At 44.6% G+C, this 288358-nt stretch overlaps 1 protein-coding gene, 1 long non-coding RNA gene and 1 other non-coding gene across 6 annotated transcripts; 1 reads left to right on the top strand and 2 right to left on the bottom strand.

Moving 5' to 3' along the window:
- Nucleotides 1–63166: 63166 nt before the first annotated feature.
- jcada (junctional cadherin 5 associated a) lies at nucleotides 63167–277137 on the bottom strand. Of its 4 annotated transcripts, none has more exons than XM_080211793.1 (5): nucleotides 277073–277137; nucleotides 155729–155844; nucleotides 134458–134833; nucleotides 103151–107187; nucleotides 63167–66424 (listed from the first exon to the last, which is right to left on the bottom strand). In XM_080211793.1, exons 3-5 carry the CDS (start codon nucleotides 134769–134771, stop codon nucleotides 66390–66392), a joined length of 4386 nt encoding a protein of 1461 aa, XP_080067919.1. In that variant the 5' UTR covers nucleotides 134772–134833; nucleotides 155729–155844; nucleotides 277073–277137; the 3' UTR covers nucleotides 63167–66389. The 4 variants fall into 4 exon arrangements, with proteins under 4 accessions (XP_080067919.1, XP_080067911.1, XP_080067926.1 ...); XM_080211785.1 differs by lacking the exon at nucleotides 277073–277137 and adding an exon at nucleotides 254122–254263; XM_080211800.1 differs by lacking the exon at nucleotides 277073–277137 and adding an exon at nucleotides 182601–182666.
- Nucleotides 65282–65472, bottom strand: LOC145361940 (U2 spliceosomal RNA). Its single transcript, XR_013889894.1, has one exon. It is a non-coding gene; the product is annotated as a U2 spliceosomal RNA (small nuclear RNA).
- Nucleotides 277138–277146: 9 nt separating the features above from the next.
- LOC145358137 (uncharacterized) lies at nucleotides 277147–283652 on the top strand. The gene is made up of 2 exons (XR_013889449.1): nucleotides 277147–277256; nucleotides 283437–283652. It is a non-coding gene; the product is annotated as an uncharacterized LOC145358137 (long non-coding RNA).
- Nucleotides 283653–288358: the final 4706 nt, after the last annotated feature.

The raw sequence follows: 288358 nt of genomic DNA, 5'->3' as shown, positions 1-288358 counted from the left end.
CTGTATTTGTAGATCACACTGAGGTTGTAGCGATGGAGCTTGAGTTTCATTGTCCAAAGGTGAAAGAGGCTTTTGCATGGCGCAGAGCTGGACATCTCCCTCTCTACGTCACCATATATTGTTTGCCAGCGCACGGGTCAGTGGAGGGGCTTTTAGAGAATAAATTGTTGGAAATACTCAGCAGGTCTGACAGCATCTGTGGAGAGTGAAGCAGAGTTAATACTTGGAGTCCAATATGACTCTTCTTCAGTGAACTATGGTCAGAGAATCAAAGCAGTATTGTTCTGGAATGGATAATGTCGAGATTGTGGCATTTGTCTGGGTGGGCACAATAAGTAGTCTCACAACACCAGGTTAAAGTCCAACAGGCTTACTGGAATCACAAACTTTTGGAGCACTGCTCCATCCTAAGGTAATCCTTCATCATCACCTGATGAAGGGGCAGCGCTCTGAAAGCTCGTGATTCCAAATACACCTATTGGACTTTGACCTGGCGTTGTGAGACTTCTTACTGTTCTGGAATAGATGCCAGGGAAGCGCCATCACCGCGATCAATAGATCCCATGGAATTGGTGGCAAAATAATGGGCCCACAACAATCTGATTGTGAAATGTAATCAAATGGCAATGTCCAAGAGACTGGAATCAAAGAACTAGAGGGGATTTGAGCTGGAGAAGTTTGCAGAAATAGGTATTGGAGATATTTGAGGAGCAAAATGAGCATTATGCTAATACTGCAGCATGAAGTACAATGCCCAGCACTGCCAGGATTCATCCAATGAACTCTGGAAGGAGTACTGTTCAGGAGAAATTTTGATGAGACTAAAGCCGAAATGATAAAATTAGAATGATAGAATCGCTACAGTGCAGAAGGAGGCCAGTCAGCCCATCATGTGTCAACAACAATTCCACCGGGGCCCTATCTCCATAACCAAACACATTTACCCTGCTAATCCCCCTGACACTAAGGGATATTTTAGCATGGCCAATCCACCTAACCCACACATCTTTGGACTGTGGGAGGAAATCGGAGCACCCGGAAGAAACTCACAGGGAGAAAATCCAAGCTCCACACAGGCAGTGACCCAAGGCCAGAATTGTGAGGCAACCGTGCTAACCACTGTGCCACCATGCTACCCCACCAGAATTACCACCAGAAAATACGAAAGAAAATTTGTTTATTAGAGGAAGTTATGTGGAAAACGATGTATTTCCTGCAACTGCACAGCACTCAGACACTATCCCCTCATTGCTGTTCCTGTCTTTTGACTGATATCGAATAGAAGGAATATGATTAGTGAGTCAATTATACACATGCATCATGGCACAGTGGTTAGAACTGCTGCATCACGCCGCCAGGGACCTGGGTTTGATTCCCAGCTTGGCTCACTGTCTGTGCGGAGTTTGCACATTCTCTGTGTCTGCATGGGTTTCCTCCGGGTGCTCCGGTTTCCTCCCACAGTCTGAAAGATATGCTGGTTGGGTGCATTGGCCATGCCAAATTCTCCCTTGGCGAACCCGAACAGGTGCTAGAGTGTGACGACCAGAGGATTTTCACAGTAACTTCATTGCAGTGCTAATGTAAGCCTACTTGTGACAGTAATAAATAAACTTTAAAGCTTTATATGATACCTGTCCAACACTTAGTTTGTTGGCATAATTGAAGCTCCTGGGATTAAAGGGGCTGTGGCAGTATCGATACAAATCAGCAAGTAGTGGTGAATGGTAGCTGTTTTGATGGAAGGGCTGTATGCAGTGTTTTTCTCCACAGTTCGAAATCAGGGCACTGATGGTTTTGATAGATATCAATGACCTGGATTTGAGTACATAGCTCATCCTGGAGGCCAGAATTTTACAGACCCCCCGCTCTGTGGGTAATTACGGTCCCGCTGAAGTAAAGGGCAATTTAAGTGGCCCAGCACATTTTCCAGTAGGCAGGATCACACACATGCACTGTGATGGGGCCATAACATCCTGGCTGGAAATGTAGCGAGCAGTGAGGCGGATAGGAACAGACCTCAGAAGAATGTAAACAGGCTTGTGAAATGGGCAGACGTGGCAAACTAAACTGAATGTGGGATAGTGCGAAGTGATTAATTTTTGTAGGAAGAGTAAGGAGAAGCAATGCAAACAAAATGGCACAATTTTGAAAAGTGCGTGGGAACAGATCTGGAGGAGGGAACCGAGTGCAGGGTGTCGAAATTTGCTGATGACACCAAGATTGGGGGAACGGCAAATTGTGCGGAGGGTGTGGAGAGTCTGCAGAAGGATCTAGATAGGCTGGGCGAATGGGCCAGGAAATGGCAAATGGAATTTAATGTTGGCAAGTGTGAGGTGGTCCACTTTGGTAGGAAGAATGGTAGGAAGGACTATTACTTACGTGGCGAAAAACTGCAGCAGGCGACGGTGCAGAGGGACCTCGGGGTCCTTGTGCATGAGTCGCAAAAACCCAGCTTGCAGGTGCAGCAGGTGGTCAGGAAGGCGAATGGGATGCTGGCCTTCATAGCGAGGGGGATTGAATATAAAAGTAGGGAGGTCTTGCTGCAGCTGTATAGGGCATTGGTGAGGCCGCAGCTGGAGTACTGTGTGCAGTTTTGGGCGCCGCACCTGCGCAAGGATATTTTGGCCCTGGAGGGAGTGCAGAGGAGGTTTACTAGGCTGATACCGGAGTTGAGGGGATTGAGCTATGAGGAGAGGCTGAATAAACTAGGCTTGTACTCGTTAGAGTTTAGAAGAATGAGGGGAGATCTCATTGAGACGTATAAGATGATGAATGGGATGGATAGGATAGAGGTGGAGAGACTCTTCCCGCTCAAAAAAGACAGTAGGACTAGGGGGCACAGCCTCAAGATAAAGGGGAGGCGGTTTAGAACGGAGTTGAGGAGGAACTTCTTCACTCAAAGGGTGGTGAATCTCTGGAATTCTCTGCCCGTTGAAGTGGTGGAGGCTGCCTCGCTAAATATTTTTAAGAAGCGGGTTGATGGGTTTTTGATAAGAGAGGGGATTAAGGGTTATGGGGAGAGGGCGGGAAAGTGGAACTGAGCCACAACAGATCAGCCATGATCTTATTGAATGGCGGGGCAGGCTCGAAGGGCTAGATGGCCTACTCCTGCTCCTATTTCTTATGTTCTTATGTTCTAACAGAGGGACCCTGGGGGTACGCACCTCTTTGATAGTGGCAGGGCAAGTTGAGAAGGCTTATTGCGGATGGAATTTTCCTGTCCTGCCCGCCACAGGAATCATAGCAGTTTGGACTCGGACTGTGCAAAGATCTGTTGATTTTGGGCAGGATTTTCCATCTGTGGGGCGAGCATGGCTGGAAAATTCTGCCCCCTCTCCAGGTTCCGTGAGTTAGAAACAGAGTACAAAAGCAAAGTGGGTTGTTCTAAATCTGCAGAATAAACTTGTTAGGCCCCACTTGGGATATGGTGTTCAATTATGGGTGCCACACTTTAAGAAGGATCTCAAGATCATTTGGACAATGAGGAACAGATTTACTAGAATGGTATCATGGCATTGGTCATGTGGAGAGATCAAAGGAGCCTTGTTCCCCTTAGAACAGAGAAGGTTTTAAGGAGAGATTTGATAAAAGTGTTCAAAATCATAAATGATTGCTTCAGTAACATCACTGGTAAAAATGTTAGCAACAAGAAGAGACGGATTTAAGTTAACAGCACAAGAGCCAGAGGCAGGATGAGAATTTTTTTAATCCAGCATTTTGTTATGGCCTAGAATGCATTGCTCTGAAGGGGTGTGGGAGGCAGATTCAATAATGACTCTCCAAAGGGAATTAATTGGATGACTCAAAGCAGTGTTCACTTTGATCATAGCACCATCTAGTCACTGGTGAGATAACCAAGGTTGCAGCGTTGACAATCTGCGGAAGTTATCATGAGATCTAAATCGAGCTGAATAAAAGCTGTTCTAGCGCAGACTACTTGGACATCTGTCAAATGCACCCATGAGATAAATTGAAGGATAGTTTGCACTGTGATCAGGCTGGAGGCTACTTTGATTCAGCATTTAGCCACATAACCCATACAAATCAGAGATAAGAACTGGGAGTAACGTACTGGCATCAAGTATAATGGCAAGAACATAAACAGTAACAGACGATGATAAATATAAAACCGCTTGTGTTTAAGTTGCTTCTCTTCTGCATTGCTAAGCAATGCTTTTTTATAGAAATATTTTGACTGCTAGATGTGATCTGAGGAAAAGATCGCAAGCTCTGATGTTTTTGTGATTCTGGATGTTTGCTTGAAACATGGATCCAGCATACAGGAAAGTCAACATTTCATCCAATACTTGCTATCCAATGATCGGGTGGCACAGTGGCACAGTAGTAATCATTGCTGCCTTACAGCACCGGGGACCCAGGTCTTGAGTCATTGTTTGTGTGGAGTTTGCATGTTCTTCCCATGTCTGCATAGGTTTCTGCTGGGTGCTTGGGTTTCCTCCCACTGTCTGAAAGACGTGCTGGTTAAGTTGATTGGCCGTGCCAAATTGACCCTAGTGTCAGGGGTTTGTCGGGGTGAATATGTGGGGTCACAGGGTTAGGGCCTGGGTGGGGTTGTGGTCAGTGCAGGCTCAATGGGCCGAATGGCCTCCTTCTGCACTGCAGGGATTCTAGGGTTCTGGCTAGCTTATGTCAGGGTGAGGACAGGATGAGATTCAAAAACTCTACCCCGCTTTGGTCAAATTGCCAACTGGCTGTTAATGGGGTGAATATTCCCATTCCCATCTGTCACATTTCCCTTCAAGCTACACAACATCCTGACTTGGAATGATATCACCATTCCTTTACTGTCTTTGGGTCAAAATCCTGGAATTCCCCTTTCTAACAGAACTGTGGGTACACCTACACAATATGGACTGCAAAGATTCAAGAAGGCATCTCACCACCACTTTCCCAATGGCAATTAGAGATAGCAATGAAGCCCACATCCCACGAATGAATTTCATAGTCAGTTGGATGTAAAAATTACATGACACTATTTGAAAATGAGTTGGAATTTCTCTCAGTGTTCTGGCTACTTTTCCTCCCTCAACCAACAGTATTGCAACAGGTTTCCCTAGTCACACAATCATTTGGACATTTCTGCATGTAAATTGACTGCAAAATTATCTAAATGGCTGTACAGTCTGAACTCGAAAAATAATTCATTAATGACTGAGGCTACACAACTTGCAGATTGCTGAAAAAAGACATTTTGTTGAAGATTTTTGTCTTGCACTCATCAGGACAATTGTAACAAAAACCTATGTCAGGGAAACAATGGCCTGGATTCTCCCAAAGAAATTCTAACTGCTGGATTTATGCAAAAACTGGAGTAACTCCCGCTGGCTTTATTAGCGAGATTTTCAAAATGAATCCCGGACACGCTGAGCACTGCGGAGTGCCCTAGCAAGATTCACATTGAAACTCAGGGAGCAGGGCCTATTTCTGCTGGAAAGGCCAGCAGCCCAGCAGGTCACTGCGCGTGCACCGTTTGGTCAGAGTGGAGATTAGTGCATGTGTAGTAGCTCCGAATGCCGGACTCCTGATTGCTGGCCAGTGCAGCAACACTCCGTCACTGACCTTGTGACATCCCATGCCCCGATCGCTACCGTCCCAAACCTCTCCAATTCTCCTTCCTGCCCCCACCACCAGCCCAATCTCCCCAGCACCCCCCCCACCCTACCTTAAGCAGTCCTGATCCTCTTGTTCCTTCCCCAACTCAGTCCCAATGATCTGCTCCTTCCCTCCCTCTGCCATTGATCCCATGCAGAGTGGCAGCAGGTCCCCCCCACCCCCCAACCAATCTCTCCCCACATGGGCCATACCCCCATAGATTCTGTCCCCTCTGGCCCCATCCTCTTGGCACTGCTTGATGCCTGGTGGGCAGTGTCCCTTTGCCTCTTGGGCAGTGCCGGGGCCAGGCTGGTAATGCCCAGGAGGCATGCCTCCCTTTACCCTGACCTCCTGTGGTGCCTCCATGGCCTCCCTTCACTCCAGCGGGGTCAGACTGCTAGCTCCCCATTAGTGGGGAGCTGTTGTAAACCCTGCTAGAGTGAACCACTCCTGGTGGGAGGGAAGAGGCCAGCAGGCCCGGAGATTGATAACGCTTGAAATCCGGGGCCCAGAGATGTGCAGAGGTCATAGTGCCCAGTGAGGAGACTGCTAAACAGCCTCCGCTGATATATCCCACTGGGTAAATCACCTCCAACACCTTTATACTGTATGAGTGCAGGGTGCAGATTGGTTGGCAAGTAGGTTTTGATAAGTTGAGGCATTGCCATGGAAAATGCACCAGTTGATGGTGACTGACAGTTATCTGCCAAGCATTGTTTGAAAATTAAACCAGGTAGCTTGCATCCATTTCAGCTAATTAAAATAAGTGATCGCCATTTGTTCATTCATTCCACATTTCTCCACACCTTCCTCTTTTTTCCTCCTTCTTTACCTTAGTTTACCTCCAGTCTCCCATGTATCCTGTATTGATCCTTTCCTGTTCTGCCCTATTTTCCAGCCCAGGTTCTCTCGCCATCTCCCTCCATTGTCACCTTCTCTCCATTCAATCCCCTTTCCATTTCTATCAGCAACCGCACATCAAACTGTCATTATTTTGATGACATCTATGATAAATTAGTGCTTAATCCTGGAACTTTGATCATTTAACTTGATCTGAGCGCATATAACAGCCTGGGGTCTGCGGGCCTGAAATACGACTCCATTTCATAACAGTGCTTTGTATGAGGACAGACCCCATAATGCAAATCACTCCTGAGGGACTCTCGCATTTCACTCAGTGCTCACAATGTCATTTACATTCTCTTCTACTTCTACTTTGAAACTCAGGGATTTAAATTTCATGGAAGTTTTTTTTTACATAATGTATCGGATCTCAGCAAAGTCATTTATTTCTTGTAAAGCGACTGAGGTTGCAATTTGCAATATGATTTTAGGTTAACATTTTTTAACAATAAATACTTTACAGTAAGCATTCACTGTGTAATGCACATTCTCTGCAATGTTCATTGATATGTAGCACACTCTTCCCCATTTCTGCAAAAGCTTTTTAGGCAGTTCTGCAGAATACCTAACTAACAGGTAAAGTAAATCAAAATAAAAATCATTCTATTGAACGCATACACTGTCCTCATTGTTGCTCCTAGATTTTGGGTGTGTTTCCTTAATAGTATGTGCTATAAGAAGTTGTATCTTAAATGCAAAATGTCTTCTTTAGTTGATTTGATACTCTGTTGGAATGTAGAGGTGGAATGCTTCAGGGCCTTCCCTATATGGCATTACGGTTAAAAAGATCAATTTTCATAGTCCTCTGCTCTGTAACTTTAACTCCAAAGAAGGGGCCATTTTGATGGAAAGTTACTTCTTGCAACACTGAAAATTCACTTTTAGATCTGACTCTTACGTACTGGGAAAAGCTCACAGCGTAGATCTTCATTTCTCTTTCATTGGTCAGTCTCTTGTTGTAATGTCGTATCCAGTTTTGGGCAGTCTAAAGTTTAAAGTTTATTTATTAGTCACAAGTAAGGCTTACATTAACACTGCAATGAAGTTACTGTGAAATTCCCCTAGTCGCCACAGTAAGGCACCTGTTCAGGTCAATGCACCTAGCCAGCACATCTTTCAAAATGTGGGAGGAAACTGCAGCACCTAGAGGAAACCCACGTGGACATGGGGAGAACATACATACTCCACACAGACAATGACCCAAGCCGGGAATTGAACCCAGGTCCCTGGCATTGTGAAGCAGCAGTGTTAACCACTGTGCTACCGTGCCACCCAGGACATTTGGGGAACTACTTGGGGAAGGATACAAAGATCAAAATCGGTGAACTAATATTCATTTTGTTTATTCTTATATTGTTATTAACCACAGTTGTAAAACCCTTATTTTTTACCCCTCTCCTTTTACAGCCAAGTTTTGAATATAGAATAAACTAACCCTCTAAGTTAATTATGTTGCATTTTTGCCATGGATTATTAATTAGTTGCATCACACAAATCCAAAGGTTTGGAATAATTGGGAACACATGCCACTGCATACTTTAAAAATAATTCAAAACATCTTTTCCTTCTGAATAGGTGGTGAGAGGAATTAGGTACATTTTGCCAACCTCTCTCTCCTGCCTATAACATTAGTTAGACCAGAGCTAGAATACTGTGTACAGTTCTGGTTACTGTATTGTAGGAATGACGTGATTACAGTGGAGAGGGTACAGATGAGGATTTACAAGGATCTTATCAGAAATGAAGTATTTTAGTTATGCAGAAAGATTGAACAGGCTGAATCTGTCACAGGTAAAATGGTAGAAGCTATTATTAAATACGTTATAACAAGATAGATTCAATGCAATCAGGCAGAGATAACATGGTTTTTTGAGGGAAATCATAGTTAACCAGTTTATTGGAGTTCTTCGAAGGAGTACCAGGTGCTGTGGATAAAGGGGAACCAGTAGATGTACAGTCTTTCGATTTTCAAAACACTTTCAATAAGGTGCCTCAGCAATTGTTAGAACACAGAACATAGAACAGTACAGCAGAGTACAGGCCCTTCGGCCCTCGATGTTGTGCTGAGCTATGTCCAAACCCAAGATCAAGCTATCCCACTCCCTATCATTCTGATGTGCTCCATGTGCCTATCCAATAACCGTTTGAAAATTCCTAAAGTGTCCAACTCCACTATCACAGCAGGTAGTGCATTCCACACCAACCACTCTCTGAGTGAAGAATCTACCTCAGACATCCCTCCTATATCTCCTACCACGAACATTATAGTTATGCCCCCTAGTAACAGCTACATCCACCTGAGGAAATAGTCGCTGCACGTCCACTCTATCAATCCCCCTCATCATCTCATAAACTTCTATTATGTCACCTCTCATCCTCCTCCACTCTAAAGAGAAAAGCCCCAGCTCCCTCAATCTTTCCTCATAAGACCTACCCTCCAAACCATGCAGCATCCTGGTAAATCTCCTCTGCACTCTCTCCAATGCTTCCACATCCTTCTTATAGTGAGGTGACCAGAACAGCACACAATATTCCAAATGTGGTCTCACCAAGGTCCTGTATAGTTGCAGCATAACCTTACGACTCTTAAACTCAAACCCCCTGTTAATAAATGCTAACACACTATAAGCCTTCTTCACGGCTCTATCCATTTGAGTGGCAACCTTCAGAGATCTGTGGATATGAACCTCAAGATCTCTCTGTTCTTCCATATTCCTTAGAACCCTGTAATCCACATTCAAGTTTGTTCCACCAAAATGAATCACCTCGCACTTATCAGGGTTAAACTCCATCTGCCACTTCTCAGCCCAGCTCTGCATCCTACCAATGTCCCTTTGCAGCCTACCAGAGCCCTCCACCTCATCCACTACTCCACCAATTTTGGTTCATCAGCAAATTTACTAACCCACCCTTCAGCCCCCTCTTCAAAGTCATTGATAAAAGTCACAAATAGCAGAGGACCCAGCACTGATCCCTGTGGTACACCGCTGGTAACTGGCCTCCAGTCTGTAAATTTTCCTTCCACCACCACACTCTGTCTTCTATGATGCAGCCAGTTACTTAACCAATCGGCCAAATTTCCTTCTATCCCACACCTCCTTACTTTCTTCATGAGCCTACCATGGGGAACCTTATCAAATGCCTTACTAAAATCCATGTATTATTATGAAAAATAAAAGCTCATGATATGGGAGCTAGGGTGGCACAGTGGCATGAGGGTGGCATGATGGCACAGTGGTTAGCACTGCTACCTCACAGCATCAGGAACCTGGGTTCAATTCCCGGCTTGGGTCTGTGTGGAGTCTGCACATTCTCCCCGTTTCCTCCGGGTGCTCCCGCCTCCTCTCGCAGTACAAAGATGTGAGGATTAGGTTTATTGGACATGCTAAATTGTCAGTGGGATTAGCAGGGCAAATAGGTGGCGTTATGGGCATAGGGCCTGGATGAGATTGCTGTGAGTGCAAACTCAATAGGCTGTATGGCCTCTTTCTGCACTGTAGGATTGTTTGAGTCTGTGAGTTTAGACTACTAACAGGCAACATGGTTTAACATACAAGATCCTGAGGGGTCTTGACAGATTGGACATGGAAAAGACATTTCCTCCTTGTCGGAGAATCTAGAACTAGGGGTCACTGTTTTAAAATAAGAGGTTGTCCATTTAAGAGAAAGCTGAGGAAGTTGTTTGCCCTTTGGAACTGTCGAACTCAAAAGATGGTTGAGGCACAGTCTTTGAATCTCTTTAAGGCAGAAATAGACAGTTCTTGAAAAGCAAGGGAGTGAAAGCTTATGGGGTTAGGCAGGGGCATGAATATGAGGTTCAAACTCGATCAGCCATGACCTTATTGAATGGAGGAGCAGGCTAGTGGCCTACTCCTGTTCTTAATTTGCGTGTTCATATTTTTGTATGAAATCTTTTCTTTCAAAAGGAGAAAGATGAGGGGTGATTTAATTGAGGCATGTAAAATTATGGGGACTGGGAAAGAGTGAATAGGAAGGACCTATTTCCATTAGCAGAAAGTCGATAAGCAAGGGACCTAGATTTAACATAATTGGAAGAAGGTTTACAGGGAGGTAAGGAGAGATCCTTTTCACTCAGAGGAGTTGGGGAGTCTGGAACACACTGCCTAAAATGATGATACAGGCAGACATTCTCATTGTAATTAATAAATCATTTGGACATGTACTTGAAGTATTTAATCTTCAGGGCTATGAACCAAAAGCTGGAAAGTAAGATTAAACTGGATAGCTGGATAAAATCATAATGGGCCAAATAATCTCCTCTTGTGTGTAAATCTTCAATGTTTCTACGTAATAGGTATCAGCAAACAGAGGTCTGCAGGGATAGATACAAAAATCACTAAAACTAGTGATGCAACTAAGTAAGGCCACAGAAATGCAAACAAACCACACAAGTGAGAGATTGAATTCGAAAACAGAGAGTTTATGATAAATTTTGTATAGAACCTCAATTAGGCCAGGCTCAGATATGATGAACAGTTATGTTCTCCTTATTCTATAAGAAATTCCTGAGGAACTGGGGAAGTGTGAAAAGCTGTACTAGAACATTACCAGAATTATGAGGTGTTGCCATAGTGCTATGAAGGCACTGTCACTCATAAGGGAATGTGTGGACACGTTGTGGATTCATTTATTGAGACTAGATATGTGGGAACATTTATATAACGGTGGAAATCTTGAAGACTTCAGCAACAGAGTTGCGTGTACGTGTTCTGATCAAAAGCAAAAGTGAAACTAAAACTAGATCACATGGGTTATGGAGTTACGAAGCCAAACTAAACTCCAACAATTTGCTATTTTGGCATTAATGAGAGGATAGGATCTTTTATTCCAGGCGCAGTTCTATTGACAAACCAGGGAGCTTCTATCAAAACAAATTCTATTTAACAACATTGTTTAATTATGAATTATAACAAGTGAATTAGCTTAACTTTTAACAACACTTAAACATGGCAAGACATAGTCCTTAACAGCTAACTATTACTATGAGTTCCAATCAAGCAATAATTCTCTGATAAACTAAAACCCCTCTTTAAAATTAGTTAGGAAAACACAAACATGCTTACCTTAAAGTAGGTTACCTGGTTTGGCAGTTCAGGGAATGATAAATGCAAAACTTTCCTTTGTCTATTTGTGCACCATCTCTTCCTTTGTCCTAATGGACATTACAGCGTTCAGCTTCTTGGGTCTTCCTCTCTGAAACACAGGACAGAATTTTACAGCCGCATTATGTCCAGTTTGCAGTGGGAAAATGTTGTAAAATCAGGCGTAAAGGGCCTAGTGTAGATGGCACTGGTTTTTGTGCCTGTCACGATTTTATGCCACCTGAATTTCTGGCACATTCAGCCTCCCACCAGAAATGGATGAGGGGCTGATTAATTTATTTAACTTTATGTATACATTCATTTCAATGTGTTTAGCGAGTTGGGTGCTCAGTTGTCGGGGCTCGTGTACCCTTATGACCTCGCCAGGAGAGGTTCTCTCTCGCAAGAAAAACTCCAGCTCCGCATGAACAGGGAACAATAGTGTTGGCCTCACTGGTGGAACCGGAGGACATTGATGCTCCCCAGGAGGCTGAGCGCAAGGTGGGGGTGACCCTTTGGGGAGTGCCAGACTGGGAGTGCCACCCTGGCACCTGCGCAATGCCAGCTGGGCACCTGGGTAATGCCGATTGGGCAGTGCCAGGATGGGGCCTAGGAGGCAGGTCTGGGGTTAGACTAATAGGGCAGGCCAATGGGGAGAAGGCAGGCCAATGCCACTCTGCATGCAATTTGGGGGGATGGAAGGCGCTGCGATCAGTCTGGATAGTGAGGGTGACAGAGAGGGATGGTGGGGGACAGCGGGAGACAGCAGCGGATAGCGGGGGCTATATCTCGAGCTGCAGGTCCCCACAACTGCAGGGGGGAGCTGGTTGAACCTGTCTGCAACAGCAGAGGCCTGACAGCTCTCTCTTTGTCTGTCAGACCCCTGCTACTCTTAATGCACATGTGCAGCATCAGAGCTCTGCACATGTGTAATACCTCCCTCTACAGACTGCCTGGTGAGTTAATCTCTGCCCACAGCTTCTCGGCCAGAAACTGACTAGCCCACCTTTTTAGAGACAAGTGCATAAGATGGAGTATGAAAACCCACCCAAAAAACGAACCAGGAACTCTCCCATTTTCAGACTAGCTGGACACTTAGAAAACGTCTCGTAAAATTCCACCCACTCTTCCTGAACCATTACAACTTCCACTTTCCTCTAATCTCACCCACCCCCACCAATGCTGCCACCTCCCTGCGCCCACACACCCCTACACCCCACAGATTCCACCCTCAGCCCCCAACAAAAAAGCCTACAGAGGTCTCAGGTCAATCCACCAGCAGAAATTATACCCTCCAGCTTGACAATTTGACTTCTCCCATTACAGTACTCATAATGGACGCAATCTTTCCTTCCCTGATTTAACATTCAGTTTACATGTGGGTATTGGTGAAACGTAGATACAGGATAGATGAATTAAGCTCTGTTTGTAACAGACTATATCTGACCAGACAGCCCTTAGTGCTGATTGTGCAGACATGGAAGAGGGGAGTGTTCAGCACCTGAACCCAGACAAACTTAAAGTTGACAGAAAGGAGTTTCAGACTTGGAAGCAAATGGTTTAATGGTCCAGTGTTTCCAGATGAGAGCGGTGCTCCCAGGAATGTGCCTTGGGAAAATCACAAGTTTCCGTGCATTCCAATGGATGGAAATTCCCGGCTGTGTGTTGGTGATTTTTTTTGAGATGTTCCCTGTTGGGAGTGTCTGTTGGCAGAGATACCCCCTAATACGCAGCTTTATTACTTCCATTTAATTCTACAGACCTAAGGGTGTGGGGGTGAAGAGAACATGGCATGAAGCATCGCGGATTGAATTAATATTCCACTTACCATACTCCCCGTGACTAACTTGGAACTTTATTACTTGTGAGGCCTCAGGCTAATCCACTAACATAAATCACATCCCTCAGCTTTACATTGTGACTTGTCTGATTATAGCACTTGTAATGGACAACTTGCGAGATTTCTATTCATTTATTTAATTACCATGAAGTGACATAATGACAGGAGACTAATTACCAACTCTCTCGCTCTCCACAAACTTGTGCTCACATACGCGTCTGCACATAATCATATTTATGTAGCGCTCTGGGCAGCATCTGAAGACCTCTGCGGTGGGTTGAAGAATGTGATTCTATTTGTCTTGGCTCTAAGTCTTGAGGAATGCAGCAGTGAGTCACATAGCTAAGACAAGGCTTTGGTTTCCTGACATTTTACAAGCAAAACGGTAAAATACATGGAAATAATAGCTTAGCTTTAACATTTAACATCTTTACCAATTCAGCCCTATACGGGCCGTGTAGTTCAGCATATTTCTTGTTCCTTGCCTTTGCTTAAGTCAAAAGTCACACAGCTCAAATGTTTGTGACTCATTGCTCCATATCTTCCAGTCTGATCTGAAAGAATCCATTTCCTCAAAAGATCCCAGAAAAACTGTTGACAAACATTTTTCTGCTTGGAGACGTCATGGAGATTGCGCCGCATTCAGCGAGGCAGTATTGTGTGTCTCAATCGATATTCAAATGGAAAAGAGGTTTGCTTTAAACTCCGAACAGGGTGTTCTTTGTATCATTCATCTGTCTGCTAGGAGGTGCTCAAGATGCAGCTCATTTCCTTCTGAAGAGATTGCAAAGGTTGACGTGACCTATTGCAAAGTACTCCCTGACTTTGTAACTTTTACACATCAATACAACTCCCGTTGGAATTTGAGATCCTACTGCAGAAATGATCTCAGTTCAATGGTGTCGGCCTGTGCTGTAAGTGGATCATCGTGTCCCTTCTGATCTGGACTTGTCTCACGTTGATCAAGGACAATTTATGATATTAAAACCAAGGGATCTACCAATGTGATCCCTCCTGGTACATGAATTGGAAACTGCAAACTTGCACATGCCCCACTGTGCACTTGCCCAATATATTTCATAAAATCACTACAGTACAGAAGGAGGCCATTTGCCCCATCGAGTCTGCACCGACCACAATCCCACCCAGGGCCTATTCCCGTAACCCCCATTTGTTTAATCTGCTAATCTCCCTGACACTCAGTTAAATTTAGCATGGCCAACCCACTTAACCCGCGCATCTTTGGAGTGTTGGAGGAAACCGGAGTGCCCAGAAGAAACCCACACAGACACTGGGAGAATGTGCCATTGACAAGGTGTTGGAATTGAACTTGGGTTCCTGGAGTTGTGAAGCAGCAGTGCTAACCACTGTGCCATTGTGCCACCCCAATACTGTCACAATGAGGTTGTTGATTAATCAGGAAGTTGGTTAAATAAATAATAGCAATTAAACAAATTAATTGCTATTATTTGCCAAACGATTACAACAAATTGTAGTCATTTCAGGCTTTTTAAAAGTCTGCTCCTGCATCACTTCCTGTAGCAGGACAAAGCAAAAGGAACATGTTAAACTTCCCAATATTGATACAGTTTTTACTATCCTTTGTATTTCCTTTTGGATCAGCCTCGATCTGGAAAAATCAGCATGCTGCATGTTAATTCTGTTTTTTATTCATTTGTGGGACATGGGTGTTGTTGGCTGGCCAGCATTTATTGCCATCCCTATTGCCCGAGGGCAGTTGAGAGTCAACAACATTGCTGTGGCTCTGGAGTTACGTGTAGACTAGACCAAGTAAGGACAGCAGATTTCCTTCCCTAAAGGACATCAGTGAACTAGATGGGTTTTTTCAACAATCAACAATGGTTTCATGGTCATCAGTAGAGTCTTAATTCCAGATACTTTTTATTGAATTCAAATTCCACTATCTGCCTTTGTGGGATTCGAACCAAGCTCAGGCTAAGACTTGCCTTCTTGTAGATCCTGTGTGATCTGAATAACCCTGATTATATGTTTTTTGTCTCTCTCTCATTTTTGTTAACTCTGTGCTCAGAAAATTCAGAGCATCTGATTATCCTGACAACCATCCCTGCTAAATTCTAGTGAATTGAATCATTTCAACCAGAATAGATGTGGACAACTCTTGAAATCTTTCAACTAGTTTACACTTCTTGAAATAGACTTTTTCAACCAACTCAACTGAGGTTTAATTTATATCCAGCTCAATTGTCCTGTGAAACTATCCCATCAAGAGACAAGTCTAATGTTACAAGTAATATTTTCAACATATGTTATTACATTGAGTCTTCCCCCAAAATCCTAAAATGTGACAACCCACTTGAGAAAGCCAGGATATAACACTTCAGTTTATCGCTACAGGGCAGATGTGGTTCTATTTCATCCTGTGGACAATCTTGCTCAATGGTGGACATTGGTTGCTTAAAGTGCCGAGGTGACAAATCACCCAGAATGTGCCATATTTGGGTGCAGAGCAATTTCCCTATTGATGGGAAAAAAGATAACATTTTCTGCTGCTTTCTCTTCATTTTGCCAATTTTATTCATTTCATCGCCACTGGAAGCCATGTGGTCACCCAGAGATATGCTCTTTATAAATTTCCAGTACAACACCTGAGTGAATTTTCTTTATGTGTGAGTCCAGGTAAGAAATCCGAGTGACCACATGTAACAGATCACTTGGCGGGGAGGGTCCAAGTTGCTGTGGCAACATGAATCTTTACATGCATATTGTAGTCTGGAGCTATAGATAGTGATGGTACAGGCTCCAACTTTTTTTCCATTACATGGCTGACAAGGAACCTCTTACCACCAGTCATTTGTGCATTAGAAGCATTTGCAGGGTGAAACTCAACCTGTTTGTGTTTTGAATGAACATTCCATGGCCATCAAGAGCTGGGGTGGGACATGACATGGGGCTTCTGGTTCAGAGACACGGATGCTACCCACTGCACTATGAGAATTCCATAAGAAACATCAACAGGCAGTTCCAATGTGGGACATGTCTTAGCAAAGTCCAAGCCTGTCTTCCGTTCATGAAACGCTTTCCAGCACTAGATTGTGACTTGCCAGAGTCTGCCTTTACTGACTAGCCACACAAATCTTTCCTGACTTCCGCCTCCTCAACCCAAAGGCAGCTGAAGACAAGACAGATCAAGAACCAGGAAGCTGAAGCCACCTGGTCTGGTGATGGCTTTGCTGCATTCTGCTTTCATTAGTGAAGCCATGAAGGATTCTGTGCTATACCTTTACTTTGGCATTATTAAAATACACACAAGAGAGTGAGTGAAATGGAGGAAGTACAAGTTTGTCTCAAAGGGTTCCTTCCTTCACAGTGGCATGGTGGCTACAGTGGTTCGCACTGCTGTCTCACAGCGCCGGGGATCCAGGTTCAATTCTGGCCTTGGGTTACTGTCTGTGTGGCGTATGCACGTTCTTCCCGTTCTTGTGCGGGTTTCCTCCAGGACCTCCGGTTTCCTCTCACAGTCCAAAGATGTGCAGGTCAAGTGGATTGGCCACGCTAAATTGCCCCTATGTCTCAGAGGATTAGCAGGGTAAATACATGGGGTTATGGGGACAAGGCCTGGGTGGGATTGCTGTTGGTGCAGGCTTGATGAGCCGAATGGCCTCCTTCTGCACTGCAAGGATTCTACGAATTCTCCATCTTCACGTGTTTGGCATGCCTGCCAGCACATCAGCAGGATTTAAACCACTGACCTCATAAATGCCAGCGACGCAGCTCTGCAGTGGAACTGTTTAACTTCACTCTGTGCCAAGACAGAACATCCTGGAAGAAAAGTGACGGCAGCCAGCCAGCTGAGGCAGGCACACCAGACCGACAGGAATCCGCGAGACTCGATCTGTGGCCTTCCAGTCAAATCGCATCAGCCCCTGAGCGTGTTATTTATAACATTTTGTTTCAGTTGAAGCAGAATTGGACTTGCACCCAGTCGATCTCGACTGTCGCAGGCCCAACCTGAGACTCCTGCTGAATAAGTGACACAGGACATTGCTAGCCCGGCGATCAAATACATGAATACAGATTTCATGAAAGTAAATGAAATTAATGATAATTTAATCATCATTTTCGCCGTTCATGTGCCCATGTGCTGTGATTCCCTTGAGCAAGTGCTTGCTGCCTGGAGGGGCCATAAAGAAATCAAGGACAAGTCTAGAATAATACTAACCTGACGCTGACCCTTTTATTGCAGCTGTCGGACCAAATCAAAACAAAGGATTCTGTTGTCAAAACAAACTAAATTGGTACAAGAACTGAAACGTGAACCTGGGATCATCTAGTAATGGTGACTTTACAGAAAGGAATAGCAAGCTTAACAGGCCCGTTTGAAGGGAATGCTTCCAGCAGATTAGTTATTTAATTTAATAAATGCTTGTATCTACCGTCAGGGAAATACTGACGTATGTTTCCGGCTTTTCTTTTTGTTCCAGTGTGTTTTCTTGACTTTAACAACGATATTTTTCTTTTGGTTGCATGTTTTCCACATAGAACAATATCTATTCCCCCTCCCCAGGGGAGTTGAGTTAACGCAGGAAATCTGGCCAAGCCCTGAGTTACCTGTCATCGTGTCCGTCCATATCCCATTTCTCAAATAGATTAAGAGCCATTTAACTAATTTCAATAGCAGCTGCGATGCGCAGTCCCGCTGAAAGCCTGACACAGCAGGGCCCACTGAAAAGATAAAGGAAGCAAAATTCTGAGAGACACTGAAACAAGAACAGAAAGTGCTGGGAACACCCAGCGAGTAAGGCAGCTTCTTGCGAGAGAAGAAGTCAGATTGATATTTTGAGATTTTTTTTAGCCACTCCTGGTCTTCTTTCAGGCTGCAGAAAGAGCCTGTGTTATTGGCAGAGCTCTCTCTCTGAATCAGTGGTGGAGAGCGAGGCTGAACTTTTTGCCTTCAACATATTGCCATCAGGTTTTGGCACCATCATGCACTGAACACTTACATCCTTGACTCCCTCAACTGCCTTTGGAAACCCACCAACCAGACAGTCACTGATAAAGTTAATGGAGAAAGGACTGATACAGTTTGACAGTCCATACACGGTAAACTAAAGTAAGCATGCAGTTGGATCATGGCATGATTAAATGGTTTCAAGAAGGAAATAGATACATTTCTGATAAAAAAATGAATTGAAGGGATATGGGGAACAGATGCGGAGGTGGATTTGACTCTAAGGAGAGACCAGCCATGATCTGATTGAATGGCAGAACAAGCCTAGCAGGCTGGATTTGGCGACTTCTGCTCCTAATTAAAAGTATATTAATTAGTCACAAGTAGGCTTACATTCACACTGCAATGAAGTTACTATGAAAATCCCCTAGTTGCCACACACTGACGTCTGTTCAGGTACACTAAGAGAGAATTTAGCATGACCAATTGACCTAACCCACACATCTTTAGACTGTGGGAGGGAACCGGAGCACATGGAAGAAACCTATGCAGACATGTGCAGATTCCACACAGACTGCCACCCAAGCCGGAAATTGAACCAGGGCCCCTGGCACTGTGAGGCAGCAGTACTATCTATTGTGCCGCTCCATAATTCCTATGTTGCCATGTTCCTATGAGACATATATGGTGCAACAGTTTAAGTCATTTTGCTAATGGACTACAAGCATAAAATACTGCAGATGCTGGAAATCTGAAATAAAAACAAAAAATGCTGGAAAAACTCAATAGGTCTGGTAGCATCTGTGAAGAGAGAAACTGATTTAACGTTTCATGTCACGTGATCTCTCATCAGGACCTGCGATGGTCTACATGGTCTGTGGCACATTTATGGGATAACTTAAACTTGACACCTTAGTAAAGATGTGTATTTGTACAATAACGGGAGTGCTCTCTGAGGAAGTTGAGGGGGATTTTAATGTGGGTGTGCTATAAATATGTCTGTCATTATTTGTTTGTTTGAAATACTGTGAATGATTTGGCACTGTGGGACAAAAATGACTTGTGCGGCCCTGTGACTATAAAGTGGTGCCTCTCATTTGCATAAATAATTGCCGATGCACTTGTATGACTTTTTTTTCAGGCATAGGATCATAGAACCCTACAGTGCAGAAACAGGCCCTTCGGCCCATTGAGTCTGCACCGACCACAATCCCACCCAGGCCCTGTCCCTATATCCCTACACATTTACCTGCTAATCCCTCTAACCTACACATCCCAGGACACTAAGGGGCAATTTTAGCATGGCCAATCAACCTAACCCACACATCTTTGGCATAACTGAGACAAATGTATTGCTTGTTTCTTCCAGACCAAACTTTCCAGAAATGGCCGTGTTTTAGAGGATTCTGGGAGAAGTCTATTCAAGTGGAGCTGATTGAGAGGAAGATCTTCTGGAAGCGGCATTGTTGAAAGCATTAAAAGGTGAGATGGACAGATTTCTGGTCGCTCAGCTTTATGGGGAGTGACGAAGAAAGTGGAGTTGAAGCCATGATTGGGAGCTTCTGGTCCTGCTGAAGGCATCACCCTGCAGCGGGATTTCTGATGGCAGGACAGGCGAGCCATACAAAATGATGGAGACATCAGCAGGACTGGAAGATCCCATCGGCAGCCAATGGCGAGTCACCTTCACCACTGGAAACAATGCTGCAGGGGAAACAGAAAATCTCATCCAAAGGTTTACTACTTGGGCAATCATGAAGACAAACCTTTTGCCCAAAGGGATGCACCCCATTACCTAAACCCATGGAATTTAGGTGGAATTTGGCCAAAGGCTCAAGAACTTCTAAGTGTTCACAGCTACTTAGTTTCAACTTGTTTTGATCCTGGAACAGACCACAAACCTTTGGTGCGATTCAGTTAGGAACCATTAATTTTGTCTTTAACGTAGACTAAGTTTGAGGTATTTAACTAAGAGAATAAAGTCACAAGATCCTGTGGTTTTTGAACAAACAAATTTTACTGTGCACAGTAAGAAATGTAAAATAATTTACAATATAATATAATTTACAATATCTATCTTATGCTCTAACATTAAGGATTAGAATGAGTACATGTGAATTAACAGGCAATCTGTGGTCTAATGCTACGCATTAAATGACAAATGCAACCAAGACACATCCTATGGATTTCTCAGCAACCCACCCAGACATGAGTAAACACTGTGGGTGGAATTTTTCTGTCCCACCTGCCACAGAAATTGTAGTGGGTGGGACAGGACCATGAAAAGGTCTATTGACCTTGGGCAGGAGTTTCCAGTCTTAGTGCGAGCATGGCTGGAAAATCCTGCCCTGTATGTCAATCAATTTCATTGAAACTCTGTCTCTCTCACAAGGGATTCCGACCTTCACTTTTGAAGATCCAAACTCGGAATTGCCTCCAAACATTGCTCCAACTCAGACTGTCTCCCAACGATTGTTCCACCTCATTGACATTTCAGTCTTGCCTCCTGAGACTCCATTCGTCCTGGATTTCCAGGTCTCACTCCAGAACCAACTCACAGGCACAACTCCAACTCTTTAACCACTCTGGAAAGAACAGCATTGCACCAAGGGTTGCCTTCACTCCAACTGTTCACAGCTTGGAATCACCAACCTTCTACCACTTTTTCATTCCCCAGGGCTTCTCCAGAGCCTCACTACTCTAGGATTGCCAAACACAGCACTTCTACTGTGTGGCGACTATTTCTTTCATCCTCTCCTGGTGGTTCCTACTCATGATCTCCTCCTTCCAGTAACTTTGTCCCTAGTTCTCTCTCCCTCTTTTGCCATGTCCTCTCTTCCTGTCCCCTGTCCCAGGACTTCTCCCTGGTATGGCATTCCACTCTGGGTCCTATGATCCGGTTTTCACACCACTTCTTCCCATGCAGGACACTGGGCATTTGTCCCCAGATTGAAGATCTGTAAACTGTAGTTTGTTCTTGATCTGCAAACGTGTGGCAATTCTAAAGGCATGCTGGGACTTATAGGTCCCAGCCTTTGCTCAGGAATCAGGTGAGTTGGGATTTCCTGACAAACTGGAATATTTGGGTGAATCTATCAACCTAGTGGTATTATCGCTAGATTATTAAATCACAAACTCAGCTAATATTCTGGTGACCCTGGTTTGAATCCCACCATGGCAGATGGTGGAATTTGGATTTTAAAAAAATCTGCAAACAAGAATCTACTGATGACCATGAAACTATTGACGATTGTTGGAAAAAACTCATCTGGTTCACTAAACCTACATTCTGTAACACTATATTCTGCACTCTCTTCTTTCCTTCTCTATGAATGGTATGATTTGTCTGTATAGTGCGCAAGAAACAATACCTTTCACTGTATACTAATACATGTGAAAATAATAAACCAAATCAAATCAAAATCAAATTATATTGTTTAGGGAAGGAAATCTGCCATCCTTACCTGGCCTGGCCTATATGTAACTCCAGAGCCACAGCAATGTGGTTGACTCTCAACTGCCCTCCAATGACAATTAGGAATGGGTACAGCAGTGACACCTGTATCCCATTAATGAATAAAGGAAAATCACAAAATAGATAGGAGAGTAAGGTATGAAGGTGACCTAAGGTTCAAAATTTTCATTCCTGGGTTGGAAATGCAGAGTTGGGAGAACTTCTAACTCCTAAAAGCAGGCCCAGAAGTTCTGATTTTCATTCTGAGGTAGCTGGATGTAATGTGAATTGGGCCCGCTGACTCTGGAAACAGTTTGGTAGTAGGCTGAGAGAAGAGCCAGCCTTGGTAATCAGGATCTTTTCCCCAGCTGCAAACAAATTAGTGTATCGCCGGAGTGTGCAGAAACTGTCCATTTACATGCCATGAAATATAAACCTCATCACTCCATCATCTTTCAATGGGTCATTCCTGGGTGATATTCCGAGTGTACTGCTAGTGCTGTTCCTGAAGGTGGAGATTAACACAGTTCACAGTGTGATCATCACTAATAGTGTGAGGTTTGCAAGTTGCTTTGTGATCTGTATGAAGTCACTTGGTTGTGCAAATGATTGGTTCTACATTTAATGCTGAACCTTTTAGAGTTGGAATTCGAACACCATTTACAAAGTCAGTGGCAACAGAAAGCTTCCACTCAGGAACAATATCTTATTCTGCCCCCCATCCAGCACCTTTTACCCTGACACCCTCCATGACAGCTCATTCATTATCTACTATGAGCAGGCCTCATTACCCACGCCGGAGGAAGTAGAACTATGTTCTAAGGCTTGCATAAATGGAGAAGCTCTTCATCTTTGCAAAAATGATATTGGAGGTCGGTATCCAGGATCCAGAATCCAGAAGTCCTGTCCCTGAACACGGCCCCAGCCATTTTTGTGGATGAAGGGCAGGACAAGGTAAAATGCTCACCTCTGTGCTCTAGCACTTTGTCCCAAAATGAGCATTTCTATTCATAATCCCAATTTAAAGACTTGATAAGCATTTGGGAGCTGTCAATTAAACTGTGAACGGACACACACCCTGCTGTGATAATGAGAGATTGTGAAAATGGTCACACAACATAACCTTGTAATGATAACATTCAGGCGTATGTAAACAAACAGCGTAAAATAGCCAGTGCTGATTTTTCTTCCAAAACTGCAGGATTTGTATTGCAGAGTTCTGTGGTCTTTCAAATGTTTAAAAGGCAGGCAATCTAAATGCCTTAATAGTTTTACTGCTCCCTTTGACAGCTCCCTTGATGATTCCAATGAACTTGACAGTTCTGCTGAGTTTATTCAGCTTCAATGCACATTCCCATACCCAGTTAGCAGCCACTTAAGTGCCTCATCGCACCCTTGCCACTATTTTACCCATGGTGGCAGTGCCCTACAACTGGCGTCTTTTCCTGGGTGAGCTGGATGTCGTACAAGTGGGGGAATCACTTTTGGGAGCCCTTTCTGTCCAGTGGAGGCACAAGGTCACATCTAATATCTGCCTTTAACTTTTCTCCATTACATTAAAGAGGATAAAGTCAAGACATTGAAGTTCTGTATATTTTTCCATATGACACTGTACAGTGTTTATGTTCCAATGTCTGCTTTTAACTCAACACAAAGATAGAAGAAGCATAAGTCTTGAATGAGCACAATTTTATGCAATACAGAATTTTTTTAGCCTTATTAAGAATAAAGAGTGAGATATAATGGCCTTACTGGTCCCAAAACCGTAAAATCCCCCCCCGAGTTCAATAGAACTATTCATTGTCCACCCCTCACCCGTGACGATTCCCGTGGTGGGTGGGACAGTACAGTTCCAGCCATAGAGTTTCTACACCAGAAATCTGGATATTATTGTTTCAGGCTATTCTGTAATAAGGACCAATCTTGTTCTGGAACGGCATATTTAGGGTTAACTGCATTTATATTCAGAATTGAAGACATGAAAGCTAATGTTTCCTAGGGTGAAGAGTTTAGTAAGTTCTCCACTGGACAGATGCTCGCACAGCTTGTCTTTCATGTGTTGTAACTTGATGCAGGGACACATGTGTTGGTTCATTGCTGCTACACTGTGCTCAATATCAGTATACTATTTGCAAGAACAAATTAACCACCACAGGCTGAATGGTCTTTATTATTTATGTCAGTTCAATAGTAACACATTGGAAAGTTGCACACTGTTTGATGCAGGGTTGCTAACCCTCCAAGTGCGTTCTCAAGTGTTCAGTGATTAAGGATTGATTCCACCATTGCAACCAACACAGCAGTAAATTCGCAGCAGGCCAATTAAAAGCATTTCAATGTCATCTTTCTTTATTGAAACACTTTCGTTTATTGTTTTTCAGTTTAAAGAAATATTTAACAAGTGAAAAAGGGCTGTCTGATCACAGTCAAGGACTATCCAATCGGCAGTGGTTCAAGAAAGCAGCTATCATCTTCCTACACTTCCCGCTGCCTCGGCAAAGCAGCCAGCGTAATTTAAGATCCCATGCACCCAGACATCCTGTCTTCCACCTTCTTCCATTGGAAAAAAGATACAAAAGTCTGAGGTCCAGTATCAACCAACTCAAGAACAACTTCTTCACTGTTGTTGTCAGACTTTTGAATGGACTTACCTTGCATTAAGTTGATCTTTCTCTACACCCTAGCTATGAGTGTCACACTACATTCTGCACCCTCTCCTTTCCTTCCCTATGAACGGTATGTCTTGTCTGTATAGGAGACAAGAAACAATGTTTTTTAATACATGTGACAATAATAAATCAAGTCAAATCCCCAGGGCAAGTTGGAATGGGTTACAAATGCTGGCTTAGTCACTGATGCCCACTTCCCGTAAATGAATGGAAACAAATCTGTTGGCGCTTTCCAGGTGATGTGAGCAGACGGCTGTGAGGGTGATGTGCCAGCTGACAAATAGGAGAAGGTGGGGGTGTGGTGGCTGGAGATGGGAACTCAAACAATCAATCCTTCCAGAGTAGGAATAACAGCAAAATGGACTATCATTTAAATGGTAAAAAATTGCAGCATGCTGCAGAGGGACCTGGGCGTCCTTGTTCAGGAATCTCAAGGAGTTGGTTTGCAGGTGCAGCAGGTAATTCAGAAGGCAAATGGAATTTTGTCCTTCATTGCTAGAGGGATGGAGTTTAAAAACTGCGAGGTTACGTTGCAGTTGTATAAGGTGCTGGTGAGGCCACACCTGGAGTACTGTGTACAGTTTTGGTCTCCTTACTTGAGAAAGGATATACTGGCACTGGAGGGGGTGAGAGGAGATTCACGAGGTTGATTCCGGAATTGAGAGGGTTGGCTTATGAGGAGAGATTGAGTAGACTGGGGCTATACTCATTGGAATTCAGAAGAATGAGGGGAGATCTTATAGAGACATATAAGATTATGAAGGGAATAGATAAGAAAGAAGCAGGGAAGTTATTTGCACTGGTGGGTGAAACTAGAACTGGGGGACATAGCCTCAAAATAAGGGGGATCAGATTTAGGATTGAGTTGAGGAGGAACTTCTTTACACAAAGGCTTGTGAAGCTGTGGAATTTGCCCGGTGAAGAGTTGAGGCTACCACATTGAATGTTTCTAAAGCAAGGATGGATAAATTTTTGAACGGTAAAGGAATTAAGGGTTGTGGTGAGCGGATGAATAAGTAGAGCTGAGTCCACGAAAAGATCAGTCATGATCTTATTGAATGGCGGAGCAGGCTCAAGGGGCCAGATTGCCTACTTTTGCTCCTAGTTCTCATGTTCTTAAGTATGTCTGAACAATGTTGCTGATCCTGAGTTTGAGCGCATGAATTCTTTCTGAAGTGCATGTTTTGTTGGACTGTAGTGTTGCACCATAGCCTCAATCTTCTGTCGATTACCCAGTGCACAAAACTCCACCTCCAGGAAAGGGGATAAATGGGTGGGAGTGATGGGTCAAACCGAATTAGGGAAAGCCAAATTACGAAAAAAATGAATGCTAAATTTTAATGCAATAATAAAAATAAAATCAAAGTAAAAATCACATTGGAATATTAAAACTAAAGGATTGTATAGGTTCTACAACATTCAATATGACCAGTCAATCCGAAATACAATTAGGCCATGCAATGCAAGCCAGCCAAATGAATTAGTGTCAATTTAGTGTTGTCAATCAACCTAATGTGCACGTCTTTGGGTTGTGGGTGGAAACTGGAGTACCCAGAGGAAACCCACGCAGACACGAGGGAAATGTGCAAACTCCCATAGATCGCGACCTGAGCTGGAAATCGGACCCAGGTCCCTGGAGCTGTGCAGCTACAGTGCTAATCACTGAGTTAATGTGCTGCCCTTAACCTGGTCCAATACAGTACCCCCACGCGGACAAGGAGCATGAAGTGGCAACAGAAACGCACACCCGCGCCATGCTGAGGATCGGTGCAGATGTCGAAGACATCGCATCAACTGGGAGGCTAGGCAGAAGCCACATGGGCGGAGGAGTGCTGGCGGCATGCCGACCCACAGTCGGACACAGGACCAAACGAGGAGCTAGAACACATGGGGCAGACACGACAACACAAGTGCTATCAGATGCATCGCCGAACCGCCACACGAAAGGACCCATACCCAGTACAGGCAGGCCGGACGCACCACCGAAAGCACCCCAACCCCAAGGGCGGACTGCAGAAACACCCCCATAGTGTTACGTACGGCACAACGGTGAAGCCTTTCCAACAGCACAGGCATTGCGAGCATGACGTCCTGAAATCACCAATGCACAACTGAATGCATGGGCGCCCCTTGGTGGTGGCATCTCCATGCCGACCAAACCAAGGGGGACCAAGATACCTAGGATGTGGGAATTGCAACAGGCAGGGCGGATAATTCGATGGACAAGCGAAAGGCAGGAATTCCTGGCCAGAAAATTCCACATTAGTTAACACTGCTGCCTCACAGTGCCAGGGACCTTTGGGTTTGATTCCCGGCTTGGGTCACTGTCTGTGCAGAGATTGCACATTCTCCCCGTGTCTGCATGGGTTTCCTCTGGGTGCTCCCGTTTCCTTCCACAGTCTGACAGACATGCGGGTTAGCTGCATTGGCCATGCTAAATTCTCCCTCAGTGTACCCAAACAGGTGACTTGGGGATTTTCACAGTAACTTCATTGCCATGTTAATGTAAGCCTACTTACGACACTCATAGAGTCATAGAGGTTTACAGAATGGAAACAGGCCCTTTGGCCCAACTTGTCCATGCTGCCCTTTTTTCTAAACCCCAAAGTCAGTCCCAATTGCCCGCATTTGGTCCATATCCCTCGATATCCATCATACCCATGTAACTATCTAAATGCTTTTTAAAAGACAAAATTTTACTCACCTCTACTACTACTATGGCAGCTTGTTCCAGACACTTATCACGCTCTGTATGAAAAAAATTGCCCCTCTGGAGACTTTTGTACCTCTCCCCTCTCACCTTAAACCTACGCCCTCTAGTTTTAGACTCCCCTACCTTTGGGAAATGGATGGGAGTCAATGGATGGGAGGCTGGTTTGTGATGGATTAGGCTATATTCACAGCCTTTTGTAGTTTCTTGCAGTTTTGGGCAGAGCAGAAGCCATATCAAACTGTGATACAACCAGAAAGAATGCTTTCTGCGGTGCATCTATAAAAGTTGGTGAGAGTCAGAGCTGACATGCCAAATTTCTTTAATAAATAAAGTTTTAAATGATTCCATATAACTTTGGAAGATTAAAGTCATAATTTGCTTCTCTCCTCATGAGGCAAGGACAAGGCTGAGACACCCATGTTGTTGAAGGAAGTGGCCAGCAATGGGAGCTTTATGGTGGGTTTATTTGATATAATTTGAAATATTACATATATATATTGAAACAGTGGCTCTGCATGTTGGGCAGGATTTTCCTCCCTCTCTGCAGTTTGTTTTGTGGCAGTGGGAGGTGGTGTGCTGCTCACTGTTGGCAGGTTCTTATTGTCCCACTGTTGTCAGCTGGGTTTCCCGTTCAATGCATCCCTGGCTGAGGGAAATCCGTGGCAGGGTGCACTATCCGTGCGACCGTATGATCCCGGCTGTGTAAACACCAGCAACATTTCAGCAGTTGAAACGCGCTGTACTAATTAATGCTATGGTTCACAATGTGGAAAATTTGGCAACACAAGATAGGTACTTGTCGAGGTAGGTTGCTGCTTGAGGATTTGACTTGCTACCATTAATGAGAATTCAAGATTAAATTGCTGAGACATTAGCAATTCAGTGTTACTCCTGACAGTCAGCAACCCCATCAGACCAGATCTCCTGGCTCTCTGACAAAAATGATCAGGGGGCGTGGGAGGGCAGGAACTGATAGAGCCAGCAATACTTGCTTCACAGAGATCAGGGGTCAATCTTTAAAGATCAGAAGTGACCTAAACGTTTAAACATTACAAAGCAAATTTATCAATGAAACCATATCATACTGTCTACAAACTTAAACTAACCTCCCTTGTGCCTTCCCTTAGTGTCTGTCTTCCATGTATGGTTTGCCTGTCCAAAGACTCCTATGCAGCATTTTACTCTGGTGGCTGGTGGAAGCACTGCAGATGTTTAAGGGAGAAGGTTCCTGATGGCCTTGGGGAATGGCCTTCAGCAGCCCTCGGCCTAGGATTCGCAGCTTCAGAAGTACAATTTCCCCATGGCCGGCTAACAGGCAAACAGCAAGGGAACTGGAACGGCAGCGATGGCAAGAGGAACACTCTGGGTGGCACGGTGACGCAGTGGTTAGCACTGCTGCCTCATAGCTCCAGGGACCCGGGTTCGAATCCTGGCTTGGGTCACTATCTGTGTGGAGTTTGCTTGTTCTCCTCATGTCTGTGTAGGCTTCCTCTGGGTGCTCTGGTTTCCTCCCATAGTCCAAAAATGTGCGGGTTAGGTTGATTGGACAAGCTAAATTAACCCTTAGTGTCCTGGAATGTGTTAGATGGATTAGCATGGTAACTAAGTGAGGATAGGGCCTGGGTGGGATTGATGTTGGTGCAGACTTGATGGGCCGAATGGCCTCCTTCTGCATCGGGATTATATGATTTTATACTATCATCCCTGGGAAAGGACATTGGTTTATGCTCAATGGGAGCTATCATCAGTCCTCAAGACAGTATTTCAGCCTCCTAGTAAACATGGAGGACAGATTGCTGCACTGAAAGGGTAGCTCACAAGTCCCTTTACATACTGTCATCCACACACATGACGGTAGCAGTCGGAGCTTACATGACTTCTATGGCCACCGCTGCTGGTGAGAACGGAGAATTTGGCATTCTCCCAGCAGTGGGACTGGAGGATCCCAGCCACAGAGGAGGCCAGAGAATCCCAGCCTATAATTTTCACTGCTGCACTCAAAACATTTGGTGGAAATGAGGTATTGACCACCTGTCTCTGGGTCAAAATCCTTAAACTCCCTCCCCAACAGCACCATGGATGTACCTGCACCTCATTGACTGCAGCGGTTCATGAAGGTGATTCACCAGCTCCATCTCAAGGGTAATTAGGGATGGACAGTAAATGCTAGCCTAGTCAACAAATCCCACATCCTGTGAATGAATTTTGAAAAAAGCTGCTGTTATTTATTTAAGTAGCTGTACGATTGCTTTAAGGGCAGATCACATGATTTGATGGTGATGTCACTGGGGTGTTTCGGAAGTTCCTGCTTTTAGTTTCAGTTTGTACTTTGTGTAGGAAACACTCTTTCAATAAACTTGTGTGTTACTTTAATCCTACACGTGCAAGTCACATCTTTTCTTTTTGCGGACATTGGAGCTGAATCCTGGTAGGGTACATGTGTCTGAATGGAGTGGAGCATGCTGGAAAGGTTGGACTCCAAGCTCTGGAAAAATTCCTGTGCTGGTGTATATGAGAGGATTTGTCCTCATTGTTCATTGCATCCTCATATGTATAGACTGAACAAGATACACAAAAGTATTGCCCCTTTTGTGCCTATCTTATCTATGACCAGGTTCTGCACAACATAAATTGGCCACATTTTTGAGTGAATTGTTACAGCCAGTCCTGGGCAGGTTTTTCACACACACAGTGAAGGACTCTGTCATATTTGCAAAGACCATACAGAACAGTCATATGAATAGCAATGCCATGTCCAGTGATCTGTCTGAACATATGTAGATAAGAATGAAACCAGGTAAGAGCATATATAGAAACACAGAATCCCTACAGTGCAGAAGGAGGCCATTCGGACTGTCGAGTCGGCACCAACCACAAGACCATCCAGTCTCTATTCCTGCAACCCCACAGATTTACCCCACTAATCCCCCTGACACAAAGGGGCAATTTAGCATGGCCAATTTACATCTTAGGATTGTGGGAGCAAACCGGAGACCCACCAACTGGACAACAGTGGAGGGTTGTTAGAGGATGCTGGTGTGACTAGCTGTGGAACACACTGTAATATCGCTAAGTATCTGTTTTCCTTTCTCTGTGGTTTAGTCTTTGCATCTGTATTTTAGATAATAACTTTATCCCTTTACTTAAGTAACTTCCAGTGCTGGCTTTGTAAGAAACTATCGAGAAGGATGTGGAGGGATGTGTCACCATCACAAACAAATGTTAGTTATGACTTTGATTGTTTCGGTGTTGTGTCAGAGGAGAAATTTTGTTGCAGGGATTTGAACATGGGGTTTCAGGAAAGATGGGCACCACTTGGGACTTGATAACATGTTCAAGGATATTGGAGGGAAAAGGGAGGTTGGAGATGGAGCAGTAATGTGCAAGGGCAGAGGGATCAAGGGCTGACATTTAGAGGGACTAACTGCATCAAAGGAGAGGGCAGTAAAAAGTCTGACAACACCAGGTTTAAGTCCAACCGATTTATTTGATAGTAAACTCACTAGCTTTCAAGGTTACCCCCTTCGTTACCCCAGTCCAACGATGGCATATCCACATCAAAGGAGAGGGAGCTAGGAAGGGATGGTGGGTGGTAGGAAACTTGTATGTGGGTCATATCCTGGTCTATGGCTCAGTAAGGGAGACCTTAGGGGCGATTCTCCCAAAAGTGCTGAAGTGGTGGGAAAACTGTTGTAGATCAGACTGTTTTCTCAGTTTAACGTCATACTTGAATCCCTACACTCTGCTTTGCAGAGGTCACAGTTGGGAATCTTTTTAAAAACCCAAGGGGACAGGGCATATTTGCGGCAGAGTCCGACAGTTCTGGAACTCTGTGCATGCTGAGTGGCCCCGATCAGTCAGTCTCCCCGTTTGCCGGCCAACATGAGACCTCTCTGGTGCTGCCCCTCCAGCCCTCACATGGCCTGATCACGGCCCCCCACAACAATTCCCGGGCCAGCCCTGATCCCCCCCCCACCCCAGAGTGCCCCAATGTCCAGCCCACAGCCCCCAGCAGTGGCAATCCCCCCAACTCCCTCACCCTGTCAGAACACCACCCCCACCCCCGCTTACCTCCCTGGGGGTCAGACTGCTCCCCCCCACCCCGGCAGGCCCCTCTCCGGCAGACCACCACTCCTCCAGCCCACTCCGATCGCGACTCTCCCTCCATCCCAGACCAATCCCAATGCGGAGTGGCAGCGGGATTCCCCCACTACCGCCCACCGATCGCCCACAGTAAGGCCCGCCCTCTTGGCACTGCCTGATGAGCAGTGCCAAGGTGCCCCCTGGGCATGGGCACTTTGCCTCTTGGGCAATGCCGGGGGCACAGGCTGGCACTGCAAGGGTACCCATGACCAGGAGGGCACCGCCCCCCTCACCGCCCGATCCTGGGGCGGGGGTGGGGGGCGATTGATCCTCTTCATTCTGGCAGGGTCTCCTGACAGTTCCCCGAATGTGGGGAGCTTGTGTCAACCCTGCCAGAACGAAATACTCCTGGTGGGGTAAGAGATTCAATTGGGACAGGCAAGTTCCCGATAATGACATTTAAAATACATTTAAAAAATATTCAAATGACTTACCTGTCTTTCCAGCATGGTCCGACCGGTGACTGTTCTTTGGCTCTGGGAGATGTATGTGTTCCTGGCACATGTGCAAATCCCGGAACAGAAAAGCTGCAGGTTGGGATGGGAGAATTGCCCCCTCTTCCCTCTGAACAATTAGATTGATTTATAACACACAGAATGTAACAGCCATGACCGAAAATAAATCTGCAACACATTCTGCATTGCCATGGAATGTAATTATTACAAGGGCATTCTTTGAATCTAATGGGCATAAAACCTAGCTGGAGATGGAATTTACGGCTGTAACCTTTCATTATTTGTAAGTTCCTGGAAATAGGATCTGTCTGAATTAACCTCAGAGTTAAATTATATTGACATTAGAGGAATGCTCCTAGCTTGGGGTTCAACAGTGATAGGGGCAGAAATGATTATTTTAGCTTATTAGTCTAGAATTTTCCTGGTAAGTCTAAACATTCCTGGAGTGAGAACTTCTCACTGAGGTATTGGGCCTGATTCTCCCGTTTTGGGATTAAGAGTCCATGCTGGTGGGAAAATGGGAGTGTTTTCTGCTGGTGCTGGCAGCGTCTGTCGACTGGGATTCACCTGAAAGATGCAAATAAGCTCATTTCGAGCAACCCCGCCCACCAGACCCGCTGTTCTGAGAGGGTGGCCCGATCTCCGCACTCTGAGGCAGCAACCCCCCTCCTCACCAATAATGTGCCCCCCCTCCCCTCCCCAACACTGACCAGGGGAGTACCACCAATCCCTCACTTAAGAGGTGCATCCTCACCCCCACCTACATATAATGGGTAACCCCCAACCCCCCCAACATCATGTAGGCATGAGGGTGTTGCAACCTGAACCCCCCCCACACTCAGCACCCCCTTCCCTCAAGACTCCTCTCTTCAGCTCCCTCTTGCCTCAGCCTCCTCCCCTCTCAGACACCCCACTTAGGCCCCTTTCCTCCTCAGATCCCTCACTCAGACCCCTGCCGTGGTACTCACTACCCTCCTGCATGCCTGTGAAATGTGGACTGTTTATCGAAGGCATGCAAGACAGCTCAATCACTTCCACATGACTTGTCTTTGCAGAATATTACACATCAGATGGCAAGACAAAGTACCAGACACTGAAGTTCTTTCTAGAGCAAGTCTACCATCAGTCCACACACTGCTGATGAGAGCGCAGACCCGGTGGGCAGGTCATGTCATCCGTATGTCAGACAAGCGCATACCCAAGCAGCTCCTTTTTGGGGAACTCTCTGCTGGAAGACGCTTGCATGGAGGGCAGAAAAAACGCTTCAAAGACACACTCAAGGTCTCCCTGAAGTCGCCTGACATTGACATGACCATCTGGGAAACGTTGGCACAAAACTGCCCTACCTGGCGCTGCCTCATCCATAAAGGCTGTCAAGCTCATGAAGCAATGTGTATTGCTGAAGCACAACTTAAACGTGAGCTGCGCAAGTCCAGAGCCACCAGCACAACAACCACAGTGTCCACACAAGTCTGTCCAATATGTGCCAGGACATTCTGTGCCCGAATTGGCCTGATCAGTCATCTTCGGACACACCGCAACCAGCCTCAAAATGACCAATGGTGTCGAGGTCCTCATCGATGACGATGGACGAACAACAACAACAACACCAACAGACCCCTGCCTCCCCGTCCAATTCCTTGCTATCCATTCACAACACCTTCCCCTCCACTTTCAGGCCACATACCTAGGCAATGCCCACGGTGTACTGCCCCTGGCACCCTGGCACTGACACCCTAGCCTGGTGCCTTGGGTTCTAAGCAGATTCAAAGAGGAAGGTAAATCCAGTGACCATTTGCTGCTGCCATGCTGCAGAGGAACGATCCCTGGGAGTTGGGTCGGCTCGGGCTGGGGGCAAGGGGTTGACCTTGCCGCTCTCCCCTGGAATGGGAGTGTCGTGGCTGGACTAGCCCTGGCAGACTTGAAGATTTTATCAGGTTATTTCCTCAAAAGAATTGTGGTTTACAGAAGAGGGACTGAAATCACAGACTATCAATCTGTCAACTTTGTGGTCAGGGTCAATGGGGTGCTGAAGGTGAATTCAAGAGTGAAGTGAAATAAAAATACACACAGGTGGCTGGAGGATGATAGAAAGCCATTGATCCGTCAGTTGAATCTTTTATGAGATACCGCACGTTGAATTTGTCACAGATTAAAGGCTTCAAGTGTAATAGAGAGGATTTCGACAATTTCTGCTTGCTGGGAAGCCTGAGAAACTTCAAATCAAAGCTGTGTGCATACACTGGGGCTAAGTGCATTGCTGGCAGACAGAAACCCAGGTGAAATTGGCATCTCCTCTCTGTCAGAGGATCTTGAAGAAGTCTACTCTCAGTTGCAGCTTCTGACAGAGAGAAGGAGAATCTCTGCTGTTGAATGGAGTCTTGCATTGATTTAAAATCTTACCAGGTGACCTGGGACATGGAGATTGAAGTGACATGAAGAGACTGACCACTTCAGACTACAGCGGACAGGTAGAAATGCAGCTATTGATCACAGGTGATTTCAGGTAGGTGTTCGGGCTAGAAGGAACAGTCCAGCCATGACCCCCATCCCAGTAGAGAGTGGCAAGGTTAACCCCTTTCCCACAGCCCAACCCATCCAAACCCAGAGCCTTTGATGGACACTTCCTCTGCAACCTGACAGCAGCAGTGGGGAAAATGGCAATTGGATCTACTTCCTTGAGCCCCCCTCAGGGCCCAAGACATCAGGCCAGGGTGTCAGTGTCAGGGTGCCAGGGGGCAGTGCACTGCCAAGGTTCTTGGCCAGAAGGGGGGCTTTGTGGGGAGGTCTGAGGGGAAAGGAGGGCTGAGTGTGAGGTCTGAGGTTGAAGTGGGGGGCTGAGCGGGTCAGGTCACCCTCATGCCTGTGGTGTGGGTTGGGGGGATCCCCTCTTTTCTGAGGGGTTTCTGCTGCTCCCCTGGACCCTCAGGGTCCAGCACTCCATGTCCCCTTTCATGGGTAGCACAAATAAAGCCTACCCAGTGCTGTTCCTATGGGTGAATGGCGGTGAGTTGGTGAACTGCCTATCAATCCCACTATTGACATTCACATGAGCAGGTTTGCATAATCATCAGGCTGCCCGCACTGGGAAGAAACTCGATCACGGCTGGCGGGATGGGGTGGATCATAGGGTCATAGGGTCATAGAGTTACAGAGTCATAGAGGTTTACACCATGGAAACAGGCCCTTCGGCTCAATCTGTCCATGAGTTCTTTGGTCCATATCCCTCTATACCTATTTTACCCGTGTAACTGTTTAAATGCTTTTTAAAAGACAAAATTGTGCCCGTCTCTACTATTATCTCTGGCAGCTCGTTCCAGACACTCACCATCCTCTGTGTGAAAAAATTGGCCCTCTGGACCCTTTTGTATCTCTCCTCGCTCCCCTTAAACTTATGCCCTCTAGAAATCATAGAACCCCTACAGTGCAGAAAGAGGCCACTCAAGTCTGTACCAGTCACAATCCCACCCAGGCCCTATCCCCATATCCCCACATATTTCCCCGCTAACTCCTCTAACCTACGCATCTCAGGACACAAAGGGGAAATTTTAGCATGGCCAATCAACCTAACCCACACATCTTTGGACTGTGGGAGGAAACCAGAGCACCCGGAGGAAACCCACACAGACACGAGGAGAATGCGCAAACTCCACACAGACAATGACCCAAGACAGGAATCAAACCCAGGTCCATGGAGCTGTGAAGCAGCAGTGTTAACCATTGTGCTACCATGCCGCTCTAGTTTTAGACTTTCCTACCTTTGGGAAAAGATATTGACAATCTAGCTGATCTACGCCCCTCATTATTTTATAGACCTCAATAAGATCATCCCTCAGCCTCCTACGCTCCAGAGAAAAAAGTCCCTGTCTATCCAACCTCTCCTTATAACTCAATCCATCAAGTCCTGGTAGCATCCTAGTAAATCTTTTCTGCACTCTTTCTAGTTTAATTATGTCCTTTCTATAATAGGGTGGCCAGTACTGTACATCATGTTCCAAGCGTGGCTTTACCAATGTCTTGTAGAACTTCAATAAGACATCCTAACTCCTGTATTCAATGTCTGACCAATGAAACCAAGCATGCTGAATGCCTTCCTCACCACTCTGTCCACTCCATTTTCAAGGAGCTATGAACCTGTACTCCTACATCTCTTTGTTGTATAACTCTCCCCAACGCCCTACCCTACTGTGGACCCAGCACCGATCCCTGAGGCACACTGACCTCCAGTTTGAAAAACAACCCTCTGTAAACACTCTCTGGCTTCTGTCATCAAGACAATTTTGTATCCATTTACCTCCCTCATCCTGGATCCTGTGAGATTTAACATTATGCAACAACCTACCATGCGGTACCTTGTCAAAGGCCTTGCTAAAGTCCATGTAGACAACATCAAATGCACTGCCCTCATCTACCTTCTTGGTTACCCTTTCAAAAAATTATTTCAAATTTGTGAGATATAAATTTCCACTCACAAAGCCATGCTGACTGTCCCTAATCAGTCCTTGCGTCTCTAAATGCCTGTAGATCCTGTCTCTCAAAGTACCTTCCAACAATTTACCCACCACAGATGTGAGACTCACCAGCCTGTAGTTCCCAGGCTTTTCCCTGCAGCCCTTTTTAAACAAAGGCACAACATTTGCCACTCTCCAATCTTCAAGCACCTCACCTGTGACTATCCATGATTCAAATATCTCAGCTAGGGGATCCACAATTTCCTCCCTAGCCTTCCACAATGTCCTGGGGTACACTTTGTCAGATCCCGGGGATTTATCTACCTTGATGCACTTTAAGACTTCCAGCAGCTCTTTCTCTGTAATATGGAAACTTCTCAAGACATCGTTATTTATTTCCTCAAGTTCCCTAACATCCGTGCTTTTCTCAACAGTAAATAATGATGAGAAATATTCATTTAGGATCTTACCCATCTCTTGTGAAGCGGATGAATCCCGATTTTCGGCCAATGCCCCATTCACCGGGGCATTGGGATTCCCGTTGGCCATCCAAAGGTGGGAAACTTTTCCCATTAACGGGAAAAAAAAATTCTTTTGAGCATTATTCTGCAGCAGTTGGGGCAAAAGCTGTTCTGTGAATGGTCGGATGAATTATTCTGTATATTTACATGGATGGCCAGTTTCCTATCCAGTGTAAATTCTAACGGAACCACTGATGAATTTGCTTCTGTGGACATGATCAGTCTCTGAGACAGCCGATGAGTTGACTTGTTTGTAAGCAGTGTTTCCTGTCTAGAGGAATGTTTTTGACCAACCTCCTTACCGACTAAAAATGGGCTTCTGCAGCGACTTCAACCAAAACCCAATCCCTTTGAAAGTGGGAGATTGTTCAGATCTGATTTAAACTGATGTATCTCCCAGTCACACTGAGAGACACTGCAACCACTGTCCCCGTACCCATTGCAGGCTCTGTGCGAATAGATCACCTGTTTATCTGGCCTCCCTCTGAGGAATCCCACAACACCAGGTTAAAGTCCAACAGGTTTATTTGGTAGCAAAAACCACTAGCTTTCAGAGCGCTTGCTGCCCCTTTGTCAGGTGAGGAAGAGGCAGCAAGCACTCCAAAAGCTAGTGGCTTTTGCTACCAAATAAACCTGATGGACTTTAACCTGATATTGTGAGACTTCTTACTGTGTTTATCCCAGTCCAACGCCGGCATCTCCACATCATGACTCCCTCTGAGGATGCAGCAAAACTCTTTGTCAAATCCAGTAAACTACCACCTCCAAAAACAGCTCACAAAACATCCAGATACGTTGCAATAACAATGTCCTTCAACATGATCTGACCTGCAAGTTGGATAGCTGGCCCTCTGAATGGTACAGGGTTCACCTTGCAGATCAACACTTTGTAGATACTAATTCATTCATTGGACCTACACAATCTTCTAAACCTCATTACTGTGATGAAAGATTGTCACCGTGAATCCTTTAACACCTTGTGACTACAATTATTTCAGAATTGTGATTAGTTCTTTTTACTGTGAAAATCCTCTAGTCTCCACGCTCCAGTGCTTGTTCGGGTACACTGAAGGAGAATTTAGCTCAGCCGATGTACCTAACCAGCCAGTACGTTTTTCGGACTGTGTGAGGAAACCAGAGCACCCAGAGGAAACCCATGCAGACATAGAACATAGAACATAGAACATAGAACATTACAGCGCAGAACAGGCCCTTCGGCCCACGATGTTGCGCCGACCAGTTAAAAAAAAACAATGACCCACTAACCTAAACCAATCCCTTTTCGTCCATAAACCTATCCACAGACCTCTTAAATGCCCCCAAACTAGGCGCATTTACAACTGCAGCAGGCAGGGCATTCCAATCCCTCACCACCCTCTGGGTAAAGAACCTACCCCTGACATCTGTCCTATAACTACCCCCCCTTAGTTTAAAGCCATGCCCCCTCGTGCTAGATTTTTCCATCAGAGGAAAAAGGCTATCACTATCCACCCTATCTAAACCTCTAATCATCTTATATGTTTCAATAAGATCCCCTCTTAGCCGCCTTCTTTCCAGCGAAAACAATCCCAAATCCCTCAGCCTCTCCTCATAGGATCTCCCCTCCATACCAGGCAACATCCTGGTAAACCTCCTCTGCACCCTCTCCAAAGCCTCCACATCCTTCCTGTAATGTGGGGACCAGAACTGCACACAATACTCCAAGTGCGGCCGCACCAGAGTTTTGTACAGTTGCAACATAACGCTACGACTCCTAAATTCAATCCCCCTACCAATAAACGCCAAGACACTGTATGCTTTCTTAACAACCTTATCTACTTGATTCCCAACTTTCAGGGATCTATGTACACATACACCTAGATCCCTCTGCTCCTCCACACTATTCAAAGTCTTCCCGTTAGCCCTATACTCAACACATGGGGAGAACATGCAGATTCCACACAGATAGTGACCCAAGCCAGGAATGGAACCCAGGTCCCTAGCACTGTGAGGCAGCAGCGCTAACCACTGTGCCACAGTGCTTAAGTTTTTCTGTTTTGGCTTGGTGATGTTACACTGAGGTACTTACATTTATGTCAAGGTGGTTTTCTCAAAGCTTTCTTCAGTGCATTGTATCTGAAATTGATCGCGATGAAAGGAATTTTAAACATTTGGAACTTCTGTGCCCTAGGAATTGAAGGGAAAATGGTTTTTATGGTTACTGTGAACCAGAAAATTACTTCTGTGATAAACTGGTTATTACTTCCTTAAAAGTTGGGAACAGGAGCAAAGCTTTTAGTATAGGGTCATTAAAGAACGTGGTTAGTTCATAGGTCGGTATTTGCTCCAGGAATAATCTGCAGTAATCAAAAAAGATGCACCAAACCACCTTTACAGCATTGTATGTGAAATCTTCCTTACCTGCTTAACAGCTCATTAAAGACAAATATTCTGCTTCTGCCCTGAATGCATCTTTTATTCATTAATTGGTTTAATGCCATAATTACAATCATCTGGCTGCAGTCTTTTTTGACTCAGAATGCACGGCAGAAATTACATTCTGGCATTTTTAAAAATGCTGGCCACAGATCAAAGCTCGACCTCTGTACTTTGTTGGGAGTGTTGTGTTAGCAGAACCAAGGGTGGGGCAACTTCATTGAGTTACAAATCCTCCTGCAATCTTGCTGTAGCAGGTCAGGTTGGTATGTGCTTGTACATTGTGCCTTATTGCACCATGCTGGGGGAAGCCGTAGTATACTGGCCATCAATGCATTGTGGTTAAAAGATACGACAGCAACTCAGAGTTGGGAAGAAAGCGGAGTTTGAATCAGGCCGACATTTATTTATTAGTGTCACAAGTAGGCTTAAGAAGTTACTGTGAAAATCCCCTAGTTGTCACACACCAGGGCCTGTTCGGGTATACTGAGGGAGAATTTAGCATGGCCAATGCACCTAATCAGCACATCTTTCAGACTGTGGAAGGAAACCGGAGCACCCGGAGGAAAACCACAAAGACATGGGGAGAACATGCAGACTCCGCACAGATGATGACACAAGCCAGGAATGGAACGCAGGTCACTGGCATTCTGAGGCAGCAGTGCTAACCACTGTGCCACCGTGCCCCCGGCTGTTACAGGTGTTCAACCTCAGTTTCACTTGTTCCTGAAGCTGGACACAGGCACACAGTTCTGTAACTCTGATGTCCTCAAAGCTCTGGTATTTCCAATGCCATACAAAGTTCCTACCCAACCTTGGTCTAAAATCACATGCAGCCTCTTTCATGTCCATGGCACTGACTTCATTGTCATTGTCAGTAAGTTTACCAAGCACCACAACAATCTGAGGTCCCTACTTTCTTCAAGAAGGCAACCATCATCCCAGTACCAAAGATAAGCCAAACAGTGTGCCTTAATGACTGTTGTCCGGTTTCTCTGACATCCTCAATGAGCATCCTCAACACCAGTTCCCCACAAAGCTGCGTTCTTAGCCCCCTACTATACTCCTTATACATCTATGACTGTGTGGCCATATTCCTCTCCAATTCGATTTTCAAGTTTGCTGATGACACCACCGTAGTGGGTCAGATCTAAAATAATGGCAAGACAGAGTACAGGAATGAGAATCTGGTGAACTGGTGTGGCGACAACTCCCTTAATGTCAACAAAACAAAAGAGATTGTCATTGACTTCAGGAAGTGTAAAGGAGAACATGCCTGTATCCACGTCAACGGGGATTAAGTAGAAAGGGCCGAGAGTTTCATGTATTTAGGTGTCCAGATCACCAACAACCTGTCCTGGTCCCCTCATACCAATGCTATAGTTAACAAAGCCCACCAATGCCTCGACTTTCTCAGAAGACTAAGGAAATTTGGCATGTCAGCTATGACTCTCACCAACTTTTACAGATGCACCATAGAAAACATTCTTTCTGATTGTATCACACTGTATGGAATGGCTGCTGCTCTGCCCAAGACTGCAAGAAGCTACAAAAGGTCATGAATGTAGCCCAGTCCATCATACAAACCAACTTCCCATCCATTGATTCTGTCTACACTTCCTGCTGTCTCAGCAAAGCAGCCAGCATAATTATGGACCCCACGCACCCCGGGCATTGTCTCTTCCACCTTCTTCCATGGGAAAAAGATACAAAAGTCAGAGGTCACGTACCAACCGACTCAAGAATAGCTACTTCCCTGCTGTTGTCAGACTTTTGAATGGACCTACCTTGCATTAAGTTGATCTTTCTCAACACCCTAGCTATGACTGTAACACTACATCCCGCACTCTCTCTGTTCCTTCTCTATGAACGCTATGCTTTGTCTGTATAGCGCCCAAGAAACAATACTTTTCACCGTATGCTAACACATGTGGCAATAATAAATCAAATCAAATCAAAATCATTCAACAATTTCACAGTACGTCAAGCATGACTGAGTGCTATTTTCCATTTATTTGGTGTTTCTAGAGAGATCATTATAGATAACAATCCACATTTATAGGCAAGCTATTTCAGGTTATGTGTGAAAAGTGGAATATCAGTCACACTACTTCTGCTCCACATTATCCTAGATCCAGCAGGTTTGCTGAATGAATGATTTGCATGGTGAAATCTCTAATTCTCAAATGCAGACAGGCCAGCAAGATTTACAAATTACATTGTTAAATCGGAGTGCAATGTCTCAAGTTGCAACTATTCCTTTGGATAGAGGGAAAAAGTAGCTTTAAAAAGAAAGGGGGATCTTGTAATATGTCCCTAAGGGATAGTAGCTATTACTGTAAGGAGTGTGTCATGTGATCCAGCCTCAGTTTCACTTCCTCCGGGAGCACAATGCAGACACACAGTTCTGTAACTCTGATGTCCTCAAACCTTTTGTCCAAGCTATGTGGTCATATGTGCCAAGAATTAATAAATGAACTCACAGCATGTTTATAATCCATTATTTGCAACTTCTGTCTTTATATCGTTATAACAAGCATGATAGTAGGAAGGCATTATTGAGTAGTTGAAATCATGATCACAAAACAAATGATTTTATTGGCCAAACATTGCTTTTCTTTAATATACCATTAATTTAGAATCATTACCCAGAGCTGGAATTCTCCCTTCCCACACGCCACTGGAATTTTACTGGGTGGAGAATGTGAAACACCATTGACGGTTGAATGGGAATTTTTGGCTTTTAGATCAGCATGACTGGAGAATTCTGTCCTATAAATTGACCATCTGAGTTTGATGTGTCTTCAAAGTGGCAACCCAAAATGATAACATTTAAAAGAAGACAATCCCATTTAGTCAATAAATGGAGAAGTCATTGAGTGATGTCAGAACAGAAATAGACCATTCAGTCCACCAAGTCTATGCTGGCCCTCTGTAAAGAAATCCAATCAGTTCCATCCCGCCGTTCTATCTTTGTCACTCCTCAAGTTCATTTCCCTCAGGTATCTATCCAATTTGCTTTCAAAATCATTTCTTGTCTCTGCTTTCAGCAGGGAGTGGTTTCAATACCACATGCTGTGTAAAAACATTCAGAGGAAGCTGCCTTTTTGGTTACGTTCAGAAAAATAGAAATTCTGATTGAGGTTAACTGACAATCTTCTGGAACGCTTAACCCAACCCAGCCAGGCATCCTCAATGGCTAGGAAGGACAAGTGCAGCAAGGTCATGGGAAAATTCAGCTCATCTTCTCAATGTTATCATTTTGGGTTGCCACTTTGAAGACACAAATAGTCAATTTATAGGGCAGAATTCTCCAGTTGTGCTGGTCTGAAAGCCAGAAATTCCCACCTACCTGTCAATGTTGTTTCACGTTCCCCCCAGCCCACCTACTAAAATTCCAGTGGCGGGCAAGATGGGAGAATTCCAGCAATATAGTCTCTGGTAGCATTGGACTGGTTTAAAGAAACTGTGGGTGGCAGGCTTTGCTGTGGTTGAGGTAGCCTGCTGTTGGCCATTGCAGGACTCTTCTGGGCCCAATACTGTCAATGGGTTTTCTCATTCTTCTCACCCTCTGCCATTGGGAAATCCATGGCGGGGGATCACTGTCAGCAGGATTGGATGGTCTAGCTGGTGGGAATGACTGGAAACTTTCGGCCTTTCTCCATACTAAATGAAAGTAGTAGCTCTAATCAGATCCAGTCAGTGTTTGAATGTGTGTGTTCTGTGTCCACAGGGCCATACGTATGTGTCATGCCTTTGTGTTAAAAATAACTCATTAAACTCAAACATGCTCAAACATGGTATAGAATATCTGTTTAGGAATGGTTGCTTCTGTAGTGGGAAGGGGAAGTCACTCCTCCTGTGACAATGCTTATTGTCACATAACATTTTAAACATTTTGTGTTACAAGCTGATTGGATCCGATTGTTTCTGGAGAGCTGATATTGCTGCTTTGCAACAACAAAGGTATTTTTTTGCCCAAGGAAAGGAAAGTCTGGTGCCCAACTGACAACACTTGACATCAGGAAGATAAAATATGAGTCAGCCTTGGACACTCACACCTGCCTCATCAAACTGCTTCAGCTAACAACCTGCAGTGCTAAAACTTCCCCCCCTGGAGGTATATTTTTGTACATTTGGTGGAGGATATCTGGTCATTGATGTTATACTTGCACGGAGCATTCTAATGTTGTTTTTTTTCATTTATTCATAGGATGGGGGCGTTGATGGCTGGGCCAACATTTATTGCCCAACCCTGAAGGCATTTTTAAGAGTAAACTACATTGCTGTGGTCCGGGGGTCACATGTAGGGCAGACCAGATAAGGGCAGCAGATTTCCTTCTCTAAAGAACATTAGTGAACCAAATGGGTTTTTAGGATGATTGACAATGGTTTCATGGTCATCAGTAGACTTTTAATTCCAGATTTTTATTGAAATCAAATTTCAAACCCTGACCCCCAGAGCAATACATTGGGCATCTGAATTACTAGCTCAATGCCAATACAACTATGCCACCACCTCCCCTAAAGCTGCAGCAGGAATTAGGAAGGCAAATGGATTATAAATTCCCAAGGTAAAAGGAAAAATATTGAAAACAAAAACTGAAAGAGAAACGATTCATTTTAAAAAAAGCCATGTTGATCAACATCTGTAAACAGAAAAGACAGGTTAATTTTGCAGGTCGAAACTGACCATCAAATCAGCTGAAAGACCCACATCTGAAATGTCAACCTATTTCTTTTACAGGGGCTGAAAGAATGTGCTCAGCATAAATTGCCTTCCTTGTCAACTTGCCATTCTGAGTGAACTGGTAGAGTGGTTCCCTCACATTATTATAAGGACTATTTTAACAAGGATATAAATGGGCGATACAGAATTACTTGGCCCATTATTCCCGGCCTGACTTTTCTCTTGATTGAGGTCAGTGGAATGGGGGGATAAGTGAGCTTTATAATGGATGATCAGTTCGGTTTTGTCTATTTTACAGGATTGCCCAAAAGGCTACTCCTAACTTTCCGAAACGGAGCCGAGTGTTTTCCCGCGTGATTTTCACAAAGACCTGTTTTGTATCAGCCTATTTACTGAGCAGAATGTTCAAAACTTCAACATGCTCCATATGCCCCAGCTTCTTTGACTGAAAAGCTCTTGAGTGATATTTATTGTTGGTTTAAGTTTACATCCAGAGCAGTTGACTGAATACCTCAGTAAGGAGCTTGGTTTCAAATGAATATTTATTGAAAACTGTCTTTCCTTCGTTTTGGTAAAGTAAACCAACAGGAATAATAAAACAAATGTTCAGTAAGAAGCTCAGTTGTAAGAGATGCAATGGTACCCTGTGGGTGACCTAATTGACTGATGGTAATTAATATTCAGAACAGTATGTAATGCTAAGGAATGCCCACATGCCCTGGTCAATTCTGTGAACCTTGAGAAACATTTTCGAGGGACCCCCACAGTGCAGAAGGAGGCCATTCGACCCATCGAGCCTGCTCTGACAACACGTCCCTCTAGACCCTAAAGGTTCAGTCGGCAGTCAGGAAGGCAAATGCAATGTTAACATTCATCACTAGAGGGCTAAAATACAAGAGCAGGGATGTACTTCTGAGGCTCTGTAAGGCTCTGGTCAGACCCCATTTGGAGTATTGTGAGCAGTTTTGGGCCCCAAATCCAAGGAAAGATGTGCTGACATTGGAAAGGGTCCAGAGGAGGTTTACACAAATGATCCCTGGAATGAAGAGCTTGTTGTATGAGGAACGGTTGAAGACTCTGTGTCTGCACTCTTCGGAGTTTAGAAAGATGAGGGGAGATCTTATTGAAATTTACAGGATACTGTGAGGCCTGGTTAGAGTGGAGTGGAGAGGATGTTTCCACTAGTAGGAAAAACTAGAACCACTGAGCGACTAATGCGTGGCATGGGGAGTGACAGAGTTAGAGAAGGGAGAGTTTCTTTCTTGAAACGAAGGAGCAATGACTGCCTATCCCTTTCCACTTGCTTTCGAAACAATCACCTCCTGTCTGCTTCTTCGAAAAGGCAAGGTTTATCTGGGGCAGAGGCCGTTAATTTTCGGAACCAGTTCAGTGCTGAAAGGCAAAGGATTAGTTGAGCCCCTGAGTGAGAGGCCCAGCACTCAATCTTGAACCCACCTGCCCACTGTGTGTCACAGGGTCTGTTTACACTGCAGCTACTTGACTGAGATCGGGAGCTGCGGACTGCACTCAAAGTAGGTCGAAGCTTGTTTATCCTCTCGGACTCTCAGGCCCAGGGGAGCACCCCACGCAAAGCACATGCGGGGCCTTTGGATTTGAATTCCTTGATTTGCCATTCTGTTAACCCTTGCAACTGCTGCTGGTACCTCCTGATAACACTTTTAACTCTTGGTTGGCAAACACACAGAGACTTCTTTCTCCTGGATCACATTCCATTTCAAAATTTCCTATTTGTGCTGCAGTACTGTGGTGTCTTTTATCTTTCAGTCTTATTCTCTGTCAGATTCACTGCTACGCTTTCCCTCTGCTGCCATCACTTTTAGTCAACACAAAGTGAAATTGAACTTTTTAAAACATTACTTTTCTTACAAACATACGGCACTTGACTTTTGGGGTGGCACGGTGGCACAGTGGTTGGCACTGCTGCCTTACAGTGCTAGGGGCTCAGGTTCAATTCCTGCCTTAGGTGACTACCTGTGTGGAGTTTGCACATTCTCCCCTTGTCTGCATGGGTTCCTTCCCATACTCCAAAGATGTGCTCAGGGTTGGCCATACTAGATTGCCCCTGAGTGCCAGAGGAATTAGCAAGGTAAATATGTGGGATTACATGGATAGGGCCTGTGTGGGATTGTGATCAGTGCAGAATTGATGGGCCAAATGGCCTCTTTCAGCACAGTAGGGTTTCTATGTCTATGATTTTAATACTTGGTGATGTTATTCAGGCCAGCCTTTGCTATGCTGTTAGTAATACTTTTCCCTAGTTTCAGGTTCTGTTCAACTGCCACCTAGTGGTTCCAATAAGAGACACCTGGGTGGAAGTTGTGATCTTGTGTTCTTTTCCTAGTGTATGATTTCACAAACATCTGTTTGTGTTTTGGTTTCTCGAAGTGTAAATTGCGGATTGGGTTATTTAAGCACTAGTTATGTCGGTGTTGTGAGAGGCTCATGCCACTCTTCTCAACAAGACTGCTAGACTGAAGGGTGATGGAATGGATTGAATGCTGCAATTAAGTTACTGCCTCCGGTTACTGTTTATCGCACCACTGAAGGATCAACAGTGTGGCTCAATTGTAGAGACTGAATTATGACATTATATAAATATTTAGCAGTAGATTTACAATAACATGTTTGTTCTTGGTATTTGTGAGATCTAAGGGGTTGGAGACAGCAGTGTGAAATAGTAAGTTTATTGTGTTGCTTGTAGGGTTTGTTACAAAGAGCTGTCTTGGAAAAGCAGTTGTGGGGGTCATATGTGGGTGTACCAACAAAGCTGCCCTGAGCAATATGGCTGTCTGTCATTGAATGGTGCTCTGATGAATTCCTGACCTTGGCCAAGCTCCCAGGCGAAGGCAAAACCTTGCTGATGGAGAGCAAGGGAATGCATGATTTCAAATCCAGATCATTTCAAAAAGGAAATGGGACACTTATCTGATAACTTGTTTGCCAATTTTCCCCTCTCTTTTCTTGAAGCTATTTGGGCTGGTTTTGACTTGATGTCCACATGTTACAGGGGTTATGGTGAGTCAGCAGCCTGTTGTACAGCTCCCCCCACTCTTGTTTCCATTGAAGTCAATGGAAGTATAAAACACTGGGAGAAAACTGACTACAGGTTCACCATCAGCCGTTTTACTTTGTCACACAAAGTCCTCATCAACCCCACTGAGTCATGCTAGGACAGAGTTAGTGTGTTGGGATAGTGAAGGGTGGCACTGTGGCATAATGGTTAGCACTGCTGCCTCACAGAGCCAGGGATCTAGGTTCAATTCCCAGCTTGGGTCAATGTGCAGAGTCTGAATGTTCTCCTCCTGTCTGTGTGGGTTTCCTCCGGGTGCTCTAGTTTCTTCCCACAGTCTGAAAGATGTGCTGGTTAGGTGCATTGGCTATGCTAAATTCTCCCTCAGTGTGGCAACTAGGGGATTTCCACAGTAACTTCATTGCAGTATTAATGTAAACCTATCATGACAATATTGAATAAACTTTAAAAACTTTAGTTTTTCACCAGTACCAACAACTGCGAGTTCAGTTTCCATTAACAAGTCTTCACAGCGAATGGTGGTAAGATTTTAACTGGGGTGGGAGCACCACTGCTGTGAGTCACCATGTGCCTGAACCACCAGAGGATTATTAAATTAATACTGCTTCAGCAACATTTTGCTCTTTTAATAGATTTACCATTTTACATGTGCTGTATCAGTAGCAGCTGGCTGGTACTAATGTTTATTTTGTTTATGGCATCATTGCCCTAAGTGACCATAACTGGCTGGACCTGACCTTAGTGCAAGGCATTCCTGATGTAGAGTGACAGTAAACGGCTGGATCCCATTGGGTGAACAGAAGGATGGAGAAGGGTGTTTCTATCAAGGACAAAATACACCAGGTATATTTTAATCTTTCAAAGATGGTGAATTGATTCACCTCAGGTGTGCAGCTAGAACACTATCCTCTTCTGAAAGATGTCCCACTATTCATCATTCCGATGTGGATACTTGCCCACTCTTGAGGCAGGAATGGCTGACACTATGTTGGGATTTTTCAGCTGTGGTCGCCCCAAAACTGATAAATCCCGTCTGAGTTCAACGGACCTTTGCATTGTCCGCATCCCTCTCCTCAGCTACGATTCCTGTGGCGGGCAAGATGAGAAAGCTCCCCCCCCGCCCCCCCCCACCGCCCCCATGTATGGGCTTCTTCAGTCTCCCAGTTGCGTGGTTACCGCCAGCAGAAGGCGGTGCATTGTTTCCTAGCAGCGGGATTCTCTGGTTCCGCCGCTGTCACTGGGAATTCCCATTGATGTCACCCCATGCCGGCGGGAAACCCACGAGTGGGGGTGCACTGCCAACGGGACTGGAGAATCCCGCCGAAATGAACGGCCAGAGAATTCCTTTGAGACTGGTGCTGGAAATGGGCAGATTTGGATTTCTAAGACCCGTTGATGTGAAATAATGCTGCAAAAACGAACTGTGTTTTGATTTGTGAGTGTGTGTGTCTGTGCGGTTGCAGCAAAGGCAAAAAAACTTATAATCTTGACTGCATCCCTTTCTATCAATCTGCCACATCTTTGGACATTTTGTTATTATTAGGTAGCCTGCAGAAGGGAAAATAATGTGTATACTTGTTGTGTTTTTTTCATGGTTAAATTCCTTCTGTGCCTTTGGGTAAAGGATCAGCTTTAAACAGGATGTAAGTACTTGAGACCCTGCTGACTGAAACGCACCCAAGACTGCTGCTTTATCACATTCATTTTCTCTCACGTAGATCTCGTGCGAGCACAGAGGCACGTTCATCAAATCTCCAATTCCAAAGTGAATTAAGTAGAACTTTTTTCTGAGCCAGCTGACTGACAAAATGCTGAGTCTCATTTTTCACTTAGGCCAGCATAGACAAATAAGATTTTCCATGTGAACTTACCTCACACTCTGCGTGTAAAATAATACAGGCTAGGCCCATTAGGCCCTCCCCACAGCTGTTCACCATCATATAGTTCAGGGTGTTTACTCTCTCGCCAGAGAATAAAGGCTCCTTTGTATTTTTCCTCTATAAAATCAAAAGGCGCATGACGCCACTATTTTTTCATTAACTATACCCGTTAAACTTTATCACACAACGAGCAACAGTTTTATTATTTTTAATGTACCCAGAATAATCATCACTCTTAGCTTCTGTTTACAACAATGTGAATTTAAACAAATAATTGAATGGGATGTGTTTACAATGTTAATGAAAATTGATAAGTTAACGACGGAGGTGGAATTCTCCCGTGTCCCTGCTGCCGGGATCAGTGATGGATAGGATGGGTGGGAGGATTCAGTGAGAAGCCCAATCTCGGTTTCATGCAGAGTGAGATTACTGGTAGGATCTTCCGATGATGGATCGGGAATCCCGCTGTGAATCCGATTTGCCTCGCACTAATGGGAAGCACGTGAAGGCCGAACCGGAACCGTCCTCCTGATTCTCCACCAAGTCAGCGGGAAAGCCTGCCCGTGCCAACACGGTGTGCAAAAGTCGAATCGTAGAATCATAGAGTTTTACAGCACAGAAGGAGGCCATTCAGCCCATTGTGTCTGCACCAGCTCCGGAAACAGCTACCCAGCTAGTCCCATTCTCCAGCCCAATCTCCGTAGCCCTCTAAGTTCATCACATTCAAATACATATCCAGCTCTCTTTATAAACCCCCGATGGAGTCCGTCTCCACACCTCGCATTCCAAATCCCAACAACTCTCTGAGTAAAGAGGATTCTCCTCATCTCAGTCCTAAATCTCTTGAAATTGTGATCCCTAGTCACTGATTTACCAAGTAGTGGAAACAACGTCCTTCGTTATCCTGTTGAAATTGTTTTTAATTTTGAAAACCTCAATAAGGTCACCTCTTAATGGTAGCATTGTGGTGCAGTAGTTAGCACTGCTGCCTCACAGTGCCAGGGATGGGATCGATTCCTGGCTTGGGTCATTGCCTGTGTGAAGTCTGCACATTCTCTCTGTGTCTGCGTGGGATTCCTCTGGGTGCTCCGGTTTCCTCTCACAGTCAAAGACGTGCGGGTTAGGTGGATTGGCCATGCTGAATTGCCTCTTAGTGTAAGGGGGCTAGAATGGAATTATGAGATAGGACCTGGGTGGGATTGTGGTCGGTGCAAACCCGACGGGCTGAATGGCCTCCTTCTACACAATAGAATTCTATGATTCTATAATCTTCTCTGCTCCGAGGAGAATAAACCCAATTTCTCTCTTCTCCTTGTATATAAAGCTCTTCATTCCTGGTAACATTCTAGTAAATCTCCTTTGCACTCTCTCTGAGGCTTTATCATCCTTCCTTAAATAAGGTGCCCAGAACTGAACACAACTTCAAATGAGCAATGATTTGTAAGGTGGAGCATCACTTCCTTGCTTTTATTACTCTATGCCTCCACTTATAAATCCCAGGGTCCTAAAACCTTTCTTAACTGCTTCAACTTGCCTGACCACTTTCAGAGCTTTATGCACTTGAAGCCCAAGGTCCCTCTGCCCTATACTTCCCTCAAAGTTGTACTATTGAACCTGTACCATTTCCCCATGTTTCTTCTACTAAAATGCATCACCTCACATTTTGCTGCATTTAAATTCATCTGCCAGGTGTCTGCCCATTTAGCCGACTAATACCTGACTTGATTTACATGAAGGAAGTCTCAGGCTGCCTTTGTAGTTTGGTATGGAGACCACCAGCAACCCTGGGTTTTGGAAGGCCGAAGCATTGGGTGGGAGAAGCATCTATCAGGTGCACTTTCCACCTTCAGTGTCTATGTGAAGGTCCATCTTCATTCTGCAATGGTGGATTAGTGATGGCGGGCATCTTCTAAATATGGTAATCGGATATGAAGGCTATCGAATCCACCCTGCCAGAGAAGATGGTGCAATCCCCCTGGATACATAATTCAGACTGCTGGGGGTGGAAGGCATGGCATGGTATCCTGTTGGCTTCCACAGTGGGAAACATTTCCTGTCTCCATCCACGTCCCTGCCCCCATCACAGGACTTAGGCTACGGCTCACCAAGTTCACTCAGCTCTGATGGGAATCGTGAGGGCTCATATCCCACAGCAATAAACAGCATTCTTCACATGGGCCACTGCAATGTCTATTCCATACATTTTTGATTCATAACTTCACTCCAGCCTCATCCATCCCGCTGTTGTCACGGGGATGCATGAAAACCCCTGCAGGGAACTGAACTTTCGACATGGCTAACAGGTGAAAATGAGCACAGGTTTTAATTTTGTTTCATTGGCCACGCAGGCTAATACCAGCTTGAATCTAGCTTTCTTATGTCCTGTTTTCATTAGAACTGTTTTTGTACCTTTCCACTCCACAGCTCCTGGGCATATCGAAATGTATGGGTGTTGCCAATGTAGAACATAGAACATTACAGCACAGTACAGGCCCTTCGGCTCTCGATGTTGCGCCGACCAGTGGAACCAATCTAATGACCCTCTAACCTAAACTACTCCAACATTATCCATATGCCCAGCCAATGACCATTTGAATGTCCTTAAAGTTGGCGAGTCCACAACTGCTGCAGGCAGGGCATTCCACACCCTTACTACCCTCTGAATAAAGAACCTGTCTCTGACATCCGTCCGATAATTATCACCCCTCAATTTAAAGCTATGTCTCCTCGTGTTAGCCATCACTAACCGAGGAAAAGGGCTCTCACTGTCCACCCTATCTAATCCTCTGGTCATTTTGTATGCCTCAATTGGGTTATCTCTTAGCCTTCTTCTCTCTAATGAAAACAACCTCAAGTCCCTCAGCCTTCCCTCATAAGACCTTCCCACCATACCAGGCAACATCCCGGTAAACCTCCTCTGCACCCTTTCCAGTGCTTCCACATCTTTCCTAAAATGCGGTGACCAGAATTGTACGCAATACTCCAAGTGCAGCCGCACCAGAGTTTTGTACAGTTGCAACATGATCTCATGGCTCCGAAATTCAATCCCTCCAGCAATAAAAGGTAACACACTGTATGCCTTCTTAACAACCTCATCAATTTGGGTGCCAATGTGGCATCATCTGTCCCACTGCCTGAAAGCCGGTAATTTTAGCATCAAGGTCTTCCAGTAGTCTCTGAACAATCCTGTACTTCTGCCACAACACCAGACTGTTTTGTGCCATAAAACAGCTCCATCAACTAGCTGTCAATTGGCAATCTTTGCCAGACTCAGGGTTTGATATGCCTGACTTAAGTGCATGTGTGGGGTGTGATTCTCTGCTCCTGGTAGCTGGATGGGGGATCGCCATTGGCCTGTTGAGCGGACATCAAGGCTAAAATGGGAATCACAACAGGCATCAAACCCATTGCGAATCTACTGGCCTGTTCCAAACTGGTTTCTGCCCTGAATGAGCGGGAACCTAATTGATATGCTGAAAATGTAACTTACACGTTGATATTGGGTTCAAGGCTGGATAATCTGGCTCCCAGTATGCTGCCACCTTGCATGAAGCCCAGTGGATGGAATATGGTACAGGTCCTGACAAGTGTGGATCTGGTGCCTTGGACTACAGGAGGCCAAGGAGGTAGATTTTGTGCCCATGTGCCCCTCAGCTGCTGCCAGGCTGCAGAGGGATGGTATCCCTGGGGACCTGGGAGTTGGGTGGGCTCAGGCTCAGGGGATCGGGTTGACTATGAGACTCTCTACTGGGATTGGGGATGCTCTCATGGCTGGACTGCCCCAATTCGTCCTGGGATAAGTAGAGATCACTCTTAGCTTCGCGATCTCAAACAGGTTGCAGTTTGAAATCTTCATTCTTGTCCATGAACTGAGAAACCCTTTAAGTGTCCTGGTCACTTTAATACCCATGTCCTGGGGACACCTGGAAGCATTCAAAATCACAGCAGCACTCCATTCTGCAGGAATGATTGCCCTTTCCTGCTCTCAGAAGCCCCAGCTGTGAGAAGATCCCTTTGAAGTCCTCAGATTGACAGGAGATGTCAGTTTCAGGGGGGAGGATTCCATTTTGTAGCACGAATAAGCTGCAGGTGTACCTGGCCACTTTGAACTGCTCTGATTGACAGCTCCAGAGCAGATCAGACAGTTCGTTGTAGACATATTCCAGTAAGCTTCAAGAACCTCCTCACTCCACCAGACCTGCTCACTCAGCCCTATTCTTTTAACATTGCCTTTTTTCTTTTTGACCTCCACGTCTTCCTGAAAAGCTCAAGCCCCTCAAAAAGCTTTGTGTTCATTCAATTTCATACTCCGGTACTGTTAACTAGCCTTTGAGTGACAAATTACAGACCAGGCAGGAGATTTTTATTTCCCTTCATGGCTGTATAACCAGCCTGTCAATCAGGGTCAAAATGTTTATAAACATTGTGGTTAGGAACAAACCAAGTACTTGAAATGCATTAACTCATAGAATGCTGCTGTGATTTTGAAAGTTTCCAGGTGTCCAGTGGGTATGGATATTAAAGTGACCAGGCCACTTCAAAGGTTTCATAGTACTTGGACAAGAATGAAGATTTTGAACTGAAAGCTGCTTGAGATCACCATACAAGAGTAATCTCCACTTTCCTAGGATAGCCTAGCCACCACTCCCCTCATCCTAGGGAAGAGTCCTGAGGTAACCCATTCACCCCAGCCTGAGCTCACATAACAGCCAGGTCCCTCTGCAGGCCCTTCCTCAGCAGCTTGGCAGTGGCTGAGGGGGTCATGAGCAAAACACTTACCCCCTGACACCTCTCAAAATCCAAGGCACAAGATCAGGGTTTCAGTGCCAGGGGGTAGGGCAAGGTTGGCATTGCCAAGGGGTGGAACCAGAAAGGGGGCTGAGGAGGGTGGGGCCTGAGGGGGCTCCATCTCAAGAGTGTCTCACTTGTGGGTCTGGTCACCCTCATATCTGAGTGGTGTGGGGGAGGGGGTGACCTATTCTTTTAGTGCTGAGGGGTTGGGAGTTCACCCTTGTCAATGGTGGATTGCCAAGTCTGTGGTGGGGAAGGGGGAGTGGGGGTGTGGGGGGGTTGCTGCTGTCTCTGAATGCTGAGACTAAGATTGTGTGAAGCCCATTCTCTGTGAAGCTGGGCTGGCCAGTGTGTTTAGTGTTATGCATATTTTCACATACAAAAGGTGACTGAATCCCACCTGACAGGCGTCGCTAACACCAATGAGAAACATTCGGGTCTCCCCCCCTCCCCCCCACCCCCTGGCAGGAGTATAAGTGGGAGAATCGAGCCCATTCTCTTTGCAGCTTTGGTGACAATGTCAGGGGATTCTCAATGGCACATTTTGAAAATGTCATTCTTCTGAGGATCAGGATAATGCCTGGTCCCTAATCTCATGACACATTTGGTCTTGGGAAACCTCAACCAGGGCAGATTCCGTCTCCCAATTTCTCAGCAGTTTTTCACTAACACTAAATTCATTCACCGCGTCATAGCTAGTTAACAAATTAGCAAATGTTATGGCTTTTAGCTTGAAACCAACTTCATACTTCATTTGTTCTGTTGGCAAACTTCATCATTCTTCACACAGGGATGGGGCATGTCTTAAGCTCATGACATCTTTGCAACACAGCTGCCACCATCTCCTGGATCCCTTGTGCCCAGTTATAAGATGAATAAAACATATATCTGTGGGGTAAACTGCTGAGGTTGAGAATCCAATGTCATAGCTGAAAACACTAAGTTTTTACAAAAAACATGATTTTTAGAGACAGTAAAACAGAATCACTGAAGGTAAAGTCACCATAATCCCAGATGACCATTGAGGGGGAGTGCTGACTGGTGATGATTTAATCTGAGGATCACCGTACCTCAGGTGAGAGGCAAGGTTGAGAATGCAGAGGCTTCATGAATAACCTCAGCTGGTACGGGAATTGAACCTGCACTGTTGGCTTCACTCTGTGTCACACACCAGCCATTGAGCCAACTGAGCTAATTGACCCCCTGCCACCTCATACACCAAGGTTGATTTATGCACTGTGATCCTTGGGATCTCCTTTTAGAGTGTTGTGGCTCAAATGTCTCGGGTGCAACTGAGCTATTTCACTGAAACTTGTAAGTCTGCTGTAGAGTGTTCTTCATCGAGAGGAAGGTGTGAATATTGCAAAATCACCAATCAGATTAGCCTCCTGTAGGAACATTGAAAGGCATACAAACTCCTTCCATAGGTATCTAGCCACTTGTGAACAAAATGCCCTTGCCCCAGCTTGATCTATTCATTTTTTAAAATATTCAGTTGACAAGAAACTGCTGCTAAATGGAGGCAGCTGTGAATATTTCCGATAGTGCTGCTGGATGGTTCTACACTCATAAATTTCTCACTGATCGAGAATAATGCTCAGTTCAAATCTGTCGCATGCTTATATTATAGAAATATGTGTACATGATTTCCATATCCGTCCTATTTGGTTGTAAGCGAAATATATTTACACTATAGGATACTTGATGCTTGTGGGAACTTGAATGAATGGTGTACGAGCTCCACACAATGTTGAGGCTCTGCTGCTCTATGGTGTGTCACTAAGCTTGCATTCCCCAGGACTAACTGAAGGGGACAAATATGTTTCTCTTAGCATACTTGTTGAATGCATTTAGACAGACAAATCGAAAGCACTGTGTAGCTAACTCATGGAATTGTGTAGCAGCATGTACTGTTTCAACACCAATATTTGGCTTAAAGAAAAGTAAAACATTACGGCTGTTGAAAGTTTTGAAGGAGAGTAATATTGAACCCGCAATGATAACTCTTGTTTCTCTGCCAGGCCTGCTGAGTTTTCCCATAATTTTCTGTTTTTATTTCCAGTGTTTGGAAAAGTGTCAGTGGTGGCTCACAAGCCTCGACTCAGAGGTCATGGGTTCAAATCCCACCTCAAAGAATTGAGCACAAAATTCAGGCTGACATTTTAGCACCATACTAATGATTTGATTTGATTTATTGTGTATTGGTATACAGTGAAAAATATTGTTTCTTGCGTGCTATACAGACAAAGCGTACCGTACATAGGGAAGGAAAGGAGAGAGTGCAGAATGTAGTGTTACAGTCATAGCTAGGGTGTAGAAAAAGATCAACTTAATGCGAGGTAGGTCCATTCAAAATTCTGATTGCAGCAGGGAAGAAGTTGTTCTGGTGTCGGTTGGTACGTGATCTCAGACTTTTGTATCTTTTTCCTGATGGAAGAAAGTGCAAGAGAGTATGTCTGAAATGCATGGGGTCCTTGATTATGCTGGCTGCTTTTTTGTGGTACCTGGAAATGTAGATGGAGTCAATGTATGGCAGGCAAGTTTGCGTGATGGACTGGGCTACATTCACAATGTTTTGCAGTTTCTTGTGGTCTTGGTCTTGGAAAGTGTTAAACTAAAAGCGGAGGAATTTAGAGTAGCTAAGAGTAGTGGGCGAGAAGAGGATTGGGAGAGGTTTAAATGTCAACAAAGATTGACAAAGAAGTTGATAAGGAAGGGTAGGAGAAACTATGAAGCTGGGCTAGCGCTTAATATAAAAAAGGATAGCAAGAGTTTTTATAAATATATAAAAAGGAAGAGGCTGGCTAGGGTGAATGTTGGTCCTTTAGAGGATGAGAAAGGGGACCTAGTGGTAGGGGATGGGGATATGGCTAAGGTATTGAATAACTTTTTTGTTTCTGTCTTCACGGAGGAGGACGTGAATAATTTGCCGGGTGTTAGCGATGGAAAGGTGGTAGGACTGGAGGGTCTTAATGACATTACTGTTACTAGAAAGGCGGTGCTCGACAGACTGGAGGGGCTGATTGTGGACAGGTCCCCAGGACCGGATGGAATGCATCTGAGGGTTCTGAAAGAAATGGCGGAGGTGATAGTGGATGCCTTGGTGGTTATTTTCCAAACGTCGCTGGATTCCGGGGAAGTGCCGGATGATTGGAAAACGGCTAATGTTACGCCGTTGTTTAAGAAGGGTGCCAGGCAAAAGGCGGGGAATTATAGGCCGGTTAGTTTAACGTCTGTGGTAGGTAAAATGTTAGAATCTGTCATTACGGAGGAAATTGCGAGGCATCTTGAAGGGAATTGCTTGATAGAGCAGACGCAGCACAGTTTCATTAAAGGGAAGTTGTGTCTGACAAATTTACTGGAGTTCTATGAGGATGTGTCTAGGGCGGTGGATAGAGGAGAGCCGATGGATGTGGTCTTTCTAGATTTTCAGAAGGCGTTTGACAAAGTGCCTCACAAGAGGTTATTGCAGAAGGTCGAGGGACATGGAGTTGGGGGTAGGGTGTTAGCGTGGATAGAGGATTGGTTGTCAAATAGGAGGCAGAGAGTGGGGGTCAACGGGTGCTATTCGGATTGGCGGATGGTGACTAGTGGAGTGCCCCAGGGGTCGGTGCTGGGGCCTCAGCTTTTTACCATTTATATAGATGATCTGGAGGAGGGAACCGAGTGTAGAGTGTCGAAATTTGCTGATGACACCAAGATTGGGGGAATGGCAAATTGTGCGGAGGGTGTGGAGAGTCTGCAGAAGGATCTAGATAGGCTGGGCGAATGGGCCAGGAACTGGCAAATGGAATTTAATGTTGGCAAGTGTGAGGTGGTCCACTTTGGTAGGAAGAATGGTAGGAAGGACTATTACTTACGGGGCGAAAAACTGCAGCAGGCGACGGTGCAGAGGGACCTCGGGGTCCTTATGCATGAGTCGCAAAAACCCAGCTTGCAGGTGCAGCAGGTGGTCAGGAAGGCGAATGGGATGCTGGCCTTCATAGCGAGGGGGATTGAATATAAAAGTAGGGAGGTCTTGCTGCAGCTGTATAGGGCATTGGTGAGCCCGCAACTGGAATACTGTGTGCATTTTTGGGCGCCGCACCTGCGCAAAGATATTTTGGCCTTGGAGGGAGTGCAGAGGAGGTTTACTAGGCTGATACCGGAGTTGAGGGGGTTGAGCTATGAGGAGAGGCTGAATAAACTGGGCTTGTACTCGTTAGAGTTTAGAAGAATGAGAGGAGATCTCATTGAGACGTATAAGATGATGAATGGGATGGATAGGATAGAGGTGGAAAGACTCTTCCCGCTCAAAAAAGACAATAGGACTAGGGGGCACAGCCTCAAGATAAAAGGGGGGCAGTTTAGAACGGAGTTGAGGAGGAACTTCTTCACTCAAAGGGTGGTGAATCTCTGGAATTCTCTGCCCGTTGAAGTGGTGGAGGCTGCCTCGCTGAATATTTTTAAGACGCGGGTTGATGGGTTTTTGATAGGAGAGGGGATTAAGGGTTATGGGGAGAGGGCGGGAAAGTGGAACTGAGCAGCGACAGATCAGCCATGATCTTATTGAATGGCGGGGCAGGCTCGAGGAGCTGGATGGCCTACTCCTGCTCCTATTTCTTATGTTCTTATGTTCTTATGGTCAGAGCAGGAGCCTTACCGACCCGTGATATATGTGGATAGGGTACTTTCTGTGGTGCATCTGTAAAAATTGGTGACATGGTAGTAATGATGAGATTTCAGATAAGGTGTTAAACCAAGGTCCCGTCTGCCCCTTTTTCTGGATGTCAGACTTCCCGGATGGCAGTATTTGACAAAGGTGAGCTCTCCTTGTTGTTCGTCACAATATTGATCCCCCAACCAATAATATTAGGATGCATAACTCGTAGCTGTTTATGAGAGCTTGCTGTGCACAAATTGACTGTTGATTACACTCATAAAGTACACTGGCTGTGAAGAAGTTTGCGAGTCCCCAAGTTTGTGAAAGGTGTTTTATAAATCAGATTATCATAAATCAGATCAGTGCTAATCACATTGCTACTGTGCTGCCACAATGGTAGTGGGTTTGGAAGATGCTCTCTAAGGAATATTGGTGAGTTGCTGCAGTGCACCATGTAAATGGTACACACTGCTGCTGCATGTCAGTTGTGGAGGGAGTGAATGCTTGTGAATATTTATGAGAGGTCAGTCATCTCAGACCAAGATGTCACAGTAGGTGTTTCTTGGGGTACTGTGCTAGATTCATCTCCAGTTGCTTCATCAATTCTATCCATCAGAACAACAGAAGTATGGGTATTCACTTATGATTGCAGTGTTCAGTATCATTTGTAATTCATCAGATTGTGAAACAGTCTGTATCTGCATGCAGCACAGACTGGATAATATTCAGTCTTGAACTGCTAAGTAACATGTAACGTTTACACTGCACAAGTGCCAGACAATGATCCAACTAGAGGGAATCTAACCATTTCCTCTTGACTGTCAACAACAATGCCATAGCAAATGGTATTGCTATGCATCATCCTGAGGGTTATCATTAACCAGAAACCTAACAAGACCAACCAATAATCTCTCCCTCATTGTCAACAAAACGAAGGAAATAGTCATCGACTTCAGGAAACGTAGTGAAGAACATGCCCCTGTCTACCTCAATGGGGATGAAGTAGAAGTGGTCAAGAGCTTCAGGTTTTTAGGTGTCCAGATCACCAACAACCTGTCCTGGTCCCTCCATGCGGATACTATAATTAAGAATGCCTCTACTTTCTCAGGAAGCTAAGGAAATTTGGCATGTTCACTGCAACACTCAGCAACTTCAACAGGTGTATCATAGAAAGTATTCTTTCTGGTTGTATCACAGCTTGGTATGGCTCCAGCTGCCCCCAAGACTGCAAGAAACTACAAAGGATCATGAATGAAGCCCAGTCTATCACGCAAACCAGCCTCCCCTTCACTGACACTGTCTACACTTCCCGCTGCCTTGGAAAAGCAGCCAGCATTATCAAAGACCCCACCACCCCGACATACTCTCTTCTACCTTCTTCCATTGGGAAAAAGATACAAAAGTCTGAGGACACCTACCAACTGACTCAAAAACAGTTTCTTCCCTGCTGCCATCAGATCTTTGGACTGACCTTGCATTAAGCTGATCTTTCTCTATACCCTAGCTATGTCTGTGACACTACATTCTGCACTCTCTTATTTCCTTCCCTAAAAATGGTATGCTTTGGCTGGATAGCGCGCAAGAAATAATACTTTTGACTGTATACTAATACATGTGACAATAATAAACCAAATCTCGATACTGTGGCTACAAGAGCAGTGATTTCTGTGACGAGTAATTTGCCTTGTTTCCTTTTTCTACAGTGACACAGGTTGACATCACTAATCGTTTGTTTCACTCACTCTTTAGTCAGGCAAAGAACCACTGAGTTGCTGGTGAAATCTTTAATACTAGCAAAGAGCCAAAGGGACAGTCAGCTCTTTGCAAACAAACGTCAATTAGTTTAAAGGATTCCTGATGGTCCACATGTATCACAAGTTTTATGTTGATACAATATACAAATTGTGTTAAGCCTGCAATGTGACTGAGCCAGCACACAGCGCTGCTGAATGAAATCTTTTTTTCATTGGAAAGTGCAAACTCCACACATGAGGCCAGAATTAAATCTGGTACCTGGCGCTATGCGACAGCAGTGCTAACCACTGTGCCACCATGCCACCCCCAGGTAATGAACCCGTTGAGCAATTTGGGATGATTAACAATGCTAAAAGTGCTATAGTTGTATATTGATTTAATTGCATCTCCATTCATAATTTATTTATTAGTGTCACAAGTAGGCTTACATTAACGCTGCAATGGATTTACTGTAAAAATCTCCAAGTTGCCACACTCTGTTGTCTGATTGGGTACATGGACGGAGAATTTTGCATTGCCAATGTACATACACAACACGTCTTTCAGACTGTGGGGAGAAACCGCAGCACGCGGAGGAAACACACACAGACACAGAGAGAACATTCAGACTCCACACAGACAGTGACCCAAGCCAGGAATCAAACCGGGTTCCTGGTGCTGTGAGGCAGAAGTACTAACCACTGTGCCACCGTGCCACCCACAATGCCAAGATCTTACAGCCCAAGGCCAAAGCACTGACACTGAGGAAGACTCCTATCTCCTTGCGTTCCTCAGACACGGTGCTCATTTTATCCACTTGAGGATTTGAGCTGACAACCTAACAATTAGTTAACTGAGCTCCTGAACCTCCCCCTTGAATGGTGGAGGTGGAGTAATGGGTTGCAAGTGAGATAAACAGGGAGAAACTGAAGAGTAAAGAAAAATACAAATGGATTAATATTTAAAAGTAGTTTCATGCATATATTTTATTCAGAGATAAGCTGGAATAATATACATCAGTGAACACACAAGACACAATGTGAATTAGTATTTACATTGAGTTGATAAATAGAAGTTAATGGCAAGCCATAAGGAAAAACAAATAGATTCCCTTTTATTTTACTCCACATCGTCATGAGGTCTATACAATTACATATTTGTTTTATATATAACAGCTTTCATTTTTAAAAGAATTATGGAACAGCTTTTAAGATATGTAAGTGTTTTACTGAGTCGCTGAAATGTTGATTCATCCCCATCTTCTGTCCAGACAGTGGAAAAGGATTGCATTTCAATCATTTCAGACCATTCATCAACACTGTTTCCACAAAGGAAGGGACAAAGCATTCATATAGAGGTTTAACCTCGCCAGAAACAAAAAAAAAGTTAGTGGATAACCGCCAGCCTCATCTTTTTGATCCACATCCGTATGTTCTGTCGAGGTGATTTTCTTTTTGTCTGACAACAGCAGCGGATTAGCTATCAGAATACTTTCCTCTCAGACCGAAGCTTCCCATCTATCTGTGTGTGCTTAAAGACAGAGATAGATAGGTTCTTGATCAATAGGGGCATCAGGGGTTATGGGGAAAAGGCAGGGGAATGGGGATGAGAAAAATATCAGCCATGATTGAATGGCAGAGCAGACTCGATGGGCCGAGTGGCCTAATTCTGCTCCAATGTCTTATGGTCTTATCTCCTGCAGTGTATTTGGAATGAACATCAATATTTGTCTTTCTGCAGAAATCAGTTTGAGTGTTGTCATTAGGATTTTAGTAAAATGTGAAAAACTTTATATTTTATCCATTCTAATTATGCCGTAATAAACAAAAACATTTTGCAATACAATGACATATTTTATCACTTTATCATTGGGACGTGTTCGGAAAGCACTTTGAACTATATAACAGGGTGATTTGGGCACATGTCACAATTTTTTTAGATTCATTCATGGGACATGGGTGTCACTGGCTGGCCAGCATGTATTGCCCATTCTTAATTGCCCAAGGGCAGATAAGAGTCAACCACATTGCTGTGGCTCTGGAGTCACAAGTAGGCCAAACCAGGTGAAGACTGCAGACTTCCTTCCCTAAAGGACATTAGTGAACCAGATGAGCTTTTCTGACAATTGACAATCGTTTCATGATCATCAGTAGATTCTTAATTCCAGTGTGGTAGTGTTGGGAGCAATTTGAGATGATGAATCAAGAGTTATCATCAAGAGACATAATACACCAAATTGGCTTGAGTGCGATGCTTCCTAAAGTGGATTTGTATCAATGGGCCAAACTACAGCCAGTGACGATGCCAACCTTTGATCAATTGGAACCTGAACTATTATGTTTCCTTCCAAAGTTTTTGTGTGTAAATAATAATTGCTTTGATCCAATCACAACTTCACTTGTCAGTTCCAATGAAAGTGACTGCACACGGAATTTGAGATAACCAATAGAAACAGAAGGACTATAACCAACTTTTATTTTGGAATTCCTGCTAATGTTTCGTGTAAATCAACTCTTCTTTGTGGTCACTGGCTGGTATTGGTTGTGAATGGCATTTGCTGTCCATTTACATACTATATACATAGAAATGTATCAAGCTATTCAATTTACCCCTATACATGAAGCCAGCTGTAAGCCTACTTAACTTGCTGCTGCTTTTCATTAAGTTTTGAATGTCCCACGTGCTCAGCATGAAAACTGAGCCCAGACTGGACTTGCATTTAAAAAGTTAAAACATAATTTTATATAATATAGCTTACTTATTTTTATGTGTTATTTCTTTAAATGTTAGAAAAATAATGAATATGTTATCTGTCGGAAGCACATATGCTGAGTTAGAGTTAGTAGCATTTTGTATTTGATAATGATACGCTTGAACTTAGAATAGTGTCATTTTTATCCTATGGAAATGTAAAAGCCAGCTTTGCATCCCACCGCTATCAAATAAAATAGTGGGCCAGAAACCAGACTGGCAAACATTCAATCTCAGGTTTTGTTTTATAATTACTTTGTGGTATTCAATCTGAACGTAAATATTGGCCATTTGTGCTTCTCCACTGAAAACAGCAGGATGGAGAAAAAGTATCCTGCATTGGCTAGGCAGTTTACTTTGCACACACTACCTTGGCAACTTTTATGAAATCCAGTCCGACACCTGGTAAGTAAACACAGGGCAAATTAGGCAGAAGGTATTGACACACATGTTGATTCAATTTTCCGTATTCTTTTCATTCATTCTCAGGATGGGGAGGCATTGCTGGTAAGGTCAGCATTTATTGCCCATTCCTCACTGTCACGACAAGGCATTCATTTAACATGTTTGCTACAATAAATCCTTAACAATTCCTAGTCCTTGGAGGCACGGGAAAAGGAAAGAAATCCCACTCATAATAATCTCAATCTCCACATCATTTAACAATCAGTCACTAGCCCATTACTACAGCTTTGCTGTGTTAATCAACGATTCCAAATTGCTAGTTCTCTTGCCATTACTTTCAGCCGAATAATAGTGTATAGATTAAAAATAAATATACATAATATTTTATTTACAGCTATAATCTTAGAGCCTATTTTGTCATCAGTATATAGTCAATCAGAAAGGCACCAACAAACAATTTAAGGGTTACATTCCACTTCTGTTTAAAAATCAATGCAGCGCATTGGGATGTGTTCCTACATCAGGGGCACTATATTATTGCAAGTTGTTATAACAGTTCGCAGTAAAATCAGATCTGAGGAACTCCAAAAAAGAGAGCTGATGGATTTGATGATCGGAGTAATAGTTACTTTCCTCGTCACGTTGTGGCTTGTCACCTACTCGCCAAAACCAAACAAAATGGCAGGTTACACATCTGCAATTTCTGCAGCGTAATGGCGCTAGATGGTATTGATTGTGAATACAATTGCATGGAATCACCCATGCCCAGAAAGCCTTCTGGTGAAAACTGCATCCACAAAATGATTTTTAAATAAACACCTAGGCAGGAATTTTGCCGGCCCTGAAGTCTCAGAATGGAATTCTCCATTGGCCTCAGGCAGGATCGTACAATCCGTGCCGGTAAAATTTCATCCTTAGTGTGCAATAATTATTATTTCTGTAGCAGACACACACTTAATCCAGGTCTGGAATATTTAAATTAAGAAAATCGCATTGCAAACTGTGAATGGACACATCAAATTTTCTTTTGTCAATTAATTTGAGGAACGCATCATACTGCATAGATCTCAATAAAGTTTGCATTGTCTTTCAAGGTAGAAATAAACTCTGGGTTTCTGATGTTAGCCATGTGTAGTTATGACTTGGACTTGCATGTCCGGTCATGGAGAATGGATGGGAAAGCTGTCTCACTGCGACCCTGTATATGGTCATTTGTGTCATATCTGTGACCTGAGGATCAGCAGTTTTGGAATTCCTGCCACAAACAAGCAGGCTCCTCATTCAAATATTCATGGTGGGCAGAGTGTAGATGGTGTCCATCATGCATGACACTTGTCAACATTTAGGTGGCAGGAACACTCTTTCTGAAGGGCACCCATGATAAATGGGCACCCAGTGTTGCCAGAGGTATCAGTGATTTTAAATTGATTTTAAAGGCCTGCGTAAGTAAGTTCCAGCTGAGATATTTCATAAATGTTTTCACCCTGTTTCTACTCATTTGCTTTTGTTTCACTTTTGTCTTGCAGGCACTTAATCTCTCGAGCCTTCACATCATTGCTCATTCTATTCTACTGACATGAACTGACCTTTCTTAATGGGAGCACATCTTTCCCCACAACCTGTGGTATTAGGAGGGCCCATAGATAGCTCTGGGGCTACACTGCTGATACACTGGTGTATATCTCCACTGTCCAAGGAAATCTGAAATCTCATAGTCAATGCTGAACATTGATCCTCATACTTTGACACATTAAATTTTGCTTCTGCACTGGTTTCTTGCTCTCATCTCCATTTTCTTTTTAAACTTTTCACTCCATCCTTTAAGTTACAAATACAATGCTCAGAGTGGAGTGGGCAAACCCAAATCCATTCCTCGCTTGGCTCCAAAATCCAAATGGATCCAATTCAAAATCCTCTCAAGAGAGACAAACAAGATCCAAGCTGACAAGATAAGGCATTGCATCCGATCTTGGGTTTGATCTGACGCTTGATCTTAGCTATCCCTTTTTTTTTGTTTATGTCCAATTCAATCCAATCAAAGCCTAATTCAAAGTCTCAGCAAGTGAGACTTTCCCGATCCAAGCTGACAAGACAGGCAAGCCACTTCCTGTCTTGGGCTTGATCTACACAACCCAAGCTGATTGGAGCAGGCAGTGCACCTCCTCCAAGGCTTGATCTCATTTGCACCTTAGCCAAAAGGCCGAGATGCCGCTTTTAAAAAATTGCTTCAAATGAAGCCTGAAGGTAACCTCATGACTTCAACCAAGTGCAGGACAACAAAACTACACTTGATCTTAGCCAAAAGGCTGAGAAGCGATCTTAGCTATCCCTATTAAGCTTCCTGCACCTGCCCTGATTTGAACCTGAGGTTATGCGAATGAGCTAAACTGGTAAGATTGTCCGCAAACAACCCACTTCCGTTTGAGTCTACCTGCCACTTGCTAACAATAATTCTAATCCAACAATTCCAGTATTGGAAAAGCTAGGCTTAGGGGTTTCATAACTTGAAAACACCCACATTTACCTTGAAACACTTTCATATAATTACTTGTAATTAAGATGCAAATTTGTGAATTTACAAATGCTCCTAACAAAGAGAAATGCGAGAGATATTGTATGTGAATATTATGGTCATTCTTTGATATCAGGTCCAGTTAGCGGGAGTTTTAATGCAAAAGGCTTGATTTATCTTCATTTTGTGCTCATTAAGTGAACAATATTAGCTCCAGTGGATGGAGCATTTATTAAATCCAGGTGTCCAGTGTACTAGCATTAAGCATTCTGGGTCTGGCATTGTGTATTTTGCTGCCTTTGCTCTGTGTCAAACCCAAATCAGAAGAGCACCCCTTTATTGCACCAATGTCACATTTTATCAATTATTCTCTGGACTCAGAGTGAGAATGCAATTAAATACAAAATTCGGGGTGGCTTTGTGCTGTGTGACCATGTGCACCAGGAGCTGGGTTGTACTGACCAGCTATAGAAGGCTATAACAATTTTATTGAACCATGCTATCTGTCCAGACACCAGATGGTTAACAATGGTTTCTGTATCTGACTAATTTCTTCCTGGCAGTGATACAGCATTTTGTCAATGTATTTATTAATATAAACAGTGTGTGCAGAAGGCTGTCCAGAAGTTTGCATTTGATGAAAGACAGTCTTGTGAACAGATCACAGTGTAAAATCCACAATATTTTCCTGAAATTTCTCCGTCCTTGTCATCTCCTTTCTTTTCACACGGTCTCAACTTTGCTGGGATCATATGCATCTGGAAAACAGGAATAATCTGGGATAAAGAAAATTATATCAGCATCTGTTTCACACATCATTTTTATTGCCACAAACTCGCACACACTTCAGCCTATGTAATCCAATGTGACATTATCCAGCGTCACGGAATGGTCAATTTATTAAACCATATGTTGAAAGAAGTGGGGAGCGATGCAATCACACCAAACATCCACGTTTAGCGGAGGCAGTCAGCGTTTGAGACTGATGACCTGTATTTGCCTATTTTTCTGCTTCAAGATCAGTGTGGAGACAGCTATGAGTTTCCCACAGTTAGCCTTCCAGCTCCTCGCACTCCTCATCACCCACTGTAGCTCAGTTTAATTGCATGCACTGAGGTTTCCTCCAGTGGCTCCCACACTAAGCAGAACAGACAGAAATCAGGGTGGAGATTTGGTTCCATTGCGGCCTCATAGTAGATAATTCAAACTCCTGTTCCACAGAGGTGGAACTTATCAGCTTGTGTGACCTGAAGGAAAGGCACAAGTTAAGAGTGGCACAGTGGTACTGTGGTTAGCATTGCTGCCTCACAGCACCACGGACCTGGGTTCAATTCCCAGGTCCCTGTTTGTGTGCAGTTTGCACGGTTCTCCCTGTGTTTGCATGGGTTTCCTCCATGTGGTGCAATTTCCTCCCACAGTTCAAAGATTAGGTGGTTAAGTGAATTGGCCATACTAAATTGCCCCTTAGTGTTAGGTGGACTAACTAGGGTAAATGCATAGGGTTATGGGGATACAGCCTGAGTGGAATTGTGGTCAGTGCAGACTTGATGGGCTGAATGGCCTCCTTCTGCAATGTAGGATTTATGATTCTCAAATAAAAACTCAGGGAAAGTAAGTTTGTAAATTCTGTGAGTCAACTGAAATTCTCTGACTTCGATGGCTGCTGAGATTCTCCAGTCCTGCTGCAGTGAATGAAGTTTTGGCTGAGCGCCAAGTTCTCCGAGCTCGCTGGCAGCAGCGGTGGGGCGAATGAGATCAGAGAATCCCAACCCCTGTATAGGTCCTTGGCAAAAATGTTTGTGTGCACTTGTAGTGGGATTATTTTAGCATGTTAAAATCTTTATTATAATCATTTATAAAACTTGTGCCATGTAAATGCACACATTGGTAAAACATATTTGGTTTGAGGAGGATCATTTTTATTGACCCTTGCTATTATCCCGCATTAATGGTGCATTAAACACACTGACACAACACAGGAATCTTAATGGAGAAGTGTAACTTAGTATCCAAGTTGCACTTATGGTTGTTATTCTGTCATGCTCGGTGCCCGACTTGGGATCAGGGGTTAATGCCAGGCAATCCTTGGGGCTAAAGGGGTCAAGGGATATGGGGGGGAAGGGGGAATCAGGATATTGAATTTGTTGATCAGCCATGATCAAAATGAATGGCGAGTAGTCTCGGAGGGCTAGTCCTGCTTCTATTTTCTCTGTTTCTATGTAACTCAATGCCAGAGAGAAAAGCAAGGGAAGGTAGGAAAGAAAGATTTCCATTTGTATAGCGCCTTTCACAACCTCAGAATGTCGATAAATGTTTTACAATCAAGGAAATTACTGCTGATATGTAGTCATTGTTGTGATGTAGGGCATACTGCAGCCAATTTTGTGCACAGCAAGCTGCCACAAACAGCAATGTGATATTATGTGATTAAGGAGAATTTAGATAAACACAAGAGAGAAATGAATAGAAACTTTTACTCATTAGACCAGATGAAGAGGGGTAGGAGGAAACTCATGTGGAGCATAAACACTGGTGTGGAATTGTTGTGACAACTGGTTTGTTTCTGTGCTGTGCATTCTTCATCGCTCAATGAGATGACCAGATAAATTATTTTTTTAGTTATTTGTTAAGGAATAAACATTGGGCCAGGGCACTGGGAGGAACTTCATTAGCCTTCTTCAAATAGTGTCAGGACATATTTTACTTCCACCTAAGATGATGGGTAGGGTTTCAGTTTAATGTTTTGTATGAAGGATGGCACCTCTAACAGTGGGGCATTCACTCAGCACTGCACTGAAATGCCAGCCTAGACTTTGTACTCAAGCCTTTGGAGTGGGATTTGAACCGTCAACCTTCAGCCTCAGGGGCAAGAGTGCTGTCACCTGAGCCAAAGCTTCAGGGATCCCAAATCTTATGGCATGGGATTTCAGGCAGAAAGATGTTTGGGGAATAGGGTCAGGCAGAAAGTTTGGTTATTCCTGTGCAGACTGAGGACTAAGGCAGAATGAACAATGGAAGCAAATTTCAGAATATCCTCCAAGGGAGGTTGGAACAGCATTTATACCAGGCCATCCCCTGTCCTTGCACTAGATTCCAGAAGATTCTTTCCACACCAAACACATCCTCAACCTGAATATTAAGTCCAAAGAGGGCAAATGTTTCAGCTTACGTACATACTTCAGCCACCCACTCCTTTGGGGGAGAAGCAAATAAACTTTGAAATATTTCCCAACAATTAATGATTAGTAGAAACTGCCATCGAAATATCGCACAGCAGCAAGACTTTGAAATGGTGCTTATGCCTAACCTTTATTTAATATACTTAAAAAAAAGCCAACATTAAACTGCCCACAAATTGTAACAGAAATATTTTAATATCTGAAGAAATAAATCAGACACATAAGGGGGGCACAGTGGCACAGTGGTTAGCACTCAGAGCATCAGGGACCCAGGTTCAATTCCAGCCTCAGGTCACTGCCTGTGTGGAGTTTGTACATTCTCCCCGTGTCTGTGTGGGTTTCCTCCGGGTGCTCTGCTTTCCTCCCATAGTCCAAAGATGTGTAGGTTAGGTGGATTGGCCATGCTAAATTGACCCTAAGTGAAAAAGATGTGTACGTTAGGGGGATTAGTGGGGTAATTGTGCGAGGTTATGTGATAGGGTAGGGGGTGGCCTGGGTAAGATGCTCTGTCGGAAAGTAGGTTCAGACTTGATGGGCCAAATGGCCTCCTTCTGCACTGTAGGAATTCTATGATTGTAGACTCCAAAATACTGGAACCAAATAGTGTTAATGTCTTTTTGACAATTGGGCCCACTTTAGGCTTTTTCTTTCTGTTTTGTTTCTTTTGATGGAAGAGAAGGAATGTTCAGTATGTCTCAATCCCTAAGTTACAAGCTGTATCCCACTGCCACGAGGAGTTATTGAATATCAGCTTTTTTGCTTCAGGCTTGCCTGAATAAAATCACACCCATGTCAAAGGCCAGGCACGAAGAATTTCCCAACCCAAAATCTGATGTCCAATTCTCCTTTATACAGCTGAACTGCTAAATAATCTTACCAAATGGCTGAGATGGCAATAACTACAATGGGAACCATACAGGTTTGGACTGTCCCAGATTCTATCTCCTGTCTGGTGTATACTTTAAAAGTATGTTGTGGTGGTGCTGGACTTGCAGCCAGGTAGCTGTAGAATTGCTGCAGTAAGAACCTAGGCAGGGGAGGAGCAGAAAGTCAGCCAACGTACTTGTCAGTGACTTCTACTGAATCACCAGTCGGTGACTTCTACTGAAATGTGTTGCCTCTGCAGAGGGTTGATGGAATCTCATTCTAACGTGAGTCAGTGTCTTCAGGATGAGGGTGTGAGGTGGGACCAAAACATCAAAGGTGGCACAGTGGCTAGCACTGCTGCCTCACAGCACCAGGGAACCAGATTCAATTTGCAGCAGCAGGTCACATCTGTGTGGAGTTTGCACATTCTCCCCGTGTCTGCGTGGGTTTCCTCCGGGTGCTCCGGTTTCCTCTCACAGTCCAAAGATGTGCGGGTTAGGTGGATTGGCCTTTCTAACGTTGTCCCCTCGTCGAGGAGATAAGCAGGGTAGATACTGGGATAGGGTCTGGGTGGGATTGTTATCAGTGCAGGCGCGATGGTCTCCTTCTGCACTGTGGGGATTCTAAGTACAAAGTGCGGTGAAAATAAGTCACTTATTTTACAAGGTTACTAGCTCTGCGTTTATTTGAATGTGGATCATTAGCACCATTTGCTCTCTCTCACTCTGATTCTCTCCCCTGTCCAGCTTACTGAATGAAAAGATTGCATTAACTCCATAACCAGCTGTCCTCTAGTGGACACAGGTGTAATTACACCCACAAGAGGAAAATACACCTTGGTTACCGAATGGTCCAAATTTGAGGTGTCAGCATTTCGGGCAGGGAGGGGTCAAAAAAAAAATTAAAGGCGGCTGGGAATGACAATAGAGACCTCATCCCAAGCAATGGAGCCCAGGATAAATTGTAATTGGGTGGAGAGTATACCTTTAGTAGTCCCTAGGTTGAATTTTTAGCCCAAGAAAAGGACAGATAAAGCACCTAAAACGTAATGCAATCTGGAACTTCCTACCTAGGCATTATTGTTTTCTATACTGCATTGTCAAATATTCAGCAAGTCAATGTCAATCTGAACAGGTCAATGGATTAGTGGATTAGCATCTTATCCCAAAGGTACAAGATACAAACGTTCTACAGAAACCTGTCAGATCTGCTCAAAAACTGTGTAAGAATTTTAACTGTTACCCAAAATGGATGCCTGAGTGAATCATTCGGGGCAGCTAATTAAAATAAAAGATGTAAACAGTTCAATGGAGCCACACAGGGGATCCGAGGCTTGGCTCTGTGCACAACATCCACATAGTTCCAACAATACTGCAAATGAAAACAATCTGTTTCAATAAAGATTGTTTATATTGCAGGGCTCGTAAAGAAACAGATTCCCCCTGCCAAAATAAATAGTGTCGTTAGGAATTCTCTAAATGACGGGCCATCAAATTATTTGGCATGGAGATGCCTCGGATACAAAGAACAAACAAAGAACAACACAGCACGGGAAACAGGCCCTTCGGCCCAACGAGCCCACGCCGCCGTCCTACTATCTCAGTGACCTATTCATGATTTTAGTCTACGTCTAACGTGCGAGGATCAGGGAGGTCCAATTTAGGGACAATTTTAGTACCCAATCAATCAGCCTAAAAGCACATCTTTGGGGGATGTGGGAGGAAACCGGAGCACCCGGAGGAAACCCACGCAACCACGGGGAGAACGTGCAAACTCCCACAGACACAGGCCCAAATCCATGTGTCCGCACAGCAACAGAGATAGTCTCTGAGCTGTCATGTTGCCCTCGAGATGGTCCAGTTTAAGCACACTAACGACATGAAGCAATAGGCAACTCCCGAAGCAACATCCAAGAGCAGCCCACTACAACCTGCCGCCTGCATGCCCCTTGCTGGACTTAAATGCCTGTGGAGACAAAAAAATTCATTATTAAACAGGCAAAGACTAACATTCCTGAGGCAAAATGTATTCCCAAGCCTACAATGTTCAGTAAGGCCTACTATATCCCCCTATATGTAGCCCGCTCATATGGCTGTCTAAGTGACTCTTAAACAACCCTAGCGTGCCTGCTTCCACCACCTTACTCGGCAGTGCATTCCACACCCCCACTACCCTTTGCGTGAAAAACTGCCCTCTAATATTTGTCTTATACCTAGCCCCCCTCACCCTAAGCCCGTGACCCCTCGTTCTATCCATTTCTAGTAGCGGAAAAAGCTTACCACCATTTACTCTATCTATCCCCTTCATAATCTTATAAACCTCTATTAGATCCCCCCTCAGCCGACGTCTCTCAAGGGAAAACAGCCCAAGTTCATCCAATCTTTCCTCGTAAGACAGCCCTTCCATACCAGGCAACATCCTGGTAAATCTCCTCTGCACTCTCTCCAGGATCTCTACATCCTTCCGGTAGTACGGCGACCAGAACTGGACACAGTACTCCAAGTGAGGCCTAACCAACGTTCTATACAACTGCAACATCAAACTCCTACTCTTATATTCTATACCTCTTCCTATGAAGGCTAACATACCATACGCTTTCCTCATCACATTCTGCACCTGTACCGACACCTTCAGGGACTTATGCACTTGCACCCCCAGGTCTCTCTGCGTATCTATACTCCGGATAGTTCTACCTTTTATCGTATAACTCCCCTCCACATTATTCCGGCCAAAGTGCATCACCTCGCATTTCTCCGGATTAAATTCCATTTGCCATCTATCTGCCCAATCTACCAGCCTGTCTATGTCCTGTTGCATTGCCAGGCACTGCTCCTCAGTACCCGCCAATCCAACCATCTTGGTGTCATCAGCAAATTTGCTGATCACACCACCTACCCCCTCTTCCAAGTCATTAATATATACCACAAATAGATAAAGGCTGGCCTGCTGATACTCCAGACAAATACCAATTAGGTCTTATCGGCAAACACGGGCACACAAAACAAGCTGGTGGGACTGCTCCTGAAGTGGCAGCGACGTTTACTCTGCAATTACCATCAGTGATAGAGAGGCCATTAGCTCTCCCTTATGGCCACTTTTGGGCATTGCAAGGTTGGATTCATTGTGAAACAACTCTTGCACCAAAAGAGGCATGTGATCCCTGCTCTGGGATTTCTCAACTCAATCCTGCAGGTGGCAGGGCAGCTCCAAGTGTTCACATCCCAGACAACTGGCACCTGACTGGCATCCTCGCAGCACCTCTCACCCTGAATTTACACAATAAGATTGTGATTTCATCTTCTCTCCAAGCTGTGGGCGTGTGAATTATCTTACTCGGTGGGCTGTCTGTCTGACCGCTCACAGATTCTTTTAAGAATTCAGTAAATCATTATTTACTGAATGTTGGCGACACTTCGTACATCATTTTTCTTCATATTACTGGATCTGCCATAATGCTATTTTAACCTTGCTGCCTTCCTATTTTGCATATTGTCTTTGTTTAAAGTTAAATGTATTAGTGTCACAAGTAGGCTTGCATTAACACTGCAATGAAGTTACTGTGAAAAGCCCCTACTCACCACACTCTAGCGCCTGTTGCAACTGTACACAACTCTGGTGCGGCCGCACTTGGAGTACTGTGTGCAGTTCTGGTCCCCACATTACAGGAAGGATGTGGAGGCTTTGGAGAGGGTGCAGAGGAGGTTTACCAGGATGTTGCCTGGTATGGAGGGGAGGTCCTATGAGGAGAGACTGAGGGATTTGGGGTTGTTTTCGCTGGAAAGAAGGCGGCTAAGAGGGGATCTTATTGAAACATATAAGATGATTAGAGGTTTAGATAGGGTGGACAGTGATAGCCTGTTTCCTCGGATGGAGAAAGCTAGCACGAGGGGGCATGGCTTTAAATTAAGGGGGGGTAGTTATAGGACGGATGTCAGGGGCAGGTTCTTTACCCAGAGGGTGGTGAGGGACTGGAATGCCCTGCCTGCTGCAGTTGTAAATGCGCCTAGTTTGGGGGCGTTTAAGAGATCCGTGGATAGGTTTATGGACGAAAAGGGATTGGTTTAGATTAGTGGGTCAATGTTTTTTTTTAAAAATAAGACTGGTCGGTGCAACATTGTGGGCCGAAGGGCCTGTTCTGCGCTGTAATGTTCTATGTTCTATGTTTGGGTACACCGAGGGAGAATTTAGCATGGCCAATGCACCTAACCAGCGCATCTTTCAGACTGTGGGAGGAAACCGGAGCAACCCCACGCAGACACGGGAAGAACGTGCAGACTCCACACAGACAGTGACCGAAGCAGGAAATCGAACCCAGGTCCCTGGCGATGTGAGGCAGCAGTGCTAACCACCGTGCCACACCAAAGGCTTTCCCACAAAGGCCAGTGGAAATCTGAACATTCTTACTCAAAGGTCTGTGGATGCAAATTCAATGAAACATTCCCCAAGACAGAGATTGATGGATTTTTCTTATGTGAAGGACATAAGGGTGAATTTTACCAACCTGCCCAAGAATTGGAGCAGGCGAAGGGCAGACCATGGAAATGTCAGTTGACTTTGGGCGGAATTTTCCAGTTCCGTGGTGAACGAGGCTCGAAAATCCCACCCATAAAGTGATATGGAGCGCAGGATGCGGGTACAGATCAGTTATGAATGGTCATTCAGGTCTGAAGGGCTGAAAGGCCTACTCCTGTTCCAATGACTTTATGGATGATATCTTAGGGCCATGCTTGCCCCAAAACCGGAAAATCCCACCTGAGGTCAATGGACTTTTGCATGGTCCACCCCCCTCCCCAGCTGCTACAATTCCCATGGCAGGCGGGACAGGAAAACTCCCCCCTATGTTTCCTTCCTCTTCACCTATTTTAGAAATTGGTTGGACAGCATTGAGCACACCTGGTTGTAAGGATGGTGAGGCCTATTAACAGCTTTGTAGCCGACATGATTTTGCTGGCTGCTGCTTAGACACGTGACCCATTGGACACATTTCGAGGAGGCCAATGCAAAACTGAGGAACACAAGGTTCTTGTTCTGAGAACATGACAGATCTCCAGAAAGGTTCCCAGACAGAGCTGCGGAAAATCTTTCAATGATAAATAGTGGGAGGCAACCTGAAAGTTAATCCACAGTCTCAACCTGTCACAGCTCGAAAGAAATTTAATAAGGAGGCTTTGATGAGGATACAGGAAAGGTTTACCAGGATGCTTGGAGAGTGTTAGCTATGAGGAGAGATTGGATAAACTTGGTTTGTTTTCAGTTGAATGTCAGAGGCTGAGGGGCAATCTGATAGAAGTTTACAAAATTATGAGAGGCATGGATAGAATGGATAGTCAGAGTCTTTTTCCCAGGGTAGAAATTCCAATTACTGGGGTATATAAGTTTAAGGTAAAAGGGGGAAAGTTTAAAGATGTGAGAGGTGAGTTTTTTACACAGAGGGTTGTTTAAGAAGCACCTTGACAGATACATGAACTGGCAGGGAATGGAGCGATATGGACTGCATAAAGGTAGAAGGTCTTTAGTTTAGAAAAGTGTCATGGGAACTATGTAAGGAGTCTGAGAAGGAGGGAGCAAGGACAAAATGTGGGGAAAAGGTTCCAACTGCATCAAAAATCAGGAATAAAGTTAAAAAGGAGAACTCGGGCGATGCTATTAATGAAAGTGTTATAATTCAAAAAGAAGGTACAAAAACTAGCATAAGGGCACTTTATCTGAATGTCTGTAGCATTTGAAACAAGGTAAATGAGTTGACAGCACAAATCATTGCGAACGAGTATGATTTGGTGGTAATTACAGAGACATGGTTGCAGGATGGTCATGACTGGGAGTTAAATATCCAGGGGTATCAGACTGTTTGGAGGGACCGACAGGAAGGTAAGGGAGGTGGTGCAGCTGTGACATTTAAGGATAGCATCAGGGCGGTATTGAGAGATGATATAGGGTCTGTGGAAAAAAAGGTTGAATTCATTTGGGTGGAAATTCAAAATAGTAAGGAGAATAGTATGCATAGTTTATAGGCCACAAGTAATAATATCATGGTGGGGCGAGAAATAAACAAAGAAATAACTGATGCATGTAAAAATGGTACAGCAATTATCACGGGGAATTTTAATCTACATATCAATTGGTCAAACCAGGTTGGTCAAGGCAGCCTTGAGGAGAAGTTCATAGAATGTATCCACAATAGCTTCCTTGAACAGTATGTAACAGAACCTACAAGACAGCAAACCATCCTAGGTCTGGTCCTGTGTAATGATGATGTGGGTATGCCGGCGTTGGACTGGCGTTGAACTCTCCATTCACCTGACGAAGGGGCTAACCCGAAAGCTTGCGAGTATATTATCAAATAAATAGGTTGGACTAAAACCTGGTGTTGTCAGACTTTTTCCTGTGTAATGAGACAGGAATAATTAATGATCTTCCCGTTAGGGTCCTCTCGGAAGGAACGATCATAGTATGGTTGAATTTAAAATACAGATGGAGCGTGAGAAGGTAACATCCAATACCAGTGTCTTGTGCTTAAACAAATGATATTATAAAGGGATGAGGGAAGCGTTGGCTAAAGTAGACTGGGAGCAAAAACTTTATGGTGGGACAATTGAGGAACAGTGGAGGACTTTCAAAGCGATCTTTCACACTGCTCAGCAAATGTATATACCAGTGATAAGGAAGGACTGTACAAAAAGAGATAATCAGCCAGGGATATCTAAGGGAATAAAGAAGGGTATCAAATTGAAAGAAAATGCATACAAAGTGGTAAAGATTAGTGGAAACTAGAGGATTGGGAAATCTTTAAATGCCAACAGAAAGTCATGAAAAAAGCTATAAAGAAAAGTAAGATGAATTATGAGAGTAAACTAGCTCAAAATATAAAAACAGATAGTAAAAGTTTCTACAAATATATAAAACAAAAAAGAGTGGTTAAAGTAAGGTTAAAGAGGGATCTAGGTGTGTGTGTACATAGATCCCTGAAAGTTGGGAATCAAGTAGATAAGGTTGTTAAGAAGGCGTACGGTGTCTTGGCGTTTATTGGTAGGGGGATTGAATTTAGGAGTCGCAGTGTAATGTTGCAACTGTACACTACTCTAGTGCGGCCGCACTTGGAGTATTGTGTGCAGTTCTGGTCCCCGCATTACAAGAAGGATGTGGAGGCGTTGGAGAGGGTGCAGAGGAGGTTTACTAGGATGTTGCCTGGTATGGTGGGGAGGTCCTATGAGGAGAGACTGAGGGATTTAGGGTTGTTTTCGTTGGAAAGAAGGCGGCTAAGAGGGGATCTTATTGAAACATATAAGATGATTAGAGGTTTAGATAGGGTGGATAGTGATAGCCTTTTTCCTCGGATGGAGAAAGCTAGCACGAGGGGGCATGGCTTTAAATTAAGGGGGGGTAGCTACAGGACGGATGTCAGGGGTAGGTTCTTTACCCAGCGGGTGGTGAGGGATTGGAATGCCCTGCCTGCTGCAGTTGTAAATGCGTCTAGTTTGGGGGCGTTTAAGAGATCTCTGGATAGGTTTATGGACGAAAAGGGATTGGTATAGGCTAGTGGGTCATTGTTTTTGTAACTGGTCGGCGCAACATCGTGGGCCGAAGGGCCTGTTCTGCGCTGTAATGTTCTATGTTCTATGTAAACATCGGTCTTATAGAGGATGAGAAGGGAGATGTAATAACTGGAAATGAGAAAATGGCTGAGGCATTGAACAGGTATTTTGCGTTGGTCTTCACAATGGAAGGCTCAAATAACGGACCAAAAATTGATGACAGGAAAGCTACGGCAGGGGAGGACCTAAAAACTATCATTATCATGAAAAGGGTAGTGTTGGGCAAGCTAATGAGGCTAAAGTTAGATAAGTCTCCTGGCCCTGATAGAATACATCCCACGGTACTAAAAGAGATGGCAGGAGAAATAGCAAATGCACTAGTAGTAACTTACCAAAATTCGCTAGACTCTGGGATGGTTCCCACAGATTGGAAAACAACAAATGTGATGCCATTATTTAAAAAAGGTGGTAGACAAAAGACGGATAACTATAGGCTGGTTAGTTTAACTTGTGTAGTAGGGAAAATGCTTGAATCTATCATCAAGGAAGAAATAATGAGACATCTGGATATAAATTGGCCCATTGGTAAGACGCAGCATGGATTCATGAAGGGCAGGTCATGTTTGACTAATTTGGTGGAATTCTTTGAGAACGTTACATGTGCAGTGGACAATGGGGAATCTGTGGATGTGGTGTATCTGGATTTTCACAAGGCATTTGACAAAGTGCCATACTAAAGGCTGCTGCATAAGATAAAGGTGCACAGTGTTATGTAATGTATTAGCATGGATAGAGGATTATATAATTAACAGAAAGCAAATATTAGGGGTAAATGGGTGTTTTTCTGGTTGGCGATCAGTGACTTGTGGTGTGCCTCAGGGATCAGTGTTGGGACTGCAATTGTTTACGATTTACATAGATGATTTGGAGTTGGGGACCAAGTATAATGTGTCAATGTTTGCAGATGACATTAAGATGAGTGGCAGAGCAAAGTGTGCAGAGGACACTGAAAGTCTGCAAAGGGATATAAATAGTCTAAGTGAGTGGGCGAGAGTCCGACAGATGGAGAACAATGTTGGTTCTAGGTTGATTCCGGAGTTAAAAGAGTTGACTTATGAGGAGAGATTGAATAGACTGGGGCTATACTCACTGGAATTCAGAAGAATGAGGGGAGATCTTATGGAAACATATAAGACTATGAAAGGAATAGATAAGATGGAAGCAGGAGTTTTTTCCACTGGTAGGTGAAACTAGAACTAGGGGGCATAGCCTCAAAATAAAGGGAAGCAGATTTAGGATTGAGTTGAGGAGGAACTTCTTCACACAAAGGGTTGTGAATCTGTGGAATTCCCCGCCCAGTGAAGCAGTTGGGGCTACCTCATTGAATGTTTTTAAGGCAAGGATAGATAAATTTTTGAACAGTAAAGGAATTCAAGGTTATGGTGAGAGGGCGGATAAGTGGAGTTGAGTTCACAAAAAGATCAGCCTTGATTTTATTGAATGGTGGAGCAGGCTCGAGAGGCCAGATGATCTACTCCTGCTCCTAGTTCTTATATTCTTATGTTTTTATGTGTCAGTGCAGGCTTGGTGGGCCGAAGGGCCTGTTTCTGTGCTGTACTGTTCTTTGCTTTTTGAAAAGGCGTTTCAATGCAGTGCAAATCCATCAGATGCACCCAACAGTGTCCCAATCCATTTCCACCTTACAACTTATCAGGTTTATTGTGAAAGAATATTGCACTGTTTAATAAGTGATGTGCTGTCACAAGACAAAATTTGTTTTTCTCAGCTAATATTTTAGCAAAAAAAACTTACACTTTCCAAATGAAAAGAATCCTTTGAAAAAGTGGAACTGTGAATCCTCAGGGACGAAGGGAAAAGCACTCAAAGCGTGTTGGAGCACTGTTTGGAGTAGGATTTTGGTTTATTCAATTGCTGAACCACTCAGCTGCTGTGCAAAGCTGTCATCACGCAGTCACAGGAACGGCCTAAGCAGCATTGCAAACCATTTCCCACATTCCAGTCTTTCTGCCCAACTTTTGCCCCAATTAGTTTTAAATTCAGACTGCTTCCTAACTGATTCTGATGTACTATCAGTGATAGTATCACATCTCCAGTTACTGGGTCCCTCATTTCAGTGAATGGGATCCCAAGAAGCAACTTCCAGCAAGTGATGAGGAGAGAAGCCCATTCTTTCCAGTGAAGCACATTCAGCTAGTATTCATCTGCTATGTTTTTATTAGCTTTCTGGTTTAAAACTTAAACTAAAAAACTTAAAAAGAAATATTTATTAATCAAGTGGAGCACATTGGCACAGTGTTAGACTCAGTTATGCAGGTTCAATTGACACTTATTGACCTAATTGAGATGTATAAAATATGAGGGACATAACAGGATGAATGCATATAATGGGTGGCACGGTAGCACAGTGGTTAGCACTGCTGCTTCACAGCTCCAGGGACCTGGGTTCGATTCCTGGCTTGGGTCACTGTCTGTGTGGAGTTTGCACATTCTCCTTGTGTCTGCATGGGTTTCCTCCGGGTGCTCCGGTTTCCTCCCGCAGTCCAAAGATGTGTGGGTTAGGTTGATTGGCTATGCTAAAATTGCCCCTTAATGTACAACGATGCTTAGGTTAGAGAGATTAGCAGGTAAAATATGTCGGGATATGGGGGTAGGGCCTGGGTGTGATTGTGGTCAGTACAGACTTGATGGGCTGAAGGGCCTCTTTCTGCATTGTGGGGTTCTGGGGTTCTATGATTCTATGATAATGGGCAGAATTCTCCAGCTGCACTGGTCTAAAAGCCAGAAATTCCTGCCCGACTGTCAATGGTGTTTCACATTGTCCGTAATCCAACTGCTACAGTTCCAGTGGCGGGTGGGATGGGAGAATTCTGGCCAGTATTTTTCCCAGGGAAGGGGAATTGAAAACCTGAAGGCCAAGGTTTAAGGTGAGAAGGGAAAGATTTAAAAGGAACCCGAGGGGCAACTTCTTCACACAGAGGGTGGTGCGTTAATATGGGATGAGCTGCCAGAGTAAGTGGTTGAGGCAGGTACAATAGCAACATTTAAAAAGCATTTGGATCAGTAATTGGGTGGGGAAGGATTAGAGGGATACGGGCTAATCGCAGGTGATCGGGACTAGCTGGGAGGGCACCAGTTGAACTGGTTGGGCGGAATGGTCTGTTTCCTTGCTCTATTGCTGTATGAGTCTCTCTGACAAAAATTGCCAAATTCGGCAAATAGCACAAAAGATACCAGAAATTAAATGTGAATTACATCCAAATTGCAGACATTGATTTTCTGCAAGCTTTTGCATTGGTCTAAAAACATCTTGGCCCTGAAGGCGCTCCAATCATCAAAATGGCCAAGCTCTCACATCAAGTAATTCAGAACTGGGTGTTTCCACTAAGTGTACTGGCCTGCAGAGATCTCTGAGGAAGCTCGAAAAGTTAAGCCAATTTTAAAGGTATTTTTAAAGGCATAAGGACACTTGGCTCAGTCTGATAGTTTTTCATTTTTTTGTCTAAGTTGCTAAGAAAATACACTGTGCACCAATGTAAAGAGCAAATGGTTTTGTGTAATTTTTTAAAATGCCATTTTCAGTTATTTTAAATTTATTTACTCAGACGCAGTTAGCCAAATGTTCAAAATGCTTATTTTTCTGTATTATACTTATTTTAACCATATTAATAAAACTGCACCAAGCTTTCACTCTGTAATACATCAAGGAATATTTTATTTAAAGCAAAAAGCATTCAGTTTTTAAACAATGCCTGATTGAACCAGTTCATGGCAGACTTTACACTTAATCATATGTGGCACATTGGCATAGTGGTTAGCACTGCTGCTTCACAGCGCCAGGGTTCAATTCCGGCCTTGGATGACTGTCTGTGCAGAGTCTGCACGTTCTCCCCTTGTCTGCATTCCTCTGGATGCTCTGGTTTCCTCCTACAGTCCAAAGATGTGCATTACATGGACTGGCCATGCTAAGTTGCTTCTTAGTGTCAGGGAGACCAGCAGGATAAATATGTGGGGTTACAGGGCCTGGGTGGGATTGTTGTCGATGCAAGTTCGATGAACCAAATAGTCTCCTTCTGTAAGGGTTCAAAAAGATTTGAACGGAAACTCAAGAGAAAAATAAATTCTCGAAATTAGCTCAATTTTGTGCAAATTGCGTCCAAAACAGAAACTTTAGCCCAACGTCTGTGGTATTTTGAACTAGTGAGTCGCTGACAATATTTCAACTCACTAATCCTTGATACCACATAATGGGCCACATCTTCTGAGGAATGGCAGTCCCCCTGCACTCCGTTCGCCTTGCACCAGAGCTCCAGGTTCCATGCTAGAACTGCCAAACAAAGTCTCCTGAGAAATGTGGAGTGTACCTGCCCCTCCAGTCCTTCCTTTGTAGTGTTGGTGCATCGGGGGAAGCCAAGCCTTGCTCCTTTTTGAGCCACTAGCTGCCGTACACTGGTAAGGTCCAACATCCCAAAGCTACTTTAAGAAGCTACGGAGAGAAGGTAGGTGTGTAACGCTAGTGGGTAAGGGAGTAAAGTGGTAGGTGGGTGGGTGAGAGGGTCGGGTAGATCAGGAGGGGCAGAGAGGATAGGAGAATGGCCAGGGATGGGGAGGCTAGTCTGGAGGTTGGTGTGAGTTGGGAAGGATGAGTGTGTTATGTAATCTAGAGTCATAGAGGTTTACAACATGGAAACAGGCCCTTTGGCCCAGCTTGTCCATGTTGCCCTTTATTTTTAAACCCCTAAGCTTGTCCCAGTTGTCCGCATTTGGCCCATATCCCTCTATACCTATCTTACACATGTAACTGTCTAAGTGCTTTTTAAAAGACAAATTGTACCTGAGTCTGCTACTGCTTCTGGTGGCTTGTTTTAGACATTCACACCCTCTGTGTGAAAAAATTGCCCCTCTGGACACTTTTGTATCTCTCCCCTCTCACCTTAAACCAATGCCCTCTAGTTTTAGACTCCTCTATCTTTTGGAAAATATATTGACTATCTACCTGATCTACACCTCTCATCATTTTATAGATCTCTATAAGATCTCCCCTCAGCCTTCTACGCTCCAGAAGAAAAATTCCAGTCTATCCAGCCTCTCCTTATAATTCAAACCATCAAGTCCCAGTAGCATCCTAGTAAATGTCTTGTGCACTCTTTTTGTTTAATAATATCCTTTCTATAATAGGATGATCAGAATTGTACACAGTATTCCAAGTGTGGCCTTACCAATGTCTTGTGCAACTTCAACAAGACGCCCCAACTCCTGTATTCAATGTTCTGATCAATGAAACCAAGCATGCCGAATGCCTTTTTCACCACTCTGTCTACCTGTGACTCCACTTTCAAGGAGCTATGAATCTGTATGCCTAGATCTCTTTATTCTGTAACTCTTCCCAACGCCCTACCATTAACTGAGTAAGTCCTGCTCTCGTTCAATCTACCAAAATGCATCACCTCACATTGATCTAAAATAAACTCCATCTGCCATTCATCAGCCCACGGGCCCAATTGATCAAGATCCCATTGCAATCCGAGATAAACTTCCTCACTGTCCACTATGAAATCAATCTTGGTGTCATCTGCAAACTTCCTGACCATGCCTCCTATATTCTCATCCAAATCACTAATATAAATAACAAATAACAGTGGACCCAGCACTGATCCCTGAGCCACATTACTGGTCACAGGCCTCCAGTTTGAAAAACAACACTCTACAACTACCCTCTGGCTCCTATCATCAAGTTAATTTTGTATCCATTTGGCGACCTCACTCTGGATCCAATGAGATTTAACATTATGCAACAACCTATCATGTGGTACCCTTGTCAAAGGCCTTGCTAAAGTCCATGGAGGTTTGGAAGGGTTGGTCAGCAGTAGAATAATTACCCATGACTTAGAACTGGTTCTGATCCTTCTAACTTTGCCTGGGTAATTATTCTGGTAAGTGAGTTGGAACCTTTCAAAGTTTCTGACTTTAACTCAGAATTTTGGAGGGTTCCAGATGCAGGGCAATTGTCTAGTAGAAGTTGAGGCTTCCCGGGCAATTCCTGCAGACTTCTTGAAATGAAGCTTCCAAAGGTTCCCCCAGCATGCCTTCCAGAGTACCACCATCTGGAAGGACAGGAGATCTGGACCATTGTATCTATGTACTCCAATTGATAAAATCAATTTTATTTCCTTCTTTCTAACCAAAGTTATGCAGAGCAACTAAAAATTATCCTGGAATTGTCTCATGGGATTTAATTCAACTCCTTGAGTGGTTAAACTGCGCCTTGGTTTAATATTTCATGGGGAAGATGGCACATCAGGCTGTGCAGCACTCCCTCTGTACTGCACTGCTGTGTTCTGGTGATTATTGAACACCAGAATTTTTTAATCTGGTGATCTCAGTGGCATGATTTCCCATTGCCCAATGTTAGTTTGAGTTTGGTGTCAAACCAATGGGATCTCCAGATGCCCAGCAACAGTGATGTCCTTAAGCAGGGTAAGCAGCCAATTGAAGAATTATCAGAGACACAAACTTAGTCAAATGTATTGATTATCCTGCGTTTTAATTACATTTTACAGATGGTGAAATAAATGATTGGGCAGCATGGTAGCACAGTGGTTAGCACTGCTGCTTCACAGCTCCAGGGACCCAGGTTCGATTCCTGGCTTGGGTCACTGTCTGTGTGGAGTTTGTACATTCTCCTTGTGTCTGTGTGGGTTTCCTCCGGGTGCACCGGTTTCCCCCACAGTCCAAAGATGATGCGGGTTAGGTTGATTGGCCATGCTGAAAATTGCCCCTTAGTGTCCTGAGATGCATAGGTTAGAGGGATTAGCGGGTAAAGATGTAGGGATATGGGGGTAGGGCTTGGGTGGGTTTGCGGTCAGTGCAGACTCGATGGGCCAAATGGCCTCTTTTTACACTGTAGGGTTTCTATGATTTCTATGATTGGGGCATTCACATGGGATTGTGGAAACATAAACTTCAAATAAAAGTTTTTAAAATATGTGCATTTTATTCTAATCACAATTTTTACACAATATGAAATTAAACTTTCGGCCCTCAAGTGTGCTTAGAAGTCATGATGGATGCCATTAATAGTTCAGTTACATTTTTGTCAACGTGGTATAATCAAATGTTTTTATAGTGAGAAAAGCAGCACAAAATGGCAAGTTCTCTCCCTGATTTTGAACAAACTGCACTTCATGGGAACTTCAAGTTTTTAAGTTTAAGTTTATTTATTAGTGTTGCAAATAGCCTTACATTAACATTGCAATGAAGTTACTGAGAAAATCCTCTAGTCGCCGCACTCCAGTGCCTGTTCAGGTACACGGAGGGAGAATTTAGCATGGCTAATACTGTTGATCAGCACGCTTTTGGACTGTGGGAGGAAACTGGAGCACCCGGAGGAAATCCACGCAGACAATGGGAGAATGAGCAAACAGTATTTTGAATGGACCTACCTCACACTAAGTTGATCTTTCTCTGTACCTTAGCTAAAACTATAACATTACATTCTACGCTCTCTCCTTTCCTTTCCCCAGGAACTGTATTCTTTGTCTATACAGTGTGCAAGAAACAATATTTTTTATTGTGTACTAATACATGTGACAATAAAACAAATCAAAGACAGCGAACCAAGGCAGGAATTGAACCCAGGTCCCTGGTGCTAAGAGGCAGTAGTGCTAACCACTGTTTCAGCGTGACACACCCTGTGGAGAAGCATAGAACCATTCACAGCACCTTTGAAATTGCTGCATTTAAGTGCAAATGCACAGACAGAATCGTCACATCGCAGCAGGAGGCCACTTGGCCCATCATGTCTGCACCAACTCTCCGAATAAGCAATACGACTTACTGCATTGGCTCTGCTTTTCCCTGTACCCCTGCACTGGTCCGCATGAATACCTCGATTGAACCTGCCTCCAGCACACTTCCAGGCAGAGCATTCTAGACCCAAACTACTTGCTGTGCGAAAAATATTTTTCTCACATCGCATTTACTTCTTTTGCAAGTCATTTTAAATCTGTGCCTTCTTGTTCTCCATCCTTTAATGAGCTGTAACAGTTTCTCCCTATCTGCTCTGTTCAGAACCAGTCAACGATAGTGTTGTCATCACTACCACAAATCTAGAGCTTTACTTTCAGATATCTGGAGTAAAACACTCGAATGTATAATCTTCTAACACAGGATTCCAAGAGCAATAAAAACAAAATTCCAATGTAACCAACATTGTATTACTTCACCGCAGCAAACACGACTGGCAGACTTGCCAATCAAGTGCGCATCACAGCTAACATGTATTCAGACAAGTAATCAATACAGTCTCAGACATCTTTGCTTAGGAAAATCATATTAACTCATCATTAAATAATTCATTGACAAAATTCAGTAGTTGAGGCCAAAACCTTGTCTGATTTCAAGGAGAAATTAGATGTTGTTCTAACGATTCTGTCTGCACATTTGCATTTAAATGCAACAGTTCCAAAGGTGCTGTCAATGATTCTAGGTTTCCCCACAGAGTGTGTCACAGTGGAACGGTGGCTAAAGGGATCAAGGGATACAGGGAGAAGGGGGGGATCAGGATATTAAATTCAATGATCAGCCATGATCAAGATGAATGGGGAAAGCAGGCTCGAAGGGCTGAATGGCCTTTTCCTGCTTCTCATTTCTATATTTCTATGTTAACTCTACCAGCAGCCTGTTTGATTTGTCATGCACCACCTCTGTTACATATGATCTGATGGAAAGTCTGTTTTACACTTAGGAATATAAAGTGCATTCTAGCCTTGCACCAAAAACCTTAACCCCAATAGCAGATTATAGGGCATCGGGTCAACTAAGCGTACATTTATTCCAGGTCCATTCACTTGTCTTAGTTAAGAACATAAGAACATAAGAAATAGGAGCAGGAGTAGGCCATCTAGCCCTTCGAGCCTGCCCCGCCATTCAATAAGATCATGGCTGATCTGTTGTGGCTCAGTTCCACTTTCCCGCCCTTTCCCCATAACCCTTAATCCCCTCTCTTATTTTGTTTTTCAGTTATTGTTAAATGAGATTTGTTTATATCATTAACTTGCAGACTTGTCTTTATGGAATATTGACAGATAAGCGTGACTCCAGAATTACTTGTAATAGACTTCCCTGAGAATACAAAGATATTAGCTAAGTTCAGACACTAGAGGGTGCTAAGAGAAACATGTTTTACTTTTTCTTTACTCTTGGTCATAACGTTGTTAATCAAAATGGCAGGTGGTTCATGGTTTAACAGCTGCTGGTTTCATGTCTCACGAATTTAAGGAGTTAATGAAAGGCTTTCATTTTTATCGCGACTTTCAAGAACTCAGAACGTCCCAAAGAGCTTTTCAGCGAATTAAGGGATTTTGAAGTGTAGTCTCTGCTAGGGTTTAGGAAATAATGTAGCCAACTTGCACACAACCAGCTCAACAGCAGAAAGGTAACAGAAAATTTCATTTTGCATTGTGGTAACGTGGCCCCTTTCAGGGACAACTCCTTGCAGGCCAAGTGATCGGGCCGGACCCTGTGAAGCGTGGGAAGCCAGGCCAGTCAGGAGTGAGGGTGCGCATCCTGGGATGGGGAGGACCCTCAGTTGGAGCAGGGATCAGCGAGGAGAGGAGGCCTGTGAATATGTTCTATCAGACCCTTATCTTGTGTATAATATATATATACATAATATATATTAATAAACCATTTCTCACTGGGGCCACAACAAGTCGCCTCCAAATTTACTACACCCATGATGCAGATTGAGGAGAAACATTTGTCAGGACACTGGGGATAGTTGCTCTGCTCCTAAATAGTGTCATGAGATCTTTAGGATCTACCTAAGAAGACTTTGTTTGTGTTCTCATCCAAGAGTGAACACTCCCAGCAGTGCAGCATTCCCTCAGTGAAGTACTGACCTGGATTATGTGCTGAAATCTCTGGAGTGGGGCTGTACCTATGATGCCAAGGCACTGTTATGTTTGAGCTATCGTTGACAGTGTGTCAAATGATCACTTCTCACTTCACAAGAACTAACAAATTGCTACAAAGACTGAAATGGAATTTATTTCGCAAAATGGCAAGCTAACAGGATGCTGCCTGGGATGGAATGTTTAAATTATAAACAGAGGTTGGATAGGCTTGGGTTGTTTTCATTGGAGCAGAGAAGACTGAGGGGTGACCTGATTGAGGTGTTCAAGATTATGAGGGGCATGGACAGGGTGGATAAGGAGCAGCTATTTCCTTCGATTGGAGGGTCAGTCATGAGGAGACACAGGTTCAAGGTGAGGGGTTTAGTCGTTGGAGCAGCAGGGAGAACACTAACCAAGGGGATTTAGCCCCTGAAGCAGCTAGTATAACATTAACTAACAGCCGGGAGAACATTAACCAACTGTTTAAAGCATTTACTTATTGTATTTACTGCTTTAAGAATTGTGAGGGAGTGATTATCAGGCAGTTGTGGCCCATCAGCTTTAAATCAGCGCCAAGTTTAAAAGGAGGCCTGGTGTAGATAGCGGGCAGCGGAGTGAGAGGGAAGCAGAGTGAGCTATTAGGGCTTAATATCAAAAAGGGCTGGAAGGTAAAAAGGCCAGGTGGAAAGACTACTACAGCAAAAAACAAGGAAAAAATTTTTCCCACAACAAATTATATTGAATAATGGAGGGACATGTGATGTGCGGTTCCTGTATGATGTGGGAACTGGTGGACCCCAGGGTCCTTCCCAGAGACCATGTCTGCAGTAAGTGCAGGTTGCTGGAGGAGCTCCAGCTCAAGGTGGATGAGCTGGCCTCTGAGCTACAGACACTGAGGCTCATCAGGGGGAGAGAGGGTGTCATTGTCAATGGGGTGCAAGTGACATCCACCCCCTCTAGACTGTCTAAATCTAAGGGTCAGGAACAAAAGGGGGCTGCTGGGAGGAGGAAGGGGGGTGAGGAGCGGAGGCCTCAGCCTCTTAATCTGCATAACAGGTTTGAGGTTCTTGCTTCCACTCTGGAAGAGGACGAGGCAGGTGAGGTTGGTGAGCAAACTGCACACGGTACAGTGCTGCAGCAGGACATAGGCAAAGAGAAGGGGAAAAGGAACGTAGTAGTGATTGGGGATAGTGGGGTGAAGGGTATTGACACTGTCCTTTGTCACAATGACAAAGTGCACAGAAGGGTGTGTTGTCTGCCTGGTGCTCGGGTACAGGATGTCGCAGCTGGGCTGCAGAGGAATCTGGAGTGGGAGGGTGAGAACCCAGTTGTGGTGGTACATGTGGGTGCCAGCGACGTAGGCAAAGTGCGGACTGAGGATCTGGGGAGGGAGTATGAGAAGCTGGGAATGGAATTAAAAAGTAGAACCGACAAGGTGGTCTTCTCTGGGCTACTGCCTGAACCGAGTGCAGACGGGCGTAGGGTTGACAGGATAAAGGAAGTGAATGGGTGGCTCAGAGATTGGTGTGGGAGGAATGGGTTCGAATTTATGGGGCATTGGCACCAGTATTGGGGTAGGTGGGACTTGTTCGGGCGGGATGGGGTTGGTCTGAATCGTGCTGGGACCAGAGTGCTGGCGAATCGAGTAAAGAGGACTGTAGACAGGGCTTTAAACTAATTAGGGGGGGGGAGGGTGCGAGGGTAGGTGATGTTAGGAGGTCTACAGTTAAGGATAGGGTACAGGTAAGGGAAGAGGCTGAGGATGTCCCAAGTGGTGGCGTTACGGCAAATAGGGTCCAGAAGAAGGCTGGGATGAAAGCGCTTTATCTGAATGCACGAAGCATTCGGAATAAAGTGGATGAGCTGGTGGTGCAGATCGACACAAATGGATACGATCTGGTGGCCATTACAGAGACGTGGCTGCAAGGTGACAGGGACTGGGAGATGAATGTACAGGGCTATCAAGTGTTTAGGAAGGATAGGCAGGAGGAAAGAGGGGGTGGCGTAGCTCTGCTGATTAAGGACAGCATCAAGGTGGTAGCAAGGGATGATATTGGAGCCAAAGAGCAGAAAGTGGAATCGTTGTGGGTGGAGATTAGGAACAGCAAAGGGAGGAAGACGCTGGTGGGTGTCGTCTATAGGCCCCCGAATAATGATCTGGAGGTGGGGCGGGCTGTTAACGCGCAAATAAGTGCGGCGTGCAGGAATGGGACGGCAGTAGTTATGGGGGATTTCAATCTGCATATTGATTGGTCGACCCATGTTGGACGAGGTGGGCTCGAGGAGGAGTTCTTGGAATGCTGCCGGGATAGTTTCCTGGAACAGTGTGTGTTGGAGCCGACGAGGGAGCGAGCTATCTTGGATCTGGTGCTATGTAATGAGGCGGGTAGAATTAGGGACCTTGAGGTGAAGGATCCTCTTGGAGAGAGTGATCATTGTATGGTGGAGTTTCTGTTGCAGATGGAGGAGGAGAAAGTGGGTTCCCGGACACGCGTCCTTTGTTTGAATAGAGGGGAGTATGGTAGGATGAGAGAAGAATTGGCGAATGTGGACTGGGGGAGCGCGTTGGAAGGTAGGTCTGCTGAGGAGCAGTGGAGGATCTTTAAGGAGATCTTTCTTGGTGCTCAGCAGAAATTTATTCCGATGGTTAAAAAGGACAGTAGGAAGAGAGGTAATAAGCCGTGGATAACGAAGGAGGTGAAGGAAAGTGTTAAATTAAAAGCGGAGGAATTTAGAGTAGCTAAGAGCAGTGGGCGAGAAGAGGATTGGGAGAGGTTTAAATGTCAACAAAGATTGACAAAAAAGTTGATAAAGGAGGGTAGAAGAAGCTATGAAGCTGGGCTAGCGCTTAATATAAAAAAGGATAGCAAGAGTTTTTATAAATATATAAAAAGGAAGAGGCTGGCTAGGGTGAACGTTGGTCCCTTAACGGATGAGAAAGGGGACCTAGTGGTAGGGGATGGGGATATGGCTAAGGTCTTGAATAACTTTTTTGTTTCTGTCTTCACGGAGGAGGACGTGAATAATTTGCCGGGTGTTCGCGATGGAAAGGTGGTAGGACTGGAGGGTCTTAATGACATTACTGTTACTAGAGAGGTGGTGCGCAACAGACTGGAGGGGCTGATTGTGGACAAGTCCCCAGGACCGGATGGAATGCATCCGAGGGTTCTGAAAGAAATGGCGGAGGTGATAGTGGATGCCTTGGTGGTTATTTTCCAGACGTCGCTGGATTCCGGGGAAGTGCCGGAGGATTGGAAAACGGCTAATGTTACGCCGTTGTTTAAGAAGGGTGCCAGGCAAAAGGCGGGGAATTACAGGCCGGTTAGTTTAACGTCTGTGGTAGGTAAAATGTTAGAATCCGTCATTAAGGAGGAAATTGCGAGGCATCTTGAAGGGAATTGCTTGATAGGGCAGACGCAACATGGTTTCATTAAAGGGAAGTCGTGTCTGACAAATTTACTGGAGTTCTATGAGGATGTGTCTAGGGCGGTGGATAGAGGAGAGCCGGTGGATGTGGTCTTTCTGGATTTTCAGAAGGCGTTTGATAAGGTACCTCACAAGAGGTTACTGCAGAAGGTCAGAGGACATGGAGTTGGGGGTAGGGTGTTAGCGTGGATAGAGGATTGGTTGTCAAATAGGAGGCAGAGAGTGGGGGTCAATGGGTGCTATTCGGATTGGCGGTTGGTGACTAGTGGGGTGCCCCAGGGGTCGGTGCTGGGGCCTCAGCTATTTACCATTTATATAGATGATCTGGAGGAGGGAACCGAGTGTAGGGTGTCGAAATTTGCTGATGACACCAAGATTGGGGGAAAGGCAAATTGTGCGGAGGGTGTGGAGAGTCTGCAGAAGGATCTAGATAGGCTGGGCGAATGGGCCAGGAAATGGCAAATGGAATTTAATGTTGGCAAGTGTGAGGTGGTCCACTTTGGTAGGAAGAATGGTAGGAAGGACTATTACTTACGTGGCGAAAAACTGCAGCAGGCGACGGTGCAGAGGGACCTCGGGGTCCTTGTGCATGAGTCGCAAAAACCCAGCCTGCAGGTGCAGCAGGTGGTCAGGAAGGCGAATGGGATGCTGGCCTTCATAGCGAGGGGGATTGAATATAAAAGTAGGGAGGTCTTGCTGCAGCTGTATAGGGCATTGGTGAGGCCGCAGCTGGAGTACTGTGTGCAGTTTTGGGCGCCGCACCTGCGCAAGGATATTTTGGCCTTGGAGGGAGTGCAGAGGAGGTTTACTAGGCTGATACCGGAGTTGAGGGGGTTGAGCTATGAGGAGAGGCTGAATAAACTAGGCTTGTACTCGTTAGAGTTTAGAAGAATGAGGGGAGATCTCATTGAGACGTATAAGATGATGAATGGGATGGATAGGATAGAGGTGGAAAGACTCTTCCCGCTCAAAAAAGACAGTAGGACTAGGGGGCACAGCCTCAAGATAAAGGGGGGGCGGTTCAGAACGGAGTTGAGGAGGAACTTCTTCACTCAAAGGGTGGTGAATCTCTGGAATTCTCTGCCCGTTGAAGTGGTGGAGGCTGCCTCGCTAAATATTTTTAAGAAGCGGGTTGATGGGTTTTTGATAAGAGAAGGGATTAAGGGTTATGGGGAGAGGGCGGGAAAGTGGAACTGAGCCACGACAGATCAGCCATGATCTTATTGAATGGCGGGGCAGGCTCGAAGGGCCAGATGGCCTACTCCTGCTCCTATTTCTTATGTTCTTATGTTCTTATGTTCTTATGTTCTTATGACTTTGTCCCTGGAGCAGCAGGCAGAACATTGACCAACGGGTCTTAGTCCCTGGAGCAGCCAGGTTTGGGTGGATTTGAGAATTTTTTTTACGCAGAGGATGATGATGGTCTGGAATGCGCTACCTGGGAGAGTGGCAGAGACAGTTTGCCTCACATCCTTTAAGAAGTATCTGAATGAGCACTTGGCACATCATAACATTCAGGGCTATGGGCCAAGTGCTGGTAAATGGGATTAGGTGGGAATTCAGGTGTTTCTCACATGCCGGTTCAGACCCAATGGGCTGAAGGGCTCCTTCTGCACTCTATGATTTGATGAATTAAATACTGCTGCACTGTGGACAATTCTAATGAGTGACCATTTCTCCACACATTGCTGTACAAACTCATTTCTGGCACTACAATCGTGCTGCAAAATGAAGTGGGCCAAGTGGATCAAGTGTAGTTTGGGGAGATTTTTGGGAACAGTGATCATTGTATCACAAGGTTTAGATTAGCCATGGAACAGGATGAAGAACAATCTACTATCAAGTACTTGCAAGGGGAAGTGATGGCCTAGTGGTATTATTACTTTTAGACTATTATTCCAGAAACACAGCTAATGTTCTGGGGACTTGGGTTCAAATCCCACCACAGCAGATGGTGGAATTTGAATTCAATTAAAAAAAATCTGGAATTAAGAATCTACCGATGATCATGAAGCCATTGTCAGAAAAACCCATCTGGTTCTCTAATGTCCTTTAGGGAAGGAAATCTGCCATCCTTACCTGGTCTGGCTTACATGTGACTTCATAGCCACAGCGATGTGGTCGACTCTTAACTGCCCTCTGAAATAGCCTAGCAGTGAGTTCAAGGGCAACTAGGCATGGGCAACAAATGCTGGCAAGCCTGCAACACTCACGTCTCACGAATGAATGAAATACTAAATTATCGAAGGACAAATTTTCAGAGGCAAATCTTTACCAGAACAATGAGCTGCCTTTAAACATGAGATGGTTCAGGTATAATTGAGTTGCATTCGCACGAGGGGTAATGTTAGGGCAGCCAAAGGCAGAGCTTCCTGAATGCCAAAGGAGGTAGAGAATAAGGTGAAACCATAATAAGCAGAGGTCTATGACAGTTACCAGATTGGTAATACAAGTGAGAATCAGGCTGAATATAGAAAGTACAGAAGGAAATGAATAAGATTATAAAAGAGGCAAAGAGAGAACAAGAGAAGAGACTGGCAGCTAGCATATAAGAGAATGCAAATGCCCTCTTTAGCCATATAAATAGAAAAAGAGTAGTAAGAGGAGGGATGGGATCAATTATGAACTAAAAAGGGGATTTACGCATGGAAGCAAACAACATGGCTCAGGTACTAAATAAGTACTTAAGAATCATAGAATCCCTACAGTTCACAAGAAGGCCATTCAGCCTATCGAGTCTGTACTGACCCAATCCCTGCCCCTTTAGCCTGACGTATTTACTCTCCTAGTCCCCCTGACACTAAGTGGCAATTTAGCATGGCCAATCAACCTGACTTGTACATATTTGGAATGTGGGAGGAAACTGGAGCACCCAGAGGAAACCCACACAGACACGGGGAGAATGTGCAAACTCCACAGAGACACTGACCCAAGCCGGGAATCGAACCCAAATCCCTGGTGCTGTGAGGTGGCAGTGCTAACTACTGTGTTACCATGCTCCCTGTCTATCTTTAGTAAAGAAGCTGATGCCTAGGACATAATGAAAGAGAGGGTTTTGAGTGCTGAAATCATAAAGAGTAGGTATTAGAAAGATTGACTGTACCTAAAGTTGATCAGTCACCAGATGTGGATAGGATATGGATGCTGAAAGGAGTGAAGGATAGAAAATGTGGAGGTGCTGGCAATAATTTTCCAATCCTTCTTAGAAATGAGTAGTGCCAGGCAAATGTAGGATTACAAATGATGCACTCTCATTCAAATAAAGGCTGTCAAAATAAGCCTAGCAGCTAAGGCCAGTCAGCTTAATGTCATTGGTGGGAAAGCTTTTAAAGGGGATAATCTGGGACAAAATTTGCAGTGACTTTGGAAAAAGGTGAATTTATTAAGAAAATACCACACAGATTTGTAAAGAATAAATCATTGACGTTTCCTTGGTGATGGCACAGAGGGTTGATGAGAGCAGTGTGGTTGATATGGTGTGCATGGATTACGAAAAGGCATTTGAAAGAGTACCACATGATAGACTTGCTGGCAAAGCTGTAGCCCATGGAATTCAAAGGGAATGTGGCTGACACACCAGAAAGTAAAGTCATGGCGTATAACTGGACTTTGTTTGGAGGATGCTATGCAGTAGGTTCTCTGGGGTTCAGTGCCGCTGCTGCTCCTGACCCATGTTACCATTGTGAGCTGTGAGGAGGATAACGATAGACAGGCTGATGGACTTATTTGTGGCAGATGATTATTCTTATTCCTTCTTGGGACCTGAGCATAGCACTCGGTGCTTCCCATTGGCCTCTACACTTAAAACTGATATGGGTGAAATACACCTGCGCTCATATTCTTTTTTAAGGTCTTTGCAAACACAGACATTTCAATGAAGGCTGAGTGAGCAGTAACACTGTAGGATACTGCAAACCTCATGCAGACAAGCTGCATTCACTGATAAAACTGCAAAGGCTAAAAGCTATTAAAGCTGCTGAAGTTACTGGTTTCAGAATAGTTTAGTGCAATGGACACCCGAGAAGCAAGTGATGGATTGAAGGTTCTTTCCTTGTTGGATTGAGGATTACTTTGACACGATGACTTGGCAATTGCTTTGAAATTAAAGTCGCTGCATTCAGAGGGTTTTGAAAGGCTGTATTCAAGATAATGGTGGTTGATCTGGTAGGATAGATGTTATATAAAATTGCTAGCATCGAGTAAGGTGCAAATGGCTGGACTGATGCTCTTTTGCTGCACTTGCCCACTTATGCACTTAGAAATGGTCGAGAGCTTCAAATTTTTAGGTGTCCAGATCACCAACAACCTGTCCTGGTCTCCTATGCTGACACTATAGTTAACAAAGCCCACCAATGTCTTTGCTTTCTCAGAAGACTAAGGAAATTTGGCATGACAGCTACGACTCTCACCAACTTTTACATCCATCATAGAAAGCATTCTTTCTGGTTGTATCACAGCTTGATATGGTTCCTGCTCTGCCCAACATCGCAAGAAACTACAAAGGTCATGAATATAACCCAGTCCATCAAGCAAACCAGCCTCTCATCCATTGACTCTGTCTACATTTCTCGCTGCTTCAGCAAAGCAGCCAGCATAATTAAGGACCCCATGGACCCCAGACGTTTTCTCTTCCAACTTCTTCCTTTGGGAAAAAGATATAAAAGTCTGAGGTCACATACCAACAAACACAAGAGCAGCTTCTTCCAGGCTACCATCAGACTTTTGAATGGACCTACTTCACACTGTTGATCTTTCTCTGCATCCTAGCTATAACCGTAACATCACATTCTGCATTCTCTCCTTTCATTCCCTATGAACGGTATGCTTTGTTTGTATAGCCCACAAGAAACAATACTTTTCACTGCATACTACTACACGTAACAATAATAAATCAAATCAAAATCAAAAGATTTTGGCATATTATCAAGTGTTGTGAGAGGTTTTACCACATTTAAAGAAGGTCCTATATCGAGACAGGTTATTGCTGTCGAAACCACTGAGAGGTGGCAGTAAGCTGAAAGTTGATGAGCTGTAAAGAAATTGCCATTTGGTAAAAAAAATCTAGAGGAGGATAAGGAGCAGCAGCAACAGATCAGAGTTAGTTCTAACTAATAACATGGTTTGATTGTCTGGTGGAATTCATGGTGAAAGAGCAATCTGGATTGGAGGTATTTTCATCCATTTTAATGTAGAGGGGGAGGAAGAGGCCTGTCTCAGATTCTGGTTAATAAGAGTTGTTTGTGGGAGTATTGAGTCCATATTCTTTGCATTATGATTATTGATCACCCTTGAGAAGCTGTCAGTCAATAAGAAGCTGTTAGCAGCAACGGTAATGAAATACCAGCACATATCTCATGGGCACTGACCTAGAAACTGCAACGAGTGATCACCGTTGTGTATAACGTACTGGTGAAGCCTCACTGCAAATACTGACCTGGATTTTATGGAGCCTGTAGGAGATGCCTGAAAAATTTTAAGGGAGGCTAGCACGCTGAAGGGGACAGAAACAGAAAATGCTGGAGAAAGTCAACAGGTCTGATAGCACCTGTGCAGAGAGAATAGTGCCAGTGTTTCGAGTCTGGGTGACCTTCTGTCTCTCTGATGAAGGGTTAACCTGACTCAAAACATTGGCTCTGTTTTTTCTCCACAGCCAATCCATCACGCAAACCAGCCTCCCATCCATTGACTCTGTCTACACTTCGTGCTGCCTCGGTAAAGCAGCCAGCATAAATAAAGGCCCCACACACCCCAGATATTCTCTCTTCCACCTTCTTCCTTTGGGAAAAAGGTACAGAAGTCTGAGGACATGTACCAACTGACTCAAGAACAGCTTCTTCCTTACTGCCACCAGGCTTTGAATGGACCTGCCTCATATTAAGTTGATTTTCCTCTACACCCTAGCTATGAGTGTGACACTACATTCTGCACTCCCTCGTTTCCTTCTCTATGAACTGTATGCTTTGTCTGTATAGTGAGAAAGAAAAAATACTTTTCACTGTACGTCAAAACATGTGACAATAATAAATCAAATCAAATCAAATGCTGAAATTTTCCAGCATTTTCTGTCTAGATTTCAAATGTCAACATCTGCAGTATTTTGTCTTTATCCTGGTGGGGAAGGGGGGGTTGGCCCTCCCACCCAGTTGTGCCACTTAATTGGATATTTAAAGACCTCTTTCCACTACCAGTGGCATTTTATCAACAATGGGTGCAGTGTGCACCTCGGGCAGGATTTTCTGGTTTTGAGGCGAGCATGTCTGGAAAATCCCACCCAGGGTGTTGATGAGGCTTTTGAGCTCATGTGAAGAAGCCCTCCAGGCACTCGATTCCTACTTCAGTGTTTGAAAACATTACAACGTTGAGTAAACAAAATAAGGAGGCAAAAAGCAGGCAGGTCCATGGATTCATTGATAAATAACTTGTACAGACTTGAAGAATTGAGACTACAGGATCCTCGGGAGATTAATTAATGTGTGATTATATGGTGGTTCAGATGAAACCTTATGAAATCTTTTTGTAAACGAGGGAAGATTTAACTTCTAAGAAGATAGTACGACAGGCTATGGGAAGCTAAACAGAGCAGTTGTGCATGGGAAAAGTGATGTCCCTTGTGGAAGGCAGGGGAGGGAACTGACGGGTAAAGATTAAAGATGTTCAAAATATCAGATGGAAAGAGGAAAGTGCAACAAAACAAAAGCCCGCAGAATTGGGAAAGTGCATGCCATCTTGTGACACTCTTGGCGTGTCAGGAAAACCCTACACAAGCAGGGAGAATGCCCACAGAGGGAGCAGATTGCCACAACTGTAGAAAGTTAGAACATGTTAAAATAGTTTGTAGGTTCAACACCCCTGTAGCTCATTGGGAGAAGGAGATAACAACAAAGCAAGAAAGTGGAAGAGCCACAGGAAAAACAAATAACCTTCTTAGATAAAGTTAACAAAACAACATAATTACTGGAGGCATTAAATTAAAAATTGATGGTTGACTCCACAGAAAGCAAGTTAGATACAGTGGCAGGTGTTTCAATATTATCTGCTGAAGTTAAATGATTTAAAAAATATTATTACAGCCATCCTCTGTCCAGTGGCAAGGCCAAGGGATAACATTAAAAGTAAAAGGTCAACATTTGACAAACTTCAGGTACAGGATGGGATATTTTTTCCATTCCATGGCATGTTTTGCAGTGGTAGGGGGTAATGTGCATTTGCTGGTGGCATGATCTTCTGGACCCACCATTGTCAACTGGGTTTCTCATTGATTGCACTGTTCACCGCTGAAAAACCCACAGGTATGAACAGTAGAAAGGTTTTGGGCGACAAGGATAAATAAATTGTGGAACTCTTGTATGTGATAAAGGAGAGCAGGAGTCATCAACATGGAGCAGAAAAGCAGCTTTATTTATTCGTGGGACATGAGCGTTGCTGGCTCGTCAGCATTTATTACCCATCCCTAGTTGCCCTTGAACTGAGTGGCTTGCTAGGCCATTTCAGAGGGCAATTGAGAGTCAACCACATTGCTGTGGCTCTGGAGTCATATGTAGGCCAGACCAATAAGGCTGGCAGATTTCCTTCCCTAAAGGGTATTAGCTCAAGCTTATTTATAAGATTGATGAAGATCCTGGCATGCAGTCAAGAGGGATTCAAGAATGAATCTCTAACCTTTGTTTCAGGATTAGGAAAGCTGAAAACAGAATATCACAGAACACTGAAGGCGGTTGCTAACCTGTGTGTTTCTTCACTGTGGGGAAGGTCCCTTACCCACTCTTAGACTAGAGCAGGAACTGAACTTGAAACGAGGGATCATCTCTCCCCAGTCATATTGACAGAGTGAAGGACAGCATGGTAGCACAGTGGTCATCACTGCTGCTTCACAGTGCCAGGTACCCAGGTTTGATTCCTGGCTTGAGTTTGCATGTTTTCACCGTGTCTGCGTGGGTTTCCTTCGGGTGCTCCAGTTTCCTCCCATAGTCTGGTTAGGTGCAGTGACCTAAACAGGTGCTGGATTGTGGCGACTAGAGGAATTTCAAGTAACTTCATTGCAGTGTTAATGTAAGCCTTACTTGTGACCTAATAAATAAATTTTTAAAAAAGGTCTATGATTTATCAAGGGATTAACATTAAAATTGAAACCTTTGGTTAGATTTCATAACCTAGAAGAAATAGCAAAAATGCCACCTAGAATGCAATACTTTAACGTGAGGTTCATATGAGGTGATTCATTTATTGCGTAGGTTGAAGGTGATCAGTTTAGCTCAGTTGGCTGGACAGCTGGTTCATGATGTAGAGCAATGTCAACAGCACAGGTTCAATTCCTGTACCAGCTGGGGTTATTCATAAAATCCTGCCTTCTTAACATTTCCACTCACCTGAGGTATGGTGATCTAAAAGGGGAGAGCAGCCTACGGTCACCTGGGACTATGGCAACTTTACCTTGAGGTTATGGTGAACTGCCAGGAAATGGATGCATTGTCAAGAATACAGGTGGAAGGAGTCAAACTGGAAGATTTAAACTTGACTGGGACTCATCACTAATCACTTAGTAGCCAATGCAAAGAGATGACAAGAAATGATGTAAGCACAACAATAGGTCAATGAGTGCATCAAAATAAAGGAGTTTTGCCAGACTACACTCCAAATTATCCTGCACTGTGCCCATATTTTGATCAAAAGGAAACATCAGAGGAACAAGCTTTTCATGACAAATTAGTCATCCCTAAAACACTTTGATTTAACCTTCTCCAGAAAATCCAGTCAGTTGGGAATAGCAAAGAGCCAAGCAAGAGAGTAGACGTCAATCTGGTGAGCAGACATCAGTCATTCCGTTGAGTCATGAAGTGCCTCAAACATGCAGTGATTAGCTAATGGCAGAGAGAGCCACAGGAACCAGCTACTTTTCTTTCAAGGTCTTGGCAGTGGTTGGGAATGGATTTCATCATTGTCATTGATTACCACTCCAGATGGTTTGGAGTGAGTATATATTGCACGTCGCGGCAGAGGCCGTCATTTCATCATTAAGAAGAACCCTTGCAACATGTGGCATTCCAAATATTGTGGTGTCAGAAAACAGAGCCCAGTTTGCTAATCAACTGTTTAAATTAAGGGGTGGTAGTTATAGGACGGATGTCAGGGGTAGGTTCTTTACCCAGAGGGTGGTGAGGGATTGGAATGCCCTGCCTGATGCAGTTGTAAATGCGCCTAGTTTGGGGGCGTTTAAGAGATCCGTGGATAGGTTTATGGACGAAAAGGGATTGGTTTAGGTTAGTGGGTCATTGTTTTGTAACTGGTCGGCGCAACATCGTGGGTCGAAGGGCCTGTTCTGCGCTGTAATGTTCTATGTTCTATGTTCTAACATTGTGTAGGAACCTAGTTTCAAGTAGCTAAGTAGACGAGGATGGTTTTATGGATAACAGTCTGTGGGTACACTGTTAGGGTAACAGGTAAACCCGAGAGAAACTCCATCTGGACCCTGAACGCAAACCAAAACAGCAAGGACACCGGTGGCAAGGCTGGGAGGACGAGTGCAGTCACCCTAAAAGTGGTCAGCAGGCCCGTGCTCCATGGATCCACTGCCACTGCCCCTGCGATCTCACTAATCTGCTGGGAGGACAGATTGCTGCATTGCACGTGGTAATCCTCAGGCATGGCAGCAGCTGACTGTGCTGCCAGTGTGGCAATTAACATTGGGCATCGCATATTACATCCCAGCTGGGTTCACAAGTGTCCATATGGAGTTGGCCACCATTTCTGTGCTGCAAAGGATGGATTTCAAGCTCAGCAAAAAGGCTTGTGCCAAGTTGGTGCTGGATTCTGGCATTTTACTTGACATTGATGTCAGGCTTCCCGATACACCAAGCATTTTGTTGTCCAGTGAACTCCTGTAGGTTGTCATAAATTGCTCATCTAAATCCCGTGCAGTGGAATTCATGAGGGATCTTGCTCTCTGCAACTATCATTGCTTCCTGCCCCTGCTGCAGGCTACTTCTGCAAAATGTCACTCTTCGCGCCTATTCATCTTCTGAGATATGTACAGTGTCACTATCTAAGCTGGCGGCTGCCTGTGTAAAATCAGTGCATCTTTATCATCACATCTACCTGGGCAGAACGCACCTCTTGGGTATCTGAAGAGGGAAAATCACAAGGGTGAGGTTATGCTACAAGGATGTGCAGAAAGTAAGAGATGAACAAAGAACAAAGAACAAAGATGAATGCTTACACTTGGTGCAGCTTGTAAATAAGAAGATGCTTTGGACTGAAATGGAATGTGAGGGAGAGGACTGGATCCACACACACCTTCAACACCATCACTCACCACAGTCTCAGCAATGGATGCTGCAATACAGACCAACACTGTTTGCTTCATGACAGGAGGAATGTGGTCCATTTGTTCCCCTCTGGTTAACTCTTGCTGTCTCAAGTTATGGCCACCATGTCTTCATAGAATAGAATCCCTACAGTGCAGAAGGAGGCCATTCAGCCCATCATGTATGCACCGACCACAATCCCACTCAGGCCCGATTTGTGGACCCCCACTTATTTACCCTGCTAATCCCCCTGACATGAAGAGGCATTTAGCATGGCCAATCAACCTAACCACACATCTTTGGAGTGCAGGAGGAAACCGGAGCACCCGGAAGAAACCCACGCAAACTTCACACATACAGTGACCCGAGGCCAGGATTGAACCCGGAAACCTGGCACTGTGAGACCACATCTATTGCACTAGTCTCAAAAATCCTCCTTGCTCCTTCCTCAAAAAAACTCAAGTTAGTGAAGTACGACTTTCCTGCAACAAAACCGTGCTGACCATCTCAGATTAATCCGTGCCTAAGTGACAGTTTATCCTGGTTCTCACAATTGATTCTAATAATCTCTCCACCAGTGCCACTGGATTGCTCTTTTGGAAGAATTGAAAGTCCTGTGGAAGAATTGGAAGTGTCTCAGTAAGCTGTGGTGAAATGTTTGGTTGATATGGCTGTCCCAGTTGAATAGTTTGCATTGTGTTCAAGCTGCAAGATGTGGATTTGAGTCTCCCAGCAGTGCCGAGTATGTGAGGGTGAAGTAAAGCATATCAGTGTTGGTTCGGAGTCCTGATTGATAGAGACTTTTGCTAAGTGAGCGATGGCAGTTGGCGATTTGACCATTGCCTCAAAAGAGTAGTAGAGGTGGCAATTATTTTGCCATTTGAAGAAGCAGTCACTGACCTCAAGAATTCCTGTAAGGTTATTGAACTTCTTGCTATCCTGAATCCAGATCATCAGGGCTTGGCTCCTGGTGTCAACAGGGACAGAGAGAAAGGGCAATGTCTGGTGGTAAGGTTGCTTATGAGTTCTCTGCAGAGGATTCAGATAAGCAAGTTGGGGCAACCTATAGGAGTACAGAGGTGGATATGGGCAATAAAATGCTTGATGCATTGGGAAGCCTGTTGTCAATGGCAAGGAACAGATCAAGAGTCCCACACTAACTTGCTACAGGGCTTTAAGCAGAGCTTAAAACCCATCGTTTTCAGCCCAGAAGCGGTGGCTAACAGTTATCGATTTGAGCGTGTGCTGGGTGGACCTCCTGGTTCCTCCTGAATGTTGACCACCTCCCACTGTCAAAACCCCAGGACAGGTTTAAAAAGCTTGTGGCCTGCTCTCTCTCACTGGTATCACTGTTTCCTAGGGTCACATTTATTTCCTGCAAAGGCTCAGCAACAATGAGCTTCCCTGTTAACTGGTTTAAACGAGATATAAATGGCGCTAGCCTCTCATGATAATGGCTTGCTGCTGTTGCATCCAACCAATGACTAAGATAGTTTGCACTAGCTGGATATTGAAATCAAGAGGCAAAAGTTGGGGTGCTGTCTGCGATGCAATAAAGAAACATTGATTGATGGAGTGGCACTGCTGCCTCACAGTCCCAGCGACCCAGGTTCAATTCCAACCTTGGGTGATTGTCTGTGGGGAGTTTGCACGTTCTCCCCGTGTCTGCATGGGTTTCCTCCGGGTGTTCCGGTTTCCTCCCACAGTTCAAAGATGTGTGGTTAGGTGGATTGGCCATGCTAAATTACCCCTTAGTGTCAAGGGAATTAGCAGGGTTAACATGTGGGGTTACAGGGATAGGGACTGGGTGGGATTGTTGTCAGTGCAGACTCGATGGGTCTCCTGTTACGATCCTATTCTATGATTCTATGATCCCCACTATTGGGAACTATTCACTTTAGCCCCCCAAAGGTGCTATGTAAAGAAACAGTGCAGTTATATGACACATACATGATATAAGTAAATATGACAGCAATCATTCCTTTACAGAGAAATATCCTACTGAAACTTTCTATCCTAATTGCCATGTTATTCTTCATTATCAAAAGAACAATTATTCCTGTTTCTTATTTGCCAGTGTTAATTGGTAACCATATTGAAGTTGGGGTGTCAGTAAGAGACAAGGCAATGCCTTTTTGTTCGGAGATATGTTTTTAAAAATTATTAGTAGCAAATTAATCCTTACATTTACTCCTTACAGTGGACAACATCCAGCCTCTGAGATACCAATGGATGTAGTCATGACATTGTGTTTTAAAGACATACCTGCTGTCTCTTTGTCCTCAGCTGTTAGTGAACACACAAAAGATTCTAAATCCTGGTCCAGTGATATGCCACCCTGCCTCATCGTGCAGACATTGTCTCTTCCAGCCAACGTGTAAACTGTTTCCTCGACTCTTTGCTCCGTGCCACCACATTTGTCCCCATCAAGTTCATCACCAGAATCTGCACTTTTGATGCTGAGGCGCCGGATGCGGGAAACTGAATCTACTTCTTTCATTCTGGCCAGGCGGTCCAGGGCTGCCCGGTGTGGGGTCAGGGCGATTTTACCTTGCAGGGCTTCAATCATCTCCGAAGTATTCCGACTTTTCCTCTCACCCCCTGGGGCAGGATCAGCCTTTCTATCCATGCTCAGGATGCAATTTTTGTCGGCCCAATTATAAAACTCCTGGAAAGGTCCATGAAAGAACTGGTTTATGATGGCTCTTTTCCCCATCTCTTCGTAGCCGTCAGCAGCATGTTTTGGTAATTTATTCTCCAACACATTATTTCCATTAGGGATTCCATTGAGTGGGTTGTGTTTCCATTCTGATAGCCTGTTGGAGTTAGAGAGTTTCTCTTTGACATGCCCTGTCTGTTCTTTGGAGACGCTTTCCCTGTCTGCTCGAAAACCATCACAGGTGTAGCCCAGTTCCACTTCCGCAATCGATTTGGTCTCAGTATTCCCAGCATCCCGACGCAGCATCTCCTTCCCTGGAGAAATCAAGGCTTCTCCTGCTACATCTATCCCCAAAATCCTGGCAGCTCGCTCTTCCAATGATTCGTTTTTGGATATTCCTTCTGCGGGTTTCTGTTCAAAGAGGTTGTTCAGGTTGTCAGTTTTTGGTTTTGTGCTTTTCGGACAGATTAGAGAGCTCAGCTCAGGCTCGGAGTAATCCTGATCATTGTCAAACTGGGCAAACATTTTTGCAGTATTGCCCTCACATTCAGTGTCTAGAGTGGGCATGGATATTTTACGTGGAGCGACCACGCTGAATGATGTGCCCGTGTCGTTTGTGCTTTGCACCTTTGTTTGGCTTAGCTGGTACAGAGGGGTCCGAACTCCATTGATGTTTGTGCACTGCCTTTTGATGTTGGACCTTCCCCCACTCTTTCCATTTTTTAATTCAGTGAACTGCGCATGGTTTGTGGGGAATACATTGAGAATGGTGCTGATTTTACTGTCTGTTCTTTTGCTGATGGGTTTATGGAGTAGATTGTTTGAATGGCTGCCCAGTTTGCTACTGTCAGCAGATCTTTTCCAAACATCTTGCACCTCAGGGATAACATTTGTGCAGCCTGAGCAGTTCTTCTCACTGCCGCTGTCCTCTTTTACTTTGGGCTTGGCCAGCTTGGCTCTGGGTTTCTCAAGCACACCCAGCTCAGCTTTCTGGCGGCCTGCCATCTGACTGGCTGCAAAGTCTTGGTCTGGGTTTGCTGACTGAAGTGTGGTAGGTGCACCCCCTCCATCTTCCTCCGGCAACACCTGGATGTTACGATCCTCTTGTTCCTGAATCTCTTTGTTGAAACTTTCTAATTCGCTGATGGCATCCCAAGGCCGACGGTTGACAGGTTTCAAGAGGAACTGACCAAATCCGACTGTCTCCTTGCCATTTTTGCTCTCTTCCGTCTGATCTTCTGCACTTCCATCTGTGCCCCTTTCGGGCTGGCTTTTGGGAGGCCTGTGGAGCTGACTTTGGTGTGGGTTAACGTGATTGACCTGATACTGTTTAGGAGCTGTCCTTGAGAAAGCACTGTTACTGGATGGATACAAGCTTGTCTGGCCATTTATTGAATAGTTACTCAGCTTCTGTTTCTGATCACTGATGGCTGTAACTTCTGCACTTCTTTCACCCCCTTTCATTATTGCACTGGATTCAGGCCCTGGATGACTTTGCATCTGGTTGCTTCTTGCAACCTTTTTCACGGCACCGGTGAATGAGCGAGCGGTACGGGGGCCTTTAGTGAAACTTGTTTGCGTTTCTTGATCTCTGTACTGGTCACCCGGCCAAGAGCCCGAGGCTCTTAATTCTCTGTGTTGGTGAAAATTATAGCCAACTGCACGCCTGTTGCTAACTTCATTCCAGGGCTCAGGTCTCTTCAACCCGCTTTCCGAGATCATATTTCCCGTCAATGCTTGCAACTCCAAGTCCGAGGAAGACATGCTTAAAAAACTTTGCTCCGTTAAGTTCCCGGTGCTGTCGTTCATAACGCTTTCACTGTTCCCATTTCCCATGTCATTAACACCTTCAGCTGACTCTCCTTCGCGTGTTTTGACTGGCATAGAGACCAGACAAAATATCGTCTCAGTCATTCTTCTTTTTGGGTGTTTCTTCTCTTGCACCTCAAAGCTCTGGGAATCTGGCTCCCACGTTTTTACCTGGGTTATAGTTTCAATAGTGCCTTGACTTACACGCGGCTCTGCTTTAGAATTGCCGTTTGAGTATGGAAAGCCAGCTGGGTGGTTGCTGGTTGCAAAACCCCTGGAATTAAACTTGAATGAGGAGTCACACTGGTCGCCAACGTGTGGTTTACAACAACGTTCAAACTTGGTACCATTCTCGCCTTCTGGCTTGGATGCTACATACCATCTGTTGCTAGTCGCAGTATCAGCAATAGGCCTCAGGCCTGCCTGAGTGGAGTAACATGACCCTGATGGAACAGAAAAGGCACTGCAATGGACTGATGGTCCAAATGTCTTGTTTACATCCGTAACATGGTCCTTGGCATTCCATTGTTCATACTTGTTACCTGCTTCACTGTATTGCTTTTTGGACTGCACTATAGTAATGTGCCTAAGTCGAGGATCATCAAACGGTATGTACTTGACAAAAGCCTTTTGGTCATCTGTGTATCCATTATGTGATGAACCATAGGTTTCCCTGGTGTGAGGGACATTTTTACCCACGTCACTATTTACATTCTTTGTCTGCAGATGTTGCTTTGTGCCAATCTCATGGGACATGTGTTTCTGATGAGCATGATTGCTCTCCTGATTTTCTAAACCCCAGCGAGACTGATCGCCAAGAGTGTCGGTTGATTGGTGGGGCTGACATGTGTTGTTGCAAGTAGGCACTTTATCAAAACATTTCTGACCAACTTTCGGTCGAGGTGGCGCTTTGTATGATGGGGGAGGCACATAGACAGGAGGCTCCAAGCTGCTACTAGCAGGAGCTTGAGGGCAACAATTATGGTCAGCACTTGCTTCACTGTCCTTGGCGAGGTAAGCGACTTGCCCATCAGTCTCTCCATGGACATGGAGATTAGGTAGCATTTCTGAACTTTTCCTAATTTGCTGATAAAGTTCATAGGAGGGAGGTTTCAGCGGTCGAGTCAACTTGGCTTTTGGCAACTGAGCACTCTGCCTGACGTTTTCTGTCAGTTTTGAACTTGTTTTAGGGTTACAATAAGAGCCATTATCCTGCAACAAAAGATCATTTTTCAAGCATTGACTTTCCAATCTATTTCTGTCAAACGCAGACATATTCACATAATGTAGACCTGTCTGAAATTCCTTACCATTACTTTCTGGTATAACTCTGGGCAATGACTGAGACTTCCCCTTTTTCATCTGTAGCAATCCATCTCTTTTCAATGCTTCGTCACTAACCACATGAGGCAATCCGCCATGTCTCAATCGGTTTCCATCACCATCAGAGAGCTGTCTTCCTAAAGAAGCTTTCCATTCCTCCGTACCCAAACTCTGACACTTACGATCCGCTGGCGTTCTCCACTTGTCTTCACACGTCTCTTTCACCATCATACTCTGACCTTCTGACATCCAACCTTGCTGTTCATTTACTCTACCGGCTTCAGATTTTAGCTGCGCGTTCCTCGGCTGTGCATCCTGGGAATCTTTGCCGCGTTGTTCAACTTTTGGAATGTTCTGAGTTTTTGTCGCATTATTTCCTTGGTAGCCGGAGTCTCCTCGGTTTGTGTAGTCCAGTAGAACACTGAAGTCCTGTCCTCTTCGTCTCCAATAGGTGACATCTTTACCAGACTTGGGCTTGGATGAACAAGGCAATGGAGGACCACTGCTTAACCTGGAACAAATATAGAAACATAGAATGTGATTAAGACAGAATAATACAGAAACATAGAATGTGATTAAGGCAATGTAATTCCTTTTTAGAACTTTAATGCCAATTTCATTAACACACTCTTGTCATTTTGCTCATGGTTGATATATGCAATACATTTAGGAACAACAGATTTCAATGGAAATAAGCAGCTTTTGTACATTGAATTAACACCAAGGCTACAGGCAACAGTGCTTAATCATTTACAAAAACTAAATGATGCCAAATACTGTACCTTTAAATTATAGGATTTTTTAAAAAGTGCGTTATTTCCATTTTATGTCTGAATAAAAAGGAAGTGTTTTGTGACAGTTCATGCTATGAAGTAAGGTTATTGTGAGAGGAGTAAAAGTTGTAGATATGCAAACGTGGCAGAATACAAAATTTTAACAATCACAGTGAGCATATTTAAGTTCGGACTGGGAATGTTGACAGTGAGCAATAGATTTTTCACTCGGGTCTAATAACCAGGCAGTATGGGTTTCTATGGCTGACAAACTGGGAGCAGGGAGAACCTAATGCCCATTTTACCAAAGAGGGATTGGGGGCCACAATTACTGACAAAATATATGAATAACTTAGACAAGGGAGGTGAAAGTACTGTTGGTTACTTTGCAGATGACACAAAGATAGATGGGAAGGCAAGTGGTGAGGGTGACACCGAGGTTTTCCCAAAATCGGCAGAGTGTCGGATTCAGATTGAAAATCAACATGTATCGTTCCAGATGTACAGCTGAGTTTTCACTCCAGTGCATTGAAAATCTGAAGATATGGTTCACGCCATCATTCTGGGAAAGTGAGGTCTGAGCGATCCGGTAAGACCAGATAGATCCGCGAGGCCTGATAGATCCAGCACTCTCTGATAAATCCAGCGAAGCTTCATAGATCTGGTGAGGTCTGATAGATTGGGTGTGGCCTGATAGATCCGACACGGCCTGACAAATCTGGCAAGGCCTGATATATCTGGCAAGCCCAGGTCTGAGCACCACTTTTAAAGGGACCCATGATGAGCTCCTTGAGGGTAGCCAGAATAGAAAAACTGTTGGGGTCTAGTTGGGCTTCATAACATACTTTGTGGTACCTTAACACAGGAAGGACATTCCTGCTCCTTCCAAACCCACACAACACATGAACACTTCTGAATGTATTGCCACCTTTTCTGAACAGCCTCCCTTTTAGGAGCTCAGGTTCTGACTAGACACATAGGAGCTCTGACAAGCCCTAATGCATTGAGGAATACAAGTCTACAATTGATGTGCAAGCCTCATTTGGATATTGAAATAAGGCCGGTGCTTATTTCAAGCAGCTGCCAGGGAACACCTTAAAAACAATAGCTGGGATTGATTTCACAGAAACTTAAACAGCAGTGTCAGATTAAGAATGAGCTTCAACACCAGGAAAACAGATGCAATATTATTGAATTTAAGCCCCGATATTCTAGTGGTTCAGAGTGATAATAGATTTTAAACAAAATGCTTTTTAAAAAATTTTTATTCCAATTCAATCAATTCAAGTACAATTTGGAGTCTCAACAAGTTGAGACATTCCCAATCCAAGCTGACAAGACAGGGCTTTCACCTCCTGTCTTGGATTTGATCTACATGATCCAAGCTGATTGGAGTAATCATAGCTCCTCCTCCAAGGCTCAATCTCATTTGCATCTTAGCCAAAAGGCTGAGATGCCACTTTTAAAACTTGCTTCAAATGAAGCTGAAATGTAACCTAATGACTTCAACCAAGCACAGCATGTCGATACTACACTTGATCTTAGTTTTTGTTTATATCAGGTTCTGTGAACCTCAGTTGAAGGAGGTAGAGCTACGGTGAGCATAGACATGGACCTAACAATTAACATTGTCTTTTTAACTAATGTTGATGAAATGAACTTTGGCATTTTGGCTAAGATCAAGTGTAGTATTGACATGCTGCACTTGGTTGAAGTCATTAGGTTACATTTCAGCTTTGTTTGAAGCAATTTTTTAAAGTGGCATCTTGGCCATTTGGCTGAGATGCAAATAAGGTCAAGCCCTGGAGGAGGAGCTACACCTACTCCAGTCAGCTTGGATCATGTAGATCAAGCCCAAGACAGGAGGTGAGAGCCCTGTGTTGTCAGCTTGGATCGGGAATGTCCCAACTTGTTGGGACTCTGAATTGGGTTTAATTTGACTTGATTGGATTGGAATAAAGTTTAAAAAAAAAATTAGTCTTTTGGCTAAGATCAAGTGTAGAATTTGGAGCTCCCTGTGTCTTTTGGAATCTTGTATAAGAAAGAATTGTATTCTCAGATAACAAAACATTGACCACTGAAGAAGGCAAATGACAACAGTGATGAAGTGGAAGTAGTTGAGAGTTTTAAGTTTCTAGGTGTCCAGATCACCAACAATCTGTCCTGGTCCCTCCACACTGAGACTATAGTTAAGAAATCCCACCAACACCTCTATTTTCTCAGAAGGTTAATGAAATTTGGTATGTCCACTACTACGCTCACCAATTTTTACAGATGCACCATTGAAAGCATCCTTTCCAGTGTATCACAGCTTGGTATGGCTCTTGCTCTGACCATAGAAATCACAGAAAACCTACAGTGCAGAAAGAGGCCATTTGGCCCATCAATTCTGCACCGACCACAATACCACCCATTCCTTACCCTCATATCTCTACATATTTTACCCACTAATCCCTCTAACCTACACATCTCAGGACACTAAGGGGAAATTTTAACATGGCCAATCAACCTAACCTGTACATCTTTGGACTGTGGGAGGAAACCGGAGCACCTGGAGGAAACCCACACAGACATGGGGAGAATGTGCAAACTCCACACACACAGTGACCCAAGCTGGGAATCGAACACAGGCCCCTGGGGCTGTGAAACTGCAGTTCTAACCACTGTGCTACCGTGCTGCCCTAAGATGGCAAGAAACTACAAAGGGTCATAAACAAAGCCCAGTCCATCACTCAAACCAGCCTCCCATCCAATGATTCTGTCCACATTTCCTGCTATCTCAGTAAAGCAGCCAGCATAATCAAGGACCCCATGCAACTCAGACATATACTTTTCCACCTTCTTCTATCAGGAAAAAGATACAAAAGTCTGAGATCACGTACAAATTGGCTCAAGAACAGCTTTGTCCTGCTGCCATCAGACTTTCGATTGGACCTACCTTATATTAAGTTGATCTTTCTCTTCACCTTAGCTATGACTGTAACACTACATTCTGCATCCTCTCCTTTCCTTCTCCCTATGTACTCTATGAACGGTACACTTGCCTGTATAGCGAGCAAGAAACAGTACGTTTCACTGTATGCTAATACATGAGACAATAAAAAAACGTAACAAACCCAAGACAAGTCCGCCAAATTTCTACATTAATCACCCACAACAATGTCCTTACCACCCCCAGCAATAATGCACAACAGGTGTCTAAGGCAATGAAAATGGTGTTTCCTCACACGGATTGCCCTAATAACTCAGAATTAAGTCAGAAAAAGCTCTGGTCGCCAGGGCATTTTTAAAGACTCTCTAAGGCAGATCCCTAAAAAAAACAGAAAGAATAAATACTTTACACTGTAATTTATTCATCACAAATATTTTAATTAAACACAAGAAACGTTGAAAACCATAGATTCCTTGTGGATTTGCAGTGGCAACCTCAGGTCGAGTGCCAGTGTGGGTGGCATGGTGCCCTCACAGTGTCAGGGTTCAATTCCTGGCTTGGGTCACTGTCTGTGTGGCGTTTGTATGTTCTCCCCGTGTCTGCGTGGGTTTCCTCTGGGTGCTCATGTTTCCTCCCACATTCTGAAAGACGTGCTGGTTAGATACATTGACACCAACAGGTGCCGGAGTGTGGTGACTAGGGGAATTTCACAGTAACTTCATTGCAGTGTTAATGTAAGCCGGCTTGTGACACTAATAAATAAACATACTTTACTTCTAGGTTTTTCAGTAGAATGGGAGGGATATTCCCCCTTGTTCGCTGTTAACCCATGCACTTTGTAATGCTTGATACAATCTGGTTTTGTTTTACACCAGGTTGTTCTAAACGATCCTGTTGAGTAATGAATAATTCGTAACTCTGCTGTCTCTTGTCCTTCTCGAAATAAATGTAGCCAGATTTAAAAAAGACAGATGAACGCAATCAACTTTGGCAGCACTGAACATATGCACCGTACTTTACACACTGCACTTCACTTCTCCCTCTCCCCTCTCCCTGCAGCATCAGTGTAGACATCCTCTTACTCTCTCCAACCAGCCTCACTGATTCCACAGCCCCATTCTCTGGGAGTCAAGTATTCCCCCCTCCACCTCCCCTTCTCTCCCTCCCCCACCTCTCCCCCCGCCCCTTTCACAACTCCCCGCAAAATAAAAATCTCCAAAATCACTTCTTACCTCAAGCAAATCATCTGCCTGGACTGCAACTAGAGCAAGACAGGGAGAGAGTCTGGAGAAAAATAAATAAATGGGAAATAAACGTTGCTCTGCCTGCTTCTGTTTGGAAGAGAACTCAACCCTACTAAAACAAACGGCAACAAGTCTGCTCACCACCCCACAAGTCACGCTCTGTGGAGGGAGGGAGCCAGCTCTGCAACTTTGCACCTGGGAAGCTCTCTCTCTCTCTCTCTCTCTCTGTCTCCTCCTTTCCCAGTGATACCTTCTGGGTGGGATTTTATCATTGTGGCCAGACTGCTATGTGCTTAAGCTACGTTATATAACTTTCCACAGAATTTTGGCTCAGAAATCAGACAGACTTTTTTTTAAAACCAAAAGAAAACTTGAAGAGGGAGATTTATTCACAAGTTAAAATTAATGGCTACAATAACAACATTACAATTCCTGTACTTACACATTAAATGACTCCCTGTTTGGCCATGGTTCTTTTTAGACATCATCTAAATGCTTTTTTTTCTCTCTGTCTCTCCCAGTGACTTTTCAGATGCCAAGGTTTTCATAGGCAAGGTTTTCTCTGATCTTAATCCGAGCTTCCCAAATCTCCATGTTCTAACATTACTTTTGAGGAGTTCCCAGGGTCCAAGCAAATGATCCTGTGCACCGCTGAGGAAACCCACTGAGCCACCTAATGCCAGGGTGGTCTGAACACACACACATACACAGCGAAAATTAAACTGGCCCTGCACAACTCAATAATTTAGACGTGGAAGGTAAACAATGTGTGGATAGAACAGTGGCCACTCTTAGAATATAAGAGACTGGTGGAAACCCTTGTAAGAGAAGCTTTACTCCTCAATTGTTGCGATGTGATACATCTCTAGGGGAGGCAATGATTGAGTGATATTATCACTTGATTATTAATCCAGCTAATGTTCTGGGGACTCGGGTTCGAATCCCGTCATGGCAGGTAGTGACATTTGAATTCAGTACAAATCTACTGATGACCATGAAACCATTGTTGCTTGTCAGAAAAACCTATCTGATTCACTAATGTCCTTTAGGGAAGGAAATCTGCTGTCCTTACCTGGTCTGGCTGACATGTGACTCCAGAGCCCCAGCAATGTGGATGACTCTCAACTACCCTCCAAGGGCAACTAGGGATGGGCAATAAATGCTGGCCAGCCAGCAACACCCATGTCCCGCAAATAAATTCAAAAAAGACATCTGTTTCCACATCTAATCAGTAACAGAATACCTAGTCTCAGTATTTGGCAAACAAAGCTTTCTCTTTGAGTATATCCTTCTAGCACAGACATGCAAGAATAGGGGAAGAGGAAGCTGAAATGGTCCTTTCTCCAGGCCATTGGTTAAATTGGTCGCAAAAGGGAAAAGCGAGAAAGAAGGGATTAAAGTGCCTCCTCCACAAATAAAAATCCTGCTTTGCAAACAGGCCCAGAAGATCCTGGAACAAAGCAATCAAATTGTTACTCAACAATTCCTGGGGGTGGTGGAAGAAAAGGGGAAAGATATATTCCAAAAATTATACACTGTAATCTGTCCAATCCAGAAATCCATTGCTGAGAGTTACTTGTCCGGACATTCTCTGAGTCGATCTGAGCAATGCACAGTATCATTGCAGTATGAAGCAGAGATGTCATAGAGTCATAGAATCCTTATAGTGCGAAGGAAGCCATTCAGCTCATCGAGTCTACGTCGACTTTCCAAAAGAGCACCTTACCTGGACCCTATTCCCATAAGCCCATATATTTACCTTGCTGATCCCCCTAACACTAAGGGGCAATTTCACATGGGCAACCCATCTAACCTGCACATCTTTTGACTGTGGGAGGAAATTGGAGCACCCAGAGGAAACCCATGCAGACTCGAAGAGAACGTGCAAACTCCACACCAACTGTCACCCAAAGGTAGAATTGAATCTGGGTCCTTGGCACTGTGAGGCAGCAATGCTAACTACTGTGCTGCCCACGGAAGATACAATATTCCCATGTGCAAAACAACATTTATTACTGCTTTCTAATGTTATGTCAGTGTTTTTTGCTTCAGATAAATATTTATAACTATATGGCATGATTTTTTGTACACCCTAATGGCATGTTTTGCGGCAGCGGAGGTTACCCATCACTGGCTAGCGGTGGGATCTTCTGATCCCATCATTGTCCGCGGGGTTTCCCATTTGTGACGGAGAACCATTTGTAGTACAGAGTATTCCCCTAAGCCTTTCTCCTATGTAATTATTTTACTGGCATCTGTAGAGGGATCTGAGCATGCGTGGCAAGATTTTTCAGTCTGTAAGAGGGTGACCTGTAAGCGAGACCTGTTTTACTAGTGCTCCTGTTTTCTTGTTATTACTGTTCTACTGAGTTGCTGCTATTGGCAAACTTTGTCATTTATTTATTAATAAAGAAGTTCCTTCTCTTACACAAGGCATTCGACTACCTTATTTGTGGTATCAAGTCACCAGAGTGTTCTATGTACTGCCTGCGGCCAATTTGAAAGATCTTGCTGGGTGAAAGGCTGGAAACTTCCAGCAATGGTGTTTTCCGATTCAGACACTTGTGGTTAGGCATTCTAATGCCATTCTATAATGCAGAAACAACTTGGTTTCAAGAATTTACACACACGCAATTTTTGATTTGATTTGATTTATTATTGTCAATGTACAGTATACAGTGAAGAGTATTGTTTCTTGCACGCTATGCAGACAAAACATACTGTTCATAAAGAAGGAAAGGAGAGAGTGCAGAATGTAGTGTTACAGTCATAGCTAGAGTGTAGAGAAAGATCAACTTAATGTGAGAGAGGTCCATTCAAAAATCTGACGGCGAGCAAAGAAACTGTTCTTGAGTTGGTTGGTACGTGACCTCAGATTTTGTATTTTTTCCTGATGGAAGAAGATGGAAGAGAGAACGTTTGGGGTGCGTGGGCTCCTTAATTATGCTGGCTGCTTTACTGAGGCAGCGGGAAGCGTAGACAGAGTCAATGGATGGGAGACTGGTTTGCATGATGGATTGGGCTACATTCACGACCTTTTGTAGTTCCTTGCGGTCTTGGGCAGAGCAGTTGCACCTTCTGCTGCTATCAGCTAGCTTTCGGGCCCATTCCCCCTACTGGCGGATTTCAAGGTTTGCCTGATTTTTTTGATTGTCAGGTAAAATTTTGTTTTTAAGTTGCCCAAAAAAAAGTCACAAATTTCTCCCATTTTCTCGCTCATTTGGCACTTTGAATTTCTTTGGTAAGATCACCCCTTCTGTCTGAGGGTCACTTCTTTCTACAGCTGCTTGACTGGAGATGTTGGCCTTTTCCTCCTGTCGGTGGAGAACACCTTAGTCCAGCCCCACAACCCTCCAGATAACAGTGAAAAACCTTGTTTCGGAGTGGTGGGTGAGTGGGGGGAAGCAGCTTTTCCAGGTCTCCGTTCCATTCCTGTCATTGCTGCAGCCTCTAAATCCATGTGCTGGTGAGCCATTGTAACCCAGACCATAGATCCTTTCTTTAAAAACCCTCCCTTTGATGGATCTAGCACATTATCCTGTCCATTCTCCCTGATAGGACATGGCTGAGTTAAAGAACCATGGCATAACTGGCTGTAGAGTCTGACAGGTTCTCCATTTGACCAGAGGCTATCAGTTTAAAATTCTGCCCAATACTTAATACTTCATAAGAATATAAGAACCAGAAGCAGGAGTAGGCCTTTTGGCCCTTCGAGCTGTTCCACCCTTCAATAAGATCATGGCTGATCTTTTCATGGACTCAACTCCACTTACGCACCATAACTCTTACTTCCTTTACTGTTCAAAAATCTACCTATCTTTGCCTTAAAAACATTCAATGAGGTAGCCTCAACTGCTTCACTGGGCAGGGATTTCCACAGGTCCACAACCTTTTTGGTGAAGAACTTCCTCCTCAACTCATTCCTAAATCTGTTCACCCTTATTTTGAGGCTATGCCTCCTAGTTCTAGTTTCACCTGCCAATGGAAACAATCTCCTGTCTTATCCTTTGCTTCTATCTTATCTATTCCCTTAATAATTTTATACGTTTCTATAAGATCCCCCCTCATTTTTCTAAATTCCAAAGAGTATAATCCCAGTCTACACAGTCCCTCCTCATAAGCCAACACTCTCAAATCCAGAATCAACCCAGTGAATCTCTTCTGTACCCCCTCCAGTGTCAGTATATCCTTTCTCAAGTAAGGAGACCAGTACATTATGTGTAGCTGGTTTGGTCTACTGGTATTTTTCCTACTGAGTATTATCATAGCTCATATTTCTGCTTGGTAACTGTAACATGATTCATGGGAGTGAACTACATATCATAGACAAATCTGAGTCTCTTTCTAGTTCTGTTGGCCTAGATATATTGGTGTACAAATATCTAAGGCTGTTGATGGATGCCAGTGACCCAGATAGATAGTTTGGTAAATGTGAAGAGGAATAGGTCACTCAACCCCTTGGGAAATTAGATCCTGGAAGATCTGAATCTATACTATATTTGTTGGTTTTGCTTCCATTTCACATAATACTTAATCTTGAAATTTTGAATTGATGTGGTCTCAGTTTCTGACAGTGAGTTTGCCAGTCCAAAACTGTGTGAACGGGTGGGGTGGCAGACTATGGAACCTGAGGTCCTCTCACAGGTCCAAAAGACGTGCTGGTTAGATGCTTTGGCCGTGCTAAATTCTCCCTCAGTGTACCCAAACAAGTGCTGGAGTGTGGTGGCTAGGAGATTTTCACAGTAACTTAATTGCAGTGTTGATGTAAGCCTACTTGTGACATTAATAAATAAATAAACTTTAGCTTTGTCATCCACAAACTTGCAAATACTACATCTGGTCTCCACATCCAAATCTTTTTTTTATTCATTCCTGGGACATGGGAGTCGCTGGCTGACCAGCATTTATTGCCCATCGCTAGTTGCCTGAGGGCAGTTGAGAGTCAACCACATTGCTGTAACTCTGTAGGCCAGAGCCAGGTAAGGATGGCAGGTTCCCTTCCCTAAAGGGCATTAATGAACCAGGTGGATTTTTCCGACAATCGATAATGGTTTCATGGACATCAGTAGATTCTGAATTCCAGCTATTTTTTATTGAATTCAAATTCCCCCAGCTGCCGTGGTGGGATTTGAACTTGGGTCCCCAGCACCGGCTGAGTGCCTGTTACATTAGTTGAGTTTCTGGATTAATAGTCTAGTGATAATATCACTGGGCCATCACCTCCCCTGATATCATTGATATGTAACAGCTGGGGTCCAGGTACTGATCCTTGCAGTATCCTTGCAGTGACCACAGCCTGCCAAAGCTAAAGTTCAAAGTTTATTTAGTTACTAGTATCACAAGTATGCTTACATTAATACTGCAATGAAGTTACTGTGAAAATCCCCTTGTCGCCTCACTCTGGCGCTTGTTTGGGTACACTGAGAGAGGATTCAGCATGCATTTGCCCATTTATTCCTACTATGTTTCCTGCTTGTTAAACAATCAAAGAACAAAGAATAAAGAACAAAGAAAATTACAGACAGGAACAGACCCTTCTGCCCTCCAAGCCTGCACTGACCATGCTGCCTGACTGAATTAAAACCCCCTACCCTTCCGGGGACCATATCCCTCTACTCCCACCCTATTCATGTATTTGTCAAGACGCCCCTTAAAAGTCACTACCATATCCACTTCCACTGCCTCCCCCATCAATGAGTTCCAGGCACCCAATACTTTCTGTGTACAAAATCTGCCTCGTGCATCTCCTTTAACCTTGCCCCTCGCACCTTAAACCTATGTCCCCTAGTAATTGACTCTTCCACCCTGGGAAAAAGCTTCTGACTCTCCACTTTGTCCATGCCCCTCATAATCTTGTAGAATTCTATCAGGTCTCCCCTCAACCTCTGTCGTTCCAGTGAGAACAAACCAAGTTTCTCCAACCTCTCCTCATAGCTAATATTCTCCATACCAGGCAACATTCTGGTAAATCTTTTCTGTACCCTCTCCAAGGCCTCCACATCCTTCTGGTAGTGTGGCGACCAGAATTGAACACTATATTCCAAGTGTGGCCTAACTAAGATTCTATAAACGTCAACATGACTTGCCAATTTTTAAACTCAGTGCCCTGGCCGATGAAGGCAAGCATGCTGTATGCCTTCTTGTTTACCTTCTCCACCTGCATTGCCACTTTCAGTGATCTGTGTACCTGTACACCCAGATCCCTTTGTCTAAGGGTCTTAAGGGTTCTGTCATTTACTGTATATTTCCAACCTATATGAGACCTTCCAAAATGCATCACCTCACATTTGTCCGGATTAAACTCCATGTATTTATGTCATTATATTACCTTCATTTATGTCATTCATTTATGTCAGTATCTTACCCTCTATCCCATGTGCTTTAATTTTGCGATCCAATCTCCTGTGGGGGATTCTGAAAATCCAAGTATACTATGGCCATTTACTCCCCTTTGTCAGTTGTAAGAAGTCTCACAACATCAGGTTAAACTCCAGGTTTATTTGGTAGCACGAGCTTTTGGAGCACTGTCCTTCATCAGGTGAGTGGAGAGTTGGGTTCACAAACAGGGCATATATCGACAGAGACTCAACTGCAAGATAATGGTTGGAATGCAAGTCTTAACAGGTAATCAAGTCTTTACAGATGCAGACAATGTGAGTGGAGAGAGGGTTAAGCACAGGATAAAGAGATGTGAATTGTCTGAAGCCAGGACAATTAGTAAGGTTTTGCAAGCCCAGTCGAGTCGAGGGTAGCGACCTTCCGGAGGAGTTCAATTCCACTCTTTCCCCTTCAGTTGTTGCACTGCGGATCTCTTTGTTGGCTGTTCTTGTTCATTGGCTGCCTCATTGTGATCGCTGTTGGTCTCTTGGGGTTTGTGGAAGAACTCCCGCAGCCTCATTCACCTGATGAATTCCCCTGAGTCCACTGCGAGACTGATGGGGTCCATTTTGGTAGTGGGGCAGAAATTGAGCCCTCGGTTGAGAACTTCAATTTTATCTAGTTGAAGGGTGTAGTCCAAAAGTTGACAATGGACAATGCAGTGGTACTGTTTCCTACTGTGGTACTGGGGGAGGCTGGGTTGCTGTCAAGTTTCTTGATGCCAAGTTTCTCAAGTTTCCTGTTCTTGGTGTGCATGTCGATGGTGTAGTTCCGTTGTCCCATCTGCTTGACAGTGTTACGCAGCTGGTCTGCGTCCTGAGCGCAAGTTGAGAATATGGATTCTGTCTTGGTTTCCAGGATGCGGTGTTTGCTGGAGAGCTGGTGTATGAGGTGGCTGAGGAGTGTGAGAGAGATGCGACGGCAAAGTCCCTCAGCGTAGTCTGTGTTATAGGTTGACGTGAGTGGGTTCGTGATCTGTAGACCTTTCGGGATCCTGTCTGCTTTCTTGCAACTTTGTAGAAACTTGATGTCAATGTCGATGTGCGTGATCTTCTTGGAGATCCTCTCCACTTTGAGCCGGAAGTTTGCGGTGTTGATGGTATCTGTACATCACGACTTTGTCAATTGTATGAGTAACATCTTCGAAACTCTCTCAAAAATGATTTCCCATTCATAAATCCACGTTGACTATGCCCAATCATATCATTATTATCAAACTGCCCATTTTTTTTAGAATAGATTCCAGCATTTCCCACCCTGCTGATGAGAGGCTAACAGGTCTGTAATTCCCAGTTTTTTCTCTCCCTCCCTTCATAAAATTGTGGGGTAACACTTGCTACCTTGCAATTAGCAGGAACTGTTCCAAAATCTATAGACCTTTGGAAGATGACTGTAATTCATCCATTATCTCCATAGCTACCCCTTCCATCAGTCTGGGACATGGAATATCAGGACTTAACCTTCAGACCCATTCATTTCTCTCCCTCCAGGCAAAATGTCTGGAGGTGTCAATCCCCCCACTGGCAATTTGCCCTGTGTGGATTTAACCCTCCCAAAGGGCATTAGTTGGATTTGGGTGTAATTTCCAGCTGCACCTGGACAGGAAATCCTGTCTCAGGGAGCTATCAGCCAATCAAATGTCTGGCAGCTCTGTGGCCCCAGTAGCGCCCCACTGAGAGCAGTGGCCACTGTTGGGATTGCAACAGTCCTCAATGCCCCACAGTGGGAACTGGAGTAAGTAGTGGCGGGTTTCTTCCAGCAATAGGGGAAGAGATGGGGTAAGCAGACTGCAGAGAGGTGAACAGGATGGTGGGGGGGCATGGTGAGCGGAGGATGCAGTGCATGAGGATCTCGGGGGAATGCTCTGATGGGCTCAAGGATTTAGTGAGATAATAACATAGCCACCGCCCACAATCACGCCCCCCCCCTTACTCCTGCCCTTGCTCAGCACCAACCGATGTAGTGAAAGCTAACAGCCTAGACAGTGGGCGTGGGGCCTGCCCTGGGCTGCTTAACTCCCAGTGGCGGTGAGGTGAGGCCCTTAAGTTGGCAATAACAGGCCACTTAAGGGTCTCCATTGGCCCATGGACAGGTGAGCCTCCCAGGTTAAATTGCAGTGGGGTGGGGACAGGTGGAGGACATGGCATCTATAGCAAACCTGTTGCCAGGGCTCTGTAAAATCCAGCCCACTGAGTGTTTGGAGCATTTTCTGTTTTGGATAAGCTGGAAACAGAGAAAGCTGAAGGGGGGAGATAATTGAGCTATAGGAAATGTTGAGGGGCTCGGACAGGGTAGATAGGAAGGTCCTATTTCCATGATTGACAACCAAGCAGCAAAGAGTTAAAGTAATTGGTCAAAGAATTAAAAGAGAGGGTTTTGAAATTGTTTCACCCAGGGTGTGGTGGAGTCTGGAACTCACTGTCTGAAGGGGCAACAGAGACAGAAACCCTCATTACATTTAAAAACGTACTCGGAAATGGGCTTGTAATCCTTTAACTTATAAAGCCAGCTAAGTGGCATTAAACCGGGTAGCTTTTTGTCAACCGCACAGACACAATGGGCTGATTAGCGTCCTTTGTGTTTCAATATTCCAATATTTTCTGCACTTCCAACATCAAGCCTGAATGGCCTAACTGTAATATTAAAGCTTTGCTCCATTTCTCTGGACTCCATCACTCAGCAGAAATAGTTTCTCTCTTCCCTGTCAAATATTCCTATTTGCAGAGGAAACTGAGGAACCCATGTTTCTGCCAATAGAATCGCAGAGCTGGTATGGTGCAGGAGGAGGCCATTTGACCCACTGTGTCTGCACCAACTCTCCAAATGAGCAACATGCCTCCCTTTTCCCTGTGTCCCTGAATATTGTTTCTATTCAAGTGATCATCTAAAACCCTCTTCAGTGCCTCAATTGAATCTGTCTCCACCACAGTTCCAGGCAATGCACTCTACACCCAAATCACTCGTTTTGTTAAAAAGCTTTTCTCACATCACATTTGCTTCTTTTGCAAATCACTTTAAATCTGTGCCTTTTCATTCTTGATCCTTTTACAAGCAGGAACAATTTCTCCCTATTTACTCTCTCCAGCCCCCTTATGATTTTGAATATCTTTATCAATCTCCTCTGAGCCTTCCTCTCTCCAAGGAAAACACAGAAACTGGAAGTAGGAGTATGCTACTCAGCCCTTTGAGCCTGCTCCGCCATTCATTATGATCATGGCTGATCATCAAATTAAATATCCTGAACTCCCCTTTTCCTCATATCTTTTCATCCCTTAACCCCTAGAGCTATATCTAATTTCTTCTTGAAATCACACGTTTTGACCTCAACTACTTTCTGTGGTAGTGAATTCCATACATTCACCACCCTCTTGGTGAAGAAATGTCTCCTCACCACAGTTCTGAAAGGTTTACCCATCTTGTCCTCAAACTATGACCTCTAGTTCTGGACTTGCCCAACATTGGGAACATTTTTTCTGAATCTACCCTGTCTAACCCTACTAGAATTTTATAAGTTTCTATGAGATCCCCTCTCACTCTTCTAAACTCCAGTGAATATAATTTTAACTGACTTAGTCTCTCCGCGTATGACAGACAAGCCATCCCAGGAATCAGCCTGGTAAACTTCGATGCACTCCCTCTATAGCAAGGATATCCTTCCTCAGATAAGGACACCAAAACTGTACACAATACTCTAGGTGTGGATTCACCAACACCCTATATAATTTCAGTCAAGCATCTTTATTCCTGTCCTCAGGTTCTCTTGCTCGGAAGGCCAACATACTATTTGCCTTCTTTACTGCCTGCTATACCTGCTTACTTTCAGCGACTGATGCATGAGGACTCCAAGGTCTCGTTGAATATTCTCCTCTCTCAATTTGCACCCATTCAAGTAACAATCTGTCTTCCTACTATTGCTACCAAAGTGGATAACCTCACTAATGTGGATGGCCACACTATACTGCATCTGCATTGCATATGCCCACATACTCAACTTGTCCAAGTCACACTGAAGCATCTCTGCATTCTCCTCACAGCTCACCCTCCCACCAAATGTGGTATCTTCTGAAAATTTAGAGGTAATACATTTAGCCCCCTCCTCCAAATCATTAATATATAATGTGAACAGTTTAGGTTCTAGCACAGATCACGACAGTACTTCGCTAGTCACTGCCTGCCAATCAGAAAAAGACCCCTTATGCCAACTCTTTGCTTCCTATCTGCTAGCTAGCTTTCTATCCATCTCAAGACATTACCTGCAACCTCATGTGCTTTAACTTTTCACAGTAGTCTGCTATATGAGATCTTGTTGAAAGCCTTCAGAAAGTCAAAATAGACCACATCCACTGGTTCGCCTTGGTCAACACTGCTGGTTACATCCTCAGAAAATTCCAAAATATTTGTCAAGCATGATTTCCCCCTTTGTAAATCCATGCTGACTCTGTCTGATTATACCATTGTCTTCCAAATGCTAAGCTATGAAATCCTTGATAACAGCAACTTCCCCAGTACCGACGTTAGGCTCACTGGTCTATGATTCCCTGTTTTCTCTCTATCTCCCTTTTTGAGTAGTGGGCTTCCATTACCTACCCTCCAATCTGTACGAACCAGTTCAGAGGCCAAAGAATTTTGGAAAATGATCACCAATGGATCTGCTGTTTCCAGGGCCACTTCCTTAAATCCTCCGGGATGTAGATTATCAGGGCCTGGAGGTTTATCCACCATCAATCCAATCAATTTCCCCAAATCATTTCTCTCCTAATGCTGATTTTTCTTCAGCTCCTCACTAAAACTTGCTTCTCTCAGAGCTTCTAGTACATTATTCATGTCTTCCTTTGTGAAGACAGAAGCAATGTTTCGATTTAGTTCCTCAACTATTTCTTTATTGCCTGTTATGAATTCTCCTGTTTCTGACTTTAAGGGGTTGACATTAGTTTTGGTCAGTCTTTTTCTCTTTACATACTTCTAGAAACTTTTACAGCAAGTTCTCCACTAGCTTACTTTCATACTCTATTTTCCCTTTCTTACTCAGTCAGTCCCAACCTCTCCCATCTATCTTCATAAGTGAAGATTTTCATCCCTGGAGTCATTCTTGTAAACCTTTTCTGCACTCTCTTCGATGTCTTCCTATAATGGCACCCAGAATTGAACGTAATATTCTAGCTAAGTTCTAGCTAGTGATTGTATAATTTCACCATAACCTCCTTGCACTTGTATTCTATGCTCCTATTAATTAAGCCCAGAATATTATATGCTTTATTAGCTGCTCTCTACCTATCCTGCCACCTTCAGTGATCTATGCCCGTATGCAACCAGTCCCTCTGCTCCTGAACCCCTTTAAGAATTTAACCCCTTATTTTGTGTTGTCTCTTCATGCACTTCCTACCAAAATACATCACCTCACACTCCTGTACATTGAATTTCATCTGCCACCAACCTATGTCCATTCAAAGTTCTGAATTGTTCTCACAGTTTACACACTTCCAAGTTTTGAATCATCCACAAAGTTTGAAATTGTCCGCTGCACACCAAGGTCGAGATCATTAATATATTTTAAGAAAAGCAAGGGTCCCACTACTGACATTAAACTGACCAGCAGGACACGACTGAGAAATGTACAGCTCATTCCCTACGCTGAAATGAGGATGATCCCTCTTGCCACTGGAATAACAGGGATTAAACACAAAGCAAACATCAATATAACCAGAAGATATTTTCCATTAATATGATACTTTGTCTCCATTGTGTAGATGTCAGATTCTGGTGCATAGAATTATAGCAGCTTCAGCACACTACTTGGCAATACAGCCCCGTGCATCAGTGTCAGTGCTCTGTTCAACCAGACGCTCTTCTTCAATTAATTTTCTTTCCTCTATTTCTTGCATGACTTTATCATTTTCATTTTCAAAATACTTACCCAAATTCTGTTGAAGTTGTATTCTAGTCTCTGCCTCAACAGCCACTTTAAATAAAACATTCCTTTTGTGGAAAAATATCCTTCCAGATTTCCCCTTCCTTCTTTTATGATCTTCAATTCATGCCCCTTGTTACTAATTCATCAATAATTAATTACCTTCCTGGAATCTTCCATAATTTTAAGCTGCTCTCCTTTGTTCCGGTGGAATTAACCGTAATAGCTCAGGCCTATCTTTGTAACAGAACTTTATTGTTCCTGGAATCACCTCCCTACATTTTCCATGTCTCAAAAATGTTCTTTTTTATCACTGGATGCCTAGAAGTGGATACGATAAAACTATCGAGATTACCGGCACAGAACAAGGTCATTCAGCCCATTGTGTCTGTTCTAGCTCTTTGTTAGAGTAATTGAAAATTATTCCCAGCTTTACTTCCTGCACAGTGTCACAGTGGTCAGCACTGCTGCTCCACAGAGCCAGGGACCCGGGTTCGATTCCCGGTTTGGGTCACTGTCTGTGCAGAGTCTGCACGTTCTCCCATGTGTCAATGTGGGTTTCCTCCAGGTGCTCCAGTTTCCTCCCACAGTCTGAAAGACGTGCTGGTTATGTGCATTGACCATGCTAAATTCTCCCTTAGTGTACCCAAACAGGCGCTGGAGTGTGGCGACTGGGGCATTTTCACAGTAACTACTCGTGTCACTAATAAATAAACTTTAAATGTTAAACTTCTAAAATTCAAACCATATTCTTGATTGGGTGGATTCTCAGAGGCTTTTTCCCAGGGCTGAAATGGTCGCTACGAGAGGACACAGGTTTAAGGTGCTGGGAAGCAAGTACAGAGGAGATGTCAGGGGTAAGTTTTTCACTCAGAGGGTGGTGGGTGAGTGGAATCAGCTGCCGTCGGTGGTGGTGGAGGCAAATTCAACAGGGTTTTTTAAGGGGGTTCTGGATGAGTACATGGGACTTAATAGGATTGAGGGTTATAGGTAAGCGATATGATTGTGGGCCGGAGGGCCTGTTTGTGCTGTAGTTTTTCTATGTTCTATGTTCTATCTGCTTCTGTTTCAAGTATTTATTTTTCCTTGAAAGAAACAATGGTCTCTATCACAGTGATTCTCTGTGGCCAAGTGTTTTGTCTTCTACCAACCATCTGCATAAAGAAATCTCTCCAAACCTCTCTCATGACTTTCTTCATTATAAAGTTATCACCACCTTCATTACAAATCAGGGGAATCAGGGGAAATCCCCAATCAGGGGAAATAATCTTCCACTATTTACACCATCAAAAGCACCATCTCTTAGTGCCCTCTCCGCCAGTGTCTCAGTCTCTCAAGTCTTTCCTCATGACTATAGTTTCCCATCTCTGGCATAATTCTGGTAAATCTGTATTGGATCCTCTATAACGTGCATGTGGTGCTATGACCAGTGATCTAACCAGTCTGAATATTACTGTGGTATTATTGATGAACAGGGTGATTGCACAGCCTGCATTGCGTTGGATTCTTTAATCGATAGCTGCAGCAAAAAGCAAGATGGTTTTAAGTCAAATTTAGTAAGTATTTTTCCTGTGGAGCCAGGTGGAGCAAGAGGACTGTCCATACAGGCCTCAGGCCTCCCTACTGGGGCATGCGCTACCTGTGAGCCAGCAAATGTGTTTTTTCTAAGCTCTTTAGGATCATGTTACTTGCATGATATCTACAGAAATGAGTAACACTCTTATATATGAATGGAGTACAGATGTTAGTACTAAACATGCACCATCACATTACAGATGAGTGTCAGACTATCAATGGGTTATGTGATGGAGTAACATTGTCCTCTCACCTCTTTGCCAGCTCTCAAAATGAAATGCATCCAGGCAATGTTAATACTGTTACTATTGGAGATCGGCCTAAAACATGATAAGTCAGTGCAAATTAGTGCTAGAATGATACCCCTGCTCAGAGAGATCTGAGAGATTGAAGGTGATAATTGGCTACGTTTGCCTGTTCTGGACAATATTACAAACTCCACATTTAAATTTCAGTTCATCAATATTCACACTTTCTGGCTTTTCTCTTGTTAGATTGACAACGTTGGAGTCAAGGCAGTCAAACAAAGTTTAAAGTTTATTTATTAGTCATAAGTAAGGCTTACTGCAATGAAGTTACTGTGAAATTCCCCTAGTTGCAACAATGCACACCTGTTCAAATCCATGCACCTAACCAGCTCGTTTTTCAGAATGTGGGAGGAAACTGGAGCACCCGGAGGAAACCCACGCAGACATGGGGAGAATGTGCAAGCTCCACACAGTAAGAAGTCTCACAACGCCAGGTTAGAGTCCAACCAGTTTATTTGATAGTAATCTCACAAGCTTTCGGAAACGGTGTTCCTTCGTCAGGTGTGTGGAAGGTTCTCATCAGAGAAGGGCATATAAAGTCACACATGGTTTACAGAATACTGATTAGAATGCAAGTCTTTACAGTTAACCTGCTATTCAACTCTTAAAGATGCAGACAATGTGAGTGGAGATAGCAGTAGCATAGGTTAAAGAGATGTGTATTGTCTCCAGACAGGACAGTTAGTGAGATTTTACAAACCCAGGCAAGTCATGGGCGTTACAGATAGTGCGACATGAACCCAAGATCCGGGTTGAGACTGTCCTCATATGTGCAGAGCTTGACTATCAGTCTCTGCTCAGCGACTCTGCGCTGCTGTGTGTCATGAAGGCCACCTTGGAGAACGCTTATCTTAAAGTGAGGCAGGGCATGTTTTAACCGGAAGTAGATGAGACACACATGGAGGTGCAGTCAGTGTAGCCAAAAAGAGCCTGACTACCGTCTATCTGGAGTTTTGGATCACGGCTCAGGTCACTGTCTGTAGAGTCTGCATGTTCTCCCCGTGTCTGCATGGGTTTCCTCTGGGTGCTCCAGTTTCCTCCCACAGTCCAAAGATGTGCAGGTTAGGTTGGTTGGCCATGCTAAATTGTCCTTTAACATCAGGGGATTTAGCAGGTAAGTGTGCGGGGTTAGGGCCTGGGTGGGATTGTGGTTGGTGCAGAGTTGATGGGCTGAATGGCCTCCTTCTGCACTGTAGGGATTCTATGACTCACATGAGAGGAGTTTCAACACACTCAGAAGAAGTAACATGGAGACCATATTACCACTGAAAGAGACCAATCATTCTGCAAATAGATGTTTCAGGAGCATCTCTGGTACAAGAGAGAAAATTGATAGTATTCACAGCCAAAGTTATAGCATCAGCTGAGACCAGATATGTTAATATAGAAAAAGATTGTTGTAAGAATGTACATCCAGAATATTGCATTCACTGCTAGACTGCAGGCAGTGCTGAGTAACACTGGCAGCCACATGGAGCACACTAAGAAAGACAAACGATTAAGTTCCAACACTTTGGAGGGGATCTCCCAACCCTGCGGGCTGGGAGAATTGCATGTTGGCCGATTTGCAGGATTTGTGCTTGCGTACCCGATGCGTGTGCATCTCCCAGCGCTGGATGTCCAGCGCAATCGGGACCATGCTGGAAATGGTGAGAGCAGCAGATAAGTCATTTTAATTTATTTTTAATCTTATTTAAATGTTATTAGTAAGCCCAGGACTGAATTCTACAGGTCTGCTAGCATCTCCCACCCCGCCAATATAGTTTCACTCTGGAGACTAAATCCCGGCTTTCAGGAAACTAGTGGCCCTACTCTACAATACGAGGAATACGTCAGCCATAGTAATTGAATGTGGTGTATTGCACTGGAATGTACAGACATCAAGTCTTTTTAAGAACTGTTATTACCAAATCAGAGCAGTGATTGGAAGAATATAATGAAAAGCTGCAAGAGATGCCTCTCTTGCAGAAATATTGTGCATGGATACTGCAAAGTAATCATCCTGAGAGGAGAAATCTATTGCAAACCAAGATCCTTTGGGGATAAAATGTGGAAACGTGCTCTGTAAATCTACACCCAGGAGGACAACTAAACAAAATGGCCACAATGTGGAATGACTGCATAGAGACCAGCCAAAGGACAGTTAACCACACATTCCTTTGATTGTTTATCTTCTTCACAAGCTGTAAAATATCTAAACTGTAAAATCTATCATTTTATTCTACTATGTGTACTAGTGTATGTGGAGCCCAGGGAATATATACGATGTATGAATGTTGGCTGCAATTTACCGATTTTATTAAATCTGAAAGCATACGTTGGGGGAGTCCTGCAGTATTGGCACAACACAAACCCACTAAATTCACAACAAAACCCTGTTACAGACAGGTCTGGATGGTAAATCAGGGATGTCAATTTTTACTCCTCTTCATATGATCAGAACTCCAAATCCCACAATGTGATACTCATTATCTGAGACTACATGAAAGCAATAACGTAGATCATGGCTATTGGTTACAATCCGCTGACTATGCTATTAAAGCAAGTTTTAACAGTATCATTTGCCTAGGACCAAGGGAATCCCCAATTTCTGATGCTACAGAAAGGGAGGCTACATTTTATGCAATTGATGCTCGGCATAGTGAGTTACAAAGAACAAGAGCAAAGAACAGTGCCTCAGGGGAAGAGGCCCTTCAGCCCACCAAGCCTGTGCCGATCACATTTACCTATCTAGGCCAACCACTTATATCCCTCTATTCCCCGGTTGTTCATATATCTACGAAGAAACGTCTTAAATGTGGCTAATGTAACTGCCTCATCCACCTCACTTGGCTATGCATTCCAGGCCCCCACCAACCTCTGTAAAAAACATCTCCCGCACAACTCTAGTGAACCTTTCCCCCCTTATCTTGAACTTATGCCCCCATGTAATTGTCATTTCTGCCCTGGGAAAAAGCTTCTAACTCTTCACCCTCTCATAATTTTATAAACTTCTATCAGGTCGCTCCTCAGCTTCCGTCTTTCCAGGGAGAACAATCCCAGTTTATTTAACCTCTCCTCATAGCTACTACCTTCCATACCAGGCAACATCCTGGTAAATCTTTTCTCTACTCCCTCCAAAGCCTCCAGGTCGTTCTGTTGTGTGATGACCAGAATTGGACACAGTGTTCCAAATGTGGTCAAACCAACATTTTATACAACAGTAACATAATTTGCCAACTTTTATATTCAATGCCCTGTCTGATGAAGGCAAACATGCCATATGCTTTCTTCACCACCTTTTCCATCTGTGCTGCCACTTTTAAGGATCTGTGGACCTCTCTGATCTCTCTGTGTGTCTATGCTCCTGATGGCTCTACCACTTATTTTATAGCTTTCACTTGAATTGGATCTACCAAAATGCATCACCTCACATTTGACTGGATTAAATTCCATTTGCCGTTTGTCTGCCCAATTTTCCAACTTATCTATAGCCTGCTGTATTCTCTGACAATCTTCATCACTATCCACAATTCCATCAATCTTAGTATCATCTGCAAACTTGCTAATCAGACCAGCTATGTTTTCTTCCAAGTCATTTATGTAAATTACAAACAGCAGAGGTCCCAGCACTGATCCCTGTGGAACATCACTAGTTACAGACCTCCACTCAGAAAAACACCCTTCCACCACTACCCTCTGTTTTCTATGGCTAAGCCAGTTCTGAATATATCTAGCTAGTTCATCCTTGATTCTGTGAGATTTAATCTTTTGCACCAGCCTGCCATGAGGGACTTTGTCAAATGCTTTACTAAAGCCCATGTAGACAATTTCCACAACCCTTCCCTTATCAACCATTTTTGTCATCTCCTCAAAAAACTCAATTAAATTAGTGAGACATTACTTCCCTCATACCAAATCATGCTCTCTGTCGCTAACAAGAGTTAGCTGTCAGTTCCAAATATGTTTGGATCCTATTCCTAAGAATCTTCTCCAACAATTTCACTATCACTGATGACAAGCTCACTGACCTATAATTATCCAGGTTATCCTTGCTACCTTTTTTAAATAATGGAACAACATTGGCTATTCTCTAATCCTCTGGGACCTCACCAGAGGCCAACGAAGAAACACAGATTTTTATTAGAGGCCCAGTAATTTCATCGTTTGTCTCCCTCAATAACCTGGGATAGATGCCATCTGGCCCTGGAGATTTGTCTACCATAATGCTTTTTAATTCCCCTAACCCTTCCTCCCTCATAATGATGAATTGTTCTAAAGGGTTTAATCACCCCTCCGAGATACAATCAATCAACATGTCTCTCTCCTTTGTGAATACCGATGCAACGTACATCTATTCAAAGTTATCTATTCTGGCTGTCCTGTGTAGGAAGGGGGAATCACAAGCGGTTTGAGCAAGTCACTTTCATTGTGGAGAGTGAGGACAGAAAATAATACAGAGATGGAGGGCAAATTGGTCCACTCTCATATACATCTGAATGGTTGGGATAAAGAATTGCATTTCCTGCTCACAGTCCTCTCTCAGTCACTGCAAAAATCTGACTTGCAATGGACTCTTGACCAGAACATATTAGGAATGGAAAAAAGATAAAAAAGAAATAGAATTCTTTTGTCCCTTTATTTCCATTTCTGAAAATAATTGACATTGCTAATTTGAACCCAGCTATCAGGGCAGTTTAGAAGTTAATATTATTTAGTATCTTTATGTCCAATTTATGGGCCGGATGTTAGCAGAGCCAGGAAAATTCTGGCGACCCGACTCGATAGTAAAAATCCCGCCCACGTCTCCCAATGGAACGTGGAATTGTCCTCTGGATGGGCTCCCTGCCAGACAGCAGCCAACTTGGGGCTTTCACCCATTTACCAATTCCATCATGACTCTGGCCACATTTATGGGTGAAGGGGCATTAATTAAGCAAGAGGGCTCTAGGGGGAGATCTCTGCGTCAAGGTGGGACCCGCTGGCACAAGATGGAACTCATGGATGGTCAAAATGGGAACAGAAAAACAGGACTAGGCCACTCAGCCCCTTCAGCTTGTTCCACCATTCAATTATATTAATGATATGTTCCTGTTACCTCAATTCCAGTCACTCATCTTTGCTCCATATCCCTCCATACCCTAGCCTAATAAAAAGTTTTCAATCTTGAAAATATAAATTGCCCCATAAGTCCCAACCTTTTGAGAAACAGTGTTTGAGGTTTTTGTTAGAGGATTGCTAACCTTATTGATTTGTCTGTGATATCCCAGAACGGCACTTGAATTTCACCATCACTGGCTGTTCAACGGAACTTTGCACTTCATATTTCTTGCTGCACCAGCAATCTGTCCACACTTTTCAACATTACTGGTTGTCAGGTAAAATTCCTTAACATCCAGCCCACCTCTTAGCCTGTTGCTCCTTTGCGACTGGGGAATCTGGCTATGGGAGCACTGCCTGCTGGCAAAACTACCCACGGTTAAAACACAGACAGGGTCTGACTGACACCAACCGACTCTGACCTCTGAGTGTCAATAAGGACTTTGTCTGACCTGCACAGATCTCACCGACTGGCCAGAGCGAGCCTGTTAAAAAATGGCACACTGAGAGGAAGGAACATGTGACCAGGTCCACGCTGCTGATTTTAACTCTCTGCACACCCTGTTCTCATTGTGAGCAGGACAATAATATCGGGGCTAAAGGGTTGATTGGAAATGTCTCTGGAGTGTAGGCTGAGGAAGTGGAAAATGCAAAATTGAGGCATGATAATACATTTCCCATTATAAATATGGGTATAGTAAAATATAATGGGACATAGGCTTGCCAAAGCTTCAGCACTGACCTCATGTCTCCAGAAATTAAACATTAACCTCCAGTAATTCTGGCTGGAATCCTAGCAGCATTGCGAAATGACCCATTGCATCAAATAGCTGGCATTACCACTTGCCAACCTGCCAACTGGCCCTGGCACACCCACTCGGCAATTAGCAGTCTTCTTGAGGTCAGGGGAGGTAAAGAGATAATGACAATTGGGGTGTGCACGGCAGCACAGTGGCTAGCAATGCTGCCTCACAGTGCCAGGGCCCCAGGTTCGATTCCCAGCTTGGGTCACTGTTTGTGTGGAGTTTGTACATCCTCCCTTTGTCTGTGTGGGTTTCCTCCGAGTGCTCCAGTTTCCTCCCACACTCCAAAGGTGTCCAGGTGGGGTTGATTGGCCATGCTAAGTTGCCCTTTGATGTCAGGGGGTTAGTAGGGTAAATGCATGCGATTATGGCGATAGGGCCTGGGTGGGATTGTGGTTGGTGCAGACACGATGGGCCAAATGGCTTCCTTCTGTGTTGTAGGTATTCTATGATTCTCATATTCATTCTGTAGTGCTTTTAACATAGAAAAAAATCCAACAGCGCAACTGCAGATCTGTGTCACTAGCTTCCAACCTATCTGCAGTTATTCAGGTGCCTTAACCTTTTCATCCGGCGGGGATTGTGCCATGGAGGGACGCTGAGGAAGCGCCATCCTGGAATTTCCTCACACAGTATCACTCCACTACAAAGCAGCCATTAAAGCTGGGACTCTCTCATCTTGCTGGGTTACACCATTAACTGCTTGTCGACAACTACCTGTACCTTCAATTTCCTTTCTCTCCATTCCTGCCTCCCTCTGTATTTACCTGCCCTAAGCTGTTTATACACCAAATGCCTTCTAAAGCTTCCAAATATTTTGGAATTTTTGGACCAGCAAATTGGGACCGGACAATCCTCCTTAATTGCATCCGTCCCTTTAAATTGCACGTACATTCAGTTTCATCACCCCCTCCCCCCCACCACCCCCTCACAGCTTGCTCGCTATTTAGCTCCAACTGTAACCGAGCATTGTGCTCATAAAATAGTCCAGGAAAACCACCGCCGGCTGGCTAAAATCAGCAAATAATTAAATCAAAAGAGAAAAATGTATGCTTGAGTGCTGGCAAGCTGTTCGATTGTGGGAACATCACAGCCAGTATTCACACATAGACATTCCAGCAGCAGTCACTGGAGTGTGATTGTGAGTGTGAACATTGATTGATTTTCCCCTTGCTGTCTCAATCATTGGCTTCCTGGTTGAAATCAGCCATTACCACAGGCCAGAGACTAAATACTGCTTTGCAGGAGAGGGGAAGAGGAGTCAGAACTTTGCCCGGGTCTCACAATCAGCCCCATTGCAGCTCCTCACCCCCCCGCCAACCTCTTCTCCACGGGGAAGCAATCATTCTTTGGGATTTTCAAATCCCTTCAGAGGATGGCCTTTGGCTGCATCCCCACCCAGGGTGGCATCAGAAGCGGATAAGCTTGCCTGGAGCACTGGCCCCTGCGTTGCCATTGGAGACCTCCCCTCCAGACAGCTAAACTATAACCCATCGCATGGGGAAACTGGAAAACCCGAGTTGTCCTCCTACCAGTGCCTTTAACAAAGCTTTTAACTGGCCTCAACCAAACAGCAAACGCTGGAAAATCTCAGCAGGTCTGACGGCATCTGTGGAGAGAGAATAGAGCCAACGTATTGGGTTTGGATGACCCTTTGTCAGAGCCTTAATTGGCCGACCTTCTGAAGGGGCAAGAAGGCCTCAGGCGCCCCAAATCCACATCCCCTAAGATGACCAGCGCTGGGAATGTCATCGGGAAACTGGCATGCTGGCTAGCACCAGTACTTTCAGACCCTGTTCACCTCCAACCCTGACTTGGAGGGGACCAGAAATTCCGCCCCCAGCAATTGTGCACTGGTCCTTAGGACCACAATGGCCTTCACTTGGTGAATTTACCTGTGAAAACATGAGGGCAGCTAACCTGATTTGAAAGATGTTTTCCAGGGGGCTTTGATGTGAGCGTTGATTGCGAAAGCCTGATAGGATTGCACTGTCAGGGCAAGATGGAATTGTGGTGTACAATGAAAAATAATTTCACCACTTTTAAACCACACTGCAAAATGGGGCTTGCGCGTTTACAATGCAAGATAATTTGTGATCATTATTAAAGTGATGGTCCGCTTAACTGACCCTTATCATTGAGATACATCGTTAGGCAGTATCAACAGTGGAACAACCACAGATGCAGTGGATGGGATTCTCCGGCCTGCCAACCGTGTGTTTCCCGCTGTTGAGAGGTGGCGTGTTGTTTGCTAGTGACAGGATTCTCTGATCCCGCCGTTGTCAATGGGAATTCCCATTGATGTCACCCCACAACAGCAGGAAACTCACGGGCAGGGGTGCACTGCTGGCAGGGCTGGAGAATCCCGCTGGCGTGCATGGCCGGAGAATTCCGGCCAATTTCTTAAACAACCCAATATCCTGTTTCTGCAATTGCAATTCGGAATTAAGTAATCTGTTATGCTTCTCTTGTGTAACAAGCGATCGTACAAATTAGACATCTCCTGAAATATTTCGTAACTTTCAAATAAATTGATTTTAAATTTGGAGCAGGACAGCACTGACAGTAACTGAGCAGATACCAGAGACCTTATGATACAGGTATAAATTCGATTTAATTACAATGGGATTCAGCCTAAGGCAGGTGGGCACACATGGAATGAACCCGAATTGTTCGGAAGCATTCATCGTTCTCATGTAGGACAGCGTCAGTACATTACATCACAACGTTCAGAATCTGCTGCAAAGTCTTTTTCATTTTTGCAACAGCTGGTTAACTCACCCTGCTTCCTTTGCAGCAAACGTGGGCACATTCTGCACAGCAGCGCAGCAGCTGACACCGGGCTGTCTTCTCGCACTCCTCTCCCTGCCCTCACTGTCACTGGAGTAGCCCTCCACTCGTGCCTGCCTGCTGGTGGAGTAGGCCCCGGTGCCGGTCTCGTATCCATTCACTGCTCCATGGCTGGACTTGTCCTCCCTGACTTCACAGCGGCAGCTGGCGTAGGTGTTCTCGTCGGAGGACGGGGGCTTGTCTTTTGAACTTTTCTTTGGGGGTTGATAGCCATGAGAAATCAGGAGGTCCTCCACACTGAACATGTTGCGAATGCCTCAGTCACAGCAGGTTGCACTGGGACAAAGCCATGCTGCAGAAGCCATCACTGTATATATTAAAATAAAAGGAGAAGCAGAATGTAACTCCAGAGACGATTGCTAAAGATCTTTCCCAAATAGATTCACAGGTTAATAAAGCGATTGCAGAGAGTACCAAGCTTCAGTTTTACTCCGTTCCTATCCTTGCCCTTGTATTCTCCAGTCTGACAAACCAATTTGTAATGCTGAACTGCACACGCTCAGAAACACACTATAAATATTTTTGTACCATTTCTCCCCAGATAATATTTCTGTGCTTTCTAGCCAGGAGGCAGCTGTAGAGAGCTGCTGACTCAGTCTGTTGGCATCGGAGCCTTGTGTTTTGACAACAGCTTTTAGGTCTTAATAGGCTTTTCAAAAGGGGGGAACTCATTAGTGTTCTCCAAAGGCTGCAAGTTTTAAAAAAAAGACAAAATTCTGTGGCTGTGAGCTCCTATACAATCTCAGCACTTGTTCAGGAGTATCAACATAGCTTTTATATTGTATCAATGTTTAACATTGGAGTTATTAATCAAGATATATTGGTATAGTAAACTGATTGATACTATTATTAAAATCTCTATTGAGACCGAATATTGCCTTCTATTGCAAATGTGATTTGTTATGAATGTAACTTCGCAGGTTTTTTTTTTAAAGTTTATTAGTGTCACAAGAAGGCATACTTTAACACTGCAATGAAGTTACTGTGAAAATCCCCCCATCACCACACTCTCCAGTGCCTCTTCGGGTACACTGAGGGAGAATTTAGCACAGCCAATGCAGCTAACCAGCACGTCTTTTGGACTGTGGGAGGAAACCCACGCAGGCATGGGGAGAACGTGCAGACTCTGCACAGACAGTGACCCAAGCTGGTAATCGAATCCAGGCCCCTAGTGCTGTATGGCCGCAATGCTAATCACTGTGCCACCATACTATAAGGATCGCGCATTAGCTGCCATCTGCATATTTTTTACCCAACCTGATGTACGTAGAAAAATAATCTCTGGGAGAATGAGAAAAGGTGGGATTCTTGCAGTTCTGCTGAGGATATTTTGATAAGTGTTTGGCAATGCCCTGTGTGATCTGTGGCCTCTGGGTAATATAAGTGACCCACTTGTGTTGAAGCAGTGATAGAGTTGAGGCAATCAATGGGATTTAAGTTTCAATAACTGACTTCTTCTTGTTTTCTGAACCTGCTAATGATCCAAAACACTGTACTTTACTTTTGTGAAAAACTGCAAACCATCCCTCAGGAGGTTGAGTAGTGTTAAAAACGAACATTGACAAATATTGCTGATGAAATGGAAGGGAATCTGCGACCTTCACTGGGGTAAAATGCTGAACTTTACTTCTTGGTAAGCAAGGGGGTGGTAGGCTGAAGATTTGAGGTTACTATCAGATGCGCCATGATCGTATTAAATGGCGAAGCAGGCTTTAGGAGCTGAATTTCATTCGTGAGACATGGGTGTCGCTGGCCATCATTTTATTGCCCATCCTTAGTTGCCTTTGAGAAGGTGGTGGTGAGCTGCTGTCTTGAACCGGTGCAGTCCATGTGCTGTGGGTTGACCCACAATGCCATTAGGGATGGGAATTCCAGGATTTTGACCCACTGACTGTGAAGGAATGGCAATATATTTCCAATCAGGATGGTGAGTGCCTTGAAAGGGAACTTACAGTTGTTCCCATGTATAGAACATAGAACAGTACAGGCCCTTCAGCCCTCGATATTGTGCCGAGCTATGTCCGAACCCAAGATCAAGCTATCCCACTCCCTATCATTCTGGTGTGCTCCATGTGCCTATCCAATAACCGCTTGAAAGTTCCTAAAGTGTCCGACTCCACTATCACAGCAGGCAGTGCATTCCACACCCCAACCACTCTCTGAGTAAAGAATCTACCTTGGACATCCCTCCTATATCTCCCACCGTGAACCTTATAGTTATGCTGCCCTTGTCCTTTTAGATGGAAATGGTTGTGGGTTTGAAAGGTGTTGTCTAAGGATCTTTGGTGAATAGCTGCAGTGCAGCTTGTAGATAGTGCATAGTGCTGCTACTGAGCATCGGTTGTGTAGGGATTGAATGTTTGTGGATGTGGCACCAATCAAGTGGGCTGCTTTGTCCTGGATGGTGCCAAGCTTCTTGAGTATGGTCAGAGCTGCACCCATCCAGGCAAGTAGGGAGTATTCCATCACACTCCTGACTTGTGTCTTGTAGGTGCTGGATAGCTTTGGGGAGTCAGGAGGTGAATTACTCGCTGTAGTATTTATAGTTTCTGACCTGCTCTTGTAGCCACTACACTTATGTGGTGAGTCCAGTTGAGTTTCTGTTCAATGAATTTTGACAGTGGGGAGTTCAGTGATGGTACACCATTTAATGTCAAGGGGTGGTTAGAGTGTCTCTTATTGGTGATGGTCGTGGCCTGGTGCTTGTGTGGCGCAAATGTTGCTTGCCACTTGTCAGCCCAAGCCTGGATATTGTCCAGATCTTGTTGCGTTTGAACATAAGCTGCTTCAGTATCTGAGGAATTGCGATTGTGCAAGCAGCGGCGAACTGACCTGATGACTGAGGGAAGGTCATTGATGAAGCAGTTGAAGATTGTTGGACCTTGTGGGACTCCTGCAGAGATGTCCTGGAGTTGAGATGACTGACCCTCTACAACCACAACCATCTTCCTATGTACCAGGTATGACTCCAACCAGTGGAGAGCTTTCTCCCAATACCTATTGATTCCAATTTTGTTAGGGTTTCTTGATGCCACATTCGATCGAATGCGGCCTTGATGTTAAAGGCTGTCACTCTCACCTCACTTTGTTGATATGTTAATAAAGCGCCACAACCTACAGAGCAAGAAATAGCGAGTGGAATTAGGCTGTGACACCTTATTTTGCTGGTCACAGACACGATGGGCTGAATGGCCTATTTCTGTGCTGCAAACATTCTATACTTTCCATGTTTTTATGGCAGTAACCATGTCAGGTATGGTATTTGAAGTGTGATATAGCAACAAAAACTATTGGCACCCAAGCATATCCACTTGACGCACAGATGAAACATACCTGACCTAACCCGATCTTAAGGTGTGAGTCGGCGGTCAGTGATACCTTTTGAGTCAGGAGGCTGTAGATTCTTGAGCTTTGAGCTCATCATGAACACTGATAGTCCAGTGCACTGATGAGGGAATATTATAGTCTTGGGGGTGACATCTCTATAATCATACAAGGCATGTAAAAGTTTTTATGGTGTTTTTCAAAGAAGAGTAGATGGATTCTCCCTAATGTTATGGCCAATATTTACGTCTGAAGCAACATCACTGAATCTCTTCCTTGCTGTTTGTGGGAATTTGATGTGGAATGTGGCTCTCGTGTTTCCTACATTTCAATAGTGACTGCAGTACATCATTGGCTGCAAAGTGCTTTGGGACATCTCTCAGTCATGTGTGTGAAAAATGTTTCCTTCTTCTCTCATAGATCAGTAAATGTCATTAATACCCAGTACCTAGAATGCTGGATCTCCAATCAGGGATCTGATAGTTATACAGCGTTTAAAATACAGGAACAGGTCATTCATCGTAACTAATAGATGCTCCTCATGAATTCCCTCCAACCGTTTTCATTTAATTTTCCTTTCTCCCTCATGTTTAACTATCTCCCCCTGAAGTGATAGTTTCTGCGATCTTGGTCCCATCTTTTTAAATTTATTCGGAGGATATGGGTGTTGCTGCCTGGCCAGCATTTATTACCCATCCCTAGTTGTCCGAAGGCAGTTGAGAGACAACAACCTTGCTGTGGGTCTGAAGTCACTTGTAGGCCAGGCCAGGTAGAGGTGGTAGATTTCCTTCCCTAAAGGACATTAGTGAACCAGATGGATTTTTCCACCAATCGACAATGGTTTCATGGTCATCAGTACGCTTTTAATTCTGGACATTTTTTACTTAATTCAAATACCACTATCTGCCGTGGTGGGATTCAAACCCGGATCCATAGAACATTAGCTGAGTTTTTGCATTAATAGTCCATGGTAATACTCCTAGGCCATCACTTTCCAAGCATCTGGCATCGCAGGGAGAATCTGTTACATCTTTTTCCCTCACCAACTTGTATGGAACAACTGCATCACAGTTCATCTGCATCAGATGGTTCAATTTGGAATAAATATAGGTTTTTAGGACCCACACGTTCCCTGTTCAAGATTTATGAAAGTTTTGCATTTGCACATAAGTGACCATTAAACTCACCACAGCAATTTAAATCACACAATTAACAGTGTAAATGATCGTCTAAAAATGTGATAATTATTAATAGTTGCCAATTCTGTCCTAAAAGGAAATAATTATAAATGTGCATTCTCACTTCATCAGGTTGTGAATTACTTTTCGAGGTTTTAATAATGTAAAATTTTAAATTTTTTTTTCTTTTCTGTTCCTTTTTTCACTCTGATTCCACTATTCCTTTGCCTCCCTTTATTTTTCCCTTGGTACCTATTTTGACATTGAATTTGCCCATCCTAATTTACACTTTCTATTTAATCTGTCCTTTGTATATTTCTCTAAAGTTAAAGTTAATTTATTAGTCACAAGTAAGGCTAATGCTGGAATGAAGTTATTGTGAAATTCCCCTGGTTGCCACACTCCAGCGCCTGTTCAGGTTAATACACCTAACCAGCATGTCTTTCAGACTGTGGGAGGAAACCAGACAACCTGAAGGAAACCCATGTAGACACTGGGGGAATGTGTAAAGTCCACACAGACAGTGACCCAAGCCGGGAATCAAACCCGGGTCCCTGACGCTGTGAGGCTAGCCATGTCTCCCCTGTCCTTTGATCCCTTCGTTTATTGTGGAGATACCCACATTATTCTCCAGGATCTCGGATGCCCTGTTTCTCGTGCTTTGTCATTACATAAGAACATAAGAAATAGGAGCAGGAGTAGGCCATCTAGCCCTTCGAGCCTGCCCCACCATTCAATAAGATCATGGCTGATCTGAAGTGGCTCAGTTCCACTTTCCCGCTTTCTCCCCATAACCCCTAATCCCCTTGCCTACCAAAAACCTTTCTACCCGCGTCTTAAATATATTTACTGAGGTAGCCTCCACCACTTCAATGGGCAGAGAATTCCAGAGATTCACCACCCTTTGAGTGAAGAAGTTCCTCCTCAACTCTGTTCTAAACTGCCCCCCCCTTTTATCTTGAGGCTGTGCCCTCTAGTCCTACTGTCCTTTCTGAGCGGGAAGAACCTCTCCACCTCTACCCTATCCATCCCATTCAACATCTTATATGTCTCAATAAGATCCCCCCTCATCCTTCTAAACTCTAACGAGTACAAGCCCAGTCTATTCAGCCTCTCTTCATAGCTCAACCCCCTCAACTCCGGTATCAGCCTAGTAAACCTCCTCTGCACTCCCTCCAAGGCCAAAATATCCTTGCGCAAGTGCGGTGACCAAAACTGCACACAGTACTCCAGCTGCGGCCTCACCAGTATCCTGTACAGTTGCAGCAAGACCTCCCTACTTTTATATTCAATCCCCCTCGTTATGAAGGCCAGCATCCCATTCGCCTTCCTGACCAGCTCACACTTCTAACATCCTTGTGGCAAAACATTTTAAAATCTAAACACTCACAAAAAAGAACAATGTGAGATACAAAGAACAAAGAACAACACAGCACGGGAAACAGGCCCTTCGGCCCAACGAGCCCACGCCGCCGTCCTACTATCTCAGTGACCAATTCATGATTTTAGTCTACGTCTAACGTGCGAGGATCAGGGAGGTCCAATTTAGGGACAATTTTAGTACCCAATCAATCAGCCTAAAAGCACATCTTTGGGGGATGTGGGAGGAAACCGGAGCACCCGGAGGAAACCCACGCAACCACAGGGAGAACGTGCAAACTCCCACAGACACAGGCCCAAATCCATGTGTCCGCACAGCAACAGAGATAGTCTCTGAGCTGTCATGTTGCCCTCGAGATGGTCCAGTTTAAGCACACTAACGACATGAAGCAATAGGCAACTCCCGAAGCAACATCCAAGAGCAGCCCACTACAACCTGCCACCTGCATGCCCCTTGCTGGACTTAAATGCCTGTGGAGACAAAAAAATTCATTATTAAACAGGCAAAGACTAACATTCCTGAGGCAAAATGTATTCCCAAGCCTACAATGTTCAGTAAGGCCTACTATATCCCCCTATATGTAGCCCGCTCATATGGCTGTCTAAGTGACTCTTAAACAACCCTAGCGTGCCTGCTTCCACCACCTTACTCGGCAGTGCATTCCACACCCCCACTACCCTTTGCGTGAAAAACTGCCCTCTAATATTTGTCTTATACCTAGCCCCCCTCACCCTAAGCCCGTGACCCCTCGTTCTATCCATTTCTAGTAGCGGAAAAAGCTTACCACCATTTACTCTATCTATCCCCTTCATAATCTTATAAACCTCTATTAGATCCCCCCTCAGCCGACGTCTCTCAAGGGAAAACAGCCCAAGTTCATCCAATCTTTCCTCGTAAGACAGCCCTTCCATACCAGGCAACATCCTGGTAAATCTCCTCTGCACTCTCTCCAGGATCTCTACATCCTTCCGGTAGTACGGCGACCAGAACTGGACACAGTACTCCAAGTGAGGCCTAACCAACGTTCTATACAACTGCAACATCAAACTCCTACTCTTATATTCTATACCTCTTCCTATGAAGGCTAACATACCATACGCTTTCCTCATCACATTCTGCACCTGTACCGACACCTTCAGGGACTTATGCACTTGCACCCCCAGGTCTCTCTGCGTATCTATACTCCGGATAGTTCTACCTTTTATCGTATAACTCCCCTCCACATTATTCCGGCCAAAGTGCATCACCTCGCTCCACCCCACTCCAGCACTGAATGGGCACCAAGTTATGGTAATGAAGGCACAATCAAATTTTTAGGCTACAGAACCTCCCAGGATGAGCAAAATGAACTGTGTAGCTGGAACCACCTACCGTTCATGCTGCTGGGATCTTCTGGTCCTGCTGATGGTGCACCCCCGCCCCGGTTTCACAGCGGCCAGGGGTGTATTCAATGGGAAACCCTGTTGACAACAGTGGGAACAGACGATCCTGCCACTGGCCACTCCCAAAGCAGATGGCCAGCTGTAGCATAAATCCCGCCCAATGTATTTTTATCCACATTGGGATCTTTTAAAATAAATAACTAACTGGAATTGTGCTCTCAGCTGGCTAAGGATCCAGCTGTCTTTATTTCCTGTGATACAATCCCACTGGGATGGCTGTTTATGTTGAGTCTACATTGCTGGAGGCATTCCTAAACACCTGGACACCACCAGTGTTAAATTATAGACAGATTTGTTCTATTCATCCTTGGGACCATGAGCATCACTGGCTGGCCAGCAATTATTGTCCATCCCTAGTTGTCCTTGAGAAGGTGCTGGTGAGCTGCCTTCTTGAATCGCTGCAGTCCATGTGCTATGGGTTGACCCATAATGTCGTTTGGGAGGGAGCTCCAGGATTTTGACCTATTGACTGTGAGGGAATGCTGATATATTTCCCAGTCAGGATGGTGAGGACTATGGAGGGGAACTTGAAGGTGGTGATGTTCCCATGTATCTGCTGCCATTGCCCTTCTAAATGAATTACAAAGAATTTACAATGCTGAAATAGGCAACTTGTTTAAACCAGTGTTTATTGCTGTACATGAGCCTCTTCCTACCTTACTATATCTAACGCTATGTTCCTGTTTCCCTCATCGGTAAGTCAACTTCTTTTCCCAAAGTAAGGGAGTCTAAAACTAGAGGGATTAAGGTGAGAGGGGAAAGATACAAAAAGGTCCAGAGGGGCAATTTTTTCACTCAGAGGTTGGTGAGTCTCTAGAACAAGCTGCCAGAGGCAGTAGTAGAGATGGGTACAATTTTGTCTTTTGAAAAGCATTTAAATAGTTGCATGGGTACAATGAGTACAGAAGGTTATGGGCCAAATGCAGGCAATTGGGACTCGCTTAGTGGTAAAAACTGGGCGGCATGGTCAAGTTGGGCTGAAGGGCCTGTTTCCATGCTCTAAACCTCTACGACACTCTCTACTTAGCAAGCTTCTCTTTAAATGAATCAATGCTATTCACCTCAACTACTTGATGTGATAGCAGAATCTATGTGCCAGCCACTTCCTTATCAGATTATTAATTACAATCCAGCATTTATGACCTCTGGAGGCAGATTCTTGTGGAAGAGAAGGGTACGCCAAGTTGGTAATCTGGCTTCTTTAAAAACAGTGCCACCTCCAGAGAGTCTAGAAGCAACAATGCAGGTAGATGATGGTGAGACCAGGGGGCTGGAACTCCTGCCTCCATTTATTGGGACATCAACCAGTTGTTATGAAGAATGTTAGCCCACATGCCCTCAACCCCACTGAACCCACATGCCTTTCATATTCCCTCATATCTCCCATATGTCATTGATGCCCCCACCATCCCCCATACCCCCTCCATTCACCCAGATTCACCATGTCCTCTCCACACCTCCTCTATGCCCTCTGCTTTCTCCCACTCTCATTTATTCTGATAACAACTCTTTTTTGACTAAACAAAAGCTTGGGGACAGTCATTTCCGGTTGATTCCCAATGTCAATGCCTTGACTAGTCAGAGTTGGCCTGCCTGGTTTGAAGTTAAACAAAAGCTTGGCAGTTAACTGTTCACTAATGCATTCATGAAGGCAATACCTCCACCATCAGAGTCCACTTTCCTGAAAATCTCATGTAGGATGAATTGTTGTTGTCTTTGAGATTTGATATTCTTGTGAAGCTAGCCTGATGAATGCAAGATGGAAAGCTTCAACAGCATGTCACTCTTTTGAGCAATACTCAAAGGAAGGAAATTCTGCAGAGGCTGGAGTCACTCCTAATACAAAGGGAGATGGTTGTGGCTGTTAGAGGTCAATCACCTCAGTCCCAGTACAACACTGCAGGAGTTCCTCATGGGAGTGTCCTAGACTCATCCATCTTCAGCTACTTCACTAATGATACAGTCAGAATCTTAACATCAGTCATAAGTCCAGAATTGACTTTGATTTGATTTGATTTATTATTGTCACATGTATTAACATACAGTGAAAAGTATTGTTTCTTGCGCGCTATACAGACAAAGCATACTGTTCATAGAGAAGGAAACAAGAGAGTGCAGAATGTAATGTTACAGTCATAGCTAGGGAGTAGAGAAAGATCAACTTAATGCAAGGTAAGTCCATTCAAAAGTCTGACAGCAGCAGGGAAGAAGCTGTTCTTGAGTCGGTTGGTATGTGACCTCAGGCTTTTGTGTCTTTTTCCTGGCAGAAGAAGGTGGAAGAGAGCATGCCTGGGATGCATGGGGTTCTTAACTATGCTGGCTATTTTGTTGAGGCAGCAGGAAGTGTAGTCAGAGTCAATGGATGGGAGGCTGGTTTGCGTAATGGATTGGGCTACATTCATGCCCTCTTGTAGTTTCTTGCAGTCTTGGGCAGAGAAGGAACCATACCAAGCTGTGAGACAACCAGAAAGAATGCTTTCTATAGTGTATCTGTAAATATTAGTCAGAGTCGTAGCTGACGTGCCAAATTTCCTTAGTCTTCTGAGAAAGTAGAGGTGTTGGTGGACTTTCTTAACTATAGTGTTGGCATGGGAGGACCAGGGCAGGTTGTTGGTGATTTGGACATCTAAAAACTTGAAGCTCTCAATCCTTTCTAATTGGTCACTGTTGATGTAGACTGGGGCATGTTCTTCTCTACGCTTCCTGAAGTTGATGACAAGCTTCTCCATTTTGTAGACTGGGGGGTTGGGGGGATGGTGCTGGAGATTGGGGCACTCAGGGACAGGGAGGAGGTCAGGGCTGGCATGCCCCGACCGTGACCATGCCATGCCGGGGGCTAGGGGAGCAGCATTGTGAGGGTCCCTGGCCAGCCAACGATTAAGCTGGCCAGGAACCGGGAGGCTGACAGTTCGAGGCCACTTCGCATGCACAGAGTCCCAGAGCTGTCAAACTCTGATGCGAATAGGCCCCAACTCCGGGTCTTTTAATGATACTCATGATTGTGACCTCTGCAGTGCACAGAATGTGGGAGGTTTGAGTCTGAACTCCCATTAAAAAAACAATCGTGAATTGCACAACTTTTCCCACCAATTCAGAACTTAGAATTTTTTTTGGAGAATCGCTTCTTTCATTTCCGAGAAGTGTGTGCTCTCTTCACTGGGATTCATTCGATCTCATTCACCCCACCACCACTATCAATGAGAATGGAGAATTTGGCATTCAATCAAAACTCCATTCACTGCAGCGGGACTGGAGAATCTCAGTGGGGGACGGGGTCAGAGAATTCCGGCCTTTATTTTTCATACCAAAATCCACCACCTCACACGTATTTGTGTTTAAATTAATTTGACATGCAATTTTTTGTAAACATTTCCTCGTATTATCTTGTGCGCTTCCACTGTATTAAATATAATCCCTAGTCTGGTGTCATCTGTAAATTTTGGAATCGTATTTCTGCGATCTAACTAAATTGTGAGAATATTGATCCAAACTTTTACTGGAAATGCTTGAAGTGGAGAATTTGGCTTAACCTGTTCCTCCACTGGATCCCAAGGGCATCATAGAATCTGGGTAATACTGTAAATGTTGTCAGCACATAGAAGCTTGATTTTGCCTGAATGTGGTTAGCACTTCAGTGTATGAAATCGATGTATAGAGGGGAATTTTATCACCCCATCATGGTGGCGCTGTAAAATGTGGCAAGCAGCTCAAAAGTCCTTGATTTCAGCAGGACTGGAAAAACCCAACAGAGGGAGGGCCCAGAAAATCCCATCTGTAGAGCCCAAAAACCAAGGAGTGATACTTATTCTTAAGTGATGATAAAAAATAGTAATTGACTGCAGGAAGTGTAGTGGAGAACATGGGCCTGTCTACATCAATGGGAATGAAGTAGAAATAGTCGAGGTGTCCAAATCACCAACAACCTGTCCTGGACCCCCTTGCTGACTCTATAGTTAAGAAAGCCCACCACGCCTCTACTTTGTCAGAAGATTAAGGAAATTTGGCATGTCCACTATGACTCTTACCAACATTTACAGATGCACCATAGAAAGCATTCTTTCTGGTTGTATCACAGCTTGGTATAGCTCCTGCTCTGCCCAAGACCACAAGAAACCACAAAGGGTCGAGAATGAAGCCCTGTTCATCACTCAAACCAGCCTCCCATCCATTGACTTTGTCTACACTTCCCGCTGCCTTGGCAAAGCAGATAGGATAATCCATGCACCCCAGACATACTCTCTTCCACCTTCTTCCTTCTAGGGAAAAAGATACAACAGTCTGAGGACATGTACCAACCAACTCAAAGACAGCTTCTTCCTTGCCGCTGTCAGACTTTTGAATGGACTTACTTTGCATTAAGTTGATCTTTCTCGACACCCTACCCATAACTGTAACATTACATTCTGCCTCTCGCATTTCCTTTCGTTGTGTGGTATATTTTGTCTGTACAGTGTGCAAGAAAATATACTTTTCACTGTATACTAATATATGTGACAACAATAAATCAAATCAAATCAAATCAAAACTGATATGAAAAAAATAGATTCAGCGCTAGCTGTAATTGTGTGTCCAATTCTGGACACCACACTTTAGGAAGGGTCACCTTCGGCGGGACAGAAAGATGCTGCCAACAGAAATGGCTGGAAAATTTTGGCCTCTGTCTGAGGGTCACCTTTGGAAGGAGCAGCATGTAAATGAAGAAGAGGAATATTTGATTTAGTCCTGCTGCTAAAGCATCATTATCACTGCTCATTTTCTCAAATTTCGCATATTGCACCAACAGGTCAGCTTAGCTGGGAGCAGCCTCAGTGGAAAGGGGTTGCTTTTAATCCATAGTTTGCACTGACGTGGCAAGTGCCTTTCACATTAATTTAACAATCTGATCCATAATGGGGAGAGTCACTCCTGCTAATGGACTTGCAATCTCTGATTGTGACGTTAATAGGCCACTGGCGCATAGACCCCCAGGGCACGATTTCACAGATTCCATTCAGTGGAATAAAATGCCATTTCACAGCGCATTACTGCCACAAGATCCTTGGAAACTACTTGTGCCATGGTTTCACATCACCAGGATGTAATTCTCCCGCATCAGACTGAGAAACAGCCTTGACCTTTTAGTCAAAGTCTGTTTGGAACACCAGAAGGCCCATGAGACATGTCCCAAATGCCGAGATCAGGTGTAGAAACAATGATAATTTAAAACAATTTATTAAAAAAAAATGTGATTTTTGGATAGCTGACCTATCATTCTCATTTATATATAGCACAGTGGCACACTGTTGCCTCACAGAAGAAGGGACTCAGGTTCAATTCACATTTTGGGTCACTGTCTGTGTGAAGTCTGCACTTTCTCCCTGTGTCTGCATGGATTTTCTCCAGGTCCTCCCACAGTCCAGAAGACATGCTGGTTAGGTGCATTGGCCATGCTAAATTCTTCCTTAGTGTACCTGAACAGGCACAGGAGTGTGGCAACTAGAAGATTTTCACTGCAGTGCCTACTTGCGACACTAAGAAATAAACTTTAAACTTCATTTTTTAAAAATATGCAATATTTCATTCTACAGAATGTGTGGGATAGGTGTGATAGCATAAATGGGTGAGAAGGGAAGGATTATCAGGTTAGCTGAGCGTTTTTTTTTGTCTCAGGCCAAAAGTTTCAACAAAGTATTTAAGGTAGGTGCAAGCTTAGATGGTAGTTGACACAGGGACAGGAATAGCTCATTTAGCTGCTCAGAACCTTAGGGGCAGGATTTTCCAGCAGGATTTTCCGTGCTCACTCCAAGGCTGGAAAATCCCGATTCAGATCAATGGACTTTTTCATAGTCTTGTCCTGTCCGCTATGACTCCTGTGGCGGCAGAATAGGAAAATTCCATCCTCAAAGCTGAGATCAAGCACATTGTCCCTCCCCTTTCTAACTGGACTGTTCCCTCCACAACACCCTGCGCCACTTCCCTATCAATTCCAACACCTTGTCCCTATCCTACAGCACCTTCCCATGCAAACACAGGAGGTGCAACACCTACCCTCTTACCTCCTCTCTCCTCACCATCCAAGGTCCCAAACAATCCTTCTAGGTGAAGCCGCAGTTTCTGTGCGCTTCTCTCAACCTAGTTTTGGATATTTGCTGCTCACAATGTGGTCTCCTTTACATGGTGGTGGAGTGGTGAGGAAACAAAACACAGACTGGCTGACCACTCAATCTGCAAGCATAACCCTGAGCTTCTGCTTGCCTGTCATTCTCATTCTCCATCTTGCTCTCATGCAGACATTCCCAGCCTCAGCCTGTTGCACGGTTCCAGTGAAGCCAAATTCAAGCTTAAAGAACAAAATAGACACTGAAGTCAACACAGTTCGATAATCTCAGACTCTATTTCAGCCTCTACATTTTGATTCTGTTTCATTTTACATATGCCGGTCTTAACCTTGTTTCTCACATTTTGATCTTGGACACTGCTATTCCTTATTCTGCCACTCACACTGAGTCTGGACAAATAGGAACAAAGAAAATTACAGCACAGAGCAGACCCTTTGGCGCTGCACTGACTATGCTGCCCGTCTGAACTAAAACCCCCTAGCCTTCCAGGAACCATATCCCTCTATTCCCATCCTATGTATTTGTCAAGGCGCTCCTTAAAAGTCACTACAGTATCTGCTTCCAGTACCTCCCCTGGCACTGAGTTCCAGGCACCCACTACACTCTATGTAAAAAAATCTTCCCTCATGCATCTCCTTTCAACCTTGCCCCTTGCACCTTAAACCTATACCCCTTTTATTTCTTTATCACAAACATTACTTTTGCCTTTTGCACCATCAAATCTTTTATCAGTTGAGCGCCCCTATCCTCCACCCGATCACAGAACTTTCTTTTTGTTCTTCCCTCTCCTCCTTTTCTGTGGCACTGCTGCCTCACAGTGTCAGGGATCTGGGTTCAATTCTGGCCTCAGGTTACTGTCTGCACGTTTGCACGCCCTCCCCATGTTCGCTGTTAGCTCTGTTTCTTTCTCCACAAATGCTGCCTGACCTGCTGAGTGTTTGCGGCATTGTCTGTTTTTGTTTAAAACATTGATATTGTTAGGAATGGATCCGTGTTTTGGTTCTTCCAGGGAGTTGGGTAACTGTGTCATAAGACCATAAGATATAGGAGCAGAATTAGGCCATTCAGCCCATCGAGTCTGCTCCGCCATTCAATCATGGTTGATATGATTCTAATCCCCGTTCTCCTATCTTCTTCCCGTAGCCCTTGATTTCCTTACTGATCAAGAAACTATCTATGTCTGTCTTAAAGCCTCTCAATGACCTGGCTGCCACAGATCTTGTGGCGATGAATTTCACAGATTCACCACTCTCTGGCTGAAGAAATTTCTCCTCATTTCAGTTTTAAAGAAATGTCATTTCATTCTGAGGTTGTGCCCTCGATTTCTAGCCTCTTCCACTCATGGAAACATCTTCTCCACGTCCACTCTATCCAGGCCTCGCAATATCCTATAAATTTCAATTAGATCCCCCCACCTCGGCATCCTTCTAAACTCCATTGAGTATGGACCCAGACTCTTCAACCTCTCCTCATATGACAAATCATATTCCAAGGATCATTCTTGCAAACCTCTTTTGGAACACCTCCAAGGCCAGCACACCCTTCAGTATCTATGGAAACTCAAAAAAGGAGAAGAAGCACAGAGGATGGCACAGCTATGCCTGTGTTGCAGCTTCTTTTAATCAAGGTTTACCAGAACACAAGGGTTCCCCAAGGATCCCAGAAGAGTTCTATTCAATCTTCAGCTCATTTGAAAAACGGATTGTTCACTTTTTCAGGGTATATTGCCCTGGATTTTTAGTGAGTAGGGTTGACTCAGAAGCTTTTTAAAATAGTGGGTGGGTTCCGATTGCAGGATTCTCAATCCCATTCCCGAGCTGTCTAATTTCCAGTTGTGTGCTTTTTCCCGTCAGATGCCTGTGTCTAGCACTCATGACCTGGCCTGCTCCAGTGCGGAGATAGCATGTTCTACTCTGTAATTTTCATGGAGTCAGGATAGCTTTTTGTAACCCATGGTGTGCATGGGAATGCCTTTTAAAAGGTAAGTTCAAAAGGCCTCTCTCATGCATCCTCCCCCCACATGGCATGTTAACCTCCCATCCACCCCCATGTCCCCTCATGCCTCCTCGGCCAGGCCTTGCCCTTCTACCAACACCTAGGATTTTTCGTGCCCCTCATGCCAAGCTCTGCCCCTCAACCCATTCCCTCATTAAGTATGTTCAACTCAAAACCCAGACAGCTATTAGAATGACAGAACAGCTGCTCTCCAGAGGAAACATTGTTTGATTGACAGTTCAGACTCACTGAGCACTACAATCAATTTTACAATATTTGTTGACATAAGTCAAGGGGTTTATGGTTTTTGAACATTCTAAAGGATTGGATGATTTTATAACCTTCCCAGACATTTCCCTCAAGCGTAGGAGAAATTTATCAATGGATTACATTTCTTCAAAGCTCTTTTTTACACCTACTGCTTTACACTGCGGTATTCATTGATCCTAGCAAATATACAATGGGTTAATTTTTTCATTTTTTTAAATTCATTTTTATGGGATGTGGGCTTTGCTGGCTAGGCCAGCATTTAATGGCCATGCCTTATTATCCTTGAGAAGGTGGTAGTGAGCTACCTCCTTGAATTGCTGCAGTGTATGTGGTGTAGGTACTCCCACAATGCTATTAGGGAGGGAGTTCCACAATTTTATACCCAGTGACAGTTGAAGAACAGCGATATATTTCCAAGTCAGGATGGTGAGCCTGAGAGGAACTTCCAGATTGCAGTTTCCATTGTGTCTGGTGTCCTTATTCTTTTAAATGGTAGTGGTTGTGGGTTTGGAAGGTGCTGCCGAAGGAACCTTGGTGAGTTCCTGCAGTCCATCTTGTAGATGATACACACTGTTGAGTTGTTTAAGAGTAACTTAGACAGGCAAACGAGTGGATTGGAGATGGGGGGATATAGGAGATTGTTGTAAATAAGGTTCATTAGCATTGGGACGTCCCTGGTAATGTAAAAGGATTTGGTATGATAATAATGTTTTTCTCTTTTAATTCACAGATTTTAAGTCGGTCCGCCTTGATGTCCAATGAGGGGCATACACGTGATGGGTCGTACTTGGGCTGCTCTTGAATGTTCGAAAGTGGCATAGGGCTTCATGTCGTTAGAGTGTGCTTAAACTGGACCAGATGCTGGGCAACACGACAGCTCAGTGACTATCACTGTTTGCTGTGCAGATACATGGATTTGGGCCGGTGTCTGTGGGAGTTTGCACATTCTCCCCGTGCTTGCGTGGGTTTTCTCCAGGTGCTCCGGTTTCCTCCCACACCCCAAAGATGTGCTAATAGGCTGATTGGAGGTAATAAATTGTCCCTAAGTTAGTTTCCCTCAATGTGGATTGCCATAGACAATAGGTAGGGGTCATGGGTGGAGGGGGGGACTGGTAATGTTAAAATGGCGGCGCGGGCTCGTTGGGCCGAAGGGCCTGTTTCCCGGGCTGTTTTTGTTCTTTGTTGCCACTGTTTGTCAGTGATGGAGGGAATGAATATTTGTGGAAAGGGTGCCATTCAAGCAAGATGCTTTGTCCTAGATGGCGTCGAGCTTCTTGAGTGTTGTTGGAAGAGTACTCATCCAGGTAAGTGGAGAATGTTCCATCATGGTCCTGAGTTGTGCACTGTAAATGGTGGACAGGCTTTGGGCAGTCAAATGGTGAGCTAATAACCACAGAATTCCCAGCCTCTGATCTGCTCTTGTAGCCAACGTATATGGCTAGTCCAGTTCAATTTCTGGTCAATGGTAACACCCAGGATGTTAATAGAGAAGGATTCAGTGATGGCAATGCCATTGAATGTGAAGGAGCGATGGTAAGATCCTCTGTTTTTGAAGGTGGTCATCGACTGTCAGTTTTGTGATGTGAATGTTCTTTGCCACTTGTCAGCCCAAATCTAGATATTGTCCAGGTCGTGTTGCATTTGGACATGGACTGCTTCAGTATCTGAGGAGTCGCGAACATTGCTGAACATTGCGCAATCATCAGTGACCATCTCATTTCTGATATAGAATCACAGAATCCTAGAGCCCCTACACTGCAGAAGGAGGCCATTCAGCCCATTGAGTCTGCACTGAACACAATCCCACTCAGGCCCTATCCCCACAACCCCATTCATGTACCCTAGCTAGTCCCCCTGACATTAAAGGTCAATTTAGCATGGCCAATCCACCTAACCTGAAATACTTTGGACTGCGGGAGGAAACCGGAGCACCCAGAGGAAACCCATGCAGACACGGGGAGAACTCTGCACAGGCAGTGACCCAAGCTGGGAATCAAACCCAGGTTCCCAGGCCCCCATATGATGGAAGGACAGTCATTGATGAGGCAGCTGAAGCTGGTTGGGACTGGAACATGACCTGAGTGATTGTACTTGAATTGGAATTGGAAATTGGCAAAGGAGGCATGAGTGGACAGAAGGGCAAATCTTGACATGGGACGTGAGGGAATGTAAGGGGCGAGGTGACATGAGGAAGCCTGGATGGGGTATGGGAAGTGTTTGGAGGGTGAAGGGGATGCAAGGGCTGAGGAACAGAGAGCCTTATTGTTTTTTTTCACTGAGACCAGGTCCCACATCATTGAGGCAGGCCTTTTAAACAGCCCCTGCAGCTGCCTCCACACTTCACTTGGGTCAGCTGGCCCGACACCAGCTCCCAGTCAACCCCCAGCATTGAGATCCTATCATAGTAGGCACTTTCTCCTGAGACGAACAGGCTGAGCCAGGAATTTTCCCGACTCCCCCTAACCCACGTCTAGGATGAAATTGGGTGGAACTTTTCTTTGTTTCCGCAGAGAGCTGGCTGAGGTGAGAAAACCAGGATGGATAACTTTATTCAACATATTTTATAGCACTCTTTTCCAAAATAAATCTCCGGCATGGTCCACGCTGTTATGTTGTTGGACAGGGCCTAATACTGGCTCGACAGAGATCAGGCTACTCTGTGATATTAAAATAAACATTTCCCCACCCAACCACAAAGGGAACTCCCCTCAAATGGGGCTCAGCAGAGGGGCCCGCTGGCACTGTCCCCTGGCATTTGTTTTCTAATTCTCATGAGGCTTTGCGCCCACATCGCCATTTGCTCTCGCGGCAAACGCAGCTGAAAAATCACAGCGTTCCTTTCTTAAATTTAATGAAAAATAATCATTCCTCTGTTCAATAGTGTTTTAATTCTGTTTCATTTTTGTTTAGAATTTCTATATATATGGTGGGAGTGGAAGAGGGAGAGAGGAGGTTGGATTGCCATAGAATTTCACAATATGTTAAAGAGTTCCTTAACCAAAAAGAAGGTTGAAAAGTACTGATGTATTGTGTTTAACAGCAATCAAACCATAGACAATAAGAATCGTAAAACCATAGAGAGACTCTATCAGGGCTGGAGGCAATAAGATGGCTGAGGGGAGAAAGATGCAGATTCCTATCATACAGACAAGTTAATGGGTTCAACAGGCTGACAACTAGATTTTTTTGAGTGGTTTGCAGAGAAATGCAAAACTGCTGGGTGAACCAGAAGTGTATATTTGCAGCAAATGTTCCATCATTTCTTTGGCAAACTAAGGCTACTTTCCCGTTGATATATTAATCTGACTAGCCCCCACAGCCTACGCTGTTAAATCGGTTTCCAGTGGCTGGCACACAGATTTGTCTGAATTGCAGTTCAAGGACCAACATGAAAACAGCTGAAGAAATGTTTGCTATCTTTCTGCACCCCTGTAAACATGCCTGGATGAGTGATAAGGAGTCAGCCAGAAGTTAGCCCAGTAGTGAGGGAGAATTTAAACTATGTACTAAGTGTAATCAGATCCAGATTTTTCAGGGAACCGTTGTTAGCAGTATGGAAAATCTGATGGACTGGCAACAGGTTCGTTGGCTTCAGGCGGAAAGTTCCGGTCCTGCGGAGGGCAAAACTGCAAAACCCTGCCATAGTCAAAATGAATGGGGAAGCAGGCTCAAAGGGCTGAATGGCCTACTCCTGCTTCTGTTTTCTATGTTTCTATGTGTGCACTTCAAAGGAACAAGCTCAAGATTTTGTTACAGATAAAGCAAACAGGAAATGTTCCCCGCTATCCCCTGGTCAGACAGCATCATAGCAGTTAGCTTCCTTTCCATCGAATCTGCAGGAGTGGCAATGCAGCAGTTGCCCTGTATGTATGGTCATTACCATGCCATTAATGCCAAATCTGTTATCACCACCCCCCGCAATTGTCCCCCATCATCCTCAACACTGGGGCCCCACAAGGCTGTGTCCTCAGCCCCTTACTATACTCCTTATACAGCTATGTGTGGCCAAATTCCCCTCCAGTTCGATTTTCAAGTTTGCTGATGACACCACCATGGTGGGTTGGATCTCAAACGATGATGAGACAGAGTACAGGAATGAGATAGAGCATCTGATGAACTGGCGCCGTGACAATAATCTCTCCCTCAATGTCAGTAAAATGAAAGGGTTATCATCAACTTTAGGAAGCGTAGTGGAAAATATGCCCCTGTCTACATTAATGACGGAGAAATGGAAATGGTCGAGAACTTCAATTTTCTGGGCGTCCTGGTCCTTCCATGCTGATGCTATAATTAAGAAAGCCCACCAATGCCTCTACTTTCTCAGGAGGCTAAGGAAATTTGGCATGCCCGCCATGACTCTCACCAATTTTTACAGATGCACTATAGAAAGTATCCTTTCTAAATCCTTTCTAAGTATCACAACTTGGTATGACTTCTGCTCTGACCACGACTTCAAGTAATTATGAAGAGTCCTGAATGAACCAGTCCATCACTCAAACCAGCCTCCCATCGAGTGATTCTGTCTACGTTTCCTGCTGCCACAGAAAAGCATAATCAGCATAACCATGGCTGCCATGCACCTCAGACATACTTTCTTTCACCTTCTTTCATCGGGAAAACGATACAAAAGTCTGAGATCATGTACCAACTGACCCAAGAACAGCTTCTTCCCTGCTGCCATCAGACTTTTGAGCGGACCTACCTTATATTATGCTGAACTTTCTCTACATCCTGTGACTGTAACATTATATTCTGCAAACTCTCCCTTCCTTCTCCCAAATGTACTCATGAATTACAAGTTTTGCCAAGAATCAATGGGCAGAATTTTACGAGAATGATTCGAAGTGTTCAGCGAGTGTGGAAATGGGAGAGATGTAGATCTGTATTTTTGGGTGAGTTTTCACGCCTAGCCTCGTGCTCATAGTGCATGGAAAAATGGTTTAGACCATTTGTAGCTGCTACAAATGGGTGGGTGGGCTTAATTCGTCAGCCAGCCTGCAAAAGGAACTATTCCGCATGTGCAGACCTCTGATGCTGCACATTTGCAATAGCAGCAACAGAGATCTGACAGACAGAGAGCTGTCAGACCTCTGCTGCTGCAGGCAACCTCAACAAACTCCCCCTCCCCTACAATTGCAGGAGCCTGCAGCCAACCGCAAACCCCATGGCACCTGAAATGCAGCCCCTGCCAATCCCCTGTCACCCAAATGGATCATGCCCCCCCTTCATTGATTGCGATGCAGAGCAGGCCCTCCCTCCCTCTCTTCCCTCCACTGAATTGCCTGCAGAGCGACAACAGGTTCCCACTCCCTTCCTGATTGGGCCCCGTCAGGCCCCATTCCTTTAAGCCCCAGCACATAGGCCCTGCCCCTATAAGTCCCACCCCTATAGGACCCGCCCCCATTGATGGGTGGGGTGAACCGGTAAAACCCCAACCAATACGAATCACTGTATCTCAATACACGTGGCAATGATAAATCAAACCAAATCAAATCCAACTGAATTGTTTCTCACCTGACTGGTAGTTTGACTGCACGCTGTCATCCATGGAGTGCAGTCAGGTGGAACTTCAACTGTCAATTTTGAATTGTCCTTCCTACATTCTTGAGTTGTGTAAACTTTATCCAAATCTGTAAAACAAGAAATCACGTGTAGTTTTATATATTTGTGAAATCATTTTCTGTTTCAGATTTTCTTTTGTCCTTCCCTGAAAAAACCAACAGAGACAAGGTTAGTGCCGACAGACTCTGGTGTCTTCCCCACCCTCCAGCATCTTGCCATGCAGCTATTTTTGGCACATTACCATGGGCTGTGGATATCGGTTACTGACTAACGAGGGTTGCTGCTGCAATGGGGCAGAGGGAGTTTGAATGAGGTGTTCATGCTTTGAGTATTTTCCACCCTTCTTATCAGAGATTCTTCAGTGTCAGGACAGTAGATTATTCTCAGATGAGCTGTCAGTTCCTTAAGGCCTTTGGAAACTCCATCACTGGCTCTGATATCTCGGTATGTGGAGAAACATGCACTGGCTAATCCTCACGTCTGTCATAGAGTCATAGAGGTTTACAGCATGGAAACAGGCCCTTTAGCTCAACTTACCCGTGCCGCTCTTCTTTTTTAAACCCCTAAGCTAATTCCAATTGCCCACATTTGGCCCATATCCCTCTATACCCATCACACCCATGTAACTATCTAAATGCTTTTTAAAAGACAAAATTGTACCCGCCTCTACGACTACCTCTGGCAGCTTGTTCTGGACATTCACCACCCCCTGTATAAAAACTGCCCCTCTGGACCCTTCTGTATCTCTCCCCTTGCACCTTAAACCTATGCCCCCTAGTTTTAGTCTCCCCTACATTTGGGAAAAGATATCGACTATCTAGCTGATCTGTGCCCCTCATTATTTTATAGATCTCTATAAGATCACCCCTCAGCCTCCTACGCACCAGAGAAAAAGGTCCCAGTCTATCCAGCCTCTCCTTATAACTCAAACCATCAAGTCCTGGTAGTGTCCTGGTAAATCTTTTCTGCGCTCTTTCTAATTTAATAATATCCTTTCTATAACAGGGTGATCAGAATTGCACACAGTATTCCAAGTGTGGCCTTACCAATGTCTTGTACAATTTCAATAAGACATTTCAACTTCTGTATTCAATGTTTTGACCGATGAAACCAAACATGCCGAATGCCTTCTTCACCACTCTGTCCACCTGTGACTCCACTTTCAAGGAGCTATGAACACGTACCCCTAGATCTCTTTGTTCTGTAACTCTCCCCTATGCCCTACCATTAACTGAGTAAGTCCTGCTTGGTTCAATCTATCAAAATGCATCACTTTGCATTTGTCTGATGTGAGGTGATGCATTTTCCTCTGTCAGAGAGGAAAATGGCCAGGCTTGTAAAGGACAAACTTCATTGATCTGAGACACCATTCAAAATTTCAGCTGCTCCGAGGGGTATGACAAATTACTGTGGCTGCTGGAAATCTGATGTAAAAACACCAAATGCTGGGAATTCTCAGTGGGTTAGACAATAAGCCTGTGAGTAGTGAAGCAGAGCGGATGGACTGAATTTTACCAGCCTTTTGGGAGTGGGCAAGATGATATGGGCAGGTGCCTTCCTGCCACCATGCCATTTTGTCAACGATGAAAAACACAGTTGATGACATCCCCACTGCCTAGAGCTGAATTGAGCTACTTATCTGAATGATAAGTTAAGGACCTCTTCTCTTCTGCACTGGTACTTTACCAGTGGCTGTGGGGCGTAAGGTTGTGGAGAATGGGATGCCCTCTACCGAGGTGGGCAGGGGTGAGGTGGACCACCCGATAAATCCTGGCAATCTTCTAGTGGGCTACAGTGTGTGGGGGTCAGGGTTTTTTTTTTGAGCACTCTTTGATCCAAGCAGGGGTCGCCCATTGTGTTAACGTTAATGTTGTTGCATCACTTGGCCTCGGTGAGCCCTCCACCTCACCAGGCCCCACGTGCCCAGATTCCAATTGCCTGTCTTCAAAGGCAAACGGACACCGATGTGCTCTCGTCTTCTAGGTGCTGTCCCATTGAGTTTGCCGATCCTGTAAATGGGCTAGCAGGTTTTCCTCCGTAAAAGGACAGCAGTCCTGAGAGCAGTCTCTTAGTTATCTGCTGCAGGCAAAAGGTGCCTCCAGTCCCACTGCTGGGGTTGTCTCCACCTCTGACTCTGGGGAGTGGGGGGTGGGGGGGAGTGATTTTTGCGACCTACATATAAAGTTCAGTCATATGTTTATGGTCAGAACATTCTGATAAAAAATCATGGGCCCAGAATATTGGCCATGGTTTTCCTGGGAAGTTTCCCGGTGCGGGGACTGGATGTGGATCACTGCTCACCAAATGGAGGCAGGCAAACAACTGAAATGATTCAAGCCCCCATTAAGGTCGATTTGCCAGGCCAGCTGTATTGGGAAAACAATCAAACTAAGGATTGATCAGTCTCCTGGACCTGATGACTTTCATTGTAGGTCCTAAAATAACTGGCCACAGAAGAAGTAGATGCATTGGTCATGAATTTCCAAAACTCCCTGGAATTTGGAAAAGTCATGATGTGGAGATGCCGGCGTTGGACTGGGGTAAACACAGTAAGAAGCCTCACAACATCAGGTTAAAGTCCTACAGGTTTATTTGGTAGCAAAAGATACTAACTTTTGGAGCACTGCTTCTACATCAGGTAAGTGGGAATTCTGTTCACAAACTGTGTCTTTATATGCCCTGGTTATGAACAAAACTTCCTAACGAAGGAGCAGTGCTCTGAAAGTTAGTGGCTTTTGCTACCAAATGAACCTGTTGGACTTTAACCTGGTGTTGTGAGGCTTCTTACTGTTTTGGAAAAGTCCCAGTACATTGGAAAGTCACTAATGTAACACAGAAAGCAGGAACACGTGGACCAGTTGGCCTATCACCTGTCACAGGAAAATGCCAGTGTTCATTCTTAAGAATGCAGTATCAGGACAGTTGGAAAACTGTAAGACAATTCAGCAGAGTCAACACGGTTTAATGAAAGGGAGGTCACGTTTAACAGAAGTAAGGTGAATCGAAGGAAATCTGTAACCATGGCATACTTTGATTTCCGAAAGACATTCGATAAGAAGCCACAATATAAGTTACTACAAATAAGAACTCATTGTGTTTATTTATTCATTAGTGTCACAAGTAGTCTTACGTTAACACTGCAATGAAGTGACTGTGAAAGTCCCCTAGTCGCCGTACTCTGCACCTGTTCAGGTAACTGAGGGAGAATTTAGCATGGCCAATGCGCCTAACCAGCACTCCCTTCAGACTGTGAGAGGAAACTGGAACACCCGGAGGAAACCCACACAGACACGGGGAGAGACAGTGGTCCATGCTGGGAATCGAACCTGGGTCCCTGATGGTGTGAGGCAGCAATGTTAACCACTGTGCCACCATGCCCCTGTGTAAGCGGTGACACATTAACTGGGTAAAGGTTTGGTTAGCAAAAAGGAAGCAGAGAGTATGAATAAATAGGTCATTTTTGTGGGTTGATAAGTACTAAGTGAAGTGCCTAAGGGATCAGTGCTGGGTCCTCAACTATAGGTAATCTTTGTTAGTGACTTGAATAATGGAACTGAACATGTGTGTCCTGGGCAGTCATTGGAACCGGTCTCCATGTCCCTAAGAGGAAACGCTACCCCTGTGGCTCCAATGGGGCAATAGATGGGGTTTGTCAGTTTGGCTGCTGTGATTTTTAATTTCACACTTACCTCTCCAGGAGCACTTCCATTTTAAGGTGCCCTTGTGGTCCCTGAATTACCTCAACAGCACCCACATTTCTGGATGGGGCTGTCAAGTCTTCATAGCTGCTGGCTCTTTGATTGGGCTGGTAACATCTACACCCCATCAGTCATTCTTAACTTAAAATAAAAATTCTGACCCAGGATATGGATGTTGCTGGCTAGATCAGCATTTATTGCCCATCCTGATTGCCATTGAGAAGATGGTGGTGAGGTGCCTTCTTGAATCATTTCAATCCATGTGGTGTAGGTGCACCCACAGTGCTGTTAGGGAGGGAGTTCCAGGATTTTAACCCAGTGACAAGTAACTAATCAATTAAACAGCCTAATTAGAAGGCCAGTTCTGGGACTATCCTGGTGCTAGTCTCAATTTTGGCAAATAGGAGATCAGGCCCCCATTTGGCCTTAATGTCCGAGTCCAAAGCTTACAAACTCTTTCTCTCTCCATTGATGATTCAAGACTTGCAGAGTATTTCCAGCACTTTTGTGGTCACACATGATAACCCATCTCAACTTCAGAGTAATTCGCAATTTGTTTCCACAGCCAAAATTTTACATTGCTTGGGTAATCCAAAATTGTGTGAAAAGATGTCTTGAATGCGCCCTGATGTTGTTGCGCACACGAGAGCAATATTTCCGGTCAGCAGGTGAGTGAGAGAGTTGGGAGCGCACCCACTGACAATCACACAGGCAATTTAACCCATTGAACACAATTGTACATGACTTGTCTGTGCCGTTTGGCCAGCAGCCCTTTACTTTTCAGCTTCAACGTCGATCCAGGGATGAGATGTCTGGGCTGAAATAAAAGTCAAAATATTGTCTGGGGTCTGAGGTTTGTGTTTGAACGTGCTGCCTTAACACTCTGTGCATTATTTTTCCATCACTATATCACTACAACTGTGAACAGTTCTGGTCACCCTATTATAGAAAGGATATTATTAAACTAGAAAGAGTGCAGAAAAGACTTACTAGGATGCTACTGGGGCTTGGTGGTTTGCGTTATAAGGAGAGACTGGATAGATTGGGACTTCTTTCTCTGGCGCGTAGGAGACTTTGTAGTGATCTCATAGAGGTCTATAAAATAATGAGGGGCATAGATCAGCTCGATAGTCAATATCTTTTTCCAAAGTTGGGAGAGCCTAAAACTAGAGGGTGTAGGTTTAAGGTGAGAGGGGAGAGATACAACAGGGTCCAGAGGGGCAACTTTTTTCACACAGAGGGTGGTAAGTGTCTGGAACAAGCTGCCAGAGATAGTTGTGGAGGTAGGTACAATTTTGTCTTTTTTAGAAGCATTTAGACAGTTACATGGTTATTTGGCTATAGAGGGATATGGGCCATTAGCTTAGTGGTTAAAAAAGGGCAGCATGGACAACTTGGGCCGAAAGGCCTGTTTCCATGCTGTAAACCTCTATGACTCTATTTATTTTCACATGTTTTCAGATTCCTGGGACATCTCTGCAGTGTCTGCAACACCAACCACCCCCAACCCCCCCTACCTGAGGGAACACATTAAAACTGCCAGCCACAGCCTCCATCTTCTTAGTGCCCACTGTCTGCCTGTTCTGTGCCCGGCAATGCTGATCCCTTCCCATTTTCTTGCCCGTTAATTGGCCAGCAAGTATGAAATCCCATTCTGGGCCCGATTGTTCCTGCATCCTGGCACTCCGAGTGTGCTCACCCAACAGACAAAAAAGTCAGGATTCTTTTGATTGTTACTAAAACTGCTTTAAACCAACACTTCATTCATTTGTTTTGGTCTAAAGAATGGGCTACGATAACATAATAAATATTGTAAGGACACTGCAAAAGTGTACCGGCGCTTGTTCGGAGGATGTTATTAAACTTATTAAAAGAAGATTTACAAGGATGAGACCAGGACTGGAAGGTTTAAATTATAAAGACAGGCTTAAAGGACTGGGACATTTTTCCCTAGAGTGTGCGAGGATGAGAGGTGACCTGATAGAGGTATATAAAATCATGAGGGGCATAGTTAAGGTGAATAACCAAGGTCTTTTCACTGGGGTGGGGGAGTCCAAAACTAGAGGGCATAGGTGTAAGATCAGAGGGTAAAGATTTAAAAGGGGCCTGAGAGGCAACGTTTTCACACAGAAGGTCTATGGAATGAGCTGCCAGAAGAGGCGGGTACAATTACAACATTTAAAATACATTTAGACAGGTACATAGATGGGAAAGGTTTGAAGGTATATGGGCCAAACACAGGAAAATGGGACTAGTTCACTTTAGGAAACCTGGTAGGTATGGATGAGTTGGGCTGAAGGGCCTGTTTCCGTGCTGTTCCCTATGACTGGGTAAGAAGTCTGACAACACCAGGTCTATGACTGGGCCCTGCGCACAATCACTAAACCCCGATGGTTTTTCAAGGAACATCAGGTGAATGATTAAAGATAACCTCAGGTTGATGAGAAAGCTGAGATTCAGTGCATTTATCCTACCCTTGTCTGACACTTATTAACCTCATGACTCCAACTTGCTTGCTCTACTGAAATCACCAGATTACCCAGTGCATGAGTCTGAGATGTGAATCCACGTGTCGCCCTCAGCCTGCAGAAACACTCTGATACCAAATCCTGTTCTTTAAGCAGCACTTCAACCGCCGCTGCCTCTGTATTTCTGTTCCTTTGGTGTGTAGGAAGTACAGAGCAATTCAATTTGGCTGCTCAGTTCTAAATTTACCCTTCCCTTGCAAAGTGTCACTTTACAGACGAGCCCTGCTCACTCTTGTCTAATTATAGATGATGTCGGTGGTCTGAGGATATCTAACATCTCGTGCAGGCTGTGAAATGTGAGGCTGTGAAGGAGGATGCATGCATCAGCTGAGCCCTGAAACTTCCATTCAAACCCCAGTCAAGGAGTAGCTGCTGGGAAGAGGCTGACACAGACACTGTTAACTGTTAACCTTTCCCATCCATTTACATGTCCAAATGTATATTAAATATTGTAATTGTAAGTCAGACATCTGACTGGCGTTTGCTTTGGGACAAAAAGAATTTGCAGAAGGAAATAGTTAACAATGAAACCGGCAAGAATTAGAAAGTGAGCTTTTAGCTGGGTTACTGGATAAAATGACTTGCCCCGTGGCCAACACTGGGAGAGTGCCTTGCTATTTTACAAAATACAACAGATAAAGGAGGAATAAAATGTACTATTTGATTTCCCTACTGTATTGGCAAGAACTGTTCCAGTTGTGCAGCCTATTAGCACCATTGCAAGATAACGGAGAGAGTCATGGGGCTGGAGTCGTACAGCGCAGAAAAGGCCCTTTAGCCCATTGAATCTGCACCGTCAATATCTACCACTAAAGTCACGCTAATCCCATTTCCCAGCACTTGTCCCATATATTGCATGTTATGATCTTTCAGGTGCTCATCCAAAGGCGTGGCATGATGGCGCAGTGGTTAGCACTCCTGCCTCACAGTGCCAGGGACCCAGGTTCAATTCCGGCTTTGTGTGACTGACTGTTGTGGAGCTTGCACATTCTCCCTGTGTCTGTGTGAGTTTCCTCCTGGTGCTCTGGTCTCCTCCCACAGTCCAAAAATGTGTGAGTTAGGTTGATTGGCCATGATAAATTAACCCTTAGTGTCAGGGGGATTAGGACTGTAAATATGTGGGATTACAGTATGAGATATGGGTATCAGTGCAGGCTCAAATGGTGTCCTTCCGCACTGTAGATTTTATGAAGTACTTTTTAAGGGTTGTAAGGTGGCCATCCTCCACTACCTTCCCAATCAGTGCATTCCAGATTCTCACCATCCACTGAGTGAATTTTGTTTCTCAAATTCCCTCTGAATCTCCAGCACCTCACTTTAAAACTATGACCCCTCATAATTGACCTCTCAACCAAGGAGAACAGCTGCTTCCTATTCACCCTATCCATATCCCTCATAATCTTGTACACCTCAACCATTTCCCCCCCACCTTCTGTACTCTAAAGAAAACAACCTAAGTCAATCCAGACTCTCCTTATAGCTCAAAACATCCAATGCCTCATCATTTCCTATGCCAAACTGGTCCTCACAGTCTCTTTTCCTGAATTCTATACCGACGTCCTTCTTCCCCTCAGCGAAGGCTAATGAGAGGCATTCATTTAGCATCCTTTCAATGTCCCGCGGCTTCATACACAGAGTGCGCCCTCGGACTCTAATGGGTCCTACTCTTTGCCTGGTTAACCTCTTCTCCATAATATATAATAGAATACCTTAGGGCTCTCCCTAATCCATTACAAATATGTAGCAGTTGAAAGTGCTTTAATCACATTCCTTAGAGCCTTTGCTGGCAATGAGACAAATGTTTCTTTTTATTTGCTCTTGTTTTATGTTGCACTCTGCTTGCGTTCAGGGTTGACTGTTTGCCAATGCCACCAGTCACTTTCTGATGCACTCAAGAGGAAACGATTTGTCTGAGAGCATGTGTGTGTCACCCACTTCTTCACCAATGGGGGATTGAGAGAACGTGCTCATCCTTTCTCCTCCATAAGTCAAGGAGCCAAGGCCAATTGTGGAAGCTTTATTCACACTGTAGCTGCCAGCAGCCGATCCAGCAAAGGAGAAGGCTTGAACCTGTGAACTCTGTCCGAATATCTCAACCATGTACCAGATAAACTTGTTCAACCATCAGCTACAAAGCCTTCAACATCAAGTTCAAATCTCTGCAATAACATGGGCTTCAAAGGTTGAAAGAGTTAACCTGCATAAATCTGCTAAGATAAATTTATCTCGCTACTTCAAGAATGTACTGACTACCACACAATCCCAGAGAGATGATTTTCAGTCCTGCGTCATACCATTTGGCTAGAATCATAGAATCCCTACAGAGCAGTCCATCGAGCCTGCACTGACAACAATCCGACCCAGGTCCTAACCCCATCGCCCCACATATTTACCTTGCTAATCTCCCGACACTATGGCTGGAATTTTGCCAGCACGCCCGTCCTGATTCCAGGGGTGGGCAAGGCTGGCGAACAACATTCTCCGTTTGACTTGGGCAGCATTGTACGAACCTCAGGTGGACGTGCCGGTAAAATTCCCGCCCTAAGGGTCAATTCACTATACCTAATCTACCCAACTGCACATCTTTGGAGCGTGGGAGGAAATCAGAGCACCCAAGCAGACATGGGGAGAACCTGCAGACTCCGCACAGACAGTGACCCAAGCCAGGAATTGAACCCCAGTCCCTGACAACGTGAGGCCACAGTGCTAACCACTGTGCTACCATACTGCCGTAGGCTGCATTCAAATCCAGATATCAGAGGAAAAGGCTTTCCTCACACACTGAGTCCAATTTTTAACTCTAGCCTGAACACAGCCTAATGTGCATGGCATGTAGGACAGGTTTCAATACAACTTTTCGCTGTACTGCCTAGATTTTAGATTCCCCCCCTCTAAAGAAGTTCTTCCACTATTTTGCATATCTCCTCACCTTGAAAATGCTAATGAGCCACAGCATAAAGCTGGGTGTTAGTGAGGTGTCCGTTCAACTCATTGCATTTGGACAGAGCTGTTTACTGGGGCAACACAAAACTAGAGAGAGTGCGTGTGTGTGTGCGCGCGCACACATATATACAACCCACGCTAGCAGTGACGTAACCTGGCATGATCAGCATAAGATTGCATTTTCCACTTAGTTCAGTTGTAACACATCACATTGATTGTAATGTATTCTAATTGACGCAAACATTAATTAGACCAATTATTAGGAGGTTCACTCGGTTGAAAAAGACAGACTTGGATCTTTTCCCCCATTTTAAATGTATGAAGTCAGTATATCATTCTGTTTTCTTGGAGGAATACGTAGTCCGTTATAGGGCTACAGGGTTCCTCAGTATTTGATGTGTTTTTCACATTTAAAAAAGATTCTGGATGATGTGAGTTGAAGGTAGCTATCAAAAACTGTAATGTTATTTTGCACGCTTGATTTGAATAAACAAGGGAAATGTCGCACAAATTGAATTTACATACTAATTGAAATCAGTTAGCAGGAGCACTCCTCTCAGTCCCACAGGAATGTTTAATCCTCCTTTTGTCAATGATGTTGCCCTTCCATTCCCAGTCTTAGGGGCCTGCCCCTCCCCCACCCCCCCATGGATGATCCAATAGCTGATAGTACCCTGCTGATGGCAAATAACCATTAAGCCATTCAATTCTCAGCCACCTTAATAAGAACATAAGAACATAAGAAATAGGAGCAGGAGTAGGCCATCTAGCCCTTCGAGCCTGCCCCGCCATAACCCGTCAACCCGCTTCTTAAAAATATTTAGCGAGGCAGCCTCCACCACTTCAACAGGCAGAGAATTCCAGAGATTCACCACCCTTTGAGTGAAGAAGTTCCTCCTCAACTCCGTTCTAAACTGCCTCCCCTTTTATCTTGAGGCTGTGCCCCCTAGTCCTACTGTCTTTTTTGAGCGGGAAGAGTCTCTCCACCTCTATCCTATCCATCCCATTCATCATCTTATACGTCTCAATGAGATCTCCCCTCATTCTTCTAAACTCTAACGAGTACAAGCCTAGTTTATTCAGCCTCTCCTCGTAGCTCAGCCCCCTCAACTCTGGTATCAGCCTAGTAAACCTCCTCTGCACTCCCTCCAAGGCCAAAAATATCCTTGCGCAGGTGCAGCGCCCAAAACTGCACACAGTACTCCAGCTGCGGCCTCACCAATGCCCTATACAGCTGCAGCAAGACCTCCCTACTTTTATATTCAATCCCCCTCGCTATGAAGGCCAGCATCCCATTCGCCTTCCTGACCACCTGCTGCACCTGCAAGCTGGGTTTTTGCGACTCGTGCACCTTCCTTCCTTCCTTCCCACAAGATTAGAAAAGTTGGCCTGGGACTTAAAATATATCGGGCCTCAACCACCCACAGCTGGCCTAGAGTGCAACTTATATTTTACATGCTCCTGCTCTTACAAGAAAAAAATCTGAAACATTACATTCTGCACTCTCTCCTTTTCTTTTCTATGTCCTTCTCTATATAGTGTGCAAGAAGCAATACTTTTCACTGTATACCAATACATGTGACAATAATAAATCAAATCAAATCATCTAACTTACTATTAGCAGTAAGTAGTCTCACTACACCAGGTTAAAGTCCAACAGGTTTATTTGGGATCATGAGCTTTCAAAGTGCTGCTCCTTCATCAGGCGAGTGGAGTGCTAGGTTTCACAAACAGGGCACTTATAGACAAGGACTCAATTGCAAGTTAACAGTTAGAATGGAACCAACCATTATCTTGAAATATATGCCATATTTGTGAAACCTACCTCTCCACTCACCTGATGAAGGAGCAGTGCTCTGAAAGTTCGTGACTCCAAATAAACCTGTTGGACTTTAACCTGGTGTTGTGGACTTCTTACCGTGCCCACCCCAATCCAACACCAGCATCTCCACATCATTACTGTTAGCAGGGTCACAGGAAATCTGCTTATACAGTATTCATATTGTATAGGCACATATACATTTCTCCATCATATCTTGGATTTGACACTATTTTTTCAAAGCAATTGAAATGTGAACAGCTCACCTCTGGCTGGGATCTTCCAGACTTTTCAAATTTCTGGGCCTCAGGCCCATTTCTGGGTCCTGACTCCACCTGTGTCAGCAGTCTGCCCACCTGTGCAATGTTATGGGAGGTGGCCAATTAACAGGAAGGTATTTGCAATCCAATCAGGCGTAGCACAGGAGCACAAATCCCATTTTTTGCAAAAATATGCTTTATTCACAAATTATCTGCTAGAACATTCCAAACAGGGGCCATCGGACCAAGTGCAATAATATTCAGAAAATGCTGGAAAATCTCAGCAGGTCTGATAGCATCTATGGCAAGAGAGAATAGAGCCAAGGGTCATCCAGACTCGAAACATTGGATAGAGAATAGAGCCACAGATGCTGTCAGATCTGCTGAGATTTCCCAGCATTTCCTGTTTCTTGTTTCAGATTCTAGCAACCATAGTGTTTGGTTTTTATCTTACAAAAATATTCAAGTTCTTTACATACATCAAGTAACACTCCTTCAACACTGTCAAAGAAACATTACAGACATTTTTAAGTGGTCCTTATAAATGGTGCAAAGACATTCAAGGGCTGTCTACGTTGAACAAGTTGCACTCCAGAATGATTCAGTGTAACTATTTTAATCAGGCAATTGAGGTTCACCCGTTTGAATATGAACACTGATTAAGAGCCTGAACTCACTCCTGGGTCTGGCAAGGCATTCCATCTACAAGTCCAGTCAGCAGGCGATCAAAGGGGTCATCCAACCCGACTCTCTGCCCCTCTACCGCTGTTACGTTCAGAGCCAGGTGGCCCTGGACACATCAGGAAGCAGAACTAACATGGTGTGTCCCCCAAATAACCAGGCCCCTCTCCTACCCTCTGCTTCCAATTCCAGCTTCAGTTTTGGGGCAGAGGATAGCAACAGATGAGCCTCGTCTTATTATTAGAATTAATTTACTGTTCTATACAATATTATGGAAATCAGCATTATTCTTTTACAGAGATGCTTTCTTCCAAGTTGTATCATAAAATGCCTGAAGCACTAAAGTACAGTGGCAGCTATGTGTACTATCTACACTGCACTATAGGAACTCAAGTCTCTTTAGGCAGCACCTTCCAAGCCCACAATCATGACCATCTGGAAGGACAGTGGTAGCAGATACCTTGGAACAGGTTCCCCTATAAGACTCAGACCATCCCAACTTGGAAATATACCACCGTTCCTTCACTGTAACTGGTCAGAATACTGGAATTCCCTCCCTAACAGCAATATGGGTATACCTATGCCTCAGGGACAGCAGCGATTCGAGAAGGCAGCTCACCGTCACCTTCTGAAGGACAACTAGGGATTGGCAATCAATGCTGGCCTAGACAGTGATGTCCAAATTCCATTCACGAATTTTAAAAGGTGATTAAAATTGGGTTAAAAAAGTGGTGGAATTGCTTTCACCAGGAAGTTACTTTTAAAAAAAAATGAAGAACCTGAGCCCCATCAGGAGACGTGCTCGAACAGTCAAGATTTTATACCAACACTCTAGCAAGGTTTTCTCTGGAAATTGTCTGAGGGCCTCAGCTGAAGAGAGTGATTCTTGTGCTACTCTACCTTCATGGAGATCTTAGATGTCACCAGGAGAAAGGGAATGCTTGGTCAGTGGCATCTTGCTAAGGATCTACCTTGGATTGGGAGGCAAGGGAAGCAGACCAGGTCAGAAACTCCAAGATATGTTATGAAGTTAACCTAAACCCTATCTTTTACATTTTGGCATTAGGGTGAGCACAAAATGTTTCACTCCAGGTTTTATTCAAATGACCACAACAAAGCTTTTATCAAAACAAACATTATTTAAGAACACAGTTAGAATATAACAAAAAGAATTAGCGTAATTTCTATCAATTAAAATATTTAAACACGACAAAGTATAATCCTTAACAGCTAGTTATCTCTGCTTCAATTCAGCTGAATCCCTCAGATTTGAACCAATTAGCACAGAACCAAAGATGCTTACATAGATACTAGATTTCCAGCCTTTTGACACTTCTGGAAAGTGATCCTACTTTCTAATCGTCATGCAGAGCTATCAAAGAAATCTCCATTTCCAAACAACAGAAACCCAGCAAAAAAAAAAGTTGATTTCTTGGCAGATTCCAGTCTCCACTTCAGAAAGAGCAAGGGATGCAAAGAAAGTGGCGTCTCTCTAAAGATCTCAAAATAAAGACTGCCTTGATTTCTAAAGTCTAGCTGTACCCAGTCAAATAACCTTATCTGTCAATCTGCCCAAATCAAGCCCTACTCTGCAATCTCAGAAAACACAATCAACAGAACTCTGCATTAGGTCAGATTAAAACAATCACTGCAGTCTTTATGGTCAATTATATTGTTGCAGGAACAGTACAGTGCTGTTGGAAACAGACAAAATAGCTCTGATAAAATGGAAGGGATTAGCAAACACATTTACCACCAAAACATGACTAAAATACATTTCTTAAAGGCATAGTTTTGTCACAGAGCAGACTGAGCAATAGCAGTTGCTGCAAGAGAGAGGGACACTAAGGTGGTATGGACTCCAATTCCCCTATAGGGACAGGGTATTTGTCCTCTTCTAGGATGTCTCCACCAATATGGAGGTGTAATAACTCCACTGAGGTGAAAAGCCTCATCACTAAGTTACTTTATTTACACCATACACTAGTTGCTCCCTACTGAATGCAGGCTGGGAATCTGACACACTTGCTTTAAATAGGGAGCATGAGGCTCCCTGATTTAAACATCAATTAAGACTCATCAGCTAATGAGGCCAACTTCATTAGCCTGGCTGAAATCATCACAGGAGGGGAGATCTGTACTAAAGCACTCATGTTTAGGCACTTCATGGAATTTTCAGTCTGACTGGCCACAGCAATCGTAGGAGGCAGGACATGGACCATGCAAATGTCCGTTGACCTCAGGTGGGATTTTGCAGTCTTGAGGCGAGTGTGCCTCACTATGTATAAGGCAGACCCGAATGAATCCCGATTCATTGGTTGGTGACCAATAATTTCTTCCCACACCCACTGGAAAATGGTGATCGTAACACTACTGAATTCCATATTAAGTTTGAAATAGCAAACACGAATCTAGAATTTTAATCTTAAACCTTAATCTTAAAACCAGTTGAATGAGGTGGAGTTTACCACTCACTTTGGGCAGCATTTACAAGCGACCCGACTTGGAGAAGATTCAATCATGACGAGCCAGGGGTCACTACCAGTCTCACACCTTCTACAGACTGAGCCTCGATCAGAAGGACTTGGGTCTCTTGAGCATCATCAGAGAAAGGTCTTCTATATGCCACGTTTCCCACACTCACCAGGCGAGTGGGGATTCAGTGCTGGGCTCTTCCCTCTTCACTTGCAGTTACTAGGGGAATCCTTGTTAGTTTCTTTTCCTCTGCTATACTATAGGTATGAGGGGACAGCAGGCTAAGCTTGTTTAAGTAAATAACTAAACATTATGGTGATAAATTAAGAGTGGAAACATTTAAAGAAACAATTTGAAACGTTCAACAAAAATGCATCCACAGAGGTAGAGGGAAAGTATGTGAGTTCACAGTATTACTCTGTCGTCAGACATGGAGTACTTTGTGTTTTTTAATTTCCCTCTGCGCTGTGTGTAAGTTCCTCTAGTTAGAGGCCGCCACAGTGTCTGATGCTTTGGAAGGATGTTGAGATCAAAGGGATTAAGCATATTAGCATTCAGCTAATCACCCAGGTCTCTGCCAGACATTCAGTCCAAGGTTCAAGGAAACAAGAAAAGGAAAATGCAACAACTGCAGCACAGGCCCACTCCGACCAGAAGTGGTCATGCCCTGTATTACAAAGTAGGCTGTGATTATCAATAATTTCCCCTTAATGAGAAGGAGTTGAAAGGCAGACCCTCACTCATTAGCAGTACAGCGTTCCTAGCAGTCAGCTCTTGTGATTTCATTCCTTTTGTCTAGAGCTAATTATTTTCATAAAGGGAGCTGACAATGAAGTGAAACAATATTTACTACATTTTAAGAAAGAAAGCCATCTGTACATCAATATTAGTAGACTAGAAGATGCCTTATGGCATTACGGCCCCGGTTTTCGCAGTGATAGAGAGCCGTTCCAACATCGTGAAAATGATGCAAGAGGCCAAAGTCGCTCCCCCGAACAGGGAACCTACCACTTTTGTGGAGATGGGTCATGTTTCGCACATATGTGTTTCATGGAGACAGCCACTTACATAAATCAGTCTCCAATCAGATCTAATTTTGGTGACCTTGGTGTATGAAACATTGCATGTACAGGTTAGTCGTAATAGGAGCAGGCATGAACTTTGTGGAGGTAGGACAACCACTTGGAGAAGGTTAGGTGTCCTTTGGGGGAGGTCAGGTGCCCCTTGAGTTTGTTAAAACTGGGCATGAATGTGCGTAAAAAGTACAAAAGCTCATTAGCTGTCAAGCTCATTGAAACTGTCAACAAGTGTCAAAATGAACTGTCAAAGGAAACTATCAACCTGCCAAGATATTTAAATCTTCCACTCTTTAAATGTTTGAAAAATATGTCTGGAGGTTTTAAAAAAAAGCTTGTCTGCTTCTCTGTTTGCTTGTCACTTTGTCTATCGACAAAAGTATGGGGATTACCATTACTAGATTAGTACTGTATGACTAATACACAACCTTCAAATATCACAATAGAGTGTCTTGCATTTCACAATTTGATTGACAGCTCCAAGTGGTTATAGAATAGGATTATGAACTCTAATGCTTATATGCAAAAGGGAATGTGCGCCTGGAAAAAATGTTTGATTATGCAGTTCAGAAATGTAGTATTATTTTAAAGAGTGATTTTAAGAAAAGCTCCAATAGACACTTAGAACATTATATTATTTGATATGAGCATGGGTCCTGAGCTCTGCCTCATGTGAATACAGGGTGTGTTGGTATGGTAGGTGTAAGGATGAAGAGTGGTGGATGGGTAGCATCCACCATCTGGGCCATAAAGGGCAATGGGGAATAGACACAGCGGAGTGAGGTAGCATGGAGAGTATGAGGGCCATGGGAGTAGGCAGAAGGGCTAGATTGGCATAAAGGGCATGAGCAAGACATCATGGACACTGAATGAGGGACATGTGTTGGCATGGATGGAGTATGGGGAATATATGGGGGGGGGAGTTGTTGGTGAAGGGCTGCTTTATGTTTTATTGTTTTACAAGCACAGAGGCAGTTCTTCTCCCAGCTAGCCTCCCTACCTGTCAACGTCCACACTCATTGCAGAGTTGTCCTTTCCATCCCAGACCACCCCACAGAATTAAAATGTCTCAACTTCTAGGGAACTTACTCGTGGGTCACACTTGCAGAGACGGGAAATGTCCTGATTCTACACTCCCGACCCTGAGCAAAAATTCAGACCTATGGAAAGTTGCAAGCAAACAGGAAATGCATGTTCCCCTGTGTCTGCTTGGGTTTCCTCTGGGTGCTCTGGTTTCCTCCCACACTCCAAAGGTGTGCAGGTTAGGTGGATTGGCCAAGCTAATTGTCTCTTAGTATAAGGGGATTAGCAGGGTAAGTGTGTAGGGTTATGGGGATCGGGCGTAGGTGGGATTGTGGTTGATGCAGGCTCAATGGGCCAAATGGCCTCCTTCTGCACTGTAAGGATTCTATCATTCTATGAAATACTGATGTAATAATTTTCACCATTTCCACTGAACAACATCTTGTGAACTTATTTACATTGGCATTAACTTAACCTCATCCCAACCCATGGGATTAAAGAGGGTTCTGGGTGGGGTGTAGGTAACCTTGTCAGACTTGAGCAACCCCACCCCAACTTGACCACACTCCCAGTCACCACAATATTTATAATGATGATTCACATCCTGGACAATGCTCCTGCCAGAAGCAATCAAGTGTCTACATAACATATGATGGTGAACTCTTGTTGCAAAGGTTTTGCTCCCATCTGCTGATCAGCCAGTCAATCTAGCTGGCTGTCAGGCTGCAGTATGAACAAAATTATTTAAGAACATAAGAACATAAGAAATAGGAGCAGGAGTAGGCCATCTAGCCCTTCGAGCCTGCCCCGCCATTCAATAAGATCATGGCTGATCTGTTGTGGCTCAGTTCCACTTTCCCGCCCTCTCCCCATAACCCTTAATCCCCTCTCTTATCAAGAACCCATCAACCCGCTTCTTAAAAATATTTAGCGAGGCAGCCTCCACCACTTCAACGGGCAGAGAATTCCAGAGATTCACCACCCTTTGAGTGAAGAAGTTCCTCCTCAACTCCGTTCTAAACCGCCTCCCCTTTATCTTGAGGCTGTGCCCCCTAGTCCTACTGTCTTTTTTGAGCGGGAAGAGTCTCTCCACCTCTATCCTATCCATCCCATTCATCATCTTATACGTCTCAATGAGATCTCCCCTCATTCTTCTAAACTCTAACGAGTACAAGCCTAGTTTATTCAGCCTCTCCTCATAGCTCAATCCCCTCAACTCCGGTATCAGCCTAGTAAACCTCCTCTGCACTCCCTCCAGGGCCAAAATATCCTTGCGCAGGTGCGGCGCCCAAAACTGCACACAGTACTCCAGCTGCGGCCTCACCAATGCCCTATACAGCTGCAGCAAGACCTCCCTACTTTTATATTCAATCCCCCTCGCTATGAAGGCCAGCATCCCATTCGCCTTCCTGACCACCTGCTGCACCTGCAAGCTGGGTTTTTGCGACTTAGTTTGCTCCAGCTATTAAAATCATTAAGGCCTTCATGTCCCTGACTTTCCCCTTTCTTATTTCGTCTTTCATGGGATGTGAATTTCTCTGGCCTTTCTGGTCCATCACTTACTTGGCCAAATCCCGAAGGCATTTGAACAACTATATTGCTGTGATTCTGGAGTCACATGTAGGCCAGACCAGGTAAAGGCAGCAGATCCCCTTCCCTAAAGGACATTAGTGAACTGGGTGCATTTTGACAATAATTGGTCATAGCTTCATGGTCACCATTACTAAGATTAGCTTTCAGTTACGGATTTTATTAATTTAATTGAAATTCCATTTGATGCTGTGGTGGGATTTGAACCCATGTCCTCAGGGTACTAGCTTGGGCCTGTGAATAACTGATCCAGTGACATTACCACTACACCACCATTTCCCCTTCTGGGTCATTTATCCATTATGGTGTCCCTGGATGTCGTGTTGTTATAATAATTTAAAGGCACTCGTCACTCGTAAGAGGTTGTGTAAAAACACTATGGGATCATTTATTGATTCTAGGAAATTGAGAATATTGCATGTGTTCTCTGTTCAAATCTGAAACTAAGATTGGATTGTATGCTTCAATTCTAGTGATGTCATGCTCCTATTCCCTAAAAGCACGTTACAACATCCCCCTGCCCTTTTAAAGATATTTTCCCACCTATCCAGAGAATATAACTGTATACATAGGTGATTGGACTGTGAATCTGAGGCTCTAAAGCATTGAGGTAATCTGCTGGGACACCAAGACCTTAAAATGGTAATCTTGTCTGGAGGTTTCTTTAATTGCCCACAGTGATCTGTACAATTGTCATTCTTGGATATTTTTCCTGGTTTCATTCATATCTTCCTCTAGATGCAGTAGGATTTTAGGAGAAGAAGTAGTGTAATCAATATTCCATAATTCACACATATCCTGAAATGGCTTACTGTTAAATTGCAAACTGTTATCTGAAATGATATTTCTAAGTCCGGCAAATAAATTGAAAATAGCACTTAAGTGCACAGCAATTGTGCTTGTCAAATTGTGCAATTGTCAAATAATAAAGTAGTTAACAATGATGATAAAATCAGGCCTTGAATATGAAAGAGGTCCCAACTGCTAGGTGAATTTTTATGGCTTGTCTTTCTGGCTCAGGCACACCTGAATCAAGAAACCTTAATTCTGTACACCGTTTAAACATTTTGAATTTGGATAGTGGGTCAGTTCCAACCCAATTCGGACTGGGGAATTATGTGGACATTTTACTGATATCCCATTGACTGTCCTTTTTTCTATAGTGCCTACAATGAATGTCACTGTAGCTGCTTCCATGAGATTTTCTGAAGCTCTGTCCATTAAAATGACAATCGTCTCTGGCCTGATTGCTATTTTAATTTTGATTTTTTGATTAACTCTCCCTTGCTTGCTATCGATCTAGCCAACACCCTGGTCAGTTGCCTTGGCTAACTGAATGAACCCGGTGCTTGGCCTCTTAATATGCTGTTCCACTCACTGAACTAACAGGCTCTGCACTGCAATCTCCCAATGAGGGATCCATCAACCTCCCAGCTCTTTACTTGGACATTGTCTCTGCACTGTGTCTTCAAAGCTTTTCTGTGCAGTCAGTGGCTGCATTCTCAGCAATCTCCAAAGCTGCAAAACCGTTGTGGTCTGCCCAAACTAACTGTCCAGGGCTCCCTTACATTATGGAGCCCAATGTAAGGCTGTTCACCATGTCATACTTGTATCTAATCTTGCTGCCAGACTGTTTAACCTTTTTTTATTCATTCGTGGGACATGGGCATCGCTGGCTGGCCAGCATTTATTGCCCATCCCTAGTTGCCCTTGAGAAGGTGCTGGTGAGCTGGCTTCTTGAATCGTTGCAGTCCATGTTTTGTGGGTTGACCCACAATGCCGTTAGGGAGAGAATTCCAGGGTTTTGATCCAGTGACTGCAAAGGAATGGCAATACATTTCTAAGTCAGGATGGTGAATGGCTTGGAGGGGAACTTGTGGGTGGTGGTGTTCCCATGTATTCGCTGCCCTTGTCCTTCTAGGTGGAAGTGGTTGTGGGTTTGGAAGGTGCTGTCTAATGATCTTTGGTGAATTTCTGCAGTGCATCTTGTAGATAGTGCATAGTGCTGCTACCAAGCGTCGGTGGAGGAAGGAGTGAATGTTTGTGGATGTGGTGCCTATCAAGTGGGCTAGTTTGTCCTGGATGATGTCAAGCTTCTTGAATGTTGTTGGAGCTACACCCATCCAGGCAAGTGGGGAGTATTCCATTACACTCCTGACTTATGCCTTGTTGATCGTGAATAGGTTTTGCAAAGTCAGGAGGTGAGTTACTCACCACAGTGTTCCTAGCCCTTGACCTGCTCTTGTAGCCATTGTGTTTATGTGACGATTTGAGTTGAGTTTCCGGTCAATGGTAACCCCAAGGATGTTGACAGTGGGGGATTCAGTGATGGTTACACCGTTGAAAGTCAAGAGGTGGTGATTAGAGTGTCTGTTATTGGTGATTGCCTGGCATTTGTGTGGTGCGAATATTACTTGCGACTTATCAGTCCAAGCCTGGATATTGTCTAGGTATTGTTGCATTTGAACATGGACTGCTTCAGTATCTGAGGAGTTGCGAATGGTGCTGAACATTGAGCAATAATCAGCGAACATCCCCACTTCTGACCTTATGGTGGAGGGAAGGTCATTGATGAAGCAGCTGAAGGTGGTTCAACCTAGGACACTACCCTGAGGGACTCCTGCTGAGATGTCCTGGAGCTGAGATGACTGAACCTCCACAAACACAACCACCTTCCTATGTACCAGGTATGACTCCAGCCAGTGGAGAGTTTGCCCCTGATACCCATTGATTCCAGTTCTGCTAGGGCTCTTTGATGCCACACTCAGTTAAATGCGGCCTTTATGTCAAGGGCTGTCACTCTCATCTCACCCCTGGCATTCAGCTTTTTTGTCAATGTTTGAACCAAGGCTGTAATGAGGTCAGGAGCTCAGTGACCTTGGCAATACCCAGTCTAGGCATCACTGAGCAGCACCTCCATTATGTTGTGTTGTAATAGTGATGTAAAGGCCCTCTAAAGGGATTGTTTAAACATGTTATGGGTTATTTTGTTTAGACTAGTCACATGAGAACATCTATCTAAAGATAGAAATCTTGAAGGCACGAGTGGCAGAGCTGTAGGAGTGTGCTGTGCTCAAAGGCAAAAGTGAAATAAAGACTGGAACATGTGACACTCTTCCCTTTTAGTGATGTCATGCTGCATTCCCTTAAAGGTATATTTCAATACCCCCCTCACCGCTCTGCCCATGTTGGGACCATTATGTTAGACATTCTGCAGAAAATCACGTGCCATCCTTGACTTACACTGGTGAAGCCCATTGTATATTAGACTCATGCTGTGTCAATGATGTTGTCTACCACATGAGTGTTGGTGGGGTGCTCATTAAAGGTATTCACACCAACCGTCCTTAGGAAATCTGCCAAGCATATTTTGGTTTGCTACCAGTTGCAGGAGGCCCATTTATCAGGAATTGACAGCTCCAACACACACTGTAAACCCAGTGTGAAAGCTGCTAAAATCAAAATCTCACCAAGGCAGCATCTGCTTCCTTCACAGCTTCCCTTGTCTCTCATTTTAATTCATTACACATTGAACAATTCCGTAATGGTCCCCATATTCAATGTATTTTAATAGTAAATGGAAATTCAGACTGGCAAATGTCTAGCCAATGTGATGAAAAACAGGAAGCGATTGACAACTGATTTCCTCCACCCCTTCCCCTTCACTCCCTCCTGCCACAACTCCCCTCCACATTGCCCACCTCCCCCCTGCCCCTCATTCCCCTGCATGATAAATCTTGGCAAAGAGAACCAGACACAAAATTTAATCATCCACAATTTGAGAGTGACCTTTTACCTAATTTCTTAATCGAAGCAGTGCCAAATGAATTCTCTGCTGCGCGCTCGCTATAATCCAAGACCTGTTTTATTTTAAAGCACACCGGGAGACTTCCCTGAAGTTTTATATCTTTCCTGAACTAAAAGATATCTTTTGGTAAATTGATGGCCACTTCTATATATCTCATAGAATCCCTACAGTGTGGAAGAAGGCCATTCAGCCCATTGAGTCTGCACCAACAACAATCCCACCCAGGCCCTATCCCCCGCAACTCCACACTCTTACCCCAATAATCCCTCTAATGTATGCATCCCCGGACAATAATGGGCAATTTATCATGGCCAATCCACCTAACCCGCACATCTTTGGACTGTGGGAGGAAACTGGAGTGCCCAGAGGAAACCCACGCAGACACAGGGAGAATGTGCAAACTCCACACAGGCAGCGACCCAAGCCGGGAATCAAACCCAGTTCCCTGGCACTGTGAGGCAGTGTGCCACTGTGCTGCCCGTTTTCGGTAAATATTCCAGATACATTCTTCGTGTTTCACTTGTGTTAAAAAAGAACACCATGTTCCTCTTTTGCTCACTACAACCTACCTCATGAGCCACAAGGAGCTACTTGAATCACTTACTCACATCCGTTCCCTGTGAACCATTTACAAACACAGCCACAGTATCGATCAGCTCCATCTGTTTACTAGCTGGCAGCAAATCAAAAATTGAACATGGTGCAACTTCAAATGATTATTTTAAAAGCTATATATATATAAAACTTGGAAATATAGAAAAACTACAGCACAAACAGGCCCTTCGGCCCACAAGTTGCACCGAACATGTCCCTACCTACTAGGCTTACCTATAACCCTCTATCTTACTAAGTTCCATGTACTTATCTCTTAAAAGATCCTATTGAATCCGTCTCCACCACCACTGCCGGCTGCCGATTCCACGCACCCACCACCCTCTGAGTGAAAAATTTACCCCTGACATCTAATCTGTACCTACTCCTCAGCACCCTAAACCTGCGTCCTCTTGTGGTAACTATTTCAGCCCTGGGAAAAAGCCTCTGAGAATCTACCCGATCAATACCTCTCATCACCTTATACACCTCTATCAGGTCATCCCTCATCCTTCATCTCTCCAAGGAGAAAAGACCGAGCTCTCTCAACCTATCCTCATAAGGCATGCTACCCAATTCAGGCAACATCCTTGTAAATCTCCTCTGCACCCCTTCTATGGCTTCCACATCATTTCTGTAATGAGGCGACCAGAACTGAGCACAGTACTCCAAGTGGGGTCTGACCAGGGTCTTATACAGCTGCAGCATTATCCCCTGACTCCCAAACTCAATTCCTCGATTGATGAAGGCCAGTACACCAGACGCCTTCTTAACCACAGCCTCTACCTGTGAAGCTGCTTTGAGCGTCCTATGAACCCGGACCCCAAGATCCTTCTGATCTTCCACATTGCTAAGAGCCTAACCCTTAATGTTATATTCCTTCATCCCATTTGACCTGCCAAAATGAATCACCACACACTTATCTGGGTTGAAGTCCATCTGCCACTTCTCTGCCCAGTCTTGCATCCTATCAATGTCTTGTTGCAACTTCTGACATCCCTCCACACTATCCACAACACCACCAATCTTCATGTCATCAGCAAACTTACCAAACCATCCCTTCACTTCTTTAGAACATAAGAACATAAGAAATAGGAGCAGGAGTAGGCCATCTAGCCCTTCGAGCCTGCCCCGCCATTCAATAAGATCATGGCTGATCTGTCGTGGCTCAGTTCCACATTCCCGCCCTCTCCCCATAACCCTTAATCCCCTCGCTTATCAAGAACCCATCAATCCGTGTCTTAAAAATATTTAGCGAGGCAGCCTCCACCACTTCAACGGGCAGAGAATTCCAGAGATTCACCACCCTTTGAGTGAAGAAGTTCCTCCTCAACTCCATTCTAAACAGTCCCCCCTTTATCTTGAGGCTGTGCCCCCTAGTCTCACTGTCCTTTCTGAGCGGGAAGAGTCTCTCCACCTCTATCCTATCCATCCCATTCATCATCTTGTATGTCTCAATGAGATCTCCCCTCATTCTTCTCAACTCTAACGAGTACAAGCCTAGTTTATTCAGCCTCTCCTCATAGCTCAATCCCCTCAACTCCGGTATCAGCCCAGTAAACCTCCTCTGCACTCCCTCCAAGGCCAAAATATCCTTGTGTAAGTGCGGTGACCAAAACTGCACACAGTACTCCAGCTGCGGCCTCACCAGTGCCCTATACAGCTGCAGCAAGACCTCCCTACTTTTATATTCAATCCCCCTCGCTATGAAGGCCAGCATCCCATTCGCCTTCCTGACCACCTGCTGCACCTGCAGGCTGGGTTTTTGCGACTCATGCACAAGGACCCCGAGGTCCCTCTGCACCGTCGCCTGCTGCAGTTTTTCGCCCCGTAAGTAATAGTCCTTCCTACCATTATTCCTACCAAAGTGGACCACCTCGCACTTGCCAACATTAAATTCCATTTGCCAGTTCCTGGCCCATTTGCCCAGCCTATCTAGATCCTTCTGCAGACTCTCCACACCCTCCGCGCAATTTGCCGTTCCACCAATCTTGATGTCATCAGCAAATTTCGACACCATACACTCGGTTCCCTCCTCCAGATCATCTATATAAATGGTAAATAGCTGAGGCCCCAGCACCGACCCCTGGGGCACTCCACTAGTCACCAACCGCCAATCTGAATAGCACCCATTAACCCCCACTCTCTGCCTCCTATTTGACAGCCAATCCTCTATCCACGCTAACACCCTACCCCCAACTCCATGCCCCCTGACCTTCTGCAATAACCTCTTGTGAGGTACCTTGTCAAACGCCTTCTGAAAATCAAGAAACACCACATCCACCGGCTCTCCTCTATCTACCGCCCTAGACACATCCTCATAGAACTCCAGTAAATTTGTCAGACACGACTTCCCCTTAACGAAACCATGCTGCGTCTGCTCTATCAAACAATTCTCCTCAAGATGCCTCGCTATTTCCTCCTTGATGACGGATTCTAACATTTTACCTACCACAGACGTTAAACTAACCGGCCTATAATTCCCCGCCTTTTGCCTGCCACCCTTCTTAAACAACGGCGTAACATTAGCCGTTTTCCAATCTTCCGGCACTTCCCCGGAATCCAGCGACGTTTGGAAAATAACCACCAAGGCATCCACTATCACCTCCGCCATTTCTTTCAGAACCCTCGGATGCATTCCATCTGGTCCTGGGGACTTGTCCACAATCAGCCCCTCCAGTCTGTCGAGCACCGCCTCTCTAGTAACAATAATGTCATTGAGACCCTCCAGTCCTACCACCTTTCCATCTCTAACACCCGGCAAATTATTCACGTCCTCCTCCGTGAAGATCGAAACAAAAAAGTTGTTCAAGGCCTCAGCCATTTCCCCATCCCCTACCACTAAGTCCCCCCTCTCATCCTCTAAGGGACCAACGTTCACCCTAGCCAGCCTCTTCCTTTTTATATATTTATAAAAACTCTTGCTATCCTTTTTTATATTAAGCGCTAGCCCAGCTTCATAGTTTATCCTACCCTTCTTTATCAACTTCTTTGTCATTCTTTGTTGAAATTTAAACCTCTCCCAATCCTCTTCTCGCCCACTACTCTTAGCTACTCTAAATGCCTCCGCTTTTAATTTAACACTTTCCTTCACCTCCTTCGTTATCCACGGCTTATTACCTCTCCTCCTACGATCTTTTTTGACCATCGGAATAAATTTCTGCTGAGCACCAAGAAAGATCTCCTTAAAGATCCTCCACTGCTCCTCAGCAGACCTACCTTCCAACGCGCTCCCCCAGTCAACATTCGCCAATTCTTCTCTCATCCTACTGTACTCCCCTCTGTTTTATCCAGGTCATTTATAAAAATCACAAACAGCAAGGGTCCCAGAACAGATCCCTGGGGCATTCCACTGGTGACCAACCTCCATACAGAAAAAGACCCATCTACAAACACTCTTTTGCCTTGTGTGGGCAACCCAATTCTGAATCCACAAAGCAATGTCCCCTTGGATCCCATGTCCCCTCACTTTCTCAATAAGCCTTGCATGGGGCACCTTATCAAACGCCTTGCTGAAGTCCATATAAACTACATCTACTGCTCTTCCTTCGTCAATGTGTTTACACACATTCTCAAAAAATTTAATCAGGCTCGTAAGGCACAATCTGCCTTTGACAAAGCCATGCTGACTATTCTTGATCATACTATACCTCTCCAAATATTCATAAATCCTGTCTCTCAGGATCTTCTTCATCAACTTACCAACCACTGAGGTTAGACTCACTGGTCTATCATTTCCTGGGCTATCTCTTCTCCCTTTCTTGAATAAAGGAACTTTCTCCTGATTCATGGAAGCATAGAAACATGGAAAATAGGAGCAGGAGTGGGGCCATTCAGCCCCTTGAGTTTGCTCTGCCATTCAGCCCTGGGAAAAAACCTCTGAGAATCCACTCGATCAATACCTCTCATCATCTTATACACCTCTATCAGGTCACCCCTCATCCTTTGTCTCTCCAAGGAGAAAAGACCGAGCTCTCTCATAAGCCACTCAGTATGACCATGGCTGATCCTCTTGGTGCCATTCTCCGGCTCCCTCCTCGGACCCTTAGTGCCTTTAGTTCCTAGACATCTACAAGAAATACTTCGAGAGTGAAAGATAAAATGACACAGCAAAAAGCTCAGCACTTGTTCAGAATTACACCAAACTGCGTCAAAATCTGTCTGTAATAAGGTCGAGCACTTTGAAGGCTGTGTGGGTGACAAGAGCTCAGCAGGGATCACAGTCTATGTTGTTCGTGAATTGCTAGGCTGCAAGAATCAAGCGATCACGTCTCAAAGACCTGGCAGTCAGAGACAGTCACCTCAACACCCACGTCATTCCCAGCCGCCTACCTTTTCCGCAACATGAACGCAGCTTGCGCAGAAACCTCCTACAGACTTCTCTTCCTGGCTTTAAAATAAGACAGAAGTGACGACGGTCAGGTTTCTGAAGAGAAAAATAGAACTCCTTGAAGATTATGAAGAGGCAGGAGGTCAAGCGGAACCATCTGTTGAACCCAGGGCACTTCAGCAAATCAGTGCATTAGAAGGGGAAAGGAGGACAACAAGGATTGCGGATAGAGCCCTGGCCCAGGGAAAATGCTTTGTCTGAATAAAGTACAAGAGAACAATTGTTTCCTACTGGTTCGAACAGACCCTCACTCTTCAAGGTTAATTGGTATGGATTCAAGCCAATGTCATTAGAACAGAATTACCAGCAACAGGACCTCACAATGAGTACAAGACGAACAAAATACTGTCAGGAAGCGACCAGAACTACTTGTTCAGCACAAAAATAAGTGAAGCTTTGGTTAAAATACCGTATGTGCAGGCACAGTGAAGCTGCTGTACAGGCAGCAGGACACATGTTGTAACTTGGGGTCCAAGTCTTGCTTTAAAAGTGCTACATAATTGCACTGCAGGAGGCTATATATGCACAGAAGCAATCAAATATAAAAAAGTGATTCATTGTTATTAGTCATTCTGGGATTACCAGCACAGATCGGTTGGGCCGATTGGTCTGTTTCTGTGCCATGTTAAGTCAGTCAGTTTGTGCCATGATCCATGAACACCACCAAAGCTGAGAAATAATCTATTGATAATGGAATCACCACGATATAATCAGCTTCTTTTCATAAGTTTGTGAGCTGGTGCCTTCATAAGCATTGCAGCTGTTATTGAGACCAGATGTGAGTGAGCTGGTTTACAAAGCACATTCAAGGCTGAAGCTTCTCTAGCTCAAGGTTTTAAAGTTCATTTATGGGATGTGGGCATCACTGACCAGGCCAGCATTTATTGCCCAGCCCTGATTGCCCCATAGAAGGTGGTGCTGAGCTGCCTTCCTGAACCGCCTCAGTCCATGTGGTGTAGGTACACCAGTAGTGCTGTTAGGGAGAGATCTCCAGGATTTTGACCCAGCGACAGTGAAGGAACAGCGATATATTTCTAAATCAGACTGGTCAGTGACGTGGAGGGGAACTTCCGGGTGATGATGTTTCTATGTATTTATTGCCCTTGTCCTTCTAAATGGTAACAGTTATGGGTCTGGAAGTTGCCATCTAAGAAGCCATGGTGAGTTCCTGCACTGTTTCTTGTAGATGGTACATAACGCTGCTACTGTGCACCTGTGGAAGGAGTAAAAGTTTATGGATGGGTGCCGATCAAGTTGGCTGCTTTATCCTCAATGGTGTTCAGCTTCTTGAGTGTTGTTGGAGCTACTCTCATCCAATCAAGTGGCAGGACTTGTGCTTGTAGATGATGGACAGGCTTTAGGGACTCACTGCAAGATTCCTAGCCTCTGACCTGCTTACGTAGCCACAATGTTTATATGGCTAGACCAATTCAGGCCTGGTCAATGGTAACCCCCAGAATGTCTACAGTGGGGGATTCAGGGATGGCGATGTCATTGAATGTCAACGGGAGATGGTTAGATTCCATCTTTTTGGAGATGGTCATTGTCTGGCATTGATTGCCACTTCAAGTGGAATCTTCTCCCTTTCAAGGGTTCTTGAATGTTGCGAGAAAATGCTGGCCCTGATTCAGATGGTGTCCAAATGCCATCACTTCAGGTGATTCATTGACATGCTGCCTCCAGGAGCCATGACCAGTTATAGATGGTGGTGGACTCTGCAGGTTGAAAGGGACAATTGGAGTGCCAACTAGGACAGGAGCGCATTGCTGATGTAGGTGAGGGACTGTGGGGGTGTTCAAGGTGGAGACAGCTTTTGGAGATTTCTCCAATTTTTAAAAGTGGCTGTGGCCACAGTTGCCAGGCTGTCAGTGTGGGATGGAGCCCTTCCCCAGTAGGCCTATGGCCACAGCTGTCAGTGTGGGAGGGAGCCCTTCCCCAGTAGGCCTATGGCCACAACTGTCGGGCTGTCAGTGTGGAAGGGAGCCCTTCCCCAGTAGGCCTATGGCCACAACTGTCGGGCTGTCAGTGTGGAAGGGAGCCCTTCCCCAGTAGGCCTATGGCCACAACTGTCGGGCTGTCAGTGTGGAAGGGAGCCCTTCCCCAGTAGGCCTGTGGCCACAGCTGTCAGGCTGTCAGTGTGGAAGGGAGCCCTTCCCCAGTAGGCCTATGGCCACAACTGTCGGGCTGTCAGTGTGGAAGGGAGCCCTTCCCCAGTAGGCCTGTGGCCACAGCTGTCAGGCTGTCAGTGTGGGAGGGAGCCTTTCCCCAGTAGGCCACCGCTGTCAGGCTGTCAATGTGGGAGGGAGCCTTTCCCCAGTGGGCCACAGCTGTCAGGCTGTCAATGTGGGAGGGAGCCTTTCCCCAGTAGGCCACAGCTGTCAGGCTGTCAATGTGGGAGGGAGCCTTTTCCCAGTGGGCCACAGCTGTCAGGCTGTCAATGTGGGAGGGAGCCTTTTCCCAGTGGGCCACAGCTGTCAGGCTGTCAATGTGGGAGGGAGCCCTTTCCCAGTAGGCCTGTGGCCATAGCTGCCAGGCTGTCAGTGTGGGAGGGAGCCCTTCACCAATAAGCCTGTGGCCACAGCTAAGGCCCTCTGGCACCTGCTGTTCCGGGTTCGGGGGGGGGCGGGGAGCGGTAGTTAAAGGTACTCTCGCTGGCCTCCCAACCTGCACTTAAAATTGAATTATCCTATAGTTTACTTTTTACTTAGACACCCAAACCATAGCTGTCTGATACAGTGGTTAAAACTGCTGCCCCACAGTTTCAGGAACCCAGGTTCAATTCCTGGCTCGGGCCGCTGTCTGTATGGAGACTGCACATTCTCCCCGTGTCTGTGTGGGTTTCCTCCAGGTGCTCCGGTTTCCTCCCACAGTCTGAAAGATGTGCTGCTTAGGTGCATTGGCCATGCTAAATTCTCCTTCAGTGTGGCCACTAGGGGATTTTCACAGTAACTTCATTGCAGTGTTAATGTAAGCCTACTGGTGACACTAATAAATAATCATTAACGGAGGAACTCCAGTTACCTTCCATACTGACGTTCCCCCACACAAGGCACCAGAAAACATTTTAAACTGGATTTAAAATGACTGCCCCGACACATTCATTTGACACGAATGGTGGGTGAGCCTTACTTTCACGTTGTTCTTAATGCTGCATAAACTTTTTTCAATCATGAAGAGAAACGTGAAATGATATATTTTGTTAAGAATACTAAGGAGAGACCATACAAAGTGAAATGTACTGTTCTAAAGGTGGTGCAGGAACAAAGAGGCATGTTTGGATATGTACAGAAATCACTGAATGTGGCAAGGCAGAGTAAGTGGTTAAATAGGCAGCTAGACATTCTGAACTTTAAAAATAGAAACATTCTCCAATCTCCTCTTCAACTGGTGGGAATCCCCCTGCCCTGGTGAAAAGGACGTCGGCCAAAAATGGAGATTCCCGATGGGCATGGGGTCTCTCGGGGTTCACATGCCCTGTCCCACTGGTCCCTATTGGCTTCCTGCCCAGAGCAGCCAACAAGCTATCTTGGGAGTCTGGTGTCAGGCAAATGAATGGCATGTCCGGTTCAGTAGAGCTGTTTTTGAGTGATTTGCGCCTCATAACTGGGCATATTGGCCTGGGAGAGGATGCTGCTGTTGGATATTTTATTGCATTAAAGATGTTCTGTAGATAGAATCCCTATAGTGTCAACAGAGGCCATCTAACCTATTGAATCTGCATGGACTTGCCAACAGAGCGTCCCAACAAATCCCTTCCCACCGTCGTATCTCTCTAAACCCATGCAATAACCAGGCCCACCCACCTAAACTACACATCTTTGGAGTGTGGGAAGAAACTGGAACACCAAAGGAATCCCATGCATTCAGAGGGAGAACATACAAACTCCACACAGACAATTACTCAAGGCTGGTATCGAACCTGGGTCTGTGCCAACCACTGTGCCAGCACACAAGCTGTTGTCTTCTTGTTGTTAGTTAGACTACCAGTTTATGAAAATCATCAGAATTATCTGCCTAGGAATAATGGCAAAGAATGTTTTTTTGACAGCCCTGGAGATAGACTTTCTAAGTGATGTCATGTGAAGACCTCCCTGCAGTGTTAAGAAGATGGTACCATGATGACTGAATGCTTTTGGAGTGAAGTTGTTTAACTGGCCTCTTGTTGAAAGCATCTTCCAAGAATTGAAAGTGATTTTCCTGAATGGTCAGGAATGATTCAGGGCGGAATTCCGTGGCTGTTCCAGCCCCTGCCAGTGAGAAGGGAGAATTTGGCACTCAGCCGAACCTCCATTCACTGCAGCGGGTCTGGAGAATCTTAGCCATGGGGGTGCTTGGAGAATCTCGGCCTCTATGTTTTATAATTGAAGCTATTCTGTGAGTGTAGTTGTCAGCAGCAAAATGGTTATGTAAAACCTGAGTCCCAGTTGACTACCAGAGTCAGATATCAAAGACTTAAAAGCACATTACTGAAACTTGAATTAAATGACTGAAGTTCCTGAGCCTTCTATTCACAAGATCTTTTTCACAGTTTGTCATCACTGCTGTAACTTTGCAATGATTCTGCAGGCAAATTTCAGAGATGCACTTCGGTGTGATCAGTCATCGTCTTATCGCAAAGATTGGATTCCATTTTATGAGTTTGTGCCATAGTGAAGCAATGTTTAAATCTTTTCACTTTAATTTATCATCATAACAATAAGGAGAGACAATGGGTGGGATTTTGCAGTCCAGCCATCAGTGATATCCCACTGCGGGGTAGCGGAGGGTGTAAACAAGAAACCCCATTGGTCCTGTCGCCAGCCAATGGCAGGCCAACTCCACTGCCACGAAACATGCTGTGGGGGATGTGTGGAATATCATGTGCATAATAACTCTGGGACTCCAACTAAAAGGAACATAGCTTATTACAGAATACAAAGTAAAACCACTACTGTGGCGTACACAACCAGTCCCTGTCTGGGACTACAGTTCAGCAGGCCCAGTCCTGGGCCTGTCTAATAAAAAGCTCAGGTAATGAGCCTGGGCATGCTTGTTACCAGGTGAACTCACACACCCCACAGGGAGATTAATCATGATTCCCCGTGGACCTGGTGGGCGTTATTGCAACACCCAACATGAACAACGTGGTACAATTCTAAAGTGAATGCAGGAACTGAGATTTTGCCTATACAGATGTTTGGAGCTGGCAGATCAAGTTGATAAAACTATAAAAACAATGAAAGCTTACAGCTGGATTTTTGTGTCTCAAAAAAGTCAAGATTCAACAAAATTGAGGCTGTGGGACTAGGAATTTGAATCCCCCTCCCCTCCAAAAAAAGCATCAAACTTCCTATAGGCAGGACAAAGTTTGTGTTAGGTTCTGATTCAAACCATGCACACAAGGCCTGTGGCATCAGTGTCACCACTGGCAGGCCTCTGGGAAATTGGTATTCCAGGTCGCATGGTACTTTCGTGGTGTCAGGTAGGTTTTGGAAGCCTTTGGAAAACTGGCCAGGTAAGAAAGTGTGGGAATTATAAAGGAAGGTGGCTGAGGAGTTAGAACATTCTGACAGATCAGTGTTCAATGTTTTGACAACTTCAGATGTGAACATTTCTGCAGAGAGAGATACATTGCCAAAGCTTTTCATCTTGCACTCATCAGGACTAAACACAAGAATGCCAAATTTCAAATGATCACAACAATTTCTATTATAAGAGAAAAGGGTGCTGGTTGGTTGGAAAGTTGACTCTGATTGGCCAATACATTGCAATGCAAGCACCGTAGCCCTTCAAGCTCCCACATAATTCAAAAAAAGTGCAAGTCTGGAACATATTCCTTGTGTTTGCAGAGAATGGGTTACTGTTTAGGAATGTATGCAGCTTCCAGCAAATGTAAATGAACCATGTCATGAGCTTGATTGATTATCGTAAATTAGTTGAGGGCGTAGTTATTAGCACACTCCAAATTGTTCAGCAAGTGCTGCCCAATAGTGGAATCACATTTAACTGTAGGCATTTTGTTTTGGGTTTTTAAAGAACAAAGAACAACACAGCATGGGAAACAGGCCCTTCGGCCCAACGAGCCCGCACCGCCATTTCAACATTGTGAGTCCCCTCTCCACCCATGACCCTTGTCTACGCTTATGGCACTCCACATTGGAAACCAGATTGAGGGGAGACTAATTTAGGGACAATTTGTTACACCAATCAGCCTAACAGCACATCTTTGGGGTGTGGGAGGAAACCGGAGCACCCGGAGAAAACCCATGCAAGCACGGGGACAACGCACGAACTCCCACAGACACTGGCCCAAATCCATGTATCTGCACAGCAAACAGTGACAGTCAGTAGAGCGTGGGCTGGTTGAGTACAATCTGCACTCTGAATGTTACAAGCAATCAAAGAAACATGCTGTTTGACTCATTCAGCTAATCACTGGGACATACAACCTACCTACCTGGATCACCCTGACTTCGAAATTCATACATGTCATTGTTCAATTATGTCATTGACAGGATAATTCCTTGCACTAAGAGCAGTATCCAAATCATGGAATATGCCACCTGCGTAGCCACTGTATAGTTTTTTTAAATTCACTTTTGGAATATGGGCGTCACTGGCAGGGCCAGCATTTATTGCCCATCCCTAACTTCCCTTCATTTTAGAGTCAATCACATTGCTGTGGTTCTGGAGTCACATGTAGGCCAGATCAGGTAAGGACAACAGGTTTCCTTCCCTAAAGGACATTTGAGAACCAGGCAGGTTTTTACAACAATGGACAGTGGTTCCATAGTCATCACCAGACTTTTAATTCCAGATTTTTTTTATTGAATTCAAATTTCACCATTTGCCATGGTGGGCCCACATATCTTGCCATGGATCTCTGGATTACCAGTCCAGTGACAATATCATTATGCAACTGCCTACAATGTCTGCTGAAAGATGCTATTCAGCTATTTACAAACTATATTCATGATAGGAAAAGAGACAAAGAGTTTGCTGATGATACAAGGCTAGATGAGAATGTAATGTGTGAAGAGGGCACAGAGAGGCTACAAACAGACATCAACAGGTTAAGTGAATGGGCAACAAGGCGGCAGATTTTTTAACAATTCTTTTCATTGATGGTTAGGCCACCAATCATTGCCCTTCTCTAACTGCCTGTGGAAACATGATGGTGAGCTGCCTTCTTGAATCACTGCAGTTCATGTGGTGTAGGGATTCCCCCAATGTCAGTAGAAACAGAAAAGATGTGAGAAAGCGTCAGGTTATTCACTTTGGCCCTAACTATTGAAATGCAGAATTCTTTTAAAGGTGTGAAACTTGCCAAGTGTTGATGGTTAAAGAGGCGGGCATGCTCATACAAGGAATGCAGAAAGTAAGCATGTTGGTACAGCAAAAAATAACAAAGTGATATGTTGATCTTTATTGAAAGGGGATTGGAGAACAAGAATAAAGAAATCTTGCTCCAATTATTGGCTTTGCTTAGAGTGCAGAGTTGGTCTCCATATTTAAGGGAGGATGTACTTGCATTGGGGGCAGTGGAAGTTCACTAGATTGGTTCCTGGAATGAGAAGCTTGTCCTATGATAAGAGGCTAAGTAAACTAAGATATTCTTGGAGTTTAGAAGAATGAGAAGTGATCACATTGAAGTCTATTTTCTACTGTGGGAGAAAGCGCTTGTACCAACAATGACACATTGTGGGCACATCCCTGAGGAGGGAGTGGGAGAACACAAGAGGTAGGAGTAAGAGTAGACCATCCAGCCCACAAGATTCTGAGAATGCTTGAAAGGATTGACACAGAGATTGTTTCCATTAGCTGGGGAATCTGCAACAGTCAATAATTTAAAGCTGCAACGAGGAGTAATTTCTTCATTGAAAAGTGGTGAATTTTTTAATTTCTCCACCACAGAGGGTTGTGGATGCTCCATTATTGAATATATTTAAGGCTAAAATGGACAGATTCCCTCAGGGAACGGAGGAATGCATGGAGAGGGCAGGAAAGTGCAGTTGAAGCTGAAGGTCAGCCATGGGGGTATTGAATCGTGGATCAGGCTCGAGGAGCTGGGGGGGGGGTGGTCTACTCCTGCTCTGTGACTTTTAAGAGGAGTCTTGGCAAATACATGAATAGGATGGGAATAGAGGGATATGGTCCCCGGAAGGGGAAGCACCTTTTAGTTCAGTTGGGCAGCATAGTCGATGCAGGCTTGGAGGGCCGAAAGGCCTGTTCCTGTGCTATAATTTTCTTTGCTCTTTGTACTCTTACCTCTTGTGTTTTCCCACTCCCTGCTCTGGGATGTGCCCATGATGTGTCAATGTTGGTACAAGAGCTTTCTCCTACAATAGAAAATAGGTGATCCCATCCTGATTCTATACACTCTGGCAGCAACAGGAGTGAACGCTACATCTGCCAACTTTGTCATACTCAATAGGTGGAACTGGGCCAAAGATTTTTGGCTCCTTTCTCTCTACAGTATAATTCGCAGTTGTTAATCCCTCAGTACAGACCATCTACATGAGTACACTAGTTGATGGCAGATGGTGAAAATTCAGAAATCGTAAGAGTCACGCCAGCTTACAGGCTGTACAGGGCACATTATTTATACTTCATATAAAAACAGCAGTGGGAGCAAAATCAAAGCTCATCTCAGGATTCATATGATGATAATAAAGTTGATTCAGCTTACATTCTTCCAGTGCATAAAGTAATCCGACCCTCTCGATTAGACTTCCACCATGTTATTATACATGGTTTAACTTTTCTGATAGATTCAAAACAAGTCATTGACTGAAATAACGTTTAAAGGATCATCTGATTCCTGATATTAAATTACAGCCTGCGACTCCCTGCCCAGTATGAATTATTCTATTGAAGATTACTGTTCATTTATTCATCCCGGTTCTTACTTTTAGAACCATTTTTAGATTTCTACTCTGTCAGCAGAATGGTGATCACAGAGAGTCTCATTTTGGATCCAGGAGTAGTTACATAGATTATATAATGTATGCAATTTAACTGCAAACATAGCTAAAAGAGGGCTGTATATTTAAAATATACCCAGAAGATAAAATGTTGCACTGTTACACCACCCCTAAAATGGAGAGAATCCAAAATCAGAATCTACTTCAATCCCTTTTCATATCAAGGACAAGGTCTCTGCAAAGGTTTCATTTATGATCATAAAGTATAGAAATTTTTCCTCTCCACGCAACACCCCTCCCACTTCCTTAGTAACTTCTCGAATGGGGAGACCATGCAGATGTAACAACAACAGATGAATTGATCAACAGGCAGGAGTGTCCCCTTGCTGCCGGGGAACACTTCAGCAGTCATGGACATTCAGCCTCTGATCTTTGGGTAAGCATTCTCCAAGGCGGCCTTCATGACACACAACATAGAATCGCTGAGCAGAAACTGATGGCCAAGTTCAGCACGCATGAGGACGGCCTCATCCGGGATCTTGGGTTCATGTCACACTATCTGTAATGACTTGCAAAATCTCACTAACTGTCCTGTCTGGTGACAATACACATCTCTTTAACCTCTGCTTGGCCCTCTTTCCACTCACATTGTCTGTACTTTTAAGACTTGATTACCTGTAAAGACTCACATTCCAACCATTATTTTGTAAATTGAGTTTGTGTCTCTAAATATGCCCTGTTTGTGAACACAACTCCCACTCACCTGAAGAAAGAGCAGTGCTCTGAAAGCTTGTGCTACCAAATAAATCTGTTGGACTTTAACCTGATGTTGTGAGACTTCTTACTGTGCCCACCCCAGTCCAACGCTGGCGTCTCCACTTCTCGATTGTGCCAAATTCATTAGAATAAGCAGAGACAGGAAACACACGCAAAGCATTGTACGTAAACATTGTGCTTGCCTTTTTCCCCTTAGTTGCGGGCATCCTGCACGGTCTGCTGAAGGCAGGTGAGCTGCAGAGAGTGATGTGAGTGTGCTGGACTGGGTATTTAAATATAGTGCCGGGACATTGGAACCTGCCAGCTGAGAGTGGGCAGGTGAATCAGCTGCCAGCCCATTGGGAGAGTGGGAGAGGCATTCACTGGTGCAGAATTGATGAGCTTTCCAGTGCGGAATCTGGTGTGAGATCCCATTATTCTGGACAGCTGGACAGTCACTATTGGAGCTACCCACCCCTACATTTAGTTTCAAACTGGGAGGGTTCCACTTATAGGGCAGGATTTTCCGGCCTCGCTCGTTCCGAAACTGTAAAATCCAGCCCAAGGTCAACAGACCCTTCCATGGTCTGCCCCCTTGCCCGCTACGATTCCTGTGTTGGACAGGACGATAGAATTCCGACCAGAGTCTTAGACCCACTCCTCTATCCCTCAAACTGAATGTAACTGCTCACTGCTCCCTAGGATCGAGTTTATTATGAGATCACTAATTATTCTTATCTTGCTGCACAATATTAGGTCTTGTATGATCTGCTCTTTAGTTGTCTCTCATCTCCAGAGAGCTCACTAAGAGGATGCAGGACCTCAAGGAGGGCAGCAGTGGAGAATAGTCTGACAGGAGCCAAGCTTGCGCACTCTGACATCCTCAGATTTCGTCTGCACAGCACTCCTCACCCCTAGAAAACTCCTAGTGGCTGTACTAATTCCAGCTCCTTCAGGCACCTTAGATCTTGGATTGAGCAGTCAATACTGACACTCAATGTAGCCCATTGCCCTTTCTTGCACCTTGAGTCACCCTTCACAAATATTGTCTTTTTCCTCCTCTCCAGATATTTGTAACATTTGTAACTAAAAAAAAAGGTCAGCACAACCTGCTGCGGAAACCTGCTTCTCCTGAGGCACCACTGGTGCTCAGAGCTGATCCACCTCTGCTTCCTGGAGTTCGATCCTGAGGTTCTTTTCCTCGAGTAGTATGTGGCACAGGGAAAGGCAGATGGTGCTGGTATTGCAACTGCTGTTGGTGTTGCTGCTTCTCTTGTTCTTATACCAGTTGGCATGGTATAACTTGTCCCCATGCTGTGGTTGAGATTGGACAGTAGAGGAGCAGCTGAAGGTAAATGAATTGCAAAGTGGGCAGCTTAACTTCCAATAAATTAGCAATCACCAGTCAAGCACCTAAAGCACTCCCTGAGAAATTGCATTGTTAGCAGTAGCCTCTCACTGGCCATGGCTGCAGCTCTTCAGTTTCATCGCTTGAAGATTTCCCAATCTATGAGTTTTTTTGGAGTAGAATTCCACTCTATGCATTCAGCTCAGAAACCCTGGTAAGTTCCAGACAGCTCAGGAAATAGGTGGGGGTCAAAATTTTCCAGCCCTTTGTGCCGACGGGATCTTCTGGATCTGCCACTGTGAACGGAAATTTTAACATTTTGCCAGTCCTGCTGCGGCGGTGCTGGAAAATCCTAACTTGTTTTCTTAAGAGTTTGAAATTCTGTTATTAACCTTCCCACATTCTATCCATACACCAAAAACCTCTTGATTGAGGCTTTGCAGGATTGCAGATCTAAAGTGGCACAAACTCTAAACTAACAGATACTTTATTGGAAGTGATCTTCAGACCACTCATAAAGGCTTTCACCCTGATTTTAATACATTTTAATAAACTTAAATATAATTAAAGAACCCCCTTTCCCCATGATACCCCTCACTGTATTTTCATCCCTTGCTGATGTGAACAGGTTCACCCAGACATGAACCTGTCATGGGGATCCCCCCCACGAGGGTAAAGTTAAGCATAGCCCCCAGGGGAGAAGACCATCATCAGGCAATGCCCTAGCACTGTCCCCTGCACAGGTTGGCACTGCCAGGTTGGCACAATGCCAACCTGTGCCAGGAGGCAATGCCTAAGGATGACCCTATTGGGAGCCTCATGAGGGGATTGGGGGGGAGCGAAGATTGACGTATTTGTGGGTGGTGGGGATGGGGGTGAGTGGAAAGGGTAGGGCGTAAGAGTGGTGTGGATGAGTGCTTGGGGGAGAGGGGAAGACGTCCATTGGCGGTGATGTTCAGGGGGAAGTGGGGGAGGGGGGGAGGCTGGCTTTGTTTGCGGGGGGAGCCCCTAAGAATTCCATGGTGGGGGAAGAGGTTATTTTTTGCTCTGATCAGGGTGCCCTTTAGGATTTGCGCCCTGATCACAGTGCAGCCGGCTTTACCAGTGTGGTTAGGCCCTCGCCCCTCAACATGACAGAGTGAAACACGCCCACCCGTTTTATTTCAACAAAGTCTCTGAAGATCTGGTGAGAAAACATGTTGATTTCTCTGGAGATAAACACACTGGTTTTCAGTCAGACCCTGACACTTTGCCACTTTTTGGTCAGATTCCACCCATTCATTTTACTTTCTCATTCATTTATGGGATATGGGCATCACTGGTTTGGCCAAACATTTATCACCCGTTGCTAATTGCCCTTGAAAAGGTGGTGGTGAGCCGCCTTCTTGAACAGCTGTAATTCATCTGGTGTACACCAACAGCTCTGTTACGAAGAAAGTTCCAGGAATGTGACCCAGAGTAAGTATCCCTGCTTCTGGGAAAATATGATGGTGAAACAATCAGTTTTGGCTGCCATTACTTCACTGAAATTAATAGCATGTTCTAGAGTCTGTACATATTTGGAATAAAGCAAAAATTCAGAGGTTGCTATCAGTAATTTGATGCTTCTCCAGAGAGTGCGTGTTTCGGTACCCGTCAGACTGTAGCTGATGGGAAATTCATGAGAACATCCACTGTTAAACCATTCGTCTCGCTGGAGGATCCTTTGAAAAGGTTATCTCCTGTTGAATGAAGCTTAGCAAAGTTTTTTTGCAAACAAGAAAGAATTACATTTATTTACAGGCACCCCTTGACTTTGCGACTTCTCAGTTACGATGAGTGGCACTTACAATAGAACATAGAACACTACAGCACAAACAGGCCCTTCGGCCCACAAGTTGCACCGATCACATCTATACCTACCAAGCCATAGAACTATCTGTAACTTCCAATGCCATTAGATCCCATATACTCATCCAGAAGTCTTTTAAAAGACCCCAGCGAGTTCGCCTCCACCACCGCCGACGGCAGCCGATTCCACTCACTCACCGTCCTCTGAGTGAAAAACTTACCCCTAACGTCTCCTCTGTACTTGCTTCCCAGCACCTTAAACCTGTGTCCTCTCGTAGCGACCATTTCAGCCCGGGGAAATAGCCTCCGAGAATCCACCCTATCTATTCCTCTCAACATTTTATAAACCTTTATCAGGTCGCCACTCAACCTTCGTCTCTCCAGGGAGAAGAGTCCCAGCTCCCTCAACCTATCTCCATAAGGCATGCCTCCCAATCCAGGCAACATTCTTGTAAATCTCCTCTGCACCCTCTCAATAGCTTCCACATCCTTCCTGTAGTGAGGCGACCAGAACTGAGCACAGTACTCCAAGTGGGGTCTGACAAGGGTCCTATAAAGATGTTTAGAAATTGATGCTGTATTGGCTGTCTGATGCCATGACAATGAACAAGTTCAAATGTTCATACGTGTGCATCAAAGCTCTGCATTTGTAGCTCGGGGAAATGTACAACGTACAGACCTCTGCAATTTCTCACCATTTAGATGATATGCTTTTTTTTTAATTCTCCCTGTCAAAATAGACAACCTCACATTTTTCCATTGGCAAGGTTTTGGTCTGGGTGGGCAGGGTGAGGTAGAGGTAATGTTGTATTGTCAATTGGTATGCCAATTGCCAGCACTGTCCTGCCTCTACACCAAGATGGGAGCCTCCTCTTTCTCCCTTATCTGCAAGTTGCAATTTCTTCCATGCTGGAGGGCATCTTATTGGCTCACCATTTGCAAGTCCCGTCTACTGGCCAATTCAAAGAAAGTCACGATTGGGCGAAGCTCCCAATACAGTTTGGGGCTGGACCTCACTGAACATATTTAAGAAGAAAATAAATATATTTCTAGACTCTAAAGGTGTTACGGGATATGGGGAAAGTGCTGGAGTATGGCATTGAGATAGGTGAAGAGCCATGATCATACTGAATGGCGAAGCAGGTCTGAGGGGCAAAATGGCCCACTCCTGCCTCTATTTCCTATCTTTCTAATTGATCCCGGTTTCGGGGTCTGACCGAGAATGCAAAATCCTATTCAATGTTCAGGAATTTCCTTGCCGCCGCCCCTGCTGGCACGTAGCACGGTGGTTAGCACTGCTGCCTCACAGCACCAGGAACCTAGGTTCAATTCCCGGCTTGGGTCACTGTCTGTGTGGAATCTGCAAATTCTACCCGTGTCTGCATGGGTTTCCTCCCACAGTCCGAAAAATGTACTGGTTAGGTGCATTGGTCATGCTAAATTCTCAATGTACCCGAACAGGTGCCGGAATGTGGCGACTAGTGGATTTTCACAGTAACTTCACAATATTTATTATTTGTGACACTAATAAATAAATAAAGAACCCTCTTCCTGTGTGGCCTCACAGTGTGTATAAGTGCATCATCATGGACTTCTTTCCCACAACACTTACTTCACCTTAACAAATCCTGATTACCTTCTTTTACTCTCCCTGAAGAGATCTCCATCTTACCAGATAAGTAACTCTCAATCTCACTTTTTCTAAACCATTTGCCAACTTCTGATTGGAAGCCTCTTCTTTGCCCCTTCATGTTAAGACTGGGGTTTTGTACTCTATAAATACAGCAGATTAATTAAAGAAGGCTAGCAGCAAAGCAACAAAAACCTACAATCTTTCTTTACTGTTAAGAGGTTGCATTAACATTCGTGGGTAGTTGAACGTTTTTGGCAATTTTAAAACATGTGATATCCCAGGATTGTTCCAAACGACTAATCTGTCGAACTTGGGCTATTTCTTTTAACACAAGCCAGCAGGCTGATGAAAAGGATTCAGCTTTTTCAGTTGAGTGCCAGGAGAGTAAGTGCAGTGGAAATACCTGCAGACACCCACTATTATTCCAGAGTGATACATGTAGGTGATACATTCCAGGGCGGTACAAAGTAGACACGTAGCATATGTGCAATTTTGGTCACCACATTACAGGAAGGATGTCATTACTCTGGAGAGAGTACTGAGGAGGTTTCCAAAAATGTTGCCGGGACTAGAAAAGTGTAGTTATAAGGAAAGATTGAATAGGTTGGGGTTATTTTCCTTGGAACAAAGAAGGCGGAGGGGTGACTTGATAGAGGTGTACAAAATTATGAGGGGGAGACTTAGAGAGGACAGTATAAAATTGTTTCCCTTAATGGAGAATTCTAGAACCAGGGGGCATAGATTCAAAATTCAACATGCCAAAAATTGATGACAGGAAGGCTATGGCAGGGGAGGACCTAGAAACTATCATTATCATGAAAGAGGTAGTGTTGTGCAAGCTAATGGGGCTAAATGTAGACAGGTCTCCTGGTTCTGATGGAATGCATCCCACAGCACTAAAAGAGATGGCAGGAGAAATAGCAAATGCACGAGTGGTAATTTACCAAAATTTGCTGGACTCTGGGATGGTTCCTGTAGATTGGAAAACAGCAAATGTAACATCACTGTTTAAAAAAGGAGGTAGACAAAAGGTAGCTAACTATAGGCCGGTTAGCTCAACTTCTGTAGTAGGGAAAGCGCTTGAATCTATCATCAAGGAAGAAATAGCAAGACATCTGGATATAAATTGTCCCATTGGTAAGATGCAGCATGGGTTCATGAAGGGAAGGTCATGTTTGACTAATTTGGTGGAATTCTTTGAGAATATTACATGTGCAGTGGATAATGGGGAACCTGTGTATGTGGTGTATCTGGATTTTCACAAGACATTTGAAAAGGTGCCGCACCAAGGTATATAGGGTAAAGGTGAACTGTGTTACGGGTAATGTATTAGCATGGATAGAGGATTGGTTAATTAACATAGTCGGGGGTAAATGGGTGTTTTTCTGGTTGGCGATCAGTGACTAGTGTTGTGCCTCAGGGATCAGTGTTGGGACTGCAATTGTTTATGATTTACATAGATGATTTGGAGTTGGGAACCAAGTGCAGTGTGTCAAAATTCATAGATGGCACTAAGATGAGAAGCAGAGGATGCTGAAAGTCTCCAAAGGGATATAGATAATCTAAGTGAGTGGGTGAGGGTCTGGCAGATGGAATAAAATGTTGGTAAATGTGAGGTCATCTATTTTAGTAGGAATGACAGCAAAATGGACTATTGTTTAAATGGTTAAAAAACTGCAGCATACTGCTGTGCAGAGAGATCTACGTGTCCTTATGCAAGAATCTCAAGGAGTTAGTTTGTAGATGCAGCAGGTAATTAAGAAGGCAAATGAAATTTTGTCCTTCATTGCTACAGGGATGGAGTTTAAAAACAGCGAGGTTATGTTGCAGCTGTATAAAGTGTTGGTGAGGCCACACCTGAAGTACTGTGTATGGTTTTGGTCTCCTTATTTGGAAAAGGATATACTGGCACTGGAGAGGATGCAGAGGAGATTCAATAGGTTGATTCTGGAGTTGAGAAGGCTGGCTTATGAGGAGAGATTGAGTGGACTGGGGTTATACTCATTAGAATTCAGAAGAATGAGGGGCGATCTTATAGAAACATAAGATTATGAAGGAAATAGATAAGATAGAAACAGGGAAGTTGTTTCCACTGGTGGGTGAAATTAGAACCAGGGGGCATGGCCTCAAAATAAGGGGAGCAGATTTAGGACTGAGTTGAGGAGGAACTTCTTCACACAAAGGGTTGTGAATCTGTGGAATTCCCTGCCCAGTGAAGTAGTTGAGGCCACCTCATTGAATATTTCTAAGGCAAGGGTAGATACATTTTTGAACAGTAAAGGAATTAAGGGTTATGATGAGCGGGCGGGTAAGCGGAGCTGAGCCCACAAAAAGATCAGCCATGATTTTATTGAATGGCAGAACAGGCTCGCAGGTCTGGGTGGCCTACTCCTGCTCCTGGTTCTTATGTTCTAATGCTCTTTAAGTGGGGACATGTAGAGGGGACATGAGGAAGTACTTTTTTGCAAGAAGATAGTGAGTGCCTGGAATTCACTATCCCAGTTGGTGGTGGAGGAAAAGACCCTAAGCTCATTTAAAAAGTACCTGGATCTGTACCTAAAGTGTTGTAAACTACAGAGCTATGGGCCAGGTGCAGGAAGGTGGGATTAGAAAGGGCACCTGGATGTCCTCAGTCTGGCATTGATAAGATGGGCCAAATGAATCATAGAATAGAATCCTAGAATCCCTACAGTGTACAAGGAGGCCATTCAGCCCATCGAGTCTGCACTGACTCTCTGACAACGTATCTTACTCCACGCTCTCCCCTGTCTTATTCCCATAATTTCAGACATTTACCACAGCTAATCCATTTAAACTAAATATCTTCAACACTAAGGGTTAATTTACCATGGCCAGTCCACCTAACCTGCACATCTTAGGGAGGAAACTGAAGCACCCAGAAGAAACCCACGCAGACATGGGGTGAATGTGCAAACTCCACACAAACAGTGATCCAAGAACTGGAATCGAACCCAGATCCCTGGCACCTTGAAACAGCAGTGTTAATAACTGTCCCATATTGCAGAGGGAATGGCTTCCTTGTGTGATGTAACTTTTCCATGGTTTTGCATCTTTGCTGAGCAACCCGATGAAGGGTCTTTGCTGTGCTGCCTATGAAACTGAACCCAGAAATCTGTCAAAATAGACAAGGTGCAGCAGGTAGATGCTCCTGTGAATGGGAGTGGGCCACAAGGAGCACCAGGAAATATACCCAAGCAGAACAGTAACAAGATGACTGGCTGCTGTCTCAAGAGTTTAGAAAATGAGGAAGAAAGTCATCCCTAAGCACAATGCTGTTACAGAGTGAGCTGCAGGCAATAGCCCGAAAAAAAATTACATCTTAATTGAGTTTCTAAGCTCCTGGGTTTGTAGCATAGTTTAGCGACAAATGTACACGACAAATGAAAACCCACATCTGGACCTCAGACACTGCCAACTTCCTGTGAGTTATTGCTCAGTTTATGAAAAGCTCCCCCCAGTCAGGACAATCGGTAACGCTTGCACTATCTGGCTTCTTGAACTGCTGCCTCACAGCAGCAGGGAGTTCAATTCCCAGCTTGGGTCACTGCCTGTGTGGAGTCTGCACTTTCTCCCTGTGTCTGTGTGGGTTTCCTCCGGGTGTTGCGATTTCCTCCCACAGTCTGAGAGACGTGCTGGTTAGGTGCATTGGGCATGCTAAATTCTCCCTTAGTGTACCTGAATAGGCGCTGGAGTGTGGCGGCTGGGGGGGATTTTCACAGTAGCTTCATTGCAGTGTTAATGTAAGCCTACTTGTGACAATAATAAATAAATTTAAACCTAAACTCCATGCACTGCTGACCTTGGCCACAGAGGGAGAAAAGGCGAACTCACTGACAGACGGCATCAGTCTCCAAGTCACCATTATCTCTGCGACTTTTAGGGAGTTGCGTGTCAGCACTGGTGGGCTGCTGGAGATATTTTTGAAAGGAAATCTCCATGGGCCTGTCAGCCTCCTTACAGTTATGCATTCTGGTTACAAATCAGGAGCACTTTAATTAGTTGCATACTGGATTTCCTTTGATGACAGACAAATCTGAATCATTTGCATCATAAGCAAAATAACCAACTCCTTTGTATTAAACACTAAAAAAAGATTAGCTTTGAATGAAACTGCACAGACTATTCAAAAACCAATCTCCACATTCTTTAAATTACTTTCAGATCTTACAGACTGTTCAGTGACAGTCACAAATATGTTGAAACATTCTACTCGTCCTTCAAATAATAATTGTGATAGGTCGCAACTGAAAGGTTCTGCAAAATTTTGCACCTTCATTTTAAGTAACAAATTGTTAGTTGGAGTATAAGTTGTCCAGTAAAGTCATGACATTTACTGTTCCAGTGACTGCAGTTTCAATGTGCGGGCTACTACTCCCACGCTCACTTCTACCCAATGCAGTACACAGGCCCCCCTGCCTCAGGCCCCCCTCTTTACCTTTTCAAATTTCTCAAGGTGGCACTGCTGCCTCAAAGCACAAGGGACCCGGGTTCAATTCCTGGTTTGGGTCACTGTCTTTGTGGAGTTTCTACATTCTCCATGCATCTGTGTGGATTTCCTCCTGGTTTTCTCTCAAGTCCAAAGACGTGTAGGTTAAGCGGATTGGCCATGCTAAATTTCTACTTAGTGTCACGGGGAATTAGTTAGGGTCAATGCATGGAGTTATGGGGATTGGGCCTGGGTGGGACTGTGGTCGGTACAGACTCGATGGGCCAAATGGCTTCCTTCTGTACTGTAGGATTCTGTAATTCTTCTCCTTCCACCCATGAACAAGAGATCCGCCTTCTTACTTTTCTCCCCTCCCACCACACTAATCCACCCCCATCCACCACTCCGACAAAAGAAGACTAACATGAATAAAAATGGAAATGCTCCAGGGGACAAGAAGACAACAGGCCACAATTAAAGGGCAAGGCATCACACGGGGCAACAAGAGTTGGACATGAGCAAACGAAAAGTGGCAGAGCAAGAAGAAAAAGAGACATGTCCTCTTTCTGTCCGACCCCCAAATCCTGCCCGAACTTTTGCAGAAACACCACAAGCACACACGGATTAATCTCAGAATAATCTTGCTGCTGGTCTCCTGATGTAAATGGAACAGGGTCATTTACTAAGGAGGAGCACGTTTTATGCTCTGTTGTCTGTTTGCTGTGTTTGGCTATTGTGATAAAGCACTGCCTAAACTAACTGCTGAGCATGTTCAGTGCAGCTGTCACGAAGGGAACCATGGCTGAATTTGCTGTCCTCGATAGCTTCATGCCTCTAAAATGGTCGGAAAGCTGACAGAAAGGGCACTTAGCCGTAGGTACCTTCCCCCTCCTCACTGTACCTTTTATCTTTCACTCAGTATGGAAGGAATTTCTCCCATCACAAGCGACAGGACTATTTGTTAACTTGTCATTAATTCTGGTTCATTGTCACATCACAAAATACTTAAAACACATGAGAGAGCTTATGCGAGAAGGTTAAAACGAAAATGTCGCGCTGCCTCATTTATCATAAGTTAGGGACCTTCAAAATTCGATGCACATTTACAGAGGGGTAGTTCAGAAAGTGTATTCAGGATTCAGTGGCTTCAAAGTAATTCAAAGCCTGGGCTGTTGAAGGGAAAGATTGGGCTCCCTTTCCTCAGAGTAGCTATTCAACCTTCAGATGAGCTTCAAGTGATTCAGCCCAACAATCCAAGACTGAGTATTGTCACTTTAGCAGTCACTTCACCTGTCTTCATCTCTAACTTACCACAACTGCTGCTCAAACCTTCTTCAAGTCTGCATTGTTGCACAGACAGCATGGTGGCACGGTGGTTAGCATTGCTGACACACATCGCCAGGGACCCAGGTTCAATTCCAGCCTTGGGTCACTGTCTGTGTGGAGTTTCCACATTTTCCCAGTGTGTGCGTGGATTTCCTCTGGGTGCTCCAGTTTCCTCCCATAGTCCAAAGATAAACCAGTTAGGGGGATTGAACATCCTAATGTCCAAAGGTGGGTATATTGGCTATGGTGAATGCAGAAGGTGGAAGGGAGGGGCTGGGTGGGATGTTCTTTTGGAGAGCTGGTGCTGACTTGATGGGCCGAATGGCCTCTTTCTGCACTGTAGGGATTCTACAGTCTTAACTGGATTTCTGTAATACCCTTCCTGTCAGTCTTATCATGTGTACTCAACCCAAACACCAATTTAATCATAACTCTGTCTTCCTTTGTCAATTGTGTAGCATCTAGGATTGTATATCCTTTCCAATCTCCGAATCCTGATCCTCCTCTGTGACTTCTTATTCTGTAAAAGGTGCTCTAAGGATAAATCATTGTTTACCTAGTATCTAGTGAGCTTGGGTGGAAACGGGGAATTGGGATTATATTTGACTGTGCTGTCCCATGGCCAAGCAGGCTGTTAGGTTCAGTGTGAGGAACGACCAATCAAGCAAGTTATTCAAGGCACATTGCACTCGCAGGAGCCACTTCTCTGAGAAAAGGCTGCATTTATATAAAGCCTCCCATCCTCATGACATCCTAAAGTGCGGTGTGGTGGCACAGTGGTTAACACTGCTGCCTCATAGCACCAGGGACCCGAGTTCAACTCCAACCTCGGGTCACTGTCTGTGTGGAGTTTGTACGTTCTCCCCTTAACTGTGCGGGTTTCTTCCGGGTGCTCCAGCTTCCTCCCACATGTGTGCGAATTGGGTTGATTGGCCATACTAAAATTAACCCCAGTGTCAAGGGGGATAAGCAGGGTAATTATGAGGAGCTGTAAATATGATTGTGGTCAGTACAGGGTCAATGGGCCAAATGGCCTCCCTCTGCACTGTAGGGATTCTGTGATAATGTTCAGCTACTGTTGGCAGAATTTTATTAGCTCTGCTGGAATGATAGGACTGCTTGTGGGTCGGAGAGCTGAACGGTGGAGCTGTGGGCTTTGCTGAGGCTCTTTCGTAACGCAGGGGCATTAGTATGCCGCCTTCGGGTTCCTGACCTGTGAGGGAGGTTGGGAGGATGCGTTCAATCTGTCAAAGGAAGGATTTCTACACAAAGCGACCCTGGCCTTGTTCGGAAAGACACACCTGTATGTGAATCTTCGAGGCTACCCCAAGAGTACGAGTGGACAGGATGAAAGAAACCAGCGCCCCCACCCCCCCCCCCCCACCCTCCACCCTCGCCCACCCTGTGCCTTTCTATCTTGCCTGGAAGTCCTGCTGTGGAATCTGAGGAACTGCAGTGAGGTGAGATCTCTCAAGAACAGGAGGAAGACAAGAACCTCTCCGAGGTGTGGATAGGAGTGACTGAGGAAGTCAGCAGAGGAGTGTGTTCCCTTTGACCTGGAGACAGGGCTCTGATGATCCTGGACCTCAGGAGAGTCAGAAAGGTGAATGCTGTAACACTTTCAGGAGCCAAGCCCCACACTCAGAAAATCTCTATCGCATCCATTAGTCACAGTAACTGTAACTATGAAACCATCACTGATTGTTGTAAAAAGCCATCTGGTTCATTGGTGTCACTTTAAGAAGGAAACCTTCTGTCCTTAGCTGCTCCGGCCTACACCTGATGCCAGACCCAGGTATGCTTGACTCTTAACTGCCCTCTGAAATGGCCTAGTCAGCCATTCAGTTCAAGAGCAATTAAGGGTGGGCAACAAATGTTAGCACTGACAACAATGCCCACATACCCAGGGAAGAATTTTTAAAAAGACCCCAGGGGGCTTCTCACTTGCCTTCAAACCTGCCCAAGTGAAACTGGGATGGCAGATCAAGGCCCGAGATTAATTTCAGGGGTTTAACTGAATTCACCAAAACCCTGTCCCATTTCCTGTAAAAAATATATCTGCAATGTAGGAAAAGTGGCAGCCAATTAGTACATAACAAGATCCTGTCTTCATAACGAGCAGCTATTCCTTTTAAAGTAATATTGGGATAATTCCTGTTCAGGATAATGGGGAGATACTCTTCAGAATAATGCCATTGGATGTTTTGCATTCAACAGTGGCACAGTTGTTAGCACTGCTGTCTCACAGCTCCAGGGATCCGGGTTCAATTCAGGCCTCGGGTCACTGCTTATGTGAAGTTTGTACATTCTCCCTGTGACAGCATGGGCTTCCTCCGGGTTCTCCAGTTTCCTCCCACAGTCCAACGATGTGCGGGTTAGGTTGATTGGCCATGTTAAGTTAACCCTAGTGTCAGGGGAAATAGCAGGGTAAATATGTGGGGTAAACGGGAATAGGGCCTGAGTGGGATTGTGGTGGGTGCAGACTCGATGGGCCGAATGGTCTCCTTCTGCACTGTAGGGATTCTATTCTATGATTCGAACCGTGAGGACAGGCCGGACCTTGATTAGCATCTTATCTGAAAGGCAGCACTATGAAGAGTTTGGCACCCTGGAGAGTCAGCCTCAATTGCCATTTAACTTAAGCTTGTGGAGGGAGGCATGACCTTCCCCAACAGTGAGTGTTAGTTCTAAACACAGCTAATGGAGGGGAAAAAACTGGGAGAGAGAAAGGTCACAAAAAGGAAACTAAAAGCAGAAAATATTAGAACTAATGTGAACAACAAAAAAATCCAATATGTAGCCTGAACACCTTTTAAAAAGCATTTTAAAACCTGGATAGAGGTGCTAATTATTAAGTCAGTACAAATGGTATGTGGGTCAAGGGAGATGGCAGCTCAGTGAATGGTGACACTTTTTAAATTTGCAGTTTCTGTCGACCAGTATAATAGTACAAAGAGGCAAATTTCCTCCTGCTGCTAATGTTAGTGAAAGAGCAAACAGGGAATAAATGGGTGGAGTTGTTCTTCTGTCACTGAAATAGCAAAGAAGTTTCATAAGAACATAAGAAATAGGAGCAGGAGTAGGCCATCTAGCCCTTCGAGCCTGCCCCGCCATTCAATAAGATCATGGCTGATCTGTCATGGCTCAGTTCCACATTCCCGCCCTCTCCCCATAACCCTTAATCCCCTCTCCTATCAAAAACCCATCAACCCGCGTCTTAAAAATATTTAGCGAGGCAGCCTCCACCACTTCAACGGGCAGAGAATTCCAGAGATTCACCACCCTTTGAGTGAAGAAGTTCCTCCTCAACTCCGTTCTAAACCGCCCCCCCTTTATCTTGAGGCTGTGCCCCCTAGTCCTACTGTCCTTTCTGAGCAGGAAGAGTCTCTCCACCTCTATCCTATCCATCCCATTCATCATCTTATACGTCTCAATGAGATCTCCCCTCATTCTTCTAAACTCTAACGAGTACAAGCCTAGTTTATTCAGCCTCTCCTCGTAGCTCAACCCCCTCAACTCTGGCATCAGCCTAGTAAACCTCCTCTGCACTCCCTTCGAGGCCAAAATATCCTTGCGTAAGTGCGGTGACTAAAACTGCACACAGTACTCCAGCTGCGGCCTCACCAGTGCCCTATACAGCTGCAGCAAGACCTCCCTACTTTTATATTCAATCCCCCTCGCTATGAAGGCCAGCATCCCATTAGCCTTCCTGACCACCTGCTGCACCTGCAGGCTGGGTTGTTGCGACTCATGCACAAGGACCCTGAGGTCCCTCTGCACCATCGCCTGCTGCAGTTTTTCGCCACGTAAGTAATAGTCCTTCCTACCATTATTCCTACCAAAGTGGACCACCTCGCACTTGCCAACATTAAATTCCATTTGCCAGTTCCTGGCCCATTCGCCCAGCCTATCTAGATCCTTCTGCAGACTCTCCACACCTTCCGTGCAATTTGCCGTTCCACCAATCTTGGTGTCATCAGCAAATTTCGACACCATACACTCAGGTCCCTCCTCCAGATCATCTATATAAATGGTAAATAGCTGAGGCCCCAGCACCGACCCCTGGGGCACTCCACTAGTCACCAACCGCCAATCCGATTAGCACCCATTGACCCCCACTCTCTGCCTCCTATTTGACAACCAATCCTCTATCCACACTAACACCCTACACCCAACTCCATGTCCCCTGACCTTCTGCAATAACCTCTTGTGAGGCACCTTGTCAAACACCTTCTGAAAATCAAGAAAGACCACATCCACCGGCTCTCCTCTATCCACCGCCCTAGACACATCCTCATAGAACTCTAATAAATTTGTCTCATCTGAAAGTGAGCGACAGCTCCCTTGTGTCACTGTCTGTGTGGAGTTTGCACATCCTCCGGGTGCTCCGGTTTCCTCCCACAGTCCAAAGATGTGCAGGTTAGGTAGATTGGCCATGCTAAATTGCTCCTTAGTGTCAGGGGGATTAGGTAGGGTAAATGCATAGGATAGTGGGGATAGAGCCTGGGTGGGATTGTGATCAGTGCAGACTCGATGGGCTGAATGGCCTCCTTCTGCACTGTAGGGATTCTATGATTCTATGAATAAGATGATGACCAGAAGGATTGGAAAGGTTTGGGGGTCTTGCCATTGATGTTTCAAAGGAAATGATTGCATTCTAGTCAAAACCATCTTGTGATGGTGTTTTACAGATCACAGTTGGGCTGAAATCCCCTGTCCTCATTTGCCACTGGGGTTCTCCAGAGCTGCTGACAGTGAATGGCAGGTTGGCTGGAAGGCCAAATTTCCCGTTCTCGCTCACAACAGATCCCACCACGAAACCAGAGAGAATCCCACCCATGGAGTCTGAGTTGCTGCAGTAACATGCAATTTTATGAACTGTGGATCATCGAATCAAAGAATCCCTACAGTGCAGAAGGAGGCCATTGAGCTCATCTAGCCTGCACCGACAGTAATCCCACCCAGTGCCCATCCCCATAATCCCATGCATTTACCCTGCTAGTTCCCCTGACACTAAGGGGCAATTTAGCATGGCCAATCTATCTCACCCGCACATCTTTGGTCAACGGTTCAGTCAGTTGCAGAGCTCTCATCAACTCATTGTCAAACAGTAATAATCTCTTACTGAGGTCCTGCTCCCTTTCTAGAGCAAATCTGTGTTAAATCTGTGTCACATGACATATAACAGCGCAGCACACAGCCCCATGACTACAGATTAGAGGGAGCGTTATCAGACAATTGAAGCTCAGGCTGGTTGCTCTGCAGCTTGATAAAAGGTTTGATAAACCCAAAATGGCTTTGTTAAGCCTTTTCTTGAAGCAAAGTTTATCTCTGTGACATTTACCATCACCAATAGCCTGATAGTGATTATCTCAAACTGTTTTTACACTCCTTTAATGGTGGGATAATAAAACGCCTAGAGACACTCCTGCATTGCACTCCCCACCCCCTCCCCCCGTCGACCTCCTCCAGCCCACAACAGTAAGGAGTAAGCCTTGCTACAGAAAAGTGGGGGAGACACACTTCCATGAAGAAAGTCACATCAGTGTACATGTTTCCAGCACAAAACGTATATTTAACAGTAAGAATGACTTGTGCCTAGCTCTCTGTGGGCATTGATGCCATTGCCAAACTCGTGGGGGCCTCATTTTTTGGGGGTTCCAGATATACACCTAAAACAGGTAGAATTATAGAATCACTACAGTGCTGGAAGAGTCCATTCGGCCCACCAAGCCTGCACCAACAACAATCCCACTCAGGCTGCATCCCCATAACCCCCTCATATTTACCCTGCTGATCCCCTGACACTAAGGCAATTTAGCATGGCCAATCAACCTAACCTGCGCATCCTTGGATTTGGAAGGAAACCCACGCAGACATGGGGAGAACATGCAGACTCGGCATAGACAGTGACCCAAACTGGGAATCGAACCTAACTGTGCCACCATGCCACCCAAATGGCGTCAGTGGTATCAGGCCTCTTGAACGTGAAAATGAAGGGTTTAACAACTGTTAAAACACCTCTGACAATTGTTCACTTAAAGGCAGGTTGAACATTGGAAATTACAGTAGATAACTGACACCCCCTCAGATCTGGGAACTTAATGCCATCGTCATTCACCTCAGTCCTGTTTGTACGATCTCATTGTTCTCCAGTTGCATGTCATGTTCTGCTCCAAATAAGTGTGACTACACTTCACAAATAAGTCACCAGCTCTGAAACATTTTGTGGCATGTTATGATTATAAAATTTGCTATATAAATGCACATTCTTTCTTGGCTCCAGTTTCTGAGTGTGGAATTGTGCAGATGTACATTACTCCCGTGACTTAGCCAGAGGAGTGGAGTTGTTCAGATATCAGGAGAAGGAAATTAGTCTGGGTGTGTTGTACTATCCGGACTCCGCACTCGTATGAGTAAGAAATCTTGGTAATGAACGGAATGTGGGTTTGGAAGTTTAGCTTTGGGTTGAACAGGATGACAGAGTTATGTAGAATCTGGTCCAGCTTGTATGAGGAGCATGAAAACAAAGCAGGAGAATAGAGTTTCCAGGCTGACTTTTCCAGTCCACATAGAGATGGGTTTGGAGGGGGACAGGTTTACAGGTGGCGCCATTGAGACAGCTTGTTGACGTTATTCCTCCTTTGGGTCAACTTGACAGCTCGGTTCGTGAAGGCAGGCAGACAGTGAAGATAATTAAGGCCCCAATCGATGGTGATTTTCCCCCAACACTGCAACATTTCCAGAGTCGCGTGGACCCTTCGCTGTGTCAGGAGCCGGAGAGTGGATCAGAGTCAGCTTCAGAGCAGAGACCCAATTGAGGGTTCACATCTATACACTGCTGGTAACTCACAAAGGGATTTTAACCCCAGGCATAGGCAAGAACTTGCAGCCACTTCATGGAGACTGATGGCCCTGCTCATGCTGGCCTTGCTTCAGGATCAGCTGCTTCCCTCCTACCGATAGCCACTCCTTGGCTATGCATTGCCTGCACTGAAATGAGAATCGACAGCACTATCCATGGGCTGCACTGGATGTTGGGACCCAGCCACTGACTGGAACCTTCCATTCTGGAATCTAGGTTTGGTGGCAGACGCAGAAATGAGAGCAATGGTGCTCCACGGGTGATCTTGTGCTTTCCGGCTCATTACATCTGCGTCCAGGAGGAGCTCAGCGATTTTTGCGATGGAACAGGCAGGCCATGATCATCCCCATCATTAGCTGATTGGTCGGATGGTCCAGAAGCCAGGTCTAAAGAGCAGCCAGACATTCTGTGCCATCCTTCCCACCTAGTGGCCTGGGCCACTACCCCATCCTTCCCCATTAGCCCTTTCTCCCTCCCTTGTTCATTCTTCACACAACTGGCGCTGTTACCACCCAGTCCAAAGGCTGGCATTTACAGAGAATGCTCAAAGAGCACCATGCAGTGGAAACTCACCGTTAATCATGGAAAACAACTGTCTCACTAAACACCACTTATCGCAGTGGGAATGTGAATGTTCTAATTCCATGCTTCCGGGGAAGTTTATTTGGAGAGGCTCTTAATCCAGCAAGATGGCCTTACAATGAATATGTATGACATATTAATGCATGCAGAGGGGCTCTCCAATTATGCTTGCTGGAAGTTCGAGCAACCTTTAACTCGTCTTTAATGTCCCAAGAACCTCACTGCTAGAGTTCATCCCATCGTTGGGAAACTGATTTTTGGCCTCCCACTAAATTTACTTCCCTCAACTACCAAGCTTCCCACTGCTGATGGGACTGGAAGATTCCCAAATTGGATAGGGCTTGTGGAACTGGCTTCTTAGTCTGGGAAGATAGAGTTCGACATATCTCACTTTTCCAGGTTCCTGGCCTGGAATTCATCTGCGGTCAGGATTGGCATTCTAGCAATTACATTCAGTCCTGCAATTGACGGGTGAAAAGGAGGTTCACACCTTTCCATCAGTTCAGGGAAATCGTGAGTCATCAGTGTCTATTCTCACTCTCCTGAAGGATTGTTGGGCGATTCAAAATCCAATAGCCTGTCCACAATGACTGTCAATGCTTGCAAATGTATAATTTGGTATATACTAAGGAAATTTGGTATGTCCACTACGACTCTCATCAACTTTTATAGATGTACCATAGAAAGCATTCTTTCTGGTTGCATCATAGTTTGGTATGGCTCCTGCTCTGACCAAGACCACAAGGAACTACAAAAGGCCATGAATGTAGCCCAGTCCGTCACTCAAACGAACCTCCCATCCACTGATTCTGTCAATACTTCCCGCTGCGTCGGAAAAGCAGCCAGCACAATCACTCCGGACATTTTCTCTTCCACCTTCTTCCATTGGGAAGAAGATACAAAAGTTTGAGGACAGTACCAACTAACTCAAAAACAATTTCTTCCCTGCTGCTATCAGACTTTCTCGACACCCTAGCTATGACTGTAACACTACATTCCGTACTCTCTCCTTCCCTTCTCTATGTACGGTATGCTTTGTCTGTATACCGCATAAGAAACAATACTTTTCACCGTATACTAATTCATGTAACAATAATAAATCAAATCAAAATATAAATTGGGGAGGTGATGGCCTGGTGATGTCATCGCTTGACGATTAATCCAGAGACTCAGCAAAAGTTCTGGGAACCCGGGCTCAAATCCCACCATGGTAGATGGTGGAATTTGAATTCAACAAAAAATATCTGGAATTAAGAATCCACTGATGACCATGAAACCATTGTCGATTGTTGGAAAAGCCCATCTGGTTCACTAATGTCTTTTAGGGAAGGAGATCTGCCGTTGTTACCTGGTCTAGCCGACATGTGACTCCAGAGCCACAGCAATGTGTTTTACGCTCAACTGCCCTCGGGCAGCTAGGGATGGGCAGTAATGGCTGGCCAATCAGCGCTGCCCATGTCCAACGAATGAATAAAAAAATCGTGCCTCGAGTGAGAGACTGAAGGTGTACAGCACACATAGAACCATCCACTGATAGGAAGCGGGACAGGCTGGGGGGTGGAGGGGGGTTAGACTTCCCAGGAACGTACCGGCAAAAGAGTAAAGCCTGGAGCCTGTGTATTATAGGGACATAAGGAAGAGGAAAGTAATTAGAGCTTCCTGCTGTTTAATTGCGGAAACAGCAAAACTATTTTTAAAATTCTCTATGTCTGAAATAAAATGTATTTTGACAATACAAGCTTATCCTTTAACATTTATAGCATTGAAGGAGCAGTGTAGGCATCAGTAGCATGAGCTTTTTTTACAAGGACAATTTCCTCCTCGACTACATCTGGCACTATTAAAGGATGTTTGGGTGTAAAATTGCCCGACAGCCATCTGTAGGAATGTATCCTGTTGCATAGTCAGGGGCAGACATTATAAATACAATACTGGTCAGGAGCAGGATAGGAGGAAAAGACTATTACTATCCCTCCTTAGCTGGTTCCCCTCTCCAGATGGGACTTAAAAGTAAGTTTCTGTCCATCGGGCAGCACGGTGTAGCACTGCTGCCTTGCAACTCCAGGGACCAGGGTTCAATTCCGGCCTTGGGTGACAGTCTGTGTGGAGCTTACATGTCCTCCCCATGTCTGCATGGGTTTTCTCTGGGTGTTCTGGTTTCCTCCACATTCCAAAAATGTGCAGGTTAGGAGAATTGACCATGCAGAATTGCTCCTTGGTGTCTAAAGATGGATAGTTTAAGGGAATAAGTGATGTAAATATGTATGGTTACAGGGACTAGGCGTTGGGTTAGATGCTGTTTCGGAATGTGCAATAAATGCTGGCCTAGCCAGTGTTGCCCATACCCCATGAATGAATAAATAAATAAGAAGATTTGGATATGGAACCTGCGGTTGCTGTGGTGGCCATTACACCTCAGTGGGTCCGTGCCAGGGTGACGGGCGAAGTCATCAATGGTTCCCAGGCGGTTGCTGCTGTGATACCGCTCCCAGTTATATTTCAGGCTCCTGTCTCAATGGGACTCAACACCATCAGCTTTCCCCCAACTGGTCTATTAGAGGGCCCTATGGACTCCCCACTGCCAGGCAGGTAGCTTGAACCCTCCTTCAACAAGAGCGCTCAGTAACACAACTGGTGGCTGACCCCAGATGCTGTTTTACAATTTTGCTTCTGGTCCTGCCTCCACACAACCAAAAAAACTCAGCCCAATCTTTCTATAAAAGAATAATACTTTAGAATAAGAATAACACTAAAGAATAAACTGAAAATTCCAGACTATAATTCTCAAGGCATCAAAATGATATTTTAAGAAATCTCTTGAATGTGATTTACTTTTTTTAATCAAATGGTTTATTTCGGGGTTCTCTTTTAGGTTTATTCTATTAGTGTCACAGGTAGGCTTACATTAACACTGCAATGAAATGACTGTGAAAATCCCCTAGCCACCATACTCTGGTGTGGTGTTCATGTTCATGTGCCTGTTCGAGTACACTGAGGGAGAACTTAGCACGGCCAATGCACCTAACTGCATGTCTTTATGGACTGTGGGAGGAAACCCACGCAGACATGGGGAGAACATGCCAACTCCGTACCAGCAGTGACCCAAGCCAGGTTCCTAGCGTTATGAAGCAGCGGTGCTCACCACTGTGAGAAATTTCCTGTCGAAGATTAATGTTTTCATTCATCATCGCACTTCAAGAAAATTGTTGCCAATAAGACACTTTGTTCTCTTCTGCTCTACGTGTACATAAATCCTGGAATCTCTGTGGGATACACTACAGCCCCAAAGACAGCAAATCTGTTTTTAATGAGGCCTTAAAGCATCGGGAATGATGCTTCTTCTCTCCGTTAGTATTTGCAACGAGTACATTCATGTACTGATTTGAGACGTTGACTGGAAAATTTGTCTTGGTTGAGGGATGGTAATGTTTGCCCATTGTTCTATCAGACAAACAGCTACCGAGACACAGCTTATTCGGCCATTTTGTTTTGCTGCAGTGTGACACTCTTCAAAGTTAACCAAGCTTGCCAATCCTCCAAGATTGGCCGGGAGTCTCCAGGAATTCAAATAATAATCAATATTCTTGATGCTGCTGCAAGCAAGCCAGGGAGAAAATATCATATAGGAATCAAATACTGTGCTTGTTTTAAATTTTGAAACACTGGGTAGAATTTTACCGGCATGTCTGCCTGAGTTTCGTACAATCCTGCCCAAGGCCAGCGGGGAATGATCTTCTCCGAACCTTTCTCACCCCCAGAATCAGAGTGGGCGTGCTGGTAAAATTCTGGCCACTATTGTTAATTTGTAGTAAGAATATTGGAGGAGGGAGAAAAGGATGTTTTGTCTGTTGGGATAAATGGGGGGGAAGGGGTGCGGTGAGAGGTCAGGAAAACTTCAGGATTTTTTTTTTATTCATTGGATGCAAGCAGCAAAGCCCTCCCTAATTACTCTTGGACTGATGATTAGGTGCATTGGCCATGCCAAATTCTCCCTCAGTGTACCTGAACAGGCGCTGGAGCATGGCGACCAGGGGATTTTTACAGTAACTTCATTGCAGTGTTAATGTAAGCCAACTGTGACACTAAAAAATAAACTGGGTGGCTTACTAGGCCATTTCAGAATTAACCACATTGATGGAGTCGCATGTAGGCCAGACTAAGTAAGATGGTAGATTTCCTTCCCTAAAGAATAGTAATGAACCAGATGGACTTTTTTTTCCTGCAATTGACAATTGTTTCATGGTAATCATCAGACATTTATAATTCCAGATCTTTTCTTAATTCATATTTCATCATCTGCTATGGTGGGATTTAAACTCTGGTCCTCAGTGCATTTCCTTGAGTCTCTGGATTATTAGTCCAGTGACAATACCGCTACATCACCACCTTTACATTTAGCAATCCTCAGAATCTACCATGCTACCTGGAGTGTAAGTATTTATTTATTGTCACTAGTAGGCCTACATTAACCCTGCAATGAAGTTGTTGTGAGAATCCCCCAGTCGCCACACTCTGGCACCCCTGTGGGAGAATTTAGCCAGGCCAATGAACCTAACCAGCACGCCTTTCAGGCTGTGAGAGGAAACCAGAGCACCTGGGGGAAACCCACACAGACATGGGGAGAACGTGCAGACTCCGCACAGACAGCGACCCAAGCTGGGAATCGAACCCAGGTCTCCGGCGTTGTGAGGCAGCAGTGCTGACCACTGTGCCACCCCTTAGCCCAGCTCCAATTATTTTAATGATAAAATGTCAAACAAAAGTCCAGCAGTGGCCCTCAGTTTTTTCATGTCAATGAATGCATGAGGAATTAGATTGTATTTTGGGAGATTTCATGATATGGCATCCCATCCCACTCTGCTCTAACAGCGATACATTTTCTCATCTCCAATATTTTTCTCATACACAGAATTGTTCCAAGAAAATGAATCAACTTCCGAATGGCCTTTAACAACCTCCTGGCTTGTTGGCAGAAGTGTCTGAGGGATTAAATTTTCATTTCCAAAGACCCCAGGATGAGTTTGGCAACCCTATGCATTCCTCTGGGGCCTACCGGGATGGCACAAAAACATGCTGGAAACAGCTTTGAGCTTTCAGCAGTATTTTTACTGTGTGAGTGGACTAATGACCTTTGGTATCTCCACACTCACAGTCATTCCCTGAGAAGGGTGTGGGGGGGGCAGGGAGAAAAGCAGGACATCGCTGGTATTAGCTGGATGCTGGGCTTAATGCCTCCGACGATAATCTACCTCCATTAGTCACGGCTCTCTCTGTGCATGGAGTGCTGACTGAGGTGGTCCCAGGGGAAATCAGGAACATTTAGAAATAAGTGGCAAACTCTGACCGAGTATTTTCAGCAGCAGACCCAATGCTGGCTTCATTTCTTTATTGGCAAATATTGTAATATTCCATCAAACACACAAGCGAGTGCGAGGATTGAAAAGGCTATGGCATGACTGTTCTGAATGAGTGATAGATCCTTTTATCTGCACTGTAGCCCGTGCTTTGCTAGGTATGTGATTCTAAACTGCAGAGATTGCGATCTGATCTGTAACTTGCAGTCAGCACCGCATTCTTAACTTTAAAAAGGAAACAAAAGAATGTTGTTTGCACAAATGAATCCTTCACAGAAGGGACAATTCAGAAAGAATGAGATTAGCCTACGTATGAATCTAGGGAATTACAGGCAGGTACGTGTAAGATGCCCTACCGTGCCAGCCTCAGCACCCCCCTGTAGCGTCATGACTAGACCCTTCCTAAACCTGCAGCCCACTGTCATGTTTCTAAAGTTTATTTATTTAGTGTCACAAGTAGGCTTACATTAACACTGCAATGAAGTTGCTGTGAAAACCCTCTAGTTGCCACACTCTGGCGCCTGTTTGGGTACACCAACGGAGAATTAAGCATGGCCAATGCACCTAACCAGCACATCTTTCGGACTGTGGAAGGAAACTGGAGCACCCACACAGACACAAGGAGAACGTGCAAACTCCACACAGACAGTCACCCAAGCTGGGAATTGAACCCGGGTCCCTGGCACTGTGAGGTAGCAGTGCTAACCACTGTGACACTGTGCTGGCCTGCACGGACCATGCACCTGGGAGAGGCAAATAAAAACAGTGTTAATAAAAAGGAAAAAGATGCCTGGAAGATTCTTCTCGGACCCCTCCCCCTCGTGCATGGGGTGCTGGCAAACATGGTGCTGATAAGGTGTTGATAACATGATCTGAGAGTCAAAGGGGAGCAGAGCTGAGAGATGAGAAGGAGACAGGTAGATAAAAGTGTCCGTGGAGACTCAAATGAGAGTTCTGGACAACTATGCTGAATATGCACCGTGCTGAGAGGATTGTGTGGAGAATTTTCCTCACTGCTGTTGAGTGAGTACCAGCAGCAATGAAACACATTTTCATGTGTTACCCTGTGAACTCCACTGTGAATGGAAGTGAACCAATGCTGACAGACAACCAGCCAACAGTGGTTAGCGGGAACGGGGATGGGTGTGGCCAAATTGGGCAGTTTATCACAGAGTTGCTGGGGATTGAAGCCATAAAGAAGGGGTTTGGCGATGTGGATGTGGCTAGGCAGCAGTGGGGCAATCAACCTCACCTCACTCCACCAAGGTCATTTAACAGACTATTACTAACCTTTTTCGATGCATGTATGTAGAGTGGTCCTGGAGGAGGGAACCGAGTGTAGGGTGTCGAAATTTGCTGATGACACCAAAATTGGTGGAAAGGCAAATTGTGCGGAGGGTGTGGAGAGTCTACAGAAGGATCTAGATAGGCTGGGCGAATGGGCCAGGAACTGGCAAATGGAATTTAATGTTGGCAAGTGCGAGGTGGTCCAATTTGGTAGGAATAATGGTAGGAAGGACTATTACTTACGTGGAGAAAAACTGCAGCAGGCGACGGTGCAGAGGGACCTCGGGGTCCTTGTGCATGAGTCGCAAAAACCCAGCTTGCAGGTGCAGCAGGTGGTCAGGAAGGTGAATGGGATGCTGGCCTTCATAGCGAGGGGGATTGAATATAAAAGTAGGGAGATCTTGCTGCAGCTGTATAGGGCACGGGTGAGGCCGCAGCTGGTTTACTGTGTGCAGTTTTGGGCGCCGTACTTACGCAAGGATATTTTGGCCCTGGAGGGAGTGCAGAGGAGGTTTACTAGGCTGATGCCGGAGTTGAGGGGGTTGAGCTATGAGGAGAGGCTGAATAAATTAGGCTTGTACTCGTTAGAGTTTAGAAGAATGAGGGGAGATCTCATTGAGACGTATAAGATGTTGAATGGGATGGATAGGATAGAGGTGGAGAGACTCTTCCCGCTCAGAAAAGACAGTAGGACTAGGGGGCACAGCCTCAAGATAAAGGGGGGGCGGTTTAGAACGGAGTTGAGGAGGAACTTCTTCACTCAAAGGGTGGTGAATCTCTGGAATTCTCTGCCCATTGAAGTGGTGGAGGCTGCCTCGCTAAATATTTTTAAGACGCGGGTTGATGGGTTTTTGATAAGAGAGGGGATCAAGGGTTATGGGGAGAGGGTGGGAATGTGGAGCTGAGCCAAGACAGATCAGCCATGATCTTATTGAATGGCGGGGCAGGCTCGAAGGGCTAGTTGGCCTACTCCTGCTCCTATTTCTTATGTTCTTATGTTCTTAAGAACAAATCTTTCAGCAGTTTGGGACTGAACTGCAATTCACTTCACTGCTGCATGCAAGGGCGGCATGGTGGTTAGCACTGCTGCCTCACAGCACCAGGGAGTTGGGTTCGATTCCCGGCTTGGGTAACTAACTGTGTGGAGTTTGCATGTTCTCCCTGTGTCTGGACGGGTTTCCTTCGGGTGCTCCGGTTTCCTCCCGCAGTCTGAAAGATGTGTAGTTAGGTGGATTGGCCATGCTAAATTGCCCCTTAGTGTCAGAGGCATTAGCAGGGTAAATACGTGGTGCTACAGGGGGAGGGCCTGGGTGGGATTGTTGCCGGTGCAGACTCAATGAGCTGAATGGTCTCCTTCTGCACTGTAAGAATTCTATGGCTGCCAAAATCCTGCCAATCTCAACACTGAAAGTTTTTGGTGTCACAGCATCCATAAACTTTTGTAGGAACAGAATTCCAGATTTTCACTACTCTTTGTGTGGAAAATGTGCTTCCTAATTTTGTTCCTGAGTGGCCCATTCAAAATGTAATCTTTGTTGTGTATAATCATAGAATCACAGAATGGTTACAGCACAGAAAGAGGCCCATTCTGTCTGTACTAGCTCGCTGCAAGGGCATTTCACTGAATGCCACTATAGTCCACCACAATCCCCTTTCACCCATAGGCCTGCAAAGCTTTCCTTGTTAGATAACAGTCCCATTCCCTTTTGAAAGCCATGATTGAATCTACCTTATCAGACTCTCTGGCAGTACATTCCAGATCCCAGCCACTCCCTGAGTCAAAAGGTTTTTCCTCATGTCTCCATTGCTTCAGTTGCCAATCACCTTAAATCAGTGTCCTCTGGTATCCAATCCTTCCACCAATCAGAACAGTTGTTCCCTGCCTACTCTGTCCACTCTCTGCCTGACAATCTATCATATTCCCTCTCAACCTTCTCTTCTCCAAGGAGAACTGTCCCAGCTTTACCAGCCTGTCCACCTTTCTCAGTCCTGCGAATCTTCCCTGCACACTCCTGAATGCCTTCACACTCTTCCTAAGAACATAAGAACATAAGAAATAAGAGCAGGAGTAGGCCATCTAGCCCTTCGAGCCTGCCCCGCCATTCAATAAGATCATGGCTGATCTGTCGTGGCTCAGTTCCACATTCCCGCCCTCTCCCCATAACCCTTAATCCCCTCGCTTATCAAAAACCCATCAACCCACGTCTTAATATTTAGCGAGGTAGCCTCCACCACTTCAACGGGCAGGGAATTCCAGAGATTCACCACCCTTTGAGTGAAGAAGTTCCTCCTCAACTCCATTCTAAACCGCCCCCCCCTTTATCTTGAGGCTGTGCCCCCTAGTCCTACTGTCCTTTCTGAGCGGGAAGAGTCTCTCCACCTCTATCCTATCCATCCCATTCATCATCTTATACGTCTCAATGAGATCTCCCCTCATTCTTCTAAACTCTAACGAGTACAAGTCTAGTTTATTCAGCCTCTCCTCATAGCTCAACCCCCTCAACTCCGGCATCAGCCTAGTAAACCTCCTCTGCACTCCCTCCAAGGCCAAAATATCCTTGCGTAAGTACGGCGCCCAAAACTGCACACAGTACTCCAGCTGCGGCCTCACCAGTGCCCTATACAGTTGCAGCAAGACCTCCCTACTTTTATATTCAATCCCCCTCGCTATGAAGGCCAGCATCCCATTCGCCTTCCTGACCACCTGCTGCACCTGCAAGCTGGGTTTTTGCAACTCATGCACAAGGACCCCGAGGTCCCTCTGCACCGTCACCTGCTGCAGTTTTTCGCCACGTAAGTAATAATCCTTCCTACCATTATTCCTACCAAAGTGGACCACCTCGCACTTGCCAACATTAAATTCCATCTGCCATTTCCTGGCCCATTCGCCCAGCCTATCTAGATCCTTCTGCAGACTCTCCACACCCTCCGCACAATTTGCCGTTCCACCAATCTTGGTGTCATCAGCAAATTTCGACACCATACACTCGGTTCCCTCCTCCAGATCATCTATATAAATGGTAAATAGCTGAGGCCCCAGCACTGACCCCTGGGGCTCTCCACTAGTCACCATCCGCCAATCCGAATAGTACCCATTGACCCCCACTCTCTGCCTCCTGGGACACAATACTCCAGTTGAGAGCAAATTGGGTATTTTATCACATCTGATAATAAGTGATTGAATCATAGAATCCCTACAGTGCAGAAGGAAGCCATTCAGCCCATTGAGTCTGTACCGACCACAATCCCACCCAGGCCCTATCTCCATAACCCCATGCATTTACACTAGCTAGTCCCCCTGACACTAAGGGGCAATTTAACATGGCCAATCCACCTAACCCGTACATCTTTGGAGTGTGGGAGGAAACTGGAGAACCTGAAGGGAATCCATGGGGGAAATGTGCAAGCTCCACACAGACAGTGACCCAAGCCGGGGATCAAACCTGGGTCCCTGGCACTGTGAGGCAGCAGTGCTAACTACTGTGTCACCGTGCTGCCCTAGCTTGGATTTGCACTGGGAGGCCACAGGAGGAATGAGCTGCGGATGATCCAATTTTTTAGCTAAAATTCCAAGTGATGTGACTACTTAAAGTCAAATGGCTCCAAGAATGGGTCAGTGCCTTGCCAAAGGTTGTGCAGAGGTCAGTAAAAATTAGCGGGAAAACAGATGTGGAGGCAGGAAACAGTGTGTGGGCAGGCAGCGGAGAAAAGCAGCACTCAACAACCTTTGTTTAATTACTCACAAAGTGAAGTGTTGCTGCAATGAAATGCAATCATCCGAAGCCTGAAACAATAAAAGCTGCCTTCATTCAACTGCACCTTCAAACAAGGTCCAGAATGCATTCACTTCATTAAATGTGACACCTCTCCGTTTCTGTTGTGTTCCTGACATACTGGAATGAGGATTGCTGCTGAGTTACTGACTTCAGTATGCAATCTCCTAACTTCAATCAATGACAGAGTGCTCATGTGGCCTGTTCCCCAGTCTCCGTGAATTGGGAAAGGGATCCAGGACTGAAATGGTCAGTATTTTCTTTTAGCCCTCTTGATCCTGGAAGCGCTATCTCTCAGTCCCAGTGAAACACCTGGCTCAGGTTTAATACACGAACCCCCGAGGCTACCTCTGCACCAGCCTGAAAAAAAATCATCCAGCAATCATGGCCTTTTTTGGGCTGGATTTTATTGGCCCTCACCTGCCCTACGGGGTCACATAAAATGTGTCAGGCACCCAGCCCACCTGCTTTGCTGCCCACCACAACCTGTTCGCCATAAGAAGTCGGGGGGGGGGGGGGGGGGGTGAAATTCATAAGTCGCCCACAAGGCTGCCTGCTTTTAAACACATAGCGGCCTAATTAAGTGGCAATTAAGGGCCTCTTTCCTCCTCCACCTCTGTAAAACTCAGAGCTGTAACAGGCGGGCTTGAGGCCAAAGGTCATCTTTGAGAATGTGGGAAGGAAAGAGGGGAGCTTATCAATAGGGGCTGGGGAGGGGGTGTCCTGTACACATCAGGACCAACCCTCAACATGTCACTGCCCCCTTTTTTCCCTCCCTGCCTGCTCTCCAATACTCAACCGCCCCCTGGCTAGGTTCTCTGATCCCTCTCCACCCAAAAGCCCAGGACTGGCAGATATTAATCGCTAATCTCCAGAGGCTCCTTACAGTCCCAGCAGTGCCTATTACTGGATCAGAATGGCCAGCAACTCTCGAGGGTGGCACTTCCTGCCTACAGAGGGTCAGATCTCCAGCTCTTAGCCTATTCAGCTCGGCCCCAGGCTGTTATTGTTGTGGGACAGGCTTTTTAAATTGCGGTCCATTCAGACTGACTTTCTTAGTGGGGGAGGATGGGGGTGGGAGTGGTGGGCTCCGACCCCTTCAATTCCCACAGTCTCTGTTTAATGGTCTTTCATCAGTGAGATTTTGTTTGTGCCATTTAGTGCCAATTCAGGGCATTTTGCCCAGTTGCTGGCTCCATTGATGTCTCGCTGCAGGGAAGCAGCTGTTAGCCACACTATTGCTCTTCACCACAGAGTGACTACAATTAGAACCTCAGGACAGAGGAATCCACGTCCCAGGAATCTGAGGGACAGAACAACCATCCCATTGTGCAATCTCCAATATCCTAAACTAGAGAAGTCAAGGCATGAAGGAATCCTCAGAAGGGGCATTTCAATAAAGGAAGCTTTGAAATTTAAGGAGGTTATTTGAAGGACTTGTTATTGAGCTGAATTGCTCTGACCGGGGCAGTATGGTGGCACAGTGGTTAGCACTGCTGCCTCATAATGCCAGGGACCCAGGATCGATTCCCGGCTTGGGTCACTGTGGAGTTTGCACGTTCTCCCTGTGTCTGCAAGGGTTTTCTCCGAGCGCTCTGATTTCCTCCCACAGTCCAAAGATGTGCCGGTTAAGGGGATTGGCCAAGTAAATTGCCTCTTATTGTCAAGGGGATTAGCTAGGGTAAATGCCAAGGATTACGGGGATAGGGCCTGGGTGGGATGTTGGTCAGTGAAGACTCGATGGGCAGAATGGCTTCCTTCTGCACTGTATGATTAACCTTCAATTTTATGCAATAATGTAAATAATTGTTTACCTTTTTTTATTCATTTGTGGGATATGGGCATCACTGGCTGGCATCATTGGCATTTATTGCCAATCCCTAGTTCCCCAAGGGCAGCTGAGGGTCAACCACATGACTGTGGCTCTGGAATCACATGTAGGCCAGACCAGGTAAGGATGGCAGATTTCCTTCCCTAAAGGACATTAGTGAACTAGATTGTTTTTTCCAAACAATCGACAATGGTTTCATGGTCATCAGTAGATTCTTAATTCCAGGTATTTTTTATTGAATTCAAATTCCATCATCTGTCGTGATAGGATTCGAACCCTGGTCCCTGGAACATTAGCTGAGTTTCTGGATTAATAGTCTAGGAATAATACCACCAGGCCATCACCTCTCCATAACATCTGATAACACCAGTGGGCTTTCAAGGGCAGTGAATTTTAAAATGGGTTTGTTTCGACTTAAAATTATATATTTTTTGTTTCTAATACCAATGCATCTCTGGAATTTTCCAGCTGTTCGTGCCAGCGGGATCTTCTGGCCCTGTCAACAGTGCACTCCTGCCGTGGGTTTCCCAGTGGCATGAGGATTGAAGGCTTTGGGAAATCCCATTGTCAGCAGCAAGACTAGATTTTCCCATTGCTGGCCAATAGCACGCTGCTTCTCGCTGTGAGAAACACACTGCGAGAAGGCCAGAGAATCCTGTCCATCATGTGTAGCATGATTTATGATTAGTTTTTAAATAGAAAATACAGCCAGGTGCTGTTTAACTACTGCCTAATATGTAAATTAAATGTTTGTATCTTCCTAGAAAATGGAGAGAAGGAATAAATGGGTCATTTTCAGGTTGGCAAGCTGTAACTAGTGGGGTACCATAAGAATCAGTGCTTGGGGCCCCAGCTCTTTACAATCCATATCAATGATTTGGAAATGGGAATTAAATGTGATATTTTCAAATTTGCAGATGACACACAACTACGCGGAAGTGTGAGGAGGATGCAAAAATGCTTCAAAGGGATTCAAAGAGGCTGTGTGAGTGGGTAAGTATTTGAAGCATGGAATATAATGTGGAGAAGTATCAGGTTATCCATCTTGGTAGGAAAAACAGAAATAAGAGTATTTCTTAAATGGTTAGAAACCGAAAGGCATTGGAGTGCCCTTGTTCATGAATCGCTGGAAGTTAACATGCAGGTGCAGCAAGCAGTTAAGAAGGCAAATTATTAGTACGCTTTTATTACAAGAGGGTTTGAATATAGGAGTGGAAATATCTTGCTACAATTATAGAAAGCTTTGGAGAGACCACCCCTGGAGTATTGTGTGCAGTTTTGGTCTCCTTGCCCAAGGATAAATATATTGGCCATAGAGTGCAAAAAAGGTTCACCAACCTAATTCCTTGGATGGAGGGATTGTCCTATGTGGAAAGATTAAATAGACTGGGCCTTTGGAGTTTAGAAGAATGAGAGGTGAAATCATTCAAATATACAACATTTTAACAGAGGTCAACAGAGTAGATGTAGGGAGATGTTTCCCCTGGCTGGGGGCAGGGGAGGGATGGGCTGGGTCTAGAAGAGGAGAGGCAGTCTCCGAATAAGGAGCACTGCCCTTGAAAGTCCACTGGTGTTTAGGGTTGAGATGGGGAGAAATTTCTTCATTCAGAACGTGGTGAATCTTTGGAATTCTGTTCCCCTGAGGGCAGAGAATATTCCTGGCTGCCTGCCACGGGGAATCATAGCAGGCGGGGAGGTGGGAGGGGCGAACCATGCAAAGATCCATTGACCTCGAGTGGGATTTTCTGGTTTTGGGGTGAACGTGACTGGAAAATCCTGCTATTGAGTCTGTTCAAGACCGAGACCGATGGATCTGCCCATTAGAAATATCAGGAGACATGGATACAGTGCAGGAAAATGGAAGGTCAGCCACAATCTTGTTGAAGGCAACATGGGGTTCGAAGGGCAGAATGGCCTACTGCCATCCTTGGTATTCCAGCACAGTTAAATGGTGCCGGAGCAAATGTCCTGCAGAGTGCAAGAAACCCTCAAAACAATCAATTTATTTGCAGTCATGAGGTCCGACAAGGTAATGCTTCACTAATCTGGCACAGATTGGTCAGAAACTTCCATCTCATTAGCTTGGCGGCATGCAGATGTTAAATACTGACGACAACAACGATTTATCAAAAAACAATTATCAGGGCCAGAAGCTGAATAAGAGATCAGTCCAAAACATAGAAAAGTTGTTTTGTTTCACTGGTGTGTGACCAAAAGCTGGTGCAGAGAATAACCTTCTCATTTACACGTGCCAGAAGTACTTAATAAAACCAGCCCGGCACGAGCAAGAGATGCTTGATCTCTAATGTTCTTTATGTAGTGCTTTCATTTAACAATCTTTTGGAAAACATTCAGGTCCTGCCTGTAAAATGCCAGAATGCAGGGTTCATTCCTTCCTCCTTCCCTTGTCCTCAACATCACTTTTTATGTTCAATACGCAAGAACCAGCAAAAGAGAGGCTGGCTTTTATTTTTTTCAGCACTTTCTTTAGGTTCCTGCTTCGGGAAGACAGTCTCATCCAAGGATGAACAGCGGTAACCTTAGTGTCCTTTACAACAATTCACAGCCCTCAGTGTTCTGTGCTGAGATACGGTGCATGGTTTACAAGATGATAGCGATTTTAATATGATAATGTGGATTTGTCAGTAATGTGCAATTTTTAAGTGTAGCCCAAAGTGTTAAAATCAGCATATCACATCTGAATTACAGTAAAAGCTAATAAACACCACTAATTCATTTTTTTTTGAAATGCTGTACTGATTTCTCACCTTTTGGTAGCTGGCTGGCTTTGTAAGCGGGGAACATCCTGATTTAGTTGATAAAATCCTGTCAGATTATTCCATCCAAGTGACCAACACATTGCTCTATTTATGATGGTAATTGTTGCTACTCCCCTATTCACTGCTTGCCGAAGTCCATATTTCTGTGTGAATGTAAGCCAGCCGCAGCTAATGGATATAAGTGGGCCATCAGCTGACGCTTTGATTCAGATTCCAATGGAATAAACATTGGATTTAACCTTTTCTTTCATGGCGTATGTTGCATGCGGCCCATAATGGAATTTGCTGATCCGTCAGTGACGTGATGATACCCGTGTCATGTGCACTGCAGCTTGTGCTTTGTGTCTTTAGCCAGCAGTTTAGAAGAGATGGATTGATGGTTTTGTAAGAACATAGGAAAGCAACAGAAAGGCCATTTGGCCCATCGGTGTACTTGAGGACTCTACTCCCTCCTTTTTTCCACCTCTCCTTCGTACCCAATAAGAAAGACTTGAAAGTCTTGACATTTATGTAGCCCCTGTCCTGGCCATTAGATGTTCCAAAGTGTTTTACACTGAATGGGGTGGTATTGATAGCTACTCACTGTAGCTGGGTGAAACAAAAGAGTATCTAATCACCAGCATCATTCAGACTTAACTGACCATAAAGCCTGTCACTTTACAAGCAGTGATGTTCCACACTATTCAGAATGGAACTTGTCATGGCAGGTTCATAAAAACAAATTGCTTTACTTCAAGGCAGGCACAGCCACCATACCAAAATGAGCTTGCATCAGCTCACAACAGAGCTCATGCTTGCTGGAGAAGGCTGCACATTTTAAACAGCCAACTTTTTTGCCACTTCGCCAGGATATTTGTGAATTTTCTGCCAAACTCATGGCAGATGATCAGGGGAACACCGAGGGAAGTTTTAGCTGAAGTTCCCCCCTATTCTAAGAAGCCTGCAAGTCCCAGGATTGCTGTGTAACCACCCTGCGTGGGCAAGGTTCATGCTGTGGGCAGAAGCTCATCTAATATTACAAGGTTATTGTTCACTGATTGGCACGGTTTGAATGCTGGATAGATTATTATCAGCGTTAGAACGGCACCTTCTTATTTCTCTCTCATTAATATTCAGCTGAAACTCAAGCGAGAGACGGCACCCATGAATTTAATGGCAGATTAGAATAAGTGGGATCTGATAGGTTGGCCACTGTGAAAAATACTAATGGGGAAGGATCCCTGCACCTAAAGATCTTGCTATGGTGTTGGGTCATTGGAAACTCTGTCTGCCGCTTTCGACAGCCATCAACCCATTTCCAAACCCCATTTAAGACATCTAGGTGCTCGCTTGGAGTGCAGTAATAGTAGTAACAATCCTGCTGTAATAGCAGGACCGGATGGAATGCATCCGAGGGTTCTGAAAGAAATGGCGGAGGTGATAGTGGATGCCTTGGTGGTTATTTTCCAGACGTCGCTGGATTCCGGGGAAGTGACGGAAGATTGGAAAACGGCTAATGTTACGCCGTTGTTTAAGAAGGGTGCCAGGCAAAAGGCGGGGAATTATCGGCCGGTTAGTTTAACGTCTGTGGTAGGTAAAATGTTAGAATCCGTCATCAAGGAGGAAATAGCGAGGCATCTTGAGGGGAATTGCTTGATAGAGCAGACGCAGCATGGTTTCATTAAAGGGAAGTCGTGTCTGACAAATTTACTGGAGTTCTATGAGGATGTGTCTAGGGCGGTGGATAGAGGAGGGGCAGTGGATGTGGTCTTTCTGATTTTCAGAAGGCGTTTGACAAAGTACCTCACAAGAGGTTATTGCAGAAGGTCGAGGGACATGGAGTTGGGGGTAGGGTGTTAGCGTGGATAGAGGATCGGTTGTCAAATAGGAGGCAGAGAGTGGGGGTCAACGGGTGCTTTTCGGATTGGCGGATGGTGACTAGTGGAGTGCCCCAGGGGTCGGTGCTGGGGCCTCAGCTATTTACCATTTATATAGATGATCTGGAGGAGGGAACCGAGTGTAGGGTGTCAAAATTTGCTGATGACACCAAGATTGGGGGAACGGCAAATTGTGCGGAGGGTGTGGAGAGTCTGCAGAAGGATCTAGATAGGCTGGGCGAATGGGCCAGGAAATGGCAAATGGAATTTAATGTTGGCAAGTGTGAGGTGGTCCACTTTGGTAGGAAGAATGGTAGGAAGGACTATTACTTACGGGGCGAAAAACTGCAGCAGGCGACGGTGCAGAGGGACCTCGGGGTCCTTGTGCATGAGTCGCAAAAACCCAGCTTGCAGGTGCAGCAGGTGGTCAGGAAGGCGAATGGGATGCTGGCCTTCATAGCGAGGGGGATTGAATATAAAAGTAGGGAGGTCTTGCTGCAGCTGTATAGGGCATTGGTGAGGCCGCAGCTGGAGTACTGTGTGCAGTTTTGGGCGCCGCACCTGCGCAAAGATATTTTGGCCTTGGAGGGAGTGCAGAGGAGGTTCACTAGGCTGATACCGGAGTTGAGGGGGTTGAACTATGAGGAGAGGCTGAATAAACTAGGCTTGTACTCGTTAGAGTTTAGAAGAATGAGGGGAGATCTCATTGAGACGTATAAGATGATGAATGGGATGGATAGGATAGAGGTGGAGAGACTCTTCCTGCTCAAAAAAGACAGTAGGACTAGGGGGCACAGCCTCAAGATAAAGGGGGGGCGGTTTAGAACGGAGTTGAGGAGGAACTTCTTCACTCAAAGGGTGGTGAATCTCTGGAATTCTCTGCCCGTTGAAGTGGTGGAGGCTGCCTCGCTAAATATTTTTAAGACGCGGGTTGATGGGTTTTTGATAAGAGAGGGGATTAAGGGTTATGGGGAGAGGGCGGGAATGTGGAACTGAGCCACGACAGATCAGCCATGATCTTATTGAATGGCAGGGCAGGCTCGAAGGGCTAGATGGCCTACTCCTGCTCCTATTTCTTATGTTCTTATGTTCAATGGCTTTGGTGAGGAGGCAATTAAGAGTACTCATTGCCACTTTGAAAATGGGAGGTTGAAACTGGGTAGACAAATGGAGCAAATTATTTTTCTTGGTTCCAAGGGAAGAGTGGGGTCATTCGTTTGGGTAAAAGGTCCATTGATTGCCATTGTACCTGTGAGGCCTTTACTTATTCCGAACCAGGACCATAATCCGCCCCCACCAGGAATATCAGAGGATAGTTCAGGCCAAATTCAAAGGGTTAGCCTCGAAAGGCCTGCCCAAAGTACTTGAACAATTTAAGTGAGCACTGTTTTCTGCCTGTTCCATTAAACATGGACAATTTTAAAGAGCCGGCAGCGCAACAAATCCATGTTCGATCCAAAATGACTGCCCCTGCAACAAGATTATGCCAGAGGCCTACCTCCTGATATATTGCATCTATCGATCAAGAGACAAAGTTATCACTGACCAACATCAGGAAAGTTAATGACTCACTACGTCAAGTGGAGCAAATGGATACCAGTTTTTACAAACAGGAGTCAGAGAAACCTTTGTTTGGCAATGAGTTAGAGATTGGAGAGATCAATGTAGAATTGGTACAATATTCCACAGGGCACAATGACTCCTTTGTTGTTAGGACAAGGGGGAAAAACATTCATTGTGCAAGACTGGTTGGGCTTGAGATGTGAAGATGCAAAGATGTTAGATATTTCACATTATTGCCTCTGGGGATCAGGAATATTTATTGCAGCCTGTTTGTTCCCTCAAGAGATTAAATGTTTTGTCAGTTCATGGTCTAATGTAGGAACAGGCTTCATGAGACAAATAGCCTTTCCATGGTCTATGCTTCTCTTGCTCTACAAGCTGTATTACACATGAGATGGGCTGTCACAAACCAGCTCAGATGAGTTGATGTTGACCATTGTCTGAACAGTAATACAGCTGATGTAAAGATAACATACTGTCTCTACATTCAGTATTGTACTGATGTTTGTTACCCTTTCCCATCATTGCAATCGTTTCAATTTGAGTAAGAGTTAAAGCATAGCTCAACTGATGTTGAATGAATTTGCTGCCAGCTGGCAGCATGTGGTGACACAGTGGTTAGTTAGCACTGCTGCCTCACAGTGCCAGGTACCAAGTTTCAATCCCAGCTTGGAAACTGAATGTGTAAACTCCACACTGCCTGTGCAGAGCCTGCACGTTCTCTCCGTATCCGCATGGTGTCCCTCCGGGCGCTCCAGTTCCCTCCCACAATCCGAAAGGCATGTTGGTTAGGTGCATTGGCCCTACTAAATTCTCCCTTCCTGTACCCAAACAGGGTCCGGAGTGTGGTGACTAGGGAATTTTCACAGTAACTTCATTGCAGTGTTAATGTAAGCTTACTTGTGACACTAAAGAATAAACTTTAAACTTAAATTTAATTCTAATTCTGATATTCCTATTTGTGACACGAATAAATAAACTTAAATATTACAAAAATTTAATTTAATCTCCACTGTTATCCAGCTGGTTGGGATTTCATTTCCTCATTCTATTATCTATCTCATTGTGTTTAAAGTATCAACGGAAAATGTTTCTCCTTCTGCTCCTGCATCATTAGGGCCAAGGAGCCACCTTCCTATATCATCCCCTCCCCCACTCCCACTACATGCTGCCCCCCTCAACTACCTCAGCTGATAGCATGGCTTCATATGTACTTAGCTGCACCTCACCACAACCTCTCTCAACTCCTCTACTGTCTCTGTGTCGGAGGAGCAGAAATTTCCAAGAATTAACTATTGGGAAGAGTGAACAATAGTTTTTGGCCCAAGTTCCAAACTCGTACAAACATGCATACCAACATCCTCCTGTTACCCATAGACTCAGCTATTCCTCAGCATTCCTGGCTGACCTTTCCCATTCTATACCCCATGAACTCGAGATCACCCAAAACTCTGCTGCCTTTACTTGCACCAAGTCCCTTTCACTTTTCTCCACTATGCTTACTGATCTGCACTGGCTCTGAGTTAGTCAGAAGCCAGAATTCTCCGGCCTTTCCCGCTTCGCCACCGGTGCCCGTGAGAATGGAGAATTTGGCGCTCAGCCAAACCTCCGTTCACAGCAGCGGGCCTGGAGAATCCCAGCTGCAGGCGAGGTCGGAGAATCAGGCCCAATGCCTTGATTTTAATATTCACAAGCTTGTTTTCAGATCTTTTCGTGGCCTTGCCCCCTTCCTAGCTCTTTAATCTTTTCAATAACTCTTGAAATATCAGCGTTCAGCTAATTCTGGTCCATTGAGCTCCATTATTGACTGCCTTGCCTCCAGCTGCCTCGGCCCCAAGCTCTGGAATTCCTTCCCTAAACTTCTATCTTGGATCTGGTGCTATGTAATGAGGCGGGTAGAATTAGGGACCTTGTGGTGAAGGATCCTCTTGGGGAGAGTGATCATTGTATGGTGGAGTTTCTGGTGCAGATGGAGGAGGAGAAAGTGGGTTCCCGGACACGCGTCCTTTGTTTGAATAGAGGGGAGTACGGTAGGATGAGAGAAGAATTGGCGAATGTGGGCTGGGGGAGCGTGTTGGAGGGAGGGTCTGTTGAGGAGCAGTGGAGGATCTTTAAGGAGATCTTTCTTGGTGCTCAGCGGAAATTTATTCCGATGGTCAAAAAGGATAGTAGGAGGAGAGGTAATAAGCCGTGGATAACGAAGGAGGTGAAGGAAAGTGTTAAACTAAAAGCGGAGGAATTTAGAGTAGCTAAGAGTAGTGGGCGAGAAGAGGATTGGGAGAGGTTTAAATGTCAACAAAGATTGACAAAGAAGTTGATAAAGAAGGGTAGGAGAAACTATGAAGCTGGGCTAGCGCTTAATACAAAAAAGGATAACAAGAGTTTTTATAAATATATAAAAAGGAAGAGGCTGGCTAGGGTGAATGTTGGTCCTTTAGAGGATGAGAAAGGAGACCTAGTGGTAGGGGATGGGGATATGGCTAAGGTATTGAATAACTTTTTTGTTTCTGTCTTCACGGAGGAGGATGTGAATAATTTGCCGGATGTTAGCGATGGAAAGGTGGTAGGACTGGAGGGTCTTAATGACATTACTGTTACTAGAGAGGCGGTGCTCGACAGACTGGAGGGGCTGATTGTGGACAAGTCCCCAGGACCGGATGGAATGCATCCGAGGGTTCTGAAAGAAATGGCGGAGGTGATAGTGGATGCCTTGGTGGTTATTTTCCAGACGTCGCTAGATTCCGGGGAAGTGCCGGATGATTGGAAAACGGCTAATGTTACGCCGTTGTTTAAGAAGGGTGCCAGGCAAAAGGCGGGGAATTATAGGCCGGTTAGTTTAACGTCTGTGGTAGGTAAAATGTTAGAATCTGTCATTAAGGAGGAAATTGCGAGGCATCTTGAAGGGAATTGCTTGATAGAGCAGACGCAGCACGGTTTCATTAAAGGGAAGTCGTGTCTGACAAATTTACTGGAGTTCTATGAGGATGTGTCTAGGGCGGTGGATAGAGGAGAGCCGGTGGATGTGGTCTTTCTGGATTTTCAGAAGGCGTTTGACAAGGTACCTCACAAGAGGTTATTGCAGAAGGTCGAGGGACATGGAGTTGGGGGTAGGGTGTTAGCGTGGATAGAGGATTGGTTGTCAAATAGGAGGCAGAGAGTGGGGGTCAACGGGTGCTATTCGGATTGGCGGATGGTGACTAGTGGAGTGCCCCAGGGGTCGGTGCTGGGGCCTCAACTTTTTACCATTTATGTAGATGATCTGGAGGAAGGAACCGAGTGTAGAGTGTCGAAATTTGCTGATGACACCAAGATTGGGGGAACGGCAAATTATGCGGAGGGTGTGGAGAGTCTACAGAAGGATCTAGATAGGCTGGGCGAATGGGCCAGGAAATGGCAAATGGAATTTAATGTTGGCAAGTGTGAGGTGGTCCACTTTGGTAGGAAGAATGGTAGGAAGGACTATTACTTACGGGGCGAAAAACTGCAGCAGGCGACGGTGCAGAGGGACCTCGGGGTCCTTGTGCATGAGTCGCAAAAACCCAGCTTGCAGGTGCAGCAGGTGGTCAGGAAGGCGAATGGGATGCTGGCCTTCATAGCGAGGGGAATTGAATATAAAAGTAGGGAGGTCTTGCTGCAGCTGTATAGGGCATAGGTGAGGCCGCAGCTGGAGTACTGTGTGCAGTTTTGGGCGCCGCACCTGCGCAAAGATATTTTGGCCTTGGAGGGAGTGCAGAGGAGGTTTACTAGGCTGATACCGGAGTTGAGGGGGTTGAGCTATGAGGACAGGCTGAATAAACTGGGCTTGTACTCGTTAGAGTTTAGAAGAATGAAGGGAGATCTCATTGAGACGTATAAGATGATGAGTGGGATGGATAGGATAGAGGTGGAAAGACTCTTCCTGCTCAAAAAAGACAGTAGGACTAGGGGGCACAGCCTCAAGATAAAAGGGGGGCGGTTTAGAACGGAGTTGAGGAGGAACTTCTTCACTCAAAGGGTGGTGAATCTCTGGAATTCTCTGCACGTTGAAGTGGTGGAGGGTGCCTTGCTAAATATTTTTAAGACGCGGGTTGATGGGTTTTTGATAGGAGAGGGGATTAAGGGTTATGGGGAGAGGGCGGGAAAGTGGAACTGAGCAGCGACAGATCAGCCATGATCTTATTGAATGGTGGGGCAGGCTCGAAGGGCTGGATGGCCTACTCCTGCTCCTATTTCTTATGTTCTTATGTTCTCCGACTCTGGAACTCTCTTTCTTCTTTTCATACACTCCTTAAAATATTTGATCCTCTGCTGTAATATTGCCGCATGTGGCTCAGTGTCTAATATTACTTTGCAATGGTCCTCGGAAGCTTGGGGCATTTTCTTCCTTTAGAGCTATAAATATAATTTGTCGAGGATTGTTGTTAAGCAAATCTTATTAATATTTATTGTGGTGTGCAGTTAAATATTAATGTCGTTCTCATCCTTAGCCAATCCAATGGAACTTAACATATTGCCTCAGCTTTTTCCCTTTAAACTTGCTTTCGCATAACCTTGGAAAATATGTTTTTGACAAATGTGATTAAATTATCAAATCCTTGTTTTATTTATAGAGACAGGCAATCACAATGATTCCTGTCGATTCTTTAGAAGATGCTGTTAAGCTTAGTTGTTTCATTACATTATAACCTCAACATTTATCAATTGTAAAGTAGGTCATCAAGTGAAAGCGTACATATAAACTGTGAAGAACAAGTGAATCAGCAAATGGTCTAGCTAGTCCAATGGATTTGGGCTGTTTGAAATGCCTATAATCAGTACTGGCAAAAGCTGCTGCAGAATCTGAGTAGAGAACTCCGTCCTCTTCCTTTGCAAGATAGTTTTGCATGGTGGCACAGTGGTTGGCACTGCTGCTTCACAGCGCCACGGACTCAGGCTCAATTCCAACCTCAAGTCACTGTCTGTGTGGAGTTTGCACATTCTCCTTATGTCTGCATAGGTTTCTTCCCACAGTCCAAAGATGTGCTGGTTAGGTTGATTGGCCATGCTAAATTAACCCCAGTGTCAGGGGGATTAGTAGGGTAAATATGAGGGATTACAGGAATAGGGCCTGGGTGGGATTGTGGTAGATGCAAATTTGATGGGCTGAATGGCCTCCTTCTGCACTGTAGAGATTCTATTCTATGAATCTGACCCTATTATAGACCTAAATGGTGGACTTTTCCATTCTGGAGACAAAGGTGAAGGGCATGATCTTACCTGTTGTTCACACCATGCTCCCACTACAGTGGTGTCAGCGAATTTGGCACCCAGCCAAATCTTTGTTCACTGCAGCAGGATGGGTAAATCACACCAGCGTGAACAACCGTAACATTCTGGCTGGAATAATTTTCAATGGACAGCAGGATGGCTGAACATGTGAGATCTTCCATGTTCAGCTCATTAGTCAAGCGGTTATGAAGAAAATGCCAACTCCCATGGCAGGGTGGGCAGGAGGGAACGCATCCCATCATCACCTCATAAGCTCCCAGACAGTATATTTGAATGGCACCCAGGCAGCCTTTCACTATTCCACCCTATTCCTGCCCACCCCAAATCCTGCAGTATCACCCCTCCCCTCTACCAGCATGGGTTGTGTGACAGGCAGCTGATATCTGTTATTGATGGTGTGAAAGGAAGGTGAAAGCAGAGTCCACTGACTTGAACATCCAGGAAGAAGTCTCCCTCACCAGGTGCACACTGTGAACCAGTTGTGATCCGGAATCTTTTAGGCTCCTGTTGGCAGGGTGCTGTATTTGGAAGGGGGAACAGGATTCTGCTGTATTAGCCTTTTAATGAGATAGAAATAGGCTTCCTGACATAATCCAGCAGGACCTTTGACCTGCCTTTAAGCTGCAATGAACATCAACAGAACAAGACTGCCAACTAAATATCTGACGTTGGGGAACTGATTTTTGGCCTCCTGTTAAGTCTTGCTCCCCCAGTATCCCTGCTGTTTGCAAGACTGGAACATTCCACCACTGATTTCAGTTTCCATGCAATACTCTTTTAACATGTACTTGTAATTTTTGCAATCAGAAGTTGTCTCTATTCTTACAGATTATAGAATCCCTACAAGACAGAAGAAGGCCTTTCGGCCCATGAGTCCCACTGACTCTCTGACAGAACATCTTACCCAACCTCATTCCCTGCCCTACTCCTGTAACCCCACATATTTAACTTGCTAATCTCCCTAATCTACAGATCTTGGGACACTAAGAGGCAATTTAGCATGGCCAATCCATCTAACCTGCACATCTTTGGAGTGTGGGAGGAAACCGGAGCACCAGGAGGAAACCCACGCAGACTCGGGGAGAATGTGTAAACTCCGCACCATGTCCCAAGCCAGGAATTGAATCTGGGTCCCTGGCTCTGTAAGACAGCACTGTGCCACCCTGCTGCCTTATGTGTGCTATGTTTTGTTTGAAAAACTAATTAATAATTGTCACTTCAGCATTTTCAGAATTGGAATCTTTGTGCATCTTATTCATTCTACACACAACTCTTCTCCACCTTCCCGTTGTATTGAAATCAAACTCACAAAGTCTTCTATCTTAATTCATTCCTTACTCACAACTTTGAAAATTGCCTATCTCTCTGTTCTTCATTCCTCCTACAATCTTCAGCCAGAATTACCCGAGGCTGTTCTCTGCAAACAGCATGTAATTTGGAATGTAACAAAAATTCCACAATATGTATTAGAATCTGTTAAAGCGTTTTATTTTCTTTCATGTCCCTTTCTCAACAGAGATATATTCCATTGAGGAAGACAAACATTCTGAGGAGGGTACATCATCCATGGCTAACTCAGGGAGTTAGGAGGGCATGCTGTTCCTGCACAGTTGAATAGGCCGTCAACCACCTCTATTGCTGGAAATCATGAAGCTGCTGAGTTCCCCAGTTCTGGAGTGGCACAGTGGTTAGCACTGCTGCCTCACAGCACCAGGGACCCTGGTTCGATTCCCAGCTTGGGTCATTGTCAGTGCAGTTTCCCAGTGTCTGTGTGGGTTTCCTCTGGGTGCTCCAGTTTCCTCCCACAGTCTGAAAGATGTGCTGGTTAGATGCATTGGCCATGCTAAATTCTCCCTCAGTGTACCCGAACAGGTGCTGGAGAGTGGCAACGAGGGGATTTTCACAGTAACTTCATTGCAGTGTTAATGTAAGCCTACTTGTGACACCAATAAAAAAATGTTTTAAACTCATTGGACAACCTTCTTATCCCAGATATCGATCTAGTGAACCTCCACTGTACAGTTCTAATACAGGAATATCCTTCCTTAAATTCAGAGGCTAAAACTGCACATTCCGGGTGTGGTCCCATTGAAGCTCTTGTACCTGAAATGGGAAACATTCCAATCCCAAGAACAGAAGCCCCTTATCCACCTTGATTAAATATGTGGCTTTGTAATATTAAAACATAAACCACATCACATGCTGCTTCTTATAGAATCTCTAATGCTGGGGTCCACCACTTTCATTCCACCTGGGGAGGCATGGGAAGGAGATTGCCCAGGCTGTGCTTCAGAGGAAAGTGTCCCAAGTGCAAATCAGAAGTATGTTTTTCTCTCTTTGTGGCAACATAAATTAAAAATGCCCTGAAATAAGTTACTGGGAAATGGGACTTCAGGACATTGTCAACAAAAGCAGGATGTCCTGTCAGTTTATTATTACGACAGCCATGCTGAAGCCACAGCTAAACAAATTCCTAACTGTAAAAGTAAGTGCGTTAGCAAGTCTGGCAAAGCCTGGGTGACTGCTGTAGTGCCTCAGGGTGGGAAGGGATCTGCATAGAGGTATTGGGGGATAAATATGCCTTGGGGGAATCGTGGGAAACAGGTGATGTTCCTTCAATCACTTGTGATATGCCCAACTCAATCTTCAATCCATTCACTTCAATGGAACCCAATATCTGACAGTTAACAGGCAGCTGATGCAATATTGTTTGTTGCCCAGATAAATTTCTACCTGACTCACACACTCCGCAAGAAAGATATCTTCATTATCAACTGATTACAAACTGGCACAACATCCAAAGCTCATTCACCAACCCTGAGCCTGATGTCACCAGTACTACAGCGTGCACCGGACAACTGAAGTTTGAAGTTTATTTATTAGTCACAAATAGGCTTACATTAATATTGCAATGAAGTTACTGTGAAAATCCCCTAGTCGCCACTCTCCAGTGCCTGTTCGGGTACACTGAGGGAAAATTCAGCATGGCCAATGCACCTAACCTGCACGTCTTTCAAACTGTGGGAAAAAACCGGAGCACCCAGAGGAAAACCATGCAGACACAGGGAGAATGTGCAAACTTCAAAAAGACAGTGATCCAGACTGGGAATTGAATCTGGGTCCCTGGTGCCGTGAGGCAGCAGTGCTAACCATCGTAACGTACCTCAGTTGTGCAAAATGAGGGGTGACCTGCCAATGAAATGAAGAATAACTGGATCGAGCTGTTAGTTTAATGTTAAGGTGCCTGGGTCTTGTGTTCAGAAAGTATCAGGGTCAATGTACGGTTGGCCAGCAGTAGCTGGTTTGAAAGTTCCTGTTGACTAGAAGGTTGCTGTCAGTAGGAAATGAACTCAGCAGCTGCTGCATAGCCTAGGCATAGAACCATACTGTGATGTGAACAACTGCTGTTCATTGTGTCCATCCAGGTTCAACATCCATTAAATATAAATACATCAGGCTGGAATCCCACACAAGGTAAATAAGACAGGTAGTGTGTATATGACCTGTATTTCATCAAGGCACAAATGTACCATGAACGTATTTTAAATGTCGATACTTTTATAGCTGATTGTAATTTACCTCTTGGAACAGCATAAAAAAGAACAATTAACTTTTCACTCCCAGATATTGTTCTCTTCTGAACGAACCTCAATGGTGATGATCAATGATTTTTAAAGGGAGCTGGACAGCTACTTGAGCAGGAGGCATTTCCAGGTTACAGAAATGTCCATGTGGAACTAATCTGAGAGCCTGCACAGACACGATTGTCTCCTTCAGAGTGTTCAGTGGAGTTCAGTCTTCCACACATGTTAACAGTGCTCCAGCACCATGTGTCAGCGGCCACTTCTTGTTTGTGACCCTGGTGAGTGAGGGTAGCCCCTGCCACCCCGAATCACCCACCCCAATTACATTGGTAGGGCGTTGCACATTGCCAACTCATCTGAACGGAATGAAGCTCAGCTCATTACTGTAGCCCTTAGGAAAAATACTGCAGCTGAACACCTCTGATTGGAGGAGGGAACCTGTGTCCTGGTGGTGGTCTGAAAGACCAGCGGCAGAGATAAATCACAGCAGTTTCTGGCCCATCCGGCTTCTGCCAAAAAACAGGCAGGATGTCCTAATGGCAGCCAGTACAACATTGTCCATTTGATATTTATGGGCGACATGGTGGCACAGTGGTTAACACTGGTGCCTCACAACTCCAGCAACCTGGGTTTGATTCCCGGCTTGGGTCAGGTCATTGTCTGTGTGGAGTTTGCATGTTCCCCTCCCCCCGCTCCCCCTGTCTGCGTGGGCTTTCTACATGTTCACTGGTTTCCTCTCACAGTCCAAAGATGTGCAGGTTAGGTGCATTGGCAATGCTAAATAGCTCCTTAGTGTCCCTGGATGTGGAGGTTAGCGGGATTAGTGGGGTAATTATGTGGGGTTACAGAGATAGGTTGGGTGGGATTGTTGTCGATGCAAACTTGATGAGCCAAATGGCCTCCTTCTGCACTGTTGGGATTCTGTGATTCCATGGAATATCATCCACCAAGGTTAACGCAAGGCATTAGTGTAGCAAAGAACAAAATAGATACACAATAGGAACTAACAGCAAAAGCATGTTCCATTGACAAAATACTTGAATAAGGCACTCACTGAGTGTTAAAATGGGCAGTGCCGGCTTGTAGGGCCGAAGGGCCTGTTTCCTGTGCTGTTCTTTGTTCTAATTCACACTCCATTTTAAATTAGACAGGGAGAAGGAAAGTTAGTATAGGAAATAAAGCTCAGTGGGGGTATATGCACTCCTTTGAAACCTGGAGCGAAGATAATTTATTGGCCTGAGTGCTGTGAGTTTTACTCCACGTCCAACTGCCGTACAGCTCACCAGCGCTGAGCAGTGAGAAACCTCCAGTTGACTGTCCAACTTACACCCCCAGCCTTTATCGGATTGGAGGCTTATCTGGAACTAAGGCAGGATCTCAGACTGTGGGATGCACGCAGAGGATCAGTCTGTTAGGACCCAGCAGTGAATTGTGTGGGCTGCTGTCTCATTGCCTGCCAGACAATACTGCAGACCTCGCCTTACTGACTCTATCACACTAAACCTGATTTGAGTCTACCCGAAGCTGACACTGGCACTCAGTGTATTTCCTGTGGCTTAACAATAACAATTCTCACCTGAGGAACACAAAAAAGTAGCAACAATGGCAAACAGCTCGGTTTAATGAAGCTGACTGCAGGTCAGCATAACAGAATGCTGTCTCTTCATTAAAACACTTGTGTGTGTGCATATGTGTTTGTGCGCACGTATCTTTGTGTGTCTAGTGTCTGTGTGTGAGCATCCATCTGTGTGTGTGTTTCCATCTGTGTGTGTGCACGTCTGTGTTTGTGTGTGGATGTGTTTGTATGTGCATGTGTGTGCATGTTTGCGTGAGTGTGCATGTCTGTGTTTGCATATGCCTGTGTGTGTGTGCATGCTTGTATGTGTGTGTGCGTGTGTGTGTGAGAGAGAGAGAGACAGATGGAAAAAGTGAACGCATGCTAATCAATGCAGACAGAAACAGATGTACGAGCTAGCCTCCACCTCACAGCTGTTGTCCATGTTTGCAATGATCATTCTCCCAGATGTTTTCCTGAGTGTAGGTGTGAAGCTCAGCTCCATTCCAGTTCCCCCCGGCCAGCCGCCTTCAGCCAAACACACACCATGCCTGTTCCAACTTTCCGTCTCACTTCCGGAAATGAAAAGCAGACCCTATCACTGTTTCAAGCTCTTCAACGTATGAGTCCAGTTTGCAAAATTCATTTTCCTTTATCTGATTTAGGAGAATTTTTAAAACCCATACTCCAATTATAATGTGTCATGGCGTCAGCATTTTGCAGTCATATGGGTGTGTAGAACAAAATAGAAAAGGAACCTGCTTCATGGCACTAACCTCCCTCACTCAATGAACACAAAGAAGTGACCAAATCTCCCGATTTCCTGGAATCGACTGGAGATTAAGACAGCATTTAGTCAGTAGGTTCTGCCTTTATTCTGAGAATTTCTCCTTCGCTAAAATATGTAAAGATGAATGTCAATCTCACTTCTGAGATCTTGGCGCAGATCACTGCCATTGTGAAAGCGTCTGTTGTTTGGACAACATTGTTACTGCAGTTCTGGTCATCCTATTATAGAAAGGACCTGACCTTTGTAGAGGCAGTCATTGTTGAAAGCTTGCCTGCTGTGAAACCTGCCGAATTTCCTCTCGTGATTTCAATCACGGACCTTAATTTGTCTTCACCGGGGAAGAGAATGAATGAGGAAATGGACAAAGCTTCTTTGCTTTGAGGGATGGGTTGTAAGCAAAAAAAAAGTTTATTTATTTGTCACAAATAAGACTTACATTAACATTGCAATGAAGTTACTGTGAAAATCCCCCAGTCGCCACAGTCTGGTGCCTGTTCGGGTCAATGCACCTAACCAGCACATCTTTCAGACTGTGGGATGAAACCGGAGCAGCCAGAGGAAACCCACGTAGACACGGGGAGAATGTGCAAACTCCACACAGACAGTGACCCAAACCAGAAATCAAACCCAGATCGCTGGCACTGTGAAGCAGCAGTGCTAACCACTGTGCTATTGTGTCATCCCACAAGTTATTTAACTTGGACAAATATAGTTATTAATAGAGCCATAGAGGTTTACAGCATGGAAACAGACCCTTCAGCCCGACTTGTCCATGCCGCTCTTTTTTTATGCCCCTAAACTAATCCCAATTGCCCGCATTTGGCCCATATTCCTCTATACCCATCTTATCCATGTAACTAACTAAATGCTTTTTAAAAGACAAAATTGTACCCGTCTCTACTACTACCTCTGGCAGCTTGTTCCAGACACTCAACACCCTCTTTGTGAAAAAATTGCCCCTCTGGACACTTTTGTATTTCTCCCCTCTCACCCAAACCTATGTCCTCCAGTTTTAGATTCCCCTGCCTTTGGGAAAAATATTGACTATCTAGCTGCTTAATTCCCCTCATTATTTTATAGACCTCTATAAGGTCACCCCTCAGCCTCCTACACTCCAGAGAAAAAAGTCCCCAGTCTATCCAGCTTCTTATAACTCAAACCATCAAGTCCCTGTAGCATCCTAGTAAATTTTTCTAGTTTAAAAATATCCTTTCTATAATAGGGTGACCAGAACTGCACACAGTATTCCAAGTGTGGCCTTACCAATGGCTTATACAACTTCAACAAGACGCCCCAACTCCTGTATTCAATGTTCTGACCGATGAAACCAAGCATGCCGAATGCCTTCTTCACGACTCTGTCCACTTTCAAGGAGCTATGAACGTGTATCCTTAGATCTCTTTGTCCTGTAACTCTCCCCAATGCCCTACCATTAACTGAGTAAGTCCTGCCGTAGTCCAGTCTACCAAAATGCATCACCTCACATTTGTCTAAATTAAACTCCATCTGGCATTTGTTAGCCCACTGGCCCAATTGATCAAGATCCCGTTGCAATCAGAGATAACTTTCTTCACTGTCCACTATGCCACCAATCTTAGCGTCATCTGCAAACTTACTAGCCATGCCTCCTATATTCTCATCCAAATCATTAATATAAATGACAAATAACAGTGGACCCAGTACTAATCCCTGAGGCACACCGCTGTTCACAGGCTTCCAGTTTGAAAAACAGCCCTCAAAAACCATCCTCTGGCTTCTGTCAAGAAGCCAATTTTGTATCCATTTAGATACCTCATCCTGGATCCTGTGAGATTTAACCTTATGCAACAACCTACCATGGTTATTTTTAATGGTTAATTTTACACAAGATTTGATGTAAGAAGGATTTATTTTTCCCATAGGATATGTGGAAGAGACTCCAAGATAGAACAATTAATGCTTGGCTGGTTAACACCTTCACTAAAAGGATTTGAATAATTATCTCTGGGGAATGAAGTTGAGTATTAAGGCTAAGAGAATGTAAAAATTAACTGCGATAACTGCTGGACTGTTCTCTCCTGCAAGATTAAACTAAGATCAAGGCTGGAATGGTGGCATTTTCCTTGATTTCTCTTTGGAGGTTAATGAAATAGAGGCAGGATTTTCTGCACAGCCTGCCACATGTTTCACTATGGTGGAGGTAACCTGCCATTGGCTGACAACAGGATCTTCTGGTCCCCCCATTGTCAGTGTGTTTCCAACTGAATGCATCCCTTGCTGCTAAGCAACCCCGAATAGGGGTGTGCTGTCAGCGGGACTGGAAGATCCTGTCGGTGTGAACAGTCAGAAAATTCCAGCCATTGTCTTTCCTCAGAGATTAAATACATCAGAAATTGGGTTGGATTTTTGTGGAATCAAGAAAACTCTGGGGACCTTTAAAATGGTGGGCCGGACTCAGATGCAGAAGCCCTGTTCTCATTTCTGACAATTTTTACAGCTGAGGTAAGGGGGCTGGGAGTGACTAATACAGGTGGGAAAACTGACCTCAACAGGGCCATTTGAATTTTAGTACTGAGTTGAAATAGACCAGTTCAAATGCATTCAAAGGACCTTAACCTCCAGCGTGGGAGTCACAAATCGATGGAGTAGATATAAACATTCTTGAAGGATGGATAGAGTGTAGTTTGAGTATCATGATTTCTAAATCCACTGCTCTTTAAACATGAGCACACAGAGCTTCAGTGACTGCAGTACAGTTAATTGACAGACCATCTGGTGTAGGTTGGGAAAAAATAGCATCTGTTCACATAGTTTCAGAAGAGTTCTTTGTGAACATTTCCTTAAGGGCTATTTTGATTTAATTATGAATGTTTGTCTGAGTTTCAAAAGCTAAAATTATCTCAGTGAGTGCTTTGAGTTCACATTTTGATTAATAGAGCAAAGAAGCTATTAAAGGATGTGGATTAAAGGATATATTTGGTGTGGAGTCTGCATAGAAGATTGTTTGCTTTTATAAGAAATTAACCATTTGAAGAAATTTTAAAACTTTGAATTGGTTTCATGAATTGGAATTGTTTTCACTGTCAAATGCGTCTGAGTGAGAGGCATATTAAATAGTTAGAAATTTGTTTCTTTTCATTTTCATATTGCTTCTGAGGTTTTCCCATAGTAAATACCAGATGTGTCTTATTTACACTACACATAAGATAGATTACATTATAGCTATGTCTCTCATGAATACAGAGTGGTGCATCCTTTCTCTTAAGTGTCTAGCATATGAGTGCTGCTGTCACTGAAATTTCACTGTCTATATCACTTATTAACTTAACTATTATATTAACCCATCATATTCTCGTAATCCATTGTGAAAGAAGCCTGGTCCATCACTCAAACCAGCCTCCCATCCATTGACTCTGTCTACACTTCCCACTAACTCAGAAAAGCGGCCAGCATAATCAAGGATCCCACACACCCCGGACATTCTCTCTTCCACCTTCTTCCGTCAGGAAAAAGATACAAAAGTCTGAGGTCACGTACCAACCGATTCAAGCACAGCTTCTGCTCTGCTAACAACAGACTTTTGAATGGACCTACCATATACTAAGTTGATCTTTCACTACACCCGAGCTACAACTGTAATAGGACATTCTGCACCCTCTCCTTTCCTTCTGCCCTATGTACTCTATGAACAGTATGCTTTGTCTGTATAACGCGCAAGAAACAATACTTTTCACTGTATCCCAATACACGTGTCAATATTAAATCAAATTTAACACTATGACTCGGAGCTGTGAAATCGGGGATCATTTGCCTGATCCAGGAATGACAAAGCTGAGGTGGAGGTAAGTGGATGGAAACCAGGTTTCACAGGTGGACAGTGAGGGCAGAAGATGAGGGCCAAGAATATACAGCAAGGTCAGTGATATCGCATTTCATTGCCAATCTGATGACTCGACATGCTTACTCAGGCTTGTCACCTTTCCCACAGCTAACAGCACAGCTATTATATGATATAAAGGAATGGAGTGTGGGCAGTCTCCTCAGAAATAACACAGTATGTCAGACGAAAAGGATATAATTATCCATGCTGGTACATCAGTATAATACAACACTTCCCCACCTTTATAAAAAGTCAAAACACTCTCATCACATCTGAGTGCAATCCTTTTTATATAAGATCAACCTATGCAGTAGCCATGTTTATGTGTGTGAAGCTATAGAACAGACTTGTTTTAGTTATTACCATGGCTTAAATCCAATGCTTCATGGACATTTTTCATTTCTAGCTGACATGAACAAGCAAACAATTGTAAAGATACAGCAAGTCATTCATCTGCTTTCATACCATTATAATGTTTGTTGACATATTTCACCACTCTCGAATATTCAACTCAGGCAGGGACAATGAAATATTAAACTCACCATAATGTAGATTGTATAATTGTGAGCATTATTATACCCAGTACTGGATTGAGCTGGTACATGTTTAAAATAACATAAAACAAATAGATTTTAGTTGTATGTCACCAGCTCCTACTTTCCTTCCAATCTGGGAAACCAAGCTCTACGCACACAAACAATTATCATCAGAGCATGACACAAATGCTGGTTAAATATTAAAGAAAGACAAATTACTCTGTTTGTGAATATCTTAAATACATTCGCAGTCATATTTCTAGCAAAACTTTGAACAGGTTGAGTCAATGGTAAGCTGAACTGATTTAGCAAAGGGGGCAGTGTGACTGTCAGGCTTCTGTCTGACTGGATGTTACCATTTGAACATAAATCCTGTTTGGTTTTTCTGTTGAGAATTGGAAAAGCTGGAATTTTCTGAGGCTCCATGTCACAGGCAGAGACATGCACTAAGTGGATAACTCATTGGAAAAACATATCAATGGATGGAAAACCAAGTTTAAGTTTTAAGTTTATTTATTAGTGTCACAAGTAGGCTTACATTAACACTGCAATGAAGTTACTGTGAGAATCCCCTAGTTGCCCCTAGGCGTCTGCTCAGGTACATTGAGGGAGAATTTAGCATGGCCGATGCAGCTAACCAGCACGTTTTCAGACTGTGAGAGGAAACCGGAGCACTCGGAGGAAGCAGACATGGGGAGGACGTGAAGACTCCACACAGACAGTGACTCAAGGTGGGAATCTAACCCAGGTCCCTGGCGCTGTGAGGCAGCTGTGCTAACCTCTGCACCACCAAGTATGTAGAAACCATGATTTCTGGATAATTCATCCACTGTGTTAAAGATTGTCAGGATTCAGAGAGTTCTGTCCATTGGGGAAGAAAGTTATGATGGGCCGTACCACAAAGTGGGCCATCCATTATATGTCCTGCCCATCATTCTATTTAACCCAAAGAGAGAAAACGCTGGAAAATTGCATCATGTCTGGCAGCATTTGTAAGGAGAGAAAAGGGCTGATGAAAAAAGTTCTCTCCTTACAGATGCAACCAGACCTGCTGAGATTTTCTATGTTTTCTCTTTTGGTTTCAGATTCCAGCATCCGCAATAATTTGCTTTTATCCATCATTCCATTTCATTGACTTGAATAGCAGGTAACCACTGTGGCACCACCCATGGCATTCAAGACAAATTTCAATCATGTCATACCTAAGTTGGTCTTTAACCTTTTGAACTGAGTTGTCAAGAAGTATGGGGATCATTTATGCCTTGAACAGTATCAATTTCATCAGGTGTGGTGGTTAACACGGCTGTCTCACAGCACCAGGAAGCCGGGTTTGATTCCCGGATTGGGTCACTGTCTATGCGGAGTCTCCCCATGTCTGTGTGGGTTTCCTCCGGACGCTCCAATTTTCTCCCACAGTCTGAAAGATGTGTTAGTTAGGTGCATTGGCCATGCTAAACTCTCCCTCAGTGTACCCGAACAGACGCCAGAGTGTGGTCAGTCGGGGATTTTCATAGTAACCTCATTGCAGTGTTAATGTAAACCTACTTATGACACTAATAAATAATCTTAAAATACTTCAGTTTTAGTTAAAAGAAATTACACAAGAAAATATAATTTGAGGTGACTCCTTAGTTGATGGGCATGACTTTAGTGCTGCAGCAAAGCGAGTTTCATTTCAAAGAAAGCTGGTATAAATCTGGAGTCAGTGCCTGAGTCCAGAGTAAAGTAACGTGAGATTCCCTGTATGGGATAGTCTCACATTCAGTGTAACTCCAGAGCTCTGACAATTTGGCTCTAAATAATTCTCAGTGGCTCCTTGGACCGCCTGTAACTTTTTAAATCTACTGGAAATCAATTTTGCAGTCTGCACATTCTGTATCCTCGAGGCTAGATGAAGGGGAGATCTGCACTCAGAGTCTGAGCAGCCAGGATTGAGGCAGTGTAAGTGCCATATTGTCTGGCTGGGCCACAGGTTGCAGTGAATGATCTCAGAATTGGAGCTTGCTGTCTAGATGTAGAATAATAGTCTGAAGTTTCCTGAATTCATGCTGAAGGAATTCTCTTCCCCAGATAGCGGTAGTGGTCGGGTAATTGAATATATTCAGAGCTGAGTTCAGTAGAAATACAAAAGAACCAAGGATTATTGGTAGGCAGGCAGGAAAGTAGCGTCGAGGCGAAAATCGGATCAGCCACGCTCTTAATGAATAGCAGAGGAAGCTCAAGGGGCTGAATGGCCTACCCAAATCCTAATTCTGGTATTCTTCTGTTCACGTATAATCCGCAAAGCCTCTTGAAGAAATAATCTTCTTCTTTACTAGGTCTATGATAGGGGCAACTATAAATCAAAGACTTATCAGTAATTCACAATCATAAAAGGAAAGGCACAATTAAAAATGTGCTTTGCAACATTCACCCAGTGTAAGACAAATGTGCTGATTATGCTAATTAGTCTTGTAAACGGAAGCTACTGAGGTCAGAGCATACTGGCATGAGTTATACTGAGGTTGGAGAATGGGTATCAGTACAGCCCCTTAGCCTTTCCCCCAGCCTTAGCCAAAGCTGCACAGTTCTTTTCTCAAAGCAGCCACTATTTGTACTTGCTCTATATTCACACTAATGGCCCATGTTACCCACTGGAATTTGGACCAGTGCTGCTTGCCATTCAGGACTGATCAAATCTGACCTCTCTCTGCTCAGGTGGGTGCTGTGATTCCTGCCTATTTATTGGCTTATGATAGCTTACTATTCATGGTATGGCATTGAACCAGATCATAGAATTGACACACAAGAAGGTGGTTCCGCTCATTACATCAGCGCTGAAGTATGTCTCCAGCCAGTGCTACCAGGCTAGACCTTCTGGTCAATGTCATTTTAGCTTTTTTGATCTATGTTACTTTAAATTGGTTTATAGGTTGGCAATAAATAGGATGTTGACATTGGGCAGAGTGTTTCAATGAGATGAGACCACTTCTCTGTGGCTGTGGAACAACAGTTTCACTTAGTTGCTCTTGAATTCTAGGCTGCGCACTTTGATTGCATTATCGAGCTAATTTTAAGGATATTGGTTCTTGGGTGTTAAATTCTTCTGTTTGCCATGCCCTGCAGCACCTCCATATTAATATTCCCACCTGCCAATCATATATCCATGGCCCACCACCTCACACCCGAGTTAAACTGTGTCTGCTTTTATTCTGCTTATTGACGTTTTTATATCATCTTCTTCACAATTCTTCTTCTTCAAAATTTGATCTTCCTACTTATCGATTTCCTTTCAGCTCCTTCACTATTCACTACACCTTATCCCCACTTCATTAATTCTGCTATGGGATTCTAGCTATTTTTTTGAAAAAACACTTAGCAGACCACCAGTCCCTGTTTTGCTGTCCCCTTTTTCAGTAAACGTCATTGGTTTTGCTGATTGCTCAGTGAAACACAAAAGTAGAATGCAAAGTTCAAAATGTTAAAGCTGTGACACATTAATATTTGAATGTGATATTAATAAACTGCGATAGGTACACGTTTACCCGTTATTCACATCCTTTCAGTGAGGCAGCTAAGTCACTTCTGGACAGCATAGGTGTCCCAGTTACTCTGGAGCTTAAAGTTTAATGTTTATTTATTAGTGTCACATTTACACTGCAATGAAGTTACTGTGAAAATCCCCTTGTTGCCACACTCTGGCGTCTGTTCGGGTACACTGAGGAAGAATTTAGCACCTAACCAGCACATCTTTGGAAAGAAACTGGAGCACCTGGAGGAAACCCACGCAGACACAGGGTGAACGTGTAAACTCCACACCGAGAGTGACCCAAGCCGGGAATCGAACACAGTCCCAGGCTCTGTGAGGCAGCAGTGCCACCCAATTTAGGAACATAAGATGGAAGAGACCATCACATGGTTCAAGTGTCAAAATATACTATATTCACTAAACTCTTCAATTACTTTCTCTATTGTGTGACTTTTCTCTTAACAATAAAAAGAGCACAATGAAGAATAATCATGAGAATTTTGCAGTTGACTTTTAAAGATACTTGTGTTATCTTCTCAGTTGCTGGGTCTAAAGAGCTGGATTTGGTTGAGATGGTCAAGACTCCAACATTGGTCTCAATTCCAGGTCAGGGAATGGCCTTGGTGACACATGGCGCTGACTGTCATCCTGGAACTGGCCAATTAAGGGTGGTAGGCAGAGCAGGGCATTGTGAGGCCCAATCAGAGGGCTCACCATGATGCCCGGCTGGCAGTCCCACTGGAAGTGGAAGGCGCTGTTGAGGCGGGCAGGAGGCTGCAAGGCCCTGGCAGAGTGGAAGATAATAAAAAATGAAAACTCCCTCATGGTCACAGCTGTCACCAGCATTAATGACCGGTAGCGGTGGCTGTGGCTAGCATGCCTAGCTAGTCTGTGCTGGAGTGATAGCAAGGTGGCATCAAAGACTGGTTATCACTGGGGAGCCAGTTCTGGCTCACTTCTGGGCTCTGGCCTCAGCAGAGGGTGGAGTGGGGAAGGGGCAGCCCCCGGTGGGAAGATCCCTGTGAAAGCTGCATCTCTTTCCCAGTTAGCTAGATAGTGGTTCTAATAATCACCTGATGCTGCTGGGTGGATCTCTGAGTTAAGAGGCATTGGCTGGAATTCTCCAGTAGTTCACACCCTGCTGCTGCTGCCAGCGATGATGGAGATTTTGGCACTCAACCAAACCTCTGTTCACTGCAGTGGGATGGGAGAATCCTGGCTGCAAGCGAGGTGCTAAAATCTGGCCCAATATCTATTAAGACTCAAATTAACCTGAGACTGTTCAAGATATATACCTATTGAACACATTCAGATGCCCAAGTGTTGGGATTAGATAGAGTGTCTCCATGTAAATCCAGAATATGGAACTTTAGAGCAGCGAACATTCAGGGATAGATCTGGGAGAAGGGGCATTGCACTGTATTAGGGAAGCGGGGGAAACTGGCCCTTATTGGCATGCACAGTGGCACAGTGGTTAGCACTGCTGCCTCACAGCGCCAGGGACCTGGGTTCAATTCCAGTCTCGGGTGACTATCAGTGTGGAGTTTGCACTTTCTCTTCGTGTCTGTATGGGTTTCCTTCGGGTGCTCTGGTTTCCTCCCACAGTCCAAAAATGTGCAGGTTAGGTTGATTGGCCATGCTAAATTGTCCCTTAGTGTCTGGAGTATTAGCATGGTAAATAGTGGAGTTAAGGGGATAGGGCCAGGGTGGGATTGTGGTCGATGCAGCATCGATGGACTGAATGGCCTCCTTCTGCACTGTAGGGATTATATGATTTTCGTATCATTATCCAATAGCAAGAAACATGTTATTAATCTAAAGTGGACAGATTTAAACCAAGGAAATATAACCCTGTGAAATGTTTTCTGAAATTAACAGCATTTGTGTGAATGATCTGACATCACAACAGTACATTTTAAAATTCTTCATCAGTTTTAAAACACTTTGGGACATGCTGAGGTCACGAGAGGTGATAGATCAATGCAGGTCCCTTCTTTTATCCTTTTAACACGTCCCCCCAAGAAAGGCATGTTTTCCTTTGCTGTGTGGTTTCGGGTGTCACTTTGCCACTGATGGTGATCGGCCTGTGTCAGGGCAGGATTACACATTCCTCACTCTCTTTCACCCCCTTGAATAAACTTGATACCTTGAACGGCAGAAGTTGGAAGATTTGTCCGCGATTAAGTGACATTTTACAATGCCGTTCACACACAAAAAAAACAACAGCTGCCACCTGCTGGATTTCAACCATTGAAAACATGTAGTAATGAGACACAATTAGACATTATTTCATTTGTCAGCCAGGCTTCTGGATTGCAGTCAAACATGTCTAACCCTTCCGCCTTGAAAGATTCCAGTCCTCCTCCCTTTCTCTTTAACTTTCGATCTCTGACTCATTTAAAATTCATTTCCAACATTCCAAGATATTTTACACAAGTGCGCAAGTTAAAAAATGATGGCATCATTCTGCGTTCTTTTTGAAGTAGGTTAGATTTTGTTTACATTTGCGATATTAGATAAGATCTATTAAAGAGCTGCCAGTGGCTGGATTTGGGATGTTACACAGAGAATGTTGGACACTGGAATTACAAACACTAAGCTCAGGAAAATCCAAAGGAAGAGAAATTTTTCCAGCCTACTCCGATCAATTTCACAAGTATCAGGTGTCACCAGAACCTTCTCCAAGAATATAAGAATGTAAGAAGGGGAGGCGATGGCCTGATGGTATTATCGCTGAGAATACTAATCCAGAAATTCAGTTAATGTTCTGGGGGACCGCGGTTCGAATCCCGCCACGGCAGATGGTGGAATTTAAATTCAATAAAAAAAATCTGGAAATAAAAATCTACTGATGAAACCATTGTCAATTGTTGGAAAAACCCATCTGGTTCACTAATGTACTTTAGGAAAGGAAATCTGCTGTCTTTACTCGGCCTGGCCTACACGTGACTCTAGACCCACAGCAATGTGGTTGACTCTCAACTGCCCTTGGGCAGCTAGGGATGGGAAATAAATGCTGGCCAGCCAGTGACACCCATGTCTCACAAATGAATAAAAGAAAAGAACCGGGAGCAGGAGTGGAACCGTTTGCCAGCTCGAAATTACTCTGCCATTCAATATGAACATGGCTGTTCTGATTGTCGCAGACCCACTTCCCATGAAGAGATCGTCCTTCATATGTAAACTAGAGGATTAGCAAGTTTGCTTTTTAATTGAATCTTGGGTGGTGACACTGGCAATCCTGATAAAATGATGCAGGACCTTCCTGTTGAACTGTTTGCAGTTCTTGTGATATTGGTCCGGCCACATCTCCAGAATTCTGACAACAAAACCAAGCAAATTCCTGTCTGCGCCTGACGTTCTCTGACCCTTCTCAGCCAGATCACTGGGCAGCGACCTGGGGTGAGATTTTCCCTGGGGTGGAATCTTCCAGTGCGGCCAAAGGTGGCCCTGCGGTGGGTTCCACAAATGTTCACCAGAGAAGAGAGAGGTAGAATGTGTCTTACTGACACAGCTATTGGCTGACGTCCAGGGACAGGACGTCTTCCTGTTCTTTGACTTGCAATCGGTGTATAAGTCAAGGGTACCTTGCCAGCACTTTAATCCAGACTTTGAGCGGAACAATGCGCTCACTGATTGCAAGGCCAGCTGATAAGTGAAGTAACTAATACATTTCTCACGGTAAAACAAACAGGCAAAACTAGAGGAGCCCCCAGACCTTCCTGATTAAAATGGAAATATCGGTGAGCACAGAAATAATATAGTGCAAGGTCTTCCCTCTCGAGAGCTGCTCACTACCGGTTGGTCAGTGCTCCCTCCAGAAATAGGCCAAGGTTTTACCTACGAAATATCCTGCTTGCTGCTGACACAGAGAAAGTAGACAAAGCAACAACCCTTAAAGGAATAGCTGGGATCCATGAGAAACAAGTTGAAGTCATGTTTTGTGGAAGTTTTTTTGCCTCTGTAAAAAAGCTCTCAAATGTTGACATACTAGCAGACCCGCCTTCTATGCCATCCCAGTCAGCCAGCTCAGATTCTCCAAACCCTGCTCACTTCCTCCATAAGGACAAGCTGCTCTCAACACTTGGAACATTCTGTCAGCTCACAGTTTCCAATTGGTATGGAAATGATTCAAGCCATCCACCAACTACATTCAGCTCCCACCCACTGTCCATCATAGACTCACCATCCCTTTTGATTGCTCAATTTGTATCAGCCTTTTGAATCATAAATATAAAAATAGTATGAAGAACTATATTATGACAAATTGGAGAGCGTAAATGCTGGACTTTTCAGACCTTGGTCAGGTCTTGGTTAGAATACTCACTGGGCCCAGTTTTGATCTCCTCCCATTGACATTAGGGATAGGGTGCAGAGAAAAGCCACAAGACTAACTTCTAGTTTGAAGCATCTCAGCTGTCACTATGGGATAAAAGAATTGGTACTATATACTTTAAGGAGGCCTATAGGGGTGATCTGATTGAGGTCCATTGGATGATGAAGGAACTGGATCCCAGTTGATAGTTTATATTCAATAAATAGGTTTGGAAGGGCCAATTTTAAATTGATCAAGGCCAGACCTCAGACAAATGTCAGCAGATGGTCCTTTGCTAGGATTATCAAGGTCAGAGCAATCTCCTGGACTGCCTTTGATCACCCGAGGTGGGGGTACTGGTCAGAGAGAAACTTCCCAGATTTTTTTCCAGAATTTGACTGGGTTTTTAATCTGTTTTTTCACCTTTGCTGTAAAGGTCTGAGTGGATTGCAATGTGAATATATTATGATACACAAAGTGTGGGGGCCAGGGCTGGAAGGATGAAAGGGCCTTTTCCTGTTCGCCAATATGTGTATGTTCACGTAAACCTCAGGTTTAGAATTCCATTTTCATAGAAGTTAAATTTGTCACAACCAATTGAACAGGCAATGCACATATCTGATTCCCTGGCTGCTTACACAGGATGAATTTCAATCATCCCACTGCACTGAAGGTACAAATCTCATCTTGCATGCACCGGGGGCAGACTTAACTTCACATACGAGGCCAGATCATCTCAAGTGCTAAATGTAATTTCAAAAAAACATAGCCAGTGACCTTACCAGGTATACTATAGAGCAGGAGGAGGTTCAATCCTTGCTTGATGCTGCACTGATTATAATTCTAATGGCTGCCAAGAAACTATATTCGGGACTGCTGCTGGTAAGAGTTGTGGAATGGGGAAATCAGTCAAATCTTTTTATTTCCAGGTTTTAGTGACCTTTGCTAGAAAAGAGCATGGGTATGTTGGTTCACTTCAGATACTTTCAGGGTTAAATACACTGTCCAGGCTATGGTATGGTCCTTTGGGTAAGATATCGCAAGGTTTATCTCTAAACCGGAGCTATGACTGTAACACTACATTCTGCGCCCTCTCCTTTCCTTCTCCCCTATGTACTCAATAAACGGTATGCTCTGTCTGTATCACATGCAAGAAGCAGTACTCTTCATTGCAACCCAATATGTATGACAATAATAAATCAAATCAAATCACATTTTGATCGGTATGTTGTAATATTTGCCCACAAGTGCAATGCAGTTGAAAAGAACAGTTCAGGTGTGAAAACATTTATAAAAGTAAATGGCATTAGCCAGCTAAATTGTATTTCTGAGATGAAATTATGGTTGACTATTCATGCTATTAGATGGTTAATCATTTTGTTATGCATTTTAAATGTTAAATATATTTACAGCAACTGCATTAAACAAAGACATCAGCACTTTTCCCAACTAATAAATGAATAAATGAATCAATACTATAAAGCTATCATCCCAATTAGTTTAGCTAAGACATTTGCTTTATGTATTCAGCAAAAAAAATGAGATGATACTTTGCCTCCAATTCTGTCTCTAGAGATTGCAACTTTAGCCCTTGTCAACAGCTATTCCCAAATTGGAGTCAGAATCAGAGAAAATACATGAATTACAGGGTAAGATTTCAAATCATTAAAACACTGCAAAAGATACAATGCGGACTATTAATGGGATTATTTAAGGGATTCTGATTAATGAGTTTCCAGCGCCTTCATAACACAATATAATGTACAATAAATCCTGGATGATGCAAGTCATGTTGCCGTGTCTCAGTGTTCTCAGCTGTGAGGCAGTGAGGAAACAGCAATCTCTCTTAAAAGTTATGAAGTCACTTTCTAAACAACAGACCATGTTTGGATACGATGCCTAATTTAGGAAACACCACACAAAAGATAAACCTACCTGAGGTACAAGAGCTGCTCTTTACTCTGCCATCGCGACTGCTGTTACTCATTGAAGTGCCCCAACTGAATAAAAACACAAGTCTGGAAAATACACTGCTACTCTCTTCTCCAAAGTGTACTCCCCTTCTTCCTGCAGCTGCTTCCTAAACAAAACTCTGCTATTGTTCTGCTATCTGCTCCACAAATATGCCCTTCTCTAAAGATCCCTGTGTGCAAATGTCTGTATCAGCCTTACAGTAACACACTACTGCAATAGTTGTCACATGCTGAGTGCAATCTTACTTGTCAATCTCCACATTGGCAAAAACAAAAACAAATTGTTCAAATCGGTGTGTGATAGAGGTCAGTTTAGGAATAGCATCGATTTCATACACTACTCATGTTGATCAATGTGTTTTAAAGGCTATTGAATCATAATTGTTGCCTGAAGCAATTACACGACAGATACAATGGATGATTGTTGAACAGAATTTGTAAGTCAAATGAATAAAATTAATTGGGCCTTGTTAAATTCATTGATAACTATTTCCATTCTTCAATCCTGCCAAGTATACTATAGATTTCGGACTAACTTGAGGAGGAACTACAGCGACTGCCCTCCTCAGCTACTTCAAGTCACGCCTGATTTGCTTCTCTGTTGGGCCACACGGCCGTAACATGACCTCTAGGGTTCCCATGGAGAACGCAGTATGAGAGGAGCAGTGTGAGAGAAGCTGCCAGTGCGTTCTGGGAAGGAACTCTGGAGGTTGTGCTACAGCCGTGTGGCTCATCAGAGAAGCAAATCAGGCGTGAGCTGAAGTAGCTGAGGGGGTCAGTCACTGTAGTGTGGTCTCATGTACATGGATAGAGCATCAGTGGAGCTTCCATTACCTCATCAGGGCAGGAAAGGTAACTCCCCGCCTTCAGATGTTATTTGTAACACACTGACTTACCCAGCATTCTCCAAACCTGCGTTTCCAGAACGTTACCCTAGTCTCTGGATTTCTGGTCCAGTGACAATACCACTGCGCCACTGCCTTCCACTGGCCTTGCTCCTAAACCTCCTCGGAGGCCAGATTCCCTTTATCAATAATCTCTATTCCCACTCCTAGAGTGTTTCAGGATCCAGAATGCCAGTGAACTTGACATTCCCATGCTTATATACCCAGTTGAGACTGCCTGATTAGGCAGGCAATTATGACTTCAATCAGGGAGCTCATACTCCAAAACCCAACTACTTAGGCTTGGTTGAAGTCATCACACTTGCTGTTGGTGGGTTGCTTCTCTTGTTCCTCATCAGATGTCCAAGATCGAGGTGTTCCCAAACTACAGGGAAGTGCAGATCAAAATGAGAATATACGAACACAGGAACAAGCAGCAAGAGTAGGCCATTCAGCCCCTTGAGCTTGCTCTGCCATTTAATAAGATCATGGCTGACTTTCTTATGAAGAAACTATCCACCTCTGCCTTAAAAGGTCAAAGACTCTGCACCCAGAACCTTTTAAGGAAAATTCCAAAGACTCACAACCTTCTGTAAGAATAAAATTCACCTCATCTCCGTTTTAAATGAGTGGCCCTTTATTTTAAAACACTGACCCCTAATTCTAAATTCTCCCACAAGAGGGAACATCCTCTCCAACTTCCATATGTCAAGACCCCTCAGGATCTTCTCTATTTCATATATTAAATTCAATAAGAGTCCAACTTGCAGATATAACTTGCAAATTTTCAGAAATCACTTGTCAGGCAGTGAGAGCACGCCTTCAGAACATAAGAACTAGGAGCAGGAGTAGGCCATCTGGCCCCTCGAGCCTGCTCTGCCATTCAATAAGATCATGGCTGATCTTTTCATGGACTCAGCTCCACCCACCTGCCCACTCACCATAACCCTTAATTCTTTTACTGTTCAAAAATGTATCTATCTTAAAAACATTCAACTGCTTCACTGGGCAAGGATTTGCACAGATTCACAACTCTTTGGGTGAAGAAGTTCCTCCTCAACTAAGTCCTAAATCTGCTCACCTTATTTTGAGGCCATGACCCCTAGTTCTAGAACAAATCCTGGAAGAAAGAGGTTCTTTCAGCTGTGCGAGGAAGCAGCTGTCCTGTTTCAAGATTTCAAGGTTGCCCAGCCTGTTTATTGCACAGTCCAGTTGAATCCTGCCCAGCTCTTGCCTTGTGGTCACTGACACATTTCAGAAAGATTGGGAAAACTGTGTATTGTCTGTTAAAGCCAGAGCTAAGTGTTCATTCAATTGCCTTCTGGCACCTTGAATTCACAGAGCTACCATCCTCAGGAGAAGCTCCCTGCATGTGTTCAAATGCATGGCAACTAAGTGGAGGAAGTGAGTGGAATCGTGTTGGGTTTCTGAAGCATGGGATGGGATTTTATCACTGCGCCGAGAAAATGCCATACAATCAGGCGTAAAGCGGCTAGTGCGAATGTGCCGTTTTTTGCGACCCGGCGAGACTTCACAGCAGCCGGATTTCCCACATGGTCAGCCTCTCACTGGAAAGGGGTGAGACGCTGGGTAATTTATTTAAATGTATTTAAATGTTGATTTCAATGTGTTTAGCAAGCTGGGCACTCATTTGTCTGGGTTTGCTTGCCTTTATGGCCTCGCCAGGAGAGGTTCTCTGCGGTGTGGAAAACACCTCTCCCCATGAACGGGAAATAGTTGAGTTAGCCTCAGCAATAGAACTGAAGGCCAGTGAGGCCCTGCAGAGAGGCCGACGGCAAGGCGGGGTGCCCCTTTCACAGTGCCAGACTGGCAGTGCCACCCTGCCACATTGACAGTGCCACCCTGGCACACTGACAGTGCCCACTGTGCAGCGTCAGGGGTGGGGCCTATGGGGCAGAGCTGGATGGTGGGAGTGGGCGGTGGGTGTTGCACCTCAGGCCTCAGGCCCCAGCAACTGGGGGCGGTGCTACTTAGGTTCTCTCTTTGTCTGTCAGACACCTGCTACTGCTAATGCGCATGTGTAGAATCAGAGATCTGCACGTGCGCAATACCTCCCTCTATAGGCTGTCAAGCGAATTAAGCCCCACCCACAGCCTCTCTGGCCAGAAACAGACTAGCCCAAAAATTTAAAGACAGAGTGTGAATGATTAGGCCTGACAATGTGCCCAAAAAACAGATCTGGAACTCTCCCAGTTTCACGCCCGTCCGACACTTAGAAGAAATCTTGTAAAATTCCACCCATGATGTGTTGCCACTGGCACAATCCAGCACAAAATCCTGGCATCACCCCAGCCTTAAGAAAACTGCAGGAGATTAGGATTTCCACTTTTATTTCATGTATTATTAATTTTCTCCCTCTCCCCACACCCCTGGTTCAAATTCTAGCCACCATTTCGAAACCACTGTCTGGATTTCCATGCAGTGACCAGCTAGTTCTTACGTAATCCAAGCAGTACGATAAACCATTGTGTTTCACAGACTATTTCACCATCAACGCCTATTCATATAACCATCAATCCCCTTCTTAGACACATCATTATGGAGTTATTTTAGGGAGTCAGTTGACTTGTTTTTACTGGAAATTTATTTCACGTATCCATTCGACTGTGGGAAAGTAGTCTTTTTAATTTCCAGTCTAGTTTGAAGGTTGCTAATTTGGCATTTAATGATGCTCTTGGAAGTGTATATTAAATAATTTAGTTACTCAGCATTTTATACATCTCGACTATGTTATTGTTAATTTTCTCTTCCGATTAAAACCAGATTAGTTGTGTGATTCTCACTTCAAAACACAGTCCCATCCTTTTATCTTTCTTCTCCATGTTGGAATTATCTTCCATACATCAATGTTTTTTCTGAAGTTAGGGTAGACAAGATACAACCTAATATTCTACATGAAGACTCATTAGTGAATTATGTAAGGCGAAAGTAACCCATTTTGATTAAAATCAAATCATGTGTTCCAATCGAGCGGGACTGTGGTTAGCACTGATGTCTCACAGCGCCAGGAACCCGGGTTTGATTCCAGGCTTGGGTCACCGCCTGTGTGGAGTCTGCATGTTCTCCCTGTGTCTGCATGGGTTTCCTATGGGTGCTCCAATTTCCCCCCACAGTCCAAAAGATGTGCTGGTTAGGTGTATTGCCCATGCTAAATTCTTCCTCAATGTACCCAAACAAGCATTGGAGTGTGGTGACTAGGGGATTTTCACTGTAATTTCATTGCAGTGTTAATGTAAGCCTACTTGTGACACTAATAAATAAGAAAAAACTCTTAACTGTCCTTTGAAAAGGCCTAGCAAACCATTGTGATGTACTAAGTTAGCAAACTGTACACTTCTATTATATTTGTATGCATGCATAGCTATTTCTAAATTTTAAAACTGGACCTTGGCTGAACAAGGGTCTTATAATAGCTGAACCTCTGTCTATCTATGATTCCAGGACAAAATAAGCCATTTTGCAGTTTAGGGAAAATTCACGCCGTTATCTCTGAGGAGACACTAACGATCACCTATGGACTGCACAACCCAACTTTAATAAGTGCTATACGAAGGTCATTTGCGTCTGCTGACTCAGTTGGCACACAGTAGACTGAGGGTCTGCTAAGACAAAAGGCCTCTCAAGCATTCCTTATGACTTACAATGGCTGTGTTGTATAGTGGTCTTTGACACCCAGTAAAATTCCAGAAATGGCTACACATTCTTTATTGAAGATTTGGTGGAGATATGGGGATCACAAAATCACAGAATCAAAGAGGCCCTTCAGCCCATCGAATTTGCACCAATGCATGAAATGCCCTGACCTGCCCACCTAATCCCACTTGCCAGCACTTGGCCCAAAGCCTTCAATGTTATGACGAGCCAAGTACTCATCCAGGTACTTTTTAAAGGATGTGAGGCATCCCACTTCCACCACCCTCCCAAGCAGCACATTTCAGATCGTCACTACCCCATGAGTAAAAAAGTTTTTCCTCAAGTCCCCCCTAAACTTCCCACTCCTCACTTTTAACTTGTGTCCCCTCATAACTGACCCTTCAACTAAGGGGAACAGCTGCTCCCTATCCACTCTGTCCATGTCTATCATAATCTTGAACATCTCAATCAGGTCGCACCTCAGCCTTCTCTGCTCCAGCGAAAACAGCCCAAGCCTATCCAACCTCCCTTCATAATTTAAATGTTCTACACCAGGCAGCATCCTGGTAAATCTCCTCGGCACCCCCTCCAGTGTGTTCACGTCCTTCGTACAGTGGGGAACCATATGACACAAGCCTCTAGCTCATTGAAGAAGTCAATATTTTCTATTTGATTTACTCCACATGATATCAAGAGATAATTGAGGGCATTTCACACAGCAGGTTATAGGATCTGATAACATCCCAGCTATAATGCTGAAAGCTTCTGCTCCAGGACTAGTTGTACAAGTCAATCTGTTCCAGTACAATACTGGCATCTACCCGTCAATATAGTAAATTGCCCTCAATGTTGAATGTCCTGTTCTCAAACAAAAAAGGCAAATGTACTTTGGCAAATTAGTGCCCATCAGTCGACTCCTGATGATCCACAATATGGCATCAACAGTGCTATTAATAGCACATATCAAGGATGATATGTTCAGGTAAGGTATTATCAGGACTACTTGTCTCTAAACTTTCGCAGAGTGCAAACATGGACAAAAGAGCTGAATTCTAATCGTGAAGTGTGTGCAAAAGCCCTTGAAATCAAGGCAAAATTGACTGAATATCATATCAAGGAGCCGTGGTAAAATTAAGGTCAATAGGAATCGGAGGAACGATCTCCACTTACTGATATCATACAAAGCACAAAGGAAGCTGGATGTGAATGTTGGAGGGGTTGCAGGAGTCCCTCATGGCACTGTCCGAGGCCCAACTTTTTTCAGTCAATGAACCGCCTTCAATGATATGATCAGAAATGGGGATGTTTGCTGATGGTTGCACAGTACTCAATTCCATTCACAACTCCTCAGAGAATGAAGCAATCTGTGCCAGCATGCTGCAAGACATGGACAAAATTGTGCTTGGAGTGATAAGTGGAAAGTAACAGTCTTGCCAAGCATTTGCTATCTCCAACAAGATAAAATCCACCTACCTCCCCTTGATGATCAAAGGCATTACCATTGCCAAACCCCGGACCACTAATTGTGTGTTATCATTGTACAGAAATTTAATTGGACTTAAATACTGCATCTACAAGAGCAGATCAGAGGCTGGGAATTTTGGGGTAAGTAACTCATCGCTTGATTCCCCAGAGACTGTCCACCATCTACAAAGTACAAGTCAGAAGTCTGATGGAATATGTTCCACTTGCCTGGATGACTGAGGCTTCAACAACACTCAAGAAACCTGGAACCATCCAGGACAAAGCAGCCCCCTTGATTAGCACCCCATCCAACCCTTAAAATTTCACCCTCTTCATGCACAGTGGCAGCCTTGTGTGCATCTAAAAGACACACTCGTTAAGGCTCCTTCAACAGCATCTTCCAAACCCGTACTCTCTACCAAAGGACAAGAGTGGCAGATGCAGGGGAATACCACCATCTACAAATTTCCCCTGAGCCACATCCTCTGCTAAGTTGGAATTACATTGCCATTTCTTCGTCATCACTGGATCAAAATCCATGAAACTTTTCACCCGACAGAGGATCTTCATCATGAATATTGCAGAGGTTCAAGAATATTTTTAAGGGCAATCAGGTCTGGGCAATAAATGCTGGCCTTGCCAGCAATGCCCACATTCTGTGAATGAGGAACAAAAGACCTACAACGCAGCGACAGATGTGGCCAGCTGTCAGGTCTGTTTTTCACATTCGTACTTCAATTGCATTCAGCGTTCAGCTTAAAAGAATTAAAACTCAATCAGTTGATTTGCCCTTGGTATAAAAATCCTCTGAGCTGCAGTCTATTGAAACCACTGATTGGCCTGGATCTTCAGCTGCAGCGATTATTTGAACACATTTTCAATTTGAATTTGTTGAATTCAGTCAGCTTGGCCCCACTGGGGATGATTCAGTCAATAATTGATTGGGTTCATTTGCACTGCTCAACTGCACTGATTCATGGGAGGTTCTACATTTGGGTTTAAGTTGATGAGTTTGCACTGAAACTCGGGTCTGCCTCCACCTCAGCAAACTGGGGCATTATACAATGCATTCCAAGCACAATTTCCTAATTCCAACATTGATATTCATTTTTAAATAGCAACCTGATCAAACTACATTGTCACCAACATAGTTAGAATGTATAGACAGGATTATTAGATTTGAATTAGATTAACACCTACATCCCTGACTATTCCTATTATCATCCTTTGTTCTTTCTGTCCTTCGTTTGCTGAAGGTTTTTTAGTAGTGGATAAAGCTGACATTGTGCCTGATTCAATTTTTGTTTCTATTCATATTTGGGACAATTAGGATAAAGGGTGGCAAATTTAAAACAGAGACTAAGAGAAACTCCTTCTCCCAATCTGTGGAATTTGCTACCCCAAAGTGCGGTGGATGCTGGGACAATGAGTAAATTTAAGGAGGAGTTAGTCAGATATTCAATTGGTCCATATTTAAAAGAGGATGAGGACCATACCAGACATGATTAAATGGTGGAGCAGACTCGATGGGCTGAATGGTCTAATTCTGCTCCTATATCTTATGAACTAGTTTCCTAAAACAACGCAGTGTGGAACCTACCAGGTAACTGGCCATTTTAGATCTGGTAATGTGAAATGAGACTGGATTTATGAATGATCTCACAGTAAAATATTCTCTAGGGAAGGGTGATCATATCGTGGCGGAATTTCACATTTGATTTTGAAATTCAAATGTGTTTTGAGAGACCTGGGTCTGATCCCAGTGCCTTAAACTTATATAAGGAAATTACAAAGGCATGAATACAGAATTGGCTAAAGCGTACTCCAATATTTGAAACATTGGCTCTATTCTCTCTGCAAGAAGATATCAGACCTGCTGAGATTTTTCAGCATTTTCTGTTTTTGTTTCAGGTTCCAGCATTCGCAGTATTTTTGCTTCTAGCAACTGTGGACTGTTTGCTTGGATGACTGTAATTCTGTGGGGAGCATAAGGTGTGATAAGCATAAGTGAGAAAATATTCTTTTCTGTGATTTAAAGTACAAGTTGCCTGCAAAAATAATGTTTAGTAAAGAACGTTTTTAGTCATTTGTTGCAGTAAAGATTTTAAAATGTGATATCTTGTCCTGACTCTTCAAGTATTAACCAGAAGTTTATTTGATTTGATTTGATTTGATTTATTATTGTCACATGTATTAACTTATAGTGAAAAGTATTATTTCTTGCACGCTACACCAACAATGCATACCATTCATAGAGACGCAAACAAGAGAGTGCAGGATGTAGAGATTGAATTAGAGCATTGTTTAAGAATTTAGAAGAGTTAGATTGAAGTTTTAGAAACATAGAATGAGAGTGAAAGATAGAATTAGAAGGTGTGCTGGGCATAGCTTGCAACAAGTCGTCTTGCTTTGATGCCATCTTTAAATTTATTTTTAAATGTTACAGGCAATACTTCTCAAACCTTTTCTTGGTGTGATTCCATTTTAGCACCTCAGACTCAAATTGACTCTCAGAGTGAAAATTTGGGAGGGAGGATATGAGTGTTGTTGGGGGGAGGGGGCAGGGGCCTTAGTTTTTGAGTAGGGGGTTGGGGAACAGCATTCAAGTAAAACAAATCAGCAGGATAGTAACCTTCATTATTTAATTACTAACATTCACACAAACATTAAACATCCAAGTATCTGTGCTTTGAAATTCGAACTATTGTGAAAATGTTATCTTACTCCCTGGGCCTTATGAGTATGCAGACTCTTTTGAAGTGGCCCAAGCTAGCAAAAAGGAAAATAATAATTTAAATCTCTAGAAAACATGTTATAAATTAAAAAAGACCAAATGATGCTGAAAAATCAAACATCCCTAATGATTTCAAAGCTACGTTTTCAGAGACACATTGACTAGGATGGGAGGGAACAGTTTTGGAGCAGAGCCCCCTATGCCTGGGAATGTGATACTACATTGATGGGCTCCAATTTCCAAGTGGACTTGATTCACAGAAAGATCCACAGAACCACAGAACCCTACAGTGCAGAAAGAGGCCCTTTGGCCCATCGAGTCTGCACTGACCACAATCCTACCCAGGCCCTATCCCCATATCCCTACATATTTTACCCACTAATCCCTCTAACCTAAGCATCCTAGTACACCAAGGGGCAATTTTAGCATGGCCAATCAACCTAACCTGCACATCTTTGGGTTTCCTCCGGGTGCTCTGGTTTCCTCCCAAAGAACGTGCAAACTCCACACAGACAGTGACCCGAGCCAGTGTGCTGAAGGCAGAGAGTGAGGCTGTCTGTGAGAAGCCTGCTCACTCCTCCCTCCTCTCAGTGAATTGCAAGCCAGAACTGCAAAGGATTGGGTGCACTTAAGGCAAACAGGCTGCCTATGTCAAGCTGGTTCACTCTCCTCTTCTCACAGTCAACTGTGGTACAGGACACAGAATCGGGCATGCCTGTTACAGGGCTGCAGAGCCAGTCCCAGGACTTCCCCGACAGGATCTTCACTCCATGGCCACAACAACCACCTCAAAGCTGGCAACACCAAAAGCTCATTCCGTGACTTCCACTAAGGGTCGTGACCCATGGTTTGGAAACTCCCTGTGTTAATTGAGTCAAAGAGGTTTATAGCATGGAAACAGGCCCTTCGGCCCCAACTTGTCCATGCTGCCCTTTTTTAAACTCCTAAACTAGTCCCAATTGCCTGCATTTGGCCCATATCCATCTATACCCATCTTACTCATGTAACTGCCTCAATGCTTTTTAAGAGACAAATTTGCACTCGCCTTTACTACTATCTCTGGCAGTTTGTTCCAGACATTCTCCACCCTCTGTGTGAAACAATTGCCCCTCTAGACCCTTCCGTACCTCTCCCCTTTCATCCTAAACATATGGCCTCTAATTTTAAACTCCCCTACCTTTGGGAAAAGATGTTCACCGGAATTTTGCTGGCACACCCGCCCCAATTCCAGGGGCGGGCAAGGCTCGGAGAATGATATTCTCCATTGGCCCTGAGCGGGATTGTACAAAACTCGGGGTGGGGATGTGCTGGTAAAATTCTGTCCTTTGACTATCTACCATATCTATGCACCTCATTATTTTATAGATTTCTATAAGATCACCCCTAAGCCTCCTACACTTTAGGGAATATAGTCCCAGTCTATCCAACTTCTCCTTACAACTCAAACCATCAAGTCCCGGTAGCATCCTAGTAAATCTTTTCTGCGCTCTTTCCAGCTTAATAATATCCTTTCTATAATAGGGTGATCAGAATTGCACACAATATTCCAAGTGTGGCCTTATCAACATCTTGTACAACTTCAAGTCTCTCTATAACAGTCTGTAAAAGATAGGGTAAGTGAGGGGGCAAAAATCTGGCTGATGGATTATAGTATGGGAACCTCTGGGTTTTCCATTTTGTAGAAAGAGTAGAAAACAGAATATTATTAAAATGTAGAAAGACTGCAGAATGCTACAAGAATGGTGTGCTCATACTGGAAAGAAAGATAATTAATTTCCTGGTAATTAGGATAGCACAGGGAACATTAGTCTCTACTGCAAAGAGGATGGAATATAAAAATAGGTACAATTGCACAGGGATATACTAATTTTGAGGCAGTACAGGGAAGTTGGTCCTGAGATAAAAGCTTGACTGATAGACTCCCTACAGTGCCGAAGGAGGCCATTTGGCCCATCGAGCCTGCACCATCAACAATCCCACCCAGGCCCTATCCTCATAACCCTACTTATTTACCCTACTAGTCCCCCTGACACTAGGGTCAATTTAGCTTGGCCAATCAACCTAACCCACATATCTTTGGGCTGTGGGAGGAAACCGGATCACCCAGAGAAAACCGAGACAGACGAGGGGAATGTTCAAACTGATGAAGAAAGGTTGAAAAGGATGTGTCTATACTCAATGGAGTTTAGAAAAATGAGAGGTGATCTTATTGAAAAATGAGGTTTTGAGGGAGCTTGATTGGATAAATATTGAGAGGATGCTTCCCACTAGGGGATATCCAGAACCCATTTCAGAATATGGGGATAGAGATGAGAAGGATTTTTTCTCTCAGAGAAATGCTAATCTTTTGAATTCTCCACCCGTGAGAGTAGTGGATTTGATTTGATTCATTATTGCATCATCTATTAATATATAGTGAAATGTATTGTTTCTTGCGCGCTATACAGACAAAGCAGACCATTCATAGAATACATAGGGGAGAAGGAAAGGAGAGGGTGCAGAATGTAGTGTTACAGTCATAGCTGGGGAATAGAGAAAGATTAACTTAATATGTAATAGGTCCATTCAAAAGTCTGATGGCAGCAGAGAAGAAGCTGTTCTGTGTGAAGTCTGTATGTTCTCCTTGTGTCTGCGTAGGTTTCCTCTGGGTGCTCTTACATGGTGGGTCCTACAGTCCGAAAGACGTGCTGCTTAGGTGCATTGGCCATGCTAAATTCTCCCTCAGTGTACCCGAACAGACACCGGAGTGTGGTGTCTCGGGGATTTTCACAGTAACTTCATTGCAGGGTTGATGTAAGCCTACTTATAAAAATAATAAATAAATTGACTTGATCATGACTTTAAAGATAGGCTGAGGTCATCTCCAGAACATATCTGTACAAATCTATCTTTGGTTATCTTTTTTGATTGGTTATATCATTTGGCAAGCACAAAACATCTCAGGTAACTATTCTACCCATTTCTCAGTGCCCTGAAAATTGCGTTATTAACACTTAACTCCATTTCTTGCCATTTTGCAAAACCTTTTAAAACTTCCAAATTCATCATCCTAAAAACATTTGTGAAACCTCCTCTGAAAGTTCCTTTAACCTTTGATCTTTGCCTCTTCTACCATTCTTTTAGCAGAATGGAGTCTTGCTTTGAACACCTCAAGTTATAACAGGAAGACCACTTCAAGTCACTGCACTAATCAAAACACAATTTACTTAATCTATGTTTGAAGATATGTCTTGGAAAATTGTAACTCTGCCTGTGGGAATTAGAATCAGTCGCGCATTATGCTGATAACAAGGTTCAGATGGATTAGCACACAATCCTTTCCAGCCATTAGCTAATTATTAAAGGTCCCAGATTCTCCCTGAAAGACGTGAACTGCTTCTTTGTTTCTGTAATAATCAACTGCTCTCTGTATCGAAGGCCACAATTTTTCAATCACTGTCATCACATCTGATTATTTCTCACATCTCATTATTTTCACAGAGTCTCACGGGTACCCCACTGAGTAGTGGCCTGAATACAATTTGTTTCCGTTACTATTTGGGTGGCACGGTGGCACAGTGATTAGCATTGCTGCCTCAGAGCACCAAGGTCCTGGGTTCAAGTCCGGCTTTGGGGGACTGTGTAAAGTTTGCATATTCTGCCTGCGTCTGCATATGTATATGTGTGTGCGCACATGCCTAATGCCCAGTGTCTGTCGGAATAGGCAACCCTGCATTAGAATAAGTGAAAAAATGAAGGTGACCTCATGGATTCTTATTAGTGATCCAGAGGGATTTTTATGACAAGTTTCACAGTCATCATTAAATTTCAAATTCCAGAGTCACCGCCAGCCATGGTGGGATTTGAACCCTGGATCCCCGCGTCTCTGAATTATTCATCTAGTGTTAGTATCACTATGCCACACTACCAACCACTATCACCTCCCCCCCCACCCCCACCCCCCGGTAATATCCTGAAGACGGATGTTCAATTCCTGGAGACTCCTGGTCAATCCTGGAGGGTGCGCAACCCTGCTTTGTAATATAGAATCCCTACAATGCAGCAGGAGGCCATTCAGCCCATCAAATAGTGTGATGGAAGAAGTGGTGTGATCTTCCACTCACTTCACCAAGACAGAGATTAAGCACTGAAAACTTACAGTGACATTCTAAATATAGGTATTGAACCCAAAAGCAATAAGAGTAGACTGCAATCTGAAACACCTAACATAACTTTTAGAAATGTTGCCTCTTAATAGAGGGTTCTGGATTCAAGTCCCATTTCATGAATTTAATCTTTGCTGAAACAATGATATTGAGGGGTTACTCAAAGATTTTGACCTCGAAATTTGATTATGTAGTGATCATTTCCTGAACACAGTAATAGATACTGAAATTCCAATGTATTTTGTACACATAGGGCAGGATTTTCCCATCCTGCCTATAGTGGGTTTCAAAGAGTCAGCCACATTGTTGTGGCTCCGAAGTCACATGTAGGCCAGACCAGGTAAGGAAGGCAGATTTCCTTCCCTAAAGGACATTAGGAATTGGATTCAAATTTCACCATCTGCAATAGTGGGATCCGAACCTTTGCCTCATGATTACTAGTGCAGTGACAATACCACTACACTGCTGCTTCCCCATCATTAATGAGGTTCCAAGTGGGGAATTGGGTGCAATTTCCCAACATTTCAAGTAGTGGGATATGTGCTGCTAACTTGCCTGTCTCTGCACAGACATAGGGAAAATTCTACCCTTAGTCTGTGCAGCATGTGTGCTGCATGCCACACTGGTTAGAGTGCCCGTAATAATCCAGACAGCCTGCCTGAAATGGCCCACTGCCTAAAGCCCTGTATCTTTGGCCTGTTGCCAAACCGGCTGTCAAATAACAGCAGCATAAGCAAGCATGCTCCATTTTCCTGGGCTACACAATATAGTGAGACACTAAATAAAAATATTGAACGTCATGCCAATTACATGGGTTCAATTCCTGTATTGGTTGAGGGTATTCATGAAAGCCCTGCCTTTTCAACCTTGCCCCTCTCCTGAGGTGTGATGCTCCTCAGATTAAATCATCACCAGTCAGCTCTCCCTCTCAAAACAGCCTACGGTCATCTGGGACTATTGCAATTTTACCCTTATTGAACTCCAACTTTGACTACACTGTAATCCAGAACATCCTAATATAACCATTACATTTAGAAAGTAAAGCCAGTGGATACAGAGGTAATATGAAGCTTATAACAAAATTAGCTTTGGGTTTAAGATGATTCATATTATGACATTTCCTCAAAACAGTTCCCATTCTGCCATTCAATGATGAGTGCAGGAGAGCATGCCAGGAGCAACACCAGACATACTTAAAAATAGGTGTCAACCCGGAGAAGCTACACCACAGGACCATTTGCATGTCAAACAGTATAAGCATCAAGTGATAGAAAGAGCTAAGCAATCCCACAACCAAAAGGCCAGACCGAAGCCTTGCAGTCATGCCGCATCCAGTCATGAATGGTGGTGAAGGATTAAACAACTCACTGGATGAGGAGGGTCCACAAATATCACCATTGTCAATGGTGGAGTAGCCCAGCACATCTGTGCAAAAGTTAAGGCTGAAGCATTTTTGCAATGATATTTAGCCAGAAGTGCCGAGTGCATGATTTATCTCGGCTTCCTCCAGAGGTCCCCAGCATCTCAGATGTCAGTCTCCAGCCAACTTGATTCACTCCATGTGATATCAAGAAACAGCTGAAAGTACCGGATACTGCAAAGGCTATGAGTCCTTCTGGCAGTAGTACTGAAGACTTGTGCTTCAGAACTTGCCGCTCCCCTAGTGAAGCTCTTCCAGTACAGTTACAACACTGGCATCTATCCGACAATGTTTTGGCCTGGTATGTCCTGTACACAAAAAAACAGGGCAGCAAGTCTGTCACTATCCAGACTTGGAAATATATCACTATTCCCTCACTGTCAATGGGTCAAAATCCTAGATCTCCTTTCTTAACAGCACTGTGGGTGTACATATACTATAGGGAATCAGCAGATCTAGAAGGCAGCTCACCATCACCTTCTCAAGGGCAACTAGGGATGGGCAATGAATGCTGGCCCAACCGGTGACACCCACATCCCTCAAATGAAAAAAATCTACAACTCTTCCAGACATTCGATGGGAACCCCGCTTGGAAACATTTCCCACTGCACATCTGAGGGCAGTTCCGAGGAAACTGTGGGTCCATGTTGATTAATAATAGTACTCAGGTTATCTTTATTGTAACTTTACCAAACTTGAAAACATTATTCACTTAATTGCAGATGTAGCTAAATAAAATATTATTACTAATAAACTTCAATATTCACTTTAGCCATGGATTCCTCTGAGAGAAATAAACTGCAGTGCTCATTATTACACTCTATCCCAGTCTACTCAATAATTGACATCTTTTGGGCTGGACAATGTAGGATTTCCTGGAACAAACCAATTTAGACAGAAATCGGGAAACCCAACTCATTAAATGGTGGATTCCATTCTAACTCTCAGAGCAGGTGGAAGCAGGAAAAAGATTGTCAAACACCTTTTCATTTCCAAGGTCTGCGTTTTGGAATTATTCAACTTTCTCAATACACACTGAGGGTGTGATCTATGGAATGCATTGCTACAGAAGACTTTGGAGGTCAAGTCATTGGGTGTAGTTAAGACAGAGATAGATATGTTCTTGATTGATAAGGGGATCAAAGGTTACGAGGAAAGATGGGGGAATGGGGTTGAGAGCCATATCAGGCGTGATCGAATGGCGGAGTAGACTTGATGGGCTGAATGGCCTATTTCTGCTTCTATATCTTATGGTCTTATTGTGTAGGATTTAATATCCATCTCTCTTATGAGGGATTTTTGGGTCTTTCTGTAGCTTATTCAAGTTGGATGGCATTTGTCATTGATATTTACCTCATGATGAGTGAAAATGATTTTCACAGCAGTGACAGCTTATTTCCAATGATGCTGTTAAACAGCATAATAACCCACATCAACTGACACACATTTATTTATTTTTGTATGTCAATCAAAACCTACACACTGAGTTTTGAGGTTAATTTTTGTTTTATAACTGTTGAGTTCTAGGTACAGATTTTTTTTAAATTGGGCTTTTCATGTAATCCTGTCATTATTCAGGGGCTCGAAGCTAACCTTACCCAATAATATGCAAAGTAAGCTAACCTGGCATTATTGGCTAAGCTCCTTGCCCTAGAGTAATGCCAGGATCACATGATAGAAGATAGGGTCAGGAGGAGGCCATTTAGCCCTTCGAGCTCTTTCTGTTTGAGACTTGATAGTTTCTTAGAAAATGGGCATTTACACCCCACTTGGTGTTTTGACTTAAAAATAAATCTAATTCCAATAGCTGGTGCTTCCAAAAGGGAGTTGGAAAATTATCTGTAGAGAAAAAATGTGAATGATTCAATGGTCCTGCAATTCTATAAATAGACCATGCTCACATGTAGCAAGATCGGGACAATATCCAAATTTGGGCTGATCAGCGTTTTTTAAAATTCTTTCTTGGGATGTGGACGTCACTCAATGCTGACATTTATTGCCCATCCCTAATTGCCCTTGAGAAGTTGATGAAGAGCTGCCTTCTTGAAGCACTGCAGTCCATTGGTGTATCCATGGTGCTGTTCACTGGCAAGCCACATTTCTGTCACCCAAATATTAGGCAATGAAATCTCAAACCAGAATGAGTATAGCCATCTCCTTAGATATTCAACGGCATGACAACCATTGAAGGGAAATGGTGGTATAGTGGGAACCTGGGGTCTCAGTGGACATGGGTTCAAATCCCAGTATGGCATCTGATGGAATTTGATTAATAAGTCTGGAATATAAAGTTGTGAAACTATCATCAATTGTTGTAAAACCCCATTGATTCACTAATGTCCTTTAGGGAAGGAAATCTTACTGGTCGTACTGGTCTAGCCTGCTTGTGAATCCACGTCCATAGCAACATGGTTGCCTCTTAATTGCCTTCTGAAATGGCATATCAAACTATGCAGTCAAAAGGCTATTGGGGATAGGAAACAAATGCTGGTGTTGTCAGTGACACCCACATGAATGAACCTTTTTAAAAATTCTCAACTAAAATCATCATTGACATGAAATGGAACTGAGCCAGCTACATAAATGCAGTGACGAATAGAACAGCTCGTGATTCTGTGGTGACTTCTCCCTCCATAATACCCCGAAACGCCCTCAAACGACATGGCGAAGGTCAGGAAAGTGACGCAGTGATCTCCAGCTGCCCTGCCAAGCTGCATCTCCAACAACATTCAAAAGACCCAACAGCATCCAAGGCCAAAAAAACCCCACTTAATTAGGTGGGTGATTGGCAAATTATTTTCAATGTAAGTGTGCGGTCACTTTGATCAGAATAAGGAAATTGCACGCTGCTTGATTAATAAAAGTCTAAATGGGATAGCATGCAATGGAATCTAGATTTACAGATACACAAATGCTGAGGCCACAGAGAAAAACAAACGACACTGGAGTTCATTACCACAGGGATAGAATTTTTTTTTAAAAACTAAATGTTTTGCGAGATTTGCAGTAAGCCTTGGTTAGACCACAATTAGAGCACTGTGCACAGTTGTGGTCGCAATATTATGGAAAGGTTACAGGGTCGAAAACAAAACTAACAGGATATGCTTATCAGGGGATGCTGAACAGACCAGGGGGTTTATCCCAGAAAAGTGAAGTCCTGAGGAGTGACCTAACAGAGATCTTTAAGATAATGAGGGGATTAAAAAAGGTCAACGGTGAATGTGGGCCAGATCATTGCGACCGAGATGAGTTGGCAAATTCTATAATTCAAGCCACCCACTTTGCAAATTGTAGAATTTGCCGACCCACTGGGCCTACCTCAGCAAAAATTATTCAGATATTTGCACTGCTCACTCTGGGTATCGGAGCAGAGTGAAGTGGAGAATAGGCAATCATGATGCCAGAGCAGGCTGGTTAAAAGGCTCACCTCAGTTCCCCGGGGCTTTGTCCCAGTTGTTTTATATGCTGCTAAGCCCTATAAGAACAAAGAACAACACAGCATGGGAAACAGGCCCTTCGGCCCAACGAGCCCGCGCCGCCATCTTAACAATGTATTTTTCCTACACCTCCCTTGACCCGTGTCTACGCTTATGGTACCCCCATTGGAAACCAGATTCAGGGGAGAATAATTTAGGGACAATTTGTTACACCAATCAGCCTAAGAGCACATCTTTGGGGTGTGGGAGGAAACCAGAGCACCTGGAGGAAACCCACGCAACCACAGGGAGAATGCACAAACTCCCACAGACACTGGCCCAAATCCATGTATCTGCACAGCTAGCAGTGATAGTCACCGAGCTGTTGTGGTGCCTATCTGCTGGTCCAGTTTTAAGCATACACAAATGGCGTGAAGTACTAGGCCACTCTCGAAACATCCAAGAGCAGCCCACACACGACCCACTGTGTGCATGCCCCTCGTTAGACAACAAGGCGGACCAACGCACCTGCGGAGTAAAAGAGACAAAACATCAACACATGTAGCATTAGATTTCCAGGAATGTCCCGAGGCTCTGATCCTTATTTAAAGCCATCTCCTATAACCCTCCATCCCTGTTTTGCTCATGTGCCTATCTAAGTAAACCTTAAACAAGTCCAGCATGCCTGCCTCCACCACCTTACTTGGAAGCGCATTCCATACCCCCATGACCCTCTATAGTCATGACCTTTCGCACTCCACCACCTCCCCATGGCCCCTTACACCCCCATGCTACCTTAGTGTCAAGTCATTCCACCCCCCCCATTCATTGCTCCATCCATTTCCAGATCCCCATAACAACTTAATGCCAACTCATGTTACCCATGCACTTCTCCTGCTTCTTTATTGATACCACGCCACTTCCAGAGCGACTTATCCAGTTTTCAACTATGGCAGGCCTCAGGAGTCATGTGGAGATGAAAAAGAATAAACTTCTAACATGCTAATAGAGATCTGACTCATGCAGGTGTAGAGTTTTTTTGGATTGTGTGTTTCTGCCACATCACCTGAAGAGTCATCAGGGAACATATCCCATCGATTACCAATTTAACACTCTGGGGATTGTTTATTGGCAGGAGATGGAATTTGTGACCCTATCTCAGGCAGAAATCTTGCAATCTGATTGGTCAGCAACTCTGTAGTCCCTGCAAAGCCAGTGACAGCAGCAGTCAGGGGCACTAAGTGCTGCCCAAAGTTCCAGAGTTCAGGACCATGTGAATGCAGGGAGTCTGATGGCAGTCAGGGGAAATGAAGCCAGCCCAAGGGGTTGGGGAGAGGGGTATGAGTTCTTAACAGAGAAGAGGGAGGGGGAGAGGGGGTAGAAGGGATCATCCACAGCAGGTGGGAGCATGCACTGTGGAAAAGAGGCTCTTCAGGGAGGTGCTCCTCTTTTACACCTGAGATCTGAACAGGGTGACCTGTGTGGCCTCCCCCTGAACAACTCCTGCAAGCCTCAATAATTGGCCACTCATGGGTCTCAATCAGGGTGTGGGGTGGGGGAGGAGGGGAAGGTTGTCCTTGGCTTTATTTACTGATTCCGCTAGTAAGGGACTCAAAGATTCTGCCCTTGATAGTGAAAAAAGTGCAATGCATGAAATCTTTTCAAGCTTTGAAATCTCCTCTATCTCTTCAATTTCTTCTTATTTGCATCTATTGTTTGCAATATGTTCTTCTGAGGCAAGTGAATCAAAGGTTATTGAGGATAGATGGGAATGTGGAATTTGAAACACATGCAGATTGCCCATGATCTTATTGAATAGCAGATAAGGGGCCACAACTTCTGTTCAAACAAACTTTTACCAAACCCAGAGCAAGCTAATCCTTTAATAACCTCTTTAAACTGTCAACCAAACTATGAACTCAGAATCCTCTGCTAGGATAATTGTAGCTTTTGAAACTCAGCCAAGTATTCATAATAGCATAATACTAGCCCTTGGGGAAATGTCAACAAAAACTCCATTGAAACCGCACAACTAAATGCCAAACCTTACCTATATCAGATGGCCTTTCAATCAAAGAAGTCCAGCAGAAAGTGTTTTTTTTTAAATTTCCAGGGACGGTTTCAGCTTGTTATTTTTAATGCTTAAGAATCAGAGACTTAAAAGCTTTAGATCAGGACACTTTGACCATATCCACCCTTCAAGAGATTCACATTTACTTCATCAACTTATGACTTCCACATTGCAGGTTAAGGCCCTTTCAACAGCCCAACTGGGGATATTTGAACTCAGCATTATATTCAAATGCTTCTGCTGAGTTCAGGTTTCCCTCCTGCTTGAACCATTCCTCCTCCCTGTTCATTACAGGCAAAATGGGAATTGTCGGAAATGGGGAGGTGCAGGCATCAGCACCCAACTGCCATTTATTAAAGATCTCTGGAGTCCTCTTGACTCTTAAAAGTCCAGCCCACATGGTGGAGGGAGCACAGCTCGGGTAATAAGATAATGCCTCTTTAATCCAATTGGGAATTCAGGGAGAAACCTCTTTACCCAAAGAGCAGTAGGAACTCCATCTGTCAGGATATAATGAAATAATCATTATTCTTCCATTGCTAATAAGTGAAACTCCTAGCCTAACAGCATAGTGGAAGCATCTCTACCACACAGACTGAATAGGTCAGGAGATCAGCTGACCATCACCTTCTCAGGGGGCAATTAGGAATAGGCAATAAAAGCCTGACCCCCAAATCCCAGGAACAAAGGTTGTAAAGGTTGATAACCGGTGCACCACATTCTAAAGTGGCTCTGCCCTGAGCCCAGAAAGCTACAATCCACTGCCTGACAAGAAAAGGAAGAGGCAAAACAGAGAATCAATAAAGTAAGTTGCAGGTTGAGGATCAGAAGGACCATTGGATCAAGGTGGGCCAGTGATCTCTTGGTTTATTAGTCACACCAGCTTGTGAAAGCTGGTTCAAAGCCTTCAATCCTACACAAGCTATCCTTGAGAGAGAATCTTTCTCAGGCCACAACATTTGCTGCACCCCTTAACTGTGCAGGGTATATGGTTATTTGGTGACCTTTCTCAGCTACATAAGTTACAAGGCATCCTGTAACTAAACAAAGGTCTTTAGAAGCAAGAGGTATAAAAATAAAAGTTGTGAATGCTGTGACTCTGACCTTAAAAACAGAAAATGCACATTTGTTAACATTTGAGAAGAGCTCAGATAGATCAGTAAGCAACCTGTAAATGGCCTGTACATTCTTTGGATTTCACAGCTCCCTTGCCAACAGATTGCAACCTCTTTAACCCTGGAACTGATTCGTCTCTGCTGCCTCTTCAACCAGATGACATCATTCTGGATTACCGTGTATCATTTGTTCAATGTGTCACTTGTGGCATTTTCTGGGACTGACAGTCAGTCCAGTCAGTGTGCTGGCATGTACTCCCTCACTTAATGGCTTATTAATCAGAGCTGTCTAAGGGGCCGTTCTCCTGAAACATTAACTAACCTCTCTTTCTTTCTCCAGCTGGACCTGGTGTGTGTTCCCAGCTGTTTCTTGTTTTTTACACTGGGATAGTCAGAGGGTTAACGAAGTGGGAGAAGCAGCACATGATGGTGCTTAGAATGGTGTACAGATTGAGTCTTACAATGCATTCACTTAATGTGACACTTGTTGGGCGGCACAGTGATTAGCACTGCTGCTTCACAGAGCCAGGGACATGGGTTCGATTCCTGGCTTGGATCACTGTCTGTGTGGAGTCTACACATTCTCCCCATGGGTTTCCTCCGGGTGCTCCAGTTTCTTTCCACAGTCTGAAAGACGTGCTGGTTAGATCCATTGGCCAAGCTAAATTCTCCCTCAATGTACCCGAACAGGTGCTGAGTGTGGTGACTTGGGGGTTTTCACAGTAACTTCATTACAGTATTAATGTAAGCTTACTTGTGACACTAATACATAAATTTCAACATTAAATAACCTCTCTTATTTATGAGAGTCAGGATGGGGTACCATTAATCTATAAGCATGAATCAGCTTCTTACTGATGGTTGTATGGCTGGAGGTGACAGTTTAGAATTATAGAATCCCTACAGTGCTGAAGCAGGCCATTCAGCCCATCGAGTCTGCTCTGACTCTCCAACAGAGCACCTTACCCAGGCACTGTTGCTGTAACCCCATGTACTTACCCTGGTAATCTCCCTAACCGCTTACCACGTAAACACATTTACGTGAGCAACAGGCAGGAATTGTGAGCGGGATTCTCCTATCTTGTCCGTGGCCACCTCACTTGCAAGCAAGAACGGAGAAATTGGGCGTTCCAGCCAAACCTTCATTCACTTCCAGCGGCACCGGAGAATCCTGACCGCGAAGGAGAGATGGAGGGTTGCAACACGTCCTCTGTGAAAGTGGGAAGCAGGCCGATTTGTGAACCCTGGCTGATTTGTGTCCTCCTTATCTCTTATCACTGAATCTCCTACTGCTGCCCTGACTGGGGTCAGCTACCCTCAGCTAAACATAAGAACATAAGAAATAGGAGCAGGAGTAGGCCATCTAGCCCTTCGAGCCTGCCCCGCCATTCAATAAGATCCAAAATCTGGTACCATTCTAATCTGTCAATACTCAGAACCTCACCACGCGGTGCATGTGATGATGAGACTGTGGAGGAACTGGCAGACTCACCAGATCGAACTTTAAAAAGAAAAAGAAACAGAAATCGATAGTGAAGTTTTGTTTCCAGTTAATCCCCCCGCCTTAATTTCAATGTGGAAACAGTAAATAAAGACGGCCATGAGAACACAAAAATTATAACTGACACACAATCACGTGAAACCATTTGGACAGTGGAACCTCTGAACCACAATTAGCATTAATGACAGTACCACATTTAAAAAAAAGAGTCCACTTTCCTTTATCACTGCATTAATGAATCATGAATGTGTCCAATATTCCTGCAACCACAGCATGACAAGCCCGACATGGTGATTGCTCAGAGTTCAATCACAGTGTGGCACTAAATCTGTTTACCAGTTCAGACTGTTAATAGGTCAGCCCAGCTGGAGGGCTGTCGATAATAGTCAGACATCTGTGAGCGTCTCACCTACATTCAAAAAAAAATTAACCTCAATGTATCATTAGCGACAGAGCAATTAACACAACTGACCGTGGTTAGCACCATAAAAACACAAGTAAAGTCTTACCTCATGAGGAGTGAAGACTAAGGATTGCTTCTTCCCACAGATGGGGCAGCAGCAGCTGGATCAAGTCTCCCCTGCTTTTATCTGTTGTGCATCATACAAATCCCAAGCCCACAGTTGATGGGGAAGCTGATACCCTGAGCTGGGGATGACTGGACGCTGCAGCCTTAAAGCCACAGGATTCCAAGTAAGAGGGAAGGGGGCTGAAGGGCCGGTTAAAATTGTTACACACTCAGCAGAACAACAAAAACCTCCAAGTTAGCAGTCCCTTGCTTGCAGTTCAACTTCCAGAGCCAGCTACCCCTTCATCCAATTACGTCCAAGCCAATATTCTAAGTAATGGTGGAAAATTCCAGAGCACTAAGATAACATACTCCTGTGTTCTCAAGTAAATCAAAGGCATGTGTGGAATTCAAGGCGAGATTCAGCACAAGGACGTCCATCTATACTGGAACAGATGTGGCAGCATGCATGCTAACCTGTCAGGCAGACTTTGAGACCAGTGGAAAGTGCAGCCTTAATGCTGGGTAGGTGTCAGCTCAGTGCAATATTATGGAGTGCATGGCGCTTCCTTCCCCACCTTTTACTCATTTCAATTCTTAAATTAGTCAAATCATCGCGAAATAACTGCAAATTCGCTCATTGAAAATGATCGCAAGCACCAGATGAAAGGGGGTAATTCAGAACCAGGATATTTCTGATTGTTTTTCAAACCCAGTGAGAGGCCTGTCTTCATGTGTTGTTTTAATGCTCCCCCTGTCTCCCCATCTCAGTTACAGTCTGTCTAAAGTATCTCATGTCAATAGATTCTGCTCCGATACACAGTCACAAGAAGAGGTAGCCAGCTTGCTCCTTTTTTTCACAAACCCAAGTGCGTCCAGAACAGTTTGAACTGATTAGTATTCCAGACGAACTGCATATGGTAAAGCAGAGCAGGCGCGACTATCACCTGCGGCTGTTTATACAAGATGTGCCGAATACTTAAAAAGCCCTGGCAATAAAACACTGGCGCAGGGGCTTGGTGTGATTTTAAAAGATATACAGAGCGAGCATCCAGAAACAAAAACTCGAAATACTCTTGGCCCCAGAAAAATCAGGGTGGGGTCCCTTCAGCAGGACAGTTTTGAAGCCAGCTCCCAAGCTGGTTGTGCGCACCTCACACAATTGCATGAGATGTCAGTGCCAAGGCAGGGAAATCTGGTCACTTGGGGTTATTAATAGCGCGGCTGTGAGACATCAGCTACAAATTGTCAGGAAGTAAACACAAAAAGAAAGGGAAATGAGTTCAAAGACAGATTTCCAGATGTTCTTTTTCAAAGAAGTGACATAACAACAGGAGAAATTTAAAGCAGCTGTACCTCCTCGTGTTTTATTGTCTGAATTTGATCTTACAACACATTTTCGTGAACCTCTCCGGCGGCCTCGCCCACACGCCCTCAGTGGGTAAATGGAGAGCCCAGTGAGAAATGAGTGATCCAGCCCAGTGAAGTCTCAGATTCTATCACTTATCTACACTGCTTGTCTGAGCACAGTCAGGACAGCGAAGGAGCATTACTGCGACCCTCTGTCTCTGCATTAGGGAAGGGGGGAATCAGTCACTGGGGGCAGGCAGGGAGGGGGAGGGGTGGATGTAATGCCTCCTCCCCTTGAAGTGACAGGACATTTAATCGGGAGGAGGGTGGAGAGCCCATGTCCTTCCCATCCTTTTTTTTGTACCCATTCATGGGACATGGGGGCTGCTGGCTGGCCAGCATTTTTTACCCATCCCTAGTTGCCCTTGAGAAGGTGCTGGTGAATTGTCTTCTTAAATCGCTGTAGTCCATGTGCTGTGACCCAAATGCCATTAGAGAGGGAATTCCAGGATTTTGACCCAGCGACAGTGAAGGAACGGCGATATATTCTCAAGTCAGGATGCAGTGGCTTGGAGGGGAACTTGCAGGTGGTGGTGTTCCCATTTATCTGCTGTCCTTCTAGATGGGAGTGGTTGTGAGTTTGAAAGATGCTGTCTCAAGGATCTTCTGTGAATCTCTGCAGTGCATTTTGTAGATGGTACACACTGCTGCTACTGTGCGTTGGTGGTGGAGGGATTGAATGTTTGTAGATGTGGTGCCAATCAAAAGGAATGTTAGTCCTGGATGGTGTCAGCTTCTTGAGCGTTGTTGGAGCTGCACCTATCCAGGCAAGTGGAGAGTATTCCATCACACTCCTAACTTGTGCTTTGTAGATGGTGGATACGCTTTGGGGAGTCAGGAAGTGAGTTATTCGCCACAGTATTCCTAGCTTCTGACCTGCTCTTGTAGCCACTGTGTTTGTGTGGCGAGTCCAGTTGAGTTTCCGCCCCAATAAAGTCCAGGGAGTGATTGTTTGAGGACGGCCTTCCCATCCTGTTACCACTTGAAGCCCTGAACTGGGGAATGATTAATGCTCACATAATGCCCGCATTCCACCGTCACTAATATTCAACCAGTGACAGGAGTGGTCACACTATGCGGCAAGGACGAGAAGCAAACCCCTTGGGGTAACTTGCAGGTTTCAAGGAAGAGTCCCACATTGTTGTGAGATTGCCTGCAGGAACTCAGTGCCTGATCGAGGGAGCCGGCCCTGGGAAAGGGGGGGTGGCGGGCATTGAACACCACACCTGTCCTCACGGCTGAACTCCTCCCCTCTTCACTGTGACCTTTACCCCATGACTCCCTTCCCCATCACTCACTTTGATCTTAGACCCTTGGCGATGCTGGGCCTCACTCCCCTCTTGTTACTCACCCTCCTCCTGTTATTCATCCTCCTCCTGCTACTCACTCCTGGAGGGTGAGTAACAGGAGGGGCATGAGTAACAGGAAGAAAGGAAACAGGGATAATCCAGGAAATTATAGGCCAGTGATTCTGAAGTTAGTGGTAGGGAAGCTTTGGAAGAAGATAGAATATATTGGAGGGATGGGATATATGCATATTTGGAGGAAAATGGACTGGTTACTGACAGGCAGCATGGTTTGTACAGGGAAATCATGTCTCACCAACTGATTGAGTTTTTTGAAGAGGTGACAAAGATAATTGATGTTGCGCTGTGGATGTTGTTTAATTTGGACTTTAGTAAGGTGTTTGATAAGGTCCCACATGGAAGGCTGGTACAAAAACTATAATCACATGGGATTCAGAGTGGGCTGGCTAAATGGATAGAGAACTGGCTTGGTTGTACTATAGTAAAAAGTCTCACAACATCAGGTTAAAATGCAACAGGTTTATTTGGAATCACGAGATTTCAGAGCATTAATCCTTCATCAGGTGAGTGGAAAGGTAGGTTTCAGAAAAAGGGCATATATAAAGAAAGACAGAGTCTTTTTAGATAATCAAATCTTTCCAGGTAGGGAACAGTGCAAGTGAAGAGAGGGACAATCACAGATTAGAGAGTTGTGAATAGTCTCAAGCCAGGGAAGTTAGTAGGATTTTGCAAGTCCAGGTCAAATGATGGGGGTTACACACAGTATGACATGAACCCAAGATCCCAGTTGAAGTCATCCTCGAGTGTACGGAATTTCAAGAAGTCTAACAAGAAGTCTCACAACACCAACGTCCAACAGGTTTATTTGGTAGCAAAAGCCACTAGCTTTTGGAGTGCTTGCTGCCCCTTTCAAGCCTCACCTGACAAAGGAGCTGCCCACTCCGAACGCTCGTGGCTTTTGCTACCAAGTAAACCTGTTGGACTTTAACCTGATATTGTGAGACTTCTTACTGTGTTTACCCCAGTCTAACGCCGGCATCTCCACATAATAACTATAGGACACAGAGTGATAGATTCAAGCCCTGGCATCTTGTAAACATCCCTCAGTCACACACAGTTTGTCAAAATGACTATGACAAGCCCTTGAGTATTTATCAAACTGAGGGCCTACAGAGAAAGAATGTCAAAACCATTGGGTTGAATGGTCTGTACCCAAACCATGAACCTGTCTTTCTCCTGTCACAGACTGGAATGTATTTGCAGCATTTTGCTTTCATATCCAGTATTGACAGGTTTTCATTTTATCACAGGGAAGCTCAAACAAAGCTGCAATGATGAGATCAGGAAACAATTCAAAATAATGGGTGAAGGTCGAAGCTGAACTCAGGCAGACAGTAGCAGGATAAGTAGCAGGAGATGGGGTCACGGGAATAAGAATGGGTCCATCAGCCTCTGGAGCATATGCTGCTATTTAATTAGTTCATAGCTGGACTGGAGCTTATCTCCATTTACCTGCCATTGATTATTTTGTACGCTGCCCTCATAAAGATCTGTTAGTCTTAGACCTGAAATTTTTAATATGCTATGGTCTACAACATCTAGAGGAGGAGAGATCAACAGGCCAGCTGTCCCCCACCAGAGCTGGCAGGCATGGGACAGGGGTAGGGCAGGGGTGGGATGTTGCAAAACCTGGTGGCATGGCAGGAGAGGGTTATGCCCATCACCTACCCACTTCTGCTGGAATTTAACCAGCTGTGGGGAGGGTGTCAGATGGCTAAATGGACAATTAGTGGAGGAAGAGCAGTGTAGGGATGTTGGGGGGGGTGGGGGCGTGAGAAGTATAGAGGCGTGGGAGGATAGGGAGCTGAACAGTGTAGGGGTGTGGGGGGTGAGTAGTAGAGAGGTGTGGGGGGTGAGCAGTGGAGGGGTGTGGGGAGTGAGCAGTGGAGGGGTGTGGGGTGTGAGCAGTGGAGGGGTGTGGGGTGTGAGCAGTGGAGGGGGGTGGGGGGGTGAGCAGTGTAGGCGTGTGGGGGGGGCGAGCAGTGTAGGCGTGTGGGGTTGAACAGTGTAGGGGTGTGGGAGGTGAGCAGTGGAGTGGTGTTGGGGGATGAACAGTGTAGGGGTGTGGGGGTGAGCAGTGTAGGAGTGTGGGGGGTAAACAGTGTAGGGGTGTGAGAGGTGAGCAGTGAAGGGGTGTTGGGGGGTGAACAGTGTAGGGGTGTTGGGGGGGGTGAGCAGTGTGTAAGAGTGTGGGGGGTGAACAATGCAGGGGTGTGGGGAGTGAATAGTGGAGAGGTGTGGGAGGTGAATAGTGGAGGGGTGTGGGAGGTGAGCAGTAGAGGGGTGTGGGAGCTGAGCAATGGAGGGGTGTTGGGGGGTGAACAGTGTAGGGGTGTGGGAGGAGAACAGTGGAGGGGTGTGGGAGGTGAGCAGTAGAGGGGTATGGGAGCTGAGCAATGGAGGGGTGTTGGGGGGTGAACAGTGTAGGGGTGTGGGAGGAGAACAGTGGAGGGGTGTGGGAGGAGAACAGTGGAGGGGTGTGGGAGGAGAACAGTGGAGGGGTGTGGGAGGAGAACAGTGGAGGGGTGTGGGAGGTGAGCAGTAGAGGGGTATGGGAGCTGAGCAATGGAGTGGTTTTGGGGGATGAACAGTGTAGGCGTGTGGGAGGTGAGCAGTGTAGGAGTGTGGGGGGTGAACAGTGGAGGGGTGTGGGAGGTGAACAGTGGAGGGGTGTGGGAGGTGAGCAGTGGAGGGGTGTGGGAGGTGAGCAGTAGAGGGGTGTGGGAGGTGAGCAGTGGAGGGGTGTGGGAGGTGAGCAGTAGAGGGGTGTGGGAGGTGAGCAGTAGAGGGGTATGGGAGGTGAGCAATGGAGCAGTGTTGGGGGGTGAACAGTGTAGGGGTGTGGGAGGAGAACAGTGGAGGGGTGTGGGAGGTGAACAGTAGAGGGGTGTGGGAGGAGAACAGTGGAGGGGTGTGGGAGGTGAGCAGTGGAGGGGTGTGGGAGGTGAGCAGTGGAGGGGTGTGGGAGGTGAGCAGTGGAGGGGTGTGGGAGGTGAGCAGTAGAGGGGTGTGGGAGGTGAGCAGTAGAGGGGTATGGGAGGTGAGCAATGGAGCAGTGTTGGGGGGTGAACAGTGTAGGGGTGTGGGAGGAGAACAGTGGAGGGGTGTGGGAGGTGAGCAGTAGAGGGGTATGGGAGGTGAGCAATGGAGTGGTTTTGGGGGATGAACAGTGTAGGCGTGTGGGAGGTGAGCAGTGTAGGAGTGTGGGGGGTGAACAGTGTAGGGGTGTGGGAGGTGAGCAGTAGAGGGATGTTGGTGGAGGGGGTAAGTGCCAGGCAAACAGCCCACATGTGGTCATTAACACGTCCCTGGAAGGAGCATTTGTGAAAGCTCCCATGGAGCCATTTCTGGTAAAGCAGAAGTTTGGTGTTCCAGTGTAATGCAGCTGCAGGAATTTCCAATACCCTGGAGACCCTCAGCACCAGTGAACAACTCAGCATTTCCTTCTATTGGGATTGGAGGATCTGCCTGTATATTTTGAGATGTAACTGGTTGCTTATCTTTTGGCTAAATGGGATTCGACTATATTTTTCCAGCATTGTTCTTTCCAAGCATTTTATCTTCACTTTCTGCTGCTGCTTCCCTCAGGAAATTCTACAATGGTGATACTGTTGGCTTGTCCCTTTGATAATTGAGAGAATGAGATGGGATTGCTGGAATGGATTCTTACCAGAATGAACTACCTCGACTTTTTGAAGACTTCCCTCCAGCTCATGTCCTGGCGTTGTCAGTTTCCACACCAGGACTCACTAAACACTTCTTCATGCTGCACTCTGATAGTAAAGTTGCATGTTTTTATTATTACTTTGCTTTGCATTCTTGATTTCCTATAGTTCCTGCTATTTGGCTTGGATCTGTATGATAAGCTCTATGTTATTCAATAGTAATTTTCACCATGTTTTCTCTGTGCCTGTGTGTGGGGGGCCCTACAGAACACAACTACGTGATGAACGTTTGTGAAAGCTGTTTCTTTTCACAATGCGGAAGAGAGGCAAAGCACTGGCTCTCAGTCAGACAAACGGTTTTATATCAACCGCCTGATTATTCTTAGCATTGGTCAAAAATTATGTAGTATTTGTTGTACTCCATCTATGGACAGAAAGTTTGGGGGTGATCCAACCCCTCAGAACAGCGAAATTTATAAGATTCAAATCTCATACTCAACCACAGCCTAACCATTTCTGGTTTTAATGGAGGGATGACCAAATCACCCTTAGAAGGCCATTTCATTGGTAGAATCCTTTAAGGAGACTGTAAGGAGCCTCTCAACACCAGGTTAAAGTCCAACCGGTGTATTTGGTATAACTGATGTTGTTAGACTTCTTACTGTGCCCACCCCAGTCCAATGTCAGCATCTCCATATTTAAGGACAGTGTTATTTTTATCGGATGGACTATCCAGGCTTACAAAACAGCCAGCTAAAAGGAGGCAAGAGGGCCAGATTCATTAGGTATGTGCATTTGCAGCACAGCTTGTGGGCCAGGAGGACCAGGAGTATTTCCTCTGGATCTCAATGAGCTGATTGCTTCATTTTTCCATGACTGTCTGACCACCAATGGAACCCCATGATTAATGACCCGACCTACTCTGCGTGATCACGGTGGCACTGCGGCCTCACAGTGCCAGCGGCCCGGGTTCGATTTCTGGCTTGGGTGACTGTGTGGAGTTTGCAAGTTCTACCCGTGTCTGCATGGGTTTCCTCCGGGTGCTCCAGTTTCTTCCCATCTGTGCGGATTGGCCCGGCTAAATTGTCCCTTCGTGTCAGGTCAATTAGCAGGGTAAATAGGTGGGATTATAGGGATGGGGCCTGGGTGGGAATGTTGTCGGCACAGCCTCGATGGGCTGAATAGCCTCCTTCTGCATTGTGGAGACTGCATGATATCATCAAACCCTCACTGAACTCTCTATCAACCTCCGTCCTGGCCCCATAATCTCTGTCAATTAAAAAATTGACAAATAGCGTTTAAGCTCCTCTTCGTAGTTCAAAATTGTAAAGAACAAAGAAAATTACAGCACAGGAACAGGCCCTTCGGCCCTCCAAGCCTGCACTGACAATGCTGCCCAACTGAACTAAAACACCCTACCCTTCAAAGTAAAGTACAGACGTTACGACACAATGGGTAGGTGGAAGATTTTAATCACATTTTTCACTGAGCTCTTCATTTAATGTGATAAATTAAATATCTAATTATGTTTGAATTTATTTTAAAGTGTTATTCTTGGATTTTAAATCCCCCTAACACCCCAGCAGCTATCAACATGTACCAACTATGAGCCATGTCAGTACATTTGGCTCTCCGATTAAGTCAATCTCGATGTGGAGATGCCGGCGTTGGACTGGGGTAAACACAGTAAGAAATCTGACAACACCAGGTTTAAGTCCAACTGATTTATTTGATAATATACTCACAAGCTTTCGGGGTTTGTCCCTTCGTCAGGTGAATGGAGCGTTCTGGCCTCAGACAGAGCATATAATAGCACACACAGTTTACAGATTACTGATTAGAATGCGAGTCTTTACAACTATTCAAGTCTTAAAGATGCCAACAATGTGAGTGGAAGGAGCACTGATCACAGGTTAAAGAGAGGTGTATTGTCTCCAGACAGTACAGTAAGTGAGGTTTAGCAAACCCAGGCAAGTCATGGGAGTTACAGATAGTGCGACATGAACCCAAGATCCCTGTTGAGACCGTCCTCATGTGTGTGGAACTTGGCTATCGGTCTCTGTTCAGCGACTCTGCGCTGTCGTGTGTCATGAAGGCCGCCTTGGAGAATGCTTACCCGAAGGTCAGAGGCTGAATGCCCGTGACCACTGAAGTGTTCGCCAACAGGAAGGGAACAGTCTTGCCTGGTGATTGTCGAGCGATGTCACTCTAGTCACCTTTATGTTTTCAATAAGATCAATGTTAATGGCAATGGAGTTGGGCAGGAAAGTTCCGACTGTAATCAGGGCCTCCCTGTTTGTCCAGTAGCCATTTTAATAACACAGTCACACATGCTGCGTTGTCAGCTGAAGATGGGTTTCAGCACTGCAAACCCCTCTTCCCCACTATCCCGTGTGATTGCTTATCTCCCATGCACATCACCAACACTTCAAATGTATTAGTAATCGCGCTGGAATTGGGAGAATGCAAGACAGCAGAAGGGTGGCACGGTGGCAACACTGCTGCCTCGCAGCACCAGGGTCTTGGGTTCGATTCCCGCCTTGGGTCACTATCTGTGTAGGGTCTGCTCGTTCTCCCCGTGTCTGCGTGCGTTTTCTCCGGGTGTTCTGGTTTCCTTCCACGCTTCAAAGATGTGCGGGTTAGGTGAACTGGCCATGATCATTTGCCCCTTAGTGTCAGGGAGACTAGTAGAGTAAATACGTGGAGTTACGGGGATAGGGTCTGGGTGGGATTGTCAGTGCAGGCTCAATGGACCTGAATGACCTCCTTCTGCACTGTAGGGATTCTAAGAAGTGATGCCCACTACACATTCTGCCATCAGAAGTAGCATGCTGTTGACAAAATCCCCCACTCCTTTAGAGTGAGGTGACAACTCCTACATACGAGGTACCCATCACTTACTTCTCGGCTACCTACAACACATCCTTGCAATGTTTTCTTGCTGACTCTATAGTTGGAATCAAACAGAAACACAGTTGATTTCTTCCATTCCATAGCAGAACAGCAAGCAGAGGAAAGGTAGGATAGGGCTGCCCCCCCACGCTTTCAGATGCTGACCTCCAGGCCTTCACGGCTGCTGTAAGGTAGAGAAAGGACTTCCCACAACCCAGGGAGGGACGAAAACTGGCCACAGCTGAGGTGGCTTGCTGGAAATTGTTGCCTTCGTCAGCACCACGGGAGCAGTTGTATGAACCTAGATATGGAGTCTGTAACACTTTAATGTGCTTATCCCATCTGGAAAGCTGAGTAAGATGTCCACTAAATGCGGCTCTTGGACACAGACTCGACAACACTTCCAGCAGTTGAGGAGACACAGGGCACATGCTGTTCTTCAACTTTGGAGGAATATGTGCCTAGGATACTCAGTCAGTCCACAGAGAAACCCTGAGGCATAGTACCTCTGGGAAAGGGTGACTACATGGTGAGCTGGAAGAAGTTCCCTTTTCAATGCAGCACTACAATGCCTTATCTCCCTCTGCATCTTGTACCTAACAGATGCATGGGAAATGGCTAAAACCAGTGGAAGAATTAAACAAAGAAACAAAACAAAGAACAACCCAGCACGGGAAACAGGCCCTTCGGCCCAACGAGCCCGCGCCGCCGCATCACCCTACACCTCTTCTACCCTGCCTATACTACCTATTTGTAGTACAAAGGGTTCATATTAAAAACGTAAACACATTGGGTGGAATTCTTTCAAGTGCCGAATTTGCATCAAAGCTGGAGTAAATCCCATTGGTTTTTCTAGTGGGATTTTCAGGATGAATCTCCCACACTCTGTGCATCGCAGAGGTGGCATGTTGGCATAGTGGTTAGCACTGCTGCCTCGCAGTGTCAGGGACACAGGTTCAATTCTGGGCTTGGATCACTGTCTGTGTGGAGTCTACACGTTCTCCCCGTGTCTGCATGGTTATCCTCCAGGTGCTCCGGTATTCTCCCACAGTCCAAAAAATGTGCTGGTTAATTGCATTGGTCATGCTAAATTCTCGCTCAGTGTGCCTGAACAGGCACTGAAGTGTGGCAACAAGGGGATTTTCACAGTAACTTCTTTGCAGCGTTAATGTAAGCACACTTGTGACGAATAAATAAACATTGCTGTTACTGTCTTTTTTGGTCTCACAGGTGGTAGACATGGATCAGGACTTGCAGCCTATTTGTGACTAATAAATAAACTTTAACTTTTTTAACTTTAATAAGGTTACCCAAACAACCTTTGCCAGATCCTCAGTCATTGTCGCAAAGTTAATCCTTTTAAAATCTGGGATCAGTGTTAAATTGGCTGGACCGGCAAATGTGGTTAAAACTTGCCTTATTACAATCAAAGCTAGGCCAAATGTTCTCCCAGATGACATTCTGACATGGCACACCACAGAATCAAAATGAAGCGTGGAGACTGAGTTGCAGAGTCAGGAGGGCTTAGTAAGATAACAAGTGTTGTCCCAAAAGCAGAGACTCAGTCTCCAGTTGTTGATTTAACTGACTGAAAGGTTGGGAACTGACTGGTCATGAAATATAAACCATTTGCGACTTGCACAAGTGCCAGTAGTTTATTAAGCATAATGTTACTCTTTGGTTTATCTTCCACTTGACCTGGTGAATGTACTGTATCTATTTGTTAGAATTCCAGGGGGAGTTAGCGCAAGGCAGGGGTAGAAAATAAAACAACAGAAGAGAAATAGATCTTATCTTCGATGGAAATGGTTCACGTTGTGTAACAAGAGTTTAAAAAAAGCAAGATCAAAAGTTCAGGAATTGAATCAGGAGGTGAAGTAACTTCAAGGCTGTGGACTTTGTTGGATATTTTACATAAACCTTGCCAGAAGCGAGTTATTTGACTTTTTCCGA

Source organism: Carcharhinus amblyrhynchos, chromosome 2 (assembly GCF_965287045.1).
Source record: "Carcharhinus amblyrhynchos chromosome 2, sCarAmb.v2.hapA, whole genome shotgun sequence".
Taxonomy (NCBI): Eukaryota; Metazoa; Chordata; class Chondrichthyes; order Carcharhiniformes; family Carcharhinidae; genus Carcharhinus; species Carcharhinus amblyrhynchos.
The sequence above is the reverse complement of the archived record's forward strand: the minus strand, read 5'-3'. Positions and strand labels throughout refer to the sequence as shown.

What these genes read in the sequence shown, in the direction of transcription:
- jcada (XM_080211793.1), bottom strand. Translation starts at nt 134,771, where the DNA reads ATGTTCAGTGTGGAGGACCTCCTGATTTCTCATGGCTATCAACCCCCA. An exon ending in TTTGCTGCAAAGGAAGCAGG is followed by an intron (nt 107,188 to 134,457) that starts GTGAGTTAACCA and finishes TATTTGTTCCAG; the next exon opens with GTTAAGCAGTGGTCCTCCAT. An exon ending in TGAGGACAAAGAGACAGCAG is followed by an intron (nt 66,425 to 103,150) that starts GTATGTCTTTAA and finishes CCTGTTTTCCAG; the next exon opens with ATGCATATGATCCCAGCAAA.